We start from the raw sequence: 222480 nt of genomic DNA on the forward strand, positions 1-222480 counted from the left end.
ATTAGCAATATTCTGTTTTATAATCTAAGTAATGTATAATAAGTATTTTTTTCTTAAAAATCTACATGTGTGTTTTACATATGATTCTAAATGTACAATAACTTTTGCTATTTTAAAAAGTAAAAACATCAATATCAAGATTTTTTTCCCTAGGCATGCAAAAATATTTATATCATTAAAGGGCTAAGATTACATATTTTGGGGACACAGTATTTTATAAAATTTAAAACCCTTTTGTAATTTCAGAAGAACTCTTAGAAAAGTAGATAAAGAAGGGAATGCCATCAGTTTGTTAAAGACCATTCTCTTGTTGAGAAATTACAGACACTCCCACTAAGGTCAAATATAACATGGGGGGCAGTGCCTGAGTGCTTCAGTTGGTTAAGTTTCTGACTTTTGTTTCTGGCTCTGGTCATGATGTCACACACGGATAGAGCCTCATGTCAGGCTCTGCGCTCAGCTGGGAGTCGGCTTCTCTCCTTTCTCCTCTACTCTTCCCCTTGAGTGTGCTCTCTCTCTCTAAAATAAATAAATAAATCTTTAAAAAAAAAAGAATACAATAAGGACGTCTAATATAATTATTCATTAACATGGTATTAGAGGGACTGGATTAATACAGTAAGAAATGAAAAAGAAAAAAGATGAGTAATTAGATGAAGAAGAGAAATAAAAGTGTTATTTATTACTTGAAATTATATGATCATCTGCATAGAATCAAATATAATCAAGAGACAAACCATTAGAATTAATCAGACAGTTCAGGAGAGTTGTTGGATATAAGATAAAATTATAAAAATGAATAATATTCCTCTAAACCAAAAATAATCAACTAGAAAATGTATTGAAAACATAGACCTTTCAAACTTTTTTTTAAAAGATTTTATTTATTTATTCATGAGAGACACAGACAGAGAGGCAGAGACACCAGCAGAGGGAGAAGCAGACTCCCCATGGGGAGCCTGATGTGGGACTCAACCCCAGGACCCTGGGATCACGACCTGAGCCAAAAGCAGATGCTCAACCACTGAGCCACCTAGGTGTCCCAACAGAGATATCGTTCATGATAGCTATAAAACTATATAGTACTTAGCAATTAACAAAGGATGTAAAAGATTTTATCAGAGAAAATGTCTAGATTCTATTTAAGTCATAAAAAGAGGCGCAGCAGTTTAGCACTGCCTGCAGCCCGGGGTTTGATCCTGGGGACCCTGGATCGAGTCCCACGTCAGGCTCCCTGCATGGAGCCTGCTTCTTCCTCTGCCTGTGCCTGTGCCTCTCTCTCTCTCTCTCTCTCTCTGTCTCTATGAATAAATAAATAAAATATTTTTTTAAAAAAAGAGATTAGACTAGATGAAGAACTTTACTATATTGAAGATAGGATGATATAATAGAGATAAGTATTCTTCCTAAAATTAATGTATAATTTTAGTATGATCCCAAAGTTGGAGCTGTTTTGTTTTGTTTTGTTTTTAGAAAAGAACTCAACAAGCTTGCGAAATTTGTATAGCAGAATATGGGTCTTTTTTTTTTTTAAGATTTTACGTATTTACTCGTGAGAGATACAGAGAGAGAGGCAGAGACTCAGGCAGAGGGAGAAGCAGGCTCCCCACCAGAAGCCCAATGTGGGACTCGATCCCAGATCCTGAGATCATGCCCTGAGCCGAAGGCAGATGCTCACCTACTGAGCCATCGAGGTGTCCCAGACTATGGGTCTTTAAAGAAGGAAGACTGTGTGTGTGTGTATCTTATATTGCAAGAACAAACAACCCATCAATAGAATAGGATAAACAGAGCCCAAAAATAAACCTATGTTGATGACATCAGCAAGATGGGTGGAATAGAAAGTCGTCAGGCCTCATCCTTTCACAGAAACACTGATTTAACCATAATATACAGAGCAAAATATCTTTATGAGAAGTCTAGAATCCAGTTTAGAAGTTCTAATACCCCAGAGAAGCACAAAACCAAGAACGTCCAGGTTGAAATGGGGCCATGATAAACTCAGAAAAGAATCAACATGTCCCATCAACATGTCCCATGTTCCAAGATGCCTATTTGACATTCTACAAACAGCACTTCCACTTCACCTGCTTCAGGCATTAGGAAAAGGAGAATCAGGACAACCTCTTCACTTGTCCCCAGTATCTTGACATCTCTTGGATCCAGAGAATCCAGACTAACATGGACCTGGGGAAAATGGTGGCTGAAATCAAAGTAGGATGCCTATGATAAACACATGGTGCTGAATGCTGAGTTTCTCTGTGACTATGATTATGGATCTAGCCACAGCCAATGACTTCCTCACATTCTCTTAATGATCTGTGGAACATGGAAGGTGTATAGATCCAGGTGAGATCACCAGAGAGTGCCAAAACATTCATCTCTGCTGTTTGTGTCTTGAGGTCCTCCTGCTTCACCTCTGGCTGCCACTACTGGGAGGTAGAAGTTGGAGACACTGGAATGGACTGTGGGTGTTTACAGGGAATCTGTATATCATGAAAGACCTTTCCTGGTATCCTCAGGTCTGGGGTTCTGGGTTGTGAGCCTCGAGCAAGGACATGAAGTCACTGCCAGCACAGAAACTGAGACCAGCCTCCACATGAACCCAAACTGTGGGGATTTTCCTGAACTGTAACCTGAAAGCCATTTCATCTTTCAATGCCACTTAGAGTTTCCATGTATGCACCTTCATAAATATATCGACTTTAGAACCTCTTCATCCACCTTTTCTGCCCTGGGATCCTAAGAAACTGTGAGAACGTACAACCCATGAAGATCCGTGCCAAGGAAGCTACAGATGTTGTAATCTGGCCATAATCCTCCCAAGGAGGCATGACCTCTGTCCAAAAAGAAGAGGATATAGAATGAAACTGATAGATCATACACTCCTGAGCTCTTGATAGTACCAAGAGTTTATATGGTTGAGAAAACTATCCAATTTGTTTTACTAAAAAGGAACCTTTAGGATAAAAATTGCAAAAATAAATAATTGGTTTTAAAACCTGACTATTCTAAATATTGGGCTTTGCTTGGGATGAAGCTGAGCTAGATCCAACAGGCCCACAGTTTAAGGGCAGGCTGTTTCTTCCTCCAGCATGTCCTGGGGCCACCTCTATGAACTGCTGCTTCAAAATGGAACCAAGAACTTGTTTCTGTAGAGTTCTGGAGAGCCTGGGTTGGATACTCACAGGCTCAAATCCTGAAGACTTGGGAAGGAAAGTTTCCTGTGCATGGGTCATATGGGGAGGAGAATGATAGGGCTAGGGACACTCAGAGGGACACAACACCCAAGTTGTTAAGGTTTTGAGAGAAAGTCAGGGAAGAGTGACTTGTGGGCCACCATCTGAGACTGACCTTCAGGGACTGAAAGTTGATTCAAAGAGCACAGTAAAGCAATTTTTCACTCCTTAAAGGTAATAAACAAACAAACAAACAAACCTATATTTACACGGGAACTTAAGATATGATTTTTAAAATTATCTATAGGGATGCCTGGGTGGCTCAGTCTGTTGAGCACCTATCTTCAGCTCAGGTTATGATCCCAGGCCTGGGATTTAGTCCTACATCACGCTTCCTGCTCCATGGGGAGCCTACTTCTCCTTTTCCCTCTGCTGCTGCCCCTGCTTGTGCTCTGTCAAATAAATAAATAAATAAATAAATAAATAAATAAATAAATAAATAAATAAATAATCAATCTACAAAGCTATGGGGTAATTTAAAAACTGTTTAATAGATGATATTTGGAACACTATCTATCTTTCTTTCTTTCTTTCTTTCTTTCTTTCTTTCTTTCTTTCTTTCTTAAAGATTTTATTTATTTATTCATGAGAGACACAGAGAGAGAGAGAGAGACAGAGACAGAAGCAAGCTTCCTGTAGGGATCCTGATGCAGGACTGGATCCTAGGACCCAGGATCATGACCCAAGCCAAAGGTGGATGCTCAACCACTGAGCCACCCAGGTGCCCCACTATCTATATTTAAAAATAATAAAGTTCCAACATAACATTTTGTCACATGCAAAATTAGACTCCAGAACAATAAACACTTAAAAATGAAAGGTAAAACTCTAAAGCAGATGTAAGAGATAACTTGTGACCTGAGATTGGAGAAAGACGTCTTCAATAAGACTCCAAAACACAAACAGGAAGGTGAAAAATTGATGTATTTGTGGCCATTAAATTAAGCATAGAGTTAGTAAATACATGATAATATTTGTGATATTTATTTATTTATTTTAAAAGATTTTATTTACTTATTTATGAGAGACATAGAGAGGCAGAGACACAGGCAGAGGGAGAAGCAGGCTCCCTCAGGGGAGCCTGATGTGGGACTCGATCCCAGGACCCCAGGATCACAGTCTGAGCCAAAGGCAAATGCCCAACCACTGAGCCACCCAGGTGTGACATTTAAAACCAACATGGAATTTGTATTAGAATGTGCAAAGAACTCAAAATTGAGAGGACCAGAAAACCAATTAAAAATTGGCAAAGGAAAAAAAATTGGCAAAGGATATACAAAAATATTCACAGACAGGGAAGCCTAAGTGGCCAACATGTAGAAAGAAGTTCAATCTCACTAGTAATCAGAAATAGGCAAATTAAAGCAATAAGTTACTACTTACCATCGATGTGACAAAACCTTATAAAAGCATATTCTTCCAATTGTAGGTGGAAACAGAAATGCCTCATTCTTCTGATGGGAATAAATACTGTACATGTGATTCACAAGAGTCTTGAGAAGCTTGTTTGTATTTCAGGATTCTACCCCTGGGTAAATATCCCCAGGAAATTCTCACACAGTTCCATCAGGGGACATATTCAAGAATACTCATTGAGGGGGTGCCTGGGGGGTTCAGTTGGTTAAGCAACTGACTTTTGATCTCAGCTCAGGTCTTAATCCCAAGGCTGTGAGTTTGAGCCCCACATCAGGCTCCATGCTAGGTGTGGAGCCTACCTAAAAAAAAAAAAAAAAGAAAAAGAATACTGATTGAGGCTTGACACTACCAAGGAACTGGAGGCACCTTCTAGTGCTTATTCTTGTATTACATAGTAGTCTGGAAAGCTAAAAACTACATTCCCAAGACACTTCTGCAGCTAAAGTTCTACAAGAGATTTAGATTCAGCCAATCATATGCACTCTATGAGATTGGGCAGGCCTAAGTAAGGTGATTCTGCTACTTCTTCCTTTGTGCTGGCAAGTACTGTTGTGGAGGGGTTTGATTTTATTGTGCTCGTGTTAGCAGATTCCAGCAACAAGGAACACTAGATGTCAAAAAGCAAAGTGCTTGCCATCTGTTTTGCTGGATTGCTCTTAGCAGGTACAGTTTGTTTCTGGAACAGCAGTAGGAAGCAGCTGCCTCCTGATCAGGGCAGTCTCAGGATAGTATCAGTCAGCTGCTGATATTAGAAGAGAACAACTCTCTTGGTGACTGAATTTTTCCTCCAGGTTTAACAGAATCTGTTTTCATCAGCATTCTCAATGATTTTGTAATGAATCCCCTTCTATTTAAACTAACTGAGGTAGGTTCTGTTCTCTGCATTTAAACCAAAGCCTGATTGATTCCACCAGGATGCCCGACATTTGTTAATAGTCCTCTACATTTTGCAAAATTTACTTGCTATTTCAGTCCCCTCTCAATTACTCCCTACATCAAGAAGATCTGTTACCTTCTCTGGGTATCATTGTGTTTTGCATTTCACATGTGATATTATAAGTACTTGCTTCCATCTCTGTCTTCCTCGTTAGAACATGGACACTTTGAGGCCAGGATGGGATCTTAATCCTCAGTGACACGAGGCATATTTTAGTTTTTTAAAAACACTTTTTAAACTATATTTATTTTTATTAGTAATCTGTACACCCAATGTAGTGCTTAAACTCATAACCCCGAGATCAAGAGTCACGTGCTCTACTGACTGAGCCAGCCAGGGGCCCATACAAGGCACATTTTATTTTATTTTATTTATTTTTTTTTAAAGAATTTCTTTTTCTTTAAAGATTTTATTTATTTATTCATGAGAGATACAGAGAGAGAAAGAGAGAGAGAGACAGAGACAGAGACACAGGCTGAGGGAGAAGCAGGCTCCATGCAGGGAGCCTGACATGAGACTCGATCCCTGGTCTCCAGGATCACGCCCTGTATTGAAGGCGGCATTAAACCACTGAGCCACCTGGGCTGCCCAGAAGGCACATTTTAATTGCACATGTAGATACTGTATTGGAAAGCACACAATATAGAACATTCCTGTCATCATAGAAGGTTCTATTGGATGGCATTGACCTAAATAGAACAGGGCTCTGTATGTAACACTTCTCGAGTATTGTGTACTTTTAATTCATGGTGCTTATCAAAAATAATAATTAATGTCTATCTATCCTACTAAATCATAGGCCCCATCAAGATGGAACTGTGTCCGTTTTGCTTACCAGTGTATGTCTAGTGTCTAATACACTAGTACATGAAAATAATGGACATCAATTTGATATTTGTCAAATGATGAATGAATGAATGAAATTATATTCTAATAAATACAAAAATTCTGTTCTTTGCAATTTCGGATCCAGACTAGTATATAGACAAATGCTTTTTCAAGTTTCAGACCTTTTTCTGCCTTTCCTTGCTGAGCATTTCCTTTCATTCCCTGAAATGAAGAGAAAAATAATATCCAGCTAGTGAGGATTTGAGGACCTGGTACTTTGGAAATATTTAAAGAATGATATTCCAAAATATGGTAATGTGAGACACATGATTAAAAAAAAATCTTACATTATTCTTCCTACTCAAGATCAATTTAACCATTTTGGTATTACTCATAATCCCAGAAAGCATTCTTATAACAAGTGAGGAATACTTGACTTCATTTATTTAAAATTATGATCATTAAATTTTTATTTTGCATCATAAGATGGGAGAGAGGTTAAAAAGTGCAATTTTATTCTTTTATAAATTATGCAAAAACATACTTTAAAAAGAATAAACAATAGAAATAGAACAATTAAAAGAGCTCTTAAATGAATTAAACTAGAATCAAAACAATCAATTAAAATTTCAGCTATCATGGCTAACAATGGATTACATGTAAATTTTGGCATTTATTAATCTTAAGAGCTTGAAAATGTTAGCAGCTTGTAATGTTGTTGCCCTATGCTGTCTACAGCAGTGCCCTGATGTATCGTCACTGGGATTTAGCTTTAGTTAATACATCCACATCAGCTTTGTCGGCTTCTCCAAGACTTTTTTGATAGCTCTCAACTAGGACATTGTCTTCCTTTTTTAGGGGCCTCTGGGAACTACCATCTCTGTGAGCTATTGGAGCTCCAAGGGCAACAAAGTTGTGTACATCCTGGAGCTTCTTCCGTAGCCATTCCACCCTCTCCATGGAGCTCAGATGTTTGCCCAGGTTATGCATAAACTGTATTTCACTCACAGATCTCTTCCTGGAGGGAATAGAAACAGGGAGGACCACTCCATTAACTCTCTTCTTCCCAATCATAAAGCCAACCTTAAAATCCAATTCCCATGCCCTCACCATGCAGAACAGGGTACCATACTTACTTAACAGGTTTCCCATCTGACTTTGCAAGAAAACAAATTGCAAACATGACAATCATTACTTTAACCATGTCTTTTGCAGACATCATCTTCACTGAAAGGAAAAACAAAATGAAAATATTTAAAGATATTTTTAATACGCTAAACTGTACAGTTAAATTTATAGTAGTTACCATTACAACCACACAACTACACAGAGTGTTACAACAACTAATTGAATTGGTTTTCACAAAAGACTTGTAAAATCAGCCTTTTGGGACACCTGGGTGGCTCAGCAGTTGAGTGTCTGCCTTTGGCTCAGGGTGTGATCCTGGAGTCCCAGGATCGAGTCCCACATTGGGCCCTCTCCCTCTGCCTGTGTCTCTGCCTTTCTTTGTGTCTCTCATGAAGGAATAAATAAGAGCTTTTAAAAAAAATCAACCTCTTTTATTTAGTATATTATATATCTGTAATATATTATATATTAATAATATACACTAGTGTATATATTACTGTGTATATATATTAACATATGCACATAATTTGCCTTAGAAATTAGTTTTACTTTCTTAAGCAACATTTTGAGTTTTTTTTTTTTTTAAAGATTTTGTTTATATATATCAGAGAGAGAAAGAGAGGCAGAGACACAGGCAGAGGGAGAAGCAAGCTCCATGCTGGGAGCCTGATGTGGGACTCGATCCCGGGACTCCAGGATCACGCCCTGGGCCAAAGGCAGGTGCCAAACCGCTGAGCCACCCAAGGATCCCCAACTTTTTGAATTTTGTACAAATTTTAATATATGAATTTTAAGCCACATGAGTAATGAAGAGGCTTACTTTTTAGAATTTCCTTCCACATTTTATGTTGGTTCTGATTAAGTGCTTATAATTTGCTTGAAAATGGTTAATTCTCTTAACCAGGTAAATTACTAATGCTGTTTATTTACTTAGCAAATTTCTTTTTTCACAAGTCAACTTCATTTCAGGCCCTGCAATAATATCCATAAATACCAACTTAATAGGCTCTAATATACAGATTTTTAATGAATTAATGCACATTTCTCCTATCATTAAAAAGAATGTGTCGAAGTATTTTAAAATCACCTAATTAATTGCTTGTTTACAGATTTAGAGCCTTGGCTCCATATGGAATGCTTGTTTATCTTATTGGCTTATTTTATTAACAGTCTTGTTTGAGTATAATTGTTAGCACTTTTCTCTTTTGCTCATAATGCTTTCATCTCAGAATAGAATAGTCTTACCTTAATCTGCATTTCAGTAATTGCAAAGCCTATTATTACAGTAGTGCTTTTTCTTAATGCTTCACGTTCTCCATTTTAACACACAGAATGGCTGTGTACTCATATTTTAAAGGGAAGCAGCACCACTTAGAAGTCACATAAGAAACATTATAATCTACTACATTTTTTTCCCACTCTGCAATATAAAGCTACTGATGAAGAAACAGATGAAGATGCTTCGATGTTGGTTTATGTCAGGAAGAGGCACTGTAGCTGGAGAAGAGAAGCATTGGTATTTAGTCCTAGCTTTGTCAGAGTCACCCAGTGACTTAAGACATCTCTCCTTGGCTTCCTTGTTCTTAGTAGAGAGAAGAGCTTCTTATAAGAATGCCATGAAAAAGCAAAAAAAGCAGTTGTAAAACACCCTTAAAATCTATGTAGTTTTCAGAATAGCAAATTTGGAAAGGCTTTATGTAAAGGGAATAAACATTCAGCAGTAAAACTGAATTTCACCAACTATAATATATAGATTTGAGTTTTATATGAGTCATAAAACAGTCTGGATAAGGATATTCTGCAGGAAAAATGAATTTTAACACAACTTAATAAATTTGTACTGGTTATTTAAATTAGAATTACTCATTCATCACTAAGCTGTTTTTTTTTAAATTTCAGTAAGAGACCATTAGAGCTTATCATGCACAATTTTAATTATTTTTTTGTGTAATTTCAGATGAATCTAGAAAAAGCAAGGCATTTCGAAAGACTTGAATCACCAAAACTAATGATTTAAGGGCAGTGGAGCAGCATAAATTCCTTTTGTATTGTGGCATTTTATATTAAACAGCATTCAAACTCTCCCTTAATAATTTACCTTGAACAAACAGCATGATACTTGTAGAAAATAGTACACATTATATAATTATTCAATTATGAAAAAATCTCAGATGCAATTTAAAAGAGAAACTAAAGATTACTCACCACACAATGTCTTGTGACAAGATCTTTCAGGTGTATCGGCAGCTGATGCTTTTTCGAAGTTGAGTAAACTTGTGAAAGCTGATGAATTTGACTGTAGACTCTCAAGTGTGACTTTTATATATAGGTCTTCCACTTACCAAGAGAAGCTTTTCTATTGTCATAGATGATGTCACTCCCAATTCTCTGGTTTGTAACTATAGGCTCAAAGTCACACACACACACCCTCACTGGGCGGTGCCCATTCCTCTTAAATTTTAAATAATTGGATATTAGAAGGAAAACAGTGTGGACCTCGGAAAAGAGTTTATGCAAAGATGTCTAACAAATACTGAATTGTAATTCTGAGTGGATTAATGAATTTATATTATAAGAAAGACTGATTTCAAAGATATATGGCAAAGTTATTTGAAAGTAAAATCTGAAAATAAGTGCATTGGTCATAACTACACTATTGGTATAATTACTGTGGGGATTATAAATAATCACATTATGTTATTCCTACTTTGTAAGCCATTTTCAGTCAAACCATATTACTCCTGGTCATCTTTCCAAAAAAGTAGACACAGTGCTTTTCTTAAAGGAAGTGTTAAAAGTATTTTGAGAAAATGTTTTTTGTATGTAATTAATTCTAAGGGTTTAGATGTGAAATTACTTTAAAATTCATTTAACTTAAATTTCATGTATGCATTTTAATTTGCAGGAAAACACTTGCTAAGCACTATCTGCCAGATTTTATGTGTATTATCCCATGACATCTTCACAGTCATCCTTTAAATAGTTATTAGCCCAAATTTCACATGAGGAAACTAAGGATTGGAAAGTGGAGAAGATGGAATTCAATCAAAGTCTTTATAACTCTGGAGCCATTCTGATTCTTACCATCTTAGTTTCTCCCTAGAAAAGTAGCTCTTCTTTGCATTCCAGTCTTTACAAGCCTTTACCAGCCTCTTTGCCCAGGGGTTGGGTCTTGACTTTCAGGTTCCCCTGATGATAATTAAGAACCTGCTCTAAAATTTAGCAAAGGCATAGTACTGCCACCTGTTTGACTTCAAATATTGCTATAGCCTGCTCCAGTTCAAAACCCTTTGAATGCCCTGGATGCATTCAGGATTCATTTAGGCAGCTTGCCTCCAATTAAATTCCAGCATTGGATTAGTTTTCTTAGCTCTGGTCCTATCCAGGCTTCATGTAATTCCTTTTTATTTTTTTTAAAGATTTATTTCTTTTTATTTGAGAGTACACAAGTGATGGGGAGGAGCAGAGGGAGAAGCAGACCCCCTGCTGCACAGGGAGCTTGACTCAGGGCTCAATCTTGGGCCTCTGAGACCATGACCTGAGCTGAAGCAGATGCTCAACTGACTGAGACACCCAGGTGTTCTATTATCCCCTTTCCTGCTAACCATTGCCAAGGTTCGATTCTACATCAAGTACAAGCCAGGCCAGGTTTTGACAGTACCTGTACAGAGTCTAGAATGAGCGATATGTATTGGTCATGCTCTTGGAAATACTCCTCCGTGGGCAAATCTCACCTGGAGTGTATGTCCAGAATGCATTTTAGAGGTGCTACAAACTATAAGATGACTGGAGGATATGAACTAGATTGCCAAAAATATTGGAAAAAATGACATATGAGAAGCAGTTGAATGAAAACTGGAGAAGTCTAGAAAAGACTTGGGATGATGATAGAATAGCTGCTTTTAATTTTTGATGAAGTGATCACAGAGAATGGATATTTACTGTGGTTGAAAGAAGGACTGAGTTTAACGATCAAAGATTACAAGAAGGCAGATTTGAGCTGAACTTGGACATTTTAATTATTAAAATAAGGAATGAAGGAGCACCTAGGTAGCTCAGTGGGTTAAATAAACATCTGGCTCTTGATCTCCGCTCAGGTCTTGCTCTCAGGGTCATGAGTTCAAGCCCTGCAATTGAGCTTCGGGTTGGTTGTAGAGCCCACTTAAAAAAATAAGGTAGGGAATCAAGTACCTTCGTAAGTAATGAATTTCCCCATCACTGCAAGTGTGAGTAGCAGCTACATGAGCATTTGTCAGTATAGAGATTCATACATAGTGGAGGGTTGAACTAAGAAACCAAGAGATTCCTTTTGACTGTAAAAAAATCTATTATTTTGGTCTTTTTGAAAACCTCTTCTGATGTGAAGTCTACACGTGATGTTTGTGTACCATTTTTTGGTTATATACTGTTGAGAGGAAGGAGAATTAGAAATGTGAATGATTTTTATAAACACACTTTCATTGTTATTATAATGCCATGTTTAGCATTTTAATTTGTAGATCTTTCCCACTTCTTTGAGTAAATTTGACATAATTGACAGCCTTCCAGGAATAAGGCAATTAGTGCTTTTACTGTGTTCCTCCTACTGCAAGTAAATAAGAATAAATCGTCCTATTAAGACAACCACAGCATTAAACTAGTTTTTCAGACAACCAAAGCAAACATTTTAAACAATGTTCACTTGTTCAAAAAAATGCATTGAGTATCTACCATCAGCCAAGAGCTATGTTAAGCACTAGATAACTGAGACATGATCTCTGCCCTCAAGTTTAACACACAATTATATATAATGTGATAGGTGTTATAATAGAGATATGAAGAAAGGCATATGAGGAAGTGACTGAATTTCCACAGAGCTGTTGGAAGCAATTTCACTGAGAAGCTGAAATGCTCTCTGGGATGATTGAGTTTTCCACGAGAGGTGAAAAAAACAGAGGGAACAGCATGCACAGAGGCACGGAGGCAACAAAGACTGAATATATGCTAGTAGAAGAAGAGCAGAGATGAGCCACGATCCTAGGGAAGGAGCTTGCGTGCAATCTGTGGAAGGCATTTGTGTGTACAACAACAAGTTTTATCTTGGAGTCCTTTCTAAATTCATGCATGCTAGTAATATTTTTATGTCTCTCAGATTTTTTAAAGGACTTTCTGACCTTCCCACAGAGAAGAGATATAGCTGCCAAGACTTGGCACATTGTTTATCTGAATCATCAGGGTCTGGGACTGCAGTCATTAGATAGAAGGACATCATTTAAAAAATAAGAGGGCTAGGGGCTATGTGGGCACGCGAGGCTGATGTGACATTGACAGAAAAGCTGACCACAGCTCCTTGCTTTGAAAAGCTCAGCCTTTCTTGGCACTCTCAAGTTCTCTGAAACTAGGATCAGACCACCTACTGTATTCCTCACATTAGGGAAAGATAAAAGGGCCATGTGTTTCCTGTTGCATGATGGGACGTTTAATTTTAGACTAATACTTTTTTCTTCTGTTTGCACAATAGGAATTAGTATGGCTTTGGGGACTTAGCAGGGCTAAGGAAACTTCCAAGGTTAGGAAATCCAGCTACAGTTCCCCTGATTCCAGACAGATTAGACGATGTCTGAATAGGTGATTTACTCTTTTGCTTTAAGCTCCTCTAGAGATATTGAGCTACTGAGTTCTCTTTAAAATTTTTTTATTATTGAAGTGGACATACGGTGTTATATCAGTTTCAGGTGCCTAACAGAGTGATTTGACAATTCTATTCATTATGCAATGCTCACCACAGTAAGTATGATCACCATCTGTCACCATATACCATTATTAGAATATTATTGCCTATACTCTTTATGCTTTACTTTTCATCTCCATGATCTATTTATTTTAGAAAGCTTATATTTTTTTTTTAAAGATTTATTTACTGGGGAATCTGGGTGGCTCAGAGGTTGAGCGTCTGCCTTTGGCTCTGGTTGTGATCCTGGGGTCCTGGGATCAAGTCCCACATTGGGCTCCCCACAGGGGGTCTGCTTCTCCCTCTGCCTATATCTCTGCCTCTCTCTCTGTCTCTCATGAATAAAATATTAAAAAACAAGATTTTTAAATTTATTTATTGAGAGAGAGTGTGCGTGTGAGAGTGCAGGGGGAAGAAGCAGAGGGAGATGGAGAGAGAGAATCTTAAGCAGATTCCCACAGAGCATGGAGCCCGACAAGGGGCTGGATCTTATGACACTGAGATCATGACTTGAGCTGAAACCAAAAGTTGGACAGTTAACTGACTGTGCCACCCAGGTGCCCCAGAAGTTTGGGACACTTCTTTCTTTTTTTTTTTTTTTTTTGTTTTTTTTTAAGATTTTATTTATTTATTCATGATAGTCACAGAGAGAGAGAGGCAGAGACACAGGCAGAGGGAGAAGCAGGCTCCATGCACCGGGAGCCCGACGTGGGATTCGATCCCGGGTCTCCAGGATGGCGCCCTGGGCCAAAGGCAGGCGCCAAACCGCTGCGCCACCCAGGGATCCCAGGGGACACTTATTTCTTAATCCAATTTCATTTATTTCATCCATCTCCCATCCTTCTAGCAACTATCACTTTGTTTTCTGTATTTATGAGTCTGTTTCTGTTTGTTTATGTTTTGTTTTTTAGATTCCACACATAAGTGAAATCATGTGGTATTTGTCTTTCTCTGACATTACTCTTGGTATAATATCCTCTAGGTCCATCCATGTTGTCCTAAATATAGTAAGATGTCATTCTCTTTTACAGCCAAGTAATATTCCATTGTGTGTGTGTGTGTGTGTGTGTGTATACAACATCTTCTTTATCCATCTATCGATAGACAGGTTGCTTCCATATCATGGCTACTGTAAATACTGCTGCAATAAACATAGAGGTGCAAATATCTTTTTGAATTAGTGTTTTCATTTCTTTAAATATCCAGTAGTAAAATTACTGGATCATGTGATATTTCTATTTTTAATTTTTTGAGGAACTTTCATACTATTTTCCACAATGGTTGCACCAAGTTAAATTCCCACCAACAGTGTATGAGGGCTTCCTTTTCTCCACATGCTCACCAACACTTGCTTTCTTTTTTTTAAAGATTTTATTTATTTATTCATGAGGGACACAGAGAGAGGCAGAGACACAGGCAGAGAAAGCAGCAGACTTCCTGTGGGAAGCCCGATGCAGGATTTGATTCCAGGACCCAAGATCATGACCCGAGCTAAAGGCAGACACTCAAGCACTGAGCCACCCAGGTGCCCCACCAACATTTATTACTTGTTTTTGATTTTAGCATTCTGACTGGTGGGAGGTAATATCTAATTGTGGTTTTGATTTGCATGATGTTGAGTGATGTGAGCATCTTTTCATGTGTCTCTTGGCCATCTGGATGTCTTCTTTGGAAAAATGTCTATTCAGGTCCTTTGCCCATTTTTAATCGGATTATTTGTTTTTTTGGTGTTCAGCTGTAAGTTCTTTATATATTTTGGGTATTAGCTCCTCATCAGATGTATCATTTGCAAATATCTTCTCCCTTTCAGTAGCTTGCCTTTTTGTTATGTTGATGGTTCCTTTGTCATGCAAAAACTTTTAATTTTGGTGTAGTCGCAAAAGTTTATTTCTACTTTTGCTTCCGTTGCCTGAGGAGACATACCCAGAAATATGTTGCTAAGGTCACTGCCTATTTTTTCTTTCAGTTTTATGGCTTCAGATCTCATATTTAGGTCTTTTTTTTTTTTTTAAGTTACAGCATCTTCACTTTTCAGATCCCAATTTCCACATCTCAAAGTAGAATACTGCCTTCCCTCCTTTGAGTTATGAGCTTTCAGATATGACCTAACATATGTGAAAGTGTTTTGCATACAACTGGCACTCAAAAAATGCATGTTGAAACTAAATCTGAAGGGAAAATATTCCTGCCCTGAGGATCTGCTTCACTCCAGGAGTCCCCAGTAATAAACAGGGAGAGTATTGAGCAGCTGGGCCCAATCTGCTCTCCATCTCTAAGATCTGCCAGCCCAGTCCCCTGAAGTGCAAAGAATTCTGAGCAGTAGGCAGTAGGTTCATAAAATCCATTCTGAATTTGCTAATTTCATAAAATCCATTCTGAATTTGCTAATTTCACAAGATTGTACAATTAAAACTAAGACTAATCATATCTTTGCATTATTGGTAATAAAATGTGCTGAATGTGATTGGAGAGTGGATTCCTACACAAATTAATAAACTGACAGGTGGCCTCAGAAGCTACATTCTTCTCATACCCACTAGCAGCACCGTGCAGTGGAAATGCTCAGGACCTGAGTATGGAAGATGAGGGCAAAGATCGTAGCTCTGGCACCTATTAGTTGCATAACCCTAGATAAGTTGTTTTTATTACAAAGCCTTAATTTCCACATGAAAATAAATATAAACTATCCCTATATGATTACTATGAAGATCATACAGAGTAATGTATATCCATGCACTTTGCCTACTGCATACAGTCTTGATTAAAACTGTAATTAACAATAATAACGTTGTTTTCACAAATCCTTTTAAAGTGATGTAATTCCAATTTGGAACTTTCTGTGTCCTTTCTTTTTTTTTTTTTTAAAGATTTTATTTATTTATTCATGAGAATGCACAGAGAGGAGAGAGAGAGAGGCAGAGACGCAGGCAGAGGGAGAAGCAGGCTCCATGCACCAGGAGCCCGACGTGGGAATTGATCCCGGGTCTCCAGGATCGCGCCCTGGGCCAAAGGCAGGCGCCAAACCGCTGCGCCACCCAGGGATCCCTCTGTGTCCTTTCTAAGCTGAATGCAGGGCATTTCAAACATCACAGAGCTAGCTGCTCTAAATGCTACACCTAGAATGCTATGGACTTCATCTTTCAACAGTGGAGAGAATCTTCAGTATTGTCTAACTCAACAAACTGTTCAGAAAAATGCTCAAATGGTGCAAAGAGAGGCATGAAGATGAGATTCTATATTCTCCCTGCAGGGAAATTCTCCAGATGTCTAGGGCACAAATAAAGTATTAAAAAAAGTCACTACGAAACTTAATTCCAAACATACTCATGTGGTTGGTTAGTTTATGAAATCAACTAGAAGGAAGATCACAATGGAAAGAGCAGTAGATGTGGAGTCAAAAGACCTGAGTTCAGATCTTAACATTACTAGGGCCACCAGATTCAGTAAATAAAACCATAAGGCATCAGTCAATAATAACATATTGTATAGTTAAAATTTTATTAAGGGGATCGATCTCATGTTAAATGTTCTTTACACAATTAAAAAAAGGAATTTTTAAAAAAGATTTATTTATTCATGAGTGACACAGAGAGAGAGAGAGAAAGAGAGAGAGAGAGGCAGAGACATAGGCAGAGGGAGAGGGAGAGGAGAAGCAGGCTCCATGCAGGGAGCCTGATGTGGGATTCAATTCCGGGACTCCAGGATCACGCCCTGGGCCAAAGGCAGACACTAAACTGCTGAGCCATCCAGGGATCCCCACAAAGAGGAATTTTTAAAATGCCACCAGGCACCCAGTTGGATTTGAACGATTTCTAATTACCTATGCATATGTACACTGAGATAAAAGAAGTGATATTTCTATTTTTTCACATTCAGCACATTTTATTACCAATAATGCATACTTATACTAAAAAATTATTTGTGTTTATCCAAAATAAATTACAAGTATTTAAATTACATACCCTTTTATTTATATTTCCTTGAGTATTGACTTTTTCTTACTTTTTCTTGTTTTGCAGAATTCTTTTTTTTTTTTTTTAGATTTTATTTATTTATTCATGAGAGACACAGGGAGGGAGAGAGGCAGAGACACAGGCAGAGGGAGAAGCAGACTCCTTGCAGGGACCCCGACATGGGACTCCATCCTGGGTCTCCAGGATCACGCCCTGGGCTAAAGGCAGCACTAAATCGTTGAGCCACCCGGGCTGTCCTGGTTTTGCAGAATTCTTGAATAAAGTTTTTTGCAGTTATAATTTATGCTCAAAATACATTGTAACATGGCTTCTAAATCCAAATTATTTTGTTCTTTCCTACCTTAAACATACAGTAAAGAGAAAACATACTCTACATTATCATACGTGCTGATATCCTAAACATGTACTGAAATAAACTCAACAACTCTGAGAACTGCTCTTCAATTTGATTTATTGAGGCATATAATAATACCATCCATCTTTCATGGCAGGAAACTGCTCTTCTACTCTTCAGGATTACATTTCATCTCTTGATCAGTGGCTTTTAAAATTGCTGTCCACTGGCAGAAAACAAAACAAAACAAAACAAAACAGCCAAAAAACATTGTCTTCAGTTAAAACTTCCTTCTTCATCTCTACATACACTGATTTCATATGTTCCCATGCTAGATGAGTATTTAGGAATATCTGTGTAAGACAATTCAATTTTAGCAATGGAGCACTTTATAACAGTTTGCTCTTTTTTAAAAAAAGATTTTATTTATTTATCCATGAGAGACAGAGAGAGAAAGAGAGAGGCAGAGACATAGCCAGAAGCAGGCTCCCTGCAGGTAGCCCAATGTGAGACTCAATCCCACAATCCTCGGGATCACGCCCTGAGCCGAAGGCAGATGCTCAACCTCTGAGCCACCCAGGTGTCCCAAGAGTTTGCTCTTTTTTCAATTTGCATAATCTTACTGTTAAAAAAATATTGACAACCACAAACAAGAAATAAGTAGGCTTTGCTCAATAGAGTATTTAAAAAGTTAAGCATTGGAGGAAACTTTTCTTCCAAAAGTACAATTTCAACACATTAAGTAAATGAGGATTCTCTTTGTTAAAGAGAGTCAGTGGTTTTTTTAAATGTGGGAGAATTAAATACATGCCAACAGAATCAAAAGTAATTTAATCATTTAGTTTGAACAGAATAAATACTGAAGGTTAGGTGGTCATTTCTGTCCCAATTATGGTCCTGGGGCTGGCTGTCCATTTAGCAGAAGCTGTGGATAGAGGTAACTTTCCTTAAAAGGAGCTCTGGACAAGGCAGGCAATAACATACAACTCTGTTTTATAGAATCCACTTGTGTATCAAAGTATTTGTTTTAAATAATTTGGGAGAAGGAGCATAACTACCCCCTCTTTAAGTGTAGAGTAGCTTCTTCCAAAGAATACAGGATAGAAAAGGGGAAAAGGAGTAGCTTTATAGTAGGGAAACCTGAAGAACACTACCTGTGATGAAGGTCAACATTAACAGCATAAGTCACATTGATAGAATTTACCCTTAATATTATGTGATGAAAATGCCATTTTACCTCTGTGATATTGCTCCCAAAAATCCATATCCCCAGTCTAATCATGAGAAAAACATGAGGCAAATTCTAATTGAGGGGAATCCTACAATACACCTGACAAGCATTCCTCAAAACTGTCAAGTCATCAAAACAAGAAAAGTCTGAGAAACTGTCACAGCCCAGAGGAGCCTAATGAGACATTATGACTAAATGTAATGTAGTGTCCTGGGTGGGATCCTGGATCAGAAAAAAGGAAGTTAGACAAAAACTACGGAAAAAATAATAGGCCATGGTCTTTAGTTAATTAAAACGTACTGATGTTGGCTTATTAATTATAACAAATTACCATACTAATGTAACATGTTAATACCGTGTGTGTGTGAGGGGAATAGTAGAACTCTCTGTGCTGTCTGCTTAGATTTTCTGTAAATCTAAGACTTTTAAAAAATGAAGTCCATCATTTAAAAAATTCAAGGAGATACTAGCAGGATAAATTAGTGTAACTGTCAGCGAAAAAAAATGCTTATGAGTTGAATTGAGAATTAGACTACTTAATAGCAAAATTCAGAGCAAAAGATTTTTTTTTAAAAGATTTTATTTATTCAAGACACACACATACACACACACACACACAGAGGCAGAGACACAGGCAGAGGGAGAAGCAGGCTCCTTAAGGGGAACCTGATGTGGGACTTAATCCCAGGACCCCAGGATCACAACCTGAGCCAAAGGCAGACACTCAACCACTGAGCCACCCAGGTGTCCCGAGAGTGAAAGATTTTTAAAAATCATCTGTCACTTTCCACAGCTCTTTACACTATACTTGTCTTATTTGGTTCTCACAGTATCTGAGGTAAATATTGTTTCTTTCTTTAAGTGAAGCTTAGACTTACAAAGTTACTGGTTCAAGTTTATTCAACTAGTGAGAGGACATAGCCAGAATTTACATCTGTGTCTCTTTCATCCATGGCTTTATCCTCGATGTCATATTACAGAGAATAAAGGTCAAAAGAATGTAAGCAGGAGGTGGGAGGATGGGTTAAATAGGTGATGGGGAATAAGGAGTGCATTATTGGGAGGAGCACTGAGTGTTGTATGGAAGTACTGAATCACTCAATTGTACACCTGAAACTAATATTACACTGTATGTTAACTAACTGGAAAGTAAATAAACACTTAAAAAAAATGAAAGCATGGAATTCAACCCAAAACATATCTGTTAAGGTCAAGGCCCTGTGTTGGAAGATTATAGAGATTATAGAGAAGGTCAGTCACAGACACTGACCTTGAGGAATATAACACTCTAGTTGGGGCGACAGAAAAATATGATTAATACTTGGTCCATTGGAGTGGAGGGGCAGATGTCGCTGTTTAACCTGTACACAACCTTATTCCCGTGGGTGCTAAGAAATTTCAAGGTCAGGCTCCTACACTTCTATGCAATCACTGCAGATTGAAAGATTATTTTTTACCTGAGGGAGAACTGAAGGATTGTCATCTTGGTTTCTTTTCTGGTATAAATAAGATGACATACATAAATGATAAAGAGGACAATCTTCTATCTAGTATAAAGGTCTCTGCCTATAGTTTTTTAGCTGTAAATGTTTTCCTTGCCACTAAATAGTTTAGTTGACACTCTGATTCAGCTTGGATTCAGCAAAAGACTCCTATCTTTCATTAATCAGATTGCAATAATATTATAATAATTATAGAGCTCCTACTAGATGGCAGGAACTAGTCTAAGTGCTTTATACACATTATCTCTTTAATCTTTACAACAATCCTAAAGTGAGACTTTTTAACCTGTGTTCTGCAACTGAGAAATCTGAAACATAAATAAGTTTAAAACTTGTCCAGGGTTACCCAACTATAATGACAGAGGCACAATTTGAACAGAAGAAGATGATCCCATAACCGTCTTATAATAATTATGGTATATCGCCCATCTATTCACCCCTCCAACACACACATAGAGACATACACTAAAACAGTATATTAAAATGTGTTTACTATATTATATACTATAATTTATATGTGAGGAAATGTAGTTTCTCTAGCTTCTAAAATTATTTTGATCTTCTCAAGCTTCCCAAGAGCTAATTAGCAGGGGCGTAAAAATGCTCAGTTTCATTTAGTTTAAAAATGGGCTCAATTATGCACCATCAGCAAGTGGGTTTTATTTCTGGAATGCATAGATGGTTCAACATGCAAAAGTCAATGTACTCTACCACATTTACAGAATAAAAAGAAAAAAAAATACATGATGATCTCAAGTGGTGCAGAAAAAGCATTTAACAAAATTCAATATCCTTTCATGATAAAAGCACTCAACAAACTAGGATTAAAAGGAAACCACCTCAGGGTGCCTGGGTGGTACAGTCCATTGGGCAACTGATTCTTGGTTTCAGCTCAGGTGGTGCTCTTAGGGTCGTGGGATCAAGCCCTGCACCCAGCTCCAAGCTGGATGTGGAGTCTGCTTGGGATTCTCTCTCCCTCTCCCTCTGCCCCTCTGGCTTGTGATCTCTCTCTCTTAAATAAATAAATAAAAAATCTTCAAAAAAAAAAAAAAAGGAAAGAAAGGAAAGCACCTCAACATAATAAAAGCCATATATGAAAAACCCACAGGTGACATCATACTCAATAATGAAAGACTGAAAGCTTTTACTTTAAGATGAGAAACAAGATAAGGATGTTCACTTTCATCATTCCTATTCAACATAGTACTGGAAGTCCTAGTCAGAGCCATTAGGCAAACAAAAGAAATAAAGGCAGCATAATCAGACTGACAACATAATTAGACAGACAATGTAACCATGTTTGTAGAAAACTGTAAAGATCTCACACACACACACACATACAAAAACACATATAGTTAGAATTAATAGATTCAACATTGCAAGATACACAATCAACACACAAAAACCAGTTGCACTTATTTACACTCACAATTAACAATCCAAAAAGGAAATCAAGAAAACAATTTCATTTACAATAGCATTAAAAAAATAAAATATATAAGAATAAACTTAACCACGAAAGTGAAAGACTTGCATAGTGATAGCTACAAAACAATGCTGAAATTAAAGACACCAATAAATAGCAAGACATCCCATGGTCATGGATTGGAAGACTTAATATTGTTAAGATGTCAATAGTACCCAAAGCAATCTACAGATTCGATGCAATCCGTACCGAAAATTCAGTGATTTTTTTGCAGAAACCGTGCAGGAGAGCTTGGTTCTTGTCCCATGGAGTTGAAGAATGGACCTCACAGACAAAGGAGAGTGAGTAAAGTGAGAGAAGTTTATTAAGCAAAGATACAGAGAAAGCTGTAAGAAGTGAGAGGGGTCCCTACAGGGTTGCCACTGGAGGATCTTTTTGGCTGGCCTTTTTATAGAAAACCTGACTAGGGAGCTTATGGACTTGAGATTTCTTGTGCTGTCTTGAGTGAATGACATATGACTATTTTGAGTCTCAGTGATTACTTGGTAGCCATCAAAGGAAGATACTCCCTAGTATTTTGGAGCCAGGGGGCCAGATTTACTTCCTTATCTCTGTTTTTGTTGCCTTGTCTCTGTTTTTGTTGCAATCTCAGTGTCCTTGAGATTTATGGGAGCCTGACCTTGGAGTCTCTTGGTGTCCTTGGGATTTATGGGATCCCAGAGATTTGTGGGAGCCTAACTCTAGGCTTTTCCCTTATCTTTCCCTTCCTAGCCCCATTTGTCCCTAATTCAAATGAAAAATCCTTCTAAAATTCATATGGACTCTCAACAGATCTTGAATAGCCAAAATAATTTTGAAAAAGAACACAGTTGCAAAACAATGCTTTTTTGTTTCAAAGCTTACTACGGAGCTATGGTAATCAACACTGTGGTTATTGGTATAATAACAGATATGAAGACCAATGGAATAGACTAGAGGACACAGAAATAAATCCTTCCATACATGGGCAAATGACTTTTGACAAGGGTGCCAAGACAATTCAATGGGGGAAAGGACAGTCTTTTCAACAAATGGTATTGGGAAAACTGGACATCCACATGCAAAAACCTGGAAGCTGGATCCTTACCTTATACTATATATAAACATTAACTCAAAGTGGATCAAATATCTAAACATAAAAGCTGGATCCCTGGGTGGCGCAGCGGTTTGGCGCCTGCCTTTGGCCCAGGGCATGATCCTGGAGACCCGGGATCGAATCCCACGTCGGGCTCCCGGTGCATGGAGCCTGCTTCTCCCTCTGCCTGTGTCTCTGCCTCTCTCTCTCTCTGTGACTATCATGAATAAATAAATAAAATCTTTAAAAAAAAAATAAAATAAACATAAAAGCTAAAACTTCTAGAATTCTTAGAAAACATAAGGGAAAGCTTCATGACATTGGATTTGGCAATGATTTCTTGAATATGACAACAAAAGCATCTAGGAATAGGACAGAGAGGGTGGAAAGAAAATTTTCTCAGAGGAGGTAACATTTTAGCTGGGTCTAGAGTAAGGAATTACATTACTTAACTGTTTTACGTGTATATTTTGTAACTACAGCTAGATCAAAAGCAATTCATGGAGGGTAGCCTGAAAGAATCATAGTTTCAGATTGAAAAAGATCATTAGAGATTATTTAAACAATATCTTCTGGAGCCCTGGGTGGCTCAGTGGTTGAGTGCTTACCGTCAGCCCAGGGCGTGATCCTGGAGTCCCAGGATGGAGTCCCACATAAGGCTCCCTGCATGGGCCTGCTTCTCTCTTTCTGCCTGTGTCACTGCCTCTCTCCCTCCCTGTGTCTCTCATGAATAAATAAATAAAATCTTAAAAAAAAATAACCCAGTATCTTCACAGTACCGCTATAGACTGAATGTCTTCAGCAAATTCATATATTGAGACCTATTTCCCAATGCAGTGGGGTTTGGAGGTGGGGCTTTTGGGAGGTAATTAGGGTATGAAAGTGGAGCCCTCCACGAATCAGATTAGTGCCTCTAGAAGGGGCACCAGAAATATCCCTTACCCCTTTCTGACATGCGGGGACATAGACAGAAGACAGCCATCTATGAGTCAGGAAGCTAGTTCAGAAATCAATTTCTGCTGTTTGTACACCATCCAGTCTATGGTAGTTTGTTCCTGCAGCCCCAACAGACTAACACACTAACAAAGAAACTGGGGCTCTGAGAGGGGAAATAACTTGCTTCAAGTTCTTTTTTTCATTCTCTTCACAATTCTTTTTTTTTTTTTTTCATTCTCGGTCATAGACTTAAGAGGTCTACATCTCCTCAGATTGGACATATGAAATGATTTTTTTTAATACCAAAATGAAGACTTGGTGCCCCCTTCCCACTTGACTGAAGAAAGTGTTCTCACTTAATAGGCTCTCTTGCCTTGGTGGTTTTAACATCAAAGAAGTCTATGTGTTCCACAAATCCAACCCGATGGAATATGCTACCGAGTTAAGCTAATGGTCTTAGAATATTGCTTTTCTGTCCATAAGCAGGGTTATTCATTTTCCTGCCTGTCACATGCTGCAGTGTGGGGATTATCACCCATTCTTGAACACATGCTGCCATCACTCATCTGGCATGGGCAGTAAGAGAAGGAAATAAGCCCTTCCTTTAATTGAAAATGAACAGAAAGCAGAACAGAGAATCCAGTGTATGCCTGTTGCTGGGTGTAGCTGCTCAGAGTCTTTAGACCTAGCTTCAGACTCATCTGGTCAGGGTCCTAGAAGGATTCCGCATGGCTAGCTACTGTTCCACCACCATCTGGTCAATGCCATTTTATCTCTCATGAAAGAGAAGCCCTTGAGCATCTTGCTTGCCATGAAGTTGAAGTTCTACCTACCATGAAGCTTTTCAGGCCCATCACCCTAATCCTCATTTTCTATTCCAGAATCAACATCTTTCTGGCTGGCAGGAAGATTGGGAGTACAAATATATACCTAATTCAGGAGAAACCCCTTCTACTCTAGAGGTTGTAGTACAGAATGGCCTACAAAAGTTCAGTCTCAGTAGATCCAAAATATGTCAATATCAGCACCGTTTCGTTATTCCTTCAAATTATCTGTAGACACTGACAGACTGGTCCAGCCCAGTCTAGTTCCTTCCTCTCTATTGTTTTCCCCATTTCCAGATAATATTTGGAACTTCACATTTTGGTACATTTTTCAGATTTCCAGATCTCTGGGAGGAAAAACTCTTATTTCCACAATAGCAAACAATAAACAATTCAATCAAAGAAAAGAATAATTTTCCCTAAATAAGTACAAATTCTGCAGAATAGCACTGCCAAAACACATCAAAATTACATAATCAAAAAGAAAACTGAGCTCCTTCATGCAAAACATTTGCTTTCATGTCATTTCTTTTTTCTCAAAAAGGAATAGATGGATATTTGGAATGTATGTATATTTCAAACACTTCAAGTGGTTTCCTTCAAATCAAATAAGGTCTTCCTTAAAGGCAAACAGGGCAAAACAAGTCTCCCATTTTTACAAAAAAAAAAAAAAGAGAGAGAGAGAGAGAGAGAACTGCTTAAAGCTTGAAAATTACACACACCTGACTTCTATCCAGCAGTTTTTAAAATGTCTTAGGGCTCAAAAAAAAAAAATTCTTGAGTAAATGAATAAATAGATGAATTAAACTAACTCAAATGTTTATTGAATTCCTGTTATACACAAGCACTTAATTAGATAACGAGTATACCACTGGAAAATAAAACTGTACCTTACCTTCCTGGAATTTCAGCCTAGTGGAGAAGACAGGCAATAAATAAATGAACACTTAAATGTAAATTGGGATAAGCATCAAGGATAAACTGGACTAGTTCTCTCTTGATAGAGAATAAAGGTGTATGGTGAGGGGTATGTCTTTCCTTAAGGTAGTCTCCATACCCAATGTGGGGCTTGCATTCATGACCCTAAGACTTAGACTCTCATGCTCCACTAACTGAGCTAGCCAGGTGCTCCAAGAATAGCCTCTTAATTTTTTTTAAAGATTTATTTGTTTATTTGTTTTGAGAGAGAGAGAGAGAGAGAACGAGTGGAGGGAGGGGCAGAGGGAGAAGAGACAGAGGAAACAATCTCAAGCAGATTCCCCACTGAGTGTGGAGCCTGACACAATGAGACCCATGAGATCATGACCTGAGCCAAAACCCAGAGTCAGACACTTAACCAACTGAACCACCCAGGTGCCCCAGGGATACCCTCTTTAGATAAAATGTCAGAGAGGACTTCTTTAAGGCCGAATCATCTAAGCCTAAATTGAAAATTGAGATGGAGTCAGATGTACTAAGTCAGATGGCTAAGAGCCATGTGTGAGAAGGCTCTCCCCCTGCAGTATCTGCAGAACTGAAGACAGGCCAACTATGGTGCAGTTTAAAGATGGGGAAAAGAAAGAGAAGGGTGTGTTAATTCATGTAGGTCTTAACAGAATGCTGTCAGGGGTCTGGATTTTATGCAATTGAGGGAGCCAGACAGGATTTTAAATAGGGCTGGGGTGGGGATTGGACAGAGATATGACTAAGTTCACAATTTCAAACAATAACTCAGCTTGCAGTGTAGTGAATGGATAGGAAGTATGCAATGAATAGGATCTGAGAGATCACTTAGGAGGCTCTTGCAGGTGAGAGATGAGGGTGACTCAGGGCTGGGATGGTGATATGGAGATTTGATCTATAGGTGCAATCCCCTACAGAGGTGGTCTAGCGGAAAAGAGGTAAAAATCAAGGATGCCTGACTACTTGCTGCTCTTGTGTGAGGTACTTAAATAGTCTTCCGTCTTTGAATTTATATGCTATTGGGCTGATCTTTAGTGATATTGAATATGACCAAGAGCACATTTAAAAACCTGCAATTTCCCTGGCAGCTATCCCAAAACCACACAAAATGAAATTTGCATCCCTCACCCTTACAGGTCATTACATTGATCCTATTTGGCAGCGGGCCTATGTTCTTAGCGTGCTGGCACCAAAGTTTGAATAAATGAATTCTCTGTATCTTTTGCATCACATCACTTAGCACTCTATTAACACACAGCTGCTGATTAACGAATTAAATGTTGAACTGAACTGAGAAAAATGAGATATCCTTGGAGTTAGCAGGTCTACCTTTCGAAAGCAGTTTCAGATTTTGTGAAGAGGCAAAAAGTCATTAGGAGCCAGATAAAAGAATAGCTCTACTTAATGGCAAGATGTGGCCATGAAATAGCGGGTGATTTTCTTGCATGGTTCCTAACTGAAAAGATAACTCCCAGAGAGCACCCTTAAACCCCTGAAACCACACACCAAGCCACACATTTACTCTCTCTTTGAGCACTTACAATACTTAAGGTAGCATCTGGGCGCTGGATATACAAAGTCACATAAAATATGGAACCCTGAGGAGGGTGAGGTGACCCCTTCTATATAAGGCTCCCACAGAAATCTATTCTTCTTCTACCAAAGCATGTGTCTCACCACATTAGTTTTTTTGTGTGTCTTGTGCTAAGCAAGGGTCATGTGCCGCATGAGCACAGAGGCATGGGTATTTTTTTCCTTCACCATTGTCTCTCTTGCCTGCCCCTAGCAGTTCCTGGTACCTGCTGGAGTGGGTGCTTGTGTTTGCCTACCCATCGTCTTCCCCCTTCTTAAATAAAGGAACCCTCTTTCCTATGAAGCATCCACTCCATATTTTTCACTTGACTCTGACCTCATGTGTATTGCAAAAGAGCTGCACACACCAGAGTTCTCCCTGAAGCTTTTCAGTTAAGAGATTTAAGGGGAAGATTCTCCTCTGGGGTTGGCCAAGCTGCAAATGAGTCTTGGCAGCCACCATGCCAGCCACATGGATGCTGCTGGTGCTTCACCCAGATCTCCTTCACCAGGGAGACTCAAACAATCCATCCTTATCCCACAACCCTTGACTGACTGGCAAGGGGGTGCAAAACCAGATCCCTTGCCTGAGGGTGGGGTATTAACTCTGGTGTGATTTAAGCTTCAGATTTCCCATGGGAAAAGGCTAAAACTAGTTTCCAGCTGAGACTCTGTTCTTGCTTAGCTTTATTCCCCTGGTTCCCTCACATACCTTTTCTTGAAAGCATTCCCTCAATAAATCACTTTCCTAAGAATCCTATCTCAGACTCTGTTTGTAGGGAACCCAAGCTAAACAGCCTGTATATAAGAAAGATGAAAACTAATAATCGTATTTGAATTCCTGGATCTTACCATGTTTTTCCTTGTAGTTTTTACTTAGGTGAGCTGATTTGTTTAAACTATTTGGATCTGAGAGTCTGTCAGTTGCATCTAAAAGAGTCCTGACATTTAGCAGCATTCTATAAATGTTTGTTGACTAAGTATATTGAATTATAAATTGGGTAAAATGGAAAATATATTTAATTTCCCTTAAGGATGGAATGGTGAGGGGTTATCTCTTTCTTTAAGGTAGGTGAGGATGAAAACATGGTGAGCTAGTTTATTTAAACTACTAGGATTGGGTTTCTGTCATTTCCATTTTAAAGAGTCCTGACATTCAGCATTCTATAAATATTTGTTGAATAAGTATATTGAATTAATAAGTAGCATGAAATGGAAATATAGATGATGATGCAATAAACTGCATTGAGTGTTTTGAGAAATGGTAATTTGCATTAATCACAGTCTATAAATATAAATAGTAAATCAGCAGGAAGGTGAGTAGTGGAGACATTCTAGGCCTAAGGAACTTTTGTAACAACAAAGATTTGGCAATGTGGAAGTAAAAGGTGTTTGGGAAAAGATTTGTCCTACATGGGTAGAGCACAAGAATGGAAAAAAAAAAAACCTACTTATTTTGTTGAAGCAGCAAGTCTATGAGTTGTATGGAGGGAAAGCAGATCATCACTGGTGTGTATTACCAAGCTTACGGGCTAATGCTGACAGGTGGGCTCCAAAAGAAGGTACAAGATGTACAAACAACATTCTGATATTTTGGGGATGTAACAGCAAAGGGATTGCAGCAAATGTAATCAAGCTGTGGCTGTTAGTCATGGTCACATGCAATCAGGGTAAAGATCTGCTGAGACCCATTGATTGTGACGTGTGTTCTTCACCCACATGGCAGGTCAGTATACACATGTCAGTCTCCTTGGTGTTATTTTGTTCTGATTTATTTCACCTGAGTGGTGCAAAAACTGGCCTGTACAGCAAAATAAATACATTTATTTTGATCATGCTAAGTCATCATCAAAGCTGCTGTTTTTTTTTTTCAGAAAGCAATAAGTACTGAAAGTAGAGTATTTCATATTGATTGCTCATCATAATGCCTACTTTCACTATGTCTAATATGAACTTCCATTTACATAGCCAGATGTTTTTATGTGAGTTATTCTATGTAATCTTCACAACTTTCCAACAAAGTACAAAGTTTAAACTTTGCCATAGTCACCAGACTTTAAACCATGCCTTCTCTCTTCAAGTTCACACCTCTTTCTAATACCTGAAAATAGCCTCAAGGTGATTCCTATGGATATTCAATAAATATTTGCTAATTTGAGTTGAAATAGCACAGTTAATTCCTGGGTTTTATTCCTCTGTGCTCCTCAGGATAATGGCCTCCTTTGTCTGCCACCTCCTCAGTGCCCAGAAGACCAGACTTCTGGTAGTAGGCCCTCTTCCTCAGCTGCTCTTGTTGCTGGAAGAGCCTGAGCCTTATCCCACATGGTTTTTGAACATCTCATAGGCATTTTCAAAGTAATATGTCTAAAAGTGAATTCCTTGTACACCAGAAACTGATATATAACACTGTATATTAATGATACTGGAATTGAAATGTAAAAACTTAATAAAGTTTTTTTAAAAAGGAATTCTTGATGATTTTTTGAAACCTACATAAACTCTAGTTGGCTCCCACTCTTCCCCATGTCAGCATCCCCCTCTATGCCACCCACCAGTGAATTATTAATGCCAGAAATTTGAGTGTCAACCTGTTAATTTCACTTTCAAATTACATCTAGAATCTCTTTACTTCTGTTTACCTCCAATAGTACAGTCCTAGTCTAAGGCATCCACTAGTACCTTCACTAGTACCATCACTAGTATGATTTGTCTCTACTAGTACCATCCTCTTCTAAGGCCGACTCCTTTCATTTTGATAGTTGCAATAGCCTCCTAACTGGACTTCCTTTTTGTAATCCTTACACCCAATCCACTCTGCACATGTCAGCCAGATTGAGCTTTTAAAAACGTAAATCAGATCACAACATTCTTTGGTTTAAAATTGTTTAAGACTTCCAACTGCACTTGGGATAAATCAGTGCTCAAGTAACCTACAATGCCCTGCATATATTGCCTGCTTATCTCCCCAGTATCACTGTCCTCTTTGCTCAGTGGTCATATTGGCTTTTCGTTAGTTCTTAGGGTACACTGAACTCTTTCCTGCCATAGGGACTTTGCTGTTACAATTTTTCTGCTTGGAATGCTCTTATTTTTATGGAGTTTTTAAAGAAGATTTTATTTATTTGAAATAAAGAAAGAGAGAGAGAGGAGGAGGGAGAGAGCACGAACGGGGAGAGGGGGAGGGGCAGAGGGAAAGGGAGAAGTGGATTTCCATGATGTGGGGCTCTATCCCAGGACCCCGGGATCATGACCTGAGCTGAAGGCAGATGTTTAACTGACTGAGCCTACCCAGGTGCTCCATGCTTGGAATGCTCTTGATGAGGCTAGTTCTCCCTATTCTTCATGACTTGACACACATTAACTCCTCAAGGAAGTTTTCCATAAAATCCCTAAAATAGTAGTTGTCTCTGATATTCTCAATTATGTCACATTATCCTTTTCTTTACAGCAATCTACAATTATTTGCTGTAATTATTTTATTATTTGTGAAATTCCTTCTTATATATATTCTGTGTAAGAAAGTAAACTTCATGAAAGCTGTGACATTGTTTAGTCTTGGGTATATCACTAATTCTTGGCACACTGTAGGTCCTGAATAAATATTCTTTTTTTTTTTTAAAGATTTTATTTATTTATTCATGAGAGAGACAGAGAGAGGCAGAGATACAGGCAGAGGGAGAAGCAGGATCCCCGCAAGGAGCCCTGTGTGGGACTCAATCCCAGACCCCAGGATCATGCCTTGAGCCAAAGGCAGACAGACACTCAACCACTGAGCAACCCAGATGTCCCTGAATAAGTATTCTTTAAATGAACAAAAGATTGAGTGATCTCCCATCTAATTGAGAAGGCTATAGGAGCCACTATTTATTCCTGCCTTCATGTCACTCAGGTGGCCACTCACCTAACCTAGGTCAGAGAAAAAGTATAGAAGTTTGAGAACTATACAAAAGGAATCAACCTATCAGCCTTGCTGTAGTGGAAACATTAGGGGATGTGGGGTCAAAAGAATTATATTCTAATTTGAGAAAGTTCCCTAACCTTTTTGAGCCTCAGTTCTTCACGTATAAGAAGAGGGATCAGCTTGCATAGTGTATAGTCTTATTATCTTGTATCCACAATGCCCGACACATAACAAATGCTAAAAATATGAGTGTATGTAATAAAATCATCATACTACCTTACAGGACTTTTGTGAGGATTAAATGAGATATTGAACTATGGGGTTTATTATAAATGCTTCTTAAATGCTTATCTCAGAACACGCAGTTGAAAGAAAGTTAAAGTTGCTTTCTTATTCAAAGCAACTCTGAAAAAGAACAAAGTTGGAGAACTCACATTTCAGGATTTCAAAAGTTAGTGAAGTTTGAGAACTTCACTATAGTAATCAAGTCACCGCAGTACTGGTGTTAGTCTAGACATCAGATAAATGGAATAGGATTGAGAGTTCAGAAATAAACCATTACATTTTTGGTCAGTATCTTTTTTTAAATTTGAGATATTGAGATAAAATATCATAGCATAAACTTTACCATCTGAATCATTTTTAACTGTACATCCAGTGATGTTAAATGCATTCATAATGTTGCATAACCATCCCTACCATTCACTTTCATAACTTGTAAGCTGGTAAAACTAAAACCCTATACTTATTAAACAATAACTCCCCATTCCCTCTCCTCAGCTCCTGACAAACACAATTCTACTTTCTGTCTCTGTAACTTTGACTACTCTAAATATGTGTCTCATATAAATAGAAATATACAGTATTTGTCTTTTTGTGACTGACTCATTTCACTTAGCATAATGTCCTCAAGGTTTATCCATGATGTAGCATATGTCAGAATCTCCTTCTTTTTTAAGGCTGAATAATATATTCCATTGTATGTTTATACCACATTTTGCTATTCCATTCATGTGCTGATGGACACTTGGATTGCTTCCATGTTTTAACTACCATGAATAACATTGCTATGAACATGAGTGTAAAAATATGTTTGAGTCCCTGCTTCCAATTTTTTTTGGTATATATCCAGATGTGGAATGCTGGATCATTAGTAATTGCTTTTTTAATTTTTTGAGGAACTGCCATCTCTTTTCCATAGAAGCTGTGCCATTTTACATTCCTAATAACGTTGCACAAGGGTTTCAATTTTTCCACATCTTGACACTTGCTATTTTATGTTTTTTAGATGGTAGCCATCCTAACAGATGTGAGGTGGTATCTCATTATAATTTTGATTTGCATTTCCTTAATGATTAGTGATATTGAGCATCTTTTCATGTGCTTCTTGATGACTTGCACATCTTGAGAAATATCTAAATCTTTTGTCTAGTTTTTCATCAAGTTGTATTTGTTGTTGCTGAATTTTAGGAGTTCTCTATATATTATGGATATTAATCACTTTTCATTTATATGATTTGCAAATTTTTCTTCAGTTCTGTGAGTTGTTGCCTTTTTACTCTGCTGATAATGTCTTTTGATGCACAAAATAAAAAATTTTCCATGAAGTCTAATTTGTCTATTTTCTAGGTTGTTGCCCATGCTTTTGGTGTCATATCCAGGAAATCACTGCCAAATCCAATGCTGTGTAACATTTGTTGCATATTTTCTTATAAAAATTTTATACTTTTAGATCTTACATTTAAGTTTTCTTTCCATTTTGAGTTAATTTTTATATATGATGTTTGTTAAAGAGCCATTCATGCTTTTGCATGTGATTATCTAGCTTTTCCAACACCATTTGTTGAAAAGACTGTTTTTTCTCCATCAAATTGTGTTGATACCCTTGTCAAAATTGTTTGACCATACAAACAAGAGTTTATGTATGGGCTCTCTATTTTTTAAAAAATATTTTAAAAATTTATTCATGAGAGACACACAGAGAGAGAGGCAGAGGGAGAAGCAAGCTCCACGCAGGGACCCCAATGTGGGATTAAATCCTGGGACTCCAAGATCACACCCCGAGCTGAAGGCAAGTGCTCAACTGCTGAGCCACCCAGGCGTCCTCATGGGCTATTTCATTCAATTGGTCTACACTGTCTTTATGCCAGTACCACACTGTTTATGGTCAGTTGATTTTAGACAATCCAATGGAGAAAGAGTGATATTTTCCACAACTGATGTTGGGACAACTGGATATCCACATACAAAAGAATGCCGTTGGATTCCTGCCCACACCATATATAAAATTTAACTCAAAATGGATCAAAGATCTAAATGTAACAACTAAAACCACAACGCTCTTAGAAAACAACATAGGTATAAATCTCTGTGACCTTGTATCAGGCAATGGTTTCTTAAATATGATGCCAAAAGCACAAGCAACCAAAGAAAAAAAGATAAATTGGGCTTCACCAAAGCTAAAAACTTTTGTGCCAAAGGATACTGTCAAGAAAAGAAAATTCAAAGAATAGAAGAAAATATTTACAAGTTATATATTAGATAAGAGAGTTCTATTCAGAATATTTAAAGAAATCTTAAAATTCAACAACAAAAAACCCAAACAACCCAATTTTAAAATAGGCAAAGGATTTTATTAGACCTTTCTCCAAGGAGATGTACAAATGGCTAAAAAGCACATGAAAGTATGCTCAACATCATTAGTCATCAGGGAAATGCAAATGAAAACCACAATTAGATATTACTTCTCATTAGAATGACTAAAAAAATACAGACATTAATAAGAGTTGGGGGAAAACTACAACGAATAACACAGAAAATTATTTAAGATATATGCAAAAATGAAAGAAAAATGTTAGCAAGGATGTGGAGAAACTAGATTCTCATACCTTGTTAGTAGTAAAGGGGGGGCAGCCACTTTGGAAAACAATTTTATATTTCCTCCATTTTTGGGGGGGGTACAGTATACTTTATTGATGGTACATGACAAGGTAGGGCTCCCCAAACCCTCCCCTTCTTCGGGTTCTAGGATGTAAATTGGAGGTCAGGAGATTCTCAGTGTGTTGGGGGATTAAGTTGGGGCAGGGACTCCCCAGCAGCTGAGGGCCTCTCTCTTCCTCTTGTTCTTGCTGGGGCTGGTGGTCCAGGAGGCTCTTACTCCTTGGAGGCCATGTGGACCATGAGGTCCACCACCTGGTTGCTGTAGCCGAATTCATTGTCATACCAGGAAATGAGTTTGACAAAGTGGTCATTGAGGGCAATGCCAGCCCCAGCGTCGAAGGTGGAAGAGTGGGTGTCACTGTTGAAGTCACAGGAGACAACCTGGTCCTCAGTGTAGCCCAGGATGCCCTTGAGGGGGCCCTCTGATGCCTGCTTCACTACCTTCTTGATGTCGTCATATTTGGCAGCTTTCTCCAGGCGGCAGGTCAGATCCACAACTGACACATTGTGGGTGGGGACACGGAAGGCCATGCCAGTGAGCTTCCCGTTCAGCTCAGGAATGACCTTGCCCACAGCCTTGGCGGCACCAGTGGAAGCAGGGATGATGTTCTGGGCAGCCCCTCGGCCGTCACGCCACAGCTTCCCAGAGGGGCCGTCCACGGTCTTCTGGGTGGCAGTGATGGCATGGACGGTGGTCATGAGGCCCTCCACAATGCTGAAGTGGTCATGGATGACTTTGGCTAGAGGAGCCAAGCAGTTGGTGGTGCAGGAGGCATTGCTGACAATCTTGAGGGAGTTGTCATACTTCTCATGGTTCACGCCCATCACAAACATGGGGGCATCAGCAGAAGGAGCAGAGATGATGACCCTCTTGGCCCCACCCTTCAAGTGAGCCCCAGCCTTCTCCATGGTGGTGAAGACCCCAGTGGACTCCACAACATACTCAGCACCAGCATCACCCCATTTGATGTTGGCGGGATCTCGCTCCTGGAAGATGGAGATGGACTTCCCGTTGATGACAAGTTTCCCGTTCTCAGCCTTGACTGTGCCGTGGAATTTGCCGTGGGTAGAATCATACTGGAACATGTACACCATGTAGTTGAGGTCAATGAAGGGGTCATTGATGGCGACAATATCCACTTTGCCAGAGTTAAAAGCAGCCCTGGTGACCAGGCGCCCAATACGGCCAAATCCATTCACTCCGACCTTCACCATCGTGTCTCGGGGACGTGGCTGGCACTGCACCAGAGGATGCAGCCGGGGAGGAGCAGAGAGCCTATTTCCTCCATTTTTAAATATAGAGTTACCATCTGACCCAGCAATTCCACTTCTAGGTATGTACCTACAAGATGTCCACAGAAAACCTGTACACAAATGTTCATAACAGTGTTATTCATAAAAACTAAAAACTGGAAATGACCTGCATATTCATCAACTGATGAATGAATAAAGAACATGTGGTATATTCACACAGTAGAATGTTATTCAGTAATTGAAAAGGAACAAAGTACAGTATAGTACTACAACATAATGATCCTTGAAAACATTATGCTCAGTGAAAAAAGCTAGAAATAAAACACCAAATAGTGCACGATTCCTTTTATATGAAATGTCCACAATAGGTAAATTCATTGAGACAGAATGTAGATTAATGGTTCCCAGGTGCTAGCAAAGGGGGAAATGACTGCTAGTGGGCATAGGGTTTCTTTATGGGGTAATGAAAATATTACACAGTGGTGATAGTTGCACAACTCTAAATATGCTAAAAAACACTGGATTGTATACTTTAAAAGGGTGAATTTTGTGTTATGTGAAATACACCTCAACCAAGCCATTTTATTTTATTTTATTTTTTAAAGATTTTATTTATTTATTCATGAGAGACACAGAGAGAGAAGCAGAGACATAGGCAGAGGGAGAAGCACCAGGATCATGCCCTGAGCCAAAAGCAGACATTCAACCACTGAGCCACTCAGGCATCTCTCAACCAAGCCATTTTAAAAAGAACAGGGGTCCCTGGGTGGCTCAGTGGTTTAGTGCCTGTCTTTGGCCCAGGGTGTGATCCTGGAGTCCTGGGATCGAGTCCCGCGTCGGGCTCCTGGCATGGGGTCTGCTTCTCCCTCTGCCTGTGTCTCTGCCTCTCTTTCTCTCTCTCTGTGTGTCTATCATGAACAAATAAATAAATAAATCTTTAAAATAAATAAATAGAAAAGAATATTTTCCTAAAGATCTCATTTTAAATGTGAAGAAATTGAGGTCTGAAGAATCTGAATGTTTATGGGACGCCTGGGTGGCTCAGAGGTTGAGCAACTGCCTCTGGCTCAGGGAGTGATCCCGGAGTCCTGGGATCGAGTCCCACATGGGGCTCCCTGCATGGAGTCTGCTTCTCCCTCTGCCTATGTGTCTGCCCCCCTCTTTCTCTGTGTCTCTCGTGAATAAATAAGTAAAAAATCTTAAAAATAAAAAGAATTTGAATGCTTACATATATCTCAGTGGTTTTCTCTTCAGTGGACACTGCTGTGAAATTACAAAGGCAAGCCACTGGCTGGGAGAAAATATTTGAAAAAATATATATGATAGGGACATTTCTCCAGAATATGCAAAGTACTCAGTAATAAGAGAAACAGCTCAATTTAAGAAATTAAAGATATCTTCTTGGACGGGGACACTTGGGTGGCTCAGGGGTTGAGCATCTGTTTTCAGCTCAGGGCGTGATCCCAGGATTGAATCCCACATTGGGTTCCCCGCAGGGAGCCTGCTTCTCCCTCTGCCTGTGTCTCCGCCTCTCTCTGTGTGTATCTCACGAATAAATAAATAAAATCTTAAAAAAAAAAAAAAGATATCTTCGGGGCAGCCAGGGTGGCTCAGCGGTTTAAGCGCCTGCCTTCAGCCCAGGGCATGATCCTGGTGTCCCGGGATCGAGTCCCATGTCGGGCTCCCTACGTGGAGCCTGCTTCTCCCTCTGCCTGTGTCTCTGCCTCTCTCTCTCTCTCTCTCTCTATCATGAATAAATAAATAAAATATTTAAAAAAAGATATCTTCTTTGACCAAAAAAGATAGATGGAGGGCAAAAAAATAGAAGGAAAGATGCTCAAAATCATTTTGATTAGGGAAATGCAAATTCAAGCCACTATTGTGTACTTCGACATATCCACTAGAATGACTAAAATGAAAGACTGACAATACCGAGTATTGTAAAGTAAGTGGAACAACTGGAACTCTACTTTGCCAACTAGAGTATGAGAAATTAGATTGCCACTTCAGAGAAGTTTGCAGTACCTTATAGAATTAAATATGCACTTAGCATCTAATCTAGCAATCCCACTTATAAGTATTTACCCAGGAGAAATGAAAACATATGTTCACTCAAAGACTTGTAGATGAGTATTCACAGTGTCACTGATCCATCTATTACAACCACTAATTCAGGAAACCAATAGATAAGCAAGCCTTGGCACTGCCACGGCCAAGTGCTCCCTCCCAGGAAATCCCAAAGGGAGCTGGACAAGTTGAAAGCATAGCTCCTAACTGGGTTTGCTAACACTGTTGCCAAACAAACTCTGATAAACTCATTACAAGAGAAGCCAATAACTCACGAAAGGAGGGTTTGGAAAAGAAAAAAGAAGAAATTTATCTCAAATATCAGCAGCCGGGGGAGAGGTGATAGGCTCAAGCCTTAACAACTGACTTGTCTGTGGGCAAGATGGATATCTAGAGTTTTATAAGGTGAGGAAGGATGAGCAAGACAGAAGGCAGAGAGCATAGGATCATGGGTGAAGGTTGGTAGGTGTTCAGCCCATGATCATGGGCAGGGAAGGGGAAGTGTGGGATGTGGTCTTTTAGGCATTCCATGACTCTCAGGGCTTTTCTTTTAAAAAATTATTTATTTATTTATGATAGTCACAGAGAGAGAGAGAGAGAGAGAGAGAGAGGCAGAGACAAAGGCAGAAGCAGGCTTCATGCACCGGGAGCCCAATGTGGGATTCGATCCCGGGTCTCCAGGATCGTGCCCTGGGCCAAGGGCAGGCGCCAAACTGCTGCGCCACCCAGGGATCCCTCTCAGGGCTTTTCTGGTCTAGTCATTTGACTAGAATAGAATGTTCTGGTCATTTAAAAACATCTTCATCAATGACTCAAAAAAGTGCAATAAGAGATATAAGCATACTGTGTTTTATTTAGAGCATGCATTAAGCTGTGTGCCTAATTCTGGTATTAATTGCTGGGGTCTATAGCTGAGCCAGAGGGCTCACTGATAATAGTAGACTTATTGATAAAAATTTTAAAAATAAACCTCAGAACAATCTAAATATTCAACTGACAGAAGAAAATCGTCATATATTCATGCAATGGCATGCTATTTAGCAATAAATAAACAAATTACTGATACATGTTGATGAATTTCAAAAACATTATGTTAAATGAAAGAAGCCAAACATAAAGTTTTTGGAAAGACATAAATTTTTTGAAAATTGTAGTGAAAAAAATCCGATCTGTGTTTTTCAAGGGCCAGGAATAAAGGAAGGAGATTGCCTACAAAGGGGCAGGAAGGAACACTTGTGATGATGGAAATGAAGTGTTCTATATCATGATGATGGTGGTGGTTACAGTATATATTTTTCAGAACTCATCAAATTACACCTAAAAATGGTTAACTGTATATGCAAATAATATCTCATTAAAGCTGATTTTTAAAAAGACCATTATTCAAAAACTTCATTTAAAGATGAAAAAATTGAGCTCTAAAGGTAAGTGATCACAAAGGTAGTGGAAGTTAGAAATCCATCCAGCATTAGGAGTCTTTGACTCCTTATCTAAGGCCATTTGCATTATAACTTGTACCTTAGTTTTAGAAAGAAAAGCATCAAGTGTACTTTCATTTATTTAGGTTTCCCCTCTCTACTGCTTGCTAGATCTTCTTGGGAATGCAGTAAATGAATATATTTTGAGTTTTTTCTTCTATATAGCCCAACCTGGGATCAAACCTTTTGATAATAAATAATATTGGAGTCCTCAATTGAATGACAGGTTGTCTCAGTTTCTAAATACCATTAGTAAAAGGGGTCTAATAATTTCCTGTCAGCTTTTTAACAGACTAAGGAAAATTAAGAATGACGGACAGAAATAACGGTGTTATTCCCAGGTTTGCCGCTTGTTTTGTATTACTCTATTGCTTTGTTTCAAAAGAAAGCAAACTACTTGAGAACTCAAAGTATTCAGGTTGTTGATGGAGATTTTTGCAGACTTCTTTTGGAAAATGCAGGGGAGCCCCCTGGTGTAGTTTCTTGTTTACTGCACTTGAGTGGACACTGCCGTCAAGTGGAGAGATGAGAACTACCTGGTGGGGGTGGTGAAACAGGTTATGCGGATTAACAAGTGCCCTTGCGAGCACCGAGTGATGTATGGGAGTGTTGAATCACAATATTGTACACATGAAACTTACAGAACACTATGTTAACTCTACTGGAAATAAAATAGAATAGAATAAAAAATAAATAATTAAAAACAGGACTACTTTGACATCTTGTCCATTCAGGTGCTCCTGACCTTTTGTGATAAGTGATCCACAGTGACCACCCTGACTAAGGCAGAATGTGTTGGAATTGGTTGTAAATCAATGGGAATTAGTAAGAGTCTATTATTTTCCAAGTGTTAGATTGATGAAAAAGAATGACATTTGGAAAAGATCACTCCACTCAGTGTGGAGCCTAAGGCAGGGCTTGAAATCACAATGTTGAGACCAAGACCTGAGCCTAGACCAGGAGTCAGATGCTTAACTGACTGAGGCACCCAGGTGCTCCAAACACAGATCACTTTAGAATCAAAAGTTAAATGTTATAATACTATATGGCTTACAAAGGGCTTGTATGCAAATTATTTGGTTTCATTTACTAAGAGCTCTATGAGGTGGGTTTTTTTTTTTTTTAAGATTTTATTTATTCATGAAAGACACAGAGACAGAGAGACAGAGACACAGGCAGAGGGTGAAGCAGGTTTCATGCAAGGAGCCTCATGTGGGACTTGAACCCGGGACTCCAGGATCATGCCCTGAGCCAAAGGCAGACGCTCAACCACTGAGCAAGGCATCTTTGTCTCCACTCTTGCTCCCTCCAACATGACCTAACCTTTTTTACTTCTTCCTTCTCCTATACCATTGATTTTAAAACATATTTGACTATGCAATCATATATGTTCTCTTAACTTAAAAAATGATTTCTGAAAATTGCCTGTCTGATGGGTGCATCATAATAGAACTGCAACTTAAGTTACAAGAGGATCTGGAGATCTATCATTAGCAGTGTCTGATTAGTGATAATTTTTTAGTTTTGCCCTGTGATCTGTAGCAATGTATTAGCAAAAGTTACTAGATTTGCAATAATATAGGAGCAAAATTTCTGGAAATAATAAGTATTGCTAAGCAAACCAACAGATTTGGACAACAAAGAATATTTGATCATGCACGAGGCTATGCACTGTAGCACTTAAATACTTTGTAGATTTAAAAAATATTTTAATGAAAAAAAATATTTATTTATTCATGAGAGACAGAGAGAGAGAGAGAGGCAGAGACATAGGCAGAGGGAGAAGTAGGCTCCATGCAGGGAGCCTGATGTGGGATTCAATCCCAGGACCCCGAGATCACGACTTGAGCCAAAGGCAGATGCTCAACCACTGAGCCACCCAGTTGTCCCATATTTTGTAGATTTTTATCAGTGATGAAAATGTGGCAAGATCCTAAAATACATTTTTTGGCCCCACCAGAATATTCATCTTTTAGTAACTCACAATTTAACAATTTATTGAGCACATAATTTACTTTCATCTTTGGGTTACTAGTTTACTCCTCCTACCCCACTAAAAATTCTTTATACATATACATATGTATATGTATGTATACAGGGTAAAAACTGACCACCTAGGTTCGTGTCCTGACTCTGTCACTTCTACTGTGTGACTCAAGCAAGTTACTTGCCCTCTCTCTGCCTCAGGGTTTTCCACTGGTAAAATGAAGATACTAATAGTACCTACCTCATGAAGTTCCTGTAAGGATTACATGTACGCTGAAAGTGAGGTTTACAGGACCTGGGAGGTTTGGCTATTGTCAGGATAAGGTTGCTTTTATGGACTTTAAGGAAGGTACTTGCTGGGATGAGCACTGGGGGTTATATGTAAGTAAGGAATCACTAAATTCTACCCCTGAAACCAATACTACACTATACGTTAACTAACTTGAATTTAAAACAAGAAGGTTTTTTTTTTTTAAAGATTTTATTTACTTATTCACGAGACACACACACACACACACACAGAGAGAGAGAGAGAGAGAGAGGCAGTGACACAGGCAGAGGGAGAAGCAGGTTCCACGCAGGGAGCCCGATGTGCGACTCAATCCCAGGTCTCCAGGATCACACCCTGGGCCGAAGGCGGCGCTAAACCACTGAACCACCTGTGCTGCTCAAGAACGTTGTTTTTAGTCTCTAATAAAACATCAACACTAAGGCAGCTATGAGCTCCCTGAGGAATGTCATGCTCTGCGTGTCTCGGGTATTTATCAGTGGGCTGCAAGTTATAAGGAGATTCAATTTAAGCTACATCTCCCTTGCCTTTATTCTCCTCATTATTCTCTGCACCCCCCCCCACTTGCTGAACAATTATGACCCTTAAATCTTTTAAGGTTGTCGAGGGTGGAAGTGTAGAAATGTCCCTACCTGTGGGTCAACACTAGTCAGGGGGTGCATCGGGGAGTTACAAAAGGCAGAGGTAGCTGAGTCCAACTTGGACAGCAAAGAAGCATCTCTGGGTGGTAAGGACCATCTGTTGATGTGAAATTATTATAGTGATGGAGTCTTGGCACCGAGTGGAAAAACATTGAAAATAGCAACATGTTAGAATTAAACTGGCTATAAGAATGAGAAGTCCAACAAAGAGACCCTTAGTTGTTGACCATAGTCCTCTGAACCAGGAACTTAACCAATCGTTAAAACAGAGGGAAGGTAGAGCCTTAATTTGAGCATTCATATCTGTTAGTAGTCCTGTGACATTTTAATGATAATCTGGGATGTATACACAGTATTCTGTTCTAAGAGTGGTACATGAATCTCTTTGTGCTGCTGTTAGGATATCTAAAGCCATTCTATTTTGAAGAGCCACTTTGAGCATTTGGGTGACCTCAGTATTAAGTAAGGAGACAGTTTTGTGAATCACTGAGTGCCTTTATGGTGTATTTATTAAGGGCTTCCAAGTGCCAAATTATGCTTTCCAACCATATAGATGGTACAAAATGGATGTCAAATGATCATAACACAGAAAAACAGATCGTGTGCATCTTTGTTTTAAATTGGGAAGATTAGCCAGGGTAGTGATGCTTGCTTGTAATAATGTGCCCTTGAAGCCAGGCAACACCTATCCACCCTGAAGAAAGGCAGGGCCACAGGTTAGTTAGTTCCACAAAACCGCTGAGTTCTGTTTGGGGCTAGCCATCTGATTCAGGTTGCCTTATTCAATCAGTACCAAACCAGTCAGTTATCTAGAGTATAATGGTTTGAGAACATATTTCTAATGATAGCCATCTGAAATGTGGGTGTTATTGCCAAGTATCTTATGTATGATTTGTTTCCAGGATAAAACTGCCGTTTGACTGAGCTGTCCAGTGGTGGGCACGAGCCATAAATATGTATCCCAAATTTGGTATATACCATCTTTAGCATGATGATAACTAAAGTTTGTGATTTAGGCACTAATTGACAGGCATTGATTTGTGGGCTTGCAAAGTCAGTTAATATTTTACTTGTCTGAGGGCATGAAAAAGTCTGGTTATGTCCTGGTAAATCCTATGTCCTATTGATCGTCGGTAGATCTATCATGAAACGTGGTGTCATTAGGATTATATATTTTTTCTGAAATATAGGTATACAGAGAGTGCCAATCAGTGCCTTGTAAAGGGGAAACTTACCAGGGTAACCAGGATATAGTTCACATGGGCAAAATTCCAAATATCCAACAAGCTGTTTGATTTTGAAGTTCAGCATAAGTTGTGCCCATTGTAGAAAGGAACCGTGTACTAAAATTTGTGAACAGAGAACAAAGAAAATGTACAACTTTTATCATTGTCTGAAAGGGAGTTTGAGATCTCCTATAGGTTCACAAGAGTAAGAAGGCACGTTAGTTTGCTCATTGGTTTCCTGTGAAGCAAGTACAGGTTTTATTTTAGATATATGGGTCCAGGAAGAGTGCCCCTCTGACTTCACTATAGTAGGAGTATACTCCATTTTGGATTTAAGTCCCCTGCTGTATTTGACTTTCAATCTCTTATTTTATTTATTTTAAAGATTTGTCCATTAGAGAGAGAGAGAGAGAAAGAGAGAGAGAGAGAGAGAAAATGAGTAGGGGGAGGAAGGAACAGAGAGAGAAAGAGAAGCAGACTTCCCACTGATTAGGGAGCCCCAGGCGGGGCTTGATTCCAGGACCCTAAGATCGTGACCTGAGCCAAAGACAACCACTTAACCAACTAAGCCACCCAGGTGCCCCTGACTTCCAATCTTTTAAATAACCTATGTCTCTGGGGCTTGCATGAGGTGGATTTTTAATTATAGTTAAATCAGGTTTGGGGATCATATGATTAGTATATTTATAAAGTAACATGAATTAAACCAGCCTTGAGTGAGTAATTCAATAAAGTATTGTAATCTTCGTCCAATAACAAATCCACTGTAAGAAATGGTTTTCCATAGGATGACTCAAAAGTGCTCAGTCCTAAGTGTAGTGAGGTGCCTTTTTAAAGTATGGTCTGCTTTTTCTGCTTTTTCAGAGGATTGTGGATGCCAGGCTGAATGTAAAAAATATTACATTTTTTAAAGCTTGTTCTATTTGCTGTGTTATTTGTGCAGTAAAAGAAGGACCATTTTCACTTTGAAGGAATGATTTCTCACAACAAAGCTTTGGTTACTTCTCTGGCTCTTTCAGTCTTACATGGAAAGGCCTCAATCCAACCAGTGAAAGTATCAATAAACACTAGTAGGAACTTGTAGCTTTTGCAAGGAGGCATTTGTGTGAAATCAAGCTGCCAGTCCTCTCCTGGATAAGAACCACACCTTTGGACTGGTTTTAAAAGTAGGGATGGGGTGGAGTGTACAGACCGTGCCTTTTGGATTTACTTGTGCACAAACAATTTGGATAGGCAGACTTGTATTACTGTAGTTGTTAAATTTACTCCATCAAATATATTTTTATTTGAATGTTCTAAAGTACCTTTGCCTAAACGAGTAGCCTGGTGTAAATCCTGTGTTATCTTTCATTGGTTATTTTTCAGTATAGATTTTTTTCTCATTAGCAAGACATTCCTATGCATTTTTTGGAATATCCTCATTCCTGGGTTATGTGAATTTCTTGGTCTGAATAGACTGGAGTTATGGGCTCTATTGTAAAACTTAGTATCCTCAGAAGTCTTCTTGTACATGCAAAATATACTGAACTTGAAATGCAGTTGAGAGCTCTATCTTACCCTTTAGTTTTATCAACATTGCTTGAGTTTCTTTATTCTTAAAGTTCATAGTTTTGTGTTGGAGATTTGTAAGTCTATTTTTGTTTTTCTATTTTTTTGTATGTTTTTTATTGGAGTTCGATTTGCCAACATATAGCATAACACCTAGTGCTCATCCTGTCAAGTGCCCCCTCAGTGCCCGTCACCCAGTCACCCCATCCTCCTGCCCACCTCCCCTTCCACTACCCCTTGTTCATTTCCCAGAGTAGGAGTCTCTCATGCTCTGTCTCCCTCACTGATATTTCCCACTCATTTTCTCTCCTTTCCCCTTTAATCCCTTTCGCTATTTTTTATATTCCCTGAATGAATGAAACCATATAATGTTTGTTCTTCTCCGAATGACTTATTTCACTCAGCATAATACTCTCCAGTTCTATCCACGTCGAAGTACATGGCGGGTATTCGTCGTTTCTAATGGCTGAATAATATTCCATTGTATATATAGACCACATCTTGTTTATCATTCATTTCGATAAATGAGGCTCCTTCCACAGTTTAGCTATTGTGGACATTGCTGCTATAAACATTGGGGTGCAGGTGTCTCAGTTTTTCACTGCATCTTTATCTTTGTGGTAAATCCCCAGTAATGCAATTGCTGGGTCGTAGGGTAGCTCTATTTTTAACTCTGAGGAACCTCCACATAGTTTTCCAGAGTGGCTGTACCAGTTCACATTCCAACCAACAGTGCAAGAGGGTTCCCCTTTCTCCACATCCTCTCCAACATTTGTTGTTTTCTGTCTTGTTAATTTTCCCCATTCCCACTGGTGTGAGGTGGTATCTCATTGTGGTTTTGATTTGTATTTCCCTGATGGCCAGTGATGCGGAGCATTTTCTCATGCTTCTTGGCCATGTGTATGTCTTCTTTAGCGAAATTTCTGTTCATGTCTTTTGCCCAATTCATGATTGGATTGTTTGTTTCTTTGCTGCTGAGTTTATTAAGTTCTTTATAGATCTTGGATACTAGCCTTTTATCTGATATGTCATTTGCAAATATCTTCTCCCATTCTGTAGGTTGTCTTTTAGTTTTGTTGACTGTTTCTTTTGCTGTGTGGAAGCTTTTTATCTTGATTAATTCCCAGTAGTTCATTTTTGCTTTTGTTTCCCTTGCCTGTAGAGACGTGTCTTGCAAGAAGTTGCTGTGGCCAAGTTCAAAAAGGGTGTTGCCTGTGTTCTCCTCCAGGATTTTGGTGGATTCTTGTCTCACATATAGATCTTTCATCCATTTTGAGTTTACCTTTGTGTATGGTGTAAGAGAATGGTCTAGTTTCATTCTTTTGCACGTGGCTGTCCAATTTTCTCAGCACCATTTTTTGAGGAGACTCTCCTTTTTCCAGTGGATAATGTTTCCTGCTTCGTTGAATATTAGTTGACCATAGAGCTGAGTGCCGATTTCTGGATTCTCTATTCTGTTCCATTGATCTATGTGTCTGTTTTTGTGTCAGTACCACACTGTCTTGATGATCACAGCTTTGTAGTACAACTTGAAATTGTAAGGCCATTTTTGACGTTATTTTTGTGTGCCTGGGGAAACAGGTGGCAGGATTCTGAGCAAACCTCAATGCCTGACTTGTCAGATTGCAGGTACCTCTCTGCCCTCCTACACTCCTATGGCCTAATGGTATGTGGTAGGTAAGGGGTGTAAACATCATTGGAATAGATAAGGCGTCTCTGGAGGGCATGCCTCCTGAGCTAGGTCTCACTGTTGAAAGCTGTCATGAGCTGAGAGAACCCAGCACTACTTCAGGATCCTTCTTTTTTCTCTCTTTGTCTTTCTTCCCCATTTCCTGGCTTGCTATGTCAGTTCAGCCAACTGACTGAAGAGACAGTTTCTTTTCATGTTTCATGCCTCTACCTTATAGAGAAGTGGTACTTGAGAACCACATGGATCATTAGAGTATGAGAACTCTTGGGCCTGTAAGACAACATCCAATCAAGTCTTATTTGATGCCTAAGTGACATTGGGTTCCCAAGTGTCTAATGACTATACCACTACGTAGGAGGCATAGTAAGGACTTGAACCTACATCTGGATCTAGCTAGCACTCTATTTTCACTTAGTGAATTAATCTGGCAAGAGTTGCTAAGAAAATTGATATTTAAGAAATACTTAATAAATGCTACATACAAGTCAGAAGCTGGGCCAAGTGTATTTGTATAGTTTCATTTGATCTTTAAAACTAACCTGTGAGAGGATTGGGAGAGGTTTAGCAACTTGCCAAAGGTCACAATGGATTGAGAGTGGGGAAGCTGAGGTATGAAACTACATTGTCTGATTTAAATTCGGAGTTCCTAAGACAGAAAATATTTGTGCTCAGGCTACTTATGCTTCACCTTATACAAATACTTGCAGGGGCACCTGGATGGCTCAGTGGTTGAGCATCTGCTTTTGGCTTAGGTCGTGATCCTGGGGTCCTGAGATCCTGTCCTGCATCAGGCTCCCCACAGGGAGCCTGTTTCTCCTCTGCCTGTCTCTGCCTCTCTCTGTGTGTCTCTTATGAATAAATAAATAAAATATTTTTTAAAATGCTTGCAGGTGTAAGGTAAAAATTCAATGTAAACAAAGCACCTTCAGCCAGGGGAAACATTATTTATTCATGAACTTCAGGGTTTCAATTGTTTTCCCCTAGAGAACTAAAGCCTCTAGCCCCTACTTACTGAAAATGTGGTCTGTACACCAGAAGCTTTGGCATGTCCTGGGATCCTGTTAAAAATGCAGAATACCAGACTCCACTTCAGATCTCTTGAATCAGAATATGGAGCATAATAAGATTCTCAGGCGAATTGTGTGCCCCTTAAAGTTGGGAAGCTCTACTTTAGCTGAAACTGAAGGATTCCTGATCTCTGATGATCTCGTAATATTATTACTAAATATCTCCTTAACATGATAAAATTCCCAAATAATTTCCAAACCACTCTCTCAAGAATTTGCAAAAAGAGAATCAGAGAAAAACAAGATTAGTACTAGATGGTACATACCTTGCTAAGGGCGAAGAAACTTGAAATCAACTTGTAAGTCTTTTTGAAAAACTACAAAGGAATTTAAACAGAAATTTCTTCCACATTCCAAACCACTGAGTCCAATGAAGATAACAAGTATTTACTGGAAAAATGAAAAAATGAGAGGAAAAGGATACTTATCAAATGGCAACACCAGGCATTTTGCATAGTTTAATTTCTTGTTATAACATTGAATCCTCACTGTGTATATAAGGGACAGAGGCAAAATAGGTTAGGTAAATTATTCAAGGCCATATAGACTTGGGTCTGAATCCAGATTTGTCTGAATCCAAAGCTCTAATGCCACTCACTGTGCGTGACCCACATAAACTGCGAGGTGCTGCAGGAATCGGAAAGAAGCTCCTATTTTCTCAGTTCTAAGATATACTTGTTTCTCCACAGCTTGACACGTCTGAAGTTGGGATTCTTCTTAAAACCAGCATTGAAAGAAACTCACCAAGGTGCCAAAAAATTCAATGTAGAATGGAAAGTTTTCTTTTTAACAAATAGTGTCAGAATAACTGGATATCCAACTGAAAAGAATGAGCCTTGACCTATACCCCATACCACACACTAAAATTAATTTGAGATGTATCATAGACTTAAATGTAAAGGCCAAAATTTTAAGTGTGGAAGCATATATTTTCAACCTTGGAATATACAAATATTTCTTAAAGAAGACATAGAAAGCACTAAATAACCTCATACCCAGTAGGATGGCTGCTATAAAAAAAAAATAACAGAAAATAACCAGAGTTGGAGAGGATATGGGGAAATTGGAATCCACACAGTTGGTGGGATTATAAAATAGTTCACTATGGAAAACAATAGGGAGTTCCTCAAAAAATTTAAAATAGAACTACTATATGATCCAGCAATCCCACTTCTGGGTATATATCCATAAAAATTGAAAGCAGGGTTTCAAAGAGATATTTGCACACTCATGTTCATAGCAGTACTTTTCACAATAGAAAAGAGGTAGAATCTTTGCTGAAAAAAGAATTTAACTTAAAAGAAAAATCAATTTTACTTCATAAAATCATTTCTTAAGGCAGTGAAAAGAAAATGAAAAGGCAAATCACATACTGGGAGATAATCTTCACAATACATATATCCACAGTGGATGCTATGGTGCTCCCTCCAGACTTCCCTTCTACAGCTTCCAGAAATTTTGGCAGTGAGGTCAACAGATGAGTCTGCCTCTAGACATTCCCCTTGCCCAGAGGGAGTTGCCAGGAACAGAACGCCTCAGTTCCGAAGGGGTTTGGAAATAGGACTGTGGAGAACACAATTATCAACTGAGTCTGTAGTTCTGAGCGAAGTTCTTAGAGATATGGAAGAGGTTTACAAGGAAGTTTTGAGGAAATCCAATATATAACATTTGGGTAAAGGAGGGAAAAAAAGGGGAGGCAGAAGGAGAGGAGAGGTAAGGGCATTCAGAGAGATGGGAGGAAAACTAGGGCTGTATGGAGACATTAAAGTCAAAGGAAGAGGATGTGTTAGAAGGGAGGTAGTTTGGGTTTTTTTCTAACTTATTTATTCATGGGAGACACAGAGAGAGAGGCAGAGACATAGGCAGAGGGGAAGCCTGATGTGGGATTTGATCCCAGGACGCTGGTATCACGACCTGAGCCAAAAGCAGGGGCTCAACCACTGAGCCGCTCAGGCATCCCTGGAAGGGAAGTAGTTTGTCAAATGTTGGGAAGAGATTATGTAAGAGAAAGACTGAACAATGTTTATCATATTTAGCAATATGGAGGTCACTGGAGACAATAGGTAAGAGCAATTTGTTTTTATTATGGGGGCAGAAACTAGACTGATGAGTGAGAGTTAAGGAAATAAACACAGCAATGAAACAACTCTAAAAATTTTTGAATGAGAAAAGAGAACTAGGTTAGCTTAGGAACAGCTACCTAGATCAGATGGCAAAATATTTAAAATTTTAATTTAGTTATTTTTTGAATAAGTGCTACATTCATTTGGTTCAAAGATTTTTTAAAATTATACATTGAGAAATCTTATTTTCACATATGCCCATCTAATTCTTTATTTTTTTAAAAATTTTTATTTATTTATTTATGATAGTCACAGAGAGAGAGAGAGAGAGAGAGAGGCAGAGACACAGGCAGAGAGAGAAGCAGGCTCCATGCACCGGGAGCCCGATGTGGGACTCGATCCCGGGTCTCCAGGATCGTGCCCTGGGCCAAAGGCAGGCGCCAAACTGCTGCGCCACCCAGGGATCCCCCCATCTAATTCTTTATAACCACATCCCCTACCTTGTCCTCTATATGTAACCACTAACTATTAGGTTTTTGGAATCCTTCACTAATTCTTTTTTTTTTAAGTTTTTATATAAATTCCAGTTAGTTAGCATACAGTGTAATATTAGTTTCAGATTTAGAACTTAGTGATGCAACACTTCCTTACAACACCTGGTGCTCATCACAATAAGCATACTCCTTAATCCCTATCACTTACTTAACCCATCCCCCTTGTGACCAACAGTTTACTCTCTATTCTTCAGAGTCTGTTTCTTGGGGCACCTGGGTGGCAGTGGGTTAAGCATTTACCTTCAGCTCAGGTCATGATCCCAGGGTCCTGGAATTGAGCCCCACATCCAGTTCCTTGCTCCTCAGGGAGCCTGCTTCTCCCTCCTTCTGCCTGCCTCTTCCCTTGCTTGTGTTCTCTCTCTCTCTCTCTCTGTTAAATAAATAAATGAATGAATAAAATCTTTTTTTTTTTTAAGTCTGTTTCGGGGATCCTTGCGTGGCTCAGCAGTTTAGTTTCTGCCTTTGGTCCAGGGCATGATCTTGGAGTCCGACATCAGGCTCCCTACATGGAGCCTCGTTCTCCTTCTGCCTATGTCTCTGCCTCTCTCTCTCTCTCTCTGTGTCTCTCATGAATAAATAAATAAATAAAATCTTTTAAAAAAAATAAAAAGTCTGTTTCTTGTTTCGCCTTTCGCTATACTTTTTCCCCATGTCTGTTTGTTTTGTTTTTTAAATTGTACATATGAGGGATCCCTTGGTGGCTCAGTTGGTTAAGCATCTGCCTTTGGCTCAGGTCATGGTCCTGGAGTTCCAGGACTGAGTCCCCCATCAGGCTCCCTGCTCTGTGATGAGTCTGCTTCTCCCTCTTCCTCTTCCCTGCTCACGTGCATGCAGGCATGCTCACTCTCACTCACTCTGTCTCACTCAAATAAATAAAATCTTCAAAAAAAATAAATCACAATATGAATCAAATCATATGGTTTTTGTCTTTCTCCAACTTACTTTGCTTAGCATAATACTCTCCATCCGTGTCACTGTAAATGACAGAATTTCATTCTTTTTGAAGGCTAAGTAATATTTCATCATAATGTAGTATTCCATTGTAATGTAATATTTCATTGTAAATATATAACATAATAATATTAGAGTTAATTATAAATAAATCGATAAATAAATATACATGTATTTACACACCACATCTTCTTTACCCATCATCAGCCAATGGACACTTGGGCTAATTCTGTAATTTGGCAGTTATAAATAATACTGCTATAAAAATAGGGGTGCATGTATCCTTTGGATTAATATTTTTTTGAGGGGGCAAATGTCTAGTAGTGCAATTGCTGAATAGGGTATTTCCATTTTTAACTTTTTGAGGAAACTTCACACTGTTTTCCAGAGTGGTCGCAACAGTTTGCATTCACACCAACAGCGCAAGAGAGTTCCCTATTCTCTGCATCCTCAGCAACACCTGTTGTTTCCTGTGTTGTTAGTTTTAGCCCTTGTGACTGGTCTGAGGTGACATCTCGTTTTAATTATCATTTGTATTTCCCTGATGCTGATATTGAGCATCTTTTCATGTGTCTGTTGGCCATTCGTATGCCTTCTTTGGGAAAGTGTCTATTCATGTCTTCTGCCAATTTTTAAACTGGATTATTTGTTTTTGGGTGTTGAGTTGTATAAGATCTTCATATATTTTGGATACATCTCTATTGAGTATGTCATTTGCAAATATCTTCTCCCATCCCATAGGCTGCCTTTCAGTTTTGCTGATTGTCTCCTTCTCTATGCCGAAGCTTTTTATTTTGATGATGTCCCAATAGTTTATTTTTGCTTTTGTTTCCCTTACCTCAGGAGACAGATCTAGAAAAATGTTGCTATAGCCTATGTCAGAGAAATTACTGCCCGTGCTCTCTTCTAGGACTGTAATAGTTTCCTGTCTCATACTTAGGTCTTTTATCCATTTTGAATTTATTTTTGTGTGTGGTGTAAGAAAGTGGTCATTTGTCTTTCTTTTGCATGTTGCTGTCCAGTATTCCCAGCACCATTTGTTGAAGAGACTACTTTTTTTCCCAGTGGGGAAATTCTTTCCTGCTTTGTTGAAGAGTAGTTGACCATATAGTTGTTGGTTTATTTCTGGGTTTTCTACTCTGTTCTGTTGATCTCTGTGTCTGTTTTTTTGTTTTTTGTTTTTTGTTTTTTTGCCAGTTACCATACTGTCTTGATGACTATAGCTTTGTAATATAACTTGAAGTCTGGAATTGTGATACCTCTAGATTTGTTTTGCTTTTTTCCAGGTTGCTTTGGCTATTCAGGGTTTTTTGTGGTTCTATGCAACTTTTAGGATTATTTGTTCTAGCTCTGTGGAAAATGCTGTTGGTATTTTGATAGGGATTGCATCAAATGTGTAGATTGCTTTGGGTAGCATAGACATTTTAATATCCCTTGTTATTTCAATCCAAGAGCATGAAATGTCTTTCCATTTCTTTGTATTGTCTTCTCTTTCATCAGTGTTTTTTTAATAGTTTTCAGAGTACAGTTTTTTTACATCTTTGGTTAGGTTTATTCCTAGGTATCTTATGATTTTTGGTGCAATTGTTCCTGCACTATTTCTTTAGGAGGATAAGAACAAATACTAAAGTAAATTAATGCTCCTTCCCTTTGTCTTACACAAAAACAGCATACTAGCTTGCATGTTTTTTCACTTAACAATAGATCTTGTACATCTTCCCAGATTAACAGCTATAGAGGGACACAGGTTGCTTCCTTTTGCTGCTACACAATACTGCATTGCATAACCTTATACAGATGAAAATCCATGTGTGTAGGTGTATTTTCAAACTGATATTCCACAAGTGGGATTTCTAGATTAAATGGACATTATCAAATTGGCTTCTATTGGGTTTCATCATAGGGTGAGAGTAGCTGTTTCCCCTAGTTCCAGTAACAAAAAATGCTATCACTCCTTTGAAATTTTGTAATCTGATGAGTGATCACTGATATTGTTACATACTTTTATCTTGTGTTTCTCTTATGATAAAAAGGCTTGAACATGTTTTCATGGGTTTTAAGACAATTTGTATTTCTTTTAAAGTAAATTCTTAGAGTCTTATTGTTTATATCTTCATCCATTTTTCCTTGGGGTCATTGGCCTTTTTCTTCTCAATTTCCAAAAGGTCTTTATATATTAGGGATATTAGTTTTTTGTTTATGATATAAGTTGCAGACATTTTTCCAGTTCTTTTGTTTCATGACTTTGTTTATGGTGTTCAGGTTTTGTTTTGCTTTTGCCATGTAGAACTTTTATTTTTTTTACTGCAATGTAGTTGAATGCATCAATCTTTCCTTACATGACTTATATGTTGAGTCATGGCTGGAAAGAGCTTTCATACTCCCAAGTTATAAAGAATTTTTCCAAATATTCTTCTATCAGTTTTCTATTTTCCTTTTTAAAGTTAAATATTTTACTTGGGGTATTTCTGGGTATTTACTATTGGAAGTATGGACACAGCTTTGTAATTTTCTAGGTTGCTACCAGATGTCTCAATATTGTTTATTTAAAAAATTACATGTTTGGCACATTGACTTGAGATGAAAGGAGAAGGATCTTTTCAATGTGGGAAACGAGAATATTTAAAGGCTGATGGGAATGCCCTAGGGGAGAGGGAGCTGTTGCTCATATAAGTGAAAGAGGAATAATAGAACAAGCTTACCAAGAAGAAATGGGGAATGAGATCAAAGGCAAAAATGCAAATATTAGCCTTAAGTAAAAGGAAGGATACCTGCTATATTTAACAAAAGGAACAAAGGGAACATTTGGGTCTACATGCAGATGGGTATGAGAATTATGTGGTAGAGAGCTGCAAATATACCAGTTTATTGTCTTCTACTTGCCAGTGTAATGAGAGGTAGTTTCACCTGCTGATACCTGATAAGAAGATGGGGTGGAAAGAAGGGAGGTTGGGAGTGGAGAATAAAGTTTGATATTATCACCATAAGGAGTAGAAAAGTAAGACTTGAGAGGTATAGCAAGAGCCTTGGAAAGATCTGGAAGGCTCAGCCAAACTTGGTGACCATAAATATACAGTGATAGCAACAGGCCTGGTTATATCATTTTTCACTGGATGTGCTCAGATCCCCATGGGCAGGCATAGTGATTACAGGTAGGAACTGAAGTTTTCACCCAGGAACTCATTTATCCAGGATCCAGGTATTCCCCTCAAAGGAGCCAAAAGGACAAAAGGGCATAGCAATATAGATCGCTGTTAAGAGAATGGCAGAAATGACAGGTTGTAAGTTGGATTGAAAAGAAATGAAAACATGAGGAGGCAAGTGGGTCCTAAGAAAGTATATGTTTCCATAGAACAGAAGTTAGTCTGAAAAACAAGTATTTGGGGAGTAGAAAAGCAAATAAACAGAAGTGATGGGAGATGGTGGCTGAAAATGGGTCTGATTTATTAATTTTACAGGAAGAATGGTTTTAGATAAAGATAAGGTCCAGGGTATAACATTGAAAGAGTAGGGCAGATGTGAGAAGGGTGGAGAAGGGCACTGAAAATAAAGAGCTAAACCAAAAGCCAGAGTATTGGAGAGTTAGTACTCTCTAGATACTAGAATCACCCACATTGACAGCAGAAATAAGGGTAGAGAGGAAAGTTTATAAGCTTAGTGCCTGAGTCTTCAACAAATAAGAGCTAGTGCCTAGAATATCAGGAGATGACAGACATAAGGGAGACTAGAATGTGATACAGCCAAATGGCATGAACTGTGCCATTTCTCATGAAAAAGCAGACTGTTACAAGCTGTTGGAAGTATAAGGGTGAAACAGCAGCATTAAGGAACAGAAAGAAGCTTCTGACCCCAGCGCTAGACCCTGATATGCAGAAGAACACAGGGTTGTGAAAGAATAAGCACCCTTCACTTGAGTGGGCTGTAGTGAAATCTGGTCCTCAGGGAATACCCTCTATGAATTTTGAGATTTTAATAGTGTGGAGCAGGATGCCTGGGTGGCTCAGCAGTTGAGCGTCTGCCTTTGGCTCAGGGTGTGATCCTGGAGTCCTGGGATCGAGTCCCACATCGGGCTCCCTACATGGAGCCTGCTTCTCCCTCTGCATATGTCTCTGACTCTCTGTGTCTCTCATGAATAAATAAATAAAATCTTTTAAAAAAAATAGTGTGGAGGGCAGCCCAGGTGGCTCAGCGGTTTAGCGCTGCCTTCGGCCCAGGGCCTGATCCTGGAGACCCGGGATCGAGTCCCGCGTTGGGCTCTCTGCATGGAGCCTGCTTCTCCCTCTGCCTGTGTCTCTGCCTCTCTCTCTCTCTCTCTCTCTCTCTCTCTCTCTGTCCTTCATGGATAAATAAGTAAAATCTTAAAAAAATAGTGTGGAGTCATCAGATTTACATCATCATTCATAAACATGAGGCCCTTCTCTCTTCAAGCCTGGAACAGCCAGCTTTGAAAGTGAATTGTAGGAGACATGGTCCAAATGTCAGCATCACATACAACTCTAAACTGTAGTTCCATCACTCCAGGTTAAGGCTTGTGATATTGCAAATGTCCCTCAGCTAGTATACTGGAGCACAAACATGGATGACTACTCCTTTCCAGGGAGTAGTTTGAATGAGACAGAGGAAGGAAGGAAAAGAGAACGGGTATTTGAGTGAAGGGCCCTCACTGAGTGAGGGAAAATGGCACATGAGAGCACGTAAGGAAATACTAATAGCTAACACTTAATTATCAAGTGTGCACCATCTGTCTGGCCCTGTTCTAAGCACATTACGTACAAAACCTCATTCTAACCTCATGAATAATCTGAATCAAGTTCTAATATAATCACAGTTATTTTTATTTTTTCAGATTTTTATTTAAATTCTAGTTTGTTAACATACTGTGTAATATTAGCTTCAGGTGTAGAATTTAGTGATTCGTCACTTCACTCTATCACCCATGCTTACCACAAGTGCCTTCCTTAATTCCTATCAGATGTTTAATCCAATTCCCCACCCACCTCTCCTCCAGTAATCCTCAGTTTGTTTTCTATAGTTAAAGTCTGTTTCCTGATCTGCCTCTCTTTTTCCTCCCATGTCCATCTGTTTTGTTTTTTCAATTCCACATATGAATGAAATCATATGGTATTTGTCTTTCTCTGACTTATTTCACTTAGCATTATACTGTCTGGCTTCATCCACACGATTGAAAATGGCAAGGTTTCATTCTTTTTTATTGCTGAGTAGTACTCCATTGTATATCTATTATTCGATGGACATATGTGGGCTTTATTCATAATTTGGCTATTATAAGTAATACTGCTATAAACATAGGGATGCATATATCCCTTTGAATCAGTATATTTGTAGCCTTTGGGTAAATACCTAGTAGTGCAATTGCTGAATAGGGTATTTCCATTTTTAACTTTTTGAGGAAACTTCACACTGTTTTCCAGAGTGGTCGCAACAGTTTGCATTCACACCAACAGCGCAAGAGAGTTCCCTATTCTCTGCATCCTCAGCAACACCTGTTGTTTCCTGTGTTGTTAGTTTTAGCCCTTGTGACTGGTCTGAGGTGACATCTCGTTTTAATTATCATTTGTATTTCCCTGATGCTGATATTGAGCATCTTTTCATGTGTCTGTTGGCCATTCGTATGCCTTCTTTGGGAAAGTGTCTATTCATGTCTTCTGCCAATTTTTAAACTGGATTATTTGTTTTTGGGTGTTGAGTTGTATAAGATCTTCATATATTTTGGATACATCTCTATTGAGTATGTCATTTGCAAATATCTTCTCCCATCCCATAGGCTGCCTTTCAGTTTTGCTGATTGTCTCCTTCTCTATGCCGAAGCTTTTTATTTTGATGATGTCCCAATAGTTTATTTTTGCTTTTGTTTCCCTTACCTCAGGAGACAGATCTAGAAAAATGTTGCTATAGCCTACGTCAGAGAAATTACTGCCCGTGCTCTCCTCTAGGACTGTAATAGTTTCCTGTCTCATACTTAGGTCTTTTATCCATTTTGAATTTATTTTTGTGTGTGGTGTAAGAAAGTGGTCATTTGTCTTTCTTTTGCATGTTGCTGTCCAGTATTCCCAGCACCATTTGTTGAAGAGACTACTTTTTTTCCCAGTGGGGAAATTCTTTCCTGCTTTGTTGAAGAGTAGTTGACCATATAGTTGTTGGTTTATTTCTGGGTTTTCTACGCTGTTCTGTTGATCTCTGTGTCTGTTTTTTTGTTTTTTGTTTTTTGTTTTTTTTTGCCAGTTACCATACTGTCTTGATGACTATAGCTTTGTTTTTTTAATTAAATTTATTTTTTTTATTGGAGTTCGATTTGCCAACATATAGCATAACACCCAGTGCTCATCCCGTCAAGTGCCCCCCTCAGTGCCCGTCACCCAGTTACCCCATTCTCCACCCACCTCCCTTCCAACAACCCTGTTTGTTTCCTAGAGTTAAGAGTCTCTGATGGTTTGTCTCCATCTATGATTTCACTGTTATTTTTCAAATGAGGAAACAGGTACAGGGAGGATAAGTAACATGTCTGGTTGTGTCACACAATTAGTAAACAGCAGAGCCAGAATGGAGGCTCAATAGTCTTGACCTGAGAGACCATGCCCTTAATTACCCTATTATACTACTTCCAGTGGATATACATGCAGAGCCAGCCCTGGGAATCCTTAAACATGATATGGTTTCCCTGCACAGCTCTCCTGGAGCTTTTCCATTATGCCTCAAAGAAAATCTGAAACACATTGATCCTGGGCTGTGCAAAGAAGAATTAAATTGGAATCATGCTGTTTAGTTCATTAAAACCAAAACAGGCTAAAGGAAGCTACTGTTCAATAAGGTAGGAAGAGTTTTATAGGTGAAACCTAAGAGTAGAATTGGCCTTTCTGATGGCTCCTGCCTTTTCAGTCATTCTCTTAACCTATGGTTTGGGACTTTGAGGGAGACATAATCATCCTAGAGTTGTGTTCTGAGCTTAATTTTATGACACAGCTCTTGAAATCTAGGAGGTGAAGGGAAATGTGAAGAGAGAAGAGAAGAGATGCCTCTTTTCCTCTTGCTTCAGTCTCAGAACTTCCCTGACAAACTCTAGACCTACCCAATTCTCTGGGGTCTTTTGAGGAACCCAACCCAAGTTGATCTATGATATATTTCAAACAGCTGTGAAGTCTTTGCTGTAACCACAGTAAGCTATTTTTGTTTATTTGTTTGTTTTTTAGCCAGTTGTTCAGGATAGCAAGTCATAAATAGTACATGCCTTTTGAGCTCACTTTCTCCCCACCCAACAAAAATGCTGTGTCTGTATATAAAAAACTTTAGATGGCATATATAACCCACAGTGATTAACTCCAAGGAACTGTTAAAGGTATTTGCATATTCTCATCTATAATTTCCTTTCTTTGGCAATGAAACTTATGAAATAAAGACATAAAATAGTTAATTATGGCCACATTAATAGCCATGAAAACAGCAAGATGAGGTCAAGAAAATAGAAAAGGTTTTCCTGGGGTGCCTGGGGGGCTCACTTGGGTAAGTGTCTGACTCTTGATTTAAGTTCAGGTTATGATCTTGGGGTTGTGAGTCTGAACCCCCAAATGGGTATAGAGATTACTTAAAAATAAAATCTGGGGATCCCTGGGTGGCTCAGCGGTTTAGTGCCTGCCTTCGGGCCAGGGCGTAATCCTGGGGTCCTGGGATCCAGTTCTGCATCAGGCTCCCTGAATGGAGCCTGCTTCTCCCTCTGCCTGTCTCTCTCTGTGTGTCTCCCATGAATAAATAAATAAAATCTTTAAAACAATAAAATCTTAAAAAAATTAATGCTCCTGAAGCTTACTTTAAAGAGGTTTGTCAATATCTCAGTTGTCTCTTAAGAGGGACCATTAGATGGTCCACCCTAATGATGTGTGGTCCAATGTAAATCTGTAGTTTTACTTTAACCTTCTCTGCTGGGGTTTAACCAGAGTAGCCAACCTAGCATTATCCATAAGCTAGATGTGTTTAACTTTTTCTTGTCCTTGACTTACCATGTGAACTGAGGGTATGGCCTGGATTCATGGTATCTTTCCTTAGGCATTCTATTACATAGGGGCCATTTCATTCTGCCAAAACATTTATCATATATGTGAGGGAATTTCCCTAGATTGTTTCACTAAGCTTCTCTTACCAAGCTTCTAAGGGCAACATAAGCAAATCTGCTCAGATAATTTGGTCATTACCTCTTAGTACCATTTTTCCCCTGCTAAGAAGGGCCAATCAGCCTCTGGACTAACCAGGAAACATTAGCATCGCACTTCAACCAAGACAGGTGTGCAACAGGATGAATTATTAAGAATTAAATGGGGCAAGATTGGATATAAACACTTAACAGTGTTATTTATTTTCTGTTGCTTAGAAGCTGAATGCTGCATATCCCTAAGGTACCTACTATTACTTTGCTAAAGATTGGGAGATAGACTAAGACTGGAACTAAATACCCAGAAAATATTCTTTTATGATGTTAAGGTTTGGTTCTCACTGCTTAAAATATCTAGAGCTTCTTAGTAAGCTGTTAAGCCATTTATTAAAGAAAGTAGTAGGAAAGGAAGTCTGGGTGTTTTTGAAGGATTGGAGATATGAAAAGCCTAGTAACAGAAGTGAGAGAAGACGAGGGGAGAAGTGGGAAAGTAGTGGATTTCTTTTAATGGTAGAAATCAGAACCACTCAAATGCAGTATACTGGGGAGATACAGGCGGCTGAGAAAGCCAGGGGATAACCCTGGGAGCCATGGTTTGGTGATCTGCAGCAAGGCCTCTTGTAGCTTAGTAGGCACAACTGAACCATCTACCTTCTGTCTGATGTGGTCTAATGAGTTATGGTCCTGTGGTAAAACTCATGGACTTAATGAACCTGGGCCTTGAGCAAATCTGTGATCACAACAGATGAAGGCCAGAGGTTTCTCCTCTATTTATCCTAGAACTGAGTAAGCTCTGCAATCCTGGTAAAACACACAGAAAGGGAAGGGAGCCATGAAGAATAACTGATATTGAACTTATCACTCACCTCAGATGAGATTTAATTTGACAGAGAAAACCAACAAAAAATGTCACATTACTGGCAACTGCTATGGTGATAGGAAGGCCTGGAAGAGTCCACTTCCTTGAATCAATCTGGATGAATCCTTATGCTAATGCCTTAAGGAAAGGTCAAACTTTTAACACAAGTCCTATTACCAGGGTTAAATTCTTACATTATATCACATATAACATGTGTGAAAGTTAATTTGGTTAACGGAGTATGTGAAGTTGTCTTCTGTCCCTTCTTAGTAGGAATGAGTGTGTGTGTGTGGGTGGAGGGTTCTTACATACTTCTAAACAACTATTTTAGTTTTAGTTTAAATTTCTCACAAATCAAAATCTGAAATAAAAACTTCAGTGTAGGAGGTAGTATCAGGAAGCAGGTGTGAGTGAATATAGAGACTGATACAGGTGAAGAGAAATTTCTGAGAAAGGATGTGCCATTAAGCTAGTTCTCCATGGGCAATTGGGGTTTAGTCCCTCTCAGGACCCTCTATAGAACCAGGCAAGATGGTCCTCAGAACTGTCCCTTTAAGGATGAGAGGATAGAGCATTTTCTCCCTGATTCCTATCCTGAACTGTGGCTTGCTCCTGGGAATGTTTCTGGACTGCTGATGTGGAGGGATGGCCTACCTCCCTCTCTCCTAGGTAGGGAGAACTTGTGCACGGGAACTGTCCACCAGAGATGCTACTATAGTTCAAGGTGGACTGAGAGGTTGTGGCTTAGGCAGCAAAAAATACATGCTACATAAACCTACATCAGGAAAGTGAATGGAAGATGCTTAACCTTTTAGAAAAGAACCTTTCCTCCAAACCCCCATCTCAGGTTGTTGGGGAGGAGGATGAGTATTACATGACTTGCTATGTTTAAACCTTGAATAAATTCCCTGTTCTTATAGGACTCAGACTCCAAAGCATTTCTGGGTTAGCCAGGCAGATCTGCCTCTTGGCTATACAGCAGCCCCCCTCCCCTGGAACTTATTCTGGGCTGCAAATTCCTTTGTTATTGTCACCTAGTAACACTTTATTGTTCACTTTCCATCTTACAGAATTTTGCTGTAATTTTCACCTTCCAACAGAGAAATGTCTATTCAGATCCTTTGCCCATATTTTAGATGGGTTGTCTTTTTATGTTTGAGTTGAAGGTATTCCTTATATATTCTGGATTTTAGTCTCTCTCTTTTTTAAATTTTTTATTTATTTATGATAGGCACACAGTGAGAGAGAGAGAGGCAGAGACATAGGCAGAGGGAGAAGCAGGCTCCATGCACCGGGAGCCCGACGTGGGATTTGATCCTGGGTCTCCAGGATCGCGCCCTGGGCCAAAGGCAGGCGCTAAACCGCTGCGCCACCCAAGGATCCCTGGATTTTAGTCTCTTATCCAACATATGATTTACAAATAGTATCTCGCATTAGGTGAATTGTCTTTTTACTTTCTCAGTGGTGTCCTTTGAAGCATATTTTTATTTTCAATAAAATCTAATTTATTTTTTTCTTTGGTTGCTTCTGCTTTTGGTTTCATGTTTCAGAAACAATTGCCTAATCCAAGGTTTACACCTATGTTTTCTTCTAAGAGTTTTATAGTTTTAGTGCTTACATGTAGGCCTTTGATTCATTTTTAGTTAATTTTTAAAAAGATTTTATTTATTTGAGAGAGAGAGAGAGAGAGAGAGAGAGAGAGCATGAGCCGGGGGAGGGGTAGAGGGACAAGCAGACTCCCCAACAAGCAGGGAACCCCACATGGTGCTCAATCCCAGGACCATGAGATCATGTCCTGAGCCAAAGTCAGATGCTTAACTGACTAAGCCACCCAGGCACCCCTAGTTTTTGTATATGATGTGAGATAGGGGTCCAAATTCATGCTTTTGCATATGGATATCCAGTTGTCTCAGCACTATTTGTTGAAAAACTATTCTTTCCAATTGAATTGTCTTGGCATCTTTGTTGAAAATAAACTGACCAAAAATGAGAGGGTTTATTTCTGGGTCTCAATTCTATTCAACTGGTATGTGTGTCTAACCTTGCCACATTACTACATTGTCTTTTTTTTTTTTTTTTAAATATTTTATTTATTTATTTAGGATAGTCACAGAGAGAGAGAGAGAGGCAGAGACACAGGCAGAGGGAGAAGCAGGCTTCATGCACCGGGAGCCTGACGTGGGATTCGATCCCGGGTCTCCAGGATCGCGCCCTGGGCCAAAGGCAGGCGCCAAACCGCTGCGCCACCCAGGGATCCCCCATTGTCTTGATTAATGCTACTTTGTAGTAAGTTTTGAAAATCAGAAGCTTGAATCCTCCAAATTTATTCTTCTTTTTCAAGATTGTTTTGAATTGTTTGGCTATTCTGAATCCCTAGAATTTCGCTATTAATTTTAGGGTCAGCTTGTAAATTTCTGCAAAGAAGTCAGCTGTGGGGGATACCTGGGTGGCTCAGAGGTTTGGCGCCTGCCTTCGGCCCAGGGCGTGATCCTGGAGACCTGGGATCGAGTCCCATGTTGGGTTCCCTGCATGGAGCCTACTTCTCTCTCTCTGCCTGTGTCTCTGCCTCTCTCTCTCTCTGTATCTCTCTTGAATAAATAAATAAAATCTTAACAAAAAAAGAAGTCAGCTGTGATTAAAAATTGGCACTTTAGGGACACCTGGGTAGCTCAGCGGTTGAGCGTCTGCCTTGGCTCAGGGCGTGATCCTGGAGTCCCGGGATTGAGTCCCACATCGGGTTCCCTGCATGGAGCCTGCTTCTCCCTCTGCCTGTGTCTCTGCCTCGCTCTGTGTCTTTCATGAATAACTGAATAAAATCTTAAAAAAAATGGCACTTTAACTTTTCTTAACAGATTACTTGTAATATGCCTCACCAATGTTTATAACACACCATCTTAACATATTGAGAATTATTCACATATTTATTGTTACTGTTCATTTGCTCAATAAAACTCCATGAAGTTGCCATCCAGAGGGTTATAGAATTTTGTGAAAGCCTACAAATTTTTTTGTATTATCCCCATCAAGTATAATAGCACACATACAACAGTAACACAACATAAGATTCTTTTTTATCCTTTTCATGTGATATTTTTGTTGTAGAGGATGTTAGCAACATGACTGACAGATTTCTTTTTTTTTTCTTAAGCACAGAGTTCTGAGTAAGAATGTCCAATAAAATATTCTCTAAAATAACTTCACTATATTTCTTAACTACTTTGACATTAATCTTGAGAGTTCAGAACTCTCATAGTAGACAGACTTTCTTTCCTAAAAAAGATTATCTGTGAATCACATCAAATCAAATCTAACACTTTTAAAGGAGAGAGATAATAGTGAGTAACATCTATGGGTTCAGCCCATCTCTTCCTTGTGAAACTTCTTCAGTGATCTATCCCAGTCACTTTTATTTGGCCTAGATAAAGTGGCCAATTGTTGAAATGTGGCTTCCTTACCTCACCAGTCATGCTATTCCTGCCAAGGACTCCTGTGTTTCCACATCCAATGACCAGTTTTTCTCTCATGTAACCTCTATACACACATTGCCCGCTCCTGCTTCATGAACTTTGTTCTCTGAATTCTGTCTAGTTTATACCATCCTGGTTCTCCCACTTCTGAACATCTGGTTTCTTTTTTCTCCAGTATTCTCTCCTGTCTTCCCACTACACCCAATGAACATGCTCTCAGCTACCCTAGTCTTTGCTCACTGATTTTACAATAATGCCTATCTTGATATCTTCTCATCTGGGTTCACCTATGGGGCATATCTAATAAGGTATCACATCATTTCAAATACAATAAGTCTATATATGGACTCAATTTATTCTCCAAATCAACTTCCTTTCAACTTCATTTCTTAGAGGTTACAACCATTTCCCAAGGTCAGTTCCCTGCCCTTTCATTCCTCATATCTAATCAGTTGCCATGAAGTCCCACAGGTATTTTGTGAAAACCAATGGGTTCATCTCCATTCCACTTCTCTTACCACTTGTTCACTTATTTATGAACTTCTTCATGAAGTCAAGAACAATCTAGTAAGACCTTTTAATCTGCAAGGCATGTACCCACCTAGAAAGCAAGTTAGGCCCTAAGGCCTGGGCCAGATAAAATGAGCCATTGGTCAAGATAGAGGACCATTTTTGGATGGTATCAAGGAAGGGCTGATATAACCATTACCTCAAGGTTGTATTGCTATAATTCCCTACCACGTCTCCTGATATCGTATGCTACTAACATATTTTGCTCACTCCCACTGTACTTTTATTGGTTTGGTTAGTCTGGGTTGATGGTACTAGCTTAGTATTACCTCACTTAAATATTGCTGATTTATGTCAGAAAGGCCTTAGTATCATGGTTAAAGCAATAATGTGATCAAAAACATACCTAAGTTGGTTTCCATGAAGACCAAAAGGTGAGAATGACACAAAGAAGTGTAATTCTTAACTCAAGACATTATTCACTAAGTCAGGAACTGGAATTGAAGTAGAGCTTTCCAGAACCAGGGGAAACACAAAACAACAGATAAATTCTGGGCAAAACTTTTTCTAAGCTTCTTGAATTTCCTGAACTTCTCTTCCTGAACTTCCTGAACCTGTAGAATAGAAGGAACTCAAACCTTCACAATGAGCCTTATCTGAGCAATCTTTGTCTTTGACTTCTATCAAGGCTGAATGTCTCTTGCTGAAGAGTAGCTAATACTTATATAACACTTTCCAAGGGCTAGTGTATTAATCATACTTTAAATATTTTATGGTGTTTTGACATGTTGTGGGGATTAGCCAGCTGAGGAGAGACTGCCTCTTCCAGGGCTGCTAATTCCCAGAAATAAACAATTTTCCTGAAATACTACTCAGTCATAAAAAAATAAAAGAAATGTTGCCATTTAAAAAAATATATTTTTATTTATTCATTTGAGAGAGAGAGGGAGGGCAAGAGCAGTGAGGAGAGGGAGAAGCCGACTCTCCACTGAGCAGGAAGCCTGACATGGGGCTTGATCCCAGGACCCTGGGGTCATGACTTGAGTTGAAGGCAGATGCTTAATGGCCGAGCCATGTAAGTGCCCCCAAATCTTGCCATTTGTGAAAACATGGATAGATGTAGAGGGTATTGTGCTAAGTGAAATATATCAGAGGAAAAAAACACTGTATGACTTCATTTACATGTGGAGGTTTTTTTTTTAACATGTGGAGTTTTTAAAAAAGATTTTATTTATTTATTCATGAGAGACACAGAGAAAGAGGCAGAGACATAGGCAGAAGGAAAAGACTTAATCACGAGACTTAATCACGATATAAGCCAAAGGGAGACACTCAACCACTGAGCCACCCAGGTGTCCCTCTTACATATGGAATTAAAAAAACAAAACAAATGAACAAAAAACCAAAACAGAAACAGATTCAAATAAAGAACAAACTGATGGTTGCTGGAGGGGAAAAGGGTGGAGGGATGGTCAAAATAGGTGAAGGGGATTAAGAAGTACAATCTTCCAGTTACAAAATAAATAAGACAGAGGGATGTAATGTACAACATAGGGAATGTAGTCAATAATATTGTAGCAACTTTGTATAGTGACAGATGGTGACTACTTATTGTGGTGACGATTTTGTAATGCACACAAATATCAAATCTATGTATATATTTCATAATGTATATAAATATCAACTAGGTTGTACACCTGAAACTAACACAATATTTTATGTCAATGATTCTTCAATAAAAAATTAAATTTAAAAAATACGCAACTTGCCTGAAAACATGCTTTTCATGAATAAATTAACCAATCCCAAGTCCATACCCCAGCTACCTTCTTTTTATCTAACTTCCCCACATCAAGCCAATATTCTTCCTACCTTGAATCACCCATGGCCTGGTACCAGGCAATTGGCGACCACCCCACAGCTCAGGGCCCACCAAAATTCTCCAAAATTCTCCAAAATTCTCCAATTTCCTTTCCCATGGCTCGGGGCCAGGCTTCCCCCTCACTCCATTCTGCTTCCTAATCAACACTGATGTTTCCCCATTTGGCCCTGTGTGATGTGTCATGCCTTCTCGTCTGGGGAATATCTATGTAATAAAAACCTTTCAATGGCATTAGCCTTTCCATGTCTTTACTTAGTCATCTCCATAAATTAAAATTCCATGAGTTTAACTGATATAGGAGCCATTCTAAATATTTTGTATAGGTAAGCTTGTTTAATCTTCATAAGGTTCTATACCTTCTATAAGGTATATAGTACTATTATCCCAATTCTAACAAGGAGAACATCAGTGTAAGTAACTTGCTTATAATTCTACGAGTGAGTGGCAAAGCTGAGACACCAACCCTGGCAGCCTACTGTGAGCATTACGTTGCCTCTTGAGGAAGCTGGGTGTTCAATGTACTCAAGACATAAATCCCTGGTATTCTCTTCACCACTGTAGGCTTCCTGCAAGGGCTGCCCTTCTTGTTTGACAACCCGCCTTAAACTAATTATTAGAATGAGGAACAGACAGACACATCTAGGGCCTGAAAAGCATCACTGTTCTGATTCTAAGTAGTTGGCTTGGGGTGAATAGAGAAAAAAACAACTAGTCAAAATAGTGTAAAACAGATGATACAAAAATGACAATCCATCCTTTTGTCTCTAGAATCTGTTTTTTTGGTAAGAATACAACACCAGTACTGAACACATAAGCACACAGTCCCTTCAGCAATTCTAAGAATGAACTAAAAGCTTATGCGCAGCAAATTACAAGACACCCAGTGTTTTCAGGGCATAAAGTACAAGATGGTACCAGTAGATGAGGCTAGAGTGGTCCATAGGAACCAGGCCAGGAATGGCTCATATGATTTGCAAAAATGCAAGTAGGTGATAGAAAACCAGTATTTCTTCTTCCCTCATGCTTGAGGAATGGGACCCTCTGACTGATTCCCAGAGGCTACTACATAAATGGTCACTTAGGTTGTGTGAAATGTAGAGTAAAACTTCTATTAATGACACTATTAAAACTTAACATTAACATTTGACAAACATTATGACTTTCTTTTTCAATTACTGCCTTGGACCAATTTTCTAAAGTAAAATTGAGCGGGGGGGGGTGGATGGAAACCCCATCATTCTCATTATTTTTACCTTTCAAACTCCAGATTGCTTTTACTAGCTTACATAGTCTCAAGCATTGTATATGTTATACAAAGACTTGCCAGGATTCACTTATATCCTGTGTATTTATGCTACATCACTGTCATCCTTCACTTTCCAGAAATCTTTCTTTCATTCTCTTCTCTTTTCTTTTTTTTTTCTCGTCTCTTTTCACATATCCAAAATCCTCTTCTCTTTCCTTACCTTCAGTCAATAATCTTGTTTCTTTAAAAAAACAGTCAGAGGGGACCTGAGTGGTGCAGTTGGTTAACCCTCCTGACTCTTGGTTTCGGCTCAGGTTGTGATCTCAGGGTCGTGAGATTGAGCCCTGAGTCTGGCTCCATGCTCACTGTGGGAATCTGCTTAAGATTCTCTTTCCCTCTCCCCTCCTCAAATAAATAAGTCTTAAGAAGAAAGAAAGAAAAGAAAAGAAAAAGAAAGAGAGAAAGAGAGAAAGAGAAAGAAAGAAAGAAAGAAAAAGAAAGAAAGAAAGAAAGAAAGGAAAGAAAAGAAAGAAAGAAAGAAAGAAAGAAAGAAAGAAAGAAAGAAAGAAAGAAAGAAAGAAAGAAAGAAAGAAAGAAAATTTAAATTGGCCTGGAGTGAACTCTTCAGTAGATAGCCCAGGAACACAAGCATCAGTTGCTCCTTTGAGGCTAGGTGCAGGAAGGAAATCAGGATGTCATTTAAGAGTTCAATTACTAACTTCCATTCTATATCCCTTCTTATCTCCACCTTAGAAGATGATTATCATGAATTGTTGAAAACTTCTGGGGTGTAGCATAGACTGAAGGATCCAAATACTATGGAAAGTCATCTTCTATCAGTGGTCTCTCAGACGTGGATACTGCTTTTTGAACCTCAAATTTCCATCTTTGTGAACACCTGAACCCGTCTGAGTCAGTTTGCTAAATGAGGGCTATGTGGGAGTGGGGCATAGGGTCATTTTATTGCCATAATCAGGACTGATAGTCTTGGAAGAATTGTTGCTTACATTTCATTTTTCTAAAGAGCACAGGGCTCTCCCTCTCCTAGTTGGATTGCTAACGAATAACTCCTACATAAATTCATATCTATAATGAACCAGAGTAAATGAATTTCTGGCTTTAAGTATACATGTTATCTTTAATTTCTTCATATGTTAACCAACATTTTGTAAGCACTTACTTCATGCTAGGTGTTGAGAAGATTATAATGAACAAGACCAACACAGGTTTTTTGTTTTGTTGTTTTTGGCCCAGAGAATATAGCCAAAATTCCAAGAGAATAGGCTCTGCCATGACCAATTCTGAAAATTCAGTGAACTTTTCCATGAATGTAAACAAACACAAATGGGAAACATGCTCAGTGGGTGAAGATCAGTTGCCTGGAATGAAGCCCATGACTAGTTCTATCTGGGGTTTCTAGTGGTATCTACCATCTTCAACACATTTAGTAGATGTCAAAATGTGAACATCTATATTTAGAAATAGCATGGGATTTCTGGGCCATAGGGTATGCATTATATTCAACTTTAGTAGATAATGTCAGCTTGTTTTCCAAGGTAGTTCTACTAATTTAAAATCTCATCAGCAATGGAGTGCTCTAGTTAAGTGACTTGGTACTTGCTGTGATTCTTGATTTTTATTTGATTTGGAAAAAACTCCACACTATTGAAAAGTAATTTAGATTTTTGGAAGGGAGTGGGGGTGTAGTAGTTAAGACTCTACTATTTAGTATCAGAGTGGGCTTGGACAAATTATTTAACCTCTCTTTCTCCATAGGATTGTTTTTATGATCACATAAAATCATACACATAAAGTACGAGAACCAGGCGTAGTACATAGTAGATGCTGTATATATTTGTGGTTAATAAATGTTACTATCATTATAGTCATTGTCCTCATTTTTATGGAAATACAGAGTTATAGCCTGGGAATGTGTGATCAGCACTGGGACTGTAGCTATGCTGATGAAATGGGTGTTCTGTTTAGGTTTCAACTTACTTTTAGTGAGGTTGAGGGGCAGAGGGAGTTCTAAGAATATGGAATATATGAATTCATTGAAACTGAAAAATCAGTCCTCTTGGGGTAGGAGAATGAGGAGTTTGAGTTTTCTCTTTTATTTAAGAGAGTGAAAGCCCATATGGTGTTTTCATCCAACTGGGATGTGGAATTTCTTTAGTCTAGATCCAGAAAGGACTCATTTAGGTTTCACGTGACTCAGGAAGATAAAGAGACTGATAAATTAGTAAAGAGCTATCATATATTGAGTGTTTAACATGTGCTAGCCAATATTCTAAGAAATTTACTTTTTTTTCATTTCATTGTATAATAATTCTACATATTGGGTATTTTTCATAGCCCATTTTAATGAGACATAGAGAAACTGAGTAATTTTTCCAAGCCTACATATTTCTTAAGGTGTGGAGCTCAGCTTTAAGCCAAGGCAATTTGACCCCAGACCCCTCATCTTAATTAATCCAATGCTGACTCACTTGAATACAGGATTCTCAAAAACACATAGGTTGAGTAGATAGGAGAGACTAACGCATATCTTAGTTAGGTCAATGAACCCATGAGATAGAAATGAGGGAAATTATTTAGCTGGTAATTGAAGAGTAGTTTTCCTTAAATGATCATTGGGAAACAGAGGCATAATTGAAGCAGATGTGTATTACTAGGCAGAGGATAAAGAATGAAGATGTATGTGGGAAAAATAAGTCTCTCTGGACAGTCTGTCCCAAGTCTTTTGGCAGCTCTTCATCTTCCTAAAGATTTCACATTATTGAATTGGTCTCTCAATCCTTCCTGGACTCTTTTGATCTTGTTAGTACTTTTCCTTCTACAATGCCATTCTCAGCAACCCAATGAGGTAAACAGGTAGGCATTCTTCCTCTCATTTTACAAATCAGTTACGTGGTTTGCCTATGATCACACTCGATAGTGGGCAGAAGCCAAATTAGCCAGTTATTATCTCCAATTCAGTGCTCTTTACATTCTGTCTCAATCAGCATTCTAAAATACCTCCTCCTCCTTTTTTTTTTCTTGCCACTTCTTTTTGCTTTTTCATTTGTCTTGTTCTTTCCCCCCCTAGTCTATTACACTGACACATGCAGCAACAACAAGCCTTTTTTAGTATCCATATTGGTTTTAGCAAGAGATCTTGATAACCTAATTCAAGCATTCTTGAGAGATTATTTGGAGATACGGTTCCTTATTGATGAATTCTCAGCTTATAGATGTTTGGAAAAGCTTTTCTTTGTATGACTAAACAATTGATTCAGGGCACTTAAAAAATATCATCTAAGATTCACCTGGCTCTCATTTTTGCAGAGCAAAATCAGAAATTAAGTCTAAAGGTCTTCTTATAGTCTCTCCTCTTACAGTTGCCTCTAATCTTAGGAAGACAAGGATACAAATCAAAGGTTCCTTTCAATCAAGTCAGACTGACAAGTTAAAAATATATTTATTCAGAGGTAAAATATACTTACTATTTAAATCTTGGACTTTGAGTCTACCTTTAAAAAAATTTTGATTTATTCACGAGAGATAGAGAGAGAGTGAGAGACACAGGCAGAGGGAGAAGCAAGCTCCATGCAGGGAGCCCAACGTGGGACTCGATCCTGGGTCTCCATCACACCCTGGGCTGCAGGCGACGCTAAACTGCTGTGCCACCGCGGCTGCTCACTGCGCCACCGGGGCTGCCCGTATACTGATATTTCTTTGGGTAAATATGGAGAAGTAGAATTGCTGAGTCAGAGTGGGTATGTTTTAAAATTGTAATACTTTATTTCCAAATTGCCTTCCAAAATAATTGCAATTTAAACTACTATTAGCAGTGCATGAGATGATCTCTTTTTCTAACCCCTAGCCACCCTTGATATTTTCTAACTCTTCCAATTTTGCAAATCTATTGAATGAAAAAGCTAGCTCATTGTTATAATTTACATTTTTGTTTTGTTTTCTAGTGAAGTTCAGTGTCTTCTCATATCTTTATGGCTGCTTTTCTTTCTTTTGTAAGTTGTATGTTTATACCATTTGTGCTTTTTCTATATAGGTAGTCTTTTTCTCACCACTAGTGTTATTTTTGGTGAAAATAAGTTTTGCGTGTTGATGAAGTCAAATTGTGACTTTTGATTTTTTAAAAAGATTTTATTTATTTATTCATGATAAACACACACAGAGGCAGAGACATAGGAAGAGGGAGAAGCAGACCTGATGTAGGACTCAATCCCTGGACTCTGGGATCATGCCCTGAGCCAAAGGCAGACCCTCAACCACTGAACTACCCAGGCGCCCCTGATTTTTTTTTTTTTAGTTGAGATAAAATACATATAACAGAAAAGTCACCATTTTAAAGTATACAATTTAGTGATTTTAGTACACTCACAATGTTGTGCAATCATCACTACTCTCTAATTCTAGAACACTGTACCCTGTAGGCATTCACTCTACACCCACTTCCCTCACCAAGGGAATTCCGTCACCTGGCATTAATCAGCTTTACATTTCTATGGATTTGCCTGTTCTAAACATTTCATACAAATGGAATTGTATATGTGGCCTTTTGTATCTGGCTTCTTTCACTTAGCATAACGTTTTCATAGTCATTTGTGTTGCAGTATGTGTCAATACTTCATCTCTTTTTCTTGTCAAACAATATTTCATTATATGAATATATCACATTTTATTTATTCATTCATAAGTCATGGCCATTTTGGGTTGTTTTCATTTTTTTGGCTATTCTGAATAATGCTGCTATGAACATTCCTGTACAAGTTTTTGTCTTATTAACTGTTTTCAATTCTCTTGTGTACATAGGAGAAGTAACAGAGTCTTATGGTAAGTCTATCTTTAGCATTTCAAGGAACTGCTAAACTGTTTTCCAAAACAGTTGTACCATATTTCACTCCCACCAGCAACTTATGAGCATTCGAATTATTCCATACCCTTGTCAACACTCTTTATTTTCCTATTTTTAAATCATACCCACCCTAGTGGATGTGAAGTGGTCTCTCATTGTGGTTCTGAATTGCATTTCCCTAATGTTGAGTATCTTTTCATATGCTTATTGGCCATTTTTATATCTTCTTTGGGGAAATATCAATTCAAATCTTTTGCTATTTTAAAATTAGGGTGTTGGTCTTTTTGTTGTTGAGTTGTAAGAGGTTTTTTTTTTTTCTTTCTGTTTGTTTTATTCTGGAACCAGATCCTTATCAGATATATGAGTTGTAAATATATTCTCCCATTTTGTGAGTTCTTTTAACTTTCTTGATAGTGCCCTTCAATACACAAGAGTTCTTTATTTTAATGAAATCTAACATTTATTTTCTTTTCTATTTCTTACGTATTTTTTGTTGCATCTTGATATCATATCTAAGAATCCATTGTCAAATCTAAGAAATGGAATTTGCTTTTATGTTTTCCTCTAATAGTTATATATCTTTAGCTCTTATATTTGGGTACTTATTTTAATTTTTTTCGTATGATGTGAGGTAAGGATCCAGCTCTAGTCTTTTGCAAATGGATAAGTAGTTGTCCTCGTACTATTTGTTGAAAAGATCATTCTTGTCCTCTTAAGTGGTGTTGGCATCCTTGTTAAACATCAGTTAATCATAAATGTGAGGTTTCTTTCTGGACCCTCAAGTCTGTTCCATTGATCTATATGTCTATCCTTTTGTAAATTCCACACTATTTTGATTACTGTGGCTTTGTAGTAAGTTCTGAAATTTAGAATTATAAATCCTCCAACTTCTTTCTTTTTCAAGATTATGTTCTATTTTCTGGGTCCCTTGCTATTTCATATGAATTTTAGGATCAGCTTGTCCATTTCCACAAGGCAGGCAATTGAAATTTTGATAAGGATGGTAACAAATCTGCAAATTTGCAGAATATTGCCATCTTAATATTAAATCTTCCAATCCATGAGAACAGAATGCTTTCCATTTATTCAGGTTTTCTTTAGTTTCTTTCAGCAGTGTTTTATAGTTTTCAGTGTATGACTCTTGAACTTTCTCAGTTAAATTTATTCCTAAGTATTTTATCATTTTTAATATTATAAATGGAATTATCTTCTTAATTTCATATTTAGATTGTTCATTTCCAGAGTATAGAAATATAACTTATTTTTCTGTGTGATCTTGTGTCCTGCAACTTTGAATTCATTTATTAGCATTAATAGTTTTTAATAAATTCTTTAGTGTTTTCCGTACATAAAATCATGTCATCTGTGAGTAGAAATAGCTTTAATCCTTTCTTTTCAGTTTGGATAATTTTTATTTATTTTTTCTTGCCTAATTGCCCTGCCTAGAATGTCTCGTACAATGTTGAATTGAAAGCAGATATCCATGTCTTGTCCTAATTATAAGGGAAAACTTTAAGTACGATATCTAGTTGTGTTTTTTTTTTCCCATAGATCCCTTTACCAGGTTGAAGAAGTTTCCTTCTGGTTTATAGCATGGTTTATAAAAAATTTATATTTGTTTTTTAATTAAAGGGTATTAGAATTTGTCAAATGCTTTTTCTGCATCCATTGAGATAATTATGATTTTTTTCTGCTTTCATTCTCATAATATGGTATGTTACATTGACTGATTTTCATATATTGAAACACTCTTACATTGCTGAAATAAATCCCAGTTAGTAATGGTTTATAATCCTTTTAACGTATTGCTGGATTTGATCTGCCAATATTTTGTTGAGGAATTTTACATTTATATTCATAAGACATTGGTCTACATTTTTCTCTTACTGTGATTTCTTTGTCTGGTTTTGGTATCAAGGTAATACCAGCCTTGCACAATGAGTTAGAAAGCTTTATCTCCTCTTTCATTTTCAGGAGAGAGTTTGAGAAGGATTGGTGTTAATTCTTCTTTAAATACTTCATAAAATTCAGCCGTGAAACCATCTAGTTCTGGACTTACCTTTGTTGAAAGTTTTCAGATAACTGACTCAGTTTCTTTCCTTGCTATAGATTTATTCAAATTTTCTATTTATTCTTTAGTCAGTTTTAACAGTTTATCTATTTCTAGAAATTTATCCATTTCATCCAGATTATCTAATTTATTGGCATACAATGTAGTTACCTTTTAAGTCAAATAGACTAAAAAGAGAAGTTACAATAAAAATACATTAGGATAAGGAATCCCTGGATGGCTCAGCAGTTTAGCGCCTGCCTTTGGCCCAGGGTGTAATCCTGGAGTCCCGCGATCGAGTCTCATGTCGGGCTCCCTGCATGGAGCCTGCTTCTCCCTCTGCCTGTGTCTCTGCCTCTCTCTCTCTCTGTGTCTCTCATGAATGAATAAATAAAATCTTTTAAAAAATACATTAGGGGATCCCTGCTTCTCCCTCTACCTTTATCTCTCTCTGTGTGTGTGTCTCTCATGAATAATAAAATAAATTTAAAAAAATACATTAGGATAGACTTTAATAAATAAAAAATACATAAGGATGGATTTTTATATTTATTTTACTAAGTTTATTTTTTAAATATTTTATTTAAATTCAATTTGCCAACATATAGTGCTCATCTGTCAAGTGCCCTCCTTAGTGGACTTTTATATTTAGTTATGTAGTTACCTTTACCAGTGTTCTTTATTTTTGTATGGATTTGAGTTATTGTCTAATGTCCTTTTATTTCAGCATGAAGGACTCCTTTTAGCATTTCTTGTAGGGGGTGGTCTACTGGGAACAATCTCTCAGTTTTTATGTGGGAAAGTCTAGATTTTTCATTTTTGAGGAGTAGGTTTTTTGTGGTAAAAAAACACAAAACATAAATTGGCCTTCTTAATAATTATTAATTGCACATTATAGTATTGTTAACTATATGCACATTGTTGCACAACAGATCCCTAGAACTGTTTCATCTTGCATGACTAAAACTATACTCATTGAACACCAACTCCCCATTTTCTTCTCCCTGTGGCTCCTGGTAACTACTACTCTGTTTCATTGAATTTGATTAGATATCTTGTATAAGTAAAATCATGCAGTATTTGTCTTTTTGTGATTGGCTTATTGTCCTTAGCATGATGCCTTCATTGTTCATCCATGTGACAGTGTGTAACAGAATTTCTTTTTTAAAGACTGAGTAATACTCCATTGTATGTATATAATAAATTTATTTTATCCATTCATCTGTTAATGGATATTTAGATTGTTTCTCCATCTTGGCTATTATTAATTATCCCATAATAAACATCTCTCCTTCATTTATGAAGGATTATTTTGCCAGATGTATTATTCTTGGTTGTTAGGTTTTTTCTTTTAACATTTTTATTTTTATTTTTTATTTTTATTTTTTTTCTTTTAACATTTTTAATATGTCATCCTACTCCCTCTGGCTTCCGTAGTTTCCGATAAGAAATCAGCTGTTAATTTTATTGATGAGCTCTTGTTCTTGACAAGTCACTTCACTTGCTGTTTTCATGATTTTCTTTGTCTTTGATACTTGGCAATTTGATTATAATGTGTCTTGGTGTGTATCTTTTTGAGTTTATTCTACTTGGAGTCAATTGAGCTTCTTGGATCTGAAGACTCACATCTTCCATCAAATCTGGTAGGTATAGCCATTATTTCGTCCAATATTCTTTGTTTCTTTTTTCTTCTTCTAAGATTTCCATGAGGTGTATGTTGGTACACTCACAAGTCTCTGAGACTCCTCATTTTTCTTCCTTCCTTTTTCCTTGCACTCCTCAGAGTGGGTAACCTCAAACAACCTATCATTAAGTTCACAGCTTCTGTCTTTGGGCTGCTTAAATATACTCTTGAACCCCTTAAGTATGTATTTTTATTTTCAATCATTGCATTTTTCAAATCTAGGATTTCTATTTTATTCCTTTTTATACTTTGTGTCTCTTCATTGGCATTCTCTATTTGATGACATTTTGTTCTTCTGGTTTCCTTTACTCCTTTGTACAAAGAATATTTTGAACACCACAGTGCAGCAACTACAGAAATTATATTCTTCCCTCCCCAGGATTTATTGTAGTTGTTGTTTGTTTGAGTTTTTGCAACTAATTTTGTAAACTTTTATTGTTGTTGTTTGTAGTTGTTGTTTAGGGTCACTGAAGTCTCTTTTCCATTCGTTTAGTGGTCAGCTAATGATTTGGCAGGGATTTCCTTAAATGCCTGGACAAAGGTAACAGAAAACCTTCCCATTTGCCAGGGGTCTCTGTGTGCATGTTAGAATACATCTTCAATATTCAGTCAACAACTCTGCCTTGAACAAACTTGAAGGCCAGATAGAGGTGAAAGTTCAGGATCTTTTCAGGTCTTTTTTGAGCATACACTAAGCCCTGGACATGCACCAGCCTACTGGAGCCTCAAAATGTGTGGAAGCTTTTCAAAGGCTCTGTTCTTCAAAGCAACTCATTTTTCATCCTTTCTTCCTAAGCTTTCTATTTTTCTCTTGCTTGCCACAACTTATATCTTTCACCCCAGGCATCAGCAGCAAATACATTTGCCTTTCAATATGTTTGATAAACATCCTGCCCCTGATAGCTGCTTCAGACTTAGGAGAGATCTAAGTTAGGTGAAATAAAGCCAAGCCCTTTGGTCTGGTCTTTCAGGGAATCATCAGATAGTCAAAATAAACCACTACAATTCTTTGAGAATAAAATTTCTTCTGTTCCTACTTCTACTAGAAACCTATACCTAGAATGGAAGCTGTTGTCTCACAAGGTTCTATTAAACTAGGTAACAGGGGTTGAAGGATGGGGAGCAAGTAAGTTCAAATGCCACAAAGCTCTCTAAAATTTCACTGTTTTCTATTTTTTTGTTGTTGTTGTTGATTAAGCATTAAGCCTGGTTACTGTAAAATTTTAATTAGTTTTGGGAGTTCTGATAAAGTTGGTTTTGATAATTTTTACTAATTTACTTACTGCATTTGTGAGGGACAGAACTTTGGATTTCCATACTTTTCTATTTTCACTGATTCACTCTGGTTTTAGAAACTCATTTAAAGACTTTCTACTTCCAAAGTTATAAATATCTTCCTCTAAATTTTCTTTCATTCTTTGAAAGATAATGTGTTTTTTTAAACATATGGGATTGTAATCCATCAAAATTTATTTCTGTGAACAATGTGAGAAAAATATTGTAGTTGGCTAAATAGTGGTCCCCCAAGAACTAGTGAATGTTACCTTATATGGCAAAAGGAATTTAGCAAATGTGATTAAAGATTTTGAAAGGGGGAGATTAAGCGATGCCTGGGTGGCTCAGTGGTTGAGCATCTGCCTTTGGCTCAGGGTGTGATTCTGGGGTCCAGAATTGAGTCCCGCATCAGTCTCCTTGTGGGGAGCCTGCTTCTCCCTCTGACTGTGTCTCTGTCTCTCTCTCTCTCTCTCTCACTCATGAATAAATAAATAAAATCTTAAAAAAAAGAAAGGGGGAGATTACCTTGTATTAAATAGGTGGGTCTATATAATGATAAGACCCTTATGAGGAGGAGACAGGAGATCAGAGTGAGTAGTAGGAGAAAGTATGACAGTGGATGCAAGAGGTTACTGTGTTATGAGAAATGGACCATGAGGCAAGAAATGTATGCAGCTTCTAGAAGCTTACAAATTCAAAACTTCTTCCCTGAAATCTCCAGAAGGAACACAGCCTTGCTGATATCTTGATTTTATAATTCTTTGACTTTCAGAAGCATAAGAGAAGAAATTGTTGATTTAAGCCATTAAGGTTTTTTGTTTTGTTTTAATTTTTACTTATTTATTTGAGAGTGGGCACGAGCAGGGCAAGGGGCAGAGGGAGAAGCAGACTCCCTGCTGAGTGGGGACCCTTACACAGGGCTTGATCCCTTGGTGGACTCCAATAAATGGTAAGAAATCAACAATTGAGCCCTAACTCAATATGAGTTACCTTGGAAGACAGTCAGAAATTTTTGTAGTGAGATGTTTAAACAAAGGCATGGTAGTGCTGGAGTAATTGAGTTAAATCTGCCACTTAAATTTTGAACAAGTAAAAAATTGGCATAGTGGTATCATCCAAGAAAAAGTAATTTCTTAAGGAAAGACAAATATTTGTGAAATGACAGAATTACAAAGAAGTTTTAATAAAACTGGAGTTCTTCAAGTATCCAACAAAAGAGTATGAACATAGAGGCAAAAGCAATTTGTATAAGCAAAGTGTAACTGTTATCTAGTCATCCTCTGAAGTGATGCAAAAGAAAAATACATCTAAGAAAAAAATGGATCAGAATTTGAATTTTACCTCTGCCTCCTATCCAATGGGTGACTTAGGCAATAGGTTTTTCAACTCCTCTGAATTTCATTTTTTTCTTATCTTTTAGAAATAATGGCACTTACTACAATGAGCTGCTGTGTGGATTGAATGACAAGTATTACATATAGTGCCTAGAACACAGTAAATGGTAGATTTTCTCATTCCATGTTCCCATGGGAATCCAAGGCTTGAACATGGACAACTTGATAAAATTTGACTTGGGGATCTGTTTTTTTTTTTAAATATTTATTTATTTAATCATGAGAACAGAGAGAGAGAGAGACAGAGACAGAGACACAGGCAGAGGGAGAAGCATGGGGATCTGGTTTTGAACTTACATTTTGAGCAGAAGTATCAGACTTACCAAATTCTATATTAAGAAGTAAGGTGAGTTGGAAAGGAGATTCCCAGATTTAGTGAACTATAGTCTTCACAAGTCCTCACAATATCTATGGCAATATAAGGCACAAGCCCTCTCCTCTATATCCTTTTATATCTATATAAAGTAGAAAATTTGTAAAGGTCTTTTTAAAAAGTGAGAATTTTTCCCCAAAGCGCAGTTGGAGCCAGATAAGGAAGCCACTATTTTAGAGAAAGGAAAAAAAAAAAACAAAAACAAAAAAAACAAATCCCCAAACCAAAACAAACAAACAAAAAAACAAACAAAATAAAACAAACCAAACAAAAAACCCCCAAACCAAACCAAAACCTTCCTGAAGGTAAAGGTAAAAGGAAAGGACTGCAAAATCCAATCTCTGGCTCTTGTCTATTGTCATCTGTTCAACCTTAAAAACAAAACAAAGTAAAATAAAATGTCAAATAATGTCCTATTGAACATGTTTCTAAGCCAGAGGATCTATACAGTAATTTGTCCCTCTTTCTTCTTTTCTTGCACAAAGGAAACTCAAAAGGATCAATAAAGTGCTAGATTGCTAGTGCTAGAAAATCAGTCAACTCACTCTTACCAAATGACCAAACCTCTATAGGTCCCTCAGTATTTAATGAACTCCTTCTTTCACCTACTCTGTTCTGCTTTTTGGACACTCACTGTTCCTCCAGTGCAGCCTGCTGCAAACACACAGTGCCACTCTGTAGAAGTAGAAACCCCAATGAGGAACTTGGGTTGGTGCTTGCAACGGCTGTTCATGGAGGGACAGGGAGGGGTCCTACACCAACTCTTAGAATGCTGTCATTCTCTGTCTTCACCACCAAGTTCCTTATTGTGGTTGTGCCTTACTTGTAATGATGTTGAATACAAGAGACAGCATTTGAGATAGTTGTCATGTTCCCAGCCCTATCAATGGCTCATGCTGACCAAGTAACCTTGTTTTGTATCATGTGACCACTTCTCTCTATACTCTGTGGCCACAGCTAATTGAGGCCAGTTGGGCCCCTGAATGACAAACAACATAGTCTGGCCCATGTCCTGTGAAATGCCTTTTATTTTGTATATTGCAAGCACTTCCTGCCAAAAGCCAACAGCTGGCTTTTGGAAGCAGACCCTCTCTGTGTGCTAGGAGTATTATTTTTGCATAATTTTTTAGTTCTATGGATATAAGTCAAATATCTATCAACTTTTCTTGGGAAATTCAATGCAAATACTCACACAAGGAAGATGTATGTTGAGTGTGTTATTTAGAGCAGCAAATTGTTATATCTTGTAGGATAACCTTGTCCCTGCAAACAATATTAAAGACATTTCCCCCCTTATCTGGAATTAGAAAAGCCTAAAATTAAAAACACTGCTTTGAAGAAATAGATAGATGTATCTGTCCAAGTAACTAAAAATAGAAGATCAGAACTAAAGACAACCACAATTATCCAAATGAACTTTAATGTTTGGTCATAATCCTATATGTGAATATTATTAAAAACGGAATTGTTCATATTCTGGAAAATGTAATTCTCATTATTTTAGGAGGATCCTTCTGGTGAGAGCCTAACTAAGGAAAGGACATCCTAAAGGTGAGGGATAAAGACAATGTGTGCTCCTACCTTCAATCATCCTGGAAAAAAGTAAATTCTGGAACATAAAATGAGAACACTGTGGGAAACATAAAAGCAATGCTCCTCCCTGAACCTTGGGAATTTGAGGAATGGAATCTTAGGGAGGAAAAATTTAATCAATGGTACTTTAGCATGAATTAGTCTGCTTTTCCATGGGGGTAGGATAATGTACAGCTTCTAAACACTGTGCCAAGGCATTCCAGTGCCAGCACTAAGGTGAAGCAAACAAGGCAACCAGGAAACATCTCAGGAGGCGCGCGCTCTCTCTTAGGGTTGTGCAAGTGCATGGTTGGTATCACAGGGTTCAGTATCTTCTGAAATTTTATGCTCTTGGCACTTTGCTTGCTTCACCCTAGTCCTGGCTCGGTGTAGCACTCTGGATTACTGGGTAATGAATTATGGCAAACCAATTCACAGTTGCGGGAGCTTAACGGCAGAATATGGAAAGATCCAGCAAGTTAAAAATGAGAGCAGATGCTCAGAATTCTAATCTCTGAAAGGATCAGAACATGCCAACCCAAAATATGCCACTTTTGCATATTGATTATTTTGAGCTGAAGGCACCTGAAAAATGGAAGATTCAGGAAGGGCTCTCTCTACTACATTTCTCTCTCTACTACCCGTTGACTTCTTCACCCTTTCTACCTAAAAACAGACCATAAAGTTTCCCATTAGAAAGGTACTCTAGGGGATCCCTGAGTGGCTCAGTGGTTTAGTGCCTGCCTTCTGCCCAGGGTGTGATCCTGGAGTTCCAGGATCGAGTCTCACATCGGGCTCCCTACATGGAGCCTGCTTCTCCCTCTGCCTGTGTTTCTGCCTCTCTCTCTCTCACTGTGTGCCTATCATAAATAAATAAAAAAGAAAAAAATTAAAAATAAATAAATAAATAAAAAATCTTTAAAAAAAAAAAAAAAAGAAAGAAAGAAAAGAAAGGTACTCTACCAGGAAGAGGCATCTCATCATCAGAGGCAAGGGATCAATGCCAAAATGGATCTGTACAAATCTACTAAAATAACCCTTAGCTTCTTTTAGTTCCCTCATATATCCTATTCACTTCCTCACAACTTACCACTCCTAAAAACCTAAACTCTCCTTTGTCTTGTCACTTCACAAATTTATCATTTTTGTTTGTTTGCTTTTAAAAATGTATATAAGCTCTTGATCCTAACCTGCTTCTTCAGGACTTTGGTTTCCCTATAAAGGCTCCAAGTTCATGTTTAAAAAACTACATAATTAAAATTTTTTTTTCTCCTTTTAATCTATCTTATGTCAGTTTAATTCTCAGGTACAGCTACAGAACCTAAGAAGGTGGATGAAAGAATTTTCTTTCCCTATAGGGGCCATGAGTATGTTGAAGAGAACAATGAAAGTTTGAGTAAACAGAAAATGCAAGTTGGAAAAAAGAGAAAGGGTGAGGAAGTCAACGGGTAGTAGAGAGAGAAATATATACACAGAGTAGTCAGTCATGTCACATTAGACAGATAATTCTTTAATTTCAACTGCTGAGGACCCTAGAGCTGTTTTGGATTCTGCATGACCATCTAGCCCCATGGAACCCAGCCCTACTATGGCTTCTGCCATTCGTGAGCGAATCTTTCTGTGGCAAGCTGCAGAAAATGGCTCTAACTTAGGCAGGAGGAAATTTATTCAAAAGGCATTAGGGATATCATCAAATTGACAGGAGCGGGCAGAGTCATGCGTGAGAACTGGTGGGAACCCAGACAGCCCTGGAGACAACGTGGTCTCAGTGGCAGGAAAGATCTGGTCAGGATGTGTAATACAGACAGTCAAATTTGATTATTGATAGCTATAGTCTGCTATCTCTACAGTGCTACATTCAAATTCCAGGGTAGAGGGGAGTATGGGATGCCCTAGCTTAGCTGGGGTCAAAGGCCTGCCCTCCATCCTCCTAGCTTACATCACAAGCCAAGCCCCACATAATTGTTCTATCGAATTAGGTTGAAGAGGCAATGGGGGAAAAGGAAATTGGGGCACAAAGAAAGTGAAGAGATGAATTTTGCAACGCCAAAACAAGAACTGTCCACTGCCCAGCAGCATAGATTTTTATCTTTTCAGGGGCTCCCATAGACCTTCCCACGTGCCTGAGATTCAGGTCTTTTTATTCCTGTGAGTATCATTACCCCAGCTATCCCATAACTGTTACATGAGTGATTCTCAGTCCCTTGTAACCAAAACAGCTGAGGCAAATTGATGAAGAAGACTGTGCTGTTTTGCTTTTTGTCTGTCTCCTACAGAAATTATTAAAACCTCTCTTTAAAAAACTCTACACTTCCTTCTTCAGGAGGTTTTTGGTTCTGCTAGATACTTTAGTCTTTACTGTCAGCTTTCTCTTGGGATATTTTTCACATGGAAAGGTGTGATGAGAAAAACAACTTTTGTTTTTCTAAGTTGCTACCTAGACATTTTAGAGTATGATAACCTTACTCACACTGAGTCTGAACGTTTAGATAAAGATTTAAGTCTAGGATTCCCACCATAAATTCCCATATTCTTGTTCCAGGGCACCCTTTAAAATAACCACTTAGAAAAAAATCAGATCAAATAACCACTTAGAGTTACGGCTATGAAAAGTTAGTGACCTCTGTCCCAGCCACGCTCTGAGTAACTGTTACATGCTACCCTGCTCTCTATCTCCTGCTTGTCCATCTGTAATTCCAGAATATTATCATCAGTCATTTCCTGTTCTCCTCTCTTCTTAACCTTTGATGATTACTAATCTAACTATCTCTAGAATTTGCTTATTCTAGACATTTCGTATAAATGGGATCATAGGATATGTGTGACATTGTGTGTCTGGCTTCTTTCACTTAACATAATCTTTTTGAGGTTCATTCATGTAACTTGGATCAACATTTATTTATTTTTATGGGTAAACAATTTGCCATCATATGGATACATCACAATTTATCCACGCATAACGATAGATATTTGGGTTGTTTCCACTTTTTGGCTATTACGAATATTGCTGCTATAAAAATCATGTACAGGGACACCTGGCTGGCTCAGTCGGTAGAGCATGCCAATCTCAATATCATGGCTGTTAATTCAAACCCTACACTGGGTATGAAGCCTTTTTAAACAAATAAAATAATGTACAAATTTTTGCATCAGCATATTTTCTTTTTTTTAATTTATTAAATTTATTTTTTTTCATATTTTCAATCCTATTTGGTATCTATGGCATATAATTACTGGGTCAAACAGTAATTCTATGGATAACATTTTGAGAAACTGACACACTGTTTTCCGGAGTGCCTAGAGCATGAGGGTTCCATTTCACATCCTCAACAGCATTTGTCTATCATTTTTATATTAACCATTCTAGTGAGTGTGAAATGGTACCTCATTGTCGTTTAGTTTTGCATTTCCCTAATGGCTGATAATGTTGGGCATCTTTTCATGTGCTTATTGGCCATTTGTGTAACTTCTCTCGAGAAATGTCTTTTTTTTTTTTCTCGAGAAATGTCTATTCAAATCCTTTGCCCATATTTTAACTGGATAATATTTTTATTGTTTAGTCAAAAGTGTCCTTTATGTATTCTGGATACTGGTGTCTTATCTGTGATTTGCAAGTGTCCTTTATGTATTCTGGATACTGGTGTCTTTTTTTTTTTTAATTTTTATTTATTTATGATAGTCACAGAGAGAGAGAGGCAGAGACACAGGCAGAGGGAGAAGCAGGCTCCATGCACCGAGAGCCCGATGTGGGATTCGATCCCGGGTCTCCAGGATCGCACCCTGGGCCAAAGGCAGGCGCCAAACCGCTGCGCCACCAGGGATCCCTGGATACTGGTGTCTTATCTGTGATTTGCAAGTGTCCTTTATGTATTCTGGATACTGGTATCTTATCTGTGATTTGCAAATATTTTTTCCCATTTTGTTTCTGTTTGTTTGTTTTTAAAGATTTTATTTATTCCTGAGAGGCACAGAGAAAGAGAGAGAGAGAGGCGCAGAGACACAGGCAGAGAGAGAAGCAGGGAGCTCAATGTGGGACTGGATCCCGGGACTCCAGGATCACGCAGGGAGCTCAATGTGGGACTGGATCCCGGGACTCCAGGATCATGCCCTGGACCAAAGGAAGGCAGGCGCTAAACCGCTGAGCCACCTAGGGATCCTCCCACTTGGTTTGTTATTTCACTTCCTTCACATTGAAGCACAGATGTTCTTAATTTCTTTCTTTCTTCTTTCTTTTCTTTCTTTCTTTTCTTTCTTTCTTTCTTTCTTTCTTTCTTTCTTTCTTCTTTCTTTTCTTCTTTCTTTCTTTCTTCCTTTCTTTCTTTCTTTTTCTTTCTCTTTCTTTCTTTTCTTTCTTTCTTTCTTTCTTTCTTTCTTTCTTTCTTTCTTTCTTTCTTTTTTTTTAGATTTCATGTATTTATTTGACAGAGAGAGCACAAGCAGGGGGCGTGGCAGAGAGAGATGGAGAAGCAGGCTCCCTGTTGAGTAGGGAGCCCAAGGCGGGGCTTGATCCCAGGACCCTGGGATCATGACCAGAGCCAAAGGCAGATGCTTCACCAACTGAGCCACCCAGGTGCCCCACAGATGTTTTTTAATTTTGATGATGTTCAATATATTTTCTTACTTGGTTGCTTGTGCTTTGGGCGGCATACCTAAGAAATCATTGGCTAATCCAAGGTAACAAAACCTTACACTAATTTTTCTTCTAAAAGTTTAAGTTTCAGCCTTTACATTTATGTCTTTGATCCATTTTGAATTAACTTTTGTATGTGGTGTGAGGTGGAGATCTAAATTCACTCTTTTGTAGAAAGATATCTAGTCTGCAGCCATACCACCCTGAATGCACCCGATCTCATCTGTAGGAAGATATCTAGTTGTCCCAGCATCATTTGTAAAAAAGAGTATTTTCCCCCATTGCCTTGTCTTGGTAGCTTTGTTGAAAATCAAATAACTGAAAATATAAAGGTTTACCTCTAGACTCTCAATTCAATTTCATTAACCCATATTGCTATCTTTATATCAGTGTCACACTATCTTGATTACTGTAGCTTTGTAGTGTTTGTCCTCCAATTTTGACCTTTCTTAAAGTTGTTTTTGCTACTCTAGGTCCCTTGCTATTCCATGTGAATTGTAGGATTAACTTGTCAATTTCTGCAAAAGAAAAACTGCTGGGGATTTTGATAAGGATCATACTGAATCTATAGATCAATCTGAGTATTGCCATCTTAACAATATTAAATTTTCTAATCTGTGAACACATCTTTGCATTTATTAGGTTTTCTTTAAGTTCTTTCAAAAATCTAATAATTAAAAAATTATTTATAAGTATTTTTGATGCTACTATAAACAAAATTTTTTCTTAATTTTATTTCTCAACTGTACATTACTGATATATAGAGTACAATTAATATTTGTAAATTGAACTGTTATGAAACTTTGGTGAATTAATTAATTTCTTAGTTTTAATGGATTCCTTAGTATTTTCTTTTTTTTTTTTAAGATTTTATTTATTTATTCATGAGACAGAGAGAGAGAGAGAGGTAGAGACACAGGCAGAGGGAGAAGCAGGCTTCAAGCAGGGAGCCCATCATGGGACTCGATCCCGGGTCTCCAGGATCACACCCTGGGCCGAAGGCAGATGCTCAACCACTGAGCCACCCGGGCTGCCCCTCCTTAGGATTTTCTATATAGAAGAATGTGTTCTCTGAAAGTATAAGTTGTGCTCCTTCTTCCTTTCCAATATGGATGCCATTTATTTCTATTTTTTGCTTAACTGCCCCTACTAGACTCTTCAGCACAATGTTGAATAGAAGTGGAAACAGCAAACAGCTTTGTCTTATTCCTGATCTCAGGAGAAAGCTTTAAATCTTTTACCATTATGTACGATATTGGCTGTGGTCTTATCAAATTGAGGAGATTTCCTTCTATTTTTAGTTTGTTGAATATGTTATCAGAAATATTGAGATGATCATATTTTTTTTAAACATTATTCTATTAATGTGGGTATTACATTGAGTTTTGTATGTTAAACCAACCTTGCATTCTTGGGATAAGTCCCACTTGTTCATGGTATATTATCCTTTATATGCTATGCTACTGGATTTCCTTGCAAATGCACAAATATGTAGCTAGTATTTTACTGAGGATTTTTGTGACTATATCCATCAGGAATATTAGTCTGTTCTTTTGTTTTGTTTTGTTTTGTTTTCCTTGTGACGTCTTTGGTTTTGGTATTAGGGTAATACTAGCCTCACAGAATGATTTGGAAAGTGTTTCTTCCTCTTCTATTTCTTCAAAGAGTTTGGAAAAATCCTAATAATACAACTAAGGCCAAGAAAATGAAAGACTGTTTTATGCTAAATAATTCTACCCTTCTAGGTTATAATATAAAATATTACATACAAAGATGGACTTTAATGGACAAAGTAATAAATATTTAAAAGACAAAAATCAAGCCAACAAGTTTTGTATCAGATGAAGTTTACCCACACATAAATTTTCTAGAAATAATTTATTGAAGCTATATCACATTTATTTTTAGACTAATGATTATTGTGTTTGTAAAATGGAAATATAGTTATGTTCTCTGAAAAACATTCAAGCAACAGAGCAACATTAATAAAGTAAAATAATCCTTTCATCTAGAAATAATCATTGTAATATTTGGTGAATATCACTTTAGAGTATGCTTGATATCACAGCTATTCAATTCTATATTTAACTGTACTCATTGTTTACTTCGTCCCTTTATCTTACCTTCTCTGAAATTTCATGGATATATGGGTTTAATTGAAAGTAATTTTTTTTGTACTCCTGGGTACTGTGATTCCTAAGTTAGTTTATGCTTAGGAATATAAATATGCTTCCTTATATGCAAACAACTTGCCTGTGTAGTATTCTTGTCTTCTTTTTTTTTTTAAGATTTTATTTATTTATTCATGAGAAACACACACACACACACACACACACAGAGGCAGAGACACAGGCTGAGGGAGAAGCAGGCCCCACGCAGGGAGCCCAATGTGGGACTCAATCCCGGGACTCCAGTATCATGCCCTGGGCCAAAGGCAGGCACTAAACCACTGAGCCACCCAGGGATCCTGTATTCTTGTCTTCTATTTCAATTTTCTAAATAGTGCTCTATCTTCTGGCTTGCATATTGCTGTTGAAATCAGAGCACAATCCAATTTTCCCCTGTTACAGATGATCTTCTGTGTGGTTGCCTGAAGAACATTCTTTAATCCTTAATATTCAATTTAATTTGACAAGTTTCATTTCAGGCCAATCACTCATACCACTTTTCAGAAACAAGCTGGGCCCTTTAATTAGCAGATTCAGTTTCTTAAATATTTTTTTTCCCACTTGCTACATTTTTAGGCTTACTCTTTTAGGGTTATTAATTAGTCTTATGTGGACAATGTCTTCTAGAATGACTAACCTCTCTCTAACTGCTTTAACATTTGTTTTCTTCTCCTCTGTCATTGTATTGATTAATTAAGCTTTCTCTTGTGTTAGAATCTCATTTCAGTTGTGTCCATTCTGTTTCTTGCTATCTTACATTAATCTGTTAGATGAAAGTTGGTGTTATTTTGGCCCTTGAATTGCTTTCTTAACTCTGCGATTTCCTTTTCCATCTCCTATTGTCATTTTATCTGGTGTTCAAGCTCTTGCTTTATTAAGTTAATATCTTATTAAATTTTCTTTAGTTGTAGAATATCATGAACATTTTAATTCTGTTCCTTAGTATCGAATATGCATAGTAATTTAAATAGTCACAAATGTTGCTTCTTTTTTTTTTTGTTAAAGATTTTATTTACTTATTCATGAGAGAGAGAGAGAGAGGCAGAGACACAGGCAGAGAGAGAAGCAGGTCCCATGCAGGGAGCGACGACATGGGACTCGATCCTGGGACACCAAGACCACACCCGAAGCCGAAGGCAGGCGCCAAACCACTGAGCCACCCAGGGATCCCCCAGATGTTGGTTTTTATTTATTTATTTTTTTTAAATTTTTTTTTTATTTATTTATGATAGTCACACATTGAGAGAGGTGGAGACATAGGCAGAGGGAGAAGCAGGCTCCATGCACCAGGAGCCCGATGTGGGATTCGATCCCGGGTCTCCAGGATCGCGCCCTGGGCCAAAGGCAGGCGCTAAACCACTGCGCCACCCAGGGATCCCCAGATGTTGGTTTTTAAACATTCCTCCATCCCTCTAAACTTTTTGTTGGGACCAATGAAAGCAAGTGGCCTGTCAAAACCAGAAAAGGTAAGGAAACAGATTCTCCTCCAGAGCCTCCAGAAGTATCACGCCCTTCTGACATCCACCCAATTTAGACTCAACCTCCAGAAATGTGTGATAATAACTATGTGTTCATTTGTTATTAAAGCCACTAAGTTGGGGCACCTGGGTGTCTCAGTAATTGAGCATCTGCCTTTGACTCAGGGTGTGATCCTGGGATCCTGGGATCGAGTCCCTCATTGGGCTCCCTGTAGTGAGCCTGTTTCTCTCTCTGCCGATGTCTCTGCCTCTCTCTGTGTGTCTCTCATCAATCAACAAATCTTAAAAAATAAATAAAGCCACTAACTTTGTCATTATTTGTTACAGCAGCAATAGAACATCTAAGTGAAGATCGACATAGAGTAAGATCATTATGAGACATAGCAAAGAAAATCTACAGGCCTTGCCTAATGCAAAAACAAGAGGAATCAGAACTGGATCAAAACAAGCAATATGTAGATAAACACTGAGTAAGAGTTTTGCCATTTCTCATAATGAGAAGGGAACTGGACATTTCTACGGAAATTCACTATGTTTTTGTTATAGTTTGATGTATGTGTTAGTTAGGGTCCTCCAGAGAACAGAACCCATAGGAGTTTTGTCTATGTGTTGTGTGTTTTTAAGGAACTGTCTCATAAAATTGGGAGTGAGAGTGGACTGGCAAGTCTGAAGTCTGTAGGACAGGCTGGCAGACTGAAAATTCAGGTAAGAGTTGAGTTGCAATTTTGAGAACTCTTTAGGGCAGCAGGCTAGAAACTCAGGCAGCATTCCTATATTACAGGCTTCAGGAGAATTTCTTCTTCATTAGGCACCAGTTTTTGCTCTTAAGACCTTGAACAGATTAGATGAGACCCACTCATATTATGGAAGATAATCTGGTTTATCCAAAGTCTACTGAATTAAATGTTAATCACATCTAAAAAATACCCTTACATAACATTTAGACTGATGTTTTGACCAAACATCTATGCACCATAGCCTAGCCAAGCTGACACATAAAATTAATCATCACAATGTACGTAAGTATGTTTAACTGTCTAGTAGAATATGCTCATTCATTATCAACAAATTCTTTGTTGTGTTCATGAACTTGCTTTATTACTGTTCAGACCTAGTTTTTTAAGGAATCCACGGCCCCAAGAATCTCTTCCATCTTCAGTTTGGGTGAGAATGTTCATGAAAGTTTTTGAATTATGTACAGCATTTTGAGTGGATACATGTTCGTGCATTTTTTCTGGGGGAGCGATCCCGAGCTTTCACCATTTTCTCAGAAGTCTAAAAGGGTCTGATACTGGCCAAGAAAGGTATGAGCCCCTATAGACAGACATCTAAACTGAGTGAATCATTTTTGACATTTGAAGGTGGGTTTCTGACGTCTGAACGATCAGCGCCCTTACAGACTTCTCTCAGAGTTGCTTATTACATAAATACAAAGTCCTCACCAACTGCAAATAATAGAGTAAATATATCTTTGCTTTCCAACAAGGTTTGTCATCTCTTACTGTATTACAACTGAGATGGAATGGTCCTAAATGAGTGTCTCAGAAGCAAGTTTCTTGGTCATTACAGTTTTATGGATGAGTTATTTAGTTAACACATACTAAGGAGTGAACAGCAGTGAGGAGCCTTCCAAATTCTTAGAGAAAGAGGGGCACCTGGGTGGTTCAGTTGGTTGAGCATCCGACTTTTGATTTTGGCTCAGGTCATGATCTCAGGGTCATGAGATTGAGCCCTGTGTTGGCTTCTGCACTCAGCAGGGAGTCTCCTTGAGATTCTCTCCCTCTTTCTACCTCTGCTTCTCCCGATATCACCTTCACTCTTGCTTTCTCTCTCAAATAAATAAAATCTTTTAAAAACCCAAATTCTTAGAGAAAGAATTCCCACCCTCTGAACCCTAAACTTATCAACTCAGCACATATGAGAAGCCAGAAAAATGTCTCCAAGGCCCTAAGGGCAGTTGTGTCCCTTAAGTGAATGAATCAATGAATAGGGGAAACTAGTATTTAAAGGAGTTCTGACTACAAAGTGGCTGCACAAGGGAATTTCTAGGATAATGGAACTCTTCTGTATGATACTGTAGTTGTAGACCTATGATTTATGTATTTGTCAAAACTCACAAAATCATACATCACAAATAGTGAACATTTTTGCATGCAAATAAAAAAAATGAACCAAAATCAATCAGGACATCCAAGGATCTCAGGACAGAATGCAGACAGTGACAAATGAATCTGACTGTATTACAAATATATGACATAACCTCACTGAAGGAAGTGGGGGAAAACAGAAGGTGACTTAAGTAACTTTGGAAAACCATGTTTAGATTCGATACTTAAAAGCTAAAGAGAAAAAGAACATTATAAACACTATACTCTATTTGGTAAGGGTCAGTATATCTGAAGCTGATTTATTTGTATAGGGTAAGATAAATAAATTACAGACAATGGGAGTCAGATTTCTCACTTCAGAGAAAGAAGTTAATCAAGAAGAGGCTAGGATGAATCCTGTAGTATTAGAATTGGAAAAAAAAAAGAATTGGAGATATCTATATGAACTCATGTTTATCTTAATATATATTCAGATAGATACAGAAATATAAATGTGTATTTTTACAGATGTTAATATCTATGTGTATGTGCATGTGCACATATGAGTGCAAACACACATGCACACACACACTTATTTGCTAGCTCTGGTCCCTGAGTAGGCCTAGAAGCAGTGACACCTTAGTAGCAATGAGCACACCCAGCACCTGAATCTTAGTTCCTAAATAAAATTCTCCAATAACAGGATACAGTAAGTAACCTAAAAGAACTCTCAAAATGGGAAGAATTTGGCCAAAGTTGGAACAATTTGAACAACGTAATGATCGTACTCATTATAATCTAAAGAATAAATACCCACGAGTCCATATTGATGTAAATAAACAATTGAATAAATAAGTAGACAAGTGCCAGAGAAAAAGCAAATTTTCCTTATAGAAGAATTCAGAACAATATTTGTAGATCCCTCTCTGCCCCACTCCAGGAAGTAGATCTGAATTACCCTTTCCTGGGGTATGGGCTAGACTGAGTGACTTGCTTCCAAAGCACAGAATATAGGAAAGAAAAATAGGGAAAAGGCACTTCACCTTTGTGGTAATTTCTCCCCAAACTTAAAACTAGTGTAATCATAAGAAAAACTCAAACTGAAGGACATTCTACAAAGATCTGACCTGTATTCCTCAAAAACATCAACGTCATGAAGAACAGAGAAACTGAGAAACTGCCAAAGATTGGAGAGGATTAACAGGGTAACTAAATGTAACATGGAATCCTGGACTGGATCCTTGAATGGAAAAATGACATTAGTGGAAAAACTGGTAAAATCTGAATAAAGTACATGGTTATTGTTAATCTCTTAGTTTTAACAACAGTACAGTATCATGATTATGTAAGATGTTAACATTAGGGGGAACTGGATGAAGGTAACCCTCAATACTAACCTTGTATATCTAAAATTATTCCAAAAAGTATAAGTAGGTTCAGCAAAATCTGGTAGAGTGTCTAATACAAGAAAAATGTTCTGTGGGTCAGGAATATTTCCCCAGGCCTGAGCTAGCTAAAATGTATCTCAGGTCCGGGTCCTTTGCCTGAAGATCCCTGCTTACCAACAACTTTTGGATTGCCAATTCTGCCTAGAGGGAGCTGTGGTTCTGGGTAAATGAAAGCATTGAAGAAGTCAAATGAGCATTCTGTCTTTAGAAAGATAAATCTCCTAATTATAAATTAATCAATTAACTGGCATCCAGGCCGATCACACCAACCTCAGAAAATTTAGTTAGGAATCTCTCACTGAGAACCTACTCGTCCCAAGGTCCAAATCTTAGATTCAGGACTAGCAAACCTTAAATTCAGACCCTATCATCTGGTAGGTTCCCTCTGCAATTCCTACCTACCTCCACCCCTTTATCCACATTGTTGTCTTAGCCCATTAGGCTTCCCAGCAGCCAGTAGTAACCTCCAAGAACACCACCCTTGCTTTATACAATAAAACCTATTTCTGATGCCTTAGCATCCCTTTTACTTTCTCAAATAATATGAGTCTCAGTTTTAAAAGTGAGATTCCTTTAGCACCCTTGATATTTTATTAAGTAAAAGTTGTGCATGTATTCCGCAAAAATTAGGGCACAATATCATTAAACAATGACTCTAACATCTAGCCTCTACCAGGTTTTTACGATGTTGAAAGAAAAGAACTTGATTCTCTCCCTCCTAATACAACTAATTTTTCTTTAATCTGTGTACTTCCTTGTGCTTTTCTTTGTCATTATTTTGTTTGAAGGCCTGTGTACCATGAATTGCCACTTCTTTCAAAGATGAAGATAGAAATATGTCATTTGTATTTCAGTTATGAGGTTCTTCCCTTTTTCTCACTTCCAAAACTTTACCTTGAACTTCAAGTTCTTCTGGTCAACATGACTCTAACCTGGTTGTCAATAATATTTAGTAACTATTATAATGGAGAGCATATCTTTACCACTCAAAACTCACCAAACCCTATACTGAAAACTATGTGTTAGTGAGTCAAGCCTAAGAATGAAGAGCATCTTATGTTAACCAGAATGAAAACTAAGTTTGTTGGATAATTGTTTCCTCTCTGTTGTTCATTTTATTACACATAATTTTTTGTGTGATTACTAGTCTTGGCTAGTACTAGATTACTAGAAATGAGAGAGAGAATGCAGGGGAGGGGGGCAGAAGGAGAAGGAGAGAGAGCCTTCAGCAGACTCCAAGCTTAGCACAGAGCCCATCTTGGGACTTGATCTCACAACTCCAACATCACAATCTCGGCAGACACCAAGAGTCAGCAATTAACCGACTGTGCCACCCAGGTGCCCTGGGAAGAGTAATTTTTGACTCACAGAGTTTTTTTCGTATTATTACAGACAAGTCTGGGTTTAAAAATGCTTCACTGTGTGTATTCTCTCCCAGGATTGGGTATAGAGTGGGATATTTCCTTGCCTTTACACTGTGGATGAGCAGTTAACCCCTCCTTGTTCTCCTCTCCTCTGGGAACTGTTCCTAGCCAGGGTCTCAATGCCTCAACTCAGTTTCTCCTTCAGTTCTGGTCCTCATTTCTGTGCTGTGCCCATAGTAATGAGAGAATATTTGCCTGAATTTTGTCATTTACAAAATTCATACTCTTTTTCCATCTTTTTAATATTATCATATATTTCCAACTAAAAATACTTAGTAGACAAAGTTCAGGGGAGAAGATAAGCCTGGATGTTTAAATTTGGGAGTTGTCAGCATCCATATGACATCTAATATACACACTAAATGAAGGCACCAGGGACGCCTAGGTGGCTCAGTGGTTGAGCATCTGCCTTTGGCTCAAGATCCCAGGGTCCTGGGATCGAGTCCCCCATTGTGCTCCCCTCAGGGAATCTGTTTCTCTCTCTGCCTAGGTCTCTGCCTCTCTCTCCGTATCTCTCATTAATAAATAAATAAAATCTTAAAAAAAAAAAAAACAGAAAAAAACGAAGCCACCAGCTTCTGTCCTTATACTAAATTTTAGTAAAGCTCAATTTCTTTTTCATTTCTGCATAAATACATTAAAAATACATGTAATTAGAAGCTCTCATATTTTCCTTCTGCACATGCTTAAGGTACTTGAGCTTTGCTTTACAAAACACTGTTCAGGGACACAGAAATCCAAACACTGAGTTTTATGAAATATACATTTTCAATTTTACAACAAACTGCCATTTTCTTTTAAAAAATGCAATGTACTAACTTATAAGAAGTTAATGAAAGAGTTCTTGTTTCTTCACATCCTTTCGTAAACTTTGTATTATCAGACTTAGTGCCTGTCACTCTGTGAGTTGACCTCTCCCCAAAGGGACCAGATTCCTGCTCTAACTGGCTAGATGAGAAACTCTTATTCTCACCTTAGCAACAGGACTTTAGAGAATAAAGTCCCTGAGAATAAGATATAGTTCCAGAGAAATGAAATTCATTAGTGGGCCAATAATTAGATATGAATTTAATAATTTATTCTCTTTTGATCTCTAGCAAATGTTTTAAACATAATCACATAAAGCTAAGACATTGTCACCAGGAGACCATTAAGCACTACTATCTATTATCTGGCATATAAGTACGGTTTCATTTAAGTATTTGTTGAATGAATAGAAGGAAATGTCATTATATAACCATGAACTAACACAACTAGGTGCCTCTCATGATTCCTGTTTCCTTTCCTTCCCTGACATGACTTACCAGGCCTCATAAGTTGAGACATTTTTTGGTCCTGTCATCTTCTAAATTCCTACTACCATTGCTCAAATTATCACCACCTAAATCTATTCTCATTTCCCATGCTCTCATCTCAAGTCTTTTTCCTTTCAGGCCAACTTCCTTTTTTTTTTTTTAAATAAATTTTTATTTATTTATGATAGTCACAGAGAGAGAGAGAGAGAGAGGCAGAGACATAGGCAGAGGGAGAAGCAGGCTCCATACACCGGGAGCCCGATGTGGGACTCGATCCCGGGTCTCCAGGATCACGCCCTGGGCCAAAGGCAGGCGCCAAACTGCTACGCCACCCAGGGATCCCCAGGCCAACTTCCATATAGCCACTAGAGTTATCTTTCCAAAGCTCAAATAAAATAGCATCAGTCCTTTTTATCAAAAATTCCAATAGTGCATGCCATGCAGGGCTTTTCATAATCTTTCTTTAATCTATTTTCCAACTTCATCTCCTACTACTTCGCATCGAGTACTCCCACCCTCTATCCCACACTTGAGAAAAGTTAAGCTGTTTATCATATTTCAACTTGATGGTTACTCTTTCATGTTATGTGACATTCTACATGCTCATCTTCTGCCTGGAAAATACTCAATTAACATTAATCCTTACCCTTTGGAATTCAAGCCAAATATCTCTTCTGTAAGGCCTTTCTTAAATCCCCAAGGCAGTTGCTGCTCTGTGCTTCCATAGAATATTCTATTGACTCTTCTCATAGCATTTATATTTTATTTTGTTCATCTTTTTTGCCGTCTTGACCAATACTCTTCAGTAGAAACCTAACACAAGCCCATGTAATTTTAACTTTTCTACTAGCCACATTAAAAAGAGTAAAAACAAACAGATAAAAAGAATTTTCATTATATTTTATTTAACCCAATATATCCCAAATATTATCATCTCAGTATGTAACTGATATAAAATCCATTAATGAGGTATTTTAGCTTATCTTTTTGGACTAATTCTTCAAAATCCTGTGTTCTTTGAACTTATAGCATATGGCAATCTGGACTGACCACATTTGATGTGCTCAACAGCCACATATATCTAGTGGCACCCAGGTGGGACAGCTAGTGTGAGCTTCAAAAAGGATCCTATCTTGTTCATTTTTTAATTCCCAGGTACTTGATTTGTAAGATGTGCCTAATAAATATTTGTTAAGTGAATGAATGAATAGATGATAAATATAGCTATCAATGATAAAATGATAGAAAATATTTCAATGTCTCATTCAATTATCAATGATAAAAATAGCTAATGTTGACTGCTTATCATGTGAAAAGGCACTGTGATAAGCAATGTACATCGCTCTCATCAGCAAATGCTTGGTTGGCATTCGGTTGCTCCTTAACAGTCATTAAATAATTATGTAGTCTTGGGTAAGCCACTTAACTTCTTACAATCTCAGTTATTCTATTTGTGAAAGGACAGAGGGTATGAGCAAAGCGACTCAGACCAGTTCTAAAATAGAGGATGGGTAAGAAATTTTAAGAAACAGAGCTGCACAATGGAAGAGCACATGCTTTGGAATTAGACACACTGTGTTAGAATTCCCAATTCCACTATTCACTTATATGCTCTTAGGCAATTTCATTAAATTCCCTAATTTTCCACTTCTTATCTGTAAAATGGAGACAGTAATACTCATCTTGTGAGGTTTGTAAATAACATCTTCAAAGTGTTTGGCTAGAAAATAGGCATTATTATTGGTTCTAGAAAGTCTTTCACTTTTTTCCCTTAAGAGTCAACAATTTTAAAGATTTTATTGATTTGAGAGAGAGAGAGAATGTGTATACGAGTGGTGGGGGGCAGAGGAGAAGGGAAAGGGAAGGGAAGAAAAACCCTCCAGTGGATCCCAAGCTGAGCGTGGAGCCTAACAACATGGGGTTCAATCCCATGACCCCAAGATCATGACCTGAGCTGAAACCAGGAGTCAGACACTTAACCACTGAGTCACCCAGGCATCCCAAGATTTAACAGTTTTAAAGGTGAGCACTTACATAAGGTTTACCATGTGTCAGAAACTGTGCTAAGGGCTTTAAAATATTAACTTATGCAGTTGCATAACACCCCTATGAGATGGGTGCTATTATTGTCATTTCCTCTTTACCCTTGGGAAACTGAAGCACAGAGAGGAAACAAGGTTGCTTAATAATGTGGTGCTAGGATTTTACACCCAGAAGTTCAGTTGCGGTGTCAGGACTCTTAATTACTATGCTTTCTTATTCTCAAGCCAACCATTGCCTAATTCATGAGAAAGAAATCCTACAGGGATCCCTGGGTGGCTTAGCAGTTTAGTGCCTGCCTTCGGCCCAGGGCCTGATCCTGGAGACCCAGGGTCAAGTCCCACATCGGGCTCCCTGCATGGAGCCTGCTTCTCCCTCTGCCTGTGTCTCTGCCTCTGTCTCTCATGAATATATAAGAAAATGAAAATCTTAAAAAAAAAAAAAAGAAACCCTACAAGTGGCTGCTCTAATAAATATTACATTAATTAACTGGTTTTTGTTGTGGAGAAACTAATCTGTGCACTCTGCCCTGGAGAATAAGATTAGAGACTATGTCAAATGTAAATCCTATTTCCTTAAAGAATCATACCTTTGTATTTACTGATAAATTTTTACACATAGGTGTGGTTTGCTGCCTGAAGTTCTTCCTGGTTTGGAACAGGCATCTCCCTAGAAGCTCAAAGATGTTATAGTACTGATCTTAGAGACTTATACAGTTCTCAAAAAGCACCACCCAAAAAACAGGAAACAGGTGAGTCAGAGTCCAGTGGCTTTCACCATGGATGTGCTGTGATGTTAGAATACAGACGATGACCTAGTGATCCCCATTCCTGGGCATCCGCAGCAGTCCTGCTCTGATGTACATACAAAGGGAGTCAATCTCCAAAAAATGAAGAAAAAGTTTAAAAAAAAAAAAAGGAGACAGGAAAACGAAAAGAATAGTTTCCAGGTCTCAGAGTTCTATCGATTTACCACCATCCAAAAATTAGGTCTAAACACTGACAATGCCACCCACAAAAAAGGACAAAACTGACCACCTAATCAGATGAGGAAAGAAACTGGCCAGCAAGATGATTTTTTTCGTAACGATGCTTGAAAAACAGACAACAGATGGTATTTAAAGAAATATTACAAATCCTATTCCTCTTCTTCCCAACACCTGCGAACCACCAGGATACTTTAATCAATAGAGGAGATAGTGAGACTGTAGCGGAGGCAAATTTTACTACTACTTTTTTAGGGTTTTTCAGCCAGGCCCGAGAATTAAACTGTTACAAGACAGGTTAAAAGGAGAAAAGTGTACAAACTTAGATGTTTTATATGACATGGGAGCTCTCATAAGAAAAGGAAGACCCAAAGAAATGGCAAACCCACCAGCTTTTACATTAGGTTGAACAAAAAGGCAATTGTAGAAAAGTAACAAAACTGTATGGGGAAGCTACAGGAAGATAAGTATTATTTTAACGTGTTCTATTATTTATACAGGATTCTCTTGGCTTTCATCCCCTATTGAGGAATGTTCCTGTTTTCCCAGTACAGGGATGGCATCTTTCATACAGGAATGTTTATCTCCTGTTTTTAGGAAGAACGGGGAGATTAGAATGCTCTTCTTTCCATCTGCTCTTTTTTAAGTGCCTTTAGTTCAAAATAGCCCTTGCGGCAAAGTAGCATATTCTGTCTCCTTTTATTCCTCCCCTTTGAAGATGCCCCCAAAAAGATTCATGGCCCACAGTCTGAGTTGGCAGATTATTCTATTTCTCGGTGATTTAGTCTCTCAGTCTTGAGAATAGGTATTTTTGTTTGTTTGTTCAGGAGGTGGTGATGCAGATGAGGGTAGTTGTTCATCTAAGTTAGGTCACCACATGATATGAGCAATCATTTACTGAAGACCATTTTTTTTTTTTTTACAGAAACCAAAGAAAAGCAAATATTAATAGTTGGAAACTTTATTTCTGAGTTCAGAGAACAGCCAGTTGAGAAGATTTCTAGATTTTCTTTAAAAAGATTTATTTATTTTGAGGAAGAAAGTGAGCACCAGAGCAGAGCGGAGGGCAGAGGGAGAGGGAGAGGGAGAGGGAGAGAAATCCTCATGCAGACTCCATGATGAGTGCAGAGCCTACTGGGGCATGATTCCAGGACCCTAAGATCACGACCTGAGTGGAAACTAAGAGTCTGAGACTTAACTGACTGAGCCACCCAGGCGCCCCAGAAAGATTTCTAGATTTAAGCAAGAAGTTTCTCTATATGGTACAATGAGGATGGCAGTTGTAATTTGAGAAATTTCCTGTTTGTAGTTTGAATGTCTCTTGTCGCACTGAGTGTACCAGCGAATTTTCTGAGTGGCCTGCACAGGTAGACATGAAGGTTGTTTTTATCTATGATCTGTTGTGGTGATAAACTTAAGAAATTAAATTTATATCAGCTTTCACTTACAGGACTTTGGGAAAAGGACAGTTTTCATTCTTTGTGATTTCAAGTCAGAAGGTTGGGAGAAAAATGGAATATTAGTTTGGAGAGTTGTGGCTATATACTGGAGGAAACTAGAAAAGTTCAGGATTCAGACCAGTTTATAGCTAGATAACACAACCTCAAAGACAATGAATAGGGTTAGAATCTTAATTATAAGGGTATTTTACAGTTTTTCACTGAAATGTAATTTTCTCTCACCATATTTATTGAATATAATTACAGTAAGACTATTTTGTTTGTAAAATAAGTTTAGTCTCATTAAACTTGGCCTAATTATTTATATAAGTGCACCAAGAATAGAATTTATCACATAAAGTCCATTTTGTTGGAACTTTTAATAGGGAATCTTAGATTAAACCTTAAAAGCCATTTGAGGCTAAAAAATCAAGCCAAGAATGCACCATCAGACTTTGTCTATAGCATCCATAGATTTGGGTGAATTCCTCTCTTTTCAAGGCACCCAATGGATCTTAAGTTTCTTGGGCCTACTGGAAAGTAAACTTCCCTACTCACTGTAGGGATAGGGATCCTGTAAGCAATGATTGGGCTGGTATTTCAAGAGGCTTTATAAGCATTGACTCCATAGTCAACCATAGTTCCTTAAATGCATCTGGTTACATTATTTTTAAGATTTTATTTATTTATTTATTTGAGAGAGAGTGAGACAACAGGGAGAGGAGTAGAAGAGGAAAGAATCTCAAGCAGATTCCACATTGAGTGTGAAGCCCAATTCAGGGCTCCATTCCATGACCCCAAGACCATGACCCAAGCCAAAAACAAGAGCTGGATGCCCAACCCATGGAGCTACCCAGGCATCCCTCCATCTGGTCACATTTAAGTCTATGTACCTTGTTGTCAAGCATGACATTATAATCAAAGCCTTGATAATATAACAAAGTTTCCAATTGTTGCAAAGAAAACAGATTGTTTTAAAAAAGATTTTATTTATTTATTTGAGAGAGAGAGGGAGGGAGAGAGTGGGAGAGCACAAGCATTGGAGAGGGAGAAGCAGGCTGCCCATCCAGCAGGGAGCCCGATGCAGGGCTCGATCCTGGGACCCTGGGATCATGACCTGGGTCAACAGCAGTTTCCAAATTCTTGAGGGATCAGATAGGCAGAAAAAGATAAATATTTTAATTTTTGTTTACCAAGGGATAGTCTATCAAATTGAGAGAAGTTATAGATAGCTTAAGAAAAAGAGAAAATAGGTTTTCTTTTTTTACTTTAAAAAGATTGTATTTATTTATTTATTTATTTAGAACATGTATGAGCAGGGGAGGGGCAGAGAGAGAGAGAGAGAGAGAGACAGAGAGAGAGACAGAGAGAATTCCAAGCAAACTCCATGCTGAGCATGGAGCCTGATGTGGGCTCAATTCCAGGAGCCTGAGATCATGACCTGAGCAGAAGGCAGTTGCTCAACCAAGTGATTGACCTAGGAACCACTCTTTTATGAGAGAGAGAGAGTGGTGTGTGAGCAAGGGAAGGGGCAGAGGAGGAAGGCGAAAGAAAATATTAAGCAGGCTCCAGGCTCAGCACAGAGCCCAACATGGGGCTTTAACTCATGACCCTGAGATCATGACCTGAGCTGAAATTGAGAGTCGGACACTCTACTGACTGATCCACCCAGGTGCTCCAGAATTCTAGAAATTCTTATCCAGTTTAGTGTTATGATCTTAGAGTTATCAGAAATCTGTGTTCTAGAGTACTTGTCAGGGTCCTTTCCATGGATCTCTTTAAAAATGAAGTATTTTTGCCTGCAGTTGATTGTAAATGTTCTCAGGGAACAATGAAGAGTAAGACAAAAATGATCTATGAATGACAAAAGACTTAAAAATAGCCGTGGTTACAGATCTGGTGAGAGTTCACTATTAAAAAAGTGATACAATTAACAAGAACATTTGGTTATTTCTGTAGACATGCAATGTTTTCAAATAATAATTGGAATTTCAGCTGATTATACAGGCAGTAAGGATACTGACAGATTTCTAGGAATTCTGTACAATTTTTGAAATATTGGTAACATTTACTCATACAAATATGACTTAAAGGAAGTTAATTATCATTTTTATTTGACAACGTTTCCCATATAATATCACATTTCAAATAAGCTATTAGTTTAATTTCTTTTTATTAGGATAGAGAACAAATCTTTGAGATCATTGAGGGACCCTCTGAGAAATTCCAAAATTAGTTCAATGTCAAAAGATTCATTTTGAATTTGATTTTGGGAAATTTATTAAAAATGTTTAAAGGTTTAGAGCTCCCCTTGACATGGTGTTGAGGTGGCAGCCAGCAGTCCAGCTTTGTGCCTGGCTGCCTGACTTCTTCCTGCTACTGCTTTTCAGGGATAAGACAATTAAGACCTAGGTCAAATCTCCTTTCCAAGACTGCCTTCCAAATTTATTTGTTTATTTTTAGAGAGAGAGTGCAAACAGGTGCGGGGTGAAGGACAGAAGGAGGAGGAGAAGAAAAGAATCTCAAGCAGGCTGCCTGCTGAATGTGCAGCCTGAGGTGGGATTCAATCTTGTGACCCTGAGATCATGACCTGGGCCAAAATCAAAAGTTAGATGCATAATCAACTGAGCCACCCAGGTGGCCCTGAAGGAAAGTCTTAGTTATCATTGTTATTTTCATAGACAATATTACAAAAATCATTGGCATATAATGAGGTGATCCAAAACCCTAAAATGTAGGAAAGATTGTAGAGTACCAAGGAGTTAATGAAAATATTGTTATATGATTAGATTTTGTGATATTTGTGTGGCCATCTTTTAAAACTTAAAATTTTTTGTGATTTTTATTCTCCACTTGATCTTAGCCAAAAGGCTGAGAAGTGATGTGTGATTTTTGTTCTCATTTTTAATATTCACCTATTACCTAAAAAAAAAAAAAATCTAAGTTTAAAACATTTGATTAGGTAGTATCCCAATGACAAAATACTTAGCTATCTATCTAATTAAAGTGACAATTAAAAGATTTTAGAGGTACATACAGAAATTGGAAGAAAACAAACAAACAAAAAAACCCTCTCAGCTTCTTTAATATTGAAGACTCAGTTTTCCTAAGCAATCAAAAACCTGATAAAGACCATGTGAAGCACAGGGAATTATTTTGATAAGAATAGAATCTTTATTTCCTTGGCAGATAATACAAAAGGTAAAGAAAAATTTTTATAATCTCTTATTAAAAGCAGACCAATAGGGATCCCTGGGTGGCTCAGCGGTTTGGCACCTGCCTTTGGCCCAGGGCACAATCCTGGAGTCCCAGGATTGGGTCCCACGTTGGGCTCCCCACATGGAACCTGCTTGTCCCTCCTCCTGTGTCTCTGCCTCTCTCTCTCTCTATGTCTATCATAAATAAATAAAAATAAATCTTTAAAAAAAATAAAAGCAGACCAATAGTCTAAGAAACTGTCATTTTAATGGGGAGAAAATTAAACTTATTTTGTATAAGTATATTATTGAGCTAATTTTTAAAAACTCTTATAAATTACCCATTTAATTTGGGCCAGCTTTGACCTTGCAACATGAAATTTCTTTTCTACAAATCTGCAATTTCCTACACCCATTTAGATTTTGTCTTATTCCTTTTTCTTATTTTGGAACATTTAGTTATTTTGCTTTAGGACAAAATTACTTCCTACTTTTCTTAACAAAAACACATTCTGCCTTCATCATATACTCTTTATAAAAAAACACACCCCACTCTACTATACTTTGTACACACAGTTTTTTTTCCTTTGCTGTTTTTATTTTTAGTAGTTTTATTTTCATATATAGATTATAAACATTACAGATTACAAATTTTAACCATTTAGTAACCTTTATTTTCCAGTGAAAATTAGGGAGCAGGCAATTGTGAACTATTATATACTAGCATCCTCTAATAGCTTAGTAAATATATAATTACATAATACATACACGTAATTACAGATATTTATAATTGTTAAAGACTAATATGCTTTTTCACAGTATAGTTTTTTAAATGGGGTAAATGATATGTTTACAAACAGACCCAAATATCTTTTTGCTTTCTATAAAAATTAAGAAACCAAAACCAGATAAACTTATGTTTAGCATTTAATGTTTTGGTGTATTATCTTTTTTGGAAATGATCTAAATAATCAATGAATATCCATCATTTAATCTAACTTAGTATAACTTTAAGGTTTCAAGTTTCCAAAAGATTTTAAAAATTATTTTTAAGTAGACCAAATACTTTGTTTAATAAAGGTAGCATAATCTTAAATTAGTCTTTTTTACATAATCCCACCTATATAGAAAAAATCACAGAAGAGAACTTAAAAGTTAAGACATAAGGCTCTCTCCAACTTTTATTTTGTACTGCTGTGCTTTACATACATGAAACTATTTTTATTGAACAACTAATTTTTAAACAGAATTTATAATTTTACAATCTTAGGATCTAGTAGAGCTAAACTCATTTGATTAGTAAACCCAAGTAGAAAAAGTAGCATGTTTTCACTATGTTTAATGCTTACAATTCTGACGAGATTACTGTTTTTACTAATCTAACAAACTTTAACTTTAATTTGCCAAAGATTGTCCTATATCTTGTGAGCTTGAAAAATATTTAGGTTAGTTTCTATATTTCTGAGAGTTTTAGGACTACTTAATTCATAGAAGTGCTTATTTTTTAAAACCAATTAAATATAGCTCTTTTACAAAGTAATTTTGGCTATATCACATGAAAGTAGAAAAATAATGTTATATAACATGTTATACCTAGATAGACACATACAGACATGCAAAAAGAGATCTTAGAGTTTTCATCTTATTTTATTTTTAAAAATTTATTTATTTGACAGAGAGAGTAAGAGAGAGGGAGTGCATGTCCGCACAAGTAGGCAGAGTGGCAGGCTGAGGGAGAGGGAGAAACAGGTTCCCCACTGAGCAGAGAGACTGATGCAGGGCTCAGGGCTCAGGGCTTGATCTCAGGATCTTGGGATCATGACCTGAGAAGGCAGAAGCCTAACCAACAGAGCCACCCAGGTGCCCCTAGAGTATTCATTTTAAATCTCAGCTATGAGTTAGGTATAAATTCAGAAACACAAAATTTTCTAACTTATATAAGACTGATCTTTGCCTTATTAATTTTCTCATTTCAATTTGATTTTCTTATAGGTTACAACAGGATGTTTAAGATGAGAGCACTCTAAAGAATCCTTTTGAAGAGGGGCGCCTGGGTGATTCGGTTAGGTGTCCAACTCTTTGTTTCAGCTTAGGTCATCATTTCAGGATTCTGGGATCAAGCCCTGCACTAGCTCTGTGCTGGGCATGGAGCTTTCTTGGGATTCTGTCCGTCCTTCTCAGCATGTACAGGCGTGCTTGCTCTCTCTCAAAAAATCCTTTTAATTATAAGTCCAAATATTCAAAAGTATATCTTCTTTTAAAAATGAGGTATAATTGTAATATAAAGTTATATTAGCTTCAGGTGTATAGCATACTGATTCAACAAATCCATGCATTACTCAGTGCTCACCATGATAAGTGTAGTTACCATCTGTCACTATATAATGTTATTACAATATTCCCTATGCTATATTTTGCATCTCCATGACTTATATAACTGGAAATTTCTACCTCTTAATCTCTTTTATTTTGTCACCCTTCACCTCCCCTCTAGTAACCACCAGTTGGTTCTCTGTATTTGAAGAGTTTCTGTATTGAAGAGTTCACGTTTTGTTTTCTAGATGCCATATATAAGTGAAATCATATGGTATTATCTTTCTCTGTCTGACTTATTTCAGAAAATATACCTATTTGAATTGTGACTTAAAAACAAAATGTTCTCTTATGGTTTCAAATCAATATACCTTTTATGGCTCAACCATAGACACCAGAGGAGTCCCCAAAGAGAGTGCAAAGGATGCAGCCCTCCCAAAATCCAGTAAGTTCATTCCCAGAGTTAGCCTAAGAGTGCAAAGACTTTCACTCTCACAGGTGGTAACAATATCATTTGTCAAACTGGTGTCTGTTGTTACCTATGGGAAGATGAGATGCCTCCAGCTATAGACCAGCTTATCTGTGGTACGAGGTAGGTGATATCAGGATGAAGAGTTTTGTAACACTACGAAGGCAATGAGGGTGAGACAACAAAGGCCCTTCATGGACCAAGACCTCTCATTAAGAAAAACTTCCTAAAAAGCTAATGATGTTGGACAAAGAGAATGTTGCTTGTCATTTCGTGTCTTGGGTTTCTAGCCTGTTTGTCTGGTTCCCTGACACAAGCCAACACTTGTACCCTCCAGCTGATGGACACTTGAAGCCAAGATCTCAAGATATAAAACAAGATGAAAGGAACGTTCTCTGATTCCCCCCCTCCCCATGATAAATACCACAAAAGACATACAGGAAAACAAAGACTAGGAGGCTATACCAGTGGGTACTCAGAACCAAATTTATGAGTCACAATTCAAAGAATTAATTCTTACAAATATTTTTCTCCTGCCAATCTATATTTAGAAAGGAAAAAAAGGTAAGGGGAGCCTCTTATTGTTCTCATCAAGATGAGAGGGGGGCTGTAGGCAGAGATCTGAGATACTGATGTGGTAAGAATCTTACCTTCTGCTGGTTTTTTGGTCAGATGTCCCAAGATCTTTTAGTGTTCCAGTCACTGACATTCCATCATTGCCACCAGAAGTTGTAGGGGAGGCAATATTTTATCTCTATCTTCTTAGGGTTTTTTAGTTGATCCTGAGAATTAAAGCGATATATTATAAATTAACAGGAGAAAAGCACACAAATCTATGTTTTATGTGATGCAGGATCTCTTGTAAGAAAGGGAGATCCAAAGAAAGGGCAAAACTTACAAGCTTTTATATTAGGTTAAATAAAAGGCAATTGTGAAAAAGTATCTAAACTACATGGGGAGGCTACAGAAAGATATTATTTTAACATGGTCTATTTATGCAGGATTCTCTTGGCTTTGATTCCCCATTGAAGAATATTCCTTTTCTCCTGGTACAGGGAGGGCATCTTTCATATGGGAGTGTTTATCTCCTGTTTCCAGGAAGAACAGGGGAAATTAGAATGCTCGTCTTTGCATCTGCTGTTTTTTAAGTGTCCTTAGCTCAAAAATAGTCTTTATGCCAAAGTGGCATATTTGGGGCTGGCATATCCTGCCATCCATCAAGAACTGAAAAGTCAATAGTTGGGATATAAGGAATGATTTAGAAGGGCCAAGAACATACCACCTACATTTCTGAAGTTGCTAAATATCTGAGAGTCATATGATTCACTTCCATGTGAAAACCAAACTTATCTTACAGATCTCTGAAACACTCAGAACAAATGCATTAAGTTTTACCCTCCTTTTATAGCTAAGGAAGTGAAGGTACAAGGGCCTGCGTGTACTTGTTCAGACTGGCAATAGATGGACAGCGGAAATATCAGAAACTTGGCAAAATTGTTTTTCCCCCTTAATAACAGTGTTTAAAATATGTTTAAAGCAGATGGCTTTTGGATATTCTAATTGACTACAGGGAAAGGTAGAGATCACCAAATGACTTGCAGAGAATAAATGTCCCCACCAGAAATTTGACTCCCTTGTGAACAGTTGCCTGAAACTCTTTCCACATTATGAAAGTATCTCTGATGCATTCTAGATAGCTGTGATGGGTTCTCCACTGTAACTACAAAGGAAGTTGTGTTCAACTTTAGTGTTGTCAACATGAGTATTTTTTAAAAATATTTTATTTATTTATTCATGAGAGACAGAGAGAAAGAGAGAGAGAGAGTGAGAGAGAGGCAGAGACACGGGCAGAGGGAGAAGCAGGCTCCATGCAGGGAGCCTGATGTGGGACTTGATCCTGGGACTCCAGGATCATGCCCTGGGCTGAAGGCAGATGCTAAACCGCTGAGCTGCCCAGGGATCCCGACATGAATATTTTTAATGTGAAACAGTTACTCTGAGATAGTTCACATTCTCCCTTGTCATGAAATCTGTAAAGATAAAGCGTCATAAAAATAATTGCTAATTCTGTGAGGTCCATGAAAGACATATGTAAGATTCCATGTTATTCATTATGGGGAACACAAAGATGATAAGGACAAGGCAAAATGACTTGATCTTGTTTTGGAGATGGCAAATGTGGCTTGGTAGAAAGATTATGTGGTTTGCCATCAAACAGATTTAGATTTCAATCTCACTTTTGTCACCTAAAAGCTATGTGATGTTGGGCAAGTTCCTTGTCTCATTGAGCATCAGTTTTCCTGTCTATGAAATTCAGATGAGTAGATGAATACTTGCATAGGGTTGTTGGGAAGATAAAGAATCTCATCAGAATCACTTAATGAGATGTTGGCAAGAAGAAAAGTGTTTCCTCAGAGCAGGAAGATGCAGTATTTGCATAAAAAAAATTAGTGCTTGACCTTCCTTGTTTTTTGTTTTTAAAAAAGTTGTGAAATTCCAAGGGATTCAAAACAGCTATAACATCATATGTAGCACATGTGTTTTTGTGTTTATTCCTACAATTTTTTTTCAGTAATACATGATATTTCTCTTTAGGTTGTCAACTATTTGTGAATAGGTGTAAATTATTTTCGCTTGGTGGAATTTACCTTCATTTACAGAACTGTATTTCTTTTCTTTTCTTTTCTTTTTTTTTTCCCCAGAACTGTGTTTCTATAGTAAGGATCAAAAGCACATACAGGTATTTCATACTTGAATACAATTACAATGCAGTTGATTCCAATAAATGGCAGCGCAATTTTCAGGGCTCTTGTTGAAAGATGGGAAAAGCCTTTGAATGAATGATTACTTTCTTTGGTATTATACATTACTACTTATAAGTTAGACTCTGGGCAAAAGCGTTCCTTGCCTTTTGTGGAGGCACTTTTTTGTAGATACATAAATTCTTTGAATTCACTTTAGAATGATGGTGCACCAAAGGACACTGCCCTCCCCATGAGTTTGTACGATCTTGGAGACTGAACCACTGTTTTAAGTTCTCCTCCAGAAAGCCCATCTAGGGGGTGCTTGTGTGTGCTGGGTGTCTCTTCTGGAGGCATATGTTACATACACACTGACTTCAATCTAATGAGATGCCTTTATGCTCAACCCTAAAATCATTTTCGAAAATCATAATGTACTCATTAAGTAATTACTTAATTTTGTCATGTGGTTTCCTCAGAACTAATAGCTTATGTTTTCATATTTACATATAGTTATTTGAAAAAATCAAGACGTTTGCACAGAAATTTAAAAACTTACAATGAAAGTATTCTCCAGAAATAGTGTCTAGTTGCACATGCTGATAAATCTTAGCAGTGGTTTACTAGTTCTGCTCTTCTGAGAATATGCCCCTATGTTCCCTAGGCATTTAGATTGTTAGATAGCTGGCATTTATGTCATTAGGTCATTTTAAAATGTATTTCCTCATTATATTATAATGAACCCTTTATGTCTGTCTTCCTATTACACTCGATGGTCTTTGGGAAAATATTGTCTTACCTAATTATACGCCTACCTCAGGGACAAGTACTCTAAACAAAGGCATTTATCTGAACTGAACAATTTAATGACTAACCTAATAAATGAAAATCATGTAATCTTTAATTCTTCTGCTGCCGGTGCTCTTTCACAAGCTAGAATTTGACCCAGAGTCATGCTTGTTTTGGAAACGTTATCCCTGGCCCACTCAACAGCAAGTGCTTCTTTCACCTGGCCCTGGCGATTTCGGAATTCTGCTACAGGCCTGGGTTCCAGGCACACACATCTGGCCTAACCTAGTGGAACGCCTCATCCCTGAGGGTGAGCAGCTGTGCTAACTTCGTGTTCTGTGTCCTCCTGTAAGAATGACTGCACACGGTGCTGGACTGTGAGCATCTCCAGGGCAGAAGCCATGACATTTAAACGAAAGTTTCCTGGGTTCAGAACTTAGGTGGGCCACGAAGCACGCAGGTCAGCACACTTCTGTGGCTTCCAGCTGGGTGCAGCATCATGGGTGCTCTTATGCCACCAACTGGGGCCAGGGGGCTGAAACAAGCTCTCAATCCTTAAAGAAGAAAATCAGCCTGAACCATCCGAGCTCATTCTTAAGTGCGCCAAGAGCTCTCACTCACTTCACATTCTCACAATCCTTTTCTTTTTTTCTTTTTCTTCTTCCTCTGGTTTGTAGTTTTTGAATGATAGCTGAATCCTAGTGAGACTGTTTACACGGAGCCAAAGGCAACCGTAATGTCATTATTACAGAGTCGTTCTGACAATCCCTTAATTGTAAAAAGAGAGAGAGAGAGAGAGAGAGAGAGAGAACATCATATTATATATGAAGGTGGCTTGAATGCACTCATCTGAACTGTGCGGCTTGACCAGTTTGGATACCGGCCAGATCAAGAGACGGAAGGTTTCCAGCTCCGGATAGGGTCCCGTGTGCCCCTTCCATCCCCCGGGGGAACCATTATTCTAACTTTCTCTCACCATCGGTAAGTTCTGTGCCCAGGACCGTGGCCGGGTTGGGAGCGCGGGGCTGGCCCAGGCGCACGCTCGGCCTCCTCCCGGCGGAGCATCCCGCGGGGCTGCCAGGAGGCCCCGGGCGGCCGCGCCTCTCCGCCGCCGCGCGCCCGAGCCCACGCCACAATGGCTGCCCGCGCTCCCGCGCGCCGGGCCGGGGCCTCGCGCGCCCTCCCACCTCGCCAGTGGGCACCCCTCCCGCGCCACCCGCAGCCGGGCGTGGCCCCGGGCGCGACCCGCGGGGACCCCGAGCGGCCGCGGGGGCGCTCCCGAGCCCGGGATGTGCGGCGCGCGCCCATTGGCTGGACCTCCGGCCGCAGAGCCCGCCTCCCCGCCCTCTCTCGACGCTCCCATTGGCAGTTCGCGCCCGCTCCCGCCCCCGGCCCGCCGTGATGGAAGCGGGTTGGGGCGGGGGGCGGTGGAGGGGCCGGAGCGCGGAGGGGGCCGGGGGGTGGGCTCTCCTCCCGGTAAGGGGGCGCGAGAGACCAGAGGGCCAATCAGGACGAGCCGTGGAGAAGAGGCGCCGCGCCAGCCAATCGCAGCGCGAGGTCCGGGTCGGGGAGGTTGACGCGAGTGTGGGCGGCAGCCAATGGGCGTGCCACTACCCGTCCGCTCTTCAGCAGCCGGCCGGGGGCGGTGGAGGAGCGAGTGAGGGGAGCGCGGCGGCGGCGGCGGCGGCGGCGGCGGAGCCATCGCTGGACGGCCGGGGGGGAAGCGAGGCCCGAGCCTCTGCGTCGAGGTGAGGGGCGGCGGCGCCGGCGCCGGGCCGCTGCTCGGCCGGCCCGTCCAGGCGGAGGCTGCGGGAGCCGGGGCGACAGGCCGCCGGAGGCAGAGGCGACACCCGCCGCCCCGTCCCCGTCCCCGCCCCCGCCCCCACCCCCACCCTGGGCCGCCCGGAGCCGGGGGCGCTCGCCCCTGCCGGGAGGGTGTGGGCGCGGCTGCGGCCGGGGCGCCGCCCTCGGGAGGGCGACGCCGGGAGGGGCCCGGCTGCAGCCGCGGAGCCGCGGAGCCTCGGGGGCTCAGCCCGGCTGGGAGGCCGCGCAGAGGGGGCCGAGGTGGGGCGGGGTGCTCCGCGGGTGGCCGTCCCGGAGGAGGCCCGGGCGGGGGAGGATTTGTGGCCTGAGGAGGGGAAAAGTGATGGGGAGCGGGTGATGATGCTCGGGAAAGGGTGTCCGGGGAGAAGGTGCGGAGCCTGGGAACGGGGCTGGCCCCTGGGAGGCAGGCATTGCCGGGGGGGGGGGGGGATCCGCGGAGAGCCACGCGAGGGCAGGGTCTTTAAGGTTAAGATCCCTGGGCAGATGGGGGACACGTGGGTTCGAGAGACACCTCCTCTCACCGGAAGGGGACCGAGAGCAGAAGGTTTCAGGTGCGATGCGGGCGGAGGCCAGCGAGGGGAGAGCCTACGGGGAGCCGGCGAGGGGCTTTAGGTGGGGGCGCCGAGCGGTGTGGGTCGGTAGGGACCACGCAGGCAGGCGGGAGAGACTGCAGAGCCCAGGGCCTCAGGTCACGGTCGGTCATAGGTTAGGATCCTCGGTTCTTTCCCTGCTCGGGGAGGGCCAAGCCCTCCGACCTAACTCCCACCTGGGTGTGTGTGTGGGGGGGGGGGGGGTGCTGATCTTGCAGCTCCCCTCCCTCCCCCTCTCCTCGGGACAGTTCCTCTAATTGTCCCGCCCCAGCAGCGCAGGCACTCGCCGTCTGAAAAAGTAAAGGCACAAATCTATGGCTTGCTTTTGATTGGATGGCGCTTGAGGAATCACTCACTTCTTTAGGTTTGAAAAACGTTAGGATGTGCTGGTTTAAAGGCGGCCTCTCAAGGTACTTGCAGGAAATCGGCCCCGTAGGGGGAGTTTCTCAACTATCTTGTTGGGCGTGTGCGTGTGTGTGTGTGTGTGTGTGTGTGTGTACTACAGCGTGAAGATGATGCAAGATCCCTTAGAGTAACACAGTGAAAGGTAACCTACAAATGCAATTCTGTTACTGTAGGATCACCCACTTTGATGCGGTCGAATTTGATTATGTATCAATACTTGTTGGGAAGTTTTTTTTTTTTTTTTTTTTTTTTTTTAGTCTTGAGTAGAGTGTTGTAGCTAACTCAGTTCAATCTTGCTTAGGGGAAAAGAAAGATGTGGTATGTGTGTATCACTGCCACCACCTTTCTGTGCTCTGCTTTAGGAGTTTTTATTTGTGGGGTGTGGGTAGAGGTTGGGGGCTGAGAAGAGCAGCAGAAGAGAAAGTGGCCCACTACCACTTTTTTTTTCTCCCGTGGATTTCGATGGGAGGAGGCCATAGGCACCGAGGAATCATTTCTGCTTGAACATAGGACGAAAGGATCGCAAAGAGTTAGACACCACTTTTTTTTTTTTTAAAGATTTTATTTATTTATTCGTGAGAATACACATACACACACACACAGAGAGAGAGAGAGAGAGAGAGAGGCAGAGACACAGGCAGAGGGAGAAGCAGGCTCCATGCAGGAGGCCTGATGTGGGACTCGATACCGGGTCTCCAGGATCATACTCTGGGCCGAAGATGGTGCCAAACCCCTGAGCCACCCGGGCTGCCCGAGTTAGACACTTCTTGACAAACATGAAGTGCCAAGGGCAGACACCAAAGAGGGCACGTGTTGTACAGGATATTTCTTTAGCCATATCACCGGAGCATCATAGCTAATGGCCCATCCTTGAGGAGGTAGAAATGATTCTGTGGGAGTAATTTCTTGGTTCTGTTATTCACGGATCCCATTTTACCCTTAGTATAACAGAATACCTAAGGGCTCAGGTGCGGAGGCAACTCAGAGCAGAGAAGTGATCTGAGTGGTGTGGAGTTAGTCGGGGAAGGTTTCCAGGAGGAGCTGGGTTTTAAGACCTCTTTAGAACTGGGGGGTTTAGATATGGGTTATTGGAAGACATAAGGATGACAGTCCAGTAGTTCGGAAATGCTATCAGCAGCTGTGGATAAGAGTGGCATTAATAATGGTTTTTAAGGGGCGTGGAAAATTTGAATGATTTAAGAGTGTGGAGATCAATTAAGTCTGTGACTGTAGCTTAGTTGATAAATAATGGTTCTGTCCGGTGGTTAGGAGAGAAGAATTAGAACAGTTGATAATGGGTTGGAGACAGGTAGTAAAGGAAGGAGCAGGAAGATATTATTTGATAGCTGTGATAAGAAAATATGTTAAAAATAAGTTGGGTTATTGAGAGGTAGATTGGGTGTTCAACAGTAAAAGAATCAGAAACATTATTGAGTCCTGTACTGGATTATGTTGATAATAGCAAAATTTATGGGGCGCCACTTTGTGCCAGCCACTGTTTTGAGCTTTTCAAGCATCATCGTTTTTTGAGCATCACTGTTTTATGGATGAAGGAACTGAGATTTAGAGAGATTTAATTTGCTCATGGTCACACAGCTAGTCAGTGGTAGGTCAGGATTGATAAAGTCAATAAACATCACTTGAGGATATGCTTCATGCCAGCCACTGTGTTGAATACTGGAGGTTCACAGTTGACAAGCAAATTCAAAGGTCAGGCCAGAGCCGTATTTTTTTAGAGATTGTCAGGAATTATAGAGGAGAGCCAGTGAAGGAAGAGGAAAAGATGAGTTGGGGAGACTTTTGTAGACACTGAGGAATATACTGTTTTGGGAAACTTAGGATAGAAATAGTTTTAAAAAAGAGGAAGTAGTCAACAGCAAAATATGTAGCTGAGAGACTCAGAAGAACAAAGATAGAGAAGAAACCATTAAGTCAGGAAAAAACTTGTGTGAATTTAGTCTCAAAAACCAGAATTAAGATATTAAGATATAGGCAGATAGGTACTCATGTTTAGTGGCAAGTGCTCTATACAGATTTAAAGTGATGATGGCAGTTACGGTCAAATTCATAGGAAAGATGTTGGTATGCCCCTTTCTAATACTTTAGTCTTCCACTAGTAAGATCATGGGTGGTTTAAAAACGCTCATGCTCTTTATATTTTCCAAGTTAAAAAAAAATAAGCATTACTTTTATAATTAGTAAAGGAGAAAATCATTCTACTGAAAATAATGAGCTAATAGGGAATATGTGAATGGGCTTCTCTGAATTATGTTTGAGGAAGGGGAAAAGATGGTCTTATTTCAGTGTAAATTGCTGCATCTGAGATATTTTGGTAAGTACATTCCCGTCTTGGAAATGACTAGACACTTTCTGAAACTGTATATAATGAAAGATGGCATTTGCTTAATCTTGAGGGATCAGGTTACTAAATCACCTTGGAGCATGGGGATGTGGTCTTGGCTCTTCTGAACATTGGCCTTTTTTTTTTTTTTTTTTAGAATATTAATAAATGAATCTAAGGTTAAACAAAAGTACAACACTCATTCGATTGAGTCATTTTAACTATGTCTTTTGGACTTTATGCTCTTTTTTTCCTTCCCACGCATTGGTTCTATAGTTCCTCCCTCAGTGGGTTTGTAATGGGTTTAGAGTTTCAGTTCAGTAAGACGATATGAAAGTGCTGAATTCACATACAGCTAATTTAACTTAAAATTTGTCATTGCTTTCCGTTCCCAATTTGAAGAAGGAAAGAGACCAATTTCAAGACAATGAAATAAGCTTTTCTTATCAAATAATAATTTGAAAGCAAACTAGTGGGATTTGCCCCAGGATCAGTACAGTTTTATTCCAGTCTCTAAAATGGAGATGGAGGAATCTTGTAAGTCAAGAATAGAATCTAGTTTTTAGTTTAATTTGGCCCATAGGGATGGTGGGAGGACGCTTAATATTTCATCTAGGTACCGTACTATGTTCCTTAAGTAAATTATTACATTTAGTTCTCATCCAATTCTCTAAGGTGGATAACCTATTATGGATGAGAGAATGAGGCTCAGAGAAGTTAGTAACTTTGCAAAGGTTGGAGAGGTAGGAGCAGAGCTGAGATTCAAACAGAACGCCAAAACTCATACATATGAGATAAAAGGCAAGGAAGACTTGTTTATATTAATATCTAAAATTGAAAAAATGCCGCATAGCCTTAGGTGTTTGATAACTGTTGGTTACCTTAGAAGGTGGGACTGTTGCTCTGTGTGTTTGCATTGTGACACTGGCTCTTAAATGATGGTGGTTACTCCGTGTGTTTTAGGGGTGCATTATGTTACCTTTAGAGGTATGTGTTTTCACATTTTAATATTTTTTGAAATGAAAATGTAATTTATAGTGTCTGTTTTAAAATGTTTCTGAAATGAATACTATGTCTTTTTTTAATTTTGAAGATCTAATTGTCTTTATTAAATGATTCATAAATTGGACCATACACCCTCTAGTAAGTAGGGAGGCACTCCCAATGGCTCCTATGTCTTAAAGTCAGAAGTGTGTCTCAGAATTGAGGAAGTGTAGTATATGCATATAGTTTGCATGTGCAATGTCTTACAAATTTATTGTGTGCATTTTCTCCCCTGCTGCTGCCTTTAGCCTTTTACCTTCTTTTTTGTATGGTATAATATAGAACTGAAGTATATATCGCCAATAAAATAGTCATTCTCTTTAGTTGGTGAATATTAGAGTGTAGAAGAAAGTACTTTGATGTGGAAAATTCACATTGTGCTGTGAATCAGCAGATTTGAGTTTTAATTTTGGTTTTGCTAATAACTTGGTGTGTAACTTGAGGCAAGTCACTTTCCATCTCTGAGCTTTAGTTTTTCTCATCTGTAACGTGGAGTGGGGAGGGGAACTTTTAGAACTTCCAGCTTGAACAAACTGTATGCCTTCATTTTAGATAAAAATGTGTATGCTAGGACGCCTGGGTGGCTCAGAGGTTGAGCCTCTGCCTTTGGCTCAGGGCATGATCCTCGTCACAGGATCGAGTCCCACATCCGGCTTCCTGTGGGGAGCCTGCTTCTCCTTCTGCCTGTGTCTCTGCCTCTCTCTGTGTGTCTCTCATGAATAAATAAAATAAAAATCTTAAAAAAGAAAAACAAAAAAAGAATTAGTGGGAAGATTTAAAAAAAAAAAAACAATGTGGATGCCCTAGGTTCTTTTTAAAAACTATATGTATTAACTTTCTACTATTTTTTTCTTTGTCTGCATCTCTTTGCCTTCTCTCCTTGCCCTTTTTTCTAGGGATCTTTGAGAGTACTATCAGATCCAATATATTAGAGAGGATGTGTTATTTTTGATATTCTACATTTACTAAGACAGGATATTTGAGAAAGTAGGTACTTAGTAAGTAGTTAACAAATGAATATGTTTTATCTGAGTTTAATAAAAGGATCATTTAAATGAAATATCATACAGAAGCTGTTAAGGTTTCTTTGAAATACAGTTCTGCCTAAATAATGAATTGTGTTTAGTGAAGGACAGATATACAAAGGAAAAAAACTACTGGACCTGTCTTTGAGAAGTTCTCTCTGTGTTCTAGTAGGAGAAGGAATCTCCTTTAAACTTTGTATTATGGAAAGTTGCCAACATAAAATGCATATCACCAACTTTAGCATTTACAAACTTGTGGTTAATCTGGTTTAATTTTTACCTCCACCCACTTGCCCCCTTTTTATTTTGAAGCAAATTCCTAGACATTATTATCAGTTACTACCGTATAGCATGATGAGTGTGACAGTAGACATACTTGTCTAAGTGAAGTGGAAATCATTCATTGAAATATATTCCGAGACTTGTGTGTTATACTATGCTAGGCAAGAGAAATTAGGTATAATAATTTCCTGTAGGCAGAGGTAATATAATTGGATAGACTGTATATCCATCTATAAAACAATAAACAACATGAGATTATATGCCAAAATTGGTGATAGAAATTCTAAATGAAAGAGGACATTATTTCTGAATGAAAGTAGGATTCAGATAGGGAGAAAGAACATTAGAGTTGTTCACAGGGTGATAAGGTGATGACATGGAGAAAGCATATAGTTAGCAAAAGCTTAACTGTAGCTTCATAGAAAAAGTTATTTCTAAATCTGTATCTCTGTCTTTTAGATCTCTGCAGCATGTTATTGACATACTTTGATCTTAAATCAATGTTTGAAAAAAAGCCAATTTCTGTATTATAAATTAGGAAACTGCTTTATTACTATCACTGTGTGGTGAATTATTTGACACATTCCATTAAAAAACCTTCTCCATATCTTAGTACCACATGTATTGACAGGTCCACTTTGTCTAGAACGCTTGTGCCATCAGCTTTCACATATAAATCATTTAGAGATCTTAAATGGTGATGTGTATGTGTGTTTAAATGCTGTTAGGGATGCCTGGGTGGCTCAGTGGTTGAGGCCTGCCTTCGTCTCAGGTCATAATCCTGGAGTCCTGGGATTGAGTTCCTGCAGGGAGCCCACTTCTCTCTCTGCCTATGTCTCTGCCTCTCTCTCTGTGTCTCTTGTGAATAAATAAATAAAATCTTTAAAAAAAATAAGAAAAAATAAATGCTAAGCATTAGGCAATCTTAAGATTACTTTGAAACATCTAGTTTATATCATTTTTTTGTCTTTTATGGAATTCGTGCCAGAAATGTTGTCATGACATGAGTTTTCTCGTGTGAGAATTCCTACTTGAATTTAAGGAATTCTTACTGTTATATATTATTATTTTGGAATGTTGACTTGAATATTTTGAAGTAATCTGTTCCATAATGCAGAAATTTTTAGTCAAAGGTCATGAACCTCTTGAGCATCTCCTCAAAGCTTTGTGCTATCTCCTTAGAAAAATAAACAGTAATCTCCACTTGTCTGTAGTTTTGCTTTACATGGTTTTAGTTACCCATGTTCAGCCTTGGTCCAGAAACAGGTAAACCTCCTTCTGATGTAGTAGAAGATCAGTAGTAGCCTAATACTAAGTTAGAATGCCTCTGTCATTTACCTTCCTTCATCTCATGGTGTAGGCATTTTATCATCTTACATCATTAGAAGAAGAGTGAGTACAGTACAATAAAATATTTTGGGAGGTAGGAAGACTATATTCACATAACTTTTGTTGCAGTATGTTGTTATAATGGTTCTATTCTATTGCTGTTAATCTCTTACTATGCTGAATTTATAAATTGAATTTACCGTAGGTATGTGTGAATAGAAAAAACAGTATGTATAGGATTTGGTACTGTCTGGAGTTTCAGGCATCCACTGGGGTCTAGGAATGTATCACCTGCAGGTAAGGGGAGGGATTACTATTCTTGCACACTTTGTTTTTCATATAATTTCAGAGGCTTAATAAGACTCTCAGAACCCATTTGGGGGGGGTCTATGAATCGTTATTTAATAAACAATTCTGTAATGTATAGTCAGAAATCATATTGCTAAAATTCAATTCAAATTTATTTCTGAATGTGCTGCTCACCTTTTTACAAACAAATGTCTTTCATTATTGAGTGATAAAAATTATAAAACTCATTATACATATGCCTAATTTTTAAAAATAGGCCAATTCTTTTTTGAAAGATTTTCTTATTTTTAAAAACAATTAATTTATTTTAGAGAGAGAAAGGGAGAGAGCACAATGGGTGAGGGACAGAGGGAAAGGGAGAGAGAGAGAGAATCCTCAAGTAGACTCCCTGCTGAGCAGGGAGTCCAACACAGGGCTTGATCCAGGACCCAGAGATTATGACCTGACTCAAAATCAAGAGTCAGCTGCCAACCGACTGAGCCACCCAGGTACCCCTTAAAGATTTTATTTTTAAGTAATCTCTACACTCAATGTGTGACTCAAACTCATGACCCGGATATCAAGAGTTGTACACTCTACCAACACTACCAACTGAGCCAGCCAGGTGCCCCAGACCAATTCTTAATTGGATTCTTGAGAAAAAATAAGCTATAGTCTGCTTAATATAGCCAGATTATGAATATGTTGAATGATTGCCAAAAATTTTGGACTAATTGCTTGGTACTTCATATAATGGCTGCTACCCATCCTAAATTAAGAGGAAGTACAATCTATGACTTTTAAGAATTAATATATAAGTATTTCTTCATAGGTAAAGGAAAACTACTTCAGCCTAACTTGCCCTTCTATATAGTTGACATCTGTGGAGGAGAGGATTTGTTCAAGTATTTTGAGTTGTAGATTTGTGTTAAAATTACTTCCTACATGTGATATGGGGACTTAGAAATGTGTTTTGGACTGAAAGGATTGATTCTCTCTGGAGCCCTGAGATTGGGTTTATCTCTGTCTAGTTTGAAGGATGGTCCTAAATAAGTTTCTTAGAAATATGTGGTTTTGGGGCACCTGGGTGGCTCAGTCTGTTAAGCGTCTGCCTTTGGCTGGGGTCTTGATCCCAGAGTTCTGTGAACAAGCCCGTTTGGGGCTCCCTGCTCGGTGGGGAGCCAGCTTCTCCCTCTCCCTCTTTCTGCCACTCTGCCTACTGTGCTCTCTCTTTCAAATAAGTAAAATCTTCAAAAAAAAAAAAAAAAAAAAGGAATATGTGTTTTTAAAAGGTTGTGGGCTGCACCTAAAATGTAATCATAATAATGGTTTTTAGCATAAGCAGAATCCTCAGGAGATAGGAACAATTGAATTAGCTGCTATTGAGACATTTGACTGTTTGAAGATCAGTGAATTTTAAGTGTATTGCTTTAAAGTGATAACCCTTGTGACCTGTTATAGTTAATAATTCTCTGAGTATCTAATGTACTACTAGGAAACAGCATAATAATAGATATGTAGACTTTGAGAACTAGAAGAAGGAGGATTTAACCATCAATGATTTTGCCTCCTTTTCAGTGAATTTTTTGAATGATCAGAGCAGTTAACTGGCCCAAGGTCAGGTGGTTAGTGGCAGTGCCAACAGTGTTACTCATTACTGATTTTTATAGGTCTGTTGTACTTGTGTATTTTGGCTGTCTTCATTCTAGATCTCAGTTTCTGAAGAAGGAAGTATCTTTATATGCTATGGTTTTTAGCATTGTGGCTTTGATTTTCAATTTATAATTGACTAAGGATTATCTGGATTTTTATACTCTTAATGTTTTTACTTGATGTACAGTTCTCAACCCATATTTAGCACAATAACCCATGGTTATAAGGCTTATTCAGGTAGGGTTCTTAAGAGTTGAAATCAGTTTCACAGGTAAAAAAGGATACTAGGAATTCACAAAGTCATCAAATACTCCCGTTTTCTGTACCTTTCTGAGTTGATCCCTACCTAAAAACATTTAGTTGCAAGCTGTATCTATGAACCTGGCAAAGTTTTAAAGATAAACTAGGAAACAGGTTTTTAAAAAATATTTTATTTATTTATTCATGAGAGACTCAGAGGCAGAGACACAGGCCCGAGGGAGAAGCAGGCTCCTGGCAGGGAACCTGAGGCGGGACTCGATCCCTGGACCCAAGATCACGTCCTGAGCTGAAGACAGACGCTGACCCATTGAGGTGTCCCCAGGAAATGATTTTTGAGAAGAGGGTTTTGTTATCGGATTTGGTCCTTTTATTTTTTATTTTTTTAAAGATTTATTTATGAGAGAGAGACAGAGACAGAGGCAGAAACGCAGGAGGAGGGAGAAGCAGGCTCCATGCCAGGAGCCTGACGTGGGACTCGATCCCAGGACTCCGGGATCGCGCCCTGGGCCAAAGGCAGGCGCTAAACCGCTGAGCCACCCAGGGATCCCCGATTTGGTCCTTTTAAAGACAGTTCTAGATGGTTTCCAGAACAAGAGACTGGAGGGGTCGTTCACATCCAGCTTAAGTGAAGTTATAATTACTACTTTGAAGGGCCTGATTCCAAGTCCTTTTGTCACATTTGGTTGATGTAGACCTGGTGGGCAGGGACAACACCTGCCCCTATGTCTGTCACTTGTGTTGGTGACCTTATAGCCAGGGCAGGGATCCTTCTTAAAACAGTGACTCTCAAGCTGTTTTAATCCCAGCCTTTTAGCTGCGTCATTCTTTAGCTCAATAATTCCCACTGTCTGGTGGAAAAATAGTAATAATTACCAAAGTACAAGCATTTTTTGGGGGGAAGGATTTTCTTCAGCAGTTAGAGATATGCATAGATCCTAATTGAATCACGGAAAATGTACTTGTCTTAAAGTCTAGACTAGTTAGAAAACTGTAGGTCTCAAATCCTAGTGATGCAGTCGTGTAATACATTCTGCACATTTAAGAAAACAACTCAAATGATATGTACGAAGCTCAACTAATGCTAATTTTTAATTAAAAAGTAAAAAATAATGACTTGAAAACCATGGCCAGCTAAAGACAACACGACTTTGCTGACAGCAAGTACCTTTCTTGAAAATTACAGGATTCTAGCTTTTGAGTGTGCATATGTGGTAGGAGCTTTGTAACATTGGGAGTTGCAGCAGCCAGAGTTATTGATTTTATACAGATTGAATTCTTCAGTGCATTCTAATAACATGCTCATTTTTGCGACTCTTAATGACTGGCTTAATCGTTTATTTATAAGTAGTCTTACGCAACAAAGGAAGATCATGCTTTCTAAATCATTTGTAGTCCATTGAAAATTTGGTCCATTTTTATATAATGGTTACTTTAGAAGGTAATCTGAGCATTGTTTCCCTAGCTGTGTTAGGAAATTTGTAAAAGGCTGGGCTTAAGTGTAGCGCAGTGGGCTTCTTTACCTCAGGACATTTGGTCGTCTTTGATCTGCTAATATACTTTGTTGATCCCTGGTTGGGGGTAAAGTATACAGTTTCCCAGCCCCATTTACCGTGATTTGGAAAATGCTGCCTTGGAGGATGTATCTGTTTTTAGATTCAGCCTTGAGAACAGATTCAGAAGGTGTACAAGAAAGTGACACAAGAGAAACAGGAAATAAAGCATAAAGCAGGAACTTCAAAGCACTTCTCTGCTTTTGGCATTTGCAGTGATACTCAGACTGAGTCTGAAATGCTTCTAAACTGAATCTAAACTGCTTCTGTAAGCGGTGAAATACCTGATTTTACCAGCTTGTTCTAATCTTCATGAATAGACTTTGGTACTTTTAAATTACACCCTACAAAATACATAATTAGTCATCTGCCTGATTACTAATCAATTTTTGGGTAAACCTGTAGATAGTCTACATGTAATATTCATGGTAAGCATGATACATTTTCCTGTTAAGATCAGTTTTACTGAGTAGCTTGAAATATTTTTATATTAACCCTTACATATATTATGGAGTCAAATGTACAACTTCCATGAATTGCTAAGCCAAATGGAATATTTCCCTTTTTAAAAGTTGTGTTCAAGAAGCCTGATTTTTGGTAGTACACTTAAGGTATTAGTACAGCTATGTATATTGGCTATTTCACTTTTCTGAAAATATTAGGATGACAATTTCATGTCTTAACATGAAACATTTTTATTATGGTAAGTTGAGTCTGTAGAACAGTAGTTTATATAAGAAAAAAAATCATGTGACTCGTGGCAACTACTTTTTAAAAATTGTTTTCTCCCAGAATGCAATTGAACACATACTTCTCTACAAGCAACGGAACTATATATTACCAAACTGTGTTAATAGGAACTCAACCCTTCTTCTGTATGCTTTACAGTAGAAAAGTTACCCTACTGGTACAGGTTTTGAAGACAGAAAGTGGATATTATTGAAAAATTAAAGTTTTCTTGTCAGCAGATCATTTTAATCCTGTAAAGTTGACATTTACCTTCTGATGGAGGAAAGCTTGACTTTTTAAAGATGTCTTTGTGTTTTTTATATCACTCAAAGGAATTTGGAGTCTGATATTTGTTAATGTCTGATACTTCCCAGGATAATGAAGCCTTACCTTAGATGAGGCACTTATAGCTGGTCAAAGTGCCATGCTTATGGAGCCACCTCAGTGTATAATGTAGTTCTGTAGTGCCCGTAAGAGAACTAATGAACCTATTGGGATTCCTTACCACCAAGAAGTATCTTAGACATTGAGGGAGATAGGATTCAGAGAGTTAAGTATTCATAGGCCAGTGTCTGTGTAGGCAAAACAGAGTGCCCATTATATCTACTTCAATAGGTTCTTACAACAGAGTTGGACACTAGCATCTTTTATTGAAAAAAGAAATGTTAACCAAGATGCTACAGCTATTCTTTTGTTTGTGGAAAAATGCCTTATAAGCCTTAATTTTTGAAAAAGGAAAAAAGAACCCACTATTCTTACCAGCTTGAGTACAGTAAATAGTTTGTGCATTTTGAGTTTGCATTTTGGCCCTTTATTTGTGGCTTACAGCATACTTTTAGAGGCGGTTTTATGTTGAATCTTAAAATATGAAATAATGATTGCAGAGTTATTAAAATACAGTGGAAAAGACACAAGACCAATGGTTCCCAATATGCCTCTTGATGGAAGACTATCAAAAATCTTAAAATATGTACTTGCCTACAAGGTTAAACCTCTTCATAGTCAAACTAAAATGAGTTGGTTTGCTTTTGGCTAGAAATGTGTCAACTCCAAGTGGTAGCTTACTGATTATATGTTCACAAGTAAGTGAATAAGCGAAAGTGAAATTTTTATTCAGTAAATGAGGTTATTTGGTAGGCAAAATATTTCAAAGTATGAGGCCCATGGGGCTATATTTTTTTAAGGAGTTTGGATAGCTAAAAATATGTAACAAGGAACAACTCTGTTGTTTCCTAGGCAGGAGAAATAGGTCCAACATGGATTAAATAGTTGATAGTCTCAAAAGTTATAAGCAGTTATCTCACCATACTCTTGGTGGCAGATGGTATTTTCTAAAGATGGTTTTAACAATATCTCCCATCTCACATGTTCTTTCATGTGATCTGGACTCTTCTCTCATCCTGAAGGGTGGGGTTTATGTGTTCCCCTCCCCTTGAATTTGGGTGGTCTTGTGAATCACTTACAAGCAGTAGAATGCAGCGGAAGTTACACTGTGTGACTTCCAAGGCACAATCAGAAAAAGATGAGAGAGCTTATACATAACTCACTAGAATACTGATCTTGGAGACTTCAGCAGCTTTGTAAGCAATCTAGGTTGAGATTGCCATGCTGCAAAGCAGCCCAAACTACTTCTTGTGGAGTGGTAGGAAGAATCTAAGATCAGGAGCTAGAACTTTTCAGCTAGAACTGTTTACTTGAACTCTTTCCAAATTCCTAACTTATAGATATCATGAAAGAGATGAAAATGGTTATGTTTTAAAACACTAAGTTTTTGAGTGATTTTGTTATATAGCAATAGATAACCAGAGCACTGCTTTGCTGAATCTGCCTTTATATGCTGAGATTTGACAATGTGCAAAGGTACGGTAATGAATACACCTAAATTATTTGTTTTGGGATTTAAACATTACCCTTATTTTGGTCTTTTATTTTTTGGAATATAAAACTTTTTTTTTTTTTTTTTAACCACTGTATCCTGCCCCCATTTGCAAAGGCCAGTCTATCTTTGAGTATTAAATAGTCTATTTTGGTAACTGAAACTATATTTCATGTGTTGGGAAGTGTCCCTGATATGTTTATTATGACATGAGAGCATAAGCATCATCTTTTTTTTTTTTTTTTTTTTAAAGATTTTATTTATTCATTCATGAGAGACACAGAGAGAGAGGCAGAGACACAGGCAGAAAGAGAAGCAGGTTCCATGCAGGGAGCCCGATGTGGGACTCAATCCCAGGTCTCCAGGATCACGTCCTGGGCTGAAGGCGGCGCTAAACCGCTGAGCCACCTGGGCTGCCCCATAAGCATCATCTTTTCACTGTACCCTAATTTTAGTTGCTATTGATGCTGATATTTGGCTTTCTATTAGTTTCCTGGGGCTGCTGTATAACAAAATACCACAAACTGGATGGCTCAAACCAACAAATTTATTGTCTCATAGTTCTGGAGGCTAGAAGTCTGAAATCCGTGCTCCCTCTGAAACCTGCAAAGGAATCATTCCTTGCCTCTTCCCAGCTTTTTTGTTGGTAATTTTGGTGTTCTTTGGCCTGTAGCTGTGTAACTCCCATTTCTGATTTTGTCATCACATGGAGTTCTCCCTGTGTAGCTCTATGTCTTTACATGTCTCTTTCTTATAAGGATACCAGTGATAACTAGATTAGCAACCCACTCTGCTCCAGTGTGATATGATTTACCTTAACTAATCACATCTTCAACGATCCTGTTTCCAAATAAGGTCACATTCTGAGGTACTAGGAGTTAGGAATTTCACATCTCTTTTGGAGGAACACAGCTCAGTCCATAACAGGTCTCAAGGGAGATTGGTATAATTATGTTTTAACCATTTATATACATTTTTTACTCCAGAGTAGATGTGAATGGGATTTTTCATCATACCCATGAAGTCTGTTCTCTGCGTGTTAAGTCCCCCTTCCTTCTGGCCTGCACGCATAATACATATAAAATTTGATGGTAGTTTTTAACTGTTAGGCTAATTGACCTCTTTGAGAATCTGATAAAAGCAGTGGATTCTTTCCCTAGAAAAATGTGCAGATGTATGGGTAGGACTGTGTGTTTGCACACATATATAAACAGATGCACCAAAGCCTGTTCATGAACTTCTGGATTAGAGAGTTAACTAATTTCAGTTGGTTAGAGATACCTAAAATCTCCATTTCCCTTTTAGTGGAAAAACAAAAGGGAAAAGGAGGAGGAAACAGAGGCATATGTATAGGGTTTATAGGATCCCCTCACTGTCATTGTGGCTACCTACAGCTTTCTGGGGAATTTTCATGTTTATGTGATATTTATCCTTAGTCTTATCCTGTGCTTAGACTCTTTTCCCCTCCCTCCTGCTCCCAACCTCCTTATATAACCTCTACCTAAGTAAAATTGTAAATAATGTTCTACTTTTCTGTAGAGGAGAATAACTGAGGTTCTTTTAGGCGTGTACCAGTATACAGGTTTTTATCTCTTGCTATAGTGTTGGATTAGCTCATGACCTCTTTAAATTCCATTATTAAAAAAATTTTTTCTAAGGCTTATTTATTTGAGAGAGATTGAGTGTGCAAGTGCACAGTGGGTAGGGGTAGAGGACAAGAGAAACTCAAGCAGACTCTGCGCTGAGTATGGAGCCTGACGCTTGGCTCAGTCTCACAACCCTGAGATCACCCACTACCTGAGCAAGAACCAAGAGTTGGATGCCCAAGTGACTCAAGCGCCCCAGTTCTGTGTTATTTTTTGATTATCAAAATTATTTTTAAAGAGATAGTGGTCTAGGGTTTCTGAGTCTGCAACAGGCGTATATTCTGTGCTCTTCTTTACTTGCAGCCTTTTCTCCAAAATAATATTGCCCAAACCTCACCTCTGAACATCTTTTAATGGGCTTTCCTTTTTAAAAATACAGATTTTTTTAAATACACATTGAAATAGGCTATAGATTATGTCTTCATTTTGCATTTAGCCACTGGCATATTTATTTCTGAAGCCTGGCATTCATGTGTTGGTTTGTTTTTGAAGATATTATAGCAAATAGGTATTTAATGTTTTACAGTGATATTCATGATAAGTCTAGTTAGTGAAATCACAGGTGATGAATTTTCAGACTAGACTGGCTTCCCATCTATATGTTTCTCATTTGCGTTCATTTTCCTGAATATGAAATACTGGAAATCACTATTTAGAATAGGTGCTAGAAAACTATGGCTTTCACACTGCCTTCCTCTTTTTGGGAATGACGTTTTATTGGAACACGTCTATACCCATTCATTTACTTATTTATTTATGGCTGATTTTTTGCCCCAAATGGCAGAATTGAGTAGTTGATATAATGAGTGTATGGCCCACAGAATTGAAAATACTTACTACCTAAAAACCCTTCACAGAAGACCTTTGCTAACTGTTGGTTTAGAATGTTTTGTTATTCATTCCTTTTAGGGATATTTGAAACTTTTTTCTCACTTTTCAGTGATGGAATCTGAAGGTTATTAAAAGACCATCTACCTTAACTTTTTGTCTGGTGCTTGAATTTCCTTAGGTACTTCCACCAAGTGATCATCCAGCTTAGAGGTCTAGGACAGTGATACAAAAACAGCATTGAATGTGCTGTATTAAACACAGAAGAATGACTTTTGATTGGGAGTCAGTCAGTGACTCCCAATGAAAAGATAGATGAAATATCTTATTCCTTGTCCATTGGGTCTCCTTTCTGTTTCCATCGGTAGTTTTTGACTTTGGCTTTGTTTACATGATGAAGGCAGAAAGGAGCCAGATTTTAAGAGTAAGACAACTAAATGGACCCTACTTCAAGATACAGCTGTTAAATGATGGATTGAATAGTTAGGCATTAACTTGAGACGTTCATATTCAGTACTTAGTTGCTCTAAATAAATTTATAATTTCTAAAACATAGAACTTAGTCCTTATAAATACAGATTTGTTGGATTTTACAGTTTGTGTCAGAAAATGCTTGTGCAGTAAGAAACATACAGGTAGAACAAGTCAGGACTTCACTGCAGAACTGTATTTGGTAGTTCTGTGTATGTGACTACTTAGTGAATGTGGTGAACATAGGCAATCTCTCAGATGGAAGAGGGGGCATCTGATCCAAAGGTCAACATTATCTGAAGGGGGAATGAATTTCTCACATTTCATTCTTGAAATCCAACCTATTAGAGGCTTGAACAGTTTCATAGTTATCATCTGGTTTTTGACCTAATAGATTTTCCATCTAATAAAGAAATGGAATGAAAATATAAGTAATGAAGATTAGCAGAAGAAAGATAATACGCTTTTTTTCCCCTTAACAACACTACCCTTTTATTTTCACGTTTAAAAAGATTTGTAAGGTGCAACTCACTCTGTCTCTTTGTCTGCCTCCCTGTCTCTGTCTTTCTTCCTTGCTCTCTCATATACGCTGAGAGTGTTCTTTTTGCTTTAATAAACTTGCCTGCTTGTGTCACTCAACAACAACAAAAAGATTTGTCAACTTTTTTCTAACAGGTGTAAATGAATTTGTAAATAATTAGAAGACAAAATATAGTGGAGACTGGCTAATTGAGAGGAAAATTTGTGCTTTAAAATTTTTTTTTGGTATCCTCTGATATTTCTATTTTATAAAAATGTTTTAAAATACATATAATAGGGATCCCTGGGTGGCGCAGCGGTTTGGCGCCTGCCTTTGGCCCAGGGCGCGATCCTGGAGACCCGGGATCGAATCCCACATCAGGCTCCCGGTGCATGGAGCCTGCTTCTCCCTCTGCCTGTGTCTCTGTCTCTCTCTCTCTCTGTGACTATCATAAATAAATAAAAATTTAAAAATATATTAAAAAAAATAAATAAAATACATATAATAGATGCACATAGTACAGAATTTAAAATTGTACAAAAGGATATGTAGTGAAAAGTAAATGCTGCTCATGTCTATTACCTACTTGTCAAATTCTCCCTCCCAGAGGTAACCATCATTACCAATTTTTTGGCTTTTTTTTTTGCCAGCAGTAATCTATATATTTATAAGCATGTGCATACTTTTTTCCAATCCTTTTCTTTTTCATAAAAGATTATGTATCATACGGTATATTTCTTTTTGGCTTTTAAAATATATCATGTGAGTGCCTGGGTGGCTCAGTTGGTTAAGCATCTGCCTTCAGCTCAGGTCATGATCCTGGAGTCCTGGGATCAAGGTGAGCAGGGAACCTGCTTCCCCCTCACCCTTTGCTTGTAGCTGCTCTTGCTTGTGTTCTCTGTCAAATTAAAAAAAAAAAATCTTTAAGATTTATCATGTATGCTGTTGCATATCAGTTATACATATGTTTAACCACATCATTCTTTTTATAGGTGCAGATTATGCCATTATAGTAATGTACTGCTTTGTTTGCTCAATCACCTGTTGGTGGACATTTGGGTTTCCTGTCTTTTGCTATCAGTGTTGCTTTAAAATACACCATGTCGCATGCTTGCAAGAATAGCTGCAGGATAAACTTTTAGAAATAGAATCACAAGCACTTAAAATTTGGTAGATATTGCCAGAGTCTGACTCCATCCCCCCATAATATGTACTAATTTAAAGCCCAACCAGCAATTTAAGAGTCTGTTATATGTGTAAATTGATTATCAATCTTTGTAAGTCTCATAAGTGAAAAAAATAAGCCTTGTAGTTTTAAGTTGCATTTTCAGAATGAGTAAAATTGAGCATTAGTTACACGTGGAATATCACATTTTATGTTAAATACCATGAATATGTAACGTAAAGATGTATGTGTGTGCACTTGAAAGATTATTACAGATAATTAGTCTTGGCACTCTGGATCACTGGGTTTAGTACAGTCTTATCACTCAGAGTGTGTGGTTCCCAGCATCAGTTAGGAACTGTTAGCAATGAAGAATGAATCTCAGGCTCATTCCAGACCTATTTAATCAGAATCTGTGTGATAATAAAGTCTCCAGGTCATTTGTGTGCATATTAAAGTTAAGGAAGCACCAATATAGGGATTCACTTGGCCTAAACATAAGGGTATAGCCTCCCAAAGAGGGTATATAAATTAATCTTCAGGCTGCGGGGGGGGGGGGGGGGGGGGGGGGGGGGGGGGCGGCGTGTGGTGTGGGGGATGGTGGTGGCAGGCAATGGCTCATGAACTTGGTTCTAAATTGGACTGGTAAAAATATTTGAGGTGTGAATTTTTGGGCCTTGAGGAACTGGAGCAGGGGTCTTTGGAAATAGCTTTATTTCTCACTAGAATGTTTCATTTCCATAGGTTCCAGAGGGTCCAGAATTTATTAGGATTGAAATAGAATTTCCAAATAGAGGCTCTAGGTTTAGGGACAGATTCTGGGGAGAGGGAACTGGTAAGAGCTAGGCAGATTGTGAGGAGTTCAGCCAGGAAGAATAGGGTCCAAGTTAGCGTTATGGCCTTGGGGGAACACACCACGACCCAGGAACTGAAACAGAAACTGGGATCTTGGTGTAGGCCAGGGACCTACAAATTTTCTGTTATGGGCTAGACAGTAAATATTTTAGGCTTTGTGGGCCATAAAGTCTCTGTTGTGAGTACTCAGCTCACTGTTGAAGTATAAAAGCAGGTATGAGTGATTCATAAGGCTGGATATTGCTGTGTTCCAACAAAATTTTATTTACAAAAAACAGAATTAGGGGAGATTTGGCTTTGGGGCAAAGTTTGCCACCTTCTGGTCTAGACTCATATTATGAGAATAGGGAATTAACTGCAGCTTTTTGAGTAAGTGGATGCCTCAGAAACTTGTCTAACAAATAATAAGAGTCCAAATTTAAGGCAACTGACTATTCTATACATCCCACATTGCTGGTCAAACCATGTTTCTAAAAACTCTGCCAGGGTTTTTCTCTTAGTGCAGTGGTTTGGATGGGACCTTTAGGTTGAAGTTCTTCATCCCCCTGAGCTGGACAGAAACAAGGTTCTAAAGGTTAGGTTTAAAGATTTTTTTTTAATCCTTACTTGTTATTTCTTCCATTTTACCTTGAAAATGGCTAGGAAGTGTTTCTCAAAGTTGGAATTCTAGGCAGCCTGCCTTAAATCAACTGATTCCTGAATTTGGTGAGGGCTTTTGTGGAACTATTTAAAACTGATGGTGAGATTTGGGAAATACATTAAAAAACAAAGCAACTGGGATACCTGGGTGGCTCAGTAGTTGAGCGTCTGGCTCAGGTCATGATCCCGGGGTCATGGGATCGAGTCCCGCATCGGGCTCCCCACGGGGAGCCTGCTTCTCCCTCTGCCAATGTCTCTGCCTGTCTGTGTCTCTCATGAATAAATAAATAAAATCTTAAAAAACAAAAACAAAAAAATCCAAAAAAACAAAAACAAAAAAAACCCAAAGCATCTTTTAATGATGTAGGAAAGAGCATCTGAAAAATAAATTTTTTTGAAGTCCAATATAGAGAAATTCACAAGTACAGTTTAATCAGTGCATAATCATAAAATGAACTTACTTATGTAATCATACTCAGGGCAAGAAACAGAAAGTACTAGAGCCCCAGAAGACCCACTAGTGACCCTTCCCTCGTCCCCAGAGGTAACCACTACCTTCATGTCTGACACTTAGATTAATTTGCTTCTGTTTGAGTTTTGTATAAATGGAATGATGTTGGCTGTATTATTTTTGCATCTGGGTTCTTTGGCTAGTATTGAGAACTCAATGAGTTCTATATAGGATTTTTTTTGTTGGACTATGCCATTATTTATCCATTTTGTTAATGAATATTTGAGTTTTTCCCACTTTTAGGACATTGCAAATAATATTTCCTTAATCTTCTTGTTCTTCCCATCTTTTGATGTTCCCTAGTAAATATGGTCAGTTTTTCAAAATAATTGTACCTATTTCTGCTGTACTAGTAGTGTCAGGAGAGCTACACCACCATCTGCAAGTTTGATGCCACCGAGTGTAGAGAGATTACCTGGGTATATTGCTCCTAAAATAAGGCTGCCTTGAGCCTATAGCCTGACTTCCCACCTTAGGAAGCAATTAACAGCTTGTTAACCCCTATTTAGCCACTAAGTAGGTATATCTTGTCAGTTGTTTTGTCAGGCCCTCAGTGATTTGGCTTAAGATTGCCTCTGCTAAAAACCATTAATTTCTTTCCTCAAATTAAAAAAAATGGGCATATATTCATGTGAACATACCAATATATAGCTCCAAAATAAAATAGCTATTGGTCTTGCTTTGGTAATTAAACATTTGTTCCAAGTCTAAAAATTAAACTCATAATGAAATGATATTTTTTTTTCCCGGAAAAGACCATAAAACATTTTTAGACTAAAATATTGTAGTTTGTACTGACTGCCAAGAGATCATACTGAGAATCACTGTCAAAGAAGTTAAGGGGAAGATAAATAAGAAAATGTAACTGTGTGTCTAATCATCACACAAATGCTATGAAGTGAAGGGACTGGGTATACTTTCTGTATTTTAGAAGATGAGAAAACCAGAGAACCAAATAGGTAAGTTCAGCCCTAAGATAAATTAATGTAGCTAGATTCCATCCCAGTCCTGCTAGACTCAGAGCCCAAGAGTTCCTACTATATCATGATATCAGGTTATAGGTAAGGCTTGTTTCCACAAAGGATGACCTATGTTATTTAGCAGGAAAAAGCATATAGCAGGGTATGATTTCATACAGTACTGAAAATGGGATTTAGTTTCCTACTTATGTAGGGGAGGAAACACTTTTTTCCTACCCTTTTAGTTCTATGGCTGGTGCCTGCTAATTAAACTGACAAAAGACAGATTAACAGGAGGAAAGGGGTGTGTGCATGTGCTCTAGTTTGTTTTTATGTGTGTGTGTGCACTAGGCTTTACATGTCACCGAAAGACATGAAAACCCAAAGAGCGGTGGTAAGACTTGGAAGCTTATGTATTGTATTAGCATAGGATGATAAATTATGAAGTGATGGATGGGAGGATGGGTGAAATAGGTGATGGGAATTAAAGCGTACGCTTATGATGAGCACCAGCAATGTATAGAATTTTTGAATTACTGTATCGTACACCTGAAACTAATATACCACTGCATGTTAATCTACTGGAATTAAAATAAAAAACAATTTAAAAGATAAAGCTAATTAAAAATGCAAAAAAAATATGGCTAAGTGGCTAGACAAAGGCAAAGTCGTTTGTGCTTCTAGAAGCAGCAGTACATTGTAGGAAGATAAGTATATGGGGAAAGTAATAGAAGATAGAGATTATTTTAGTAAGGTTTGTTGTGCAGACTCATCTCAGTGCTATCTTTATTTACTTCTTCTTGGCCATGAAACTCCCCCAGAGTCCTCATTATGGCAGTGCTCATTTCTCCGAAGTTTCTGCTTTTAGTCAGGTTGGGGAAGCTCAGGGAGGACTTCTTTCTGCATCTGTTAAATCTCAATTGCTTTTATCTCAAAGTAATCCGTATGCCACAGTGACCTATTTTAAGGTGTATATTCTGATCCTCCCTGCTCCCTCACACAACACTTCTCATAGTTACGTACCATACGTGTTTTCAAAGTTCAGTGATCCTTAGGATTACTTTGGCATAGATATTTGTAGAAACATGTTTGAATGTGTTGTTTATCTTAAGACCCCAGAGCTTCTTGTCTTCTACTCTGTCTTATTCTCCTCTCTACTGACCTGGGTTTTTTATTTCTAACATTCCAATGAATGATTCTGCCTAGGTAGGCTCTTTCAGTGGGTTGGGTGGAGCAGAGTTGGAAATAAATCCACTTACTTTTGATAAGCACATATTTCTTAACCTGAGGATAAGATCTTTTTTTATTCAGGGCAGCCCGGGTGGCTCAGTGGTTTAGCGCCGCCTTCAGCTCAGGGCCTGATCCTGGAGACTGGGGATCGAGTCCCACGTCGGGCTCCCTGCATGGAGCCTGCATCTCCCTCTCCCTGTGTCTCTGCCTCTGTGTGTGTGTGTGTGTGTGTGTGTGTGTGTGTGTGTGTGTCTTGTGAATAAATAAATAAAATCTTTAAAAAAAAAAGATCTTTTTTATTCAGACTGAGAGTGACAATAATAAAGCCCAACTAGATGGTCTTTGAGTCAAGTTCTCTTTGACAGTGGACCTCTTCTGTTCCCTCTGTTGGCTGCCTCTGGAAATGGCCCCCAAGGAAGTCCTTGTAAGATCTAATTGCCTTTAAATTTTAATTTAAAATTAAATTTTAATTGTATAAGGGTCTACCCAAACCAGTTCTGTTCTTTCTGTGTTGTTAGTTAGGCCCATTAACTCTTACTGTAGAATAATGTGGATTTGCCAGCCAGAATTTGCCTTATTTCATATATTAAAATGTCTTTGAAGCAAATTTTTGTCTGTTACATGCCAAGAAGGCCCTGTAGTGAAGAATGCTGTTCTGTTTCCTCCTGTAGGAAATTGTACAAAATAAAATGAACCTTCCAGATCATTTTTTCCAACTTCACTTTCTCTGAACCTCTCTTCTAGTGTTGTGCACTCAAGTCCTTATCCATGAGTTGATGCTTTTACCTTTACCTTTACCTTTACTTTTACCTCATAGGACAAGTAGAAACCTAATTCCCTGCCTGCACCCCATCCCTCCATGTGGGATTTAGTTTGAAGATATTGGTTCAAATTCAGCTCTGCCTGCAGATGTGCTGAGCGATCTAAGGCAAGACAATTATTATAATTTTTAAAAAAGATCTTATTTATTTATTCGTGAGAGACACAGAGAGAGGCAGAGAAGTAGGCAGAGGGAGAAGCAGACTTGATGTGGGACTCTATCCCAGGACCCTGGGATCACTCCCTAAGCCAAAGGCAGATGCTTAACCACTGAACCACCCAGGTTCCCCAGACAAGATGATTATTAAGGAAACTTATAGGAGATTGTTTCTGAAAGCATGGAGATATGAGGTTTTTTTGTGCTTGATAGAGTTTCCTTTTCCTTTCTTCCCTTTGTTATGTATTTTTCTCATCACTGGTGAGCCTTTTATAAAACTTGGCTTCAAGCCCCTGGAATTGCCTCTCATTCCTTCTTACCATGCCCTACTCTCTGAATAATTGTTCTCTGCTTAGCAAGTGTCTGAAACAACTAGTTGAAAGAGTATTAAGAGTTTTAATTTGAGTTGTTTTTAGCTCTAATACAGGGAAAGGAATCTCCATTTCTTGGCACTGAAGAGCTGACTTTTTTTTTCTTTGCTAGATTTTTTTTTTTTTTCTGGTGATTGTAATACCCTAGGCTCTTACTTTAATAGCTGTATCTATTGAAAGAACTCTTTTTAAAAAAGTTGAAATGAGAGAGAAGACCTGATCTTTACTCATTTATCTTAACTAAGTTTTTAAAACTAATTGAGACAACATGATTAGCCTTCCACTAATATTAGGACATTTATTATGAGAGCATAGTTGTGTTACAAAGGTGCAGTTTATGTTGACTGAGTGCTATTTTGGAACTTCTCTCTGGTTTCTCTATTTGAGGCTATTTCAGGCTCTTTTTGCCCATGACACCTCTATTGCATGTTCTTTTTTTTACTGATAAGGATACAAGTTCAGAGTAGTAATTTTATCTTAGGATCTCCTGGCTTCAAAGTGGCAGCATCTGGACTGTAATGTACGAAGTAAGTGACTGTATCTCCATTTAAGTACATTTGTAATATATTTTCTTAATGTAAATATAAATGCCTAATGTAAAACCACTGGGAAAACCCACTTTAGCAAGAAAACCTTGAAAGTAATAGTGATATTTACTAGTCTTTTAAATGATTTCTGCCTCCTTAACTTTGGAACAATAAGAGAAGGTATTTTTTTTTTTTTAAGATTTTGTTTATTCATGAGAGAGAGAGAGAGAGAGAGAGAGGCAGAGACACAGGCAGAGGGAAAAGCAGGCTCCATACACAGAACCCGATGTGAGACTTGATCCCAGGACTCCAGGATCATGTCCTGGGCTGAAGGCAAACACCCAACCACTGGGCCACCCAGACATCCCAGAAAAAGTTTTTTTTTTTTTTTTTTTAATTGAAGTATAGCTGGCACACAATGTTACATTAGCTTTGGTGTACAACATAGTGTTGCAACAAGTAGTTGTACCACCCACAAGTGTAGCCACAACCTGTTACCAAAAACCTCTATTACAATACCATTTACTAAATTCTTTATAATGTACCTTTCATCCCTGTGACTTACTAATTCCATGACTGGAAGCCTAAACCTCTCACTCTCCTTCACCCATTTTTGCTTATTCCCCTGACCCTTCTTTCTGGCAACCACTAGTGTTTTGTTTTGTTTTGTTTTCCTGTACTTATGGGTCCACTTCTACCTTTTGTTTATTCATTTGTATTCTTCACTCATTCATTTATATGAGTGAAGTCATATGGTATTTGTCTTTCCCTGTCAGACTTCTTTCACTTAGCATAATGCCCTCTTAGTCCATCTTTGTTGCCCCAAATGCTAAGATCTCACTCTTTTTTTTATGTTGAGTAATGTTCCATTGTGTGTGTGTGTGTGTGTAGAGATATCTATATCTCACATCTGTACCCATTCATCTATGGAGACTTAGGCTGCTTCCATATCTTGGCTATTGTAAATAATGCAGTGAACATAGGAGTACATATTTTTTTGAATTAGTGCTTTTGTTTTCTTTGGGTACCTAGTAGTGGAATTACTGAGTCAGAGGGTAATTGTATTTTTAATTTTTTGACGACCCTCCATACTTGTTTCCACAATGGTTGCACCAATTTACATTCCCCTGAATTGCACATGAGGGTTTCTTTTTTTCTACATCCTCACCAACAATGTGATTTTTTTTTTTTTTTTTTTTTTTTTTTTGTCTTTGGTAACTAACCATTCTGACAGGTATGAGGTGATAACTCATTGTGGCTTTGATTTGCATTTCCCTGATAATTGGTGATGTTATACATCTTTTCATGTGCTTCTTGGTCATCTGTATGTCTTTTGAGAAATCTCTATTCAGGTCCTCTGCCCATTTTGAATTGGATTATTTGTAGGTTTTGGTGTTGAGTTGTATACTTCTTTATGTATTTTGGATACATCATTTACAAGTATCTTCTCCCATTCAGTAGGTTGCCTTTTCATTTTATTGATGGTTTCCTTTGCTGTGCAAAAGCTTTTTATTTTGGCATAGTCTCAGAAGTTTATTTTTGTTTTTATTTCCCTTGCCCGAGGAGACATGTAGAAAAATATTGCTAAGGCTGAAGTCAGATTACTGCCTGTGTTTTTTCTTCTCAGAGTTTTATGGTTTCAGGTTTCACATCACATTTAGGTCGTTAATCTGTTTTGAGTTTAGTTTTGTGTATGGTGTAAGAAAGTGGTCCAGTTTCATTCTTTTGCATGTAGATGTCCAGTTTCTCAACACCATTTCTTGGAGAGAGAGTCTTTGACTCATTGTATATTCTTGTTTTCTTTGTCATAGATTAATTGACCATATAAGTGTGGGTTTATTTCTGAGCTCTATTCCATTGTATTAATCTGTGTGTCTGTTTTTGTGCCAGTACCATACTGTTTTGGTTACTACAGCTTTGTAGTGTACCCTAAAATCTGTGATTGTGATACCTCCAACTTTGTTTCTTTTTCACAAGATTGCTTTGGCTATTTGGGGTCTTTTATGGTTCCATACAAATTTTAGTATTTGTTGTAGTTCTGTGAGGATGAGATACTTTTTGAAAAAAAAAAAAAAAAAAAACTCAGCTGTCACTGTTAAGTGATGTTTTCTAAAAGACAGCTCAAGAACAGTAAAAATAAATATGAATCACATTTCATAGCCCCTCCGCCCCAGCACACAGGAATGGCAGTGCTGCTGTTTTTCCTCAGTGTTGCAATGCTGCAGCTACTTACTTGTCAGCAGATGATAGGCGCTTAGATATCTTGCTATATAATAGAATCACGCAGTTGGAATTAAAACAGCATGCTCTAGAAGGATTGGCAGCATTTTCTTTCCTGGCTTTCAATTTTCTAGTAGCTTCTGGCTACACTGGCAGGACTGACTGTGTGGAAGATATGACAAGCCTGGACTTGCCTTGAAAGAATTCTTATTTGTGCTAGCTTTGCCAATAAATTAGTATGGTGAAATAAATGTATTGGTGGATGAAAGGAATCAAGAATACCTAGACATAGAGTTTTAAAATACTTAAGGCCTGTCAAGCTTTTGGTAGCAAAGAGATAAAAATGGGAAACTTGTAGAAAGTCTGTTCTTTCTTCTATGAAGAAAAACATGTAAGTCACATGTAAATAAATAGCTTTGTCTAGTTACCTGAAACTAGTAAAAATCAGGTTTGATAAAGATTTTCTGCTATTTTGTGTTAACAGATTTGCTATTTAGGGTTTAGAGGGAAGTTGTCTTTGTAGATGAGGAAAGAAAGTATGTAGTTTATTAGTTTAGGGTTGAGCCAATCATATATTCAGGCTGTAAATCCTCAGTTATTAAAGGGAAGCCTGCCTGATATATTTTTCTATTTTAAATGTGTATGTACACCCATGGAAAATTTTCTTGTGCCTGGTGTCTAGTAGGTGCTTAATAAATATTTATTGAATAAACTCTTACATATGAAGAAAATGAAGCTCAGAGAATCAGGTGATTGTTCTAGGCCATGTTCTTTTTTTTTTTTAAATTTTATTTATTTATTCATGAGAGAGACAGACAGACAGAGGCACAGAGGCAGAGACACAGGCAGACGGAGAAGCAGGCTCCATGCAGGGAGCCTGACGTGGGACTCAACCCTGGGACTCCAGGATCACATCCTGGGCGGAAGGCAGATGCTAAACTGCTGAGCCACCCAGGGATCCCCATCTAGGCCATGTTCTAAGTACACTATGGTTAACATGTAATTACCATATAATTTTTATTAATACCTGCCTGATTTGTTAGGTATATTGGTACACAGTTTTCTTCATATCTCCCCTATGAGGTTATTAACATTTTATCTTTAACATGCTATTGTTTTAATTAGGCTTTTAGTCACTGAAATCTTGAAATAGTTTTATTTAGATCTAAAGTGGGTTATAACTAGAGTAACTATATAATTTATTGTATAAACTGAAATACTTAAGAGGGCTCCTTAAGCTGGGATAGCATGTATAAACCAAGTTTATTCCAGGGAAACCAAGACATATGGTCATACGATGTTTTTATTTTTTAAAGTAAACTTTTTATTGGTATATAGCATATGTTAAGAAAGTCCATAAATCTTGAATGTACAGCTTGTTGAATTTTTAAAAAATGAACCAATCTACATCAAGAAATAGATTATCAGTATCTCAGAAGCCTCCCTCACACCCCCTTCTGGTCACTACCTCTTCTTTGTAAGATAACTGTTGTTCTAACCTTTAACTGATGAGCTTTGCCTGTTTTTGAATTTTATGTAAATGACACTATATAGTATACACTTTGTATGTTTGACCTCTTTGACTCAGTGTTCTCTTTGTGAGACCCATCCATATTGTATATAGTGATTGTTCCTTCATTTCATTGTTTTAAAATATTCCATTGTATGAATATGCAATTAATGTATACAAGATACTGTCGACAGACATTTGAGTTGTTTTAATTTGGGGCCAATAGAAACAGTGCTCCTATAAACATACTTATCAGTTTTTTGGTGAGCATATGTACTCATTTCTCTTGGGTATATAACTAGGAGTTGAATTGCTAAGTCATATGATATGTAAGTGTTCAGCCCCAGTATGTAATACCACTTTTGCTAAGTGTTATACCAACCTATACTTCCTCCAGCAGTAGGTGAAAGTTGCAGTTTCTCTGGATCCTTACCAATACCACTTATTGTCTGTCTTTTTCATTTTAGCCATATTGGGGACAGTGTATTGGGATAACATTGTGATTTTAACTTGGTAACTAATGAAGGTGAGCCCCCTTCATGTGCTAATTGGCTATTTGGATCTTCTTTGGTAATTCCATTTGGATACTCTCCTTTATGCTTCCCCCAAGCCATTCTCATTTTTCTATGGATATATCTCTTCTCATTGAGTTGTAGTTCTTTATATATTCTGGATAGTAATCATTTGTTATTACTACAAATATCTTTTACTTTAATTTGCCTTTTCTCTTTATTAATAGTACTATGGGATGAACTTAATTTTGGTGTCTTCCAGTTTATGAGTATTTTTGTTTTCTGGTTAGGACACACTTCTTGTGTCCTATTTAATAAATATTTGCCTACCCCAAGATCATGGAGCTGTTCTGTCCTCCTCTTGATACCTTTCATCTTTAGGTGTTTATCTAGAATTCATTTTTGTGTGTGGTATTAGGTAGAAGTCAGGATTCATTTTCTATAGGGATAGTGAATTGACTGCACTATTCTTTGTCCCAATACCACATTCCTGCAGCTTTATAATACAACTTGTTGTATGGTATTGAAGTTCTCCAGCTTTGTTATTCTTAGTGTATGTCTTAGCTATTCTTGTCCCTTTCTATTGCCACAACATTTTAGAATCTTAGTTTCCATCCACATGTAAAACAGCTTACAGGTTGATTGGGATTGTATTGAATCTAAGGATGGTGAGCTGACATTGTATAAAGATGTCTTCTAATCCAAGAATGTACATTGTGTATCTATTTATTTAGGTATTATTTAATTTCTCTCTGTCTTGTAGTTTTCAGAAGAGAGCTCTCAAATACCTTTCAGACTTACTTCTAACTTTTGGTAGTTTAAAAACAATTTATCGTGGTAAAATTTACACAATATATTAACCATTTAATTAATTAATTAATTAACTTAAAGATTTTATTTATTCATTCATGAGAGACACAGAGAAAGAGAGAGAGAGAGAGAGAGAGAGAGGCAGAGACAACAGGCAGAGGGAAAAGCAGGCTCCATGCAGTGAGCCCGACATGGGTCTCGATCCCAGGTCTCCAGGATCACACCCCGGGCCACAGGCAGCGCTAAACTGCTGAGCCACCCGGGCTGCCCTATATTAACCATTTTAAAGTGAAGAATTCAGTGGCATTTAGTACATTTATAACCACCAACTTTGTAATGTGCAACCATCAACTCCATCGAGGTCCAAAACATTTCCATCACTGCAGAGTAAAACTCCTTAAGCAGTTTCTCCCCACTGTCCACTCTCCTCACCACCCCTGCCAACCACCAATCTGCATTTTGTCTCTATGGATTGATTTATTCTGGATATTTCTATACATGGAATTATATACTATGTGATGTTTTGTATCTGGCTTATGTCACTTAGTATGTTTTTGAAGTTCACTCCCCTGTTGTAGTATGTGTCAGTCCATTCCTTTTTATGGCTGAATAGTATTCCATTGTGGATATGGACCATAATTTGTTTATCCATGCATCTGTTGATGGACATTTTGAGCTGTTTGTACTATTTGGCTGTGCGAACAATACTGCTATAAACATACATGTACATGTACTTGTTTGAATACCTGTTGGCAGTTTTGGGGGGTGGTATATATCTAGGAGTGGAATTACAAGGACATATAATTCTGTATTTAACTTTTTAAGGCACCACCAGCCTTTCCTATAGCAGTTGAGCCACTTTACATTCCCACAAGCAATGTACATAGGTTCCAGTTTCTCTGTGTCCTCATCAGTACTGGCTATTTTCTATAGTATTTTGCTGTTTGGATGGTGTGATAAATGGTATATAGTGTTTTTGTTGTTAACTTCATTTTCTGTGTTGCTGATGTATAGAAATACATTTGCTTTTTTCCATATAAACCTTGTATTTAGTGACCTTTTTAAATTCATTTACATTTATTTTTTAAATTCATTTACATTTAATAGTTTATGTATTTATTGGATTTTTCTCTGTACATTTGAATTTCTGATTTTCACATGCTTTCTTATTCTGTTCCTTTTTCATAGTAGTTTATTTTATGGATACAATATTCTTGTAATGGCTTGGAGAATTTCTGTTAGAACTTAAATTTTCTTTAAGTTTTTCATTATCTTCGTTTCCTTTGTGATTGATTCTATTGTTTTTCATTTTGGTCCTTCTTAATTTTGTTAGATATTTCTTAAATATCTGGTGATCCTTGGTTATCTATTCATATTTACAAAGGACAAGGATGATTGGTTTTGGTGGCTGATACTGGCTTCTTCTCAGTTTTTTGAGCTCTGTTTTTCCAAAAGAGCTTTTCTCTAAGGGAGATTACTGATCAAGAGTTATGCATGAGATTGTTTTAAGGGCCAACAGCAGCCAGATAGGCTTAGGACCTAAAATTGATTCTGGGCCTCAAGTGCTGCGAGACGTTTTTTGGTTGCTTTGGTTTCCTCTGTCCTGATTCTCCACCTCCCCGACCAGGATTTGTGGCTGTTAGGAGAAATGTCAGGCTCAGCCCTACTTCTCTTTTGTCCCTAGCACCCATGCTGGATGTTCTCAGCAGATCTGGATACTAAGCCTTGGGAGCTCAAGTTTATACAGGAAGTAAGACTGTCATGAGTGGCTCAGCTGTTGTGTGAGCAATCCTCTAATTACCTTGATTTCCCTGTGCTTCAATTCAGCTTCTTGATCCTGAGCTTGGTGTTCTCTATTCAGGGAGTTGGGAGAGCTCTTGCCCCCATGTAAGTTCTCTCCTGTGCTTGCTTTGCCTGAGTTGCTATTTCTTTTGCTATGGCTTCTCTGTCAATTTAGTTGTGTCTGTTTCTTCTAGAAATACTTTCCTTCTTTCCTTCCCTCCTTTCTGCTTGTTAATGGGTCTACTTCTTATCTTCAGATTGTGATAAATTTATTATTTTTATCATTATGAAAAATTTGGACATAAAACACATATCTACTCCTGAGCTTAAAACAGAAATACAAGGGATGCCTGGGTGGCTCAGCGGTTGAGTGTCTCCCTTTAGCTCAAGAGTGTGATCCCGGGTCTGGGGATCAAGTCTCCCACATTGGGCTCCCTGCAAGGAGCCTGCTTCTCCCTTTGTTTCTGCCTCTCTGTGTCTCTCATGAATAAATACAATCTTAAAAACAAAACAACAACAAAAAACCCCCAAACCCCATAAATACAAGTGAAGTTCCTATTTTCTTCTCTGATTGTATTGCACTCCTTCTCATGCATCTATTAATATTATTGTGTGTATGTGCATTTCTAAACAATAAAGAGCATTGTTTTGAATGTGTTGAGCTTTGAATAGTGACATACTGCATGAATCCTTCTGCATCTTGTTTTTTTCCATTCATCATGGTTCTTTTGTTTGTTCTCTTAGTACACTATCTTTTCTGCTGTTTTAGTAGAATTTGGACAGGGAGGATAAGTCAGCCTAAGTATTTCTTACTGTGACTTTTTTAAAAGGGAGATTTAAAGCACCTTTTGGATATATTGTCACTACAGACATGGAAGAGAAGGACTTGGTGTTTCCTTTTCTTGTTCCAACTGGTGATGATAGGTGAATTTGATACCTTGCCATGTTATACAAGCTAGCAATTGAGTCTTACTGCTGACCTGTATTTGGTGTTATAAATCCTTTTGGAGACAGAGAAATAGGATTCATTGGTCTGTAGGGTTTAACTGAGGTTCAAGTGAAGATTTGGGGTTCATATTGTTGGAAGGAACTTTTAGAAGTCATTTAATATAAACAGTACTAAAGAAACCCAGGTGCAGAAAAGGTGAGTTACTTGTCGGAGGTGATCCAGGGGGTAAACACTGAGATCAGAAACCAGTTGTGCAGTTTGTTGTTCTTCTCACCTTCCTACAATGACCCAGAGGATAAGGTCCCCATTTTTTAACATTGACTTTAATTTTTGTCTATCCTTTAAAATATTTATTTCAATGGCAAGAGATTTTTAGTAAGAAGAATTAACATAAATCTTTGAACTGATATTTATTTGCTATGTTTTCCTTAGGATCAGAATGGTTTCAATACCAGAATACTATGAAGGCAAGAATGTCCTCCTCACTGGAGCTACCGGTTTCCTAGGGAAGGTACTTCTGGAAAAGTTGCTGAGGTCTTGTCCTAAGGTGAATTCAGTGTATGTTTTGGTGAGACAGAAAGCTGGACAGACACCCCAAGAGCGAGTAGAAGAAGTAATTAGTGGCAAGGTAAGTGGGGGAAATGATTGAGAAGAGAGTATGTTTTTGTATATATAATTACTGTAATCCTCAACAGTTCAGTTTGCTTCTTCAGTGTCCTGAAAAAAGTTAGTGAAAAAAAAAATTCTACAGGATGGCAATAAACTGGGTATGTCTTGTGATGAGTAGGAGAAAATAACTTTCCTCTGTGATGGGCAAAATTGTGTAACAAGTTCTAAAATACCTATATGGTAGATATTTAATGTGTTTTTAGAATATTTGAGACCTGTTATTTATAATTAATAGATATCTTAGGTAGTATTCAGAATAATAAATAATTACAAGGTAGTTTCTAACTACCCAGTGTGCTGCCAAACATCCTTTGATACCACTTAAAAATTGGTAAGCACTGGTTGTTCCCCACAGCAGTGTTAGGAAGTAGCAAAGTAACATATTCCCGTTTGACAAATAAGAACATGATGACAGAGAGGTTGTTTAGAATACAAGAATAGGTCATGCATTTTGAACCTTTAGAAAAATATTGCTAAGAAAAAATTGAAATGATCTGGAGTAAAATTATTTCATAATTGTAAGCTTTGAATTCTCTCAGTGAATGAATTTATCTGACATTCATTGATAGTAAGTTTAGTATAGAAGCTATGTGATTTTTTAGTTAATTAGGTAGTATCTAGTACCTTTTAATCACTTGTAATTAGTATGTTTTAATCCCCCTCCCAACGATGTCCTTGCCTAGTAAGAGGTTATTTATTGTTACTCATTTTTTATATTTCAGAAAACATTTACTGTGCATACTCAGTATTGAGTACTTGATTTGATGTAAGGGGTTGAACTGAGGGATAAATAAAATAGAATCCTTGCCTTAATGGAGCCTTTGGGCCAGAGGGTTTTTAAGAGGAAAGAGGGAGTGTAGAAGTGTCACGAGAGACTGGATAGGAGCAGTTACTGAGGTTAAAGTCTTGGCTGGAATTGAGAGCCTGCGTAAAATGTCAAAGATTTGGGCATCTCCTCTGTGGTCTCCTCATTATGTGTAGCATTGCTAGTAAGTCAGTAAGATGAGTTCTTTTTATGTCAGGTATCAAAAAATGCACATTTGAATTTAGTAAGAAACTGATAGATAAAGCCTGCTATAATTTTGAAATAGGAGTAAAGAGCATAGGCAAAAAGCATATATCATAGTGGGACATTGTTTTATAGTAGTTTCTCAACTTAAGCATTATTGACATTTTGGACAGGATAATTCTTTATTATAGGGAGCTGTCCTGTGCATCGTAGGGTGATTAGTAGCGTTCTTGGCCTCTACCCACTAGATGCCAGAATCTCCTCCCCGCTGCACCCACCTCCCAGTTGTGACAATGAAAAATGTCTCAGACATCACCAGATGTTCCCTTGGGGGTAAAATTTCCCCAAGGTGAGAACCACTGATGAATGTCTCCAGGAAAAGAAACTCCATTAATTGAGGATTGACCACAAAATAAATTCTGGAAAGGTAATAAGGTATCTCAAAGAGGGTATTAGTGAACATAGTCAAGTAGGAACTGATTGGGGTGTGCCGGTGGATTAAAAGCACCAGAAGAGATAGTATTGAATAAAGAGATGGTGGCTAGAGCCAGGAAGAGTATCAGGTTTGACATGAACTTGGGAAGCAGCATGAGCTTATCTTGGTGGTTGGAGATATCTGATATGAGGAGGAGTTAAAGGTCATTGGCAGTGTGAGAGAATGAAAAGTATGAATTCAAGGTGTTAAAGGACTTTTCTGGGCATTCCTCAGGTTGCTTTTTTCCTGCTTGCCCCTTAAACAATATTCTTCAGAGTTCTGTCCTAGGCCTTGATCTTTTCTTACTAGATCCAATTAGGTGATTACTCAGCACTCTCTTAAGTGAGACAAATGGTTGTATTTTAAATTAGATTTGGGAAAAGCTTCATCTAGTCTGAACCACGGGTGCTCATCACCACTGCTACCTGGGTGATCTTTTCTTCCCAGGGCTCCCTGTATGTGGTTAGTAAAATCTGTATGGGTAGTCTGGCTCTTCTTTTGCCTGAGCTCCAGACCCGCAGAGCCATTTACCTCTACTAGACCTGTCTTACGGGTATCGCACAGACCCTTTATAGCCAGCATTCAGAACACTGAACTTGTGTCTCCATAAGTGTACTAGATTCTCTTCCCAGCATTGGGCTAACTAAGACCTGAGTGCTGAGCAAAACAGATGTGATCCCTTCCTTGTGGAGCTCACAAGTACTTATCCCTCATTCTTAGTCATTGGCCAAGTTGTATTGAATTATTTTTAATTCCCCAAACATTAATGCTCTCTTATTTCTAGGTGGTTATATGTGCTGCTTTCTTTGCCTGGAACACTATTCTTTAATTTCTGGTCCTTCTTCATTTGGGTTAGTTCTTTCTCCTGTACAGACTCCTAGCCCTGTAATGTTACCTTTAACGACGTATCTTAATTGTTTGTTTACTTGTTTGGTTTTTCCTGTCAGATTCTAAATAGCTTGAGGCAAAGATTGTTGTTTTGTTTTCTCAGTGTCTAGAAGGTGCCTGCTCATCTGAAATGCTTAGTAGATATTTAATAATTAATAAAGGAACACATTAATACTGAAGTCACTACCTAACAGTAGTGGAAGGGGCAACACTGTTATATCCACTTCGGAAGATAAGTGAGCATTCTATATACCATATAGACTTTCTTTCCAGATTCAGAATCTCTGCTTAAACCACAAGTATGGATTTTAAATGAAGTGGAGAGTCAAAATGTAAAAGAGCAGTGATCTGGAGATAGCATCAATGTTCCTTTAAAAAAATCTGGGATGAAAAATTAAATTTGACTCAAAATCGAATGTGCCTTTGCCACTAAAATCACCTTAGGATCTAACTGATTTTTTACTTAATTTATTTCTTCTAGTATCCTTAAGGATATTGAATTTTGGGGTTAGAATCCTGTATATATGGTATTTCTCAAGTTTGTCCAGATTCTAATTTGCATATTTCCTCACCAACTTTTTTTTTCCATCAGCATATTTACTTTTTTCTTCTTCTTCAAAAATATTGGCCTCACACTTGATATAGACAATAATGGTATTTTACTGTAATCTACTGCAACAGAATAAAAGCAAAATAAAATGAAGTCATAAATTAAGATTGGGGTTTTAGAAGTCTGAATTATCATTTTAAACATTGTCCTGATGTCTATACTGCTTAAGTCTATTTTGAGGAACAGTACAATATAGTTTAGTCAGCAAAAGCATGGGCACTTCAAATATAACTCTTAAAAGTACCTGTTCTGTGTCCTTGGCAAGTTACTTAACCACTCTGCATCTCAGATTCCTCATATGTAAAATGGGGATGATAATGTGGGTTTCATAGGCTGTTTTCTATACAGAATGATAGCAGTTAAGAATGGCAACTTTAGGATTAACATAGTTGAAGTTTTCAGAAGTGACCCTTGGTGGGGTGCCAAGGGTTTTAGAAAGTTGAAAAATATTGTTCTAAAATATTTTTTCCCCTTGGCTAGCTCTTTGACAGATTGAGAGATGAAAATCCAGATTTTAGAGAGAAAGTTATAGCGATCAACAGTGAACTCACCCAACCTAAACTGGCTCTTAGTGAAGAAGATAAAGAGATCATCATAGATTCTATCAATATTATATTCCACTGTGCAGCTACAGTAAGGTTTAATGAAAATTTAAGGTAAGTAAAGGTATTTATATGATATTTGAACTTCATCACAGTTTAAAAATTTGAATTCTTTTTAGTCAGATTGTTTTGAAAGTGATTTGAAACTGCCCTATGTTAATGGTAGCTTTCTATGTCTTAAAGAGTGTTAAGAGAATTTTCTTCTTATTATTAGTTTAGAAATATTGGACAGCTAGTGTCTGCGTATTAGAAGTTGCCTTGAATTTAACTGTAGGGTAGGGAAGTATGGAATAGAAGAAAGAGAAATTTACCTTCAGTAAGTGTATCAGTCTTAACAACTGTTTGTTTCTTCTTCCCTTCATTCTTTCAGAAGCCTGCACCTCAGCAGTTTTATTTTTCTATCCCACACATATTCACCTGAAAATTAGAAAAAAAAAAATTGAGCTCAGGTTCTGCACAGTAAGATAAAATGGCTAATAAATTTAAGCCATACCTTGTCTTTGTTTTAGAACTTGGTAGCATTGTTAGGGACAGGCAGCAGTGGACATATGTTTAATTAAAAAAATAATTTGAAAAAAAAAGATGAAAGAGGTGCCTTGGTGGCTCAGTCAGTGACGTATCTTCTTTCAGCTCAAGTCATGATCTCCAGGTCCTGGGAACAATAAGCCCAGCATTGGGCTTCCTGCTCATCAGGGAGTCTGCTTCTCTCTCTCTGTCCCTTTGCCCCTCCCCACTGCTCGTTCTTTCTTTTTCTCAAATAAATAAATAAAATCTTTAAAAAAAAATAAAATAATTTGGACTTCTGTCAAAATGCCTGTTTCAAGAAAAAAATAATGTTTTAAACGTTTACTAGTGTTTTTAAAATATGCATTATCAAATAATGGTGCTTAATTCAGAGGATTCTTTTTGATAGTGTGTTAAAAAATACAGTTTTATAATGTTAACCTAATTGTATGGTCTTATACCAGTTAAAATAGTGCAGACTATTTTAGGTTTTACAAATACTTGAAACCCTTCTTAAAGTGTTTTTAAGTTAAGTTTTGTTTATAAAGGGTTTTGAGATTATTTCCCATAAAGTCTTTGATATAAAAGTATAAGCCTTAATTGATATTATATAATGTGATAATTCAGCACCAAAGCATTACAGTAAGTTTTATCCATATTCCAGGTGAGGGCACTGTCATAGTCACTTACATTTCTTTAATTGTACTTTGTAGTTTTCAGGGTAAATTTTCTCTTTCATTATTTTTTTCTATGTTAATGTTACCACTGTAATATTGTGAGCAAGTGCATTTTATACTTGAGGAAGCTGAGGCAGCACTGTGTACTGGAAAGGACATGAGCTTTGGAATTACATACCTTATCTCTAACTTTGAGTTTATCCTTTATTATCTGGTGATAATAATTTATTTACTTTTTAGTTGTTTCTGTATAACCATCATGTGTTCATGATTCAAAAGTGACAAAAGAATCTTAGTAGAGCTATAGTTAGAATCTCACTTTCATAAAAGATGTGTGTACATATATGTGTATTTATATACAGCTTTTTATACTTGCCACTTATTATCTTTGGATATTGTGATAATAGGTAGGTTTTTAATATTAAATACTCTAACAGATATTTCCCCCCATAGTTCTAGCTTTCATTGTTTTTCATAACCAAAAGAAAGCGCACACAGTCTTTTGAAACTGTTTTCAATAAAAAAAAGATACATATTTACTGGATAATTGTGGAATAGTCCTTATTAGCTTAAAGGAAAAATTAGGTGCTTTTAAAGGGGAAATGGATTTGCAAACAGACAACATTAATTAGGGTGAAACTACTCAAAAGTAATCTTTATGAGAAGGACCTTCTTTCTCTCTTTCCGTTCCCCTTGGGGTAAGCAAGTCTGCCGTTAATGAAAGGGAAATCTATTCATTATTCTTTCTTCTCTTACTAGTGATCTCATAGTGCAAGGAGGATATATAGATGAATAATAAAATTTATTGCCTTAACTGACGTAACCTTAGTCATTTAACTGAAATTATTGTTTTTGGTAAAGCAGTTTTAATGGGTATTGTAAATGATGATATTGCAAGATTATATTTGGGCCAGGCATTCTAGAATACTGTTGGCATGTAGTAACTGCTTAAGAAATAGTTACTCTTTATAATCATTTTTTAAGTTTACTCAAAAATTTAAAAATGACACAGACTTTATTACCAGGGCAAAAAATAATCCAGATTTTACTCCCAACATTATACCCATTATTTTGGGAAAAACCAAGAAATTGCACACAGATCCTGTTTGCAAAGTCCAGATAGTCTAAAAGGGAGATAGATTTGCCTAAATAATCATAGTGTAGGGTAGAAAGTAAGAAATTACTGAAGAGCATACATTAAGTGCTATAAGAATTGAGAGGTGGTAGTATGCATTTATTTTGAGATATGATAATTTATAAATCTTGAGGTGGGAAAAAGTGGGTATTAAGATTAAGGGATTGTAAAGAAATACTGGCAAAAAATGAAGGGAGAATGATACTGAGGATAATAAAAGGAATTCCTTAAATTAAATAGTTGATCCTGGGGTCTGGTGTTCCTAAGGTAATAAAGAAAGTGAAGGTGGGATATAGGGCTAGTGGAGTTGAGAGTAAAACCATAGCAAGAAACTGGAGACCATGATGAGGACAGAAAACAGGCTTATGGGGGGAAGTGGAGGGGTGGTCTGGGGGAAATTCTTAGTATGAGATTTTAGAGATGCAGCAGTTTGAATAGGATAATATGTGAATATGAACATGGGATATGTTGAGTAGGTGCGAGTAGGCATTGAGAAAGGAGTAGAAGTAAAGATGGATGATGAGAAAAGATCAAGAAGTTGTTGAGTCTAAGGGCATCGACTCTCCCACTTCAGAATGCTTTATGAATCTTAAAAATTCCTGGAAAATGTGTTAAAAATGCAGAATTGGACTCTACTTGGAATATTTGGACCCTCTGGTTTTAGATAATAACCCCAGGAATCTTTATTTGTGGCGAGACTCTGTGTGTGATTTTAAGTTATAGATGTCTGGGTCTCCTACCTTAAGATTGACTAATTGGTCCCGAGATATCTGTGTCTATGTCTTTGTTGAATTAAAAAAAAAAAAAAATCAGCAATAGTGATGAGATCTCATGTATGAAGTATTTTCTCAGAAGTGGGGAAAGGGGAAAGAGATATCAGAATGGCCTGGGGAACTTTTTAAAAATAGTTTTCCAGGGGCACCTGGCTGGCTCAATCAGTAGAGCATGCAGCTCTTGACTTGGGCTCGGGGTCCTAAGTTTGAGCCCCACATTGAGGCTAGAAGTTACATAAAAAATAAAATCTTAAAATATAAATATATGTATTATATATATAAATATATATTATAAACTACATATTACATATAGATTATAAATCATGTATATGTAACATATATATATAGTTTTCCAGGCATCAATTCAGATATTACAGAGTATCTGAGGATTAGCTCCAGCAATCTGACTCTCAGGTGTCTGTCATGCCAAGCATGAGATCTCTGGTTTAAAGTCTTAGAAGTATATCAACACAGAGTTTGAGCAGGATATGTTTTTAAGACAGGTAAACAAGATTTATTGCCAGTTCAAGTTGAGTTCTTTATTCTTTTTTTTCTGTGAAGTGGCTTCTGTGTCGACATTAATGGTGGACCATAAATTAACAAAGATTTGTTCATTTTGCTCCTCCTCCAAAAGCTAATGTTATTTAAGATGTCTTTATGACTCCATATAATTAAACCATGGGAATATTATTATTATTATTATTATTATTATTATTTTGGCTTTCTGATCTAACATCAGAGTCAGGATCTCAGTCTGAGGTTCAGTGGAGTAGAACTTGGATGGTGGTAAAATAGAGTGAGATTATTAGCCTTACAGTGATATTGAGAGTTACTTATGTGGGCATATAAAGTGCCATCACGTTTGGGCTCTCAGGCACAGGGGTAGTAGACAAGGTACAAGAGTGTTCTCTCTGAAGTTATTCGTTATTTTCAGTGACCCAGAAATTCTGTTACCATCCTCAGGAACCTGTAACAGAATATCCTTTGTGTACTGCTCCCAAAACATTACCCTCCCTAGCTTCATTGTTTCACAAATGCAAAAGAAAATAGCATATTGCCTTACAGTCTAGTGGACTGTATCCTCTCTGTGAAATGCCTTTTTTGCTGGATTTCCATTTGAGCAGATTTTTCCCTTCTCAGTTGAGATAAGGAAGAAAAAAGATATTCTCATGATTTTAAGACCACAAACCAATTACTTCATTTAAAAAAAATTACTTTTAGTATGTTTTCATGAACCCTTGGATACTGTTAAATTAAAGGAAAAAATAATGCACAGGAGTTTTCCTCTCGTGAATTATTTCTTGTTCTTGGTGACCCAGAACTTGTTGTCCTGTCCTCAGGAACCTGTAACAGAATATTTTCTGTATACCTCTTCCAAAACAGTACCCTCCGATCTCCATTGTTTTGCAAATGCGAACAGATACCAAAGCACTGCTTTAGAGTCAGGCGGATCAGATTCTATCAGTGACATATCCTGGCCTTTAAAAGAATAATTAGATTTTTTTTCTTCATTAATACTGAAAATGTAAGAATTTTGGAAAGTACTCAAAACTATTGTGATTTTAAAAACATCCTCATTGTGGTCTGTCTTCAAATATACATTGTTTTACATAAAATTTAAACATAGAACTGATTTTACTTGGGGAAACAATTTCCACACTTCTGATTTTTTCATGGTTAAAACTTTTATGATATGATTGTATTCCACCATGTTGATATGCCATAATTTATGTATAATGTTCACTAGGTATAACAAATTTAGGGGATTTTCATTTCTTTCTTTGAAAAATTAATGTTAGAACAAGTTTTTCTGGGCACCTCGTGGCTCACTGAGTGTCTGCCTTTGGCTCAGGGCGTGATCCTGGGGTCCTGGGATGAGTTCCGTGTTGGGCTCCCCGTGGGGAGCCTGCTTCTCCCTCTGCCTGTGTCTCTGCCCCTCTCTCTCTGTTTCTCATGAATAAATAAATAAAATCTTTTTAAAAAAGAACAAATTTTTCCTTTGAGTGAATTTCAGTAGGTTCACTAGAGGAGTAGTTACATCATTTCTGTACTTCCTGGTACTTTGTCTTTTTTTTTTTTTCTGGTACTTTGTCTTAATCTCTTTGAATCAGTTCTATCAGTGTAGTCACCAACAGTGTATTACTTTACCAGTTTTTTCACAGTATTACTGGTATTGAATATATCAACTTTTTTTCGTTCAAATAACAAGCAAAAACTATCCACCATCTCTTTACCTTTAGTAATATTTATTGAAAGCCTGTTTTAGTGCCTATTTAGGAATAATGCTAAATACTTGCAAGCTATTTATTTCTTTTAATTTTGTATAAATCCTAGTAGGTAGACTCTGTTATAGTTCCTATTTACAGGTGAACTATACAAGGTCACTGAGAGGTAGGCCAGGCCAGAATTTGAATTCAGGTACTCGAGAGTCTTGTTCTTAATCCTGCTTTACTTTGTAATGCCTGTGTTTTAAAAATCTTCATACAGATTTCCCATGTTTTTATAGTTATTATAATTATTTAAAATGACACTATTCTTTCATTGTGATAAAATACCTGCTTTGTTAAAGTTTATTCATTTCATTCATAGTGAATGAAAGGCTCTCTAGGCTTTTGCTATTACTAGATGCTTCACTGATTATTTTTCTGCATATATACTTTTGCATTTGTAAAATTATTTACTTTGGATAAATTTCAAAAAGAGGTTAATATATAGATCATTTTTGAGTCCTGTATGTGTCTCTTGTGACAGAATGTACCCGTTTTTATTATAGTACCCCTTTGAATTTTGTAAGCTAGTCTTTAAGAAGTGTTTGGATTAATTGCTACACAGGGAAATAAACATATTCTTAGTTGATTATATGTTAATGTAATTTAATGTTTCGGAGTTTTCTTTGACTGTTTTACCCTTATTAGTGACTCTGCCTTAGCATTTTAAAATTACTTAACCATTCTGATTACTTCTTTGTAATTCCATATATTGAAACAATATGCTTTTAAAAATCAAGGTGCAAAAGCAGTCTAGCATGACTTCAAAATGTACATATAAAAGCCAAAGACTGAAGTTATCTGTGTTTCTTTCTGGGTAATTTAAAATTTTAATTTGTACTTTTATTTTTTAAGTTCTAGTGTGAGGCTTCTTTTATAATCTGAAAATCTTTCTTTTTAAATACAACTGATGGAATGTACTTTATATTGAAATAAAATCTACAAAATTAGACATAAGGGGTCAATTGTGAAGAAACAAAAATCTCCTGTCTCCTTGTCTCTCTAATGAAGATAAAATTGTTTAAGCAGGTAAAATAAATGACTTTCTAATTTTTCACTGGGAAAGCTTCCCAATTTTTCATTGTCACTTTTTCTTTTATAGAGATGCTGTGCAGTTGAATGTGATTGCTACACGCCAGCTAATCCTGCTTGCACAACAAATGAAGAATCTGGAAGTATTCATGCATGTATCAACAGCATATGCCTACTGTAATCGGAAGCATATTGATGAAGTAGTCTATCCACCTCCTGTGGATCCCAAGAAGCTGATTGATTCTTTAGAGTGCGTTTATTTTAAATTTATGCACATTTGCTTTGATCCCCAAAACTTTGGACTTAAGTATCTATTGATATGTATCTTTTGGTCTGTATCAGTTTCTCTCTCCCTCTGCCTCCCCCACCCCTGACCTATTTATTCCGTATTCAACCAATTACTACATATCTACTAAGTTCTTCTAATTGTGTAGATTTATATCTGAATGACTGTTGGTGAAGTCTGGTTGAAGCTTTCACATTTGAAGAAGTGTGATGGTTGGAGGAAGGTCTCTGAACAACTCATCCATAACATTAGGTTCTCTATTTTCCAGGGAGTTAATCTAGCAAATGTAAGAAGTGCCTGATACCCATGGAGACTAATGACTTGCTTGTTGAATAGCAATGTTCTAATTGATTAAAAAATTACCCCCCTTTTTTTCCCTCCAATGGAGTAAATCTGTACAAAGGCCTTAAATTATTAGAGGATCAGTCTCATTCCTTTAAATGATACTCCTGGTGTTATTGTTTATCACCTTTCTGAGGACTAGGATCCTATCAGCAATTACTATTTGTGAGTATTTGATGGATATGGTGTAAGTGAATTTGGCAGGGTCAAGATTCATTTGCTTCAGGCTGTACTTTCTCATCAAATAAAACAAACAGGATCACAGCAAAAATAAAAAGAAGGATCTTCTTTAATGGACTAGAATTATAGAAAATTCTCATGTCCATTATATCCAAACATATCATTAATCCTCCTATAATAGCCCTGTAGGCTTTTTCCTCCTTTATTCTTCTTCGTTTCCCTTAGGCTTCCTTTTTTCTCAGAGATCCTATCCCTTTTCAGCTCTGTTTACTGTCCCTTACTTAAATCCTTTTTTCCTCAGGGCTCTAGAGGGTGTTCATTGCTCCTCCATGTTTTCTCCCAGAGTAAGCACATATAAGTCTTTCTCTTTAAGGCATTCCTGCTACTCAGTATGAAGAAGCAGACAGATTATAAGAAAATAAATAAGAATGGGAATTTACCAAGACATTCCATTAATTCTCTGGTCTCTGTTTTCTGACTCTATTTCTTAGATGGTCCCAAATATTTACCTCATTGTCCCCATGAGTCAGTAGTTGGAAGTGCTTAATATGTCTGGGAAAAGTTGAAAGTAGAAGCTAATGAAGCTTTTTACTTTTTCTCTTTTTAGCAGTTGGCATATCCAAACATCTAAGTTGCTGAGAAAATGCTTTTAACCTTCTCATTCTGTATCTCTTTTCTTTGCTTACAAAGAAATCTAGCTAACAGATCATTTTAGGGTAACTCATAGATTGGCTCTGTAAACTCACTCCCTGTGATAAGGCTAATAATGTCTCCTTGGCTTAGCCAGCGTTCGCAGTTGTTGTTTTAAAGTAGGAACTGTTCCGTTTTTCAAAATTCATCTCTGCTGTGGAACTTCTCCTAAGTTGAGTAACAATCTCCAGTTTTGTTAGATTCTTTTTCTTCCACATGCAGAAGAAAACTTACTTTGATAATCTTATCAGTTAGTATGGGTATCTTGAGAGTGTGACATTACACCGAATATATATGTCTGTATAACATCACAGTTACACAGATACGGACTTGTCGTTGTTGTTTAATGAAAGTAAGATTAACTTCCGCTTATGTATTTTTTTTTCTTTTTAGTAAAAACCATAAAAGCATTTGAAATGGAGCAACAGATATGTTTGAATATGCAAAGCTAAGTGGTTCTGATTTTATAGTAAAACATCTGAAAATATTTTTGCATGCAATTTCTTTGCTGACCAGGTGGATGGATGATGGCCTAGTAAATGATATCACACCAAAATTGATAGGAGACAGACCTAACACATACATATACACGAAAGCATTGGCAGAGTATGTTGTACAGCAAGAAGGAGCAAAGCTAAATGTGGCAATTGTAAGGCCATCGATTGTTGGTGCCAGTTGGAAAGAACCTTTTCCAGTAAGTTGTGAGAAATTTTTGTAATAATGGAATTGAGAATTTTAAGTCTTGTCTTTGTATAAAAAGAGTTGGCAGTTTGATGTAAGAGCAGGTGTTATTTACTGTACATGGCTTACTATGGCAAAATTGTTCTCATTCATAGAGTACTTTTTTGGTACTTTTTTGTAACATGATGCTGCATATATAGAAATGCAGATAAGCCTTTAAAAAATCCTCACTGAAAATTAAATCAAAGGCTGCGGTGTTGTCTGGAGTCAAAGCAGACCTTGCCTTATACATTGTCCTTGTGACTGACAAAGATGTTGGCCTCTGACACATCAGCATTTGTTGGTTTTTAAAATTATTTACTGATTAGATTCTTTTGTTGAGGTGAAGGAAATAGAGATGAGAATATTCAGGATCTTATTTTATTTCATTTGCTTTTTAGTTCAAGAATAAGGCAAGCCTTCCAGGAGGTAGACTCTTTCCTGTATAGATCACAAGCTAAGAAGGCATAAGAGATTTCTATGATAATTTGCTTGTAGAAAAGCAGGTCATTATGGAATTTGTGAATCCCTGAAATAAGAGAAAATAGATATAAACTAACAGATGAATTGATTTACAAAAAACCTAGGTCTCTATAATGATAGTAAGTAATAGCATCGCTTCTGTTGCTTTCTCTTTTCTTCTGTTTTATTCAGTAGTTTTGAGGAGGATTTCCCATTTCCCCCAAATCTCATGATGCTGCCTCAATAATAGCACAAAATCAAACTTGAGCAAGTGTAATTTAGCTAAAATATTTGACAGATATAAGCTCCTTTTTTTTTGTAAGCTTTTTTATTGAATTCTCTTTGTGGAGACTTAATGGAAGAGTAGGTAACCTTTTGAGAATGACTTAACTTCATATTTGCAATCTCAGGCAAAGACTGTTTCTGTTACTGTTTCTGTTACAGGAGAGAAATATTCTGGCCTGAATCTTGTCTGTTTTTTAGTTTTTAGAAAAAAACTACTAAGTATATATATGGAGTTGTAGATGTCAGATAAATAAATCTCTAGGTTTACAATATTTCTAAGCTCCCCCTATTTTTAATTTTTGTATTAGGGATGGATTGATAACTTTAATGGACCAAGTGGTCTCTTTATTGCGGTAAGTAAACCTTTTGATTTCTTTACATTCTACATACATTTTTCTGTTTTCTGTATATCTTTATATGTGTGTGTGTGTGTGTGTGTGCATGCACTTTGGCTTACATATCTTAAGGTGCTGTTTTTAATTTCAACAAAGGCAGGGAAAGGAATTCTTCGAACAATGCGTGCCTCCAACAATGCCCTTGCAGATCTTGTTCCTGTAGATGTAGTTGTCAACACGAGTCTTGCGGCAGCCTGGTATTCCGGAGTTAATAGGTATATGAGGTGACAATGTCGCTTGTTAAATATATAGTAACTATGAAGGGAAAACAGAACTAATGGCTAATGTTAATTAATCCCTCAGTACTGATAATTTCCATATCAATATGTACAGGTATTATCACTTCCAATTGCAGGAATTGGTTTAATCACAAGTAATAATAGAGCAAGTAGTTCCATCAGCTGTAATTAAAAATTAACATTAGTTGTCATATACTATCTATAGGATAAAGTTCATTTGGGATTAAGAATGAGAAAAACCCAAAACCCTTCCACCCCCTGATGCTTTTTTAGTTTTCCAAACTAAAACTTGATATAAACTCAACATATAAAAAGCTGAAATTCTCAGAGAATGGCTTTCATATATTAAACATGGCACACTAAAGCAGCTTTAATCAACTCAGGCTTCTTTTTGAAAGGGAGTAGTAGCATTTATAGGTAACTCTTAAATTTTAAACTTTTCAATAACATTTTTTTCCCTAGTTAATAAACTGCTCTTATTTTTTAAGTCAGTATTTTATATCCTAAAAAAGGAGGGATATGATTATATGAATACACTGTTTCTGGTAAAAGGGAACTCAGTCCATAATTTTTTAAACTAAAGCTTCTGGAAATGAGAAGGAGATAGGAAGAGCTGAGGTTGTTTGTCATTGTTGGTTTCCTTACATTTAATAACAGATATTCCTGCTATTATAAGGAAGAAAAATACGAAAAGAGAAAAATACTGTATTTTTTAATAATTTTTTTGGTAGTGGAGGGATAAAGAGTAGGTGTAAATAGTCCTTCAGACACAAAGATTAATAGTTTAAGGATAATTTTTGAAATAATCAATGTAGAAAAGATACCCATAATCATTATTTTTTCCTACTTGAATATCGTGTAAGATTTAAATTGGATAAGTTTGGCCTCTTTTTATGTTTCATTGCTTTGATCTTTGTCTTTGCAGACCAAGAAACATCATGGTGTATAATTGCACAACAGGCAGCACTAATCCTTTCCACTGGGGTGAAGTTGGTATGATTTTACCTGTGTTTTTGAATGTTAGAATAAATCTTAAAATATTCTCTGAGGTTTTATGTTAGAATATACCCACAAGGCAATATAAAGCCATTGAGTTACCAAGTTATTCTTATTTTGATTACCATTTTAGAATATCTATCCTATACTGCCTTCTGGTCTTTAGCAGTATTTCACAAATTTAAAAATATCCCAAAAAAATTTTAAAAATATCCTTAGTAAATTCCCTTCCTGGCCCACCCTTTTGTGACCATTACTACTTTTTTGCTGCTGTCTGCAGCATCCCTCACAGATAAATGCCCATGGTGAGGAAACAGTGATTTTTCTTTTTCCTCCCTCGTGGGTGCTCTCAGTCCTGATGTTGTCTATCCATAGGCAATATCACTTCCAACTACAACAGTTGTTGTATTACAGGAGCTAGCTAGCTGTTCCAAGAATAAGAAATTAAGGAGTTAGGAAGCAGAGTATTTTTTGCCAGAGTATTTTCTATTATACTTATTAATCTCTTGAAATTCACAAATCACAGGAATAGATATATGCTTTGTTGCTTGTTCTAAATTAGAGTTAATAGAACTTAAAGCCTACTGAAATTGAATAATTTTTAAGTTTATGTATTCAAATTTAAAGTAAAATATATCAATTGCATTATTTAGTAAGAGGTCTTATTTTACTTCTCATTGAACAATTTTTATCCTTGGAGAAGAGTTTTGATTTTAAAGTGGATTTTTATGTCATTTGTCCTGAGGTTTTTTTCTGTGCCATTTTTATTTCAATTTAAAGATTGACCATTATAACATATAAGAAAACTAATCTAGGGTGATTTTAATTTTATGATAATTATTTAAATAGTATTCTAAGAACTTTAGAACACTGAAATGAGTTAGTTTTTATTTTTGTAATCTCTCATTGTGTTGTAAAGTTTAGTAAAAATCAAGTTGAGCATTATTTTTGAATGCATTTCTCAATATACATTTCCATTAAAGTATTAACATAGATAATAGATTTGATTTTGTCGGTATTGTATTACCTAAATAAATTACAGCAGAAGTTAATTTCGGGTTGTTTTAAGCTGTTGATATATGTTAATTTGAGCAACTTAATTATTTATAAGCAAAGGATGATGATTTTCCTTTTCATTTTTAAGTAAGTACAGTAATAAGAATCTGGAAAGAAAAAAAAAAGAATCTGGAAAGAGGAACAGAAAGAAAGAAGCTATCGTGAGAGGTGAAATATAGAAAGTGACACTGTAAACTGACATAGGTAAAACAAAAGGATTTTTAAAAGTGAATTGTAGCAAAAATTCATTCGTCTAATTACCATTCATAAATAGTGGTAGTTCTAAAACCACTTGGGTTCAGCAGTCTAATACCCATATTCTCTTAGCTACTATTGAGAGTAGAAAAGTTTGTTTTTTAATTGAGCGAACTCTGACATCTTTGGTGAAATATTTGGTTTGTAAAAACATGATTTTTTTTCAAAACTTCATTACATGGTTATTATCAAAGCTGTTACACAACTTTTCTTCCTCAGAATACCATGTAATTTCCACTTTCAAGAGGAATCCTCTCGAACAGGCCTTCAGACGGCCCAATGTAAATCTAACCTCCAATCACCTTTTATATCATTACTGGATTGCTGTAAGCCATAAGGCCCCAGCATTCCTGTATGATATCTACCTCAGGATGACTGGAAGAAGCCCAAGGTAATGGTGACTAGCTCTGTCTTATCTGTTCCTCTGACTGTTAAACAACCCATGCTTACGCTAAAATGCATATTCATTAACTCTGTATTTGTTTATGCTTATGATAAGGCTTAATGGCCTTTTGTGAATGAGAAGACTCGAATTTAAGACTTTGTCAGAAAAGCAAAGGTAGTATTGTCACTCACTGTAATTTGTTCTAAAGTTTGGATGATAAAATATTGTCATGTGCTGAATTCTAGGTCTAACGTTAGGTATTTTTTTCTGAATAACAAATAACATTCAAAATGCTCTGACGCTTATTTTTCCTACAGGATATTATCTAAATCATTCCTTCAAGATGAATCCTTTAAACCAAGTGTTCAGGCGCCCCAATATTAAGTTGTATTCCAACAACTTATTGCTTCATTATTGGAAGGGTGTCAGACACACAGTACCTGCATTATTGCTCGATCTTGCACTCAGGTTGACAGGTCAGAAACCGTGGTAAGAAGAATAGCAGTAAATACACCTATATATTGGTAAGGTGGTGGAAGCTTGCTGGAGAGACAAAAAGTCCGCTAGCATGAGCTTTACCTATAGAATTACTAACCTGATTAATCACAATCACAATCAGGATGCTAGGACATTTTTTAGAAATTAAGGATATTTGGGGAGTCTAATTGTGGATCTCATTCTTATTGGGCCATTGATCCTTCAGAATCCCATAGTAGAGGAAATGTCCAGCATCAAGGTTGTCATTGTTATTATAAGCTGAAATTGAGCCCGTCTCTCTCCCTTAAAAACTTAGAGGTGAGTCTATAGGGGATTAAGGGCAAAATGTTTTGCCCTGTGAGTGGATTGTGCAGTTTTATATGAAAAAACATAGATTGCTTCTAAAAAATTAATGGCTTGAAATATCTCAGCTGCCCATTCAGCTTATAATATGGTAATTACAGTTTTTGACTAATTTTCCAGGTTGAGAATGTCATAGTTTAAAACAAGAGTTAACAAATGGGAAGCTTTCTATTTTCTCATGGTTTTTATATAGCCTTTCTTTCTTCTTTTCTTATTGAAACCCCACAAACTTAAAGTCTTCCTCCTGTCTTTATCAGAATTATAGTGAAATGTACCATAAATATATTTATTTTTTTAACTACATTGGCGTTACAGTGGAACCTTTGATTGGAGAGTTCAGGATTTGAGTATTAATGTTAAAGAAGATGCTGATTCCAGAACTTCCATCAACTGTTCAAAAAATAAAAGTGAGGTATCTGCCAGTTATAGTGTATCAGGATCTGAGTTTCCTGTAGGGATTTTCTGTGGATTCATTTGTCCATTATGTTCCTAACCCAATGTGTTAAATATTGAAATATGTGAGAGGCGTTGACTTGAACAACTTAAGGATAGGTTAAAAAAATACTTAATGGAAAAGAGATCCAAAATATATCAAAATTATTTTCAAGTATTTTTAGAGTGATGTGCAAAATGCAGTATTTGTGATTGAGAGCATTCTTTCATGGCTAAAAAGCAAATGTTAATTCATGAGTGATGGCATTGTGTTGCTTTCCTGGTATTAATAAGGCTTTTGCATATTAGAGCAGAAAAGTCAAAACTAGATCAAAAAAGTAAAACAGGGTAAACATCACAAAGCTTTTTATAAAAAAGGGGGCTTAATAAACTAAAGCAATGAATGAATAGCCAAAATTCATGAAATTTGTAGTAAATGTTGCTACATAACAAATCATCTCAAACTTAGATGGCTCTTAGAAAAGCAGAAGTTATTTTATTATTTCTTTTTTTTTTTTAAAGATTTTATTTATTTATTCATAGAGACACAGCTAGAGAGAGAGGCAGAGACAGAGGCAGAGGGAGAAGCAGGCACCATGCAGGGAGCCCGACGCGGGACTCGATCCCAGGCCTCCAGGATCATGCCCTGGGCTGCAGGCGGCGCTAAACCGCTGTACCACCAGGGCTTCCCTATTTTATTATTTCTTATGGTTTATTGTTTCTCTCAGGATCAGGAATTCAGGAGGGAATCAGCTGGGCAGTTTTGGCTTAGGGGTCTTTGACGTGATTATCAGCTGGAGTTGAAAGGGGGGCATGCGGTAGAAACACCTTGTGTCACTGTCTTCAGAAAGTGTCAAGATCTCTTCCTTTATCTTTTTTCAAGGACTAGTGGTAGCCTTAGGGGAAATGGACTGCTTACACAGTGTCTAAGGGGAACTCTTTCAGCAGGCTAGTGGAAGCTATGTGCATTTTCTGACCACCCACAGAAATCATGCAGGCCCTATTACCACCTCATTCGTTTAGTCACACTCCAGTCATAAGTCCTCCAAGATTCAAGGAAAGGGCTGTAGAGAATGTTCAAGACCGTGTAAAATTTGAGCAAGTTAGTTGAAAGGTATTGTTGAAGACATTTGGAAAGTGCAACTGGCTATGGTTAGCCTTCTGGCCGCAACAGTACATATTCCTCCATTGTGGGAAATACGCTTACTTCCCACTACTAAGACCTTTCTGGCATCAGCTTGAAGCCACTGTTGGGTCAACTGAATCTGCCACAATTGCAGATGAGGCTCTTGAAGAGTGGTTTTGCAGGTGTAGTTCCTCAGGTATTGGTCTGAAAACCTGTGAATGAAAGTGACAAGTTACCTGCTGCTTGCACACACAACATGTAAGGATGAGACAGGCATAGGAAAATGACTGGACAGTTTTGTGCAGTCACTGGTCTTTAACAGTTTTGAATTCCAACCAGGTATGTTTGATGGTTTCTTAATTAGGGTTCAGTCCTACTCTTTGGATGTATTTTGAAGCTCTTGGTTCTGCCCTCTGAGTCATCTTTTTCATAGGAGAAAAAAATGGCCTGTGTTTGCAATTGAATGGCCTTCTTATCCCACAACCTGCCCATAAAATGAGAATGCTTAGGGCTGGGATTAGCAAACTTTTATCTGTAAAGGGCCATGTGGTTTCTTTGTGGTTACTCAACTCTGCTGTTAAATGTACCTTCTACCTTGCAACTACTCAACTGTGCAGCCATAAGCTATATGTAAGTGAATAAGCATGACTACATTCCAATAAAACTTTATTTACAGGTGCTTTGGCCCCTAGGCTCTGGTTTGCTGACCCTTGATCTAGAGACCTCTTTTCATTTTGTACTGTCTCTGTCTCTTTACATGTAAACTGATGTGATTCCTTTTAAAACTGTGCAGGTTTTCCGCATATTTCGTTTAAAACAATCGACTCCATTAGACCAAAGCTATACCCACAAATCTCTTTGAGGCATGCCTTTTTCTATCTTGGCTTCTTTATGGGGTTGCTATGGAACAACACCCTTAGATCTTCGATCACTGCCTCTTAAATCCTTAGACTCTTAGGTTCTGCCTTTTCGACAGTAGTTTCTATGAGACATGTCTTTAAGATTGGAGTGAGCCTTTTGTTTTTCTGAAAGATTCTATGAGGTATTATTTTAGATCTTTCTGAGGTCTTAACAAAGAATCTTACATCTGTATTCTGGACTTGATCTGTGCTCAGAGGCTGTCTCTTAAAGAATCCCTGGCTGACATTTTACATTCCTTCCAAATTCTACTCAGATGGTTCATTTTTTAAAAGATCATCTTTATCCTCTTTGAGGAAATCTTGGCTAGATCATCAAATTTATTAGGTACAGTTTTTATTTCTCATTTTACCAGAAGTAACAATTTAGTTCTAACTTCCAACAATATTTTTCCCAGTTTCCTTCAAGCACTCACCATCATCTTCCTTAAAGCTCTTTAAAGTTTCCACTAACATTCTTTTCTTGGTCCTTCCAGGTTTCACCAGTGGTGTCCTCAGGGGCCTTCCAGATTCTGTATACCTAATCCTAAAGCCAATACTACATGTTTTGGTTGTTTATTATAGCAGCCCCTCATTCCAAGTACTGATAAATATGTCCCTTGACCTGTGCTACATGACAGATCACCTCAAACTTAGGATCTTTTTTTTTTTCTAGTTGTATAATTGACATCAATCTTAGTATCTTACAACAGTCATTTTAATTATCTCTCATGATTTCTGTGGGTCAGAAATTCTAGAAGGCTTTACCTGAGTGATTCTAGCTCAGGGTCTTTCAAATGGACGCAGTCAGATAGGGAGTGGAGCAGATACACCGTGGGAGTAGGAAAGAGAAGGAAGGATACGGAGCAGCAGGAGTGGCTGGGCATCTTTCTCATGTCATGTAGTCTCAGAGCCTTTCTACACCATCTCTCCACATGCACTGATTTGGCCTTCCTTCAACAAAGCAGCCTTAGGGGGAGTTGGACAGCAAATATGGCGACTGAAGTCTTCAAGCGTGAGTATTCCAGTGAGCAAGGCAGAACGGTGTATCGCTTTTTCTTACCCACCCTTGCAGGTTACCCAGTGTCATTTCTACCTCATTTTATTGGTTGTAAGTTACCTTCACCTCTTGATGGGAAGACAGGGTGTTACTGTAGGTGAGCATGTGAGAAGGGAGATGACATTGTAATCACCTTTGGAATTTAAAGTCTGCTTCAAATAGGAAACAGCAAGTAGAGTATCTTCTTAACTGAGGTTTGTCCTGTGCAAGACTAAGTATCAAAGCAGGAATGATCCCTGATCACTGAGAGCTTATAGTCTAAAAGCAATAAGAGCCAGTGAAGTGTTTTTATTTAGGTAGTTTTGTAAATGTTAAATACAAAATCTTATCATTTATATTATTTAATTTGTTCAGATATTTACTGAACAAGGCACTGGGCTTTATATCTTATATTGGGGCCCTAATATAATGCCTCCTCCTGCACTAAAGTTATGTTAATCATGTCATTCATGGTGTCCACTTTATTTATTTACATTATTCTGTGTGTCAGCTAGATAAAATCTAACTTACTGTGTATCTTGACATAATGATAAAAAGTACCACTCAAACATGCATCATAAGGAATCCTGGTTGACAGTCACTGGGGACTAGGATGCATGGTATTATCACAAGTGGAGGCAGTATAAATTATTCACTCTGGCTCTTGAAATGCAGTAGATACTTTAGCACTCTTAAAAGTGACATTAGAAAAATGGTTCCATTGTCCAATTTTTTTGTTATTTCATCTAACTCTCTCTAGCTTAACCTCTGTGAAGCTGATATTTTTTTTATCTTTCTGGTTGTTAATGGAGGGCAGTTTTGGCATACATCAAGAAACATTTGAAAATATTTGGGCACATTTTTAGTTACTACAGCTGAGAGATGTTATGCTACTGGCATCTAATGGGTAGAGGCCAGGAATGCTGAACATCTGACAATGCACAGGACAGCCCCCCCTCCCCCCCCCCACCCCGCAAAGAATTATTTGGACCAAAATGTCTGTAGGGCTGAGGTTGACAAATCCTGGACTAGATGACCATTAAGATCTTGCCCTACTCTAAAGGATTCTGATGATTTTTTTGCAGGTTGCCATTATAAAAAATAAATACATACTCAGAACATACATGACAATGTAGTCTCAGGCATCTATCTGCTCATAGGGCATTTGAACCAAAGAGTGACTATGTCAAGTTTAAATTTTCTTTTTGTCCTCATATTATTCAATCCAGTACTTTACACTTGATATTCTGTGAACTTCATATGTATGTGGTCTTTCAAATTTCCTTCTCCCTTTCCAATTTTTTTATCCTATTTTTGAATGGCTGAATCAGTGATTGGTTGCCTGGTAATTCTGTCTCTTGAGTGAATCTGAAGATGAGACTAGGGGAGAACTATCAGTGACAAAAAAAATTAGGAAGAAGAACTTGTTAATATGTCTGTTGGAAAATGATGTTAAGCAAATATGTGTATGTGTGTAATTCAAGTGTACTGTACTGGTTGTGATAGTAGATACTGATTTAATTACAGATCTGTTACATCTTTCTGGTTTTCTTTTCTTTCTTTTTCTTTCTTTTTTTTTTTTTTTTTTTAGAGAGAAAAAAAGGTCTAATCTCTTTTCTACAAGGAGCATGTCTTGTTTCCCTCCCGCCCCCCGTGTGCTTTCTATCTGTCTGAACTATTCTTGTCCAAATACAGCCTTCGATGCTCAGTAATTCTTTTCGTGTTTGATGGAAGTTTTATTTTGGAATTACTTTCTTGCATGAACCACAGTTTTTCTTTGCATAGTCCATGCTGCCTCCTTTTCTCTTAGAATTCTGGATTCAGGGTTTCTTTCTAAACATATTGAATGTGTCCTCAGAATTGCTTAGCTAATGTTACTGTTTTGACTTTTCCCCCACTTCTAATGTCCTAATTTTCTCTCATTTTTCCCATTTCTAAAACCCCTGATTTTAGGACTTTCTAAACTATATAAATGCTAATCCTTATTGTGGGAATAAATAATAGAATTCTTTTAAAATATTTTTCCACGAATTATTTTTCTGTTTATCAGAGGCCAGGAATTTTTGGTGTGTGTTTTATTTCAGAAAGTTCTTTCTTCCCTTTTCCTACTTATCATAGGTAATTATTATTGGTAGATGTTACTACTATGGTTAGTGTTATGATATCAATGACTTACAGTGAGCCATGAAATATAAAATGACAGATTTAAAGATTAAGGCCTCTCATCCTTTGAAAAAGTAACAAACAAAAAATATTGAACTTCTTATTTCTATAAGGATGGATAATAGGGGATTTGGGGAATTAATTGAATATCTTGAATATCTATTTCAGAAAGTTTTCAGCATGAGTCATTGATTTCACAGCACATTCAGACAATCAAGAGTGGTACCTGTCTGGGTTAAAGAAAAAGTTACTTTAAAAATCTATGTAGAGAGTTGATTAAATGGCAAACGAATATTTCTGTATACTTTGTCTCCGTGATGCTGAAGAGTTGAGATTATAATGTAATACCGTATGTTATGAATTCACAGGAAATCTTAGTAATTGTAGCTGAACTAAAATGTGATTGAAGGAACAGAAAGCAAGGGAATACTAATTGAATTCATTTATTTGCTTAGGATTACAGTAGAAAATCTGACCTTAAATTATTGTATTTCCTTTGAAAATTAATTTCATATATCAACAGAACTCTGTTTAGGCAGCATTAACTTCATTTGCTGCTGCTTAAATTTTTTTTTATTTTGGATTTATAAAATGTTCTTCCAAGATGCAGAAATATTCTTATTCTCTGGTGATATGGTATACTTACTGAATTATGTATTAAAATTTTACTGTTACGATCTCCATATAGAAACTGGTACCCTGAGTGGTAATGAGATTTTTCACAATCTATGCAAATTTTGAATCTGTCCATTTTTCTTACAATACAGGATGATGAAAACAATAACTCGCCTTCACAAAGCTATGGTGTTTCTTGAATATTTCACAAGTAATTCTTGGGTTTGGAATACTGACAATGTCAATATGTTGATGAATCAACTAAACCCTGAAGATAAAAAGGCAAGTATTTTCTGTTTTATATTAGGAAATATGTAGCACACTCATTGGAGAACCATTAGCAACCTGAGAAATAATTGGATATTTTCCACAATCAGTATGCAACAAGAAAGACATTTGACCTGTTTATAGTGTCTCATTAAAGTTTCAGTCGTAATTGTTGGTAAAATAAAATTGCTTTATCTTAGAATTTATGATGTATTTGAGAGTGGTAGAGGTGCTTTTAAAGTATAATTGAAATGTTGATTCTTTTTTCCCTTTAGTCAAATTCAAAAAAACTTGGACTTCTTTATTCATTTTTCCTCCACTTTGTTTTCTTTGAATTTTGAGAAGAAAAACCTCTCCGAAATTGTTTTACTCATATGTTCATGTCTTATCATTCCATATTTTTCCCTGTTAGTTTGAAGCGTAAGCTCTGTACATGTATTCTTTTTGAGATTACCTGAAGTATTTCAACATGCATACCTAACAAAGTCTAAATTAAGCAATTTCTATAGCTTCTTCTTTAATGATATTTAGGACCTTAAAGTGTTTGAGCTGTAATTACCACCCCACTAATATACATGTTTATACATTACTTTAGTTCTCTATTTAAATCTTATAAGTAGATATGAGTTTGTTTAGTTTTATTTAGATGTAAACAATACTTACCAGTGTCTTTGCTATTAGATCTTATTGTTAGGGTCATTTTCTTTCAGCTTGAAATCTCCCCAGAATATGAGGAGTAGGGGGTCTGTTAGTGAACTCTCAGTGTTTGATTGTCTGACATGTCTTTATTTTAATCTTGTTTCTGTAACAGGATTTTGGCACATTAAAGATAACTTTTTTTTATATTCCTTTAATATTTGGCTTTGTTATTGCTGTTGGAAAAATCCATCTTATTTGCTGTTGCATTGTGGGTGACCTCTTATTGTTGTCTCTTTTTGAGAGTTTTTCTTTGCTATTCTGCAGTTTCACTATAAATATGTCTGGGTATAATTTTTTAAAAATATATTCTGTTTCACGGTGGGCTTCCTGGATCTGAAGTTTGATGTCTGTTAGCAGTTCAGGAAATACTTAACCATTGTTTCTTCACATACGGCCTCTTCACCATTCTCTTGTCTTCTTGTGAAATTTTAATGTATTTTAGATCATTCTCTCTTCCAGGTCTTTTTTTTTTTCCCCCAAAGACTTTATTCATGAAAGAGAGAGGGGCAGACACATAGGCAGAGGGAGAAGCAGGCTCCCTGTGGGTAGCCCGATGAGGGACTTGATCCCAGGACCCCAGGATCATGACCCGAGCCGAAGGCAGACCCTTAACCACTACCCTTCTCCTCCATATCTTTTAACTTTTATTTCATATTTTGTATCTCTCTTTCTGGCCTAAGAACTAATAATTAATCAAAGTTCTACGGCAGTCTTTCAGCTATGTCTAAACTTCGTTTAAATTTTGGGTTTCAGATATTTTCATTTTTAGAAGTTAGGTGTATTTTTCAAATCTTATAGACATTTCTTAAATCTTTAGAATATTTTTTCTTGATACATAGTAGGCATAATTGTTTTAAATTCTGTTTTTGATAATCCAGATTTCTAAAGGCTGTGCAACATAGCCTCTGACCATCTGTCCTTTTAAGCTAGGTCTCACTCATGGCACCTTGTTTCTTATTTCTTACTGTTTGACTGTAAATTCAAATTCCTTAAAGATTTCTGTGGGAATTTTTTTGAAGCCTGTGTTGAAATTGCAGTTTTCCAATATGGATTTGCCCTTGCTTCTTCTGCTAGTAGCCTGGTGACTGTTAGCATTAACTAGCCAGGTGACATTAACAGGCCAGGACCACTTTGAAATATCTGATGAAGTTTTTAGCTTACAGTTTCTCAAAAGAGGTTTTTTTTTTTTTTTTTTTCATCTTCCCAGTCTCATCTTCCTTTCTCCACTTCTTTCCTTAAAAATATTAATGTTTTGTTTAATATGTCCAAAATAATATGATAAAATTTAAACAAAAATTTAAAAATTACTTAAAATTTAAAGAACCGTTTAAAGGATATACTTTCAATTTTTTTTATACTGACCCTTTGAAACCCAGTGTACATTTTATACTCCCCAGCACATCTCAGTTCAGACTGGTCCCTTTCAACTTCCCAGTGATTCATGTGGCTTATGGCTACCCTATTAAATAGTGGAGGTTTAGTTCATTCTACTGGTTCTACATGACAAAGGCATCAAGTATACAATTTTTCTGCCCACTTATGTGTGTGGTGGGTTTACTTTTTTCCCACTCTTGCTCTGAGGATACAGCTTTTGGCATTTTTACCTTTTTGCAGAAGTATTCTGTAAGACTCCTTAATTTATGGGGCCATAGGTTTTATAGCCAGTCTTCCTCCTTGCCTGCAGCCTTCAAAGCAGAAGGTCTAAGGGACAAGCGTCCTGCAGGTAATCTCAGGTTAAAAGATTTGTGGCTTCTGCTGATTCCTTACTTTCTTCCTTCCCATCTTCCCTCCACCCATCCCAGTGCACAACACATGCTGCCCAGTGGATTATTAGTGATCACCCTCACTTTCTAAGAAATAGAACTTTCTCCTATTCACTATTTCACTTTCTATGGTGAAGAAATAGAACATAATCATCCCCAGAAGATCCCTTCATGCCCCATCCCAATCACTACGTACCAAAGTAACAACTATCTTGAATTCTAACACTTACTGGTAACTAGAGCCATTTATGACTTTATATAAATGGTATCATACAGTGTTTTTTTTCTTTTTCTGTTGATAGATATTTGAGTTATTTCCAGTTTTCGGCTATTGGGAATAATTTGTATACATTTGTATAGGATCTATATCTACAATAGAATGGTAGCTGAGTCAAACGGTATTTGACTCAAAGGGTATTTGTATGTTCAGTGTAGTTGATAATGCTAAACAGTTTTCCAAAGTAGTTGCACCAATTTATGGCAGTGTATTAGAGTTCCTCTTAATCTACATCCTCCCAAGAGTTGGCCTTTTCATTTTAATTTTTGATTTTAGCCACTTTGGTGAGCGTATAGTGTTATCTCAATGTAATGTTAATATACATTTCATATTACATAAAAGTTTGTGTAGAAATGGCAAAAATTGTCAATAATCCTACTGAAAATGCACTGAAGATGAACAGTTTACAGAAGAATAAATGCAAGTGATTCTTAACCATTTGAAAAGATACTCATCCTCACTCATCCAAATGGAAGTGCAAATTGAAACTACACTGAGATATTTACTACTTAACAGTTTGCAAAAATACAAACCTTGCCAATATACCCTTCTGGTAAAGCCCTGGCCAGTGGGAGTTCTCATAGATTGTTGGTAAGAAGGTATATCTTTCTCTGACCTTGTATTTTCAACTTTTCTGTATCCTTACCTTTCAGATATTTCTCTTCTAAGCAGCGTATAGTGGGTTTTTTTTTTTTTTTCCAGTCAGACAGTTTTGGACTGTTATTTGGAAGACCTAATCCATAATGTAATTTCTGATGATATTTTATTTAAATATAACTTTTGGTGCTTTCTATTTGTCTTACTTGTTTTAACTTCTTTTTTTTTTTGTTCTCTTTGAGTTATGTTTTACAATTTTATATTTTCCCATCTGTATCAGTTACACAGAAATATATTCTTTTTCAGTTGTATTAGTAGGTTACTCTAGAGATTACAGCATCCTTCCTTACTTTATCAAAGACTAGTATAATACTGATACTTCTGCCTTTTGTTTTGGATAACACAAGGACCAATACATATTTTAATTCTGCATGTGGGGATCCCTGGGTGGCGCAGCGGTTTGGCGCCTGCCTTTGGCCCAGGGCGCGATCCTGGAGACCCGGGATCGAATCCCATGTCGGGCTCCCGGTGCATGGAGCCTGCTTCTCCCTCTGCCTGTGTCTCTGCCTCTCTCTCTCACTGTGTGCCTATCATAAATAAATAATAAAAAAAAAAAAAAACATTAAAAAAAAAAATAATAATTCTGCATGTGTGTTTATATGTCTCACAATCATTATTCTTATTACAATCTGTGCTGTAAGTATTCACATAGATTTACCAGCATCGATTGTCCTCTCATTGCTCTTCATTTCATCTTCCACCTCCAGACTTCAATCTGGAATCATGTTCATTCTACTTCAAGAATACCCTTTAGAGTACTTCATCTAGTGTGAGTCATCTGCTAATGTCTCATTGTTTCAGTTTTTATTCTTCTGGTAACATCTTTATTTGTCAAAGATATTTTCACTGGTATGGAATTGTATGTTAACAGTTTTCTTCAAGCACTGGAAGACATTGGCTTCCATTGCTTCTTTTGAGTTTAATACTTGTCCCTTTGGAGGTAATCTATAACACCTTTTCCTGCTGTCTTTAAAATTTTCATCTTTGATTTTCAACAGTTTTACTTTGATGTGCTCAGATACATATATATATGTGGTGTATGTGTGTTTTGAATCTGTGGCTTATGTGTCATCATTTTGGGGTAATTTCCAGCTGTTGTTTTCTCAGATAGTGCTTCTCTTCTACTCTTTTCCACTTTTCTTGTGGGAATCCAATTATACATATGTAATGACTTCTCATAAAATCTCCTATCTGAAGTCAAGTCTCCATTTTAGTGCAGTGTTACTTTAATGTCTTATTTATGGTAGTTTTTTTTTGGTCTACAACTTGGTATTTTCAAATAAGTGATAGTAGGGCAGCCCGGGTGGCTCAGTGGTTTAGCGCAGCCTTCAGCCCAGGGCCTAATCCTGGGGACCCGGGATCGAGTCCCACGTCAGGCTCCCTGCATGGAGCCTGCTTCTCCCTCTGCCTGTGTTTCTGCCTCTCTCTCTCTGTCTCATGAATAAATAAATAAAATCTTTAAAAAAAAAATTAGGTGATAGTAAACTGAATGATCTGTTTATTACTCTAAAAAAATTATCTGATTGTGTATGGAGAAGCACTGAGCAGTGCATACCCCTCTTTATTTTGTCACGAAGTAACATTTTTGTAGAGCTTTCTTTTCTAGATTTGTCCATCCTTGTCATCAAATGGCCTCCTTAGTTACCTAACCTTCTAAGCCAACTTTCATAACATATTCTTTCTCTTGATGTCATCACTGTTCTATAGGAAAAGTATTCTGTATGTTATGCACGGTGTTTAAAAAGTAATACTGTAGGTAGAAATAAACTGGAAATAAATGTATTAGTACATGTATAAAGTGGTGAGGGGTACATAGATTATTTGGACAATGGAATTTTATCTTTTTTTTAATGGTACAAGTTTCTTTCTCCTTATACTTCTTATACTTCTTTTTAAATGCTGACATGAGTTTTCAGATTATCTTCTGAAATGTTTCTGTGTTTAGTGGAAAGTATAAAATAGAGATAAGAATTTCTTTGTGAATGGCAGTAAGATTTTAAAAGTTAATATCATAAACATTTTGTAATCTTGCCATATGGAACTAGCCTTTAAGAAAGTGTGAATTTTGGGGGCTCCTGGGTGGCTCAATCAGTTAAGCTTCTGACTATTGATTTCACCTCAGGTCATGGTCTCCTGGGTCCTGAGATCAAGATCTGTGTTGGGCTCCGTGTTCAGCAGGGAGTCCACTTGGGTTTTCTTTCTTGCCCCTTCCCCTCCTCTCTTTATCTCTCTCTCTCTCAAATAAATAAATCTTGAAAAAATTTTAGATAGGGTGAATTTTTAACTAGTTGTGAAAAAATTATTCAAGGAGGTAACCAGTAGGTTTTTTGTTTCTTTCTTTCTTTTTATAGACCTTTAATATTGATGTACGGCAGTTACATTGGGCAGAATATATAGAGAACTACTGCATGGGAACTAAGAAATATGTATTGAATGAAGAAATGTCTGGCCTTCCTGCAGCTAGAAAACATCTGAACAAGTAAGTTGCTTACATCGGCTTGATTTCATCTTGTCTTCCTTATGAAACATTACACAATTTTTTTGGTAAGCTGGTATATTGAATGAAAGATATTACTAACATAATATATTGCATTTAGGAAAAGTGCTTACCTTTAGACTGAAACTATGATAGTATTAACTTAGCCTAAGATTGTTGAAATGTTATTTTATCAATTTATATTGTTCCTTAGCACTAATTTCAGGTGGAATTTAGTTTTGAAAATCACTGTTATCTTTTCTTCTATGCTGAAGAAATAAATATATTAGGGGAAAATAAAAGTGTATTTTAAACTAAAGGTAATTTATTTGAAGGAGTTTTTGTTTTGTTGTTGTCCCAGTCAAATGCATCTTTGGAAGAGGAAAAGATAAAATAATACATCATTCGGCATAGAATTTTTTCATTGTTTTTAAAACCAGCGTTATAATCATTCCCTTAGAAAAGTCATATATACTGATTTTTTTTAAAAAGCTCAGAAAATACAGGAAAAATCATTGTTATCCCATAATTCAGAGATGCAATTAATTTCAGTAGTAACCTCTTCGATTTGATGTTTTTATAATAACAATTTTTATAACAATTCTCAAGACCTATGATTCTTCATGTGTCCCTAACTTGTATGAGGCTTTGCAGGGCAGCTAGTTGTGTAGTTGAGGAAAGTGAAGCTTATGGAAGTTGTGTTTGCCTAAGCCATATGTATTCAGTAGCAAAGGAAACTAGAATACTTATCTTTAACTCCTAATTCAAGACTTTTTTGTTTTTTTATATTGTTTGTATGTTATAGTCCTATCTTGGACTGCCTATTGAAGTTCATGGAATTTATGTAACATTGTTACATATCTGAACATTTGTATTCTTTTCTAAAACCATTAAAATTATAAAAAACGTTTTGAAACATGAACATGATAACATTAATATTACTCTTTGAGAAGGGGAGAGTCCTCCTAAATAGACTAGTGCCATGTTTCATTCATGGTGAGGATTTGTCCTCATTTGACCTTTGATCATGTGACAGTATAACTAAAGAAGTTCACTTGTCTGACCACTTGGCAGTACCCACAGATGTTAAAAAAATGTTTATTTTTGTCTAGAAAATGATGTATATCATGAACAAACCTTTTTAGCTTAGATAGGAAGTTCCAGAAGTACAAGGGGCATGACTGTTTACCTACAATATATTTAGACTGGTCACACAGGAAGATGCTCAGTAATCCTTGTTGAATGAATAAATTTGCATCCCAAATATACTGTCATAGAAAAGCTTTGTGTTATTCATTGTTAATAAAGGTAATGTGGCATTTGATGGACTGCATGGTCATGTTTGCTTGACTTTTGCTCACTTTCTAACTTCTTAAGGGTTTCCAGTTCGTTTTCAAATAAATTTCAAATTAATACTGGATTTGAAAACAGCACTGATTATCTGCCATCCAATAATATTTTATTCTAGAAACATTGTCTGATATGTCTCTTGATTTGCTTTCCAGGTTGAGGAACATACGGTATGGTTTTAATACTATCCTTGTGATCCTGATTTGGCGCATTTTTATTGCAAGATCGCAAATGGCAAGAAACATCTGGTACTTTGTGGTTAGTCTGTGTTACAAGTTTCTGTCATACTTTCGAGCATCCAGCACTATGAGATACTGAAGACAAGAATTTAGCATTAGAACATCTATGCATATGGTGGTCTAAATGCACAAAATGTAAAATGTACTTAAGTCATCTCACCTTTTGTCAAGACATTAAACCATCTTACATCTTAGATCAGAGTGTGGAGTAAAGTATGGTACATTTTATGTAACATTTTAATGTTTATGCTTATAAAAATCTATTGAACACACTGTGGTTATGCCAGCTCAAATCTACGATAGCCACCAAAACCAAGATTTAACATTTTGATCCCTGGGGACAAGGGGTAGGGTGAGGGTAGGAGTGGGGAAATAGGAACACTGACCAGTATAACTGTGCAATTCTGGAACATATTAATTAAAATATGCCTTAACATATAGTGAATTTCTAACTCTAATATATAGTGCAGTGGAAAGCATTTATTTGGACAGGAATACTTAGCTAAGTTGGTAGATATTTAATTCTTCAGTGTTTGATATTTTTCATCAGTTGAAGTGGGTTTTAGTTTTGTTAAAACTATAGCCAAACTATTTTCACATCATTCTGTACGTTATTGAGAGGTCTCCAACATGAATGAAAGACATGTTCTCATTTTCCTTTCTCTGATTAGCAGTCTGATGCACATTATTTTGAATAAACAGTTACTTCCATAATCAGAAGGCCATATATTATTCTAATGGTCTTACTGGATCTACATGGGTTTGAGAATCCATATCAACATATGCTCTGTATTTTTTGAAGGAAAATGAGAATGATATCAATAAGGCTGTTAGTATCAAAAACAATAGGCATACACTTTTCTTGTCCACATTATGACCAAATAAAAATCAGTCCTGTGAAATTTTATGTTTTAAAGTTGGAGAATTTCTTGAGACTTTGGCAAAGGGGGTGCAGGTGGGGAGGGATTCACCATATTTGTGCGCTCTCCCCTTTATACATTTTATTAATAGGACTTCTAAAAGACTTATACCGTCTTTCCAGTGAAAATGAAAGTGCTTTATTATGGAAGAATGTATTTGCAGGTAGTCATAACATTAAGAAAATGTTCTCACATGTGTGTAAACACATACTAAACTTTTGACCTTGAGAGCTGAATTCCTTCAAGAAAAATAAAATAGTGCATAAAATAACGTGTATAAAATTAAATAAAGACTTTATTTACATACCACATAAGGTCGCAAACTATTGAATGAGTTTCAAGATATCATTTATTTTTTTCTGCATGTAGTTTTAGCTTTAGAAAGAAATGCATTATAGAAACAAGTAATAGCAAGAAAATTAATGTATATTTTAATGATACATTATTATTCCCTTTAAATCTTAATAGTAGTTAACTGTCCTTACTGCTTAACATACATTTGGTTTAACATTGATCAGCATAACATGTTCTAATTTAGCTGATCAAGTTGTACTATATTTAAATCATCAACAGTTATCTTGAATGTGTCTAATGAGGTCAGTTCACAATACAAAAAGTTACATAAACTTTACATCTTAATTTTCTGTCAATTTAAATGCAATGTGTAAGAAGCTTATTTTGTTATTGTGAAAAAACTAAATGTAAATGAAACCACCTTCTTCCATGCAGGTGCGTAATCTTGAAAAGGAAAAATGCTTCCATGTTGAAGCCAGATTTTCTGTAGTAAAACTTTTAAACGTTATTTTAAAAGAAATATGTATATAAATAAATATATATTCTTTGAAATGATACTAAGTCTCTGGTCTAGGACCATACCTTGTGTAAGGTGTGAGAGACCATGACAGTGTCTGAAAATGGAATAAATGATGATGCCTTTAATTTAAAGTGGCCCACTAATTAACTCTAGATGCTCTATACATTGAGTACTCCATCTCCAAATACATTTCCATAATGTGTTGAAAACATGCTAACATTTGTATGTTTATTCTTCTGCCGAATATACTTAGAATCAGATGAATTGTTTTTGTATTTTACAGAAGAATCAGGTACAACTTTGACAGGCATGTGAAGTACAGAGGGGGGTATGTTTTCTGACTGTGTCATTGTAATCCAATGTAAAGAAATGCTAGCTGGAATGGGTGCTGAGGCCACTGCATTAATGTTGTGTGTGTGTTTAGCATTCTGTTGTCAGAAGAAGCTAATGAATAAATTAGTATGTCATTTTAGAACTTAGTTCTAAAATTAGTATGAAGAGCATATAGGTTATTAATCTCCACCAACTAGACTAAGCTTAACTCAAAGACTTTGGAAATCATTTTTGTTTGTATCATTTGCTAGACATGGTTTTTAGTTCTGTTTGATTATATTTTCTACACAAACTCGGTTTCTAACATGATAGCCTAATAAATTATATTTAATACTTTGTTCAATTCATTTGATAAAGCTATATTGTAAAACATTTGGTTTTTTTCCCCGCTCTTCACTCTTGATTCTGTGCATTTGTCAATTGTGACATGATTTGTGGCTATATTGAAATTTGACTTGGCAACATTAACATGTTTTAAAACTCAACAAAGAAGCACGGCAATACGTTCTTTGACTTAAGAATGGTATAAACATGGTATAAAAATGGTAATAAAGCTTGGAAGCAGGGAGGAAAAAAAATCTAATTTTCTCCCCTTTTTTTGTGTGTGTCTGTAGGAACTGGTTCAGGGTTTTTTGCTTTTTGTTTTAAATGTAAATTGATAATCTTTTATAAGAAGTAAATAGAAGCATTATTGGGTGCCTTTGTTTGTAAACCAAAAAGTAATAAATGAATCCCTATATTTCCAGTATAGTATTTATTGTATTTTTACAGTAATTATCCTGAAAAGTTTACTGAAAATTACCCATAAGGTAATGTGGTTAGAATTACAAGAAGCAGGCCTCATGTATACTACTTACCTTTTTTTAGATGCACTTATTACCTCTTGTATCCTAATGTTATTTAATTGAGTTTCTTACAAGCATTTTAGGGGAAGCATAGAATGAATACCTTTCATTAAAGTATTATTTTTACATATTATCTGGAATGAGATAGTTTTTTCCAAAAATAATACCAGGAGACTGCCAGGGTCCCATTTAGGCTCCAGCTACTCTCCTCCACGTTGAATATCCTTTTAATTTATAGGTACATTTGTAGTAATTTATCTGTTGAGTAAGGATGGGGAATCCCTCATTAGTAATAGAGATTAACTATAAGAAAGAAGGCATTGGGCTGGGTTCAGGTGAGTGTAAATGGCCTTCCACAAATGCTTTCCAGGCTGCCTCCAAGCCCTCACTTGAAACCATTAACACTGATTTGCTCTACTTTGAGAAAAACTCTCTAACCTTTTGCATGAGAAACTAGAGACAGGAAGGTATGCTGCATAGTTTGATATAGGAATGAGTTAATTAAACTTATAGTCTTTGTGATAAAAGAAATACAAACTATTTTCTTATTGAATTAATGTTTTTATCTTAAAGCATTTTCTAGTCATAGAATGAATTTATCTTTTTTTCCTATGGTGGTATGCTCTTCTATTTGTTACTCTTAAGATTCCTAAGCTAATCATCTTTGTCATTTGAGCATAGTTGTGCATAATTGTTAAATAATTCCTTTGATTTTTTTTTATTAAAGAAAAATTTGAGTAACATTAAGTTTGACGTGCTCCTTTTGCAAGTTGATGGCTCTAAAATACATTTATATAGAAAAACATAAGATGATGAGTTTGAATTTAATATCTTTACTGTGGGCCTGAACTCAGAGGAATAAGGCTATAAATGTCTTTCTTATCTTTCTTTCTTTCTTTCTTTTTTTTTTTTTTTTTTGATCACAGACCACAGACACTACCTATGATTTTATACAAGAAGAGAGGCAATGGAGATTTTTCTGAATTCATTAAAATATACAAATATTCATAGTTACTCTCTTTGAAATATTTGCCTTACGATTTTCTGCTAGATGTTTAACTTCTCCATGCTGCAGCTTCATGGGGTTGAATTAGGTGCCCTCCAAAGATGGTTTGGAGGCAGAATTATATTATTTTCTGCTAGTTGTACAGAAAACCTAACACATTCTTGCTCTCCGTCTCTTGTGCATATATCTGTAGAGAACCTCCCTTGAGATTTTGTGGCCAAGGAATAACTAGAAAGTGTTGGACTGAACCATATAAAAATGCTAATATTTGATTGTCTTAGACCTAATAAGATCTAAGACTTTCATATGACTCATTCTAATATTAGAGCTGCTTTTTGGTTTTATTTTAACAAACATCTGAACCTAAACATACAGATAAATGTGGTTATATTTACAATAGTCATCCTGGGAGATTGTATATTTCATCAGTACCTAATTTTTGGACATTTAACACCTAATTTTCTGCTTTGTGTTGTATCTTTCACAGGTTCTTGTCATTTCTCCCAACTTGGTTCTTGGTTTCTTGAAAGGAAAACCAGCCTTGCGCCTTTCATGTTGTAGAAATAATACTAGTGAACATTTGTTGAGCACTTGTTATGTGTCAGGCAGTACCCTAAACATTTTACATATATTAACTCTAAACATTTATGTTTATTAATACTTTGAGGAGGGTACCTCTATCACCCTTGTTTTATAGGTATGGTAACTAAAGCATACGAAAGGAACAATTTACCCACGTTATGCTGGTAGTGTCAGAGCCAAGGTTTGAACTCAGGTGGGTCTAGCTCCAAAGCCCCACTGCTCAGTGCCCACCACAAGACACTGTTTTTCACTGTAGGAACACAAACGTTTCTGGACTCTTCAGAGAAGTTGTCTGACATGCTGTTGTTGTAAATGTCTTTATTGGCTTCCTCAGTTTGAAACCCAGCATTCATCAAAATATTCAGAACTTATCATGGGTTTGGTGCTGTGATTTATATTGCAATTATCTGTTAACCTATTTGTATCACCCACCATACTATAAGCTTCTCAGTGGTACACACCTGGACTATAACACACTACCTACACTTTAGGATTTTGTGACTTAGGTAAGTAAACATAATTTTAATATAACGTATAAAGAAAGAAATGGATGAAATGTTAAAAGCACTGCTTAGTGTTTCAGGAAAGAACTCATATAAACGTGAAATTATGATTGATTGGCTTTTTGTCCCTATTCTCTCATGTTTTCTAAGTTTTCTGCAATGAGCCTGAGTTTTGTTTGTTTTTTTTAAACCAACCAGTTTTTGTTTTAAATTAACTTTACAGATGAGGGCACATGGAATCTGGAAAAATAACAAAAATGTAAAAAAATATATGTCTTTTTCTGCAGTAAGAGTCAAGATCCATTCATTCTGGATTTTTAACTCCAGATCTTGGATGGAATTCTGTCTCAAAATTAAGGAATGACAACTTAGTAGGCAGCCATAGCCCTTGAAACTGTCCAGGTCTTTTTTTCATTTTTAGCGCTTGGTAGGTAGGTTTATTTTCTTGTGCTTCTTAGTTTCCTGCTTGGTCTTTCTCTGATGGCCTTGCCGTCCACGAATATGTCCTCTGAGCAGCCACGTCATCCTATTCCTAAATGTTCATATTATGTATCGGTCAGTTGTGAGTTTACACAGTCAGCTCCCACTGAGGCCATTCAGCTCTTGGTAGACAGAGAAGGTATTTCTGTTCTTAAAGCTGAGTTCTAGCTTTGGGAACCTCTCTTAACTACCATAACTTGGTACAGACAGTTTTAAAGTATTGCTGATTTTAAAATATCTTATTTGAGGAAATCTGAAGTGATCAGGGTTCTGTTGGGTTAAGCTACATGAAAACATGACCTGCCCTCATTAGATTGAAAATACCACTTCACTTTGTTTTCTGCATTTGATTGTGAGCTCTCCCAGAGAGCAGGGCCTATTTTCTATGTTACCTGGCATTGAGAAATCACTCAGTAAACTTTTCAACTTCTTGATAATGTGAAGTCATACTACTGTTCAGCTTCCTGCTCATGTACAAGATTTTGCAAGGTGGCTGCTGAAAGGATGTGAAAATTGTTTCCAGCAATAACTTTGTTTATATAAAGCATAGAGATGCTAACAAAACAGTGCAAATGCCCCAAGTTAGAAACTCCACAACTGACAAATTTTACTGTCTTTTATTCAGTTAGACTTTTTATTCAGTACTGTAAAATCGTGCTTAAATACTATCTTCTAAATTCTTAGCAGGTCATAATCAAAGTAATAACGCTGAGGACTATATTATCTCCAGAGTCTTTCTTTACCAAGATACTTATTCGAAGAAACTGGGCAGCCCGGGTGGCTCAGCAGTTTAGTGCCACCTTCGGCCTAGAGTGTGATCTTGGAGACCTGAGATCGAGTCCTGCATCGGGCTCCCTGCATGGGGCCTGCTTCTCCCTCTGCCTGTGTCTCTGCCTCTCTCTCTCTGTGTGTCTCATAAATAAATAAATGAAAAATCTTTAAAAAAAAAAAAAAAAGAAACCTAGTTGTCTAGATTGAAGGGCAAGTTGATTCCTGGTACATGATGATTCCTGATGGTGTGTGCTTTCGATTAAAAAAACTCTGGGTAAGCTTTACAAACACTTTGATCAGTGGTGCTAAAGCCATTGGGAGGGTGGGCCGAGTGTACCATCAGCACTGCAGAAATGGCTTAATGGAACATTTTGACCTGCCTATATCATCTGCCTTCTTCCCCACTACGCAAGCATTTTATAGTCTTGGGCCAATTTTTGAATTGTTTTACTCTGACATAAGAGGTATGCTCAGTACACTGTAAGAACTGCCCATCCTGCCCTGATGTCTTCAGCCCTGAGCTCCCTCACTGTATAATTTCAATTTTGTCCTAACTCATGATGTTAAGAACACCCTCTTACCTCTCCTGTATTGTCAGATGCGCTTTACCTGCAAGCACACTCCATACTCTGTTAGCTTAACAAACCATCAAATTCTAGGTCATTACAGAGCAAATGAACTATTTCTTGAAATGTCATTACTCAGGTCCTAGATAGGATTTAGCATGATTTTATGCAGAGATCCTCCTTGGCACTAGGGCAGACATATTAGCATCATCTCAAAAAGGCACACACAAAACATCCCCTTGGAGGAAAATAAGAGAAAAGCAGATAACAGAAACATGCAAAATTGTGATTCTTTTGCATCTTTCAGCAGATTCCACTCCCATTTCTCTACAAATACTCTGTTTTGTAAATGAGTACTCCCATGTCAGCATCTCTGACATACTATTCCATGGTAATTGCAGAGCACAAGTACACAGTCACTTCTGAAATGCAGAAAATACTGGTAAAACTTTTTCGTAAAGACAGAGAAGCAAAATATATTTTTCTATATATAGAAAAACATTAATTTTGCTGCGAGACTAGGTATAATGACTGCCACCTCCCAGCAGTATGGCCATGAATGAGTCATTTAGCCTCTCAGCCCCACCTTCCACATCTGTAAAATACCTGCCTGGGAGTGTAACAGTATAATTAATATAAAGTGTATGATACATAAGAAGTGTTCATTAACTACTTCCTCAAAATCACCATAAACGTCAAAGGAATAAAATGAATAATTATAGAGTGAATTCTACTAATGCAACTCAACTTACATCCTGATTCTACACTGATTTTCCCATTTCTAATATTTCTGTCACATTTGTTTTAACATACAGATACTGAATATTTTTTTAATAAAAATATAAGAAATCAGTTCCTTTTCCCCTGCAATATTAATATCACTTTCATTGAGCACCCCCTCCACTATGGGTTTTCTGCCACCAATAACTTGCTCACTGGGTTGGAAGGAGGATCCTTCAAAGCTTCCTCATCCAAGGACATAATTCCCACCTAGTCATTTCACCGAGGGCAGAATTCTTTAAAGATGACCAGTTCCCAAATGATCCATTCCCACAGAATTTTCGTTAATACGCCTTGAGACAACTCACCCTCTTTCTCTACCCCAGTGATCTGTAGTCCGCCGGTTGTCAAGTGGTTTGTCTTCCTCCTGGGTGAGAGATTTAGAGCATGTGACCTGGGCCTAAATTGTGTTCCAGGAACATTTTGGGGCTTCCCCTCCTCCTCGTATTTAAGAGAGAAGATCTGAAATACAAAACTGTCTTTTCTAATTCTATAGCATGGTTTCTAGAGTATTTCATATTCAATTAACTCTGTGGTCCTCACACTGAAAAATGAAAAGACACAGGAAGACTGGTGGCCTGTAATTAGAAAAAAACTTTAACTGTCGTCAAACAAACCCTGGAAATCATCCCATCCTCACATATATGCATGTATCATCTTCCTATTTGAGCCTTCTTCCTCAGAATCAAAAATAATTCGGAAGAGTCTCACAACTAGAAATTGCAGGGTACGTCTGTTCAGAAATTGTTAAATCACAGGTTCTTAGCTCTAGATTTGAGGCTTTGCTTCACCAGGCATTCCATACAGCTTTCTCACCCTTTTCATTTTCGAAAGAGAATGTGCAATGTTTCCACATTTAGTCGTCAGGAATTTTGTTTTGGTCTTTTGGGGGCGGGGGATTTGGCTTAATTTTTTTTCTATTGCAATGTAAGCCAGTACATACACTAAATAAACTTCGTTACCTTTTACCTTTTTACCCCCTTGGCTAGAGCTTTCCATTCTATTTATTATTCTATTTATAGTTATTCTATTCAGGTTGAGTTTCTAATTCTGATTCAAGTTCTCACTTTGGAGTCTCCCCACCCCTGCCTTTGCCCCCAAGGCAAAGTTCCTATGTGAGGTGTTTTTACTCCTGCAGACCCACTCTCCTGTGTTCTGCAGCTGCTCTTTGCAACTGATTTCATGCCTCCAGTCTGATTCCTTTCCAAAGCACGCTCTTACAGCAGCTGAATGAACTTCCTAAATCACAAATCTGTTTATCTTCACCCCTCTACCTAAAACCTTAAATGACTTCCCTTCTGTACACTGCCTCCAGGATTAAGTCCATACGTCATAACACAATTCCGACAGCTTATTATGATCCAGACAACTTCATGTCTCTCACATTCTTCCTATTCTTCATGCTTAAACCACTTGCCATTCTGTCAAAATTCTAATCTTTCTCTTGGCTTGATCCTGATATATCCATCTACCTCCAAAGTTTTGTCTGTTCTTCCCACCTTTCACATTTCAGTTTTAGGCATCAAGTCTGGAGCAGGAATGCTTTCAACTGCAAATATCCAAAAGCCCAGATTGCAGCTAATTTTTCTAGTTTTTTTTTTTTCTAACATTGATTTATTGTCACCATAATCATTGCTGGTATTATAATAGTAAGATCAGTCTTACATTGTCCTTAAGTGATCCAGTAGTTCTGATGAAACTTCATTCCATATTCTCATTCCACTGGCCCAAAACAGGGATCACAAAACAGGTTTTATCTTAGCTTATACTGCCAATCAGTTAATAACTGATACCTGTGTTGAAAAAATTTTGAGACTCGAAACACTCAGTAGAAGAGAATGCCCTGCATGATCATTTGGTGATGTCTGTCATGGGTGCAGAAAGGAAGCATGGCATGTGTGCAGTGAAATCTGCTGTCTTTGGCCAAACTTCTGCATCTTTAAGTGGCTTGGTGTTAGCTTGTCAGGATGGAAAAGCACAATTCTAGAATAGGAAAAGCATTAAGACTATTTTTCCACTTTAATTTGCACAAACTTAAGTGCAATTATTCCACTTTATTTTTTTTATTCCACTTTAAATGATAAAATACCTCACTTTTCTAGGATTAAACCCAAGTTAGTTGTCTATTATCTTTTGTTTGTATACACTACTGAATTCAGCTTGCTAGTATTTCTACTCATCAGTCTACTTTGATTTATTGTTTCACCACTTAACAGGTTAGAAACTTAACAACAGTATTTCCATTTACCTCCCTCCCATTCTTCCTGCCATTGTCAAACTTTTTTTCTTTTTTTTTTAACTTTTCCAAATGTTACAGACTGCAGTACATTGTTAATATTTTTTGCTTCAAATAGTCAACTGTGTTTCTTGTAAGTGATCTTAAGGAAACAAAATGTATTTAACATTTCTGGAAAAAAAAAAACATTTCTGGAGTTCTTTCTTCCTTCACGTGTATCCATATTTTGAATTTACCATTTCCCTTTGGCCTGAAAACATGAACATTTCTGGTAATGTAGATCTGCTGGTGGTGAATTCTTCAGCTTTTATTTATCTGGAAGTGTCTTTAGTTCATCTTTGTTTTAAAGGATGTTTTCTCTGGAAAAAGAATTCTAGGTTGACAATTTTTTTTCTTTAGCACTTTAAATATATAATTTTAAATATATCATCTTTTGATCTCCATTGCTTTTCATAAAGTCAGTGATTATTCTTATGTTGTTCCCCTTTCGGTAACATGCATTTTTTTTTTCCTGTGCCAGTCTTACTATCTTTTCCTCTAAGACTCCACATATACATATATCCGACTGCTTGATATTATCTCATAGGCCACTGAGGCTGTATTTAATTTTTCAGTCCTTTTTTGATCTGTATTTCAGTTTGGAGAGTTTCTGCTATCCCGTTTGCAAGTATACTGATTTTTTTTTTTTTGTAATTTCCAGTTTGCTATTAAACCCATCTAGTAAAATTTCAACTCAGATATTACAACTTTTAGTTTTAGAATTTCCATTTTAGTTCCTTTTTTTATAGTTTTCATTTCTCTACTACGATTTCTTACATCCATCTTTTCCCTTATATCTTCCATATGTTTATAATAGCTCTTTTAAAGTCCTTGGCTGTTAATTCCAATGTCTATGTCCTCTCAGAATTTGATGGCTTTTTTGCAGGGGGCGGGGTTGGAGATAGCATTGTGTTGTTGCTGCTATTAATGGTTGTAGGTCACATTTTCCTGCCCCTTCTCATGTCTAATAATTTTTATTGCTTGCTGAACCATGTGGATATGACATTATTGAGAGTCTGGATTTTATTTTCTTCCTATAAAGAACATTGGTTTTTGTTCTTTTAGGCACTTAATATATTGGTAGTTCAACTTAATCCATTTGGGCTTGCTGTAACCCTTGTTCTGAGGCTAGAGCAGACCTACTCCTATGCACGGCCCTCTGAGCACTTCACTCAGTGCCTGGATGTCACTTTATTCTGGTTAGAACACAAATACTGCAGATTGTGCCACCTTCAGAATCTCCATTTAGCTTACACAGACCCTGATGGATAACTCTTTTCTGACAGACTTGTGGTGTCTTGCTCTGTGCATCCACAGATTAGTACTTAGCCAAAAACCCAAGAGTCCATATGCAAATTCAGCAGGAGCTACTGCCCTGAGGAGCTTTCTCCTTTCTGGTATCCTGAATTTCAGTTTTCAGGCACCTCAGCAGCTCCAGACTGTGATCTTTGCTTCTTTCATCTAGCAAAACTACCCTCAATCCTAGAATCTCCCTAAGGCTCTGGAAGTCCCTCCTGAGAGACAGCCAGGTGATCTTGGTACTGTTTCTGGCTGTGTGACTAGGGAGGTGCCTGATAATAAGAAATCTACAGCTCTCTTTGTCCCAGTAGACACAGCTGGGGCACCCAGCTCCCTGTCCCTGACATAGCCCTTGCTAAGTCCATCTGCAGCCTCGTGCCTTCCAAACTAGAGAGCTCCACCAGAGGTCAGTGTCGGTGGAAAGGGTGGGACTGGAGGGGCCTTAGTTCTTCCATCATCTCTACTAACTCCGTAGCCATTACTTGGTGTTTTTGATAAGGATTAATTTTTCAATGCATGAAAAACTTGAATATAACAATGTTTAAAAATACTGCTATCTATATCTGTAAATTAAAAAAATTAATGTGGCTACTTGGGTTCTTGGGAGCAGACTCTGGGTCCAGGGTTTCAGGATCAGGCTGTTTACCTAGGGATCAAGACCTGTGAAAAGGAGGTAGTGGCAGCGGGATTGGCAGAGGGGGAAATTAAAGTCTGTTGGAAGCCTGATATGGCTTCTACCCTCTAGTAGGGAGCTTGGGAGTCACTACTGCCTCTTAAATGTCTTGGATCAAGCCAACATGACCGAGCCTTGACACACCACCCCCTTACTCAGTCATGTGATATGTGCTGCCTCAGTTAGGGTGGAACTTTGGGTGTGCCAACTCTTGAGCCAGGGCAGACCCTGCAGGAACTGGCCTCAGAAGTTGTCTCCTGACTACACTGCGTTTGAGCAGCACCTCCTCCCTTGAAGGGGAATGTGGTGGTACATCTCCCATGTCTACCACACACACACACACTAAAAGGTGCTTGCTGTAGAAATGCAAATATCTTCACTGATCTTCCTAACCTGATTGTCATTCCTAAGCTCTATTTAGAAATTCTGGAGCCAGCTAGACTCATCTTTTGAAATACCAGGAAATAGTGAGGACTAGACTATCATGAGGCCTCACTGGGGTAAAGTTGGAGTAGGGGCCACTTGGCAGTTTCCTATATATATTGATCCATACAGCCAGCCATCTGACCATCTCTCCATGTGTCTAACCACAAATATTCCCTGTGCCAGGCTCTTGGTCAGGTGTTGGGAAGGAACCTGTAGCTACAACTCCTCCTCTGTCCTCAAGGAACTCAGAGACAGTGGGGATGATATCACAGGGAACACAGCAGCCTTCACTGTGACCCAGACAGATGATTGGACCTACAACAAGAGAGCCTCAGCTTCTGGGCCCAGAAACCAGTGTCAAGCAAGTGGGAGGCATTGAGAGGTCAACCCATGGGAAGAAGCACCAGCATAAGCCACGGGCAGAGCTGAGCTGAGAATAGCTTCCAAAGGAAGAGTCAGGGCTGGGCCTGGGATGCATGGGGTAGGCACAGGACATGGGCTGTAGGGGAGACCTAAAGGCATGTGGGTGTAGGATGCAGCTGAGCTTTGAGGGACCAGTGAATCCAGGAATGAAGGAGTAACAGGCTGAGCAGATTTAGGAGTAGAGTAGGGTGAGACATCAGTGATGTCTATGACCAGCAGGAGGGGCACAGATTCAAGTGCAGAGAGAAGGTCCACTTCCTTTGGGGTGAGAGGGTACTGTTGCTCCATATTCTTTCTCAGATGTGCTTACTTGGTGATTCCTTACTCTCTCCCTTGTGTTCTGTTGCCTTCCCCACCCCCCCAACCCCCCCACCCCCCTACCCAGGGCTGACCTAGGAGGCTGGGTTAAGGGGTTGACTGAGGAGCCTGCCCATTAGCATCTTCAAAGAGAGAAAGTCAGTGAATGGAAAGGAAGAAAGGAAGATCAGCCCTGAAGGCAACAGAGGGGAGGCAGACTCAGAACAATGACTGGCCCTCTCAGTGCAGGAAGATGCCCCAGATCCATCTTAGGCTGCAGCCATTTCTTATTTCCCCTTACTCCTCCTCCTCCGTCTGTACCTCTGCTCAACTCTGGTCTTCATCACCTCTTACCCAATGGCTTCAACACTCCCATCCCCTAGTAGATCCACTTCCTCCTCTCTGGCACTTCTCACATTCATTCTAGGTAACCAGAACAATCTTTCTAAAGCACACAACTGATCATTTCACTCCTCTGCTAGACATTTTGATGTCTTCCCACTGCCTTAAAGGAAAGTATGATATCTTCAATGTAGTCTTAAAACCCATCCTTATTCTGGCTCCTGTTGGCTCCTCTGGCTTCTCTCTTTCCCTGCCTTGCATTTTATATTCTGGCAACAGACGCTGAAGCCTCTGCTGCTTTGCTCATGCTGTTCCTTCTGTCTGGAATGTCATCCTTAACTTTAACTTTCCCTACTCATTGTTTAGGCTCCATCCAGGTGTTCTTTCTCAAAGACTCACTTGTCTGAACTATCTTCTCTATAACTTTCAGCATAACTGCTTTGTAGTTACTTATGCAAAAAGAATGTTCTAGTTGAGCCTAGAATGGGGGTCAGAATTGGTGGACTGGGCACCTTCTTGATTCTCTTCACATGAGCTGATAAGCATGAGGGTGGTTTGTGGGAAAGGACTGAGTGTGGGATTGGAAAACAGAGAAAGGTGGGAGATAGGAACACATTGGGGCTGTTCATGGGAGGTGTTTATTTTCTGCCAAGTCCCTTGAAATGTGTTGGTGAATCTTGGTGGAGAGGTGAGCCTCACACTCTGGCCTCAGACAATGCAAATTCAGGGTCCCCTGGTGAAAAAATCCAATGCAAATGTGAGGAGAGTCCATTCTCTCCTCCTTGGCATGGAACCTAGTATCACTCTGGCACCCAGAGGTTTGGGGGCATCCTTGGCACCCAGTCCTACCATGCACAGGTTGTGACTTGCACATGGGCACCCAGACAAAGGGTTGGGAGTGGTGCTTAAGTCCACCAAAGCAAGGAAGAGCTGCTTCTACTTTTACTTTATTTATTTATTCATGAGAGACACAGAGAAAGGCAGAGACATAAGCAGGCTCCCTATGGGGAGCCTGATGTGGGATTCGATCCCAGGACTCTGGAATCACGACCTGAACCCAAGGCAGATGCTCAACCACTGAACCACCTAGGCATCCTGAGCTTCCTTTACTTTGCATAGAAGGTTTTATGGTCTTGTGGTAACCATATTGGAATAGCTATGGCTTTTCCAGAAAGGGCACTGTCATTTATTGGTATGTGGAAGCCGCTTTTTGCAGCTGTAAGGGTAGAGGACATTGACAAGGAAGAACCTGGGCAAGGTAGGGTGAAGGTTAGGTGTTGGTTAAACTGATGAGTTGGTTCATGATTATACGTCAGACACTCTTTGGGAACTTCAAGAAATATTTGAGGGGCACCTCAGTGGCTCAGTCAGTTAAGCGTCTGCCTTCAGCTCAGGTCATGATCCCAGGATCCTGGGATTGAGCCCCCCATTAGACTCCCTGCTTCACCCTCTCCCCCTGCTCATTCCCTCTCTCTCTCTTTCAAATAAATAAAAATCTTAAAAAAATAAAGAATAAAAAAGAAGTACTTGAGGGATACTTTGCAGGGAATTAGAGTCTCTGAATTATTTGAATTATGGGTCCCCATTTGTACTCACAAGCTACTGAGGCCTAGAGGCATTGAGTTAATATTTTCAGTTTCCCCACACTGGACCCCAAAATCTGAGGATTGGACTATTGTTCCTTTCTTTGCTCCCTGCCCAAGCTCTGCTCCCCCTTCCTGCTTCCATTCCATAGCTCTCCTGGGCCCTGTTCGGAATTGAGTGAGGGCCAAGAGAGCCGTTTGGGTTTAGAAACCTCACACCATCCCTGCAGCCCTCTGCAGACCATACCCTGCCAGGTTGCAGTGTCTTCATTGCCTGCGAATTGCCGGGCCTTGGGTCCCCTTTTCCTCCTTTTCATTTTCTCATGACAGAGGAACAGGGGTATGTTGGGGAAAGAACCAAGGGCTTTAGAGTCAGACGGATCTAGGTTCAAGGCCTGGCTCTGTCACTTGAGCACCTTAGGCAACTCATTTACCTGAGCATGTTTTCTCACCTATAAAATGAGTCACTGTGAAGATGAAATGTAATCAGGTATATAATGTACCCAGGACAATGCCTGACTCAAAGTTAGCTCTCTTAATAAGCGCTAGCTCTTAACAACCATTAACAGGCAGGCCTGGCAGCGCGAGCCCTTTGGCCTGCTCCTGGGATGAAGATTCTGACAACCCAGTGGTACCACCTTGACTCAACCTAAATATACACGAGCAACATGGAATGCAGGTTTTCTTTCACTGAGCTGGTTGGTATACCAGGTCTGGGAAGTGAATTCAATTTGACAAATGGTTTTAAGTGCCTGTTTGTGTCCACACGTAGTCTGGCGTTTCAAAGGGAGGATGGCCTCATTCTGGATCTGGGACAGATCCACTGGGAATCTCCTGGGTGGAGGCCTCAGGAGCACAGCAGGGCACGGTGTGAGCACACCCACCACAGCTTCTCCTTCTAGAGCCCTGCAGGGATGCCTGCCTGCTTGAGTTTAGAATGGGGAGACACATCCCTGTGGACAAGAGGGTATTCAGCGGCTCTATGTTACCTGCAAGAGGGCCTAAACCCATAGTGTAGCCATGAGGCCCTTCTCAGCTTAGCCCTACTTTACCTTTCCACCTACCTCTCTCACTCAACTTTTCCCAACCCCAACGACCGATTATCAGTTTCTAAATGGAGCCCCTACTGCGATTTCAGGCAGCACGACCATCCTGCACATTTGTGGATATTTGACCTCACTGGCCTCCACTCACTGCAGGCCTATAGCATGCACCCCCTACCACCCATTTCCAAATGCCTTTCCCCTTTCTCATGTGCACCAGGCATTCTTTGTTATCTGCCTGGAATGTCCCTCTTCGCCCCCACCTCTCCACCGAGTCCTTCAGGAACACCAGCTCAGATGTCTCCTCTCTTGAAGCTCCTCCTAATTCCCCGAGGCCCAGTCTCAGCTGTGGTCTCTCCCTGTTACCCGGCAGAGATCACCACCCCTGGATGGCTGTTTTGCAGTCGATTTCCTTCCTTATGCTGCAGCTCCCAAAGGGCCAGACCACATCTTAGAAGCTTTTGTGTACTTCTCACGGTTTCTATCATCAAGCCTGAGGTGCAAAAGGTGCTTCATGGCAGGGGTCCTCAGGGAAAATCTATTTCTTCCTCCACAGGGCAGGGCAGGCAGGACGGAGCTTGGCTTCCCCTGTCACCTGGCGGTGGATCCAATGGAAAGAGTGACTGGGCCAGCGGCCAGAGCCCTGGGCTCCTGAGGCCCACTTACGGCAGCACTCCTGGCATGAGCCCGGGCCTACAGCAGCCATCGTGATGATTATCACTGTGACAACCACTGTTTATGTAGCTATTTACAGTTTAAGGAGCTTTCAGTTTACATGTACTCTTTCACCCCAACCACTCGGCAACCTTGTGAAGTCGGCAGAGCAGGAATTCTTAGTCTCATTTTTCAGATGAGTAAAGGGAGGTGAATGATATCAATAACAACAGTAGCTGCTACTAGAAAAATAACATCTCTTTTTCTCTCACCTCCTGTCTTTTCCCTAGCTTCAGGATTGAGTGTTTCCGAGGTGCCAGGCAGCGGCCTGAGGGATTTACCAACATCATGGAACAGACTCCAGAATGGGCTTTTCCTGTCCCAGAGTGTGGTCAAGGCCCCAAAGCCATGTGCCTATGCATTTCAAAGCAGCACTGTTCCATAGAAATATGATGGGAGTCACATACTAATTTAAATTTCCCAGTAACCTTATTTATTTATTATTTATTAATTTATTTATTTAAGATTGTATTTATTTATTCATGAGAGACACAGAGAGAGAGACAGAGACATAGGCAGAGGGAGAAGCAGGCTCCCTGCAGGGAGCCTAATGCAGGATTTGATCCCAGGACCCTGGGATCACATCCTGAGCCAAATGCAGATGCTCAACCACTGAGCTGCCCAGGTAGCCACATTAAAAAAAAAAAAAAAAAAGGAAAGAGGTGAAATCAATTTTAATGAGATTTTTAATTCACCTAATATATCAAAAATATTGGGATGCCTGGGTGGCTGAGTGGTTGAGTGTCTGCCTTTGGCTCAGGTCATGATCCCGGGGTCCTGAGATGGAGTCTTGCATTAAGCTCCCTGTAGGGAGCCTGCTTCTCCCTCTGCCTGTGTCTCTGCCTCTCTCTCTCTGTGTCTTTCATGAATAAATAAATAAAATCTTTTAAAAATATATTATTCCAATGTCTAATCAACATAAAAATATTAATGAGATATTTGATATTCCTTTATTCATACTGAGTCTTTGAAAGCTGGTGTGTTGGTTGTATTTCCAGTTTGGACCAGTCATACTCCAAGTACTCAGTACCTGTATGTGGCCTCAGAGCCTCATGCCCTGCTTTCTGACAAGGCTTTCACGTATTCCAGTAACAATCATTCATCCCATGAATATTTACTGAGCAGTCAATAATAGTAGTTGCTATTATCACTATGCTAGCCTTTACTATTTGGATTAACAATTATTCTAATAAATAACTGGTGATAGCACTATCAGCTATGATTAACTATGAAGTTAATGTTGAAGGCTCTATAGCACAGGTAATCAGAGATCTCTGTATATGCAAAATAAATCCAGCTCAAAGCAGCAAAAATGAAAAAAAGTAGTGGAGTGGAACATGTAAGTTAGAAATTTCGAAGTTATTAACCTCACAAACTGTTTCATCCAGAGACTCAGACAATAATTTTTCATCTTTTAGATTTTTTCCTCTTTTTTTTTTTTTTTTTTTTTTTTTTTTTTGCGTGAGAATCACAAACTCTTTTACTAGAAATAGCTTCTTTTGCCAAGCTAGGGAAGATGGCTGTCCAGTGATCCAAACTTGTGTCTTTCCAGCAGTGTAACCTAAGGCAGGAGAGCATTGTTCTCACTAGTTTGGGCAGTAATGTTCCTAGTAAGAACAGGAACATCTGGTCTGACTGACTCAGCTGCCCACTCTTTAGAGTTGGGGATTAGGTCAAGATAAGGTGTGGCAATTGACTACATCCAAAACACAAGGATTGAAGGCAGGTTCCTTTGAGAATGTTGGCAGAAAGGAGATGAAGAAGCATGCCAAGAAGATGAAACCACAGTTACCACGGTCCACCCTGGAGCATATGTGCAAAGTGCTATGGAGCACAGAAGAGGGTGTGAGCAGTTCTTCTTCCTTAAGGAATTCCTAATAACCTTTGTCAAATACCTCACTCAAGTCCAGATATGTTATGTATATTTAATTTTCCTAATAATCTTAGCTGGTTATCTCTTATTTGCCCCTCCAGATCTGCTCTCCAGACTTTTCCTCCTCCACCCTGCCCTCTAGCAGCTTTGTGCCCCAGGAGGCTGACTTATCTGGACTATATCAACAGTTCCTTTGCCCTCTGGTTGGATTTTCAAATGAGGTTGGCCAACAGAGACAGGAAATTGGAGGGAAAGAGAAAGATGAGTTGGGATATTTATTTTCCAAGCTCCCTTAATGCAACATTACTTCAGGCTGACCAGGTCTCTCCACCAAAGAAGATGTGGCTCTGCATACAGTAGCTCTGTCTTCAGGTTTCCATTCACCTTTGGGCTCATCGGTGGTAACATCCCCATTGTTCTAGCCTGAGGTACTATGCTATTCTTTTGGTCTTCCTACATCCTGCTCATCTTTGTATTTAGTTCTTTTATAAAATTTTCTTTTGAAGCCATTCTAATATGAGTACAACACTATCTGTTGTTTTTGACATAAAACCTTGCTACAAGGTAAATGACATTGGTTAGTTGTGATTGTCTTTAAGCCACATTGACTCCTTATGGTCTCTGCTTTCTTTTCTAAGCATTCACAGACCATTCTCTTGACCTATGCCTTGTAGACTCTAGTAGAGAGTCAATGTCGAGTTTGGCAGCCTGTAGTTTTGAGAACACTCTTGAAAAAATTTAGCCTCATTTGCTGGTGTCATTTTTAAAATACCCTCCTCTATGATCTAACATGTTCTAGAGATTTGGCTGCTTCATCCTTTTAGTTTTTCAAGTCAGAAAACCCCAGGTCATGGGGTACCTGGGTGGCTCAGTCAGTTAAGCATCTGACTCTTGATTTCAGCTCACATCTTGATCTCAGGGTCATGGGATCAAGCCCACATCAGGCCCACATTAGGAGTGGAGCCTGTTTAATATTTTCTCTCCCCTTCTCTCTCTCCCTCCACCCCTAACCCAGCTCACACTCTGGTGGTCTCTCTCTAAAAGCAAGTAAGCAAACAAACAAACCTGGGTCATGCTGTTGTTGTAACAACCTCCAACGCTGAATGGCTTAAGATTAAAAACAGATTGATTTCTCGTTCCTGCTAAGTGTCCATCATGGGTTGGCAGAGGGCTCTGCTCATAGTGAACACTCAGAGACCCGAAATGACACCAACAGATGGTGTTGGTCATTGTGCCAGAGGGAAAGAGAGTTCTGGAGCATCTTGCATGGACAATTAAATGTTTGGCTTGAAACTGATACCAAACTTGTCACAAGGCTCCATACCTCCACATGCCTCCAAAGGGGCCAGGAAGGCAGTCCTACTGATTGCCTGGGAGGTGCCTAATTTCAGGTATATCTCTTGCCTATTCAACTGGGGTATAAAAACCCCTTGGGACAGAGTTGTTTTTGCACTTCTTCTTTCTAGCATGTATCTGGGCCAAGATTATGCTCAGTAATACCCACTTGAGAGGCTGCTTGTCCAACCATGATTGTAAGACTAAATGACATTTGAAAACAGAAAGGTGTGCTGGATGTTATGATATTTAGCCAGTAGTTGCTAAGGTGTGTGTGTGTGTGTATGTATATGTGTCTGTGTGTATTTTAATGTGGTAAATACTAGTTCTTCCATTATTAAAATCTCATATGAAAAGTAAAAAACCATACAGAAGGGAAAATATATCTTCTAGATGTGCTGGTTCTGGCATTAGGCTTATTTCAAAGTAAGTATACAATTTGGTTTGGAACCAACACAGTGCCTGGCACGTATTAGGCTAATTTTTGTGGAGTGAGTGAATGAGTATCATCATCTCTGCATATTCACCTAGCCTCTTAGAACAGCTTTTTCTCATGTTGCCAGGCAACAGAGAACATATGTTCACGTTAAGCATAGTGTAGCATGGTGGACCTATGCCCAATAAGGTAAATACTGTGGGTTCTTACTCTAGCAATAAAAGTCGAATCTGGGCTAGATGGCCTTTTATTGTAAGAGGACAAAAGTGTGGGTAGATATAGGCCATATCCACTATTTGCTGGCTGCTGCTGCCCTCACCTGTGTAGCCTCAAATCTCCCTGGCTTCACCAACTGAGAATATCAGATATAGTTGAATTAACATTGAATCTCACATCTTGTTTGCTGTGAGTCCCATCTGCTTGCAGAAGAACTCCAGGTGGTCTCAAAGTCGCCTCTAGGTATTTCTGCTTACCTGGACTCAGGCTGAGTCCATTCATGCTTTTCCACTCCTTGATGCAGACTGGTGCCTGCAATCCATTCTGTCTCTGCTAATGGTGCCCTTGGTTTATTTATTACACGGCTCTGTCAGGCACAGCTGTCCTCTCTTGGTGGTGCCCTAAGCCCTCAGTGGGGAGTCAGGTGTGGTGTGACAACCACACCGCCACTGCCAACTCTGAGTCACACTGGGTCATATGGCTCCTGAAACAGCACACAGGTCCTTCAAGAACAGAGTGTTTGTCCTCAGTTTCTGACCCTGTCTTCCCTCTCCACCCTCATCCTACTCCTTACCCTAAGCCGACTGACTCTATTGCCGCCTTCCCCATCCCTACCATTTCCTGCCCTCCATCCTTAACTCCTGGTAAAGGATGGGTCAAAACTCATCCCTCAAACTGGCCTGGGGATCTTTCAGCATTTCCTTCCCCTCACCTTGGTCTTCATCATAAGTAGTGGGCAGTAGAGCCAGGTTTTAAATCCTTACCCACTTTTCCACTCATTTTCTCCTAAAAGCATACACTGAGACCCTAAGATAAAAATGAGATACAGAAATTATCTGTTTCATGTCAAAAGTCTTTAGTTCCCCTTTCCCCAAATTTGTCCCTTTCCACACATTCCTTGTTTTAATAAATGGCATCACACCCATCCAGCCCGCCCAGAAGTCCTATCAGCGCTACTTACAACATGGAGCTCAGCTCTATCCAGTCACTGCATTGCCACTGTCCGCATCCTGGTGCAAACCTTACCTGGTCCCATCGCTTCCAGGCTTAGCTCACTTAATTCTCCATAATTCAATTTCACTCAATTTTCCGTAAGACAGATCCCTCATTATTGGATCTCCTATAATATGCTAGCCTCCCTCGTGTTTGTCGATCACATTCAAAATAATCATGTCTGTTTCTCCCCACTCCACCCTGCACTCACTGACTTCCTTGACTTCCCCTGAACAGGCAGATAGGAGTCGTGTACCGTGGAAATGAGGACAAAACCCTGCAGTTATTTAACCATAAGCAAAGAAGAAAATGTTGCTTTTCTAGGAAAGACTGAATATTCCAGTGCATACTCACAGGATGAGAGTTTATCTTCCTGGGGAGATGATGCGGGGCAGGAGTAGATTTAAAAACCTATCATTCCCTATGGGCGTGCCCCCTTTCTATGGCTCTGCACCATCAATACTGCTTAGAATGTAAGGTGGCGGGGGGGTCTTGGTGACTTGGGGCATGCAGGAGGCAAGGACAGAACCCTGTCCCTGTCCACAGGAGACTGGATGGAACCAATGTGTAATTGCCACTGAACTGGGGCAGCAGTGAGATTATTTGATTAATATTTGTCTCCCCAGTGAGACTGCAAGCTCTGTGAGGACAGACAGGGGCTAGTGTTTGCTCTTTGACTCAGCAGTGCCAGACACATGGTAGGTGCTCAATACATACCTATTGAATGAATAAATGGATAAATTATAGAGATGTGCTATTGAATATTTACAAACATACATGCAACATGTATATGTATGTGCATGAGTAGGCATATTGATATGTACAATGTTGAGGCTTCAGATGTCCAGTGTCCACATTTGTTATTTAAGGGTAACATTAGCCAGTAGAATTTTACTGAGGTACAGAAAGGGCTTAAAAAGGTGTTAAAACCCATAAAACCACTGTGTGCTATGATGTGAAGTCCTTACTTCTTTTACCCTGCCTGGGAGATGCTTCAAAGCAGTGCTTTTTCCAGGGTCAGGGGAAGTGTATGCCCCTCAACCCGCTGACTGAGAACCTTTTTGGGAAATGTGTGTGATCCAGAAGTATCATTACTTTGATTTAATTTTTCATCAAAATATTTGGTTTATCATTTCAAAGTATCTTAGAATAAGAAGGTATGAGATTTTTTGCATTTAGCAAAAGAGGACAGAGGTTAGAAATGGTAGAAAATTCTGTTTTAAGATGAGGAAACCAGCACATGCCACAGTGAAGGACTTGTCATATGTATTTTTCTTGTCCTTCTACAATATTTTGACTGGAGATAGTGTTGGTTAGGGGGCTAGTTCTTACTAACATAAATGAAGACACTTTTTGAAGGTCTGTAACTATCTCCTTTGTGCACATTAGGATTAGACTGGTCAACCAGGGCTGTGTGCTACACAGCTATAATGCCAGCTGTGGTCAGTGAGATGTGGCGCTTGGTGATGAAGGGGCCCTGGACAAGGTTGACTTAGAACAGACAAAAGAGGCAAGTGGAGAGTGGAGTGGAATACAGTTGTGTTCACTCAGAAACTGTAGGAAAGAGACAGTAGATCAGAGACAAAAAGTTTTATGATAAAAATGAATCTATTGTGGTTATTTGTGTGTTACTCCAAAACAAACAAGTTTGGCTTAGTCCTTTATCTGCCAAAATTAATAGGAGAGGCAAAGTCTATCATTGCATGTGCCTCTGTGTGTGTGTGCATGATCATCAAGACAGTATGGTAGTGGCACAAAGACACAGAGATCAATGGAACTGAACAGAAAAATCAGAAATGGACCCTCAACTCTATGGTCAACTAATCTTCAACAAAGCAGAAAGAATATCCAATGGAAAAAAGACAGTCTCTTCAATAAATGGTGCTGGGAAAACTGCATGTGCTTGTGCCTGCATGCACGCTTTCCCTGCCTACTAATTCTTCAAGAGCTCTGGGGGCTAATGGGTAACCCCCAATGCAGGCTCTTTGCAGGTGGGTGCAGCCCTTGTTCTCCTTGTCCATGTCCTATGGATCCAATCAGAGGCAGTGACCCCCCCCCCCCTGCTTGTTATAACAAGCTGGAAAACAGAGATCTTTGCTCAGATTCCCAAGCCCTGGTGCCTGGTGGCCAGTGTCCTTAGCCATTTCTCTCTGGAGTCTCTAGCAGTTTTTGCTATTCAGCCTCCATCCTCCACTTCCTCTCAGTATGGTACCGAGTTTTCTAAGTTTCAGGAAGGAAGCATGTGACCTACTAGTTAGAGTATTACGTCTCATGGATTTAGTGATTGGCTCAGTAATTGGCATATATTCTATTGAAAAGCCAATACGATTGTTTTTGGAGACAGCTGCTGCAGGACATATGTATCTTTGGGGTAAATACCAGTAGTGCAATTGCTGGATCATAGGGTAGCTCTATTTTTAACTTCTTGAGGAACCTCCATACTGTTTTCCAGAGTGGCTGCACCAGCTGCATTCCCACCAACAGTTTAAGAGGGTCCACCTTTCTCCACATTTTTGCCAACATTTGTTGTTTCCTGTCTTACTAATTTTAGCCATTCTCACTGGTGTAAAGTGGTATCTTAATGTGTTTTGATTTGTATTTCCCTGATGACAAGTAACGTGAAGCATTTTTCATACATCTGTTAGCCTTGTCTAGGTCTTTTTTTTTAATAATAAATTTATTTTTTATTGGTGTTCAATTTGCCAACATACAGAATAACACCCAGTGCTCATCCCGTCAAGTGCCCCCCTCAGTGCCCGTCACCCATTCACCCCCACCCCCCACCTCCTCCCCTTCCATCACCCCTAGTTCGTTTCCCAGAGTTAGGAGTCTTTATGTTCTGTCTCCCTTTCTGATATTTCCCACACATTTCTTCTCCCTTCCCTTATATTCCCTTTCACTATTATTTATATTCCCCAAATGAATGAGAACATATAATATTTGTCCTTCTCTGATTGACTTACTTCACTCAGCATAATACCTTCCAGTTCCATCCACGTTGAAGCAAATGGTGGGTATTTGTCATTTCTAATGGCTGAGGAATATTCCATTGTATACATAAACCACATCTTCTGTATCCATTCATTTGTCGATGGACACCGAGGCTCCTTCCACAGTTTGGCTATTGTGGACATTGCTGCTAGAAACATCGGGGTGCAGGTGTCCCGGCGTTTCATTGCATCTGAATCTTTGAGGTAAATCCCCAACAGTGCAAATGCTGGGTCGTAGGGCAGGTCTATTTTTAACTCTTTGAGGAAACTCCACACAGTTTTCCAGAGTGGCTGCACCAGTTCACATTCCCACCAACAGTGTAAGAGGGTTCCCTTTTCTCCACATCCTCTCCAACATTTGTGGTTTCCTGTCTTGTTAATGTTCCCCATTCTCACTGGTGTGAGGTGGTATCTCATTGTAGTTTTGATTTGTATTTCCCTGATGGCCAGTGATGCAGAGCATTTTCTCATGTGCATGTTGGCCATGTCTATGTCTTCCTCTGTGAGATTTCTCTTCATGTCTTTTGCCCATTTCATGATTGGATTGTTTGTTTCTTTGGTGTTGAGTTGAATAAGTTCTTTATAGATCTTGGAAACTAGCCCTTTGTCTGATATGTCATTTGCAAATATCTTCTCCCATTCTGTAGGTTGTCTTTGAGTTTTGTTGACTGTATCCTTTGCTGTGCAAAAGCTTCTTATCTTGATGAAGTCCCAATAGTTCATTTTTGCTTTTGTTTCTTTTGCCTTCGTGGATGTATCTTGCAAGAAGTTACTGTGGCCGAGTTCAAAAAGGGTGTTGCCTGTGTTCTCCTCTAGGATTTTGATGGAATCTTGTCTCACATTTAGACCTTTCATCCATTCTGAGTTTATCTTTGTGTATGGTGCAAGAGAATGGTCTAGTTTCATTCCTCTGCATGTGATGTCCAATTTTCCCAGCACCATTTATTGAAGAGACCGTCTTTCTTCCAGTGGATAGTCTTTCCTCCTTTATTGAATATTAGTTGACCATGAAGTTGAGGGACCACTTCTGGGTTCTTATTCTGTTCCATTGATCTATGTGTCTGTGTTTGTGCCAGTACCACACTGTCTTGATGACCACAGCTTTGTAGTACAACCCAAAATCTGGCATTGTGATGCCCCCAGCTATGGTTTTCTTTTTTAAAATTCCCCTGGCTATTCGGGGTCTTTTCTGATTCCACACAAATCTTAAAATAATTTGTTCTAACTCTCTGAAGGAAGTCCATGGTATTTTGATAGGGATTGCATTAAACGTGTAAATTGCCCTGGGTAACATTGACATTTTCACAATATTAATTCTGCCAATCCATGAGCATGGAATATTTTTCCATCTCTTTGTGTCTTCCTCAATTTCTTTCAGAAGTGTTCTATAGTTTTTAGGGTATAGGTCCTTTATCTCTTTGGTTAGGTTTATTCCTAGGTATCTTATGCTTTTGGGTGCAATTGTAAATGGGATTGACTCCTTAATTTCTCTTTCTTCAGTCTCATTGTTAGTGTATAGAAATGCCATTGATTTCTGGGCATTGATTTTGTATCCTGCCACGCTGCCAAATTGCTATATGAGTTCTAGCAATCTTGGGGTGGAGGCTTTCGGGTTTTCTATGTAGAGTATCATGTCATCGGCGAAGAGGGAGAGTTTGACTTCTTCTTTGCCAATTCGAATGCCTCTAATGTCTTTTTGTTGTCTGATTGCTGAGGCTAGGACTTCCAGTACTATGTTGAATAGCAGTGGTGAGAGTGGACATCCCTGTCTTGTTCCTGATCTTAGGGGAAAGGCTCCCAGTGCTTCCCCATTGAGAATATTTGCTGTGGGCTTTTCGTAGATGGCTTTTAAGATGTCGAGGAATGTTGCCTCTATCCCTATGCTCTGAAGAGTTTTGATCAGGAATGGATGCTGTATTTTGTCAAATGCTTTCTCTGCATCTAATGAGAGGATCATATGGTTCTTGGTTTTTCTCTTGCTGATATGATGAATCACATTGATTGTTTTATGAGTGTTGAACCAGCCTTGTGTCCCGGGGATAAATCCTACTTGGTCATGGTGAATAATTTTCTTAATGTATTGTTGGATCTGATTGGCTAGTATCTTGTTGAGAATTTTTGCATCCATGTTCATCAGGGATATTGGTCTGTAATTCTCCTTTTTGGTGGGGTCTTTGTCTGGTTTTGGAATTAAGGTTATGCTGGCCTCATAGAACGAATTTGGAAGTACTCCATCTCTTTCTATCTTTCCAAACAGCTTTAGTAGAATAGGTATGGCTTCTTCTTTAAACGTTTGATAGAATTCCCCTGGGAAGCCATCTGGCCCTGGACTTTTGTGTCTTGGAAGGTTTTTGATGACTGCTTCAATTTCCTCCAGGGTTATTGGCCTGTTCAGGTTTTCTATTTCTTCCTGTTCCAGTTTTGGTAGTTTGTGGCTTTCCAGGAATGCGTCCATTTCTTCTAGATTGCCTAATTTATTGGCGTATAGCTGTTCATAATATGTTTTTAAAATTATTTGTATTTCCTTGGTGTTGGTAGTGATCTCTCCTTTCTCATTCATGATTTTATTAATTTGAGTCTTCTCTCTCTTCTTTTTAATAAGGCTGGCTAATGGTTTATCTATCTTATTAATTCTTTTTTTTTTTAAAGCAAAGGGCTTTCTTTTTTTTTTAATTTTTTTATTTATTTACTTATGATAGTCACAGAGAGAGAGAGAGAGAGGCAGAGACACAGGCAGAGGGAGAAGCAGGCTCCATGCATCGGGAGCCTGATATGGGATTCGATCCCGGGTCTCCAGGATCGCGCCCTGGGCCAAAGGCAGGCGCCAAACCGCTGCGCCACCCAGGGATCCCTATCTTATTAATTCTTTCAAAGAACCAACTCCTGGTTTTGTTGATCTGTTCCACAGATCTTCTGGTCTTGATTTCGTTGAGTTCTGCTCGAATTTTAATTAACTCTCTTCTTCTGCTGGGTGTAGGATCTATCTGCTGTTTTTTCTCTAGCTCCTTTATGTGTAAGGTGAGCTTTTGTATTTGAGTTCTTTCCAGTTTTTGAATGGATGCTTGTATTGCGATGTATTTCCCCCTTAAGCCTGCTTTTGCGGCGTCCCAAAGATTTGGAATGGTTGTATCTTCATTCTCATTAGTTTCCATGAATCTTCTTAATTCTACCTTAATTTCCTGGTTGACCCTTTCATCTTTTAGCAGGATGGTCCTTAACCTCCATGTGTTTGAGGTCCTGCCAAACTTCTTGTTGTGATTTAGTTCTAATTTCAAGGCATTATGGTCTGAGAATATGCAGGGGACGATCCCAATCTTTTGGTATCGGTTCAGACCTGATTTGTGACCCAGTATGTGGTCTATTCTGGAGAAAGTTCCATGTGCACTTGAGAAGAATGTGTATTCAGTTGAGTTTGGATGTAAAGTTCTGTAGATATCTGTGAAATCCATCTGGTCCCGTGTATCATTTAAAGCTCTCGTTTCTTTGGAGATGTTGTGCTTAGAAGACCTATCGAGGGATCCCTGGGTGGCGCAGTGGTTTGGCGCCTGCCTTTGGCCCAGGGCGCGATCCTGGAGACCCGGGATCGAATCCCACATCGGGCTCCCGGTGCATGGAGCCTGCTTCTCCCTCTGCCTATGTCTCTGCCTCTCTCTCTCTCTGTGTGACTATCATAAATAAATAAAAATTAAAAAAAAAGAAGACCTATCGAGTATAGAAAGAGCTACATTGAAGTCACCAAGTATAAGTGTATTATTATATAAGTATTTCTTCATTTTGGTTATTAATTGATTTAAATATTTGGGAGTGGGATCCCTGGGTGTCGCAGCGGTTTGTCGCCTGCCTTTGGCCCAGGGCGTGATCCTGGAGACCCGGGATTGAATCCCACGTCAGGCTCCCGGTGCATGGAGCCTGCTTCTCCCTCTGCCTGTGTCTCTGCCTCTCTCTCTCTCTCTCTCTCTGTGTGACTATCATAAAAATAAATAAATAAATAAAATAAAAAATAAATAAATAAGTATTTGGGAGCTCCCACACTTGGGGCATATATATTGAGGATTGTTAAGTCCTCTTGTTGGATAGATCCTTTAAGTATGATATAGTGTCCCTCTTCATCTCTCACTACAGTCTTAGGGGTAAATTTTAGTTTATCTGATATAAGGATGGCTACCCCTGCTTTCTTTTGAGGACCATTTGAATGGTAAATGGTTCTCCAACCTTTTATTTTCAGGCTGTAAGTGTCCTTCTGTCTAAAATGAGTCTCTTGTAGACAGCAAATAGATGGGTCCTGCTTTTTTATCCAGTCTGAAACCCTGTGCCTTTTGATGGGGTCATTAAGCCCGTTCATGTTCAGAGTTACTATTGAAAGATATGAGTTTAGTGTCATCATGATATTTATTCAGTCCTTGTTTTTGTGGATTGTTCCACTGAACTTCTTCTTAAAGGGGAATTTTAAGAGTCCCCCTTCAAATTTCTTGCAGAGCTGGTTTGGAGGTCACATATTCTTTCAGTTCCTGCCTGTCTTGGAAGCTCTTTATCTCTCCTTCCATTTTGAATGAGAGCCTTGCTGGATAAAGTATTCTTGGTTGCATGTTCTTCTCATTTAGGACCCTGAATATATCCTGCCAGCCCTTTCTGGCCTGCCAGGTCTCTGTGGAGAGGTCTGCTGTTACCCTAATACTCCTCCCCATAAAAGTCAGGGATTTCTTGTCTCTTGCTGCTTTAAGGATCTTCTCTTTATCTTTGGAATTTTCAAGCTTCACTATTAGATGTCGAGGTGTTGAACAGTTTTTATTGATTTTAGGGGGGGGGGATCTCTCTATTTCCTGGATCTGAATGCCGGTTTCCCTTCCCAGATTAGTAAAGTTTTCAGCTAGGATTTGTTCAAATACATATTCTGGCCCTCTGGCCCTTTCGGCGCCCTCGGGAACCCCAATTAAACGTAGGATTTTCTTCCTCAGGCTGTCGTTTATTTCCCTTAATCTATCCTCATGGTCTTTTAATTGTTTGTCTCTTTTTTCCTCAGTTTCCCTCTTTGCCATCAACTTGTCTTCTATGTCACTCACTCGTTCTTCCACCTCGTTAACCCTCGTCGTTAGGACTTCTAGTTTGGATTGCATCTCATTTAATTGATTTTTAATTTCTGCCTGATTGGATCTAAATTCTGCAGTCATGAAGTCTCTTGAGTCCTTTATGCTTTTTTCTAGAGCCACCAGTAGCTGTATAATAGTGTTTCTGAATTGGCTTTCTGACATTGAATTGTAATCCAGATTTTGTAACTCTGTGGGAGAGAGGACTGTTTCTGATTCTTTCTTTTGAGGTGAGGTTTTCCTTCTAGTCATTTTGCTCAGTGCAGAGTGGCCAAAGACAAGTTGTATTGGGAAAAGGAGAAAAAGAGAGAGAAAGAAGGAAAGAAAAGAGAAAAAGAAAAAAGAAAAAAGGAAGAAAAAAAGAAAAAAAGAGAAGAAAAAGAGAAAGAAAAAGAAAGAAAGGAAAAAAAAGGTGGGGGAAGCAAACAGAAATCAAAAAGAAGAAGAAGAAAAACAAAACAAAACAAAAAAAAAACCACGGGGGAGTATCTTCTGATTCTGTGTACTTTAAGTCCCTTGACTTCCCCTGGAACTTGTCCGTCTAGCTGGTCTTCTGGGGGAGGGTCCTGTCGTGCTGATTTTCAGGTGTTAGCATTTGGGGGAGCTGCTCTGCCCCCTGCCTGGTGCAGGGCTCAGTGGGGGTTGTTTACCCCGTGAGGCTGCAGGAGGAACAACCACAGTCGTGGCAGCCAGCTCTGGAGCCCTGGAGTCAGCTCCCGCAGTAACTCCGCCTTCAGGGCCTGGAGGCTCCGGGCGGGGCCGCTGATCTGCTCAGCTCGGGGCAGGAGCGTCCTTGCTGTCCTGGGCCCTCCGGGCCTCTGCCTGTCCCCGGGGGAGGCCGGATCCTGGGCTGTGTCCCGGCGCCCTGTGCTCCCGGTCTGCGCTGTTGGATTCGCACTCCCGCCCCGCAGCCCCCTCCCCGGAGCCGCCCCCGAGCCCCCCCGCCCCCAGCCTCCGGCCCGCAGCCCCCTCCGCGGAGCCACCGCCCGAGCCCCTCTGAGCTGCTCCGGGTCCCGCCGTGGGCGCTGCAGCCCTTAGGGAGCTCGGCGCTCTCCCCGGGCGCAGGTGTCTGTTAGTGTCCCCGGGAGCCCGAGGGCATCCCCGCCCTCCTGGGTCCTGCTCCAACTCCCTGTGAGCCCCTTTCTGCCGGGAAGGTTGGTGCAGCTCCTGCTCCTCCGGGACGGGGCTCTCCTGTCCTGGGGACACTCGCCCGCCTCAGCCCTGCTCCTCACGGGGCCCCTCCCCCTTGGAGGCCTTTTGTTCCTTTATTTCTTTTTCCCCGTCTTCCTACCTTGATAGAAGCGTGAACTCTTCTCACTGTAGCGTCCCAGCTGGTCTCTCTTTAAATCTCAGGCCGAATTAGTAGATTTTCAGGATGATTTGAAGGTTATCTAGGTAATTTGGTGGGGACAGGTGACTTGGGGACCCTACTCTTCTGCCATCTTGCCCCTCCCCCCCTTGTCTAGGTCTTTAGAGAAATGTTTGTTCATGTCTTCTGCCCATTTCTTGACCGGAGTATTTACTTTTTGGGTGTTGACTTTGGTAAGTTCTTTTTTTTTAAATTTTTATTTATTTATGATAGTCACACAGAGAGAGAGAGAGGCAGAGACACAGGCAGAGGGAGAAGCAGACTCCATGCACTGGGAGCCCGACGTGGGATTCGATCTCGGGTCTCCAGGATCGCGCCCTGGGCCAAAGGCAGGCGCTAAACCACTGCACCACCCAGGGATCCCTGGTAAGTTCTTTATAGATCTTGGATACTAGCCCTTTATCTGATATGTCATTTGCAAATATCTTCTCCCATTCTGTAGGTTGTCTTTTAGTTTTGTTGACTATTTCCTTTGCTGTGCAGAAGCTTTTTATCTTGGTTAAGTCCCAGTAGTTCATCTTTGCCTTTGTTTCCCTTGTCTGTAGAGACCTGTCTTGCAAGAAGTGGCTGCGGCCAAGGTCAAAAAGGTTGCTGCTTGTGTTCTCCTCTAGGATTTTGATGGATTCCCTGTCTCACGTTTATATCTTTCATCTATTTTAATTTTTTTAAAAAAGATTTTGTATTTATTCATGAGAGACACAGAAAGAGAGAGAGAGAGAGAGAGAAAGAGAGAGAGAGAGAGGCAGAGACACAGGCAGAGGGAGAAGCAGGCTCCATGCAGGGAGCCTGATGTGGGACTCGATCCCAGGACTCCAGGATCAGGCCCTGGTCCGAAGGCAGGCGCTAAACTGCTGAGCCACCCAGGGATCCCCCTTTCATCAATTTTTAGTATATCTTTGTGTATGGTGTGAGAGAATGGTCCAGTTTCATTCTTCTGCATGTGGCTGTCCAGTTTTTCCAGCACCATCTATTGAAGAGACTGTCTTTTTTCCATTGGATATTCTTTCTGCTTTGTTGAAGATTAGTTGACCATAGAGTTGAGAGTCCATTTCTGATTTTTCTGTTCGGTTCCATTGATCTCTGTGTCTGTTTTTGTGCCACTACCATACTGTCTTGATGATCACGGCTTTGAAATATAGCTTGAAGTCAGGCATTGTGATGCCCCCAGCATTGGTTTTCTTTTTTAGCATTCCTCTGGCTATTTGGGGTCTTTTCTGTTTCCATACAAATGTTAGGATTATTTGTTCCAACTCTGTGAAAAAGGTCCATGGTATTTGATAGGGATTGAATTGAATGTGTAAATGGCTCTGGGTAGCATAAACATTTGCACAATTTTTATTCTTCCAATCCATGAGTATGGAATGTTTTTCCATCTCTTTGTGTTTTCCTCAATTTCTTTCCCATGTGTTCTGTAGTTTTTAGAGTATAGATCCTTTACCTCTTTGGTTAGGGTTATTCCTAGGTATCTTATGGTTTTTAGTGCAATTGTCAATGGGATGAATTCCTTAATTTCTCTTTCTTCAGTCTCACTGTTAGTGTATAGAAATGTAACTGCCTTTGGTGCATTGATTTTATATCCTGCCACATTGTTGAATTGCTCTATGAGTTCTAGTAATTTTGGGGTGGAGTCTTTTGGGTTCTCCATACACAGTATCATGTCATCTACAAAGAATGAGAGTTTAATTTCTTTTTCTGCCAATTTGAATGCATTTTATTTCTTTTCGTTGTCTGATTGCTGAGGCTAGGACTTCTAGTACTATGTTGAACAACAATGGTGACAGTGGGCATTTCTGTCATTCCTGACCTTAGTGGAAAAGCTCTGTTTTTCCCCATTGAGAATGATATTTGCTGTGGGCTTTTCATAGTTGGCTTTTATGATATTGAGGTATGTTCCCTCTATCCCTACACTTTGAAGAGGTCTTTTTTAAAGATTTTATTTATTCATGAGAGACACACACACACAGAGGCAGAGACATAGGCAGAGGGAGAAGCAGGATTCTTGCAGGAAGCCTGATGTAGGGCTCGATCCTGGGACCTGGGATCATGCCCTGAGTTGAGGGCAGATGCTCAACTGCTGAGCCACCCAGGCGTCCCACTTTGAAGAGTTTTAATCAAGAAAGGATACTGTATTTTGTCCAGTGCTTTTTCTGCATCAATGGAGGTCATATAGTTCTTGTCTTTTCTTTTATTAATGTGATCTGTCACATTGATTGATTCATGAATATTGAACCATCCTTCTATTCCAGAAATAAATCCCACTTGGTCATGGTGAATAATCCTTTTAATGCACTGTTGGATCCTATTGGCTAGTGTTTCAGTAAGTATTTTGACATCCATGTTCCTCAGGGATATTGATCTGTAATTTTCCTTTTTGTGATGGTATCTTTGTCTGGTTTTGGGATCAAGGTAATGCTGGCCTCATAAAACAAGTTTAGAAGTTTTCTTTCCATTTCTATCTTTTGAAACAGCTTCAGTAGAATAGGTATTTCTTTAAATGTTTGGTAGAATTCCTCTGGGAAGCCATCTGGCCCTGGACTCTTGTTTCTTGGGAGATTTTTTGGTGACTGCTTCAGTTTCCTTGCTGGTTCTTGGCCTGTTCAGGCTTTTATCTCTTCCTGTTTCACTTTTGGTAATTTATAAGTTTCCAGGAATGCATCCATTTCTTCCTATTGCCTGATTTGTTGGCATATATTTATTTGCTCATCATACGTTCATAAAGTCGTTTATATTTCCTTGGTGTTGGTTGTGATCTTTCCTCTTTCATTCATGATTTTACTTATTTGGATCCTTTCCCTTTTCTTTTTGATAAGTCTGGCTAGGAGTTTATCTATCTCACTAATTCAAAGAAACAGCTCCTAGTTTCATTGATATGTTCTACTGTTCTTCTGGTCTCTATTTCCTTGAGTTCTGCTCTAATCTTTCTTACTTCTTTTCTCCTGTCTGGTTTAGGCCTTATATGTTGTTCTTCCTTCAACCCTTTTAGGTCTAAGGTTAGCTTGTGTGTTTTTAGATCTTTCTAATTTTTTAAGAAAAGCTTGTATTGAAATGTACTTCCCTCTTAGGACCGCCTTTGCTATATCGCAAAGATTTTGAACAGTTGTGCTTTCATTTTCATCAGTTTGCATGAATCTTTGTAATTCTTCTATAATTTCCTGGTTGGCTCATTCATATTTTAGTAGGATGCTCTTTAACCTCTAAGCATTTGAGTTCCTTCCAAATTTCTTCTTGTGATTGAGTTCTAGTTTCAAAGCACTGTGGTCTGAAAATATGCAGGGAACAATCCCAATCTTTTGGTATCAGTTGAGACCTGATCTGTGACCCAGTATGTGGTCTATACTGGAGAAAGTTCCATCTGCATTTGAGAAGAATGTGTATTCTTTTGCATTAGAATGGAATGTTCTGTGTATATTTGTGAAGTCCATCTGGCCTAGTGTGCCATTCAAAGCCTTTGTTTCTTTGTTGATCTTCTGCTTACAAGATCTGTCTCTTGCTGAGAGTGGAGTGTTGAATTCTACTACTATTAATGTATTATTATCTATGTATTTCTTTACTTTGATTATTAATTGGTTGATAAAATTGGCTGTTTCCACATTAGGAGCATAAATATTTATAATTGTTAGATCTTCTTGTTGGGTAGACCCTTTAAATATGATATAGTGTCCTTCTCTTACTACAGTCTTTGATTTATTTATTTATTTATTTATTTATTTATTTATTTATTTAAATATTTTATTTATTTATTCATGAGAGACACAGAGAGAGAAAGGCAGAGACACAGGCAGAGGGAGAAGCAGGCTCCATGCAGGGAGCCCAATGCAGGACTTGATCCCAGGACCCCAGGATCATGCCTTGAGCCAAAGGCAGATGCTCAACCACTGAGCCACCCAGAAATCCCTTATTTCTCTTTTTCTATTTGTTTTTCTTTACTTTTCTTTTTTCTTTTTTACTTTACTTTTATTTGTTTGTTTGTTTGCCTGTTTTCTTGTATTTTCTGGATTCTGTAATGTGTATTTTGCTTGGGTCACGGTTATTTTTTACTCTGCTTATTCATACAGCCATTCTGCACAGGACAAAATGACTAGAAAGAGGAATTCACCACAAAAGAAAGAAGCAGAGGTGATACTCTCTGCCACAGATTTAATGGATATAGACTTAACTAAAATATTGGAGATGGAGTTCAGCATTACAATGATAAAGTTACTAGTTGGGCTTGAAAAAAGGATACAAGACTCAAGAATCTCTTAGTGCAGAAATAAGATCTAATCAGGCTAAAATTACAAATACTCTAACTGAGGTATAGTCTAAACTGGATGCTCTAACAGCTAGAATAAATGAGGCAGAAGAGAGAATAAGTGACATGGAAGACAAGTTGATGGAAAGGAAGGAAGCCGAGGAAAAGAGAATAAAAACTAAGAGCCCACAGGAGAGGCTCTGAGAAATAAGTAATAGTTTGAAAAAAAGAAAGTAACATCCATATTATTGGAATTATTGGAAGGTCTCTGCCTTTCTCTCATGAGTAAATAAATAAAATCTTAAAAAAAAATAGGTGGGGGGGGAATGAGGCTGGGGAGAGACAATATAATCTCACAGGGTGGACAAAATGGGGTGGCCCACCGGTTCTGAGTGTATTTTGGTTTGTGTGTTATAAGATATTAAATTCCAAAATTATAAAAAAAGGGGGGGCACCCGAGTGGCTCAGTGGTTGAGGAACTACCTTTGGCTCAGGGCATGATCAATTCCTGCATCAGACTCCCCACAGGGAGCCTGCTTCTCCCTCTGCCTGTGTCTCTGCCTCTCTCTGAGTCTTTCATTAATAAAATCTTTTTCAAAAATCATAAAAAAGTAAAACATATATGTACAAAAATAAAATTGAATACAGTGAAAGGAAGCCAAAAATGAAGAATATATCTATAACACAAAATTGTAAAATATGAAAGTTGGAAAAGACTTAAAAATGAGTTGATAAAATAAGAAACTAGTTGAGATGAGAAAAAGAGAAAAAATAATGGAAAATTTTAACCGGAAAGATAAACGAACCATAAGAAAAAAAAACTCAAGTTCTATATACTATTTTTCCTCAGCCCTGGAACTTTCCAGGGCTGTTTGGTCAGTAAACTTGCTGTTGCCCTGTTCTTCCAGTTGGCCTTCTGGGGGAGGGGCCTGCTGTGCTGATTCTCAGGTGTCTGTGCCTGGGTGGAGTTGCACTACTCTTGCCTCTGGGCCAGGCTCACTGTAAGCTGTTTGCTGTGTGAGGCTTTAGTTCCTTGAAGGCTTTCCAGGCCTCTTTTGATGATGAAATGAGAAAAAAAAAAAAAAAAAAGGCTGTACCCGGATCTCCAGCCCTGGCCTGGAGCTGAGTGATCTGGGTGTGTGCCAAACTCTGCAGACTTCTATGGTGCTCACCCACTCGGATCTTCCCCAGGGGCAGGCAGGGGGACACTAATTTGTGCAATTTGTAGGGTTTCAACAGGGACAGCCTTTGCCTGCTCCTGTGTGCACCCACTCCATAGTTCCTGGAGGAGGTGGAGGGTCACCCAGTTTCTGTCCATTGCCAGGCCTTGGTATGGAGAGCATTCACCCGATCAAGTGTGCACCTGCTGCACTTCTCCCTGAGGAAGGTGGAGGGTTGCTGTGTTTTAGTCCTTTGCAGGGACCTGACATGGAGAGCGATCACCTGATCCGTCCATGGTTCACGGTTATGGCACAGCACATAACCGTCTCCCAGGCTCACTGACTTAAACCGGTTTCCCCACTCCAATGCTTGGGAGCTCTGCTGGCTCAGGCATCCCTGTTCTTTCTGTGCTTCCTGGAATATCGAGACCGCACTGTCCCACCTGCGGTTCTGCCCCACTTCACCACTGAGCACCTTTCAGGCAGGGAAGGCTCTCACAGGAGCAGATTTCTAAAGGTCCCAACTTTGAGCCCCAGGGTTGTATCACTTTCCTGCAGCTGGCTTACAAAGACTCCCCCTCCCACTGTTTATCTTCCCATATATCCCTTCTGTTTCTCTTCTCCACACTCCTACCTAGCAAAAAGTGGTCACTTTTCTATTTGTAGAGTTCCAGCTGTTCTTTGTTTACATCTCAGGTTGAATTCATAGGTGTTCAGGATGGTTTGATTGTTATCTAGCTAAATTTAGGGGATCGGATGAAATGAGGACCCCTCCTCTTCCACCATCTTGCCTAGTTAGCTCTAAAGGTGTAACGCTAAGGCAGCAAAGTCCTAGTAATAGACCACCTGACCACTGACACGCTTTCATGTATGTTTGAAATACCAGGACAAGACTGAAGAGCAGGACACCCTGACTCAGTGCTTCTTGACTCGAGAACTCCTGCCAACTGCCACTGGAGAGGCTAGGTGGCCAGAGCTACATTCACTGGCTGATTGCAAATTCACACGCCTCCATGGGCCGGGTGGGTAACAAAACTAGTGACCTGGGGGAGGGTGGAGGAGCATAGGCAGCAGCAGGGACTCAGCTCGGCCTATTGTCACCATGTGGGGAAATAGGCACGATGTGGCTCCAGTTTAAGAGAAGCAAGCCCTACATTTTGCGAGTTCTAAATGTTTGCAGTGAATTAAATTTTAACAGCAAACAGCGCTGTCCAGCCAAACAAAATATATAAGCTGGCAAGATGCATCTTTTTCCATTCCTTTATTTAAATGCAAGATAAATAGTGTTGCTCAGATAGCATGAGCAGATAAAAAGTGTGGCTCAGAAACCAGATTCTCCAAATGTCATAAGCTATTAGATGGGTGGCTGGTTTGGAATGCCACAGGTGATGGGTGTCTGGGTTGACCTGTACCCTCTTTCCAGGTACTGGACTCATCTCTCCTTCAGGGACTTCTCTCCCTTGATGTACACGTGGTTTGGGTGAGGCTGACTCAGCCTCTGAATGTGAGGGTCAGCCCACAAACCCGGCCCAACCAGGGACCTCATCCTATTACCAAGTGAGCTGGGGCAATAAGGCAACACCTGGATTTCTTTATTTCAAAACTGTTGGGAAAGAGAAACTCTTGTTTCCTCCGACATTGCTAGCTGGCTACAGAACCACGGATCTAGAGGGTTCACGTGTCCTCAGTGGGAGAGGCCTGGAAAAGACCTGCACTCTCATCAGGGACAGTAGCATGTGGGGAGAAAGAGAGATAGACAGGGACCAAATGTGACCGCCTGGCTCCAGCTGTACCTGAATGCATACTACAGTTGGACTTTGAATAAGTCAGCAAAATGTTCTCCTTTTCTTAAAGTGGTTTTAGTTTGAATTCTCTCACTTGTCACCAAAAGAGGTTTGTCAAATATATAGTATGTTACTGACTACCTAGTAGCACCTCAAATATAACTGATGTCCAGGAAGCCTGGGAAGCCTGGGAGCCTCGACAGGGGCCCTGTGACTGGGAGGTGGGGACATCTGTGAATCCAACCCCGAGGCTGTAGGGAGAAGGCCAGAAGCAGAAGCGGGGCTGACAGATCCACTCTTTCTGCAGGGGCTAGCGTCAATGTGTGCTGGGGAAGCGGCCCACGTTCAGTCTGTTTTGTTATAACACTTGTGTGCTGTGAGTGATCTTAACATAAATTAGCTCAAATGTGGTTGGTAAATGGGGGGATGATGTCAGGGGAACGTGGAAGTTGCACTGGTTTCCCATGTGATGGTCCCAGCCTGTTGGAAGCTGGAGCCCAAGTGCAGGAACACAGCTCTCTACAGCAAGGTCCTCCCTTGCCTCCTGTCACCTTCGCTGAGCTACAATCTCCGTCTTAGGAACGCTTCGGGCTCAGTGCTCCCTGCCCCTGGGCATCGCCTCCTTATCTCCATGACTCGGAAGACTACAGATTCCTTTACATTGCCCGCATCAAATGACCTTTTCCTCCTTTTTCTCCATTTCAAGTCAAAGTCCTTTGTTTTCTGCAGATTTTTTTTTAATGTATTAGGAGCTGAGCATTCCTTTTTAGACTCTGCTGGTATTTTTTTTTTTTTATTAAGATTGTTATTGCTTTGGTTAGTGCTCTGGTCGGAAATTTGTGTCTGTGTTGAATTGTCTGCCTCATTTTCATTTTCCCGTAAGTCTTATTATTTTTAGTGTGCAATTTCACCGAAAGTATTTTCTCCCTCCCTCAGGAACACACAGACCTCGTTATTGCAGAAACACCTGCACTTTTTAAAAAAGAGCAGAATGATAAATAGCCATGGATGTGCTGACCGTGGACCATGTTGCTTCAGTTCTCCTTCATTTGCTTGCTTCTATATGGTATTAGCAAAGTTCAACCTGTCTTTTCATCATGTTGTTTGTTTGGTTAGTGTTGAACCATAAAGACACTTAAGCCTGAATGCCAGGTCCTAATTGGGTGAACCTGGAAGGTTTTTCTGGATTCCCTCAATTCAATCTTCAATGCTGGGAGACCTCCCTGTGCCCCTCGGCATCCAGGAGGGGTCCTTAAGCAAAACCATGTGCACCCGCAGCGCAGCATAAGCAGATGCTACACGCTGTAAAGGACGCGAGATGCAGGCAGCTGGAAAATTGTGCTACAAAAATAAACACCCACTTTCTGCAAATTGGGCAACTCTCATTAGCCCTGGGAAGCTTATTTTCATGGTTAAGTAGTTAAGCTGCTGATTAAAGACACAGACCATTTAGGCACCTGCTTCTTCTTTCATTTTCCTTCTGTTCTGAGCTTTGGCCAGGAGATGGCGCTCTTGAATGTACTTTGGCAGAAGATCCGGGGTGTTGGCGCTACAAGAGCAGCTCAGCACCTGCAAAGACTTCCTTCTTAAACTGAGAGAATGACTTGGATTTTCTGATGGGGAGAGGAATGCAATTTTCAATCCAGCTAGAAGCCTGAGTGGCTAGAACATAATCACACCACCTGTCATGTTTTCAGTTGGATTTAAAATTCAATTAATGTTGATTAGTGGTGGTGGCGGGTGGGTGGGGGTTTGCAGGTGTATTTCCAGTGCTGTGGTGTTAAGCCAGGAAGTGATATTACTTTGAAGAAAAACTAAGGCACTCGAGGAAGAACTAATATTTGATCTTACCCCATTATAAAGACAGCTTGGTACACTGGAGTGTGGTAGGCCTGGCTTTATATCTTCCAGACCTACCTCTGTATGTTACCAGAGGCCTTCAACGCCATTATTCTTGGGGCTGAGTGAACCAGGTTTTGGAGCCCAAGAATTTATGTATCTTCAAACATTGCTTTTTAGGCAACTTCTACCTATATATGTATTTGTCAAGATTTTCCTTATTTAAGAGAGAGAGAGAGAGCATGAGCAGCAGGAAGAGACAGAGGAAGAAGGAGAGAATCTCAAGCAGACTCCACGTCAAGAATGGAGCCCGATGTGGGGCTCGATCTCATGATCCCTGAGATCGTGACCTGAGCCAACACCAAGAGTCAGCTGCTTAACTGACTGAGGCACCAGGGCGCCCCAGCTTCCATCTATATTTGAAGGGCAAGTTCTAGAATGTGGCAGCTGGAGGTCTGACTGAACCCTACATTGAGATGTAGGTCCAAGAGAGTGGTGTCCTAAATGAGAATCATAATGTGGCTTGCCAGGTGCCTGTGTGAGGTGCTCTGAATGCAGTCATCTCTTTTAATCCTTACAACATCAAGAGATGGTTACTCTTCTTCGCTTACAGACGAGGAAACCGCGGCTTACATAAGCTAAATAACTTGCCCAAGGTTAAACAGGTAGCAAGTATTACAACTCGGAAATTATTCAGCTGCTTCCAGAATCCGCACTCGTTACTGTGCCGTTAACCTCCCTCCAGAACCGCTAGAGTTTCTCTCCTACTTCAGACTCTCAGAGGGCATTCACGGCCCACAGGACGGAAGCCGAATCCCCTAGCCTGGCACTCATGGTCTTTTATGAATCACTTTCAAGCAAGAGCAGGTTAGAGAGATGGCAATGATGTTTTCTAAGGCCCTGTCTAGAGCAGTGGCCACTGCTTTGAAGCACACGCTCACACTACATGAATATTTATTCATAAACTACTTACAGATTTCCTTGTCAATCCATGCATTAAATAGTATTTGACCTTTATTTCTAACTAAAGAAATTCTGGGATGCCTGGGTGGCTCAGTGGTTGAGCATCTGCCTTCAGCTTGGGGTGTGATCCCCGGGGTCCTGGGATCGAGTCCCGTATCAGACTCCCCGCAGGGAGACTGCTTCTCCCTCTGCCCGTGTCTCTGTCTTTCTCTTTGTGTCTCTCATGAATAAATAAATAAAATCTTAAAAAAAAAAAGAAATTCTAAGTAATGTCTCATGGTTCCTTCCCATACTCCCATAGAAAGTCTTGTTCATTGTTCATCCCTTATCACACACACACCCCTGTGCACTTTGGAAACCGTCAGCTTAAAGTGAGGCCAGCCAGGACTGGCTCTCTGCTCTGAGACAGCTTCTCTTCTGTTCGTGTTCAGGAGAGCTCAGGCCTTCAGGGGTGGTAGGGCTGGCATACAGGTGCTGAGCGGTCAGCCTGTTCTCTCCCTGGATGAGGGAGGCAGTGAGCATCAAAATGATCTCTAACTTGGTGAGGCTGGAAACAGAACCGAGGGAAGTGTAGGGACTGACCTTGCTCATCATGGCTTGGGGTCCAGGATGTGCAAAGCCCATTTACCATGTCATTGTCGCCCAGAAGGAGTACCTGGATGATATATCCATTTGCCAGGGCTGCCATAACAAAGGTCCATAGATTGGGCTGCTTAGCCGTTAGAAATGTACTCTCTCACAGGTCTGGAGGCTAGAAGTCTATTCAAGGTGTTGGCGGCCTTGGTTCTTTCTGAGGGTGTGAGAATCTTGTTCCACGCCTCTTCTCTACCTTCCAGTAGTTTGCTGCCCATCTTTGGATGGCTTCACTGAGAGCTGCCTTCATCTTCACGTGGCAGTGGTTTTTTTCTGTGCATGCCTCTTCCATTGGTGTTCGCTTTATAGGGAAGCCTGCCATGTTGGCCTGGGGCCCATCCTACTCCACTATGACTTCACCTGAACTAAGTACATCGGCAACCACTCAGTTTCCAAATGACATCATATTCTGAGGTATTGGGGGTTAGGATTTCAATCTATCTTCTTGGGGGAACACAATTTGACTATCACAGATGGTCTCTGCTGAAGCTGGCTTCTAGAATTCCCCTTTCCTAAGCTTATCTATGGTTGACCATTCCCCTGCTGATCAATGTTTACTTGCTTCACGCCAGGGTTTCTGAACTTCTTGGCACTATTGACATTTTGGGCCAGATAATTCTTTGTTATTTGGAGACTGTCTTGTGCACTGTCACTAGATGCCAGTAGCACTCCACCCCCCTGAGTTGTTATAGTTGGACATGTCTCTGGACATTGTCCTCTTGGTGGAGGGAGGGGGAGCACAAATTCATCCCCTAGAGAACTACTGCTTTAGATCTGGCAGCATGTTGTAGTGAGCTCCAGCTGTGCCTTGGGGTCAGGGACCCACTCTGCTCCTGGAGACTTTGCATCTCTCTGCTCTCCTCCATGGTGTGTCTACTTCCACTTTCTGTCCCAGAAGGTGGTAACTTCTCAGGCAAGGTAGGCCCCTCCCAGGAGCTCCCAAGACCATTTTTTTTCTTTTGTTACTTGTGTTTTTGATGTCATCAGTGTATCTGGAACAGCATACCACATTAGCTCTTAGCAGAGAGTATTGAAATATCATTGCCTGATTCGTCCTGATGGGACTCTGCGCTCCCTGGTGGGGGCAGGCAGGGAATGGGGAGCAATCATACTGTATTAAATTTGTATTCTTTTTTTTTTTAAAGATTTTATTTATTTATCCATGAGAGACAGAGAGAGAGTGAGAGAGAGACAGAGAGAGAGAGAGAGAGAGAAAGGCAGAGACACAGGCAGAAGGAGAAGCAGGCTCCATGCCAGGAGCCCGACATGAGACTTGATCTTGGGTCTCCAGGATCATGCCCTGGGCTGAAGGTGGCACTAAACTGCTAAGCCACCCGGGCTGCCCTGAATTTGTATTCTTAATAATCCCTAGTGGTTGTCCCCATTTTAGCAAAGTGCTTAAGGACATGGGCTCTCCAGTCAGGTACCTGGATTAAAATCCCTTCTCTGCCACTATCCCTGTGACCTTGAGCAAATTAGTTAGACTCCCCAGGCTTCAGAGACCTCATCTGTAAGGTGGGGACTATGGTAACCAACTAGCGTCATCCTGAGAATTAATGGAGTGGTGTATGTAAGCAGTTGGCACAGGCCCTTGCACTTAATAACCATGTTAGCTGGGTCATTATTATGACCTCAGTGCCTGGCACAGAGCAAATGCCCAATACGTGCTTCTTGACTCCGTGACTGACAAAGTTTCATTAAAGACAGCAACCCAGTCTCTGTGTAGAGTCACAGTCGTGGTGGGCCTGCTGGGGGTGTTGTCCCCTTTCACATAAGCTCTAGGGACTGTCCTTAACCCCTCATTTCTCCCATCTTGGAAGATCTTGTCACACCACTTACCCTGTGAGGGTCCTGCAGACATCATCTTCTGTTGCTCTTGCTTAATCGTCTCCTAAAAATCCCAAATCAGCAAATAATTGTTCCAGGAGGAAATACTGCCAGGCTTTGGTACTTACTGCTGGTAATAAAACAGTGCCAGCATTTCTCACCAAGTCCCCAAACACACGCTCCATGTCCCAGGCCACTATTTTGTGACGTTTGTTAAGAAATATATGTTCTTTACCACAGTTGCGAGCTTCTTCAAGTGCATTTCTCCTGATTTGCTTCCGTCTGTTTTGGTGGGATTCAAGCTGAGTCTACTGGACATGGAGCTTATGTCAATTTTTAATTTTTAATAATTCTCCCAAAGGTGTAGGCACATTCTGGTAGTGTGGATGCTGCCCATGGGATGGGACAAGGCATTTGAAAATCCAAGTTGAGTTAAAGAATTATCACTTTGAACACAGAACAAATATAAATAAACTTATTTTATCTCAAAATGTAGATTAAGGTTACTTACTTTCAATTCAGTTTTTCTTATTCTTTTGGGAAGTTCCAAAGTTCTTGTCCATCATTTTCCAAATGAGAAAAACTCAATGGCTGGTTTCTGGGAACTGCACTTACTGGGCCCTCGTTTTGTATAATAGATCTCAGCAACACGTCCTCCCATCTGTGTCCATGACAACCCGAAGGTGCTGAGCTGTTAGCCTCCACAGAAATCTGGGATGGGTTCTGGGGGCTCATCTGCGTGAGGTGGGCGAGGCATTCCAAGGGTGGGAAAGACCCAGAAGTTTGGAGAGCAGAGTCCTTGAAATCGAAGGGGATGGGTCAAAGCAGCAAATAGGAACCTATGCCTCTGGAGAGACGCTGCCCCAAAGCCCAGCAGGGGTGGGGAGGAGGCACAGAGAAATAGCAGTAGAAAAGGGAACAATGTCTAATTAGGAAAAAAAAAAAAAAAAGAAGAAGAAGAAGTAACATCAGAAAACAGTATGGTGGTTCCTGAAAAAAAAAAATTAGACATACAATTATCACTCGATCCAGCAATTCTACTTCTGGGCATACACCCCCAAAGGATGGAAAGCAGGGGTCTTCACAGGTATTTGCACCCCGGTGCTCACAGCAGTGTTACTCCCAAGAGCTGAAAGGAGGAAGCAAACCAAGTGGCCACTGATGGGCGACCAGATAAACAAAATGTGGCCTGGACATAGGATAGAGACCCAGTCACCTCACACAGGACGGAAACCCACGCGCACTACAACGTGGGTGAGCCTGGCTGACACTGCTAGTGACAAACGCGGTCACAAAGGGACACACACTGTACGGTTCCGCTGAGACCAGGTACTTAGCATAGTCGACCCTCAGAGACGGAGGTAGAGGGGGGCCGCCAGCTGCTGGGACCACGGGGAAGGTCACGTTCCAAGGGGCCACTTTCAATTTGACAAGATACAAAGGGTCCTGGGGGTGGAGGGTGGTGAGGGCAGCACAGCGGTGTAACGTCCCTAGTGCCGCTGGGCTGCACCCGACAAATGGCTAACGGGGTCAATGTTTATGTCTATTTTTCTGCAATTGAAAGAGAAGCCAGCTCTGCCCAGCCCAGGGTGGATGCCTGGCTGGGGTCGTGGGTCACAGGCTGGGGTTGGGGGATCTCCCCGGCTGCGGGCCTGGCTCTGGGCCCCGGGGCCGCGTGCTCCCACCCCTGCCTCGAGGGCAGGCAGCTTCCCCGGTGGCCCTTGCCCGGGTGGCTCCGCTGCCGTCCTTCCTCCCCGGTTCTCCCCGAGTCTGGTGTTGATCCCGCAGGACCGAGTGGGGGACTTGGGGGAGCAGAGGAGAAACCAGCTGCTCGGGGAGCTTAGCCGGGGCCTGGGAGGCCGTGACGTCCAGGGCTGGCTGGGAAGGTCACACAGGGCAGGGGGGCCCGAGGCCTTCTTCGGCTACAGGTGCAGGTCAGTGGGCAAGTCCAGACGGTGCTCGCCGTGTCCCCGTGCTGGTTTCCACGTTATTCCACAGCCCTTGCTGTGTGCCATGCTCAGTGCTATGCCACTGCACATATAGAATCTCATGCCACCCTCAGAATAACTACAAGCAGCGGCTGCAGTTAAGATCCTCGTTCTGGAGAGGAGAAACCTGGCTCAGGGAGGTAAAGTAACCTGCCCAAGGTCACACAGCTGGGGAGGAGCGGAGTCAGGATCTGGGCCTCAGCCAGTCTGTTCTCCATCCCAGGTCTTCTCAGAAGCCCACCTGCAGCCTGTAGAGAAAGTGGAAGTTCCCAGAGGCATGTGGTGTGAGCCAGGCTGCTTTGAAGGGGACCCCTGTGTGGGGACAGTTACCCTGCCCAGGTTGATTAAATACATTACGAGAGACAAGGCAAGATCTTTGATCTACTTCAGGGAGCCAACTGTTTCCAAGCAGCCTCTCGTTCTCAGGACCGGCCTGACATGCAAGAGTTCCTTGTTTGTCACAGACCTGATCTCTTCGTTGAGCAGGTCCCTTCTGACCTGTGCTAGGAAGTGGGTTCAGCTTAAATCTAGTTGGTGACTGATGTTTGCTCAAAAGTATACTCTTTTCTTAATTTTACCTGAACTGTGTATGTATGTGTGCTCATGTGTATCTATGTGAGCAAGTGTGTGTGTGTGTGTGTGTGTGTGTGTGTGTGTAGCACTGGAATTGGGAAGGATGAGCAGACAGGTGAGCAGAGGTTGCAGGAGGTCTCAAGGCCCCTCACCTGTGGACAGGGTGGCAACCCTCCAGGTGTGTAGAAAGGAACTTGTTGCAGCAATCCTGTGAGCACAACGCATCTCCATCCTCCCCTCACAGGCCTTCCTCCCACCATCACCCATTCCTCAACTCTCAAGTTGGCTTCAGTGTCAGAGACAGACAACGTGATACAACAAAAGCAAGGGACTAGGAGTCAGAAGGCATGGATGTGGATCCCAGTTCGGAGGCGGAGTGACCTTGGAGAAGTGGCTTAATCTCTCTGAGCCGCAGTACTCTGAACTAGGTTCTGAAAGGGCAGCGTCTGGCATACAGTAGGGACTTAATAAGTGTTTGAGATATCAGATACAGTGTTTACAACCAGTTTATCGTAAGACACTAACATTCACACAATATCCTGCAGCACCTGCCCATCATCCTGGGCTGAAAGAAGAGAAACCTGCTGGCTTGGGCTCGAGGACCTCTAGTGAGTAGAAAATCCAGGGATTGAGGCTTTATAAAGCTTCAGAGAGAAGCCAAGGGTGGGCTCTGAAAGGCGGGACCACCTGCGTTTCGATATTGCTCTAGAAATATAATTAATAGGCCATGTACCCACGCATCATTTCTTGGTCCAGACTCGGTGTTAGGCCCCCTGAGATATGGAAGTGAGGTCAGCTTTCTCTGCCAAAGGGCTCACAGTCCAGTGGGAGAGGGGAAGAAGAGAGGGCATTAACCTACAGTGTGATCAGAGCTCTAAGCAGAGAGCTTCCCTGATTCTTCTGGAATCGCCTTCTCAGACATGACATGGGAGTTGGATGGCTCTGCATTTTCCAGACAGATAAGTGTCATTAAAAAACACTCCAGACAGGAAAGCTGTACAGAGGTACAGGAGCATACATGCCTGAGAAATTTCCCTCAATTTCATGTGCCTGCAATACTGGGTGGAATGATCACGGTCGAGGGCTGAAAACAGCTAACGTTTATCGAGCGCTTACCTTGTGCTGGGTTGTGCAAAGGGCCCTTTGCATGCACCGTCTAATTGGATCTCCCTGGTGCTGTCATCACCCCATTTTACGGAGGCGAAAGTGGGAAGCTTAGAAAGGGGAGTGATGTGCCTGCAACCACACAGCTAGATGATGGAAGAGACCGAACTCAAACCTGGGTCAAATGAATTTCAACGTGTGAGCTCAAAAACGCAGGCTCAGCCTCCCTCCTGAAGAGCCTCGAATGTGGCGCTCTTGGGATGCCAGGACAGAGGATACCAACGTCCATCGTCATGTGGGTGTGATCCGTGGCTCCCGGGCCACAGGGCTCAGGTAGTTGAGACTGGCCTGAGGACAGCAGTTCCAAGGCACATTTGCCTCCGTGCAGCAGTGCTGGGAGGCCCCCTACTGGTTGCACAGGCGCAGTGCCTTGGAGCCTTGCTTCTGCGAGCCCTGGGAACAACGGCAGGAAGGCATGCAGAAAATTTGAGCTTGTTGTTGCCCTTGTAGCACCTTCACCTTAGGATTCAGGATGAGTCTGCTGGGACGAGGGCTCATCCATGGAACAGACCCCATGCTGGGCTTAGATGTCCCCTCTCCCCCTCGTTCAATGTCTTTGACTCGATCTTGTGCTCTTTCCCTGTAGGGTGAATTCCATCTCAGAAGATTCCTGGGCTTCTCCTGAAAATAGTTTCTCAGTAGACATACCTCCTCATACCTAGCTCCTAGGTTTGACTCCTTGAGCTCCGAGAATGGCCACAGCGTGGTCTCAAGCCAGGCCCTTCCAGCTCTGTTTGTCTTTGTGTCCGGGTATGCCTTCTGAGAAATGGGTTCATTTCTCACATTGAGTGCATTTGCCATCAGCTTCATTCTGAAGACTGATTCGATTTACTGTATGAATCATCTTGATTTATTTATTGTGTGAATCATCTTAAGGCCCTGCATTCTCAACAGGGACATATCAGGTGAAAGTTGGTTCTTCGTCATATAGAAAGCACAGACATACACATAAACAGATACACAGTATAACCGTGGCAATAAAATTTCACTGGAGGGTCAAAATGATTATTTTTTCCCCCTCACTGGAGGGGAAAAAATGCCTGCAAGGCTACCTGGAGGCAATAAGGGAAAAAGTTAGAGAAACACTCTTAAGATAGGGGGTCTAAAGATAAAAGGAATATTTATATCTATTACAAATACACTTTCTATGTGATTATCTTTCTGTCCATGCTTTTAAATACATTTCCATGTAACAAACACTAATAAAACAAAACAAATGTTGAAGACTCTGGTAAAGACTGTTTCAGGATGTGCCTATAGATGTCAAACACATCGAGGAAGCTTCTTATGTAGGCT

At 38.8% G+C, this 222480-nt stretch overlaps 3 protein-coding genes and 1 long non-coding RNA gene across 32 annotated transcripts; 2 read left to right on the top strand and 2 right to left on the bottom strand.

Moving 5' to 3' along the window:
- Nucleotides 1-6920: 6920 nt before the first annotated feature.
- On the bottom strand, nucleotides 6921-9827 carry PTH (parathyroid hormone). Its single transcript, NM_001003302.1, is given in 3 exon segments — nucleotides 6921-7438; nucleotides 7557-7647; nucleotides 9754-9827. Coding segments are annotated over 2 exon segments (348 nt in total). The 5' UTR covers nucleotides 7643-7647; nucleotides 9754-9827; the 3' UTR covers nucleotides 6921-7176.
- A 7780-nt stretch (nucleotides 9828-17607) lies between these two features.
- Nucleotides 17608-105854, bottom strand: LOC111089999 (glyceraldehyde-3-phosphate dehydrogenase-like). Of its 22 annotated transcripts, none has more exons than XR_005375761.1 (6): nucleotides 105723-105851; nucleotides 47467-47590; nucleotides 42905-43012; nucleotides 41661-41798; nucleotides 21975-22049; nucleotides 17608-17792 (listed from the first exon to the last, which is right to left on the bottom strand). XR_005375761.1 is itself a non-coding variant. In XM_038569104.1 (6 exons), the coding sequence occupies exon 6, from the start codon at nucleotides 35167-35169 to the stop codon at nucleotides 34168-34170; it is 1002 nt and encodes a 333-aa protein (XP_038425032.1). In that variant the 5' UTR covers nucleotides 35170-35318; nucleotides 41661-41766; nucleotides 42905-43012; nucleotides 47146-47191; nucleotides 47467-47590; nucleotides 105723-105851. The 22 variants fall into 22 exon arrangements, 15 of the variants coding, with proteins under 15 accessions (XP_038425032.1, XP_038425029.1, XP_038425024.1 ...); XR_005375763.1 differs by having other exon boundaries at nucleotides 17785-17919; XR_005375764.1 differs by lacking the exon at nucleotides 17608-17792 and adding an exon at nucleotides 17926-18491.
- A 3705-nt stretch (nucleotides 105855-109559) lies between these two features.
- FAR1 (fatty acyl-CoA reductase 1) lies at nucleotides 109560-176868 on the top strand. Of its 7 annotated transcripts, none has more exons than XM_038569086.1 (12): nucleotides 109560-109583; nucleotides 142713-142908; nucleotides 146412-146587; nucleotides 152992-153171; nucleotides 154936-155113; nucleotides 156195-156239; nucleotides 156378-156505; nucleotides 157446-157513; nucleotides 159530-159701; nucleotides 166476-166605; nucleotides 172338-172465; nucleotides 173968-176868. In XM_038569086.1, the coding sequence occupies exons 2-12, from the start codon at nucleotides 142720-142722 to the stop codon at nucleotides 174128-174130; spliced, it is 1557 nt and encodes a 518-aa protein (XP_038425014.1). In that variant the 5' UTR covers nucleotides 109560-109583; nucleotides 142713-142719; the 3' UTR covers nucleotides 174131-176868. The 7 variants fall into 7 exon arrangements, with proteins under 7 accessions (XP_038425014.1, XP_038425012.1, XP_038425011.1 ...); XM_038569084.1 differs by lacking the exons at nucleotides 109560-109583; nucleotides 159530-159701 and adding exons at nucleotides 110215-110350; nucleotides 159047-159218; XM_038569083.1 differs by lacking the exon at nucleotides 109560-109583 and adding an exon at nucleotides 110215-110350.
- Nucleotides 176869-205325: 28457 nt separating this feature from the next.
- Nucleotides 205326-215053, top strand: LOC119864898. 2 transcript variants are annotated; one of them, XR_005375372.1, is made up of 3 exons: nucleotides 205326-205388; nucleotides 211300-211435; nucleotides 213134-215053. It is a non-coding gene; the product is annotated as an uncharacterized LOC119864898 (long non-coding RNA). The 2 variants fall into 2 exon arrangements; XR_005375371.1 differs by having other exon boundaries at nucleotides 211300-215053.
- Nucleotides 215054-222480: the final 7427 nt, after the last annotated feature.

This window comes from Canis lupus, chromosome 21, assembly GCF_011100685.1.
Source record: "Canis lupus familiaris isolate Mischka breed German Shepherd chromosome 21, alternate assembly UU_Cfam_GSD_1.0, whole genome shotgun sequence".
In the NCBI taxonomy this organism is placed as follows: Eukaryota; Metazoa; Chordata; class Mammalia; order Carnivora; family Canidae; genus Canis; species Canis lupus.

Excerpts from the sequence above, each read along its gene's own strand:
- LOC111089999 (XM_038569099.1), bottom strand. The coding sequence starts at position 42,980 with ATGCTGAACTTCAAAATCAAACAGCTTGTTGGATATTTGGAATTTTGC. Across the intron at positions 35,319-42,904 it reads ACTATATCCTGGTTACCCTG|GTTTTCTGTGGACATCTTGT; the intron begins GTAAGTTTCCCC and ends ATTTGTGTACAG.
- FAR1 (XM_038569086.1), top strand. The coding sequence starts at position 142,720 with ATGGTTTCAATACCAGAATACTATGAAGGCAAGAATGTCCTCCTCACT. Across the intron at positions 142,909-146,411 it reads AAGAAGTAATTAGTGGCAAG|CTCTTTGACAGATTGAGAGA; the intron begins GTAAGTGGGGGA and ends CCCCTTGGCTAG. Across the intron at positions 146,588-152,991 it reads AGGTTTAATGAAAATTTAAG|AGATGCTGTGCAGTTGAATG; the intron begins GTAAGTAAAGGT and ends TTTCTTTTATAG.